At 39.7% G+C, this 202,439-nt stretch overlaps 4 protein-coding genes across 8 annotated transcripts; 1 reads left to right on the top strand and 3 right to left on the bottom strand.

The window, feature by feature from the left end:
* Positions 1-56,644: 56,644 nt before the first annotated feature.
* Positions 56,645-110,441, bottom strand: tmtc3 (transmembrane O-mannosyltransferase targeting cadherins 3). Its single transcript, XM_030054580.1, has 14 exons — positions 110,188-110,441; positions 108,950-109,163; positions 106,923-107,141; positions 100,155-100,254; positions 90,601-90,716; positions 89,509-89,681; positions 83,079-83,331; positions 76,445-76,593; positions 75,869-75,989; positions 75,553-75,664; positions 66,099-66,202; positions 65,096-65,265; positions 60,774-61,000; positions 56,645-59,698 (listed from the first exon to the last, which is right to left on the bottom strand). Exons 2-14 carry the CDS (start codon positions 109,136-109,138, stop codon positions 58,821-58,823), a joined length of 2,811 nt encoding a protein of 936 aa, XP_029910440.1. The 5' UTR covers positions 109,139-109,163; positions 110,188-110,441; the 3' UTR covers positions 56,645-58,820.
* Positions 110,442-110,497: 56 nt separating this feature from the next.
* cep290 (centrosomal protein 290) lies at positions 110,498-157,335 on the top strand. 5 transcript variants are annotated; one of them, XM_030054574.1, is made up of 54 exons: positions 110,499-111,000; positions 112,771-112,848; positions 113,103-113,172; positions 113,266-113,312; positions 113,954-114,097; positions 116,176-116,229; positions 116,478-116,498; positions 117,159-117,305; positions 118,690-118,872; positions 119,204-119,293; positions 120,329-120,451; positions 120,849-120,869; positions 121,040-121,163; positions 123,941-124,113; positions 124,405-124,567; positions 124,683-124,783; positions 124,875-124,941; positions 125,364-125,473; positions 126,723-126,807; positions 127,118-127,251; positions 130,225-130,389; positions 131,599-131,748; positions 132,021-132,136; positions 132,239-132,341; positions 132,732-132,962; positions 133,501-133,674; positions 133,837-133,948; positions 134,090-134,295; positions 134,819-134,970; positions 135,548-135,659; positions 136,776-137,231; positions 137,457-137,621; positions 138,061-138,168; positions 139,685-139,819; positions 140,169-140,438; positions 142,127-142,234; positions 142,806-143,005; positions 144,229-144,442; positions 144,702-144,839; positions 145,952-146,173; positions 147,101-147,217; positions 147,518-147,660; positions 149,117-149,245; positions 150,024-150,147; positions 150,596-150,775; positions 151,896-152,024; positions 152,116-152,202; positions 152,403-152,567; positions 152,648-152,770; positions 153,203-153,372; positions 154,366-154,507; positions 155,721-155,794; positions 156,105-156,199; positions 156,619-157,335. In XM_030054574.1, exons 1-54 carry the CDS (start codon positions 110,893-110,895, stop codon positions 156,861-156,863), a joined length of 7,503 nt encoding a protein of 2,500 aa, XP_029910434.1. In that variant the 5' UTR covers positions 110,499-110,892; the 3' UTR covers positions 156,864-157,335. The 5 variants fall into 5 exon arrangements, with proteins under 5 accessions (XP_029910439.1, XP_029910434.1, XP_029910436.1 ...); XM_030054576.1 differs by lacking the exon at positions 120,849-120,869; XM_030054575.1 differs by lacking the exon at positions 116,478-116,498.
* A 1,239-nt stretch (positions 157,336-158,574) lies between these two features.
* On the bottom strand, positions 158,575-182,612 carry smc1b (structural maintenance of chromosomes 1B). The gene is made up of 25 exons (XM_030053926.1): positions 182,504-182,612; positions 181,432-181,620; positions 180,973-181,085; positions 180,270-180,473; positions 179,698-179,936; positions 177,753-178,011; positions 175,882-176,022; positions 175,649-175,731; positions 173,720-173,927; positions 173,112-173,297; positions 172,557-172,748; positions 171,388-171,534; positions 170,651-170,785; positions 169,475-169,591; positions 167,821-167,927; positions 166,705-166,846; positions 166,437-166,582; positions 164,458-164,611; positions 163,850-163,948; positions 163,333-163,489; positions 162,276-162,430; positions 160,147-160,298; positions 159,550-159,619; positions 159,012-159,122; positions 158,575-158,911 (listed from the first exon to the last, which is right to left on the bottom strand). Exons 1-25 carry the CDS (start codon positions 182,610-182,612, stop codon positions 158,771-158,773), a joined length of 3,756 nt encoding a protein of 1,251 aa, XP_029909786.1. The 3' UTR covers positions 158,575-158,770.
* Positions 182,613-183,415: 803 nt separating this feature from the next.
* On the bottom strand, positions 183,416-191,277 carry cpa4 (carboxypeptidase A4). The gene is made up of 11 exons (XM_030053911.1): positions 191,213-191,277; positions 190,418-190,499; positions 189,603-189,737; positions 188,830-188,928; positions 188,471-188,572; positions 186,465-186,566; positions 185,643-185,753; positions 185,309-185,399; positions 184,791-184,990; positions 184,136-184,220; positions 183,416-183,729 (listed from the first exon to the last, which is right to left on the bottom strand). Exons 1-11 carry the CDS (start codon positions 191,275-191,277, stop codon positions 183,542-183,544), a joined length of 1,260 nt encoding a protein of 419 aa, XP_029909771.1. The 3' UTR covers positions 183,416-183,541.
* Between the last annotated feature and the right edge of the window lie 11,162 nt (positions 191,278-202,439).

Consider the following 202,439-nt stretch of genomic DNA (forward strand, 5'->3'; position numbering starts at 1 on the left):
CAACAGAAATATAACCCTTTAAAATGGGCATACACGTCTTCCAACCAGACATTAGATTGATGGGGTCATGACAAAGACAGACTTGAGAAATACCAGCTTTTATAGAAAACAAGAAATAGAATCCAGTAAAACAAAGGTGGCAGTGGCCTAAAGGTTAGAGTGGCAGATTTTATGTCATTGGTTCATATCCTTTATATCCTGGGAGAAAAACTGCTGCTGAGATGTTTAACAAAGCACTTTGCCCAGTTGCCACAGTGGAGCTGCAGTGGCCAAGAATGGAAGCCAGAGGTTGCACCCGACAAGCATCAGGTGTGTGACGGGATGAGTATGAAGCAAGGCAGTGCTGAAATCAACCATGTATGCTCAGCAAAACCCTTCTTTTTACAAAGATTGTGAACTGGTACAGCCTGCTGTGGAGGGGCCAGGACCTGATGGATCATATATATCTAGTATAACCACAGGATTCAGTATATTGTTTATTCATATAACTCTTTGCTGACTTGGGGAGTGACTGGTTTGCAGGAAATGGCCGGCACTCCCTGACAGACCTCTGCTGTCACCCCGAGGAAGAAGTAGCTCTCCCTCTCTCTCTGTTTCGTAAACATGGCATGCAACACTCACTCCTGACTCCAACCCAACTTTTATAACCTCCCTGGATGCTACTTCACAGCCAGGAGCTTCCTCTTTCCCATCTTGTCCTGCAGATAGCTCCCAGCTGTGCAAACTTGAATTAAGAGGATTTGGCAACGGAAACTTTCCTGTTTAAATGACTGTGAGCATCTGAAATTCAACCGTCGGCTCTGTGTGAGTGCGCTTCATGAAACGCTCCTTTATGTATGATTGTGACTTAGATATCTGTTCAAAAAGGAGTTTTTTGTTTATTTTTCATTAATTTGTTTTCCAACGTGCTGTGTCTCTCAATAAGAATAATGCATTTCAATGTAATTACCTACCTATTAAATATGGTTTCGATAAAACAGTATTTATGAAGAATAAACAAGAAGAATAATCAAGTACTTGGCAAACAGCAATCAAAATGGGATCACTTTGTTAAGGGATAGTAGGCCTACTCCTGTTAACCCCTTGTTAATTCTGATTTTCTCTTAAATTTTGACCTAAGTAGCTTGAAAGATAAAGGAAATTATTATTATTATTATTATTATTATTATTATTATTATTATTATTGACAATATCCATATTGTGCTATGTCACATGCTGTGCATTCTCTGTATCTGCTTGTCGTAGCACTTCACTGAAGTCACATCACACTGATGTTGAGTGAAATATTCAGTATATTCAATATCTGTCACATTTTGGTAAATGGCCAACAGTGTTATTGTTACAGTGATGATCCAGGCTGTAATGGCCTGGGAGTCTGACAGCTCCTCCAAGTCTTCCCTGTCTTCCCTGACACGAGAACAAATGCTTGACCCAAACAGTTCCTCTCCAGAATGAATGAAGTGGATCTGGCCCAGAAAACGAGTGAGTTTTGGAAGGCAACTCACAGCTGAAAAGAATGTTCTTAAGGATGCACAAGCATTTTCTTAATGTGAATTTTCCTATCAAACTCAGTATTTTTCAGTTCCTCAATTTTTCTGTGACTGTTGGGATCACCCTTAGATAAGCTATGTCTGGAAATCTGTAACTAGAAACTTAAGATAGGTAATTTAAGCCATATATTGCAATGTAAGTGAATAGGCTGAGAGCTTCCATTGAATTCTGGTTCCATGTATTGGCATTCTTATCTATTTATAAGAATCTACGACTTTTGGTTTTTGTGGGTGTGAAAAGCAAATATTCCTCTAAATCATTCATGTTATTTCTCTATCCATTTTTATTCTGTTTGCATGCCCCGATGAAGACTCAGTTTGAAATATTAGCACTGTAACTAATTAATTAATTAAAAAAATACCTTTGTATCAGAACGGGGCATATGATCCATTTTGCCATTGACTGGCAGTGATTGATATGATCAGCCATTTTGATTGCTCTATTTTTACAGAGCTGCCACTTCACTCGTCTCAGCGCACATTCCTGCCTTGTTACTTCTCCACTCTCATTATCCAAAGTGAGAAAATGAGAACCTGATGATTGATTAGCTTATTTTAAATGAAATGAAATAGTTCTCTTCAAGAGCTAAAGCACAATGGACCATGATATGTTTTGTCATCTTGTCCCCAACCACCCCGACATGTGTCGGCATGTGTCATTCTGCAATAGCTTTGGACAGCACACACACACACACACACACACTTATTTTCTCACACATTCATGTCCTCATAAATCACACCGGCAAGAACAGTATGTGGGTGTGAGTTCTAATGTGTGTGTGTGTGTGTGTGTGTGTGTGTGTGTGGGCGGGCGGGCAACAACAGAGTCATTACAGGCAAAGACAGTGAAAGGGAGTCATGAATGCAAGGTTCTGAATGCTCTGCTCCCTGCTCTCCAGTGACGGTGCATACATTAACAAGAAAAAAACAAGGCATTACTCTCTTGAATGCGTGACAAAGCTCTTTGTCGTCATAAACTGTATTTTCTGTGTGTGTGTGTCCCCTCCCACTCCTGTCCATGAGTGTGTGTGTGGGAATCAGCACAGGACCCTTGTCACAGGTCAGGGGCTCTAAGGTTACTAATAGCCCACACCAATAGACTTGTGATCCACGTCTTGCCCTTTATGGCGCTCTTCCCTGCGGCCAGCAGAGAATGCCTTCCCCCCCAGGTGGGGAGCGCGGGCCTGACAAGCCCCGTCCCGAGAGGACGTAACAGGAGGCTTATCGGAGCACCAGGCTGTGCTGTAATACTCCTGTGAAAGGTCTTTCAGGCCGCCTCCCAATATTGATTTTTCTGGGCAGGAGGGTGAAATCGAGAAGGCCCCCCTCAGAAGCATTGGTGGTGGCGGTGGAGGAGGTGTGTGGGCGGGTGCAGGTAGAGATAGAAGGTTGAGGGAGACAGAAAGAGGGACAGACAGCAGGTGAGAGCCAGAAGAAGAGGCAGACAGACCGAGACAGAAAGAAAGAAAGAAAGAGAGAGAGAGAGAGAAAGAAAGAAAGAAGAGAGCCTGTGTTTACATGCACAGTAGAACTGGGCTACTGGCCACACAGAGGTCTTATTGCGGTTAAGCTGTTTACCTTTGATATCCTTGGACTGAGACTCCCTGGTGCCATGAATAAACCGGTTAACAGAATAGACGTGTCTACCTGTAACAGTCTTCTCACTGACACCGCTTTTCATCAATTTAAAAAAAAACTATGACACAGGTGCAATGCCGGCTCTTTGGCCAGACAGTGGATTACTTTTAAAACATGTTCAAGAAAGGATGACTTCAGTAGTCACAATAATAGTAGATACTGCTGTCCCGTATGCAATAAATGTATATGGCGATGTGCTGGAAAATACAGTACAATATATTAAACTAAACAGGAAGCATTTCCTGAAGAAAATGCATGTGCTTGCTGTCATCTACTGCCCATATTAGCTGACTTATAAATGCAATGACAGTCTATGTCATTGCATTTTAATATATTGTATTTTATAAGTTGTGATTTACTCAAAACATATAAGGAGATTCTTTTTTTTCTTTTTCTTTTTTTTTAAATGACAGCATGAATTTACAAAGAATTCCCCACGGTTTGATACATGGAAGGACTGTGGGATAAAAAAAAAAAAAAAAATTGTGGGAGAAGATAGGTCACAAACAAGCATTTTAAAATCCTTTGAATCTGCATTAAGATTTTTTGAATTTGCATAAATCTCCACCTAATTCCACATGTTTAGATATATGAACAGTGTGTGTCTGCTGAATGGTTTTAAAGGTACAGATGAGCAAAGATATGTTTGATATGATAATGATATGTTTTCTACCAGTTTTAAAGGAATGATCATTTCATCCTCTTTACTGAATGAACACAATTTCATTACATGAACTGTAATATTGTTGTAGAATATATATCAAAATATTCAGAATATTCCAGTAATATTGTACGAGTCTGAGTGCACAGTGTAAACCAAACTATAAACCAATTACTGCAGCACATTTAAATGTGTCGGCCGTGAAACAGCGGAGAAGAGAGTTATCTGTTCGTGTCAACAAAGCCAGAGAGAGAGAGGGTCAGGGTGAGAGAGAGAGAGAGAGAGAGAGAGAGCGAGATGGAAGGAAACAGGCAGAGCGACAGTGACAGAGAAAGAAAGGGATGCATCACCTGCGTTGGAGGGACCCCGGCACCCAGGGGGCAGGATAGTGGGGGGGGGGGGGGGGGGGGCAGGGAGGGGGTTGGTTGAATTGGTCAGACAAGAGGGCCTTGAGAGCTCTTGTTCAGTGTCACCTCGGTGCAGAACGAGGGTGCTCGACAGCTCAGCCCCCATCATCTGATCTAAGGTCATCCCCTCCGCTGTGTGACTCAGTGGCTCCTGAATACAGCTTTCAGGCCTGTTCAGTTCTTGTTGAAGATGAATCACTGATGTTCAGCCTTTTATTTCTGGAGAGGATCCCGTTTCCACGCAGCCATGTTTGCACCCTGAAGGGAGGATTGGTCAGTGCTACACGCCCCCGCAGCACGGCTCTCGTTGTAGGCTTGACCGGACTGTCTGGCGAGCGGTTATTTTAATCAGCATTAGATTGAAGAAGCACGCAGGGCCGGCGATAAAGAAATAAGTGCTGGAGAAGACACTGATGAACTGACTGAAGTGGTTTCAAGTTACATCTGTTTGTGTGAAGACTTTGTAATCCCTGCAGAGTCTATTAAAGTGTAGCCAAACAATAAACCATGGTTCACACATTACGTGACAAAGAGAGGAACAAAACCTTCCTCCATGGTGTGTGAGTAGTAGCAGAGCAGCTCACATGGCACGTCAAAAACAGAGACAGAAAAATGAATGGGAAAAAAGCAACCAGAGATGTTTTTGTTTTTAATGTCTGTTATTTTATGTATGAATTAACTAATTGCTAAATCTGTCCAGAAATTTGTTCTCCCACCTCCAGTAACCATCCCTTTTCTCCCCAGTTATTAATGCCAAACCTCAGTCAGAGCTTCAGTGTTTCTCTGCTGCATGTTTCCCTCTGTAGATTACAAGTCAATCTCTCACTGACAGTTTATGGAATATTTAAGTGGTACATAATGTTTACCATGCTTATTACAGCTGCCCCTGCATTTATCTGGCTTAGCTTTACAAATCCTGGGGCTGATGTGGCTTTTTTAAATTAACCTCCTCACATCCTGTAAAAATGTAATTAAAGTGGTTTGCTAGCTTCATTTTACTGATGTTACAGTACAGCCATTTTTCTGTATTACAAAAACATCAGGGAGCAGGCAGCTCAAGAAGGGAACAATTTCAGGAATAGACCTAAGGGCTGATTCATCAAGGATTTTCGGGGCTTTTTCATTTGCAAATGAGACAAATAGCATCTGTCCTTGATTTTCCAAGGGGCCTCAGCATAGGTTTGCATTGCTGAAATCAAAGAAAACAGTACAGTTAAAAATTATATGCGCAGACAAATGCATATACATTTTTATGGTGGAAGGCGGGGGGTGGAGGTGTGTGTGGGTGGGTGGGTGGGTGTAGGTGGGGGGGGGGGGGTGTAAGGAATGGACAAATAAAACTGATTTATCATGATTGGTGAGTGGTAAGGCAAAGGAAATTGTTCCTTTGAAAAGCACGCATTGCCTCCTTTGGGGAACCTTTGCTGGTGATTCAACTTGCCTTTCAATTCAACCTGATGCAAAAAATTCAACCACAATCTGGATATTGCAAGCAACTTCATTCATTTACAACACAAAATGCCACAGTTTTTTTCATGCACAGACAGGGAGGCAGTCCCTGCTTTAAAGGTGAGTGTTTTACCTGCTGCTGGAGGCATATAAAATTGCAAATACATTTAATGACATGAAAGCTAAGTTGTGGTGTGTTCTCACCAGCGTCAGCTGCGCTCTTGGGACATTTTCTCTCACTGGGACCATCAGAACTGCGGAACAGCCCTGAGATTTGAGGATCAAGCTCAACCTGCTGTCTTCAACAGCTGCTGCTACTGTTAAAAAAAAAAAAAAATAATAATAATAATAATAATAATAATGAAAGGAACAAAAGCTTGTCTTGCAAACAGAGACATGTGTCTTGTTCATAATAGCATTTACATTAATGCTGCTCCTCTTGCTGAAAGCCATATTGCTTTTAGGACCTGGCTAGATGCCCCTTGCAGCCACAGGTGAGCCGTCAACTGTCAACTGTGACTGTTCTCATTCAGACTGTCAATCCTGATAAATCATCTACTAAACTGAGACACTGTGCTGACACAAAATTTTGCACCCCGGGCGATAAATTACATGCTTGATAAAGCAGCAATATGGACTCAACCAGGCTTCATAGCTAAGGAAAAATCTATTGGAGAACAATGTATCCACTATTTTTGACTAAAGAAATCAAGGTTTCTTCATTTGTAATAATAACAGTTTTCAGCTTCAGCCCTTACATTAGTAGGGTAGATCTGGATTGGAAAAAAGTAGCACTTAGAAGCATAATCAGTGTGCTTTTTGCTACTTCCTTGCCCTACTGCTGCAAAATGTTTGGAGAAGGCAAAGAGTTAATACATACACATAATAAAAGTGATACAAACCTGTTGATTTATGTTTACGTAAGATAAATACTTATGTGTTTGCCTTTAGGGAAACACATCTTATTCTCTTGTATGATTATTATTTCACCAAATTTTGGCACGCAAGTCCACCTGCACAAAAAACATGAAAAACAAGTGGCTGGATTGCAAGAAGTGTGTTATTACTTTTCTAAGCATTCCCACTTACAGATTTTTCACAGTTCCAGTTAAAACATGATTTATGGCCCATTACAAATGAATTGGTGAATTTTTGCCAGGCTCCATGTTGCACACATTTTGTGCTGCGGCCACAAAATATGAAAAACATGAACATTCCACCCGTTCTGTAATGATGGCTATATGCCCGTGCTCTCAGCCGTCTTTAACATGTCTGGCAAAGCGTCGAGAACATTGTCAGTAATCCCTCCCAGCCTCTCTACGATGAATCTGAGCTGCTCCCATCAGGAAAGAGGTACACACTCCCCAGGGCCAGGTGCAATAAATTTCAACATTCACAGTGTGTACAATTTCACAGATAATTTGCTTTTTTGCCCTCTGGATCAGTACCAATTCAGTGAAAAACGCTAAGAGCTTGGTGTCGTTGTATTACTGAAGCCATGCAAGCATGCAAGCCAGATTTCCCAAGTGGGACAATAAAAGTCAGAATCTAAATCTGAATATTTTGTGCTTGTTTTTCCCTAACTCCCCCTCCCCGCTTAGGGGATAACAATGATATATGCATGTGTTCCTTCAATCTAGACATCTACAGCTTGAGTTCAACTGACAGTAACAGCCTACATACAAATCTGTAGATACACAGTTGTGAAATCTTGAATGGCTGACATTATATTACCCCAAACAAAGAAATGCCAGGTTGTAGGCTACACTTGCCAAACCTGTGAGAGTAATCAAATAGCTCTGCCAAAACCAAATGTCTCCCTTGAGGTGTTTTATTTGAAAATACATCAACAAAAGAAGCTGAATGGGTGTTTCCATATTATCTAGACTCGTAGAAAGCAGTGCTTCCCTATTCAGTCTAGCCTTTGACTGATTTCAAAGGGGAAACTTGATAATACTGTGACTGAAGGCCAGCTGACAAAAAATGCAAACAAAAGCTATCTCCTTCTTTTAGTATTATGACATGAAAGACACCTGTTCTTTCTCAGATGTGGCACAATACATGCGTAATGAATATGGTGCAGAGGCACATCATCTGGCAGAATAACGGAGATATACCAGTGTCTTACAAAATGTAATGTAATGCGGCAGTTACGCATGCGGTCCACGCAGGTACATGACTCACTTTCTGCTAAGCATGACTCGCCAATTGTTCATTTACTCCCCAACATTTCATTTAAACACCATGATGCAAATTACATGGCAAAAATCACGGTCTTAGCAAGTCTTTTTGTGTCCTGTATTGTACCTGTTTGTCTAAAAAAAAAAAAAAAAAAAAATATATATATATATATATATATATATATATATATATATATATATATATATATCTTTTTAATTCAACCCAAAAAAAGGTGAAAAATCTGACTGTGGGATGAGATAGTCTCAGTTGTTTCAAATGCAGTTTCACTTTTCTCAGCAATTGTTCTGGGAACAAGTATAAATATGCTGGAACGAGGCAAAATAAGGCAGATCAGAAGAAATTCAAGAAAATTCTGGAAAGGTTTATTAGCATTGGAAAGTGGGATCAGTACAATATAAAGCTAAACTGACTGAACTGCATCAGCTATTTTTAGCAGATTGAAATAGTTCATCTTCAGACAAGACAGAGAAAAATTGGCATAAATGTTCTCTCTTTTTTGGGGGGGAGAGAGGGTCTTTGGTGTGCGTGCAGTCTCAACATATGAAAACATAATCCCCTCCATACTGTGGTTAACAATCTGTCCATTTTGCGTCAGCCCAACTCAATTTAAATTTGGGAAACTTACAGTTTGGTTTTAAAGCATGTCATGCCACTATCAAGAAAAACTCCTGAAGGCCTGCGGTGAAAGCTTCATTGACAACTGGGCCTCAGCCTCAGGCTGTAAAATATTCTAGAGTTACTTTTCAGGCTTTAAGGTTCAAATGAGCCAAACCTAGAAACATGTTTCTCAAATCTGCAGGCCTCCCCCCTCAGCTACTGCCATGTGTTCACCATGTCCTCTACCAGAAAGGTGCTGGGATAAAAGACAGGAAGGCAAGAATCACTCATCGCTCAGAAATACATGAACCATCAAAAACGAATATTAGCTGTCAGACGTGGTTCAGTGGCATTGAAGCTACAGTTGTCAGATTCAGGGATGCTTTGCTGTAACACCACCTGACCAAACTTGTTGACCAATGAAATTGACTTTCTCTGTCAGACTCGGTCTTGCATCAAGACAGTCTCTCTCAAACACACACATCATAAGTGTCATTCATCACCGTTTGGTGTGTTACCTGTTCAGTTTTGTACTCATTACATCCTCTTTGGAGTGTGTTATGCGACCGTGTATTTCAAAGAGCATGAAAGAGCTGTTTGGCCCAAACCAAGTCTATTTATCATCATTGTTGCTTGTATGACTAGTATATGATTTGCTTTTGTTTAAATGTATTTCTTTTGGCTTCTACATTATCAGTGCAACTGTGTTTATTTTTATTCTGAGTATATTTTGTACCCTAAATGGTTTATTTTATTCATTCATTCATTCATACATACATCCTTTATTTAAATCTCAAGGATCCAGGAGGATACTTCATTGATGTCAAGTGTACAATTAAAAACAGAATATACATGTTCATTTTATAAATATAGATATACAGTATGTGTTAGTAAAGCCTTGTATATTGGTGGTAGGGACTATTTTACATGGAGCATTGACACTGCAAGATGGTCTTCAGAGTTCAGCGTGTTTCCCATGTCTGGTTGTGTGTACGGTCATGTTTTGCATGTTAAGGCTGAGTACAAAGTACAAAACCTCAACTTGGACCTTGATCAGGTACACCCCAGACTTTATCAATTTATTTGATTAATTTTATTCATTTTATTATGCAGCATTTACAAGTTTTTTTCTGCCCAGTGACTTCCATTTTCCCCAATAACTTCTTTTAATTACCACATGGGCGAAGCCAAGGACTCTGAGAATTTGCTCTGGATTGACTGAAATTTTTGACCAGGTCGAACGAACACAGGGAAACTTTGGCTGCACACATGGAATTGGTGTTTATGATTCCAGCAACCCGGGCATGCATTTCCTTGGGAGAACTTGACTTTGAGAGCTTATTTGTGGTGCTGTGCCCCGCTCCCAAACTCAATGCAGCCATCCTTTTTAGGCTGCTCATACCTCTGAGCCCCTAGCTGCTCATGGACATATCCTGTGGCCAGATCAGGACTTCAGCTGGTAGTAGGGAAGACCAGGTTGTTTTCTGTTGTCCGCATGATGTTGCACCTTCAAAGCCCCCCTTACACCGCTTTCAACGCAGCTTCAGTGGTTGAGTCACATATGTTGCTGTGAAAGGCTCGATTTCCAAATCAAGTCTAAATTTTTTTTTTAAAAATCAGTCAATATAGCTAGAGTGCATTCATGTTATCAGCTGTCGGGTGAACCTTCACAAAGATTAGTGATTATCAGTGTACTGGGAAAGAGACCGTGCGGAGGACCTCACTGGAAAGTGAGCAAATCATATAGATTGCAAACTGACTTTGACAGAAATGAATCCTGGCCTAAGGCATCGCGGCACGGAGGAGATGACTGAAGTGCCTCTTTCACTCATCTGCACTGGGCTTTGAGAGGGAATAGTTACGGAATGCGTGCGCCTGGGGCATAACTTCTAATCAAAGCTCTGTGGTGCCCATTCACTCTTCATTTAACAGGAATGGCAGCCAAATAGATGAAGCAACCATGTTGCTCAAGAGGGAGAATGTTGATAGATAATGGCCTTGACAGTTAAAAATTGGAATAATATACAGTAATATTTATATAACGTGATTTATGATGACTGAGCAAGAAAGAGCTAAATGCACAGGACACAATGGCAGTTTAGGAGAACCAAACTTGTGGCTTTTCAGTGGCAGAACGAGTGATCATTTATCATTTATCATTTATCATTTATAGTTATCATTTTTTTTTTTTTTTTCAATTTTATTCATTTGATTATTTATTTGCAAAGTATGCCTAAACACAAAGTAATACCTTGAAGAAATCAAAATCAGAATCAGAAATACTTTATTGATCCCCAAGAGGAAATTGTGTTTAAAGTGCGTTAAAGAACTGTACTAGTGCTTAAATGTTATTTTTACTATTATACAGCATGGTGTATAATGTCTGCGGGTTCATATAAGAATTGTAGGATTATTTGCTATGTAAAAAAATCACTCTTCAAGAAAGTGGTAATATGTGAGATCCTGTTTTTCTTTGATTTGGCCATAAAAGATATTACTGTGCCATCTCTGCACTGCACTTCCCAGAGATCACTTGTCAGTCACACAGCATATTCAGCACTTTTTTTTTTAAACTTGAGCTCTCTGGGGAAAGATCTTCCTGATATCCAGTTTTAAATGACAGGTATTTATGGAGAAACTGACAAATTACTATTTCAAATGTGATTTATGTAAATCTGATAGAAACATCTGTAGAAGTGAAATGTTCTTCAACAATTTGAAGGCAGAAAGAGTGGGATTTTCCTCAAAAAAAAAAAAATAAAAATGTAACACTCATATAACAATAATCCCTCTCAGTCAGCACTTACGACCCACTAGATGTGTGTGTGTTGGTGTGTGTATCTGCCCTCTGCCTGGATCTTTTTGTTGCTGTTTTTCTTTCACCTGCAGTTTATATGTACACCCTAGGTATGTGCTTGCCTTTAGGCAAACACATCTTATTCTCTTGTATGATTATTATTCCAAAAAATTTCAACACCAAACTCTATCCGCAGTTCAATTGTCTAAGCGATCTGATTGACTGATTTTTTGCAGTTGCAGTTTATGTGCGATTATGGCTGAATGTTCAGAAGAGGGAGCTAGAGAGCAGGACCCATCTGACTGACACAGAGATACACACACAGTTTTGTAGCCACTAGTACTGCTGCCGATACATTCCATCAATTCCCCAAACACCATAGCAAGTCCCTAGAAACCACTACAAACACCTAGCAACCACTTAGCAACCACCCCAAATACCACAGCAACTGCCTAGCAACACCTTAGCAACCATCAGGAACATCTTAGCAACCACTTAGCAACAACCCCAGAACACCATAGCAACCGCATAACAACACCCCCAGAACAACATAGCAACCGCCTAGCAACACCGTAGCAACCATCAAGAACATCTTAGCAACCACCTATTAATGCCCTAGCAAGCACCCAGAACACCATAGCAACTGCATAGCAACACCCCCAGACAGTATAACAACCACATAGCAATGCCTTAGCAACCATCAGGAACACCATAGCAAATGCTTAGCAACGTCTTTGCAACCATCATGAATGCCATAACAACCACCTAGCTAGCAATGCCTTGGCAAGCACCCAGAACATCCTAGCACCTAGCAACCACCTTGAACACCCTAGCAACCATCTAGAAATCTCTTTGAGCACCCTAACAACCACTTTGAAACTCTTTAACAACCATGCTGAAAACCTTAGCTACCACCATGACACTCCCTGGCAACCATCAGGAAAACCATAGCAACCTCATAGCAACACCCAAGCAACCTTCAGGAACACCCTAGCAACCACCCAGAACACCATAACAACAATTTGGAAAAATATTACATATAAAATTTATCACCATCTACGATCGGCATAGAAACAGAGAGGTGGTCTGGCACACAGCCACACTTTTGGCACAACGGTAAGCACGTTTGAAGTTTCTTCAGAAACTTTAGCCAATTCTATGACCAATTATGTAATTATGTTTTTATTATGTTATTAGCCAATTATGTAAACAGTTTCTAAAATGTCCTTGCTTATATCACATGAGTCCAGTTTCCTAATTAGATACAAGTGCTGCATTTCTTTTTTAAAATGTATTCTGTGTATGTATTCTATCAAAAAAGGTTTCTAAATATTTAAACTCCTCTACTGCTTCAACAGACTGATGATTGATCAAAACAGGTGGGAAATAATGGCAGGCATTATGGTGACTCATAATAACCAGCTCCTTAGTCTTGCTTTTGTAAATAAAAAGGCCACTGTCTTCACACCACTTAGTAAGCTCACCAGTATGGTGCAAATATGTAGACTGATTATCAGTGTCTCCTGTGTGTGTAAGACTGACTAACACCATTTCACCAGCATATTTATATAAAATTGACAGGATGATTTCATAATTTTTATTATGTTTCCAAACAGCAACCAACAAATCCTACACATTCTGCCTTTAAATAAGCTTGTCATTTTTTCTTATCTCAGTCGGACATTGAAATACACTCCTGATCATAATCTTAAGACCAGTTGAGAAATTGCAAGAATTTACATTTTGCACTGTTGGATCTTAAAAAGGTTCTAAGTAGAGCTTCAAAATGGAAAAAGAAGAAATGGGAGTGCAATTTATTGCAAACAACCATTAAACTGAAATAGGCTGTTCATCAGCTGATCAAAAGTTTAAGACCACAGCCTTTAAAAGCCCAAATCTTGGCAAAAATGTGGATTCAGTGTCATTTTCTGTCAGGTATCCACACTGTCATGACCTCCAGATGGCAAAGACAAAAAAGCTTTCTTGTTAATCACCTCAAAAATTTGTTTTGGCATGCTTGATGCTAGTGTTTCCAGGAGGCTAGTGGGAATGTTGCTCCAAGTGGTGAAGATGGCTTCATGGAGGGCATCCACTGTCTGGAACTGGTGTCCATTTCTGTAAACTTCCCTTGCCATCCAACCCCAAATGTTCTCAGTTGGATTTAGATCAGGGGAACATGCACGATGGTTCAAAAGAGTGATTTCTCTGGAAGAAGTCCTTTGTCAGGCGGGCATTGTGAACTGCAGCACTGTCCTGTTGAAAAACCCAGTCATTACCACACAGATGATGGCCTTCAATCATGAGGGATGCCCCCTGCAACATCTCCACATAGCCAGCTGCTGTTTGACACCTCTGCACAACCTGAAGCTCCATTGTTCCATTGAAGGAAAAAGCCCCCCAGATCATGATGGCGCCCCCTCCACTGTGCCGTGTAGAAAACATCTCAGGTGGGATCTCCTTGTCATGCCAGTAACGTTGGAAGCCATCAGGACCATCAAGGTTAAATTTTTTCTCATCAGAGAATACAACTTTCTTCCACCTTTCAATGTCCTATGTTTGGTGCTCTTGTGCAAACACCAAACGGGCAATTTTGTGCCGTTGAAGGAGATGAGGCCTTTGAAGACGTTTTTTGTTCTGATGGTTATGACCTTCTTGCAAGAATAAAACTTACCCAAAGACCTTGGTCTCAACCTTTATTTAATAAATCAATAATTCCACAACAGTAATCATTTTCTTTGTCTGGTTACAAGAGGCTTCAAAGTTATTCGGGTGGCCTGGGTGAGAAGGACCTGAGCTTTGCTTCATCCAACAAAACGGTTTTAGGCTTTGGCCAGGAAGAAACTATACAAACTCCACTGAATTACTGACTGGCTCTGCATTCCTTTATTCATCCAAGGAAAGCTGACGAAGTATGAAATGAGCACAACATCTTAGAATGCAAATACACATCCTCTGTTCACTGGCTGTATGAACGTGTCTTCCCACCACAAAACAGATTATATGGAGGAGACACAGCTATAAACAGACAGTTTGACCCTGAAGTATCACTTGTATTGTATCACAAGTATTGCTTTTTTGGTCATAACCTTGGCCAAAACACTACCCTAATTTTAACCAAACAGATTTTGTTGTTTTATAATTGCCAAAATCTAAGCTGTTTTACTAACCGTTTCACACGATAAGCACTTAAAAAAAAATGCCATGAGTAGATTGTGTAGCATCTTTAATCCTTTTGTGGTGATGGAAGACAATCTTCACATCATTTGTGTTTCAGAGTTTGACATATTTTTCGAGCAGCAGTCTGACCAGTCAGATTGCATTTCAAGCAGTTTTTTTCCTCCATCACCCCCCACCCCCGCCACCACCACCACCACCACCCCCACCCCCAACCCCACCCCCACCCCCACCCATGCAGCACCTATTTGTTGTCACATTGCGACAGAAGAACAGGTAACAGCCAACACATCCATGTGAGTAGCTTGTAGTTGTTGTTGTTGTTGTTGCTAACACTCAGATTCTTGAGAGAGAACATACCCTTAGCCGGCACATCTCTGCACTGTTTTCATGAGAAAGCAAGTACTGACTAAATAGATAACTGGTCACAAGTAAATTACAACTAAAACAGTGGACATAACACATTTTTCTGTGTTCTACCATCTATGTGCTATGACTTTGACCTTTGCTCTCCTCATTTTAAGCTGCTGGCAGTGGCGTTGATCCACAAATTGATGTTCATCCCAATTCTGTGGGAACTGTGAGTGCTAGTCAAATTCCTAAATGTTAAGCGAAAAATCTAATAACGCTCCCAAAAAAACCACCCTCACCCCGGGATACTGCTGTTATTATATGATACACTTCTGAATGAAAGAACTGCTTTCACCTTTTATTTTGATGGAACAAATGACTGTAGACGCCACATTTACATAACAGTCAAATGATTCAGTTATAATTTCCTACGCATTCCATCGGGAAGCATGAACGACCCTGTCCCCTAAAAATTACATTCTCATACAGCTAAATTGCTTTCTTGATTACATTTCGAGGGATATGTATTTTGTCATGGATTACGTTTGCCTGTTCAAGTGCAACACAAAACGACAGTGGTGTTCGCTTGTTGTAAATGTTACGGGCATTAAGTTATGTTAAAGGAACCAAGGGCTTTTTATACTTAAACCGCCTAAACCTAACCTTTCCTTCTCCTTAATTAAGAATGTGGTTTAGTTGTATGGGAATATAATTTTTAGGACACAGGGTTGGCATCAGCGTTCCATTTAAAATAAATAAATATATGAATAGATAACATGGCATGGCTGGTACTCTGCCCCAGCTTTGTATGTGTTTTCTCTGGTTTTATGAGCAGCAGTGGAGCACCACCACAGTGAGAGCATTATCTCTGCAGCTGGAGAGACTGTGACTACACTTTCACCACTAATTCTTTCATTGCGGAGGAAAATCACACATTATGTGTCCAAAACATGTAATCTGCACGATGGTATCAAGCACATTTCATGTATCTTTTTGAAACTGTGTATGGCTCATTTTAACACAGACAGATATTTTGTTAGCAATTTCCTGTCATTTTTTAAATGAAATATTCATTTCTTGGCCCTGCGGTGCAAGCTGGCTCTCATGGGGGTTAGGTTTCCCTTCTCAGCTGTCATGTGCGTAAGAGTCAAACAGAATTTGTTTGCAAAACAAATAATTGTTAACATAGAACCAGAATTGAGACTTGTCTCCTTATCTGAGTATAATAGGATAACTTAAGAGGACTCTTTAATGCAAGTAAACAATGTAAAAACCAGTAACATCTGACTTTTTTATTTTTTACATGATGATAGAGTTATAGTTTAATCACCCTTGTTCTCAGTATCTTTGTATTGTGTTGAGCTGACCTGTGCTTCGCAGAACAAAATCTCTTTTTTTATGCATTCTAAACAGATTTTGTTTGTGAAAATCTGTGAATGCTGACTTTAGCTACATGTTATGAACACAGATGCAGCATGAGGTGTTCTATAGGAAATAATGGCATGCCTCAAGTCTACCTTCTGATGATTAATGAGGTTATCAAAGCAACCCTTAATTTGCTTAAGCCTTCAGTATGGCCTCACCTTGTCATTTAAAGGTGGCAGGGGGTTGGGAGCTCAACATGTCCCCTGTAGCATGTAGGTAATTGTCTCCCTAAGGCAGGAGGGGGTTTGTAAGTCCCTCCTTTCTCCGCCTCCGCTGGTCAACTTCCCACGACAACACACTTCATCTTGTTGAGCTGTCCTGTGTGTAGCCTGAGGCTGACACATCTGCAAAGCAATTGCTGGGTTTTGTTTTATTCTGAAAATACCAGGGATTTTTAATGTTTGGGCCACTAACAACAGATTTCCCACCTATAGGAAGCCGTCACAGCCACGTGTGGTTGTGTCAGAGTTTCATTTAATTCTGGCAGTAGCAGCAGCAGCTCAGACGTGGACTTAATCAACGCACTGAGCTTCTCTAATTTAGTCTTAGTACTGTGGCGCTGTCATTATGTTTGCGTTAATGCATTTATCTCATTATAAGAGTGGCAGGGGCTGCTTGTCTTGAATGAAGCAAAACATCAACTTCAGTGAAAAGGTTGTCTACCAGTCAGCAACACCATAGGTGTGTATATGGGAAAAAATAAAAATACAAAATCCAAACTTTCTCTTTTTTCTCTCTTTATAAGCACCACATCCACAGGTGAGATTGGTTACAACCCCAGAGTGCTCTTTTTTTTTTTCATTCAAACATATCCTATAATAATGGCTTTCAACAAGCCCTTGTTGAAAGCTTTCTGAACACAATGGCAGATCACGGGGGAGTGAGGGTGGTAGCTGCTACCCTAAAAAAAGGCCTTGTCCTCTCAGCTGCCAGCTTTGAGCAATCTAAAAAAAAATGTTGGTCTAAATTTTTCAACACACAAACTCCAATGTCCGTGTTCAAGTGAATGCAGCATGGTGAGTGAAAACCTGCGACCCAATTCAAGAGGGACAAGATTATGTGGTGCTTTTTCTCTGTCTAACTGCGGTCAATGGCCTTGGTTGGGCTTTCTCTACACAGGCCACACTGTATCTGTGATTCTATTACTAATTGTGACTGATATAGCAGCAGCTCGTGGTCCTGGTTTTCATTTTATGTGGAATTAAGGATGGCCTGCGACTGATAGCTTGGTCCAAGTTTGAGCTCGTTAACAAAGCAAGGCGAGTTGTGAATTGTGCACCAATACACTGGTGGAACGATCCCTTGAGCTCCTGAACCACCTACATAGAGGCATAGGCTTCACATTTTCTAACAAACAAGTCAGTAGGAGTGAAGTATTCAGCCTTCAACAATGGGCTCGTTCACAATTCAATCACATGAACATGAATAAATGAGTAACTTCTAGGAAAGGATTAGCTGGATTGCGTTTATGCCTCCGTGCCAGTGCCGGAGGCATCATGCTTTCAGGCTGTCTGTCCATCCATGCGCACGTACATTCGCACGTCCACCTCATTCTTGCCAACGCCATATCTCATGAACACCTGGAGGGAAATTCTTCAAATGTGATGTTGAACTGATTAGAATTTGATGATCAGAGGTCAAAGGTCAAGGTCACTGGGACCTGACAAAACACACTTTTGGCCATAACTCAACAATTCATACTAAATAGTTTCATGCAAATGTCAAATTGGATAAAATGATGAAGTCATGGTATTTTATATCCAAAAGGATAATGTTATGTCATAATGTTTTGCAAAAGCACTTTTCTGGCCATGATCCTATGCCATAACTGTGCCATTTGCACTTAATTTCCTCTCCCTGGATGACATTCAGGACAAGGGGGCTCCTGTTCCTCTGGTCGTCCACCACAAGCTCAATGGTTTTGCTGATATGGAGCTTCAGATGATCATTGTTGCACCGTGTGATGAAGCTCTCTGTCAGCGCTCTCCTTCATCTCTAAGTGAAGACAGCATGTTTCTCGCTGGAAATGATTCACTGGGACCATAAATATAAATATAGCGACAACTTCCATTTTGCAAAAAACAAACAAACAAACAAACAAACAAACAATTAGGGCTCTTTCTAGTGCCACCCGCTACCCGTTGCCACTACCCGCTACCCGTGAATTGCGTATTTAGGAGCTTCCGCTATCTCTAAATGGTATCTTGAGCCCGCGCTATCCGCTATCGTGTGTCGTGTTTTATGTGCTATCCCTAAAATTGCTATCTTGAGCACACACTTTAGGGAAAGCGAATAGCGGGTGGTCCTGACCACCCCCAGGAATTTTAACATTTTATTTGCATGTATGTACTTAGTTGCTGTCTTCATTTATAGTTTTGAGTGCAGCTTTTTCTTGATTTCCTTGATTGTCCATGTATGTTAAGTGAACACAGCTGGACACAACTGAACTACTCAGTGCAGACATTGACTGTCAGCCACAGCAGCCAATCAACTGCTGTAGACTGGCCACAAGAACCAATGGTGCCTTAGGGGAGGGTTCCCCCCACCTATATAGACAGCCAAGGCATGTTGGAGGTGTAGGGTTTTTTTTTGTTGTTGTTGTTGACAAAGGCCACATGCCTTGTGAACCAGGAAGATCCCCAGCAGTCCCCAGGCCAACAGTGGACAGACGCAGGACAGACACCACAGTGTATAGGAAGTCTTGAAGGACTCGAATGGCAGAAGCAGGAGCTTCTGTCCAAAGCCGTGAGTTCCCTCTGCCCAATACACTGTTTGCTGAAATCTGAAACGCTTTGCGTTAACCAGAGGAGGTGCACCCTGTGGTTGCAAGGCAGATTGCTGGCTGTCTCTTTGCTTGTTCCAGGATCAACAAGTGCCACCTGGAGGCGTTGGCGGGCAGAAGAGGCCTTGTTGAGGAGTGAGAGCAGGCCAAGTAACCGGGGCAGCAGTCCAGTGGAGAGGAGTGACTCTTGGTGGTGTGGGCGAAACCAAGGACATTCTCGGAGCGTAACAAGGAGCCCTCTGGAACAGATTAGTTTAAAAGAACTGTTGTTTTACCCCTGCCCTTTTAAAGACCTTCCCATTTTAAGAGACATTTTATTCCCATCGTTTTTATCTTTTCTATGCATCCTTGCACAATAAATGTTTATTGTTGCAACTCTTGTGCCTGTGTCTATTAAGTACTGCTCACCCTCGTAAGAAAGAATTTGAACACTTTTAATATTGGCGGTTTGTAATTGCATAGTAATAATCACATTATTAGGCCACCCTTTTGCATAATATAGCGGGTAGCGCAGGTGTTTTACGGATAAAGGCAGGTGCGTAAGATAGCAACTTTTGCGGGGGAATGCTTCTTGCGCAATGCTAAATCCCCAAATAACGGGTTTAGGGACTCTAGATAGGGCCCTTAATACCCTTTATAGATAGATAGATAGATGTACTTTATTGATCCCAAACTGGGAAATTCTTACTAAACTCCTCGAAAGTCTGCACTACAAATATTGTATGGGTCTGGACAAACATGGATGGAAACTGCGACTTGACTGGTTTGCGGAGACAGCCAACCACAAGGCGGTAGTTCTAGTATTTCTAGGCGGCATTTCCAAATTTTTTTGTTTTGTTTTGTTTTTCCTTTTTTGCTCTTGGGTGCAAAGCACTTTACACGGCTCAAAAAACTTCACAAGACTTCAAAGGAGTTTTTTTACTTGTAAGATTCCTGTTTGGTGTGGGACTGTTGGGCCCACAGTTCTCAGAGAATAAGCATTATGTTGATAGATTCCATGAAGATACTCACCACTGGCTGAGTTTATGTCTTCGTTTTTGCAATTCATTATGAAGGATCCCCAGAGCTTGCCGGGCCGTGGTGTTGTATCTGTTATCAGCTGTGGGTTGATATGCAAGACAGCAGTTTTGTTTAGAGAGCAAAGATATGGGTGCAGCTGATAATTTGACTTAAGTGCAAACAGAGATTTTCGCGACAACAATCAGCAGTCGAGATTAATCTCAGTAGAATTAAATGACCCTGATGGGTGCTTGCAAAATGTTCCTTTGATCATTCAGTGTTGGTTGACTTGGATATTTGTGCTGAAAATGCCATTTCAGCAATTTGGACTTTTTCACTGTGACCCAGGCACCCTGAAAAGGAATTCTGGCTTCTGCAAATTATTGTTTGATCTCGACTGTTGTGATACACATCTTGCACACCCAGTGGAAGAAATCAATGGGGGCTGAGGGCAAAAATGACCTCAAAGACAAGGAAAAACTGCACATATCAGCAGATGAACAATCAAAGACATTTCTACTGCTATATGCTGTGTATTGCTTTTCTGATCAAACACAAAGAGTGACAAAAGGGGGATAAAATGATTAGTATCACCTTCTCATAACATCCTAATCACTTTTTCATGTATTAACATGTGACCTAAGCTGACGGGGCGATTCCTTTGTGTGTTCTAAGCAAAAAAAAAAAGATCACCACTTCCTTATGTGATCCTGTTTGTGTCATGTTTGTAACGTTCATATTTTAGTCAGAGCTATGTTTTTGACAGCTGTTTTGAGAACACAGTATGAACGTGTGTTCTGCGTTCTGCAGCAGAACTCCCGGTGAACCCAAGTGTCAGAATATAGACATGCATTAAGCTCAAGAACATATACAGGCAAATGTTTGACTAAACTTTCATGTCACTTTCAGTAAAAGTTCCAACTGTCAGTGCTGGCATGTTTTGTTCAATCAGCACAGACCTTTATTTTAAACTCTAGTGCAGATCGCAAGGTTCCCAAAGACACCAAACATGTCCTGCTAAATTCCAGGGAAACGTGGATCAAATGATGCACAACTCATCCAGATGCCTATTTGATGTAATGATGCAGCCACAAAACTATGGCATCTCGGGGTTGAATTTTTCTCTCAATATAAGTGTGAAGTAGCTTCAGTGACACACTGTAACCAGCAGATACAGAAATGAATGTACCGTTAATGCCCTGAACACTGAGTGGCATATAGTGACATAATTGACACACACACACACACACACACACACACACGCATTCATACACACACACACACACACACACACACACACACACACACGCATTCACACACACAAGGATATACTGTAAATATGAAATTAATGTACACATACAGAAATGCCTATGAAAATATTAGATAATATGAATATTGTCATGATGAAATCAATTTTATTTATTTGTTTGTTTGCTTATTGATTTCTTATTATTGTTTGTTGGTTTGTTTTTATGTGTGTCATTGCTCACGGTTTCATTACCTGTTTGTCCAAAAATGCTTTGGCAATATTGTATATAGTACAGTCATGCCAATAAAGCTTATTGAATTGAATTGAATTGAATTGAATTGAATTGAATTGAATTGAATTGAACTGTTCAATGCGAGGATAAAAGATTTTCCCAACTTTGAGAGGGACACTGAAGAGGGTAGGGGTCAAATCAAGACACAGTCACTGATATCTTAAAAAACATAACTCATATTTATAAGAAGAAGAATAATGGCGATAATGATCTCTTATCTAGAGCATGCCTCTTGTGAATGTACTCTCTCTCTCAGCTTTCATCTGGGGTTTCAAATGCAAATATAGACCAAGGCTTTGGAACCACAGCTAAGTGTTCTCTGTGTGAATTTTGCACATCCAAGACTCTGATAGTGTGTGTGTATGTGTGTGTGTGTGTGTGTGTGTGTGTGTGTGTGTGTGTGCCTCTCTGTGATTGTGTGTGTGTGTTCCTGTGTCTGTGTTTGTGCAGGCTTGAGTGGGTGGCTGGCTTGTGGCCTGCCAATGCTGCAGTCCAACTGGCCTGAGATAGTCACATCAGATGCGGGGGAGAGCCTGCCATCTATTTGACATTTGATCACAGTAGCATAATGTAGTTAGGTCATGTGTCCTTGGGAGTGAACTGTCTTTGTAATTATTGGATTAAAAGCTCAGATGATGCTTTCCTTAACATCATACCCAATTAAAAGAAATTAGATGATGTTGTCTGCAGTTTTCTCATTGTTTAGCCGACCCCCAGACTGCTAGAAAAGATAAAGCCGGTGCATAGTGCACTGCAGGCTGAATCTATATTTGCAGATTATAATATAATATATTGTCTAAAAATGTGTCATGTATGCCTGAATTTACTGGGCTGCTAAACTGTCTATATGTGTAGATCTAAAGCCACCAAGACAAATTTCTGAACATTTACTGAGCCTGGTAAATTTAATTATATAATGATTTTGATTATATTGCAGAGAGGACAGGAACTTGTAGATTTTACTGTTGTTTAAGACAGACCTTTGCAAAGGGAGCAGACTGACCATGTTTTTGTAACATCAAAATATCACCAAACACTGAGAGCCCTTGTTTGTTTTGAATGTGCCACGGCCCTTTCACTGTCCCCACACTCATTGATGAGATTATGGTTTTGGCAGTGCAAAGCGTGTCATTTCAATTGAATAAAGTTTGCAGTTGTGTAAACGCTTACGCAAAGCAAGCGTAAGCACTGAACTGAAATCACCTCTGGGGTCTTGTCCCTCTCACACCTTTTGGGAATTTGGACACTTTCGCATTAGACTTTTTTTTTTCTCATGGTCATTTCTGCTTTATTGGACACTGGCAGTAGAGATAGACAGGGGAGGCAGAGGAGACAGGAGAAATGCTAAATTATGATTCAGTATTATACAATATTTTTTTATTTTCCCAAAGGGGAAATTTGTCCTGGACTTGAGGGCACACAAACTGCCTACAAGCTAAAAACAAAACAAAAACGCATAGTGACATGCAATAACACAGAGTAGTTTAGAGTTAAAAGAAAAAAGTTAAAAAATGTTAAAATCATCACAGCAAAGCAAAACATTGCACATGCTCTGAAATAATAAAGGGCTCTGTGGCCCCAGTGGAGATGAAAATAAGCAAGACAAACACAATGCACATGGAATGGTTACATGAAGCAGTCAGATTAAGTATAACAACAAAATGCAGATAGATAGTCATACAAGCAGCAAATAGACAATTACACAAATTCAGCGTGTCTCACAGGTAGCCCGTCCCTCCTCCTCCTCCTCCTCCTCCTCCTCCTCCTCTGCCTCTTCCTCCCCCCAGTCGTCTGCCCATTTTGTTGACAGTTTTATCATCTGTGGAACAAATGAGTGACACATTCTGCCCTGCCTGCCCAGTGGAACGCTAAACCATTTCTTAGAAAGCAAAAGATCACAGACGTAGCAGAGTCCGTGCTCCTCATGAAACATTCTCAACTCTAATTTGAAACTTGATGTTTTGCCCGCTTTATATCGACTTAACAAAATGGTTTTAAATCTCTTTGCAACTGAATGTAAGTGTTTTAACCTTTTCCAATTGTGTCTTGCTTGTTCCATTCATCTGCCAACTTTATTATTATATATATTTCCCTTTTATTATTTGTTTTACAATTTGTCCCTTCACATTTTCCTCCTTCCGTCTTGCTGTAATCTCAGCAACACTGTGAATGAGAGTCTTTCCCTCGGTGTTCCTCTGAGAATTAAATAGAGGATTGATGATATGCAGCTTGAACTTCTGTCTGCTCCTCACTGGATGTGGTGGGAGATACAGATGCATGCTAAAATAATCAATAAGATACACTCAACCTTATTGAGTCAGGAGTTCACTGAGTTCAAGTATGTTATTTTTAATGTTGATATCACAAGATTCAGGAAACCACAGGGGAATAAGGAGCACACTGGTGCCTTCAGTTTACAGAAAACAGAGGCAAACATTGAAAATGGTGATAATAGGCCATTATGTAAAATGAGGAGAGAAAATGAATGGCAGTTGTGTACTCATTGAAAATTGACATATAAACACAAGTCAACTAAAAAAATGAAAAAAGAAAAGAAGAAAAAATGGCCAAAGCTTGGAAAAATGGCCCACAAAAAAAAAAAATCACCAGGAATCACTTCAAAATACTCAAAGATTCTTTACAAAATACCCTAAATTACATAAGTTGTCCATTACACAAATTTGCAAAGGCTCTGCCTCTAAATGGTTTTAGATAACACTCCATGGGCCGCTGCTGTAGTTGTGTAAATAGCTTATTTAATAGAATTTCACAGCTGTTACATGATCAATTTAATGCCAAGGAGCATGACAAATTTTCATCATTAGATGTGAATCTTGATGCTTCGCTGTGGTCACTAGTCCGGCCTGGGTTGAATGTTTTTTAAACAAAAAATAAATATGGATTGTGAACCATCCGTCCATATGAATTTGATCCATCTGTCACACAGAGATTACCTAGACCGTCTGTCTGTGTGGAACCAATGTGGCACACCCAGCTCAATTTATATCACCATGCTATATCAGTCCTAAGACAGGCGAGTGATTCTTTGTCTTCTTGTTTTTTTGACCCCTTTGTGTTCCATGAGAAAAGTTATATTTAACTGCATGGTCACTGGCCTTGTCCGTTAAAAAGAGACCACTTAGAGCTCTCAGCAGAACAATTGTGGGAATTCACCAAGGAGCCAAATGTTGGAGTGTACACGCCTCACCCGATCTGACTTCACTGCACAGCCGGGGAAGAAGTCGCGTCGTTGTACAACATCTCAGTGACTGCTGGTCTCAGTGCTCCACTGTTAAAACTAATAAGTCAGTATACAGTAAACAGCAGCCTGTGTGGTAATCCCCACAGGCAGGCTATTACCCCTAGTTTAATTTTATGTCTTTTAAATTCTCTGAATAACATATTTTACAAAATGCCTTTTCACTATCTTTATGTAGTGTGGTTCTGCTCTGGTGTATGTATGCTTGACTTCCTTCCTTTGATGACACTTCCTACTTCTTGCTTTGACAACTGCCATAAAAGGAGCCCAGTATGATCGCTCAGATGATTCGCCGCCTTTCCACTGTCGTGTCACTGCAAGCTGGGGCTATCTTTGAGCCAGACGGTGTTATGGCCCACGACCTCAATCCGTGAGAACAGAAAGCAGACACGTTTCCACTGTCGCACAGATAGCTGCGCAGTCTTGCCCCATAACTCAGGTGTTTTCAGTTTTTTCTTGGACCTGTCCCGTTGCGCATCGGATCCCCACCGCTGCCAGCTCTCTCACTATAAATCACATAAGGCCCTCATTTGTACTTTGGAGTTGATTTCTGAAGTGTCCATTCCCGAGTTAGAAATGCATTTAGTTAGCCGAGCACCCGGGCAAGGAGGACACAAGCAGCTCTGTGGCGAAACAGCTACCAAGACATTCATCAGAATCGGTCTGTGTGATGGAAAATAGGATCCAGGTGTAAAATGAGTTATTCTTTAAAGGAGTATGTGTGCGTGTAAATATGAGCCTGTGATCCTTTTTGAGCTTTACATTTGGCCAAAACCATCTGGAGAGACAATTTATTATAGTGAAGGGCATCTTGTGGCCTTTCCATTTTTCTTGTGCACTCCCTTCATGCTCTTTCTTTTCTTCGTTCCCTGCTTCATCCACCCCTTCCACACCACCTCCCCCCGTCCCTCACATGGACTGTACATTTGACTCTCCGTTCATCCTTTCTCTCTTCCTCTTAAAATGGTCATCTATCATCTCCTAAGTGAATAATAAGACTACTTCCCTTCCTTGGTTGAGGAGAGAAGCATGTTGACGCTGCTTTAGGGTACAAATGGGAAACAATCAAACCACTGGCTATAGGGTCAAGACGATTTCCAACATCCTCCTCTTGTCTTACTGAAGACAACTCACTGTTGGGCTGTTGTGTGCTGAATGAGCCCTAACCCTAACCCTAACCCTTCTTCTGATTTCTCATATTGGACCCCAGAAAGGTACACACACAGCCTTGTTGTTCATTCCCACAGCCCATTATTGTGGTTTGTTCCACTGCCCAACAGGCCAATCACAGATAATGCATTAACATGTGAGGGAATGCCAGCTCAGTTAGCCTTGTCCAAAATCACGTGGAAAAAATATTATGTTGGAGTCTGGTGCCTAAATGTGAAGCCTTGGAAAATCAAATTAAGACAGAGAACCATGAAATGTCAGTCAGAATAAAATACTGTATAGCTTACAAGTGTATTTTTTTGGAACATAAAAAATCTCTCTTTCAAGGAAGACCTGCCCAACTGAGCAGTGCTATGATAAATATAAAAATTATTGGACAAGTAAAAGGAAACCACATGAACAATCCAAATCATATATAAGGTAAATGCAAAGCCAAGATTTACCATGTAAGTATCTACCAGCAGTCAGCAGCAAAAAATGTACTGATGACCTTCTGTATGTGCTGTGGAACAGTAGGGGAAACGAGGGCTAGATGGCAAAACGAGGCGGAGGGAAGGCAAGCTTAAAAAACATTGGGACAGAGCCATGAGTCCATACATCAGCAAACAGTGAGCCTGCTGTGGCCCAGAGCGGCGCTTGGAGGAGTTTCATCTGTGTTGACACTGTATAGGTTCCACTGTAGAACTGCAAAGACAGCACGAAACATTTTATCATTTTTGTGTCTAAACTCTTAACACATTTATCAACGAACAACTTTTATGATATGTTCAGACAAGTATGTCTTCTTCTTTTCAATCTCTGAAGGCACAAATTATTCAGATCATATTTTAAACCATACAGTAGGCGATTTGAATGATTTGAACTCAAATTGGATTTTGTTTTGTTCAAATTATGAGCAAACAATCTAACCCAGTGATTTTGGCATCAGAATATATCTTTGAGCTGCAGTGTGGCAGAGGTCGACAGACCTTGACCTGGAGAGAGCAGGTCCAAGCCAACATGTAAATAAACATGAACGCTGTTGAAGTGTGCTTGAGCAAGACACTGGATCCCTACCAGCTCCAGAGTTCTGCTCTGTGTCTGACTCCAACCTCTGCACAGCAGAAAAGATCATTTCCCTGCAGAGGTCCATTAACTGTCACATTACATTACATTTTCCCACATGAGTCACAAGTTTGGCTTAGTTTTGTAGCCACAAAATTTATTCCAAAGAACTTTTTCTAACCGAGGCTCTCAGACCACAACTGTATAATCACTTGGAAAGGAAAACAGTATTTTCCTCCAGTGAGACCTCATAAGGTGACTTTTGGCATCCAGGAAGAAGATTTGTTTTCAAAATACAATCACATGCTCATATGAATGACAGTGGGCCTCATTGGTTTAGGCCACCCACTTAAACAGAAGCGGTTATCTGTGCCTTAATCTGCCCACAGTCTTTTCTGGTGACTGGATCCAAGAGAGCTGCTTCATTGTACTAATCCAGTCTAAGAATAGTTGGTGGCACCACAGGATCATCAGGAAAAGACTGTGGCTAGATGTGTCTTGGCCCTCAGAGAAAAAGAAGGGCTAAACATCTCTGCCACTCCAGTTTATTCCTAACTGTGAAAGACGTGACAATAACCCTTACTAAATGGAAAATAAAAAACAAATTATGGCCCTTTCATAAAACATAGCTGGTCACTAATCCTGCCAACTATGATAGTACTTCAGCAGACCGTCTGTATTTTAGAGATGAGAAAATACAAGAATGACTCTATGGTAATGACTCTTTTTCTCCAAATGCAGGTTTTTGCTAATGAATTGACTCTTTACATATGAGAGAAAAAAGCCAATGTGACTCACAAAGGCAGTGAAGAACACGGCATCGTCATTAAGGCCAGACAAGCAGACAAACAACCAAACAGTTGTATTTATGCATGGCGCATAACGTGGGATGAGTCGCATTCCCAAAAGAGAATGCAGGGATAGTTTTTCTTGGCTGACATCTTTGTGTTTAAATGGGGCCAGTGTCTAAGGATAAATAGAGGATTTTACAGTGAAAGATTTTATGTTCACAGGGACTGAAGTGAGAAAACATCTTTGCCACAGTGACCTTGTTCCCAGGCTACAACCGATTTGTTATCGTAATCACAGTAAAGGTGCTTTATTGTGCAGTGCAAACAATCAATAATTCAACACAGACGCGTTTGTCTTTTTCTCCACATCACAATGTGATGAATCAGAGATTTGACTTTGTAGTCACAAGACAGCGGCTGAAGTCAACCAACTAGTTTTGAAGTATGACTAACAAACCGTGCTCAGATCTCAATGCTTTCATTTTTCCCATCAGGGCGAGTGGAGATTAAAACAAAATCCAAAAAAAGAGATTCCCACTACTTAATAATAAGCATGATTCAGATCACTCATGGCAGACCAGATGGTAGATATACACTGGGTTCCACTGGGTAACACCTTATCTAACAGACCAGATTCTTTCTTTCTTTCTTTCTTTCTTTCTTTCTTTCTTTCTTTCTTTCTTTCTTTCTTTCTTTCTTTCTTTCTTTCTTTCATCCATTCCTCTTTTGGGTGTCTATGATTGCTGTTATTATTAGACATAACTCTAATCACCTTTTGCTTCCTTCTTTGACTTTTGATGGGCATCCAAGCATATCTTACCAAGTCTTGTTCTTATCAGTCATACTCACATAAAATACATATCCGCAAATCTTTCTAATGCCATGTTTTGACCTGTTGCAGATGGCTGCTGTTTGCAGGCCAGTGAGCTGAATGGAGTGGAGGCTGTCGTTCCCTGCCGCTCTGTGTATTCGCTGTTGAGCGCGATGGGTGCAGGACGAGGGTTACAAACATTCACACCCAGAAGCTGCCCTGCACAAGCAGAAGCTCGGGTTGCAATGTCGCAAAGCAAGCCAAAAAAAAAAAAAAAAAAAAAAAAAAAAAAGGTATAATCAATGTTATATCACCAAATCAAATATCATTCAAACTCAAACTCATACATATATTCTTACTCAAAGTACTGTAAAACAATTTGTTAATGTACAGTATATCAGAAAATAGATAGATAGATAGATAGATAGATAGATAGATAGATGCTTGCTTTATCTCAAGGGTTCATTAAACTGTTACAGCAACAACACACCCTTGAGAAAACACACACAAATGCTACCTCTCAACCATTTATAATCACCTGACCGATTAATATGTCCACATATGACAAAGTAATCAAATTAGATTCTATTAGATCATTTCCCCATGAGAAAATTGGATCATTACAGCCACCAAGGATACAGAGAAATACAGAATATATAGAAAGAAAAAATAGAAAAAGAAGAATGCAAGTAAAGTTGCAAATGCAAGTAAAGTTGCAGGATCTTTGTCACACTCAGGCAGAACTCCCAGTGCTTTTACAGAAATCACACGATTCTGGCCGCTGACAGAAATGCTTACTGGCTGAGAGTTTTACAAATCAATGAATTTACAGCACGCATAAGGAATGCTCAAATCAAATCAAGTTCTTTTTTATAAGAAGAGCCTTGGAGGAGCCATGGTGTCTCCAGCTGCCTGGGCCGGCAGTGCAGGGCCTGATGTGACGGACGTGCTGTGGCGTGGGCTCATACTAATGATTTTCATTGTTCAACCGTTTTCGTAAGTTGGACAGAATGCAGCTGCCAGGGTTGTAAACAGGGGCTAAACATAAAGACCATGTCACTTTAATACTTGCTTCCCTTCCCTGGTCACATGTCACTTTCACAGCTGATCAGCCAGCATTCAGTCTTGGGCTGGGCGCAAAATAAATATTATATAGATATTCTAACCCAAGCCTGGGTATTTTGGATATCACAGTATCATGATATTTTTGATTTGAAAACGTCATTGTCCCCAAAGGACAATTTGGTGTATAGCGGCCGTTGGCACAATCAGACACAGAGAAAAAAGCACAGAATAAAGTAATGAAATAAATAAGAATTCACAAAATACAATTAACACATAGTTGTCATCATGAATGTAACAGAATGCAATCTCACAGCTGATTTAAATATTTAACAGCTGAAGGTACAAACGATTTCAGGTATCTATCAGACTTTGCCTTCCTAGAAAAGGCCAATCTCCTACCTGATGGTAATCGAAACTCTTTGTATAGAGGACGCTGAGGGTCTGCCAGGATGGCCTCAGCCCTCCGAGCACACTGAGCCTGATAGAGCTGGCTAAGATCACTAAGACTTACCCCGATGATCTTACGGCACTGTTTAACAACACCTCCCAGCCTGTTTTTGTTAACTAGGTTAAGATTGCCGAACCAACAAGTCATTGCAAATGTAAGAATAGACTCAACAAATGACGAATAGAACATTTTTACGAATGAGCTCTCAATATGAAAAGTCCTCAACTTCCTTAAATAAAACGGTCTCTGGTTGACCATTTTACATTTTTACTCTCTGTATTGGTCTCAAAGGTCAACTTGTTATCCAGAATAGTTGCTCGCCTCCCTGATGCCCCAGTCTGGCCTCACCCCTCATTGCAATGTATATCATCAATTATTATTCTTATGATTGTCATTGTCAGGATATATCGGCTCATATCAGATTATGTTATGTATCTTATCATATCATATAATATCATATACACACACACACACACACACATATATATATATATATATATATATATATATATACAGTACAGGCCAAAAGTTTGGACACACCTTCTCATTCAATGCGTTTTCTTTATTTTCATGACTATTTACATTGTAGATTCTAACTGAAGGAATCAAAACTATGAATGAACACATGTGGAGTTATGTACTTAACAAAAAAAGGTGAAATGACTGAAAACATGTTTTATATTCTAGTTTCTTCAAAATAGCCACCCTTCGCTCTGATTACTGCTTTGCACACTCTTGGCATTCTCTCGATGAGCTTCAAGAGGTAGTCACCTGAAATGGTTTTCACTTCACAGGTGTGCCTTATCAGGGTTAATTAGTGGAATTTCTTGCTTTATCAATGGGGTTGGGACCATCAGTTGTGTTGTGCAGAAGTCAGGTTACTACACAGCCGACAGCCCTATTGGACAACTGTTAAAATTCATATTATGGCAAGAACCAATCAGCTAACTAAAGAAAAACGAGTGGCCATCATTACTTTAAGAAATGAAGCTCAGTCAGTCTGGAAAATTGCAAAAACTTTAAATGTGTCCCCAAGTGGAGTCGCAAAAACCATCAAGCGCTACAACGAAACCGGCACACATGAGGACCGACCCAGGAAAGGAAGACCAAGAGTCACCTCTGCTTCTGAGGACAAGTTCATCCGAGTCACCAGCCTCAGAAATCGCAAGTTAACAGCAGCTCAGATCAGAGACCAGATAAATGCCACACAGAGTTCTAGCAGCAGACCCATCTCTAGAACAACTGTTAAGAGGAGACTGCGCAAATCAGGCCTTCATGGTCAAATAGCTGCTAGGAAACCACTGCTAAGGAGAGGCAACAAGCAGAAGAGATTTGTTTGGGCCAAGAAACACAAGGAATGGACATTAGACCAGTGGAAATCTGTGCTTTGGTCTGATGAGTCCAAATTTGAGATCTTTGGTTCCAACCGCCGTGTCTTTGTGAGACGCAGAAAAGGTGAACGGATGGATTCCACATGCCTGGTTCCCACTGTGAAGCATGGAGGAGGAGGTGTGATGGTGTGGGGGTGTTTTGCTGGTGACACTGTTGGGGATTTATTCAAATTGAAGGCACACTGAACCAGCATGGCTACCACAGCATCCTGCAGCGACATGCCATCCCATCCGGTTTGCGTTTAGTTGGACGATCATTTATTTTTCAACAGGACAATGACCCCAAACACACCTCCAGGCTGTGGAGGGGCTATTTGACCAAGAAGGAGAGTGATGGAGTGCTGCGGCAGATGACCTGGCCTCCACAGTCACTGGACCTGAACCCAATCAAGATGGTTTGGGGTGAGCTGGACCGCAGAGTGAAGGCAAAGGGGCCAACAAGTGCTAAACACCTCTGGGAACTCCTTCAAGACTGTTGGAAAACCATTTCAGGTGACTACCTCTTGAAGCTCATCGAGAGAATGTCAAGAGTGTGCAAAGCAGTAATCAGAGCAAAGGGTGGCTATTTTGATGAAACTAGAATATAAAACATGTTTTCAGTTATTTCACCTTTTTTTGTTTAGTACATAACTCCACGTGTTCATTCATAGTTTTGATGCCTTCAGTTAGAATCTACAATGTAAATAGTCATGAAAATAAAGAAAACGCATTGAATGAGAAGGTGTGTCCAAACTTTTGGCCTGTACTGTATATCGCATCATAATGTGTCGTATCAGCTCGTATTATATTATATTATATGTGTGTATATGGGCATGTATGCTTATGTGTGTATGTGTATGTATGTATGTATATATATATTTTTTTTTCATTATTATTATTATTATTATTATTTTAGTTATGTTCATTATATTACTATATCTTATATTTTCTCATCAACACACAGGCTCACACACACACACACACACACCTATATACATACCATTGCAACTTTATGTTATTGTCTGTGGTGGTTGGTATTGTCTCTCCACCGTCTGTATCTTGTGTTCACTTGGTGTAATTTATTTGTCCCCTATGTCACCTTGCTTATGTCACCTTGTCTGTTGCCATTTAATTTCACCAATAAAAAATAAAATAAAATAAAATGGAAGAGATTAAAAAAAAACAAAAAAAAAAACAGAATAGTTCCCAGATACTTACACTGGCTGACTGTCTCTACTGGTGAACACTTTATTAGTAGGTGGCATGGTAAGTGGATTCCTACGAAAATCAAACCATATGGATTTTAGTCTTAGCGTCATTAAGCTGTTAAGGTGTTATGGTGTTATGGCGTTATGGCGTTAAATGTTGTCATTTAACGCCATAACGCGATCATGTCTTTTCCTTGTTTTAAAGGCTGCATTACACTGAAGTGATGCAATTTTATGAATGTATTAGACTGCATTAGACAATGCTTGCATAACTGCTTTCAAAAATCTCTTTGTGTAAATGTCTCATGAAAGCACTGCGATATTTGATCTGAAATCCTGAGGCCAATTTCCTCTGCTCATTTCTCAGTCTGGACTGCAAACAAAAAGTAATCAGGCATTCAGCAGGAAAGCAATTATATTGTAAAATGGATAGAGACAGTGCAGCAGCTGTATCTTCACCTCAGCTCCACTCTTTTATTCTGCTGGCTCCAAAAATACGAGTCGCTGCCCTGAACATCCATCTTCCCCTGCTTCAAACGGGCCGGTAGAGAGACTCCAGGTCTCCAGGTGACGTCACATGTGCTTCATCCATAATTTTTACAGTCAGCAGCTCATAGGAACATTTCATGTATGTGGGTTGTGTGACAGTAGGGCCCCATTTGCACCAGGTATTTACATGTAATCGGTATCTGGATAACTTATTTATGTAGGGAAAAAATGCATGTTAATGAGCGATGTAAGCACACACAGTACACACTGTGATCGGAATGTGATCGGATCTGCCAGGTAGCCCAGACTGGCTCGCACTGGAATTGGATCTCATCCAGAGTCAGCCATGTGTAAATGCAATCCATACATATGCATTTTGGGGGAAAGTACTGCCCAGGCGCTGAAAATCACATTGAAGTTTTCCATCCACTCAGTTTCACTGAAGGACTGCGGCGCTATCCCCTTCCAACAGCCTTTTCATCAGCTATTGCAACGTTCACAGCAGCTGCAAAGTTCACATATCCTAATGACATAGGAATGGCTTGTTGTTGCTTCCTGTGAAAGAACATTATAATATGTCCCTTTCCTCTTCAAATAAAAGCTAGATCCAGATTGTACAGCTGTATGTCTAATGACCGTAATATTGCATGACAACGGGAAGGTATATACAGTAAATACCAGATTGAAAGGCAAAAGGCAAAGGCAAAGGTCCTTTGGTCGGATTGTTCATACAGATCATACAGATTGCTTTGTAATACTGTACCTTCATAACTGAACAATGGAAACATATGTTAATGAAAAGTGGAAATGGTAGGGAGTGTTTTTTTTTTTCTTTGTTTCTTTGTTTCTTTGCTATGCAAATAGAATAGTTATGCAATCAAAAAATTGATTTGAGAGCAAAACTATCAACACTACAAACAAAATCTTTTTGTATTAAAAGTAAAATAAAATGTTGATTAAAATCAAAGAATCAAAAACTTTTAATGGTAAATCCAAAAGTTTTGCTTGCAAATCCAAAAGTTTTGCTTCCTGTTGAGCTGAATCTCAAGGGCGGGACCAACACCGAAAGATATAAGACACGTCTCTTTCGTCTTACTTCCATCCTCTGGATAGGAATGTGGATCAGAACGGCTCCTGTACTATTACATTATAACCATGGATGTTGCCAAGATGTCACTCCAGTCGAGGCCGGCCAATAGATACGTGTCTTACATCTTTCAGTGCAAGACTGCATTTATAAACAAACATTGCAAAAAAAAAAAAATAAATAAATAATATTTTATATATAATTAAAAATTATATGTCACATATTATAAAATTATATATCACATATATATTTTGTGTGTGTGTGTGTGTATACATACATATATACATACATACATACATACACACATACATACGTGCACACACACACACACACACACACATATATATATATATATATATATATATAGTCTCTCCTCTTCCACTCTAGTGCTCAACACCGGAGCACCCCAGGGCTGTGTGCTCAGCCCCCTCCTGTTCACGCTGTACACCCACGACTGCAACCCCCGACATGAAGAGAACTCTATTGTGAAGTTCGCATATGACACCACCATCATCGGCCGGATGTCCAACAATGATGAGTTTTCATATCGGGAGGAAATCAACCATCTTGCAGAATGGTGCACAGAAAACAACCTACTGCTCAAGGTCAGCAAAACCAAAGAGCTGATAGTTGATTTTAGAAAAAAAAGGAGGCAAAGACACAAAACCTGTCTACATCAATGGAGCTGAGGTGGAGCAGGTGAGCAGTTTTAAGTTCCTGGGAATCAACATAACAGAGAACCTGTAATGGACCTCACATATCTCTGCCCTGGTTAAAAAAGCTCAGAAACGGCTGTATTTCTTAAGGAAACTTAAGAAAGCAAAATTCCCACGCCAAGTTCTTGTCAACTTCTACAAAGGAGCGATTGAAAGCATCCTGACTGGAAACATCACAAACTGGCATGGGATGTGCACGGCCCAGGACAGGAAGACTCTGCAACGAGTGATTAAAACTGCCCAAAGCATCATTGGCACCCATCTACCAAGCCTCAGTGATATCGGGGAGGTGAGGTGCCTGCGCAGAGCCAAAAGGATCCTAAAAGACAACACCCACTCCAGCCACAGCCTGTTCACCCTGCTGCCATCAGGCAAAAGATACCACCAGACTACAGAGCAGCTTCTGCCCTCAGGCTGTGAGACTACTAAACGCATCATCTGAACTCCTCCATGTTTAATAAACCAAGCAAGAGGGATCCACATTTTAATTTCATTAAACAACCTGTTGTATCATGACCAATAAACTTTCTTGTATCCTTGTATCCTTGTATTATATTGCGTTATATTATATTGTGCTACATCACATCATGTGTTATATTAGCTCGTATTATATTATTTTATTGTGTGTGTGTGTGTGTGTATACATATATATATATATATATATATGTATATATATATATATAACATGTATGTATATGTATGTGTATATTTGTGTGTGTGTGTGTGTGTGTGTGTGTGTGTGTACCTCTTTTCTCTGCTTATTTTATTTATATCTTTACTTTATTTATTTAGTTATCTTTATCATATTATCCATACCATATTGGCCATAATAACACCATACCTTCTGTTTCTCCATCTACACACACAAACACACACTCACATACACACACACACACACACACCCTACCTATATGCATATCATTGTAACTTTATGTTGTTGTCTGTTGTGGTTTGTACTGTATGTCTACCATCTGTACTTTATGTCCACTTGGTGTAAAAAAAAAAAAAAAAAAAAAACATTGCTGATTTGCATTTCAGCCACAAATTTATTTTACATGAAATAAAACATTTTTTATTTACCCTGCAGTGTCGATAGCTTTGTTCTCAAATCTATTTTTTGATTGCAAACCATTTCTGTTGGATTGCATTATAAAGAAATAAAAACACTCCACAGAAATGTAGACAGCAAACGCTGCAATCAGAATGTCATCAGGAGTCGATGCAGAAATGTGGTAGTCACATCACACTGCTGTCTGACCGCAGACACATTGAGCCGGATCCAGTCTGCACACTGCAGCAGTGTTCACACTGTTGTCACTGTGAGGTGTTTTGGACAAAACAGGAGTACTAGGTTGCCTATGCATTTCTTCCTCTAAGATCCCTCCCATGTAAATGGCCCCTTAGTGCAGACCAAACTAACCCTTTGTTTGTAATGTTGTCAGGGTAATGCTGGGGTATAAATGCAAATCTTTCAACTCTGGAATGTTTTTATCTGTACAAGTCTAGGTCTGCAAAGCACTTATATTGCAAATGACAGTGTTTAGCAGCTCAAGAGTTACAGATGTACAGATTTACAGATGGTTGGTGTGAGAATTGGTAATGTTAGTCTGGTTTTCCTTGCGTCCGCACTAAGAGGTGCTCTGTTTGATTGACAGGCAACGTTACTCATCGCTGAGTTACAGCAGCTGAGTAAGCTTCTCCCTCCTCAGCACCATTGTGTTAAGCCTGGTTAGGGATCAATTGTGTCTTTATTTGTTCAGCCAATAAAATTGGTGCTTGAACTGGAAGTGGTTTGAGTGTGGTTTAACCTCTTACCATTCTGGCCCCTTCTTAGACCCATTTTAGTGAGGGGACAGTAGATCTTCAGGCAGAAATAAAAAGTCAGCATTAGATGCTACATAGAAGTGGTTTACATCATCTGAGAGCTGGATCCTAAAGATTGATTTGAGATGCAGCTCAGCACTGGGTGTCAAGTTATTATAGTCAAAAATCTGCAATAAACATAGTGTTTTAGTGCTTTTTTAAAAATTATTATTTATTTATAAGGGATAGAACATTATGATAGGAGCATATGGTAGCCATTTTCCATGCACAAACGTGTCATATGGTGTTGCAGCAGTTTTTGAGCACAGATTTGGTGCAAAAGACCACTTGAGAGTTAATAAAACTGGTTGAAATGACTAGACGGCAAGCATTCTGTTCTGGAAATTTCACAGAAACTCACCTTTATCGACAATATATTTAGAAAACCATACATCCTATGAATGCCCTAGGGCTCTGGTTTCATGAAGCTGTGATTATCCCAGAGGTCACAATAAGTCATTTTATACAGTGACGTTTCAAAAAACAGTCCCACTACAATAAAATGGCTCTAATGGGGGCTCACATCATCACACATGAATCAAATGTGGCTCATTGATTCCACAAGAGTCTCAGCCTTCCAGTCAAATTTATGGAACTCCAAGACTCTTCAGGCTCCAGAATGCACAAATGCACCATTTTGCAACAGGCCAAAATAACAAATTTATCCTGGATATAAAAAATGACACAGTTATCGCCCCAGACTGCCAATGGGAGACCCGTGGGTGCCCATACAACCCCTTTTTCATTCAGACATGTTGAGGTCAGAGGTACAGGGAGCCCTTTGAAAATAGCCATGCGAGTTTTTCACTTGCCAAAATTTAGCCTGACATTGCAGCAGTACTGGTGGCAAGACCCGGCATGGTCCACGTAGGCTGCCGCCACGCTTCTTTTCTTCTCTTCATTTTCTGGGTGAATAAAGCACGCCACATGGGAGAGTTGACACAGCATCCAATCGAAAAGGCCACGTGTTTTTACTTTTTGAGATATATATCAGCTGATGAATGGTCCATGATTCCATCTGTCTGCTCATTAAATGTGATATATGGGATGACAGCTTTGACACTGCCAATTCAGCTCGGATGAAAGTTATTGACTGGCTCAAAGTGTGCTTGTATCATTCATGGGAGCAGCATGGATCACTTGTCTGATTTTAGGATTAGATAATGAAGTATTTAATGTAGATATAATGTCTGCATTTGTGCTTTTTCCCCTCACATGTATGACTCGGCTCCAAAAGCTCTGTTTGCTGTTAAGAGCTGCGATCTGAAACTGATCTGATGTACACAGAATATTCCAATCTTCCCATTTTCCACTTTGTATTATGCACCATGGAGGGGTTGATTTTGGGCAGTGTGGCCCTAACTCCCAAACTTAATTGTGCTTAACCACCTTTCGTGTGTTTGATACACTTTGTCTTGCTACTTAGTTACCATTTTTACAGTGTTTTCTACTTGGTTATACCGTGTATCTTCAAAAGCAATTATTATTAGATTAATGTAGCTGTCAGTGCACACGAATAACATGACAAAATCTGAAGAATAACTCTTTTCCCCTGGAGATGTAGACACTCAGAAAACACAGAAATAATCAAAAACAGATCCGTGTTGTGTCCATGTTCCCGTGGAATACCAAAAACTAGTGCGGGCTGGGTTAAAGTGGAGAGCTCTCTGTTTGTTGTGTTTGCACTCAGCGCAGACAGATTACTAATCCTCTGCCTTGATGCCCTAATCCTTCATTCGGATTCCAGGAAATTTGGCTTCAAAGAAGACATGGATCTCCCACTCCCTTCCTCGTCCACACCAGCAGTATGTGTTCCCAGAAGTCAGAAGAATTATTCTACCTTTTCTTCTTTGTTATTCATTATTATTAGCTTTGTATTTTTAAAGCAATTTTATTTGTGTTGTTGATTTCACTTAGGGGTATTTTATTTGAAGTGTCAGTTCACTGATTCTTGGAAATTTGGATAAATCATGTCCCACTAAGAAAAATGCTATTTCTGTTGGAAATTTACAACATTTTAATGAATAAAAAGAATCAAGGGCATAATCAGGGGGTCCTTTGCATATTTGTAAGGTTCTTTTATAGGTTTATTTTTAATTTGTATTAATTTAATGATTATATGTTGGCCCATGGCCTACAAAACCAGTTGTCCTCAGATAGGAGATAATCATTTCAACTTGATTAAAACAACAAAAAGTAATAATTTCATTGAATAATATATTTTGTGGCTGCATTAGACAGATATAAACAGATACAAATTATATTTTTTTGTTTATTGTTTACAAGAAAAATTAACAAAACTAAATTCTTGACAGTTTAAATATGTCAGTTCTCAACATTGTCGGTATCAAAGTCAACAAATAACAGAGAATGTGTTCAAAACTGAAAAAAAATAAATAAATAAACCATCATATCATCAAATTAATATTTAGTAGTCCTGCCACTGGCATGTAGTAGAGCTCTAATCCTGGCTGGCATGTTCCCCACGAGCCTTTCACACTGTTGAGGGGTAATCTTGTCCCATTCTTCTTGAATTACTGCTTTTAATTCTTCTAAATTCTTTGGTTTACGCTTTGAAACAGACCTTTTGATAATCCACCACAGATTTTCAATGGGGCTCATGTCCGGGGATTGAGCTGGCCACTCTAAGACCTGGATACTGTGCTCCTGTGTGTGTGTGTGTGTGTGTGTGTACATGTATGTGTGTGTGTGTGTGTGTGTATGTGTATATATATATCTATATATCTATCTATTTATCTATATCTATATATATCTATATATATCTATAAATAGATAGATATATAGATATAGATATATAGATAGATAGATAGATAGATAGATAGATAGATAGATAGATAGATAGATAGATAGAAAGATATAGATATATAGATATAGATATATATAGATAGATAGATAGATAGATAGATAGATAGATAGATAGATATCATTGATTCCTGGGAATTTGGATAAAACAGGGTCTTGGCTGTTCAGCAATGTACCGGTGCAACCTCCTCATTTTGCATTTTTTACATAAAATAGGCGTTTTTCCAGTCATTACTTTATTGTCAACACCACCGTAATGTTTTTTTATTTGAAAAACGTATTTTTGTATTAAAAGAGACTAATACTTTAATAATTCAACAGCACCAAAGAAACATATTGTCAGCATATTCATCTAAAACAAATATAACTGCCTCTGACAGTGGTGACACTAATTTGACGGTTGTGACAGTGGCCTCATTACAACATACAATTCCAAAATTGTCAATAGGTTCTTGCTTAATGACTTTATTAACTATTTGGTACAAAAAAAAAATAAATAACAATCCTGAGCACTGTTATAAGCATTTTTCAGACTTCAGTCATCACCGTCACACAGAAAACCTGACGGTGGTGACGTCTGACGGTGGTGACAAAAACCTGCTCTTTCACAAGATAAGCATGAGTCGTTCACATTATCCATCTCTTCCCCCCTGTTGCTACCTGCATCAGACCTCTTCTTAAAAAGTATACATTTACTCCATAATCTAATCTAATATTTTTTATACAAAAGTGACGGTGTTGACATGTTATAGTTGTGACAGTAGCAATGTCCAAAAATATGAAGAGATTTAAGAGAAAATAGCAAACTTCCAGGAGCCTGAGTGGTCTTGAAGCATGCAGTAGAGCTGAAGGTTTGAAAAGGGCTCCTCAGGAATGTAATTGACCTTGTAATTTTTTTATTATTATTTTTTAAATAAATATCTGACGGTGGTGACGAATATGTGGGACACATTTTGAGCAACCACAAAATAATAGTAAATATTGTTCAAAACTCATCGTTTGTAGTTTTTAATACATATTATGATGTACTCTTTCATGTGGTAAATATATTATTCAGTGAAATTATTACTTTATGTTGTTTTAATCAAGTTGAAGTGATTATCTCCTATCTGAGGACAACTGGTTTTGTAGGCCATGGGCCAACATATAATCATTAAATTAATAAAAAAAAATAAACCTATAAAAGAACCTTACAAATGTGCAAAGGACCCCTTGATTATACCCTTGATTCTTTTTATTAATTAAATATGTTAATTTCTAACAGAAATAGCATTTTTTTTAGTGGGACATGATTTATCCAAATTCCCAAGAATCAGTGATATTGATATCTATGCATTTACCTATTTTCACTGTAAATATTGCAAAGATCCTCTATCCTTACTTTGCAGATGTCATTATATATGAATAACAACTACTTCAACTACTTCAGGTCTTGACTGCAACTTTTTTGCTTTTTGGTGACAATAATAATTGTTTTCACAACTCATTACAACTTTTTTTCTTTTCCAACTCAGTAACATTGGCCCTGTTTTGATCGCCCAGTAGACAAGCAGACAGGACCTTTTTATTTCAGATTTTCTTATTTCTCAAAGTCTCATTGCTCTCGTTTATGCCAGCCCATGGCAACACATGGCTTCTATTGTAGCTTCACTCAACCTGCTTGAGCAGTAAGTGCTGTGTTACATTTGTCACACCGAGCAGCTGCACACAGAAGGATTTCTCTCAGTGGACCTTTTCTGTGATGAATCTATTGTACTGTCATCATTACAGCCGAGGGTCAATGTAAGGTGTAGTCTCATAACCGTGTCACTACTGGTGGTCTGAGCAGTGGTGGATCTAGAAATTTGTACATGGAGAAGTGGTAGCATGGAGTTTTGGCAGGGTGGCGGGCCACCAGGATGGCCTCACCTTTGAATGAAAGAGAAAGAAAATGTTTTTAGGGTTACTGCATTACTGCATGCATACTCAGTTTGGACAGAGATCTCTTGAACCACTCTGTCTCTCTTCACCTGTCTCTTGGTTTCTGTCTGTCCTTCTGCCTCTCCCTCTCTCTTGCCCTGTCTCTCATTTTCATTTCGTCTGGCTCAAGTTCAGCTTATAAAGGGATTTGTAGGATCAAGTCAAGGTATTTGACTACACTGCAGGGGTGCGGGACGAATGAGCAAAACAAAACTATTGCAGTTTTAGAACATCCCAGGTGACTTATTATCTTTGATTTCTAATCTCGTTAATTAAAAGAGAAAGCTATTTCTATAGATCTAAACAATTGGACATTTAGTTAAAGCTATGTCTATGGTCTGGAAAGGTTTTACATACCCACAGTTTATAGGAAACAAAACAGGAAGACACCCACCTGGCACTGACCTGAGCCCTAATGAGAAAGAAAAAAAAAACTCACCCCAAAAAACCCAAAGGAATTTTGGTATGGTCAAATTCAGCCCTGCCACTACATACATACACTGTACGTATGGCACCGAGCACCGGGGAGCACCAAAACATAATCATAATGATTAATTAATTGCATTTAAGATGAATCACAACTACAACTGGTACTATTAGACCATACAGCCGAAGCAAGGCATACATAATTGCTCAAAAAAATAAATTCAGTTATGGCTCCCTCTCCGCTTTGCCCCCATCACCACAAAATGGTTTTCCTGTTACACAGCAAGCAGCACCAGCCAGGGCACTGCAGCCTGTTTGTACTGTCGTTGTATTTTATTGTCTCCCCTGCTGGGAGTTTTGTAGCTAGCTTCCTACCAATAATATGTTTCTGGCACTGTTTTTTGTAACAATAAAAGTGTAAAAATAGCAAGATCTGAGCATTGCTGGAATCAGTTTCAGCAAAATCGAGAGGTGGTGTGACCGGATTATTGACCTGTTTTTACCTCTCAAATATGAGTTTGGCTGGTTTGCTCACTGAGGTTTTGGACCATCATGCTGCTTTAACCTAGCTAGCTACCATTTGGATTCCATTATGTTTTTACTTGACTGGATATGGATTCAGACTGTGGCAGTCAGTGAGTTGTTTCCATTTCTATAATTTGTGATGACAGTCTGTTATTGTCATAGCTGTCAGAATTTGTTGGCAGATCAGTCACCTCCCCTCAGCAGTGAAAAGAAGCCCAGTTGAACCTGTTATGCATGTCCCATGAGGATGACTGACCAAGCAAGTCAGCCATTCACCCCCAGCTCTCTCCTGGAGACCACAAATGGGCTTTCATGGCATTTTTAAATTGCCGTTGGCTTTTTTTTTTTTTTTTTTTTATGGTTTCGGTGAATAAAGTTTGACTTTATCCCTTGCGTATTGTTATGGATATGTATATGTATGGGGGCAGATAAATATGAAACTCTTTGACAAGAAACTATCCAGATTTCTTGCTTACTGTTTTCATCGCCAGTCAAAAAGCTGGTGATTTTCAGCAATGAAAACCGTCATTCTGGAAATGGATAATTCACATCCACATAGCCCTATACTCTTGGAACTACCCACTGTCTCTTATGAGTTTCCCGTAGACAAGACTCACTGCTCATCTAATGCTGCTTTCATTCACACTCAGACAATGGAGTTGTGACACTGAAACACTGGACAGCAGAGTTTCTCTTGGAAATTTCCGCCCAGCAATTACATTTTGTTATTGTTTTAATTATAATTCCCGGAAGTGGTGTGTCAGCTGGGATGGCAACTTTTTGTAGGGTGGCAGCTGCCACCCCATGCCACCCCCTCAATCCACCACTGGGTCTGACAGAATCCCTACCTTCAATATACCTTAAAAAACATACACTACTCACAAAAAGTTAGGGATATTTGGCTTTTGGGTGAAATTTATGGAAAATATAAAAAGTTCACGCTACAGTGATATTATATCATGAAAGTAGGGCATTTAAGTAGAAGCATACACTGGTGATTTCCTCATCTCAAACAATTTCTTGAAACAAAAGGTTTTCATAGGTTTTCTATGGGATTCAGGTCTGAGAAAGTGCAGGCCACTCCATTTGAGGTTCCCCAGTCTCCAGCAGCCATTCCCTAATGATACGACCTCGATGAGCTGGAGCATCAAACACCTGATGTGAATTTTGCCGTTAAACTCCTTGTTAGAGAACAGCAACTTGTGCAAAAAGTACTGAAACATTGAACAGTTGGATATGTGCATTCAAAAGTTTACAGAAGGTCACATTAAGTTCACCTGTAAAGGTTATAATGCATTTTAGGTTCATCCTGAAATTTCACCCGAAAGCCAAATATCCCTAACTTTTTGTGAGTAGTGTATGTCAAAGTCAAGCCTGGCAGGCCAGATCAGGCCGTGGCACAATTATATTTGGCCTGCAAAATGACTTCAGATTTTCTATGAATACGGGCCTGGTTCCATGTTGCCCACAGCGTGGATACTACAAACCCCAACATGCACTGCAACGTCCTGTGCTACACTACAAAACACCCGCATGCCCTTGCGCCAGACAGTTTTTAGTTTACTAACTTGCGCGCAAACCTGTCAAAGCAATGGCAACAAAGAGGAAACAGTGAAAGTGAAGACAAGAGGATTCAAGACAGATGGGAGGCCAAGTAGCTGTTTACTTGCAATCAGGATAAACCTGTCTGTCTCATATGTGGGGCTGAAGTGGCTGTTAAGTAAGTTGTTAAGTATTATGCTGTTTTTCTTATTTTTGTATTTTATTGATTTATTGATTTATTGATTGATTGATTGATTGATTGATTGATTGATTTATCTATCTATTTATTTAATTTATTTATTTGCATTTTTTATTTGTAATCACTGGTCATCTTGCCTATATTTCAGTGTTTGACTTTAAATAGTTTGTCATATTTGCCAAAATGACTCGTGGTTGAAGATGAAAATTTTGTTTTAATTTCTAGTTGGAACTTGCATGCCAGCGATGTGCATGTATGAGTAAAAACAAATGTGACTGCAGATTTTTCTTCAGCAAAATATCAGTTAACTTTTATTTTTGATTCCATGTGATGAAACTATTTTGAAAGGTCATTTGAAAGGATTGGGGTTATGTCTGCAAGTGATGCCAGAAAAAAAGAAATTATGCAGCAGACTCTTTTCATGTCATTTTCCAGTCTAATCAGTTTGGTTTTAGATATCCTTGTTTAGGTTTAAAGAAAGATTGGGGGAGGGCTGTTTCATGTAAAGTTCATATTTGAGCACAACTCCTTAAATTTGCACAGGACACATTTTGATCAAAAGAATGAGCACTTTGGGTCAAGTTGGAGGAATAAAGTTCTTTCTCCAGGGCAGTGAACTTATCAATACTGATTGGTGTAGGTGGGAGGTACATTTCAGAGGAATCCTCTAGGAATGAGTCACCTATACAGCAGCAGTCACGCAACGAATTACTAAATGCAAATCTTACGAAAACACGCCTGAACAGTGCCCAGAGCAAGTTTCCACATGTAAATGAATGCAGTCGTGTGTTGTCAGTTCACAGTCATGAGAATACCCCCCTCGCAAGGCTACAGTGTTCAGTGAACTGCACATGTCTGTCTTGGTTTCACCTGTTCTATCTTACTCTCTTGGGTGCCTCATCTGTAATTATTCCCATACACACAATATATGGTTATTTTACCTTTATTATTGTTAATAGGCTGGAAAAATAGCGTGCACAAATCAACTACACAGGCCATGAGGTGCTGAGAGCAGCGACTGGCCCCGTCATCAAAGTGCATCAAGTCCTCATGTCATGAATCAAACGCTGCAGCGGCACAGGGATCCCAGTTTGGTGTGAGAGCTCAATAAAATGGTTGGAAATTTGTTTGAAAACCTACATTTTTGCCATAAATGTCTGTCATTTGCTGAGATAGCACATTATTTTCCACAGCCATGATTGGATGATAGATTGACGCAAATGCTTCCATGCAGATAATTTGTTTATGTCCTGGAGTCGCTGACCTCGGACTGGCTGATAATCTTAACTGTCCTGTGATTTATGTCAGGAAGAAGGTTCCAGTGACTGCATACAATAACACATGGTAATACGCACATTACAGTGTTTCATTCCTACACAAGCTAGCTGCTGTTTGAAATGTGATATGTACACAAAATTTTACTGGCATGAAACTTAACTCAGAGTTAAATACAAATATTAATAATTTTATATATTAAGTCATAATATTAGCAATCTTTAGTCCTTAGCTTACAACATGTTGCACATTAAGGTGCACAATCATCTGTGGTTTTCAAAATATTGAGCAATAAACATCAGGTAACAGTTCTTTTGCTGCATTTTGGAATAAATGTAATTCTTTACTACAGCAGTATTTTTCCTTCTAGTTGCCATTTATTCATTTAATCAATGAAACTATTTATCTATATACGCTGGTAATCATTTTTGCAAACTGCACTGCATGGTTCCCTGAAATCCTGGCTTTACTCTTGTCTGTCCAGTTATCCAAAAGCAAATGGACTGTGGTAAATCCATGTCTGCTTGTGCAGACAGACTCCCTGTGCCTTGCTGACCCTTTGAAAAAAAAAAAAAAAGTCCCTGTAATTAGCTTGATGCCAATACATTGATATCGCTCATGTGATTCAGTGGCACAGACTGTTGGGCACCATGTGAATGTATTCACTGACATTCCACAGTGTGACATTTCTGCTTCAGAGCTCTAAAGAGACATCACATAGTCAAGCAAAGCATGGAGGATATAGTTAGATTGCGTCCCAGCCCGCTCGTAAGAAACTGCATAGATTGCTGTTGTTCCACAGCTGCTTGTCCCAAAGGGCTACCTTAGGTCACCCTCTTTAATGACATCAGTGAGGGGCTAAAACTGAGCTGGTGAACTTAACCTTCACTGTCATGAAGAAGTTAGAGAAAACCTTTGCTCACTCTTATGTGTTTTATATTTGAACAGTGTCATTAACATCTCTGAAATACATAAATATAATAATATAACATAAATCTATTTGAGAGCTGTTTCAGTCTACTTAGGGTTTTTTTTTTTTTTTGCAGACATGAAAATACTGACTTAACACACAACAAAAAATTTTTTTTTTTTTTACTGTCATCTGTAGTTTAATCAAATCAAATCAAATATCCTGCTCACTGCACTCCTGAACAAAAGACACACTTTAACTCACCCTTATCCCATGCGCACAGCTGTGTGCAGTGATTTCATATTATAAAGATGAGGAGATTGGCATGTAATCCATGAATACTAATATAAAACTTAACATGGATGGAGGTTCAGCACAGAAGGCTATTTTAACCCTTTGTTGAAGGTCTGTTGGGAATGAAACATTAGTGATTAAATAAAAATTTTCTTCCCATTTAGCGCAAGACTGCAGTGTATGGGATATCTCTGATGAAATTACATGAGAAAGAAATTTAGATGTGCCAGATACCCACAATCAAACTGTCTTCTGTTGGGAAATAACATCAGAGTCCACTATCCTCTGGGAAGTTCCCTCTTCTCCTGTGAACTGAATAAAAAAAAGAGGCAATGATGAGATGATTGGCGAGTGGCCAGCGGTGCATCATAAACCTACAGCCCGGTCCCATGCCAGTATGTGATATAGTCATGAAATTTAATCTATAAATTTGTGTGCACGGGCACAAACTGCTTCTCATGCTGCATCATGCTGCTGTCAAATCCTAGTTTCAGTGTTGTACCAGTACCAGTCACCCCTGGAGAAACATTGGTATAACTGCCTTTTATTAAGGTGGCAATTTTTATTAAAAATTTCATTGTTTGTTTGTTTAAATTTATGTACTGTATGTTGTTTGTGTTGTATGTTTTTTTTTTTTTGTTGTTGTTTGTTTTGTTTTTGTTTTTTGTTTTGTTTTGTTTTGTTTTTGTTTTTTTGAATGGACTTTGATTTAAAAAAAAAAAAAAAAAAAATTAACTATGTTTGATGTCTGTACCATGTATCGTGAAGTAAGAGCCACAAACACCATGTTAGGAGACAGGTGAAAGGTGGCTTTCATCCAGGAGACCTGGGTTTGAACTTGAGGTGAGACCAGTATTCTTTCTCATTTCTTTTTGTAGCATGACTATGACTGTTTTCAGTTTCTGGATTCGGTGCCTTTCCCTAACCTTAACCAAGTGGTTTTTATGCCCAAACCAAACCTTTCCCTGCCTAGATTTATGGTTTTGTTGGCCAAAGCTGAACAGAATTTAATTTGCTGAGGCGGTTTTTACCTCCTCTGGTAAAGTAAAAACTCATGTTCATGAGCACTAATTAAATTTGTGTCCATATGCACAAAAAGGCAAATTTGTGTTCACTGACACAAATTTAATTTGTATCTATATACATGAAAAAATGGACAATTTGTGTCCATGGACATGAATCTGTACATTAAATTTCATGACTGTTGTATGAACTCCCATAAGACAGCAGATGATCAAACAGAGTATTCAGCACTGATCAGCTGAAATCATCATGATACTCTTCATGTTTTTATGTATGATCTTTATATATTCATTTATTCTTGTAGTAATCTACTCCTCTCTCCTCCAGACTACTATATTCCATTCTTCTCTTCTCTTCTCTTCTCTTCTCTTCTCTTCTCTTCTCTTCTCTTCTCTTCTCTTCTCTTCTCTTCTCTTATCAACTCTACCAACTCATAATAGAGTCCACATAAAATCAATACTATGTCATGGGTTCCATTCAACATATCTTTAAATCTAATAAAGTGATTCAAGAAAGAGTGAGCCAGCAAATCCAAAACTGGAGAGAAAAAAATTCCAATTAATGCCACAATTCATTGATTTGTTTGGACACAAACTGACAGAGGCTTTCCCTAATTTTGGATCTGCTGACTCATCGTCATATAGTATTTGATATGAGTTTTCATGCTGAATTAGATTTGTTTTATCTTGTTTTTTTCCCCCAACACTACACAAACAAAATTACATTGTTGAAGATCTTTTCCCTGCCTCACATAGCATTATAAAGAGGCTTTTTGTCTTTTCATTCCAAGAGTTTTCAAAGACCTGCAGTTTGGTGTGAATTTTACCACCAAGAACGAGAGCGATCTCAGCACCCGTGTGGCAAACTTAGCTTTAAAGCAGAAGAGGTGAGGAGTCATGTTTGCTAAAGAACATGAAAGTGCTTTTGGAAGGCAGATTCCACTGACCTTCAGTGCATTACTGCTCACCATCTATAAATAACCCCATCTGCCCTGTTGGTTGTCTGTGTCATCACTGAGCTTAGTGAGGGTCAAAGGTAATTAACCCAGCAAAGAACTACGAGAGTGCACTCAGTAGAGTGCAGAGGTCTGCCAGGTTTATCTCCCTTTTTCCAGATTATATGTGCTAAGAAGAACTTGGGAGAGACTCAGCAGCCAATTGTGTTGTCAAACACTTTTCTAATTTCAAAATAAATTATTGTATGATTGAAATATAAAGCAGTATAATACAGAAAATATACCATAAAACTGCCAAAGCCTCTCAAGTTTAGCTTTTTCTCATTCAATTACACATATTATACTAGCGGTCAGGAGCTTATGGCTCATGAGCCATTTCTGGCTCTTTGCCAGAAGTCATATGGCTTTCAACAGAAACCAAGTTTCAAAAAGAGAACAAATAAAAATGTAAAAGTTCAAATTACTACTCAGGACTCTCTCCCACACACACACACACACACACACACACACACACACACACACACACACACACCTCTATGATGGCTGTTTTACATGTCATTTTTTATAGTCTTGAAGCTTCAGGCCACTCAAATTATTTTAATCCCCACTTGTTGACAGATTACATCAGCCTTTGACACTTTTTACAGTATTTTTCTCCCATGTGTCTGCTCTGTGCTCTGCTGGCTTTCTTTGTCAGCAGTGTGTTTTATAAAAATTGCCAAAAAAAAAAAAAAAAAAGCGAGTGTGTCCTGGATTTTTTCATCCATGATCAGAGAGAATATGGCTACAATACAATGAAAAAAATATAAGGCTGATAGGCCCAGCAGTATGTTAGAAGACAGACAGAGACACAGAGAGAGAGAGAGAGCAGTGGACGTCGAGTGAGCTAGACAGTGAATGAAGAGAGTGAGTGGAAGAGGCAAGAACTAACGTTTTTCAAAGGTTTTGAATCACAGCAACCACAGGAAGTTCTTCATCATGCAGTCATGACTGTGAAGAGAACATTTTCGGCTCAGAGGCCCAGTTGACACAAACACACAGACACAGTCCCCAGACCAAATGCAAAATCTCCACCTGGTGGAGACAATTACAGGTGACAGCTCTGACCTTTCTATGTGCTGTGAGCAGTCTGCTAACTGCTCACTTTTGGAAACTGGGCGCTACAAAAGATGGCTGATTAGGTTTCCACTTTCAGTTTGATTCGGTGTTTGAAACCGCCTGGATGTGTCAGGTCAGGTTTTATTGTCCTGTGGGCTCAATTTGTGCCGGTTCCAATTATTTGGACTTTTTAGGCTGTGACAATGCTATCCGTCTGAGAATGAACCTAGTGTTAATTTCATTTCAAAATGTCATCTATGTCTTTTGTGTGGGGAATACTGAAAAGGATGCTGGAATGCTGGAAATGAATGACAACAGGTAGTCCTTTCAACAATCCTGAGGATGTTTCTACCTGTTTGTTAAGTGGGTTTTAGACTTGGGCTCAACCTTTTCCCTACACACCGCGTGGCAACATGAACTCCTTGTCTTCATTCTAATTCCACTAACAGGTTCCAAGTTCCTCGGCACACCTCTGTTGCAGTAACTGTCACACCAACTCCCCTATGTTCCCAAGCACTTCTCAAGAGTGACTCAGAAAATTTCAAAATGTCTTTGGCAAGTGGCTTATACCGTCTTTGGAAACACAGGGAGCCATAACTCAGATGATTCACATTTGACACAAGACTGACGACATCTGAAGTTATTGCTACTCAGGTGATGGGGGAAAAAAATCATTCCAGTATGATTGTTTCCCTATAAAATAATCATCTACACATATCTTCAAAGTATGTAATGATTCTTTCAAGATAGGCACATATCATGTTTACAATCTGACACTGATACTTGTAATCCATCAACTTACTCATCATCTTACCGTTTAATAAGTGTTTTGATATTACTGAAATCACAATGCTTTGATCCCATTATAAGCAGTCTGTTATTTACCAACCCTGTTTGTGGGTTTTAAGGAATAGAGCTGTATTTTATATTTCGCTGCAAAAAAAATAGTGAAAGCAATAGCCTACAAATTTTGAGTAGAGTCTTTTCAAAATGAGACATATGCCACTTGATAAAAAGTGCCATTTTGATGAACTTAAGATTGATAAAACTTTACAGGCTAAATGCTTTTTTTTTTTTTTTTTTTTTTTTGTCGCAAATTCATTAACCCCCACAACTTGAAAAAGATGCCTTAGAGCAAAAATCATCAGTATATTCTCAATACTAAGGGAAAGTGGATGTGACACCTGGTGAAATATGATTAAGCAAAAAAAAAAAAATCCTGGAGTCAATCATCACGGCTGGAGGCATGTTTAACATTCATTTTTGCAGACATCACACTTGAAAGATATTTGGTTTTGGTCTGAATCTCCAGGCAATTACACAAACAGCGTTGACGTGTTGTTGCGAAACTGTGATTTGTAAGAGCTTCTTATATTTTGTCTTCATGTTTGGTGCTAAGTGATACCTGCTGTGGTAAGATTCCTTGTCAGTCAGCACTTCTCAAACAGTGTGATGCCTTTTCACTCAGACTGGATGTTTCTGTAAGTGTTAATGAACTCTCTCTAAGATGTTTGATGATTTCTGCTTTTCTTTTTTTTGTCTGCTCTGCTCATGTTAACTAAATACATCGCATCATTTCTTGTGCGCCACAGGAGTGTTCCTGGTGTGGACCTTCTTCACATGGCATTTGATGTAAAAGCTTTCATGAGCTTTGCATGGGCTGAATCACTACTGTGTTTTAGCAGTTAACAGCAGAAAAAAAACTGAATGGATTTTTTGTATTGTACCTCAAGACTTGTCGGAGGCCAATGGGACAGTGGCAGGAGTCCAACCTAACTTCAGGTCATTCCCAGGCTTTATGCTCCACACGGGTTAAAAGCCTGGACCAAGGTCCCCTATTCCTGTAGCAAAAAGGGGAGAGCTAATGTAATGTTGGATCAAGATGGCGCCGCAGATGGCAGCCTCGGTACTTTGCTCTTTCCCGTTTCTCACAGTCATTGGCCTCATCCGAGACGGTGACGAGTCTGACCAGTCTGTCCTGTGCACCTCCATCACTGTCTGGTTTGGGTCTGCCACCATACAGGACAGGAACAGACTACAAAGAACAATCAGGTCTGCAGAGAGGATTATTGGGACTAACCTCCCCTCCATTCAGGACCTGTACCAGTCCAGGGTCAAGAAAAGGACCGATAGGATCTCTGCAGACCCCTTGCGCCCCAGACACAAACTGTTTCAACTTCTATTTATTATAGTGATTGTTTTTTTTTGTTTGTTTGTTTTGTTTTTTTGATTTTTAATTTATGTCAATTTGCACTGTTCACTTTTCTATTTCCACTAAGAGTTTAAAGTTTACCGGAGTCCTTGTATGTGAACGCATACTTGGCCAATAAAGCTGGTTCTGATTCTGATTCTGATTCTGGTTCTAATAAGAGGTGTGCATCGTGCTCTCGTTGGCCTCTCACACTGCCTATCTGAATTTGAACAGAAAAGAGCAACTCGTCACTGGTCTCGATGACTCTGAGAGATTGTGAAACTGCTCTTTCATCACTTTCATTGTTTCCCTGGGGAAATACAGCGGGGTATGCAGAGGTGGAATCGCAAACACAAAATTACTGATTAAAGTCTGAACTGTACTCCCACTGACACCTGGAGACTTTGTGTGTGTGTGTGTGTGTGTGTCCTCTCTGCTGGTGTGGTCTTGCTCAAGGGCATGCAGGCAATTTTGAGGGTAGAAGGGGGTAGAATAATGCTCCTGCATTCCTCCCACCGTAGATTTTGCCCGCTTTTTGGGGAAATTTAATCCAGCAGGCTTCAAAGTCGCATCATTCGTTCTTGATTCACTTCTGTAACCTTTAAGTTACTCCTGTCCAACAGACTCAAATCTCAATTTTTTTCAGCCTCATGAATGAATACAACATTTCAAAAAGCCCAAAAAAACGAATTTGGGACGTAAGTAATTCAACCACTTGAGCTCTGCTTACCTCCAAGGCTATAGAAAAAGAATAAAGAGGGAACCTTTGTGATATGACCCCTGACATGTTCATTTTAGTGCTACATCCTACTTAAGATGAAAATGGGGTTTAGGGCTTGAGGGCACTTTCTTCACACAGGCAGATGGTGCTCCAGTTGCTGAGTGATGGCGAAAGAGCGAGACAATATTTAGACCTCCATTAGGCCTTGTATCTCACCAGCACAAGAGACAACAGGTTTGCATTCTTTACATTTTGGAGTTAGAAGCAAACAAACAACCAGCGAGAGCTTCAGCTCAAGTCAAGAATAAGTTTATCTGCATGCTGTCCAGTCCTAAACCTGTGTGTGGACTACAAGGTGTCTGGTCTCAGCAAGTCCTGGTCCCATCTGTCTAGTTACAGCATGTTTTCACTAATGGATCACAAGGACAGGACAGGTAATTAAAAGCCACACCGGCTTTTCACCAGCGCTTCATTTGTGCCATTTGACAGTTCCCAGACTGGGGCAGATCTGAGGTATATCAACAGTTCATCCATCTATCTTCAGCCATAACAAGCATTTGTTCTGTCTTTTCTTATCTAATGTTTTTCAAAACTGAGCCTCTCTTGCAGTGTATGAAGATGTTTCCTTTCAGAATGTTTCATACATGTGGAGATGAAAAGATCACTGATGTGTGTGTGTATTACAACAAATATGTTTATGCTTTACACTACAGCAATTTGTCTTGGATCATCTCTGAAACAAGCCTCATCTGTCACCACATTTTCACTCGTTTCCACTCAAGTCAGACTCCTCCACCTTACCTTGTTTTGTTACTGAACAGTATTTTTAAGCAATAAGTTGTTCATTTGAGAATTTTTCTTCTCTCTTTTCTACTAACTTTGCTGAAGCCACACATCCGGAGCACGCAGGCCAAGTTAATGAACTTTCTGTGTTGCCCTCATTTAGCGACAGCATTGCTTGCCATTACAGTTAGATTTAAGTCATGGGATTGAAGTGCACTGGCTCAAAGGTGAGTCCACCTCAGAACATTTGGCCATAATGTAAATTACATTAGCTCCGCAGAAACGAATGGTGGAGACACAGGAACAGTCTTTGAAGATGGGTTTGCATTATACAGCTTAAATGCAACTTTCACTGCTGAATGAACAGAGAATTTGTAATATCAGGGAAATTAAAATGATCCACTGCAGATGGATCAAACAACTCACTTTCACCTTAGTGAGTCCAGAATGAAGTGATAGTGGTGTTCATTGTCCGCGAGCATTACATTACCACAATCTAGTGGTTTTTATACCAAAATCTCACCTCTCTCTCACCTTAACCAAGTGGTTTTTCAGTGCTTCTGCACCAAACCTTATCCTAACCTTAACCAAGTGCTTTTGATGGCTGAAGTAATGAACATGGCTAAAATACCGCCTCACATGATATACAAGATATGTTCATTAAAAATATATTTGTGATACGCCAGAAACGAACAAAATCTGCAACAATATATCTATAACATAGTTAGGAATGCACTTTAGTTGTGTGGATATAATTTTTAGACAGGGTTGGAAGGGGACAGCTGTCTTACTGTCACTTTAACAATGATCCTTTGGCGTCTGGATAAAAAAAAAAAGACGATGGTGACATTTCCATGAACTTTTGGGGTATTAACGATTTTTATGATTTACAGAACATTTTAATAATTGATACTGATACATCAAAGAGGTGAAATGGACAAAACAACCACTGAGGCGGATCTTCTTATATGCGTGAAAGTTTACATTTCACATATAGCTACATATCGCAACAAAGTTGAAAAAGTAAACAGGACAGGTATGTGTACCGGAAAAATCCCTAAGGCAAACCATTCAAGCCCACATCAAAAAGACACTTTGACTGACAGCTTGATAGTTGCAGCTGTGCTCCAATCAGTTGAAAGATCAGGATCTGGCTGTGAGTGAGTGTTGAAAACTGCTCCCTTTGATTTTGTGCTGTTCCTGTTTTGAAAAGTAATTATATCTCCAAAACCGCGGGTCAGAGATTTGCCCCAAATAGCGCTGCTGTAGCTCCTGGCTGTGAGCGCGACAACTTGAATACCTTTTATTTGAGTCTTGTCAAATCCGCTGAGCACATTCACGACACCCAGAACCATACTGATTTCAGTGACTGCATGACCTTCCCTCGAGCATCGGACCAGACTTTAAGTTTGTGAACCAGAGTATTCATTTGGTGACCTTTCTGTGCCAACCCTTACCAAAAAGGAGTATACTCAAGTATACTTATAAGTATACTTTTTATGAACTAAGTATACTTTTTGTGAACTAATACTTAGGTAAGTATACTTTTCAGATTACTTTGAATGTACTATCAGGAATATACTTAACAAAAGTATATTTAGTTTATACTGACGAGTACACAGACAAAGTTTAAGTATACTCCAAGTATAACATACTTGATATACTTTAAGTTTAAGTATATTATCCAATAGTAGTTAAAACTTAGTACAAGTATATAAAAATGTTGTACCTGCTTGCAACATGGAGTGTTATTTTACTGTATTGGCTGGCTTGTTGTATAGCTATTTTACACATTGGCTGCTTTGAGGTAGTTGCCATAACACATACACTGTGAATGAACCTGTAGTGTACTCCCTTGCCAAAAAGTAGTATACTCAAGTATAATTATAAGTATACTTTTTATGAACTAAGTATACTTTCTGTGAACTAATACTTAGGTAAGTATACTTTTCAGATACCTCTCCACTCAGCTATTTGATTCAAGTAAGGCTATGCCAACTCAGTGGCCTAGTGGTAGAGTGTCCGCCCTGAGACTGGGAGGTTGGGGGTTCAATCCCCAGCCGGGTCATACCAAAGACTCTAAAAATGCTTGGCACTCGGTATTTGGGGTTGGAATTGGAGGGTTAAATCACGAAATAATTTCCGAGCATGGCACCGCTGCTGCCCACCACTCCCTCAGGAGATGGGTCAAATACGGAGAACAAATTTTGCATCCTTATGCAATATGAAAACAGTTTAATTCAAGTATAAGTTTAAGTATATTTCAAGTACATTGAGTATACGAATGGTTTACTTTAAGTAAAAGAGTAGTACAACTCAAGTACAGGAAATAGTATAATTTAAGTATACTTATATATAAGTAAAGTAACCTTGAAGTTTACTCGAGTATACTCAAAAATGGGCCAAATCAGGGTACTTAGTATAAGTATACTTTGTAAGTATACTAACTAGTACATATGTAAGTACACTACTAGTACATAAATACAAGCATACTTGGTAAGGACAGTATACTTGATAAAGTATACCCAAACTCCACTTAAGTATACTTGGAAAGGTAAACTAGAAGTTTACTTCTTTTTGGTAAGTGAAACTTAGGAGTGGATTAACTAGGAGAGGCACTAGGTACCTTGAGTTTTGATACACTTTGTGCCTGTGGACGTGGCCAAACTTCACAAGGGATAGTTACATCAGTTCCTACGTGCTGGTAAATGACATTACATTATAAACTGTGCAGGTCGGAAATGATGACATACATTTGGTACATTGAATTTCAATGTGTAACTCAATTTAACATTTCCAATTGGATTGGTATCGCACAAAGGATGATAGATGTGGTGTCCACGGTACAAAAAGAACAGGAAGTGCAGAGGAAGCCACCTGAGCACATGACAGCCACCACAGTCATGTGCTCACACATTTCTCCAAGACTCTCCAACAGGAAGATTACATGGGTCAGTTCTGATTATGTGCACGCTGAACGCATCATGCTGTAGTAAATAACAGAAAAAAACAGAGTAACGCAGGAGGAAAGAGTTGTCACCTAACTTTATTTAAGAACTTGGACCCCCACCACCAAGGGCAATTGCATAAGAAAAAAAAAATCTGTTAAATCATACAAAATCAATCCAACAATCATTCAGGCTAAACAGGATATGTGAGCTGGGTGCTGCCTTTTGTGAATCTGTACCTATTTTAGTGTCTGATGATTGATGGGAAAAAAAATGGTTTAAAGGTGATATCCATCAATGACATGATTTACAAAATGAACACTGACACGCACATTCTGAAATTAGTACAGACAAAATAATGTACCATGAATTTAAAGCATACTGTCAGCGGTAAACAATAACATCAGTTTGTAATATGCATACGATATAAAAATAATAAAATAAATAACACTGGATACACATACACCGCAAGCATCTGCACATATACGCTAGCTAACGCAAGAGAGTTCACAGGGCTCAACGAGGAAAATGCATAGTATTGGTGTTACAGCATCGAAATGCCCCAGCAACTTAACGCCACCATATTAACAGTGCTCATAACATACAGTCTCACTGTTAGAGAATTCAATCACTTCCTGATTCCATTAGTAAGAAATAAATCGAGCAGAGTGTCACAGGACTGTAGCAAATTATTGCACTGTCATGGGAGCTGCACAGACACCGACAGCTCATAATGTCAAGTAAAAAACAAAACAAAAACAAATTTCTGCTCGGTTTAATTCACTGAGTGATGGCCATGTGCAGGTCTGCCTCAGAGCAATGAGCACATATCAAACAATGTCACGTTTATGAGTCATAGTTCCTTATCAACTAGTCTTTAGAAGTAATAAAGGTGTCAGTTTGATTAAATAATTTGTTATTGACATGTATGCCAGTTATTCCGCAAGCCTCCTTGCAACTGCAAGCTCTCTCAGTGCTGAGAACCAGCTTAACATGCAGAAGTCTCGGAGAGGAGACAGGCCCACAGGCACTGTTTCAAGGCGGCGAGCTTACAGTACAAAGGAGGGAACGGGGGTGGAGAGACAAGCCGGGAATTATGTTCATGATTTTCTCATTTAACTTATTTAAATACTTTTAAATGTTAGTAGAATATTGGGAAATCGGTCATGTTTTCCTTGAATGATCACAGGTGAAATCATAATCCAAGTGAACAGATTTAAAAAGCTGAAAAAGGCAGAAAATAATATCTTAGTGTGCTGTTTGTGCTATCCATTTCATAGATGTTAGCGAACAAGAACAAGGTCAGCATGCTGCAGCAGAAGAAGAGGGGACTGTTTTCTGCAAGTGTGCTGTGAAATTGCTGATGGGAGTGAAATTAACCTCAACAAACGAGGGACACATGACAAAACCTGAGGTCGAGGACAAGTGGAGCAATTAGTGCACAAAAATGAGTCGGCACGATCCAACCAATGTGTGCATAAGATTTTTACAAGAAAAATTATTCATAGTTATTATTCATAATTAACGTGGATGAAAGGGTGGGCATGGAGACAGGAGGGGTAACGTGACAAAATGAGTGAGGCAATAGACTAAAAATGGGATTAGAATGGAATTAAGAGGTAAGGGGAACTGTGGACACCGAGTGGCAGGAAACTGAATGAGATCAATAAAGAAAAACAGAAACTGCTGTAAAGCAATGTAAGCCTGGCGTTCTTGTGATATGGATGTAGTGCTATTTTACTTATGTGGGGTCGGTTATTTTGAGACGCATACCAATGAAGATATCCTGCCTTGAGGAAAGCTGGGGAACGTCATTTCCTTTAATTGTCCATGATACAATCATTCCATTTTTAAAAAACAATAACTATGCACAGGAGTGAGTCACATCTTACAAAAAAAAAAAAAATCCAGTGATAAACAATGACTACACATGGAAAAACAAAACAACTACTGTAAGTCTAAGATATGTAAAATGACATTCAGATGAAGCAAACACATCGGCATCTACATCTGTGATTTAAATAGAAACCCATGTTGTCTTGTGCTTATTGTTACACAAGTTCCATGTGTAATCTCTCCCTCTCTTCATGATTAGTGTTATAACATTAGGACCATGCAAAGTGGCCTAAAAACATATATCAGAAAAAAAGTAGAATGGATTAAAGGATATACATTTCTGTTGGGGAAAATGCAGTCTTATCTTGGACCATTAAAGAGCTCTATAAAAGTAGTCCAGCTATAAATTACAACAATGTTAATCACCACTCAATATGCGCTCAATCTCCTCTAGTCTTTTCAAGGCTGCTGCCCTTTTTTTCTCTATATCTTTAATCTCTTTCGTGGACTTGCTCTTAGTCCGCTTGTCAGCCTGGCTACTGTCCAGCGGCTCTGACTGGTCCATGTCTGCGCCCCTGAGACTTTCTGCGGAGGATTTCCGCACATTCTTCCCACTCCCGGCCCCTTTCCCAGCGGCAGCGGCACCCATCCCTTCCTCCTCACCCTCAGCAACCTCCTCCATCCCCTCCTTTGCTCTCTTCTCCTTCTCCTCCTTCGCTGACACCGTGGCTCTCTCTGCTGAGCTAAGTGGCTGCCCTGCTGCACTCATGGCAGCCATTTTGCTGCGTACAATACTCAAGTGCCGGCGCACATACTCCTCGTTTGGCGCCAGGGCCAAGGTTTCCTCCAGGCAGCGTTCGGCCCTCGGCAGGTCGCGCTCTTCAAAGTAGACCACGCATAAATTGTGCTTGCCTTGCACATTTGTGGGGTCCATGCGCAAGATTCGCTCGAAGCAGTCCTTAGCTCCATGTGTATCCTTCTTGTGGTTCATGAGGATGTCGCCTTTCAGAATCAGGCCTTTGATGTGCTCCGGATGATGGCGTAGCAACTCATCCAACACAGGAAGTGCGTCCAGCTCACGTCTGGACTGGGAGTAGAGCAATGCCAGATTGAACAGGGCACTGCGGAAGCCAGCCTGTAGATTGATGGCCTTACGCATCCACCGCTCGGCTGCCGCATTCTCATTGGCATCCATCGCCAGCATGCCGAGGTTGAAGTAGCCATTGGCATCTTCGGGCTCCTCCTTCACATAGATCAGGAAACGACGGTTGGCCTCAGGGCGGAACTTGGGCTCACCTGCCACAGGAACCAGAGCAATAGGAGAAGAACCATGCATTGATTAAATTCGACCCAGAAGAGAGTGGATACAAACATGATAACATGAGATTTTTTGGTTTTTATTAGTCAGCTTTTAAAAGCCAATCAGTTTCAAAAAATATATAGAATAAAGCAGCCTTTAATCTTGGATGGATGAGAGAGGATGTTGTTCAATGTTTGAAGATTTATGAAGGTTTCATTGGTTGAACTTTTAATTTACACCCACTAGTACAGGATGGTTAACCATTTAAGATACAATGTTTTGCAAGGAGTAGGCTAGAAGTCATGGGGGGTCGTTTCATGGGGACTTGAACGGTTGGATAATGGAGGGAAAAAGCATTCACACCTGTTATGATTCCACTTTCTTCAAGGATTTAATGTGAAAGGCTGACTGGTCATAGGGTCATGCACAGTGAGCAAGCTAGAAAAGGAACACATGGTGTACAGACTTGAACCATTGCTCTCCTGATGACTCACCTTCTCTGTGTTAAATCTGTTTAGACCCGCTGACATGAATTGTGATAGATGGGTGTTAACTGTCTCTTATCGGTCACATCTAATGCCTCCATAAATTGTTCTCTTTACGCACTTGGATGAAGTCCCCAGAGCAAGAATATGCTGATCATAAGCCTGCCTGAGTACTGTGCTTAGATTTACAAAAGCTCAGTAACAGGTGAAAAAATGACATAAGCCGCCTAAAGCAACAGTCACACTTGCTTTGAATAAAATCGCTTAACAAATATTTTTGCTCTCACAGCTCCAATGGCGCATGACATGGCAGAAACTTGGCAATGGACTGACAGTGCACACAGGTTTCAGCACAACAAAAAACACCCCGTCACACCCTGAAGATAAAAATCAGTTTGTGTTCTTTCCGTTACTCGTGGGTGTCAAATAACTGTGGGCTGCAAGAAGTGGCAAGTAATAAATATCACAGTCTATCACCATAATGCTTCCTGCTTGCCAACATCCTCTTAGTCACTCCAGCTGCAGCTTGGATTTGATTTGGATTATTGATCATCAGCTGTCAAGTCACAGAACTGGCCTCACTCACCGGACTCCTGCATGAGAAGGGCTGAGTTGAACAGCGCCAGCTTGTGGCGTGGATTGAGCTCTAGGGCGTGGTTGAAGTTCTTCAGGGCCTCTGAGGGCTCCTTCATCTCTATGTTGACGATGGCCAAGTTGTACCATAAGTCAGCATTGGTACGGTCCAACTCCAGAGCTCGGAGGTAGGCATCCCGGGCCTCTGTGGGCTTGTTCATCTTCAACAAGAGCTCCCCTCTGGGTTTGAAGAGCCAAAACACACACAAACATGTAAAGAAACGTGAGGGGGGACAATTCATGATAATAAAAATTGTTCTATCTTTGACTCATGGTAGATAACTACTGTGAAACCTATGAAATAATCAGCATGTGCACAATCAATCTTTTTCTGTGGAAAGCACTGAGTGCATATTTGCATAATCCACTCTCCTGAATACCAGAAAAACAAAATGCAGGTAGCACATTCCATTTCACACAGTGGTGTGAGTATGGTGTGAGTCTGCCTGAGTCTGGAAAAGATAAATAAAGGGCATGTGGGTAATAGAAAGAAAACATTGCTCTTTGTACCTTGCTTTTTGTACTTCAATCTCTTTTGACAAACCATCATGATCACACAGAGGCAGATGTTCATGCATTTTGAACTATGCAGTTGCACACAAGCAATCATGCACAAAGGAACAAAACAGTCATCCATAAATGCATACGTGTGTCTACACCTACACTCACATACTTGTCTGCATACACACATACTAACACATATTTGTGTGCACAACCATGCACACTTCTCTACATGCGTTTGTTTGCGCCTTCTCACAGATGCTTATATTCATATATACAAACCAACAGAAACACATACATACTCACTTGTATACCCACTTCAAAAAGTGGGTAATATCTGATTTTACATAACCTTGCATTCATTGTCTATCTTTCCTCATGTCATATTGGGCTGATATTGTGTAACCTGTTGGCTGTCCATTGAAACTCTAGGGCTACTGCGCCAATGCCCTGACTTTTCCATTGCTGCAAGTTGGGTGGATCTTGACCTAAGCACATGACCATAACACATTTCTTTGCTAACAAAGGAAATCTTTCATCACTTCCCGTTGCTTTTTGGATTCTTCAGGTACAGATCTTTGTGGACTGGCCAATGGACATACACTGTGAATTTGCTGTATCTATACAGTGAAATATAATAATCTTAAGTCACACTGCCCTGCTCCTCTTGCAAATACAAATGTGGAGCTGAGAATATAGCCTCCCACACCTCATCTGTAATCTCACACTTTAGTTCTTTGACTCCTTCAGTGTTTTATGAGCACTACCCATAACAGAATATATTATTGCATAAAATGGAGATACCATTTTTGGGGTGAATGAGTTTGTTTCAAAAAGTCTTCTAATTTCTTTGAAGTCTGAGTCTTCTAGATCCTCTAATCTAGCTAAAACATGATTTGGGGTAGTTCCCTTGTTTTTAGCATTTAAGTAACTTCTCAGATTAAGTTATATTCTTCCTGTCTTGCTTCAAAGCTTTTCTACTCATAGATGTCTAAATACAAAATCCATTTTGTCGATAGCCTTAAGTTACCTTTCTATAAAAGGTAACTAAAGGCTATCTTTTACTTAAGACCTATTATAAATTCTGGTAAATTTCTCCAAAATCAAAAACAGGAAAAAGTTTTTGTGCATCAACGTAAGCTTTCTCTCTAATTTGTTCTGGAATGTAAGATAACGTAAATATTGAAAGGTTAGGGAGTGGCACTAGGTGGTAATAAACATGTCTGCCTCTGCTTTAATCCACTCTGAACCTATGAACTCTGAACATATGAACCCATACATCATCAATCATAAATACATAACTACATAAATCATTCTTCTCTGTATCAGCCACACAATACAATACAATACAGCCCACCCAGATTAATTGAGCGACCCTCCACTGTTGGTCACTGATACTAACACTGATATATTTGGTAATAAATTCGTCACAGATAGTATATCCAATATTTTAGGCAAAAAAGCTAAGTACTTATCAAATCAGTGGTACAAAATGTTTCACGGAGAAAACAGGATAAATTAATATATGTGATGTACACAAAAGTGACAAATTAAAAGGAAAACTCCATGTGACTGAGGGATACATGCCAAGTGGAAAGCAGGGTTCTGGGGGCTCTTTAGTGGACTTTAATGGACAGTGGTGAATTCCTTTACCATGGAGCAGGCCAAGTGTACATATTAGAAGTCCCGTAATGATTTGACACGAATAAAACTAATGTGAATGTCCAATTCGGACACAGAACTTCAACCAAATTTAACTCGTTTAGGCTGTGGCATATAGTTTACCTTATTAAAACACTTGGAAAATCATTTAGTGACATTTCAGTCGCTGTGGATGACAGAACTGTAATGTTAGAAGACACCTCTCATTTGCATAGAAACCATAAATCAATTCAAATGGTTGTGTATTCATGTTTGTGTGCATAACCCTCTAAGGGGCTGAGTGACTTTGGCTCATGACAAATAATTGATCCCAGTTCATTATACAGCCCTCACAACCCAGTTTTCAACATGCCTTGTCATTCATCACCAACACAGAAAGCATAAAACAACACAATCAACATGTAAGCAGGGTGGGGGGTATAATACGTTATTATTATTATTATTATTATTATTATTATTATTTATTTATTTATTTTTTTTTTAAGTCATTTTACATTTTTCACCATATACTCAAATACTCCTAACATTCTTTAAGAGTGGAAAGAATGGCCCATATAAAACAAAACAAAGAGTCAAAGGAGACTGGCTGTAGAAAACCCTGCCATCCCGCTGAAGGCTTTACATAAGATTATTGAACTAAGCATATCTAAACAGTATCCGTTTACAGTAAATGTAGCCATTGTTTCAAGCCTTGAGACCATCGAGGCATTCAACAATTGTCAACAATTGCCTCAAGACCTCAGTAACTTCATCCAGAACAAACATGTTATTTTGTCAAGCTACCCTGATAAAAATCCCAGATAAAATAACCTATTGTGATTTGACTTATCTCTAACAACATCTTTAGGTAATTTTGATTCTGTCTGGATTGGAATTTGATGTTTCATGCAATTACTACCGATGTGGCTGAAAATTATTCTTCACAACAAAATTAAACAAACAATTTAAGTATCTCTCCTAAGAGATGTTTAAAAGTTCAAAATAGTGATTATGAATTGTTCCCCAAAGAGAGAATAGGTCCTTGCCTAACTCCCCTGACAGTGAATATGCAAGTGACTTTTTCAGATCATGTACTTAGTTCATTTTTCATCAACACCCACTTCACCCACACACACTTGAACAACAAAAAGCAAACACACTTCAACAGCAACCTACAATGCTATGTAACAGAGTGGTATAAAAACTATCGTTGCCCATCCAGCTGTTTCCTGAGTTGTCACCACAAGGAGCCAGATGTCTGGGGCAAAGAAATGTCTGATTACTGTCCTATCGCATCTAACCACCCCACACCCCCAACAAAAATTATCAGCACAACACGTTATCTGTTTTCCTGCCTTCAACCCGCAGTATAGAACTGTGCAGTTCTGTAGCAAATGAAATGCTGCTTTAAAAATACACTTCCTGGTTTCTCAGGGGAATGCCCTTCAATCTTGACATACAAATAAAAAAAGGAGAAATCTTTGAGAGAGTCATATGCTATAATATCAATCATACAATTCCAGCAGTATTTATCAAGATTGACTACTACAGCCAGTGTGGGAATGTTGCCACAGAACCCCGCTATTGTGAAATACCTGGGGTAATTTGTCAACCTGGATCAAAAAAGATTTAACTGTATGAATCATGTACACTCATCATAAAACATTTTTTGAATCTACTCCCTGCTCTGTTTCCAAATGCCCAACTTTAGTGGAAAGCCCAAACTCCAAATCTGGGCGCTGCATTTTGTCCATATATAGCTAGCTGTTAAACACATTTTTCCCCTTTCATGGCAGTGAACGTTGTGTAGTAGTGGTGCAGTATAAACACTATCACATGACTGCATGTCCTCTATAGGGAAGCCAGGAAACAGGGTAGCCTATGGAGATTTTTTTTTTCCAGAGATCTCATTCAAAGACACCTTGACAAGGCAGACTGGTGATGAACCTTGGGAAAGTCTAGTTAGAGGATGGTCTTTCTTACCATGCAGTGGTACTCACCTGTTAAAATGCACCTAATTGAACAGCATTTTAAGTTAATATTTTAACTGATTGTATGTGCAAAGGAAGACTATTAATATTCCATCTACCATAGTGAACTGAGATCTGATGAGTAAAGAGCTGACATTCTTGCCTGCTGATGTAGGCTTGCTTGAAGTCTGGTCTCATGCTGATTGCCTGTCGGTAGAGCTGGTCAGCCTCCTCTAGCCGTGAGTCATTGGCCCGAATCAGATTTGCCAGGTTTATGTAAACATTCAGATGATTAGGGGCAACACGGGTGGCATACTTTTTACCAGGAATAACCTGAGAATGGTAAACAGAAAAGGTATTACTCTCACAACTTTGATCGAATCTAAGAAATGTCAAAGTAAAAGCAATATACACTCAAATAGTAGCTCATCCTTCCTAATAAAGAGCTGTGGTGCTTTTCGAACAATCTTCATCTGAAGGTTTAAAAATTCTTGGACCTTTCTCTCTGCCTTGATCTGCACCTGTGGATCTTAATCCTCAGAGCTCTGAGCACTGCTGGTTTTCATCATAACAGGTAATAAATCAATTGATGTTAGCAAGATTGCTGTTTATTTCATACCTTTATAATTCTAGAAATTAATCAAAACAGTATACAGCCTTACCACCTTTTGGCTGAAGCTATTTAAATCATATACCCAATCACATTTAAAGAATGAATTAGTGGTGAAAAAATGATGGCAAAACCTTGCCAGCTACTGTCTTGCATCCGAGTGGATGACAACAGAGTGAGAAGGATGTGATTCCTGCAACTGAATTAATATTTAATATTCTTGACCAAAGAATATTTGGAGAAAAACATGTTTGTTGGGATTATGTGATTATGCACAAACAGTATTGGCATTCACCTAGCATCCCAGGGTTAAAAAAGGCCCTGGTTAAATGTTTAGAATGAAAGTCAACATTGCTCTGAGTCTTGATCTGAATAACACCTTCAGGAGTGATTTCTGATTCTTTCACCTGGTAAATCTAAATCATAGACACAGAAGGTGCTACAGCCCTAATTTCATGTAACAAATAGAAAAAAAATAGATACATTCTGATGAGCTGTGAGAAATACAACAACTTCCTTCATTCATCCTTGGGCTGTTTGCAACATAATATTATACCTGTGGCATGAGGGATTTGGCAATCAAGTATGCATCTTCAGCCTCTTTAGACTTGTTCAAGTTCTTGTAGGTTCTTCCCACATTCATATGAGCACCAATATCATCTGCAGAGACATTGGAAGGAGCATAATGATTGAAACATGCAGTAGCTCTTGGTTTAATGAGGTTTTGCAAATTTGTGACATGGAGTATCAGTTGGCAACATCTTATCCAGACTTCTGCTGCAATCAACACAAAAAGTACTCTAAGCAGCCGAGGGCTGTGTACACTTCTGCAACCAAAGCACTTAAATTTTTTATATGCTATCAGAAATTAGGGATCTGTCACCAGCATTTCTCCTGAAATTTCGTATATATAAAATTTGGTCAACATAAATTTACTTCCAGTAGTTGTGGCTTATGATATTTTAGCTTAGACTAGAGACGCAAATTATTGATTAATTCATTAATCGATAGTTGATTCACCTTATTAATCGATTATAGATTAATTGATAAGTGGCGATTTTCCTGAGAAGCTGAATTTCCCTCTGAATTTTCCCTCTCTATTCCTTCTGATATACAGAAAAAGGGATAAAGTTCAGGGCAGGCAATATTCTGAATAGAAAATATAATAAAATATTACGTAGGCTGCTTAACATGAAAATAACTTGGGCATTCTCTCATCTGTGACATGGGAAACATTAATAGCAGCAACATAACAAAATACATTCCTGAATAGAAGAATGAAATATGTAAGCTACTTTTACATGAAAATAAACTAGTTGCACTGTCTTTTCAAGCTCAAGACCTCTATTTGTCACCGAGGGGCAATTGATTCAGCCGCAGTAGCAGTAATAAAAAAAACAAAACAAAAAAAAAAACACAATAACAACAACAACGACAACGACAACAACCACACAAGGCAAACAGTCACATAAAATCAGTAGTAAATAAGTAAATAAATAAAAAAAAGTGCATACTTGAATAAAATGAGAACTAAAGATGATGGTACTTGTACTGTACAGAGTTGAGCAGTGAGATGGCAGAGGGCATGAAGGAGAACTTGTATTGGCTAGTTTTGGCTAGTGGTTGTCTGAGGCGGGAACCAGAGGGCAGGAACTTGAATTCTGAATGCAGATGGGGGTGAGTGCTGTCGGACATGATGGATTTTGCCTTCTTTGAAAGCTGGTTATTGTACAGTTCTGAGAGGTTTTTTTGCTGGGTACCAATGATTTTACTGCTGACCTTTGTTATCCTGGCTAATGAGTTTTTCTGTCTCAGATTGAGGGATACAAACCAATAAATAAATGAAAAGGTGAAAACAGACTCAATAAAAGATTTGTAAAACATTGTCATTAGAGATCTGTCACCCTGGAACTTGGCTAACTTCCTCAGACAGAACAGATGCTGCTGGCTTTTCTTAATCAGCATGTTAGTGTTCTTTTCAAATGTTTGTCATCGATAAGATAAGATAAGATAAGATAAGATAAGATAAGATAAGATAAGATAAGATAAGATAAGATAAGATATTCCTTTATTAGTCCCACAGTGGGGAAATTTCACGCATCACAGCAGCAAAGTGGATAGCAAGATACGAAGCACAATTTACACAATAAACAGTATATACAGATAACACTACCAAAGAGCAATATAAACACTGACTAACCCTAATGATGCCAAGGTACTTGTAGGAGTCCACAGTTTCAACAATTTCTCCATTGACTGTTGTGTTTACAGGGGCAGGGTGGTTGCATCTAAAATCAATAAACGTCTTCGGTTTTTGTGACATTTAGCTCTAAAAAGACATCATTGCACCAATCTAAAAAATCATTTAAAACAGGGCCATGGGATGTTTCAGTGTCATTTAACAGGCTCACAATAACTGTATCATCCGCAAATTTAACAATGTGGTGCAGGGTCGGCCCGTGGCATAGGGTCCAGGAGATGTTCAGTTTTGCCCAATAGTTCCTTTTTGATTAGTTTTTCAAGCGATTTCATTATAAGTGAGGTCAGGGCAACCCGCCTGTAATTGTTTAGAGATCTAGGGTGGCTGATTTAGCAGCATAACAAAATAAAATAAATTCTGTGTAGAAAATGAAAAAATATTATGTTGAATAATAAAAATAAACTGTGCACTGTCTCTTAGCAGCATAACAAAATAAATAAATTCTGAATAGAAAATTAAATAAAGGTAATAAATTGTGCACTGTCTTGTCTATCACATGTGAAATATAAATAATGATGTAATGTGCCTCCACACGGGTAGTTGTGGTTGTTCTATAGTTGTTCCCAGGAAATGTAATGACAGGAAATGGGGAAAATGTTTTGCGCATCTATTCTAATATTTACGGTAACGATGCACATTTTGCGAGCAGCAGCTACCTCCGTACTGTAGTTACAGTAATACAGGCTCACTGATACAAGCCTAGCAAGTATCCTGCCAAATGATGTCGGCACAAGCATCTAGCTTTGTTGGGGAATATTTTTGCAGAGTAGACAGAGTAGTAGCGGCTCTGATAGCCTTCACGGCACGCAGATGCATGTAACGGCCAGCTTTGATGTCTGGAATGGATGTCATAATTCTTTATTCTAACGATCATAAAAATAATATAGCCTACTATATTTAACCTACAAAAAGGTTAGGCTGGCATATGTAAACAGATATTTACCTAGATTAATGTCTGACAATGACCTGGGCTTAGCTTCACGATCGGCTATAGGCCTTATCGATAAAAGATATGGTAATTTAAAAAAAACTTATTTCCTGGGAATCCTGGGAAATTTTTCTTCTTTTCCCGGGATTTAAAATAACTCAATTTTGACTTCAAGCTGGAACACCGCTGAGATGGTCACATAGCAAGAGAGCTCCAAGCAGGGGTGCCGCCAGGAATTTTGGGCCCCATGAAAACAAAAAAATATGTATATTTACTCGATGATGGTTTAATAATTTTATATTAGTTTTCACCTATTTTTTGGGCCCCTGTCAGGCAAGGTCCCTTGGAATTGTCCTAACTTTTCCCCCATATACAGCGCCCCTAGCTCCAAGTAGAACCAGAGTAATTTGAGAAATTCCCCTATACAAACTGAGTAAACAATTCCCACTGAATGTCTAAAGAAAGGGGATAGAAATCCTACCACCTCTCTGAACAGTAAAAGCCATCTGATGACAGGTGGGGGAGAAAGAGGAGCGCAATGATGCTACCTAGCAGCTAATAAGCTCAAGCTAGCAAACAATGAAGTCCATCCTGAGAAATGTCAGACTTGGAGATGATTCTGCGAGAACTAAGAGGGTTTCGCCAAGAAAACAAAGAACAATTAGAGACAATAAAAGAAGAAATCATGAAGACAAATACCAGACTGGATGAAGCAGAAGGGCGAATCGAGAAAGCGGAGGAGAGAATCCAAAACACAGAAGAAGACGTCACGGCCATGCTAAAGCTGCACGTTAAGCTAAATTGGACTCATCTAATGAGAAACCTGACGCAAAAATCATTAGCAAAAGATTTAATACTTGGATGCGTGAAATGGGGATTGTTGAAATGTGGAGAGAGATAAACCCGACGAGTCGAGAATACACACGTTACTCGTGCACTCACAATGTCTACTCACGCATCGACTACTTTTTTATGCTTAAAAGAGACCTCTTTCAGGTAGATAACTGTGAAATAGGACCCAGCACTCTTTCAGACCATGGTCCCATCTATATTTCAGTCTGCCTAAATAGTAAGACCAGGTCTAATCTCTGGAGGCTGAATTCAAACATCTTAAATTATTCAGTTATCAAAGAAAAAATTAAAAATGAAATTAAGTTATATTTGGAACATAATGACAATGAAGAGGTGGCCCCACCTATTCGATGGGATGCACTAAAAGTGGTGATTAAGGGTAAAATAATAGCCATCTCCTCATATGAGAAGAAAATTAGAGAACAAAAACTCAAACACTTAGAAGATGATTTGAAGAGACTACAGAATGAAAATCTCTTAATGATGACACCAGATCTAATATCACAAAACTAAAAAAGAATTGCTTTTTACAAAGTAACAATGTTATGAGGCAGGAGGAAAATCATTGAAACTCCTATCATATAAGTTAAGAAAACAACAAGCAGATAGAACTATTCACAAAATAAGAAACCCTGCAACTAAGGAAATAGAAACTAGCCTGGTGAAAATTCAACAGTGCTTCCAAAAATACTATAAAACCGTATACTCCCAACCACAAACAAATGATGACTCCCAGATTGAGGCCCTTTTGTCCCAGATATATCTTCAAAAGATCACAGATGAACAAAATAAAAAAAATAATAATATCTAAAATAACAAAAAAAGAAATTCAATCAGCAATAGGGAAAATGGAAGCGGGGAAGTGCCCAGGGACCGATTGTTTTCCCACAGAATGGTACAAAACAATGCAAGATCAACTAATTCCAATATTATTAAAAACGTTCAATTGGGTTTTGGAAAATTAAAATACCCCTCCCTCGTGGAGGGATGCAGTAATCTCGATCATCCCTAAGGAAGGGAAGGATAAATTGGAGTGTGGGAACTTTCGTCCTGTAAGCCTTCTAAATAATGATTATAAACTGTTCACCTTCATATTATCTAAGAGAATAGAACTGATATTACCAGAATTAATTCATAAGGACCAGACCAGCTTTGTCAGACAAAGACAGACCCAAGATAACATCAGGAAAACACTGCACGTTATGAGACAAGTTACACAACAAAAACTGGAGACAATGATATTAAGTCTGGATGCAGAAAAGGCATTCGATTCAGTGAGATGGTCACTTTTATACAAAGTATTATCAAAATTTGGCTTTTATACAACTATAATTGACACATTTGCAGCATTATTCCATAAACCAATGGCTAGAATTAAGACTAATGGAGATTTAACTAATTCAGTTATTCTGGAAAGAGGAATGAGGCAAGGATGTGATGTGTCGCTGCTCCTCTTCGCGTTACTTATAGAGCCCATGAGTCAGTGGATTAGGCAGAGGTCGAATAATAAGGGGGTAACAATGACATCCGGGGAACAAAAACTGTCCTTATTTGCTGATGATTTATTGATATGTATAACACAAGCCACACAGACACTCCCAAAACTGATGAAGTTGCGAAAGGAATTTGGTTTAATATCTGGGTATAAAATTAATATAAACAAAACTCATCCTGGAGGAAGCAGACACAGAACTTCCCCCATCATTCCAATTCCTTCCTAGCAGCCGAGGCCAATAAAAGGTGCCCTTATCACCTTTTTGGAGCCCAAAAGGTCTCCAACATCTTCACTCCCCACGTAGAGCTGGACGGGCATTCGTCAGTTCCGGCCTGTGAGACATCTGTGAGCAAACATTCGCCACAACTGTGGATTCCAGCTTGCCGTTAATGTCGAGCTTCAGTAAGATTGCTAGCTGGGTTCAAAGACCTTCTAACCAGATGGACATAGGTGACACTTCCCAAACCCCAGCATGAGGGTTCACACATCAGGCAAGGCCATTATGCATCATCAACAAATTAACAACCTTACATTCTTTGGTTAACAGAAACAACCAAAGACATACCTGACTGACCTACAAAGTAAGACACTTTACCCCCGGTCACACACGTACACACACACACACACACAGTCACAGGAAACCACTGGACGTTGCTCTCCTTGTTTCCAGACACACCCAGTGAAGAAAATGACTGCTGATCACCAATGGACCTCATTCCATGTAACAAACCCTATGTAAATGCTCTGTGTAAAGACCAGCAAAGGTTATGTGGATGCTGTGATAGTTACAAGAGCTATGCAACCATCTAATCTGGGGCATTGTGGGGGATTGTTAAAATCTGTCATGACTGTGTCTTACTCAGGATACTGGTTAATATGTCATGCCAGATGTCTTTCTGCTCATTACAATAAGGAGAAATTGAATGTAATGTATTGTTGAACATTAGACCAACTTAATTCCAGTTATTTAGGTTTGGAAACTTTTAATAAACACTGCATTCCGCTTTCAGAGGAGACTGCCCTTGTGGTACTTTTGGCCATAAAATTTGACACCCAATCGATGGCCCCCAAGTTAGCAGATAACAGAAACGTATCTCACTGGCCAAACAGTCCCATCCAGGAGGGTCCCCCAAAATGTGTTAAAACCACCATGCACCTGAGAATTATCTCTCTCTTTTGGGTCTTTTGTCTCTTTTGGAGCAACAGGCTTTTGACAACTCTTTTGAGCAAGTAACATATAGCAAATTTTGAAGCAAGATTTCTGTGGCAGGGGAAAAGGGCCAGAACACTGCAATTAAGAAAAGAAAAGGGGAGAATGGGCCTGCCCTGCTTAAAAGAATACTACTATGCAGCCCAGCTGAGACCTTTGGTCTGATTTCGTTTGACTGTATTTGCGCTTTGTGTGAGTCAACCCCTTTTTTAATTTGATTGTTGGAAGGTCAGAACAACCAAACTTATTGAGCTACTCAGTGATCCTATTTTATATTACTCCCATGTTTTATTCCAATCAATGAAAGTAAAAATGTGTGGTTAGTTGTTACCGTGACAATGCACATAAAGGGCAGTAAAGCGTGTCAAAATCTCCCGGGAACTCAGAAGATATGTTGTGTGGCTGCTTGTTGAAAGTAGTAAATATATGTTAATAGTTTCCACCAACTGGAATGTGGAACTTAGCCCATTACATTGGCCACAGGTCTTTGCAATGGCACGATTCACACAAAAATGGTTCAGTGAACTGAACTGAACTGATTTCAGTTCAGTTCAGTTCACTTTTATTGTCATTTCCATTATACACCTTCGCATACACAGAAACGAGATATCGTTCTCCAGATCATGATGCTCAACAACCACCCGGCAGTCACACTGAACAGTGGTAAAAGGCATGTCCCTTTCTGTTCCAATTCAAATTCTATGGTAAGATCAAAAGCCAACACCAATAAATGCCAATTCTCTCATAGACTTCAAACTGTATTTGTAACTCTACTCAAACTGTAACTTTACTCCAAGTCTTGATTTATAACTACTATGGTATACTGACCATAATATAATAGTATAATATTTCATAAAATATTTTATGAATACTTTCATAGTTTGAGCAACAAAATACATTGTGGGACAAAATATCAAATATAGGAGCCAAATATGTTGTGTCAAATTTAGTTGTTATTCCTTGTATATACTGTGGGTGTCGCTGTGCTGTCATTGTGCACAGGTGTATATAGGTAGTGATGTCACTGTTGTCGGCAGGTGTTTGGCACGGAAGGGCAAATGGTTTTTGACCGCGAGAGCGCGAACATGCTGGAGTGTGTTTGCTCGGTTTTTGTTTTGTATGGAATTGGACTGTGACACTGTTATCGTGCACTAGAAATAAATTGTCTGTTACGTTGCATCAGAAGAACAGCGTGCGGACATTCTTACTGAGAACACAGCAAGCAGCAGCGAATGCGCGTCAACCACAGGTTTTCCTGGTCAATCACCTCAGTAGCCAAGCAATAGGCTTGGCTCCTTCAATATCAAAATATCAATATATTGTGATACATTATCAATACAAATGTTCCAAGTACCAATATTTAAATTTTCCACTACATTTACAGACAATACATTTGAGTTCCTATGAGGCATATTTATTCCCTGCCTTTAGGTATTATAATTGAACTGTTCTGTCGTGTACATGTAGCAGTCGCTGTGCATATTAAAACACTGAAAAACACTGACTGACACTGACTGATTCCTGTTTATTAGATATTTATGTATCCTTTTCCAGGGTATTTCTCCTTTTTCAGTTACAAATATTATGATGTATCATAGCCAATTATCTTACAAGATATCACATATCGCCCAGTCGCCTGAATCATGATATCATCGTTATCGTGGGTGAAATATCATGATGGTATCGTATTGTTATGAAATTCATGTATGTTAATATGCTGTATCAACTTCTATTGTTTACTTATGCACTGTTCAGAGCCGAGTCACCACTGAAGTTATATACTTCTAAGCATGAGAACAATGTAAAAGGCCATCCTCAGTCATGCTGCTGTACTATGTTTTGACTCTGCTGATTACTGCTTGCAACTGCATTTTCCATTTGAACCTACAAAAGTCATTTGTCAAGTCAGCTGACATTCTTCCCAGAAGCCTTGCTCCCTGACCCAAACATGAGGTTCATGTCCTTTTGTTTTTTTTTGTTTTGTCTTTTTCAAGGTGTGCCTGAGCCCCTGTAATTGCCTCATTTTATGTCACCTGCTCAATGATTTTTATCTTTTCATGTTTTTTCCACCATAGTATTTTATTTAACACTTTTTCACTTTTTTGCCTCTATGTTTGAAAACTTTGCAAATAAATCAAACTATAACCCAAGTATGCAAAAAGGACATGAAAATCTTCATGCTTTATGCAGCTCAAGAAAAAAATGTTACCTTGTTGTGAAAACCCCTAAAATCAAATAAATTGTTCTGGGAACGAGTATGAAAAATAAATAGCTCGATGGGGTCACTTTGACACGCAAAGCTGAGGCTTGATGATTAGCAAGCCAGGAAATCCTCACCAGGTTAATGTGTTTACATAGTTGATCTTGGGGAAACACTTCTGGGTGGTGAACTGGCAAAGATTTTCGTGTCTCAACCACAGACACACTTCCTGCAAGCTACAGTAAGCCACACAGACATGCCAAGAAAAGCCTAACTTGTTCTTTATGTACAGTTTTGTCTATTAACAATGAATACAAGTGACTGGTCAGGTGGGCACAGTCATCCAAGTGTACTGCATGGCTTTCAACAAAATAAAACAATGTGCTGCCTTTTCGATCACTGTGAAGAGATTGGGGTTAAGGGGAATTACTATCAAATGAAAGGTCAATTACACAGATAAAATAATCTAAATTTCTGCTCTCTCTGGACAGTGTTATTAGATAACAACCAAAGTATTTTTTAACCCCACCCTTAGTCCCGATCGCAGCGACCGGGGTTCGAATCCGACCTCGGGTCCTTTGCTGCACGTCATTCCCTCTCTCCCCTGGCTTTGCTGTCTATCTCTACTGTGACTGCCAAATAAAGCAGAAATGCCAAATAAATAATCTTAAAAAAAAAAAAAATGTTCCTACCACTGACTGTCAGCCCAAAAATCACTAAGTCAGTATATTTATCCAAACACCCAAGCCTACATACTGGTGACTGGTGACCAACAAACCAAGTGATTTATACAGTCAATATGCTTGACAGTTATTCAAAATGAGCTGTGAGAGCAGCCAGCACTCCCAAAATTGAAGCTGTGGGTGATAAATTGACTGCATTATTACCACACTGTATGTCAGACTGAAAATAAATGGTTATATCTTGTTTGGGATCTTACAGTGTTCATGTTCACATCTAACAAGCCCTGGCAAAATTAAATGTTACTGCAAGTGTGATACCAACAACTCAATCACAAGGCTCAGATAGTAATGATTTATATAAGAGTGAATGTTTTTTTCTTACCTGGCTGGACTCGAGTGGCTTGTAGAAAATACCGAAGGGCTTTTTCGTAGCTGTTTTGGTTCTCTAGAGCATGGCCAACATTATTCCAAAGCTTGGCATTGTTTTTGTTGACCTGAGGAGGTGGACGAAAAAGTATGAGCTTGTTTTATTTGCAATGACTGCTAAGTCAAAAGACTGAGAAAGCTCTTACACACATTAGTAACGTGTTTTATCATAAGTTGGGAAACTGTTCTGTCACAGGAAAACAGGCAAAATATGCTGGAAGAGTGAGTCATGATATGCTGGCAATGGTTGCCTAGTTGGCTTTTCATCCTACCTTTAGGGCAGACGTAAACAGTGTGTACTCAGACTCCCAATCCCAATTCCTGTTAAACGTTTTCACTGCATGTGTGGTAAGTAGCACTCCAATCATCAACCAGGAAATCTTTTTCATGTGTCTACACAGGAGAGTTTATATTACAGATTTTCTGCTTGCAAACTGCACACATCTTGCAACACAATATACCTATGTTCAAATTACTAACACATTTAATGGTTCAGAGTCACATCTAATATTCTGAGTAACACCAATGTGTTCTTTTTATTTAGCAATAACTGAGTAAGGTAACTCATGTACTTTATGTACAAATATAATATCCGGTAATAGGTGTGTGGCTCATTTTCCAACACTTGTGAAAAAGTTGATCAGAGCAGAAATCTTGTTTTCTGTTCCCTTATTTTTCCATGAGCCAAGAAATGGTAGAAATACGATTTCCCTTGCTTGGCATTGTAGACAACCAATATTACAATATTCTCTTGGACAAAGACACTATTCGTGAGTCACTGAAGTAAGGGAAAGACAAAAGGGTCTACAGTTGGAGCATTAGGATGGTAATTCTGGACAAGCACTCACCCTTTATGTGAGACAATCCTGAATCCATGTGCCACCAGCACACAGAATCCCATACTGGGCACATAAAGAACCCTTTCTGCCACAACAAAACCCACAGGGAAGAAGAGGTTGGACGCAGGAATGAAAGGCAGTACAATCAAAGAGAGAGCCTTAAGGAGAGAGAGAAATAAAAAAAAAAAACATACAAAAACATCAAACTCCACATGACGGTGACAAGGACCTGGCATTGTCTAAGTGTACTTGTAACCAGTTAGAAACAGTTTAAAATAGTAGTGCCTTGGACAAATAGGAGGCATCAGTAGATTTTTTTCATGCACAGCATATGGGTACTAGTGCACCATGCAAATTGGAGATTTCAGGTGTCAACAAAGGAGGGCAGAAAAAGAATCAACTGGGTATTTCTGCAGTTCAGGGATGCCAGACTGTGTTACCGTGCTCTGTTCCTGACACTGATGCTCCAAAATTAAAAGTTTTCAGCTGCAGCTGGGACCCTTACGTCTTCTAATGAAAGCATTTGATAAGTTCTGTCAGGGATTTTAAGGTCCACCGGTTCATTTATTTGAGCTATTTGGCATTCAAATGTTTGGGCAGCTTTAACTAGACACTCTGGCTAAGATATACCCAAAATGTAAATTATAGTGATGAGGTTTGGTTTATGGTGCTGTGATGCTGTCTGATACCTTCACTGGCTGACTGTGATACCATGACTCATGATGCATTACATTAGCATGAGGCATTAATAATTGCTAAATCAACAATGCAGCTAATGGGGAACATTCTCTGGCAACCACAAATGGTTTGGCTGAACAATGATGTCTGTTGTCACTAGACGTACCTTAAAGAAAACCTTTAATTGCAGTAACTAACTAACATTACCATCAGCATGTTTGACTAATGTGACCAAAAGCAAAAAGATGATTTATGATATACCTAATGTTGCCCAAATTGTAAACCAGTGTTGATCAAGATCGTTGGTTTTGAGAGCTGGCACAGGATGTTTTCAGGTCTGACAAATCTGCTCATTAAAAGTGTGAATATAGTGTGTATGTGTATGTGTGATGTGTATATATGACATGTTTTATAGGAACTTAAATCATAGTGTATTACACCATATCAAAATTAATTTGGGTTGAATCAAATTCTCCCAGGTCATGGACAGGATACATTTGAGTTACAGTAATGTGCTTTATACTGGGAGAAAAAGGTGGAAAAAACTTGTAGGAGCACATGTTTATTTAAAGGCCTCTTATCACTGAAGTGTTTTTGGCTCCAAAGAGAATGTCAGATAAGATAGGTTTTATGAAGCTGGTTACTGATGCTTGGATACTGATCTTACAGGGTCAGGATACTTGTATGGATCAGATTAACACAGTCATCTTTTTCAGATTATTATTTCTGGGAGGCATTTCTGCTTTATTTGATAGTGACAGCAGAAAGAGACAGGAAGGGCAGGAGGGGGTTTGCACTGGATTTGAACCCGGGCCGCTGCGGTATAGACTGAGCCTTGACATCTTTAAGTGGAAAACATGACATGAGAAACAGAAAACATATGAAGATGGTTGTTCCAAAATGACACATCCACTAGAACAAGACTAAGAGACAAACAGCCCTGCTAGCAGTCAGTACAAGACACCAGAGTGATTTATGGGCTGTCTAAAAAATTGTTGAATTTGTTGTTGTTAGTGAAGTGCATTTTTTAGCTGAACATAACAAAGGCCAGAGCATAGCTTACACTGGAGCTTATATACCTCTGTATTAATGTGCATGTCATTGCACCCCCCGCACACATTCATCCTGTTTAGGTCAAGCAATCAGAGTCAAGAACGGACATAGGGGAGACTGGGGTAAGATGAGCCATTTTTCATATTTAGGATCACTACATCAAGGCAATCATAGTTTTGTTGCTAACTAATATATCTGCATATATTTCAGGATGTTGTGCATCTCTTCAAACAAACAGAATGAGTGTAAACATAACTGTTTTCATAATATAGCATGTCCAAAAAAAGTGGTCTCGTGGCACAACTTACCCCGTGTATGGGGTAAGTTGAGCATAGGAGCGGGGTAAGTTGAGCCGTATCCCTACTCACCCCCCACCCTCCTCTCCACCTCCATCCCACCCCTCCCTCACCTTCTCCCTCCCTAAATAACAGTCACTTCTTCACATTCATGTGTATTTTTTTTTTTTATTAAACACAATTCAACAGGTACACTAAACAGCTGTTTTAACATGCCTTAAAGTGCGCTTAGGAAGAGAAAATTAACAGCTGTGTTTTTGGAAAGAAAACACTAGAACACTAGTTTCTTGGTGTCCTTGCTGACAGTAAGGTCAGTTATGAACATATGAACGTAACACATTTGGTGGCAACGGCCACCACTGGCCCCCATGTGCCCCCATGCCCCCATGCCCACCGGGCGCATGGGGGAGGGTTAATATTTATTTGATATTTTAGACATATAGGCTACAGCCAAAATACACTTACCCCATACACTTAATAAGTAATTAATATTTATTATTTTATTTATTATTTAATATTTAAGACATAGGCTACAGCCAAAATACACTTATTAAGTGTATGGGCCTCCGGCTCAACTTACCCCTGGCCAAATGGCTGAACTTACCCCAGAGCTACCATTTTGACTTTTTTACTCCTCACAGCTAAAATGGTGCACTTTTATGCTAGGTTTATGACCTCACGTTGTAGCTCATAGATACCACAATTGATGTATAAAACAAATTTAAAATGATCTATTTTGGTCTTAACACAATTCTCATGAAACTGATGATAGACTGAATTCACTTTTAAGAGTAAACAATGTTTTTTTGGAAATAAATATCTAACCACTTTACCCATGTGGTTCTTACCTTCACAGACTCCATGAAATGATGCCTTCCTCCTAAATATTTGGTCACATGATCAATATTTTTTATCGTTTCCTAGCAACAGGGGGTGGCTCAACTTACCCTTTGGCTCAACTTACCCCAGTCTCCCCTATAATACTCTGAGCGAGCTGTGCTGTGACTGACAGGGAGCAACACTTATCTTTTCCTTGACATGGTAGGGGAACGAATAATCAGGTTGCTAGTGGTGGGATGGTAGGATAAATGTAGCTTACATTCAACTTTATCTTAAGGTTCCACAGCTGTTTGCCGTTTATTGACCAAAATCATAACCAAATTAGTTGTTTAATAACCTAATTGTTGCCTTGACCCCAAGATCAAACCTACAGGAGACCTGACATGTTTTTTTGTTGTTGTTCTGTTGTTGCTGTGTACTGTTGGCATTGCTGCAACCACAACGAGCCTTCCCTGCAGACAGTCAAACGCCCTTTAGCTGACTGCTGATAAATTCTCAAATTGACCATCATAACGTTAAACTGGAAAGTATGTACAAGTAAACAGTGGGAAAATATATTGACATTTAGATGGACTAAATTATGTCCAACAAAAAAAAGCACTGCTTCTTTTTTTTTTTTTTTTTTTTTAAATCAAATTGAAATTTAGAATATTAAGCCCTAGTGCAAAGGTATTACTTGAGTTGCATAAAATGCTCTTAATGAGGCTGGATGCTGAATTTATAGCGGTGAGAAGATGTTTGCATCAGAGTAAATGGTGCAAATGGTGCAAACCATGTGCCACTCAACTCTGCAACACTTCCGTAAAGCATTGTTGTTATTAAAACCCTCCTCCTGGTGGCTATCTAAGACTTAACATCCAATTCCTAAATAGGAAAAAATAAAGGATAAACATTCAGCACTGCTGAGGTGGATCCATACATACACATGTGCATATTTGCCTATTTGCTTACTTTCCAAAAATGTCTAGCTCTATTCTATTAGCTGAAAGGGTGGCCGTTTATGATTAAGCTAGGACCCTGTGGGTCTTTCAGGTCCAGACAGATAAATAACCAAGGGAGAGAAAACAGAGGTGATGACAGAAATAGCAATGCCCAGTGGCAGCAACATAAAGAAAGGGGAATGTGAGAAGCTGAAGCACTGTCAGGGGCTGAAAGACATGTTGGAGAAGATGTGGAGACTGATGGTCGGTGTGACCCTAGAGGTCATAGGTGTACTCGAGGCTGTGGCCTCTAAGATGGGCAAATGGCTCCAACAGATTCCAGAAATAACAACTGGCATTTCTGTCCAGGATACTGCCGTTCTAGCCAACACCTAAAATGCTGTGCAAACCACAAACTCTCAGGTTGTATGGGGACTCCAGACTATGAAACACAGACACCACCAATATGTGTGAGAGGTTAAACAGACCTACATAATTGATTGTATTGATTGTAGTACTGGTTGTATAAAATGTTTTGTTTTGTGATCTTTTAAGTTGTTACTATATACTGTGTTTTATGATCTGTATTTTGGTATTTGTTGTTCTTTTAGGTGCTGTTTTTAGGTTTTAATACCTTCACCACAGTCTCCAGATGACAATTAGGCAACCTTGGCTAACTGGCATATTTACATTTTAAATGTTGATTAATGTGTACTGTCCATGATAAATAAATAAAAAAACAGATACAATAAATTGGATATCATACTATATTAATTCCAATTAGCTATCAAAAATGGAGCAACATAACATCAAGTCTGTTATTTGTCTGACAACATACCAGTCACCACACATGGGAAAAAACCCTTTCCATTGTTCTACCAGATGTTTGCTCTAGTGAGGTTGATAAGTGGCCAACAGCAAATGAATGTGGCTGTACTGGCAAGCTCCCAATTGTGGATGTATGTAACTGTGAATCAGTGTGTTGCTGTGGGTGTTGCTGTGGGAAAAAAAAACATGTGAGCCGAGTTGAGCTTACCTGGATAAATAAAAGCTCCAGAATGTCACAAATATCACTGGTCGTTTTGAGGGAAATCTCTACTTAAGCAGGGGCATCAAAACATACACCGATTAGCAGCTTTGTCAGCTAAAATAATGAAATTAATATATAAATATTCTGGCAATCTCTATTTCAGAGAGGTTTGGAAGAGTGTGTGTAATTTGAGACAACTGATGCAGAATGACACTATTATGTAACATGTTCCAAATTGATCTCAGCAACCAGAATAAACAATACAAAGGTCATTATTCGGATTACTTATGTTGATTTGTAGTTCCCTTTTCTCAAAGGGGAGCTAAGATCAATACTGTGAGGAAGTTTACTGACCTTAAACTGAGAAAGTCAAGGGCCTATTACACAACAAATGGTAACTTAGTCCCAGCATCACAATGAACAACCACCATAAATTCATCCCTTCCTTTTATCTATCCTCAGCTGATCTGGCCCTCACAAGCCATTCATGATTTCCTTGTTGTAATAGGTGGATTTTTTCTTATTACAAAGCACATTAGTGATTATTATTGCTTTTTTTTGGGGTTGTTTTTTGGGGAGTGTTCTGATTATGGTCTGCATTCTCAGCAGAATTTCAGCTTTTGCTTTGAGCTTCAGTGTGCCTTAATAAATGTCCCAAGACTTTGATAATCATCATAAAATAGGTGGAAAAAACAAAACAGCATTAGCATGAGGATCCAGATCCAAGGCACACACTAGAGCTGAACAATTTATCAAAATATTATCAAAATCAAAACATGGCAAAGTACAATGTCCAAAAGGCAGGAGCTGCGATTTGACTGTTGTAAATATTATGGAGCTGAAGAGATGCCCTGGCCAACAAATTGTATTTTCCAGATGTAAGACAAAGTGCTGTTTTGTTACAAAGCCCACAAAAATCATCATTATTTTCAAATGTCTTTTCTGTGGAAAAGAAAATTATTCTGCAAAAATTCTCCTACTAAAATCCTGAATCATATTGTTATATCATAATCATATCATACCCTAACTGGAGCAGAGTTCTGCAGAGTGCAAAGTAAGCCCTTTTAGAGCAAAACACAAGGCCTCTCCAGTTTATCTACTTCTTAGTCTTTCATTTTATTCTTTGAGAGTGGACATGGTTTGATAACAACAAAAAATATGATTGTGCTGTGCCAAATGTTAAGTAAGGCAGTGGAAAATTTAGTTAGGAACACCAGTCCTCCTATTGGAAGTCTGGATCCCTGCATTCCCTAGATTTCTAAAATTAATTAGCCTACATCGAGATCAGAGTGAAGACCACTGTTGTTCTTGAGAGGCAAAATTGTTGCTGTACCTTGATTTTAAATGGGTTTAAAGATGTCATGGTAATGTTTGGCATGTGTAGTTCAAAAAGTAGTTACAGTGTTCTTCCAATCAGTGAATACAACACTCACATGTACATGTGTGATGGCATGTTCAGACAAAATGCTAAATGAACTTTTGTGCTACGGATTCGAGTTAGAAAATTTCAACATTTCCGTGTCATTCATGTATTCACGTGAGCAGAAATTCATGATTTTCATCACTCAGTGTGAATGTGTGTTTATTTGTGTCTTTGCACCGACTTTGCCCCAAAGTCGGTAGCTCACTTGGTGGACTGTGTACCACTTATCGAGGCTGAGTCCTTTCCCCAGCAGCCTGGGTTCAAATCCATGCCTGGAACATTTGTTGCATGTCATCCCCTCTCCCTCCCTTGCCTTTCCTGTCTCACTCTACCGTGGCTATCAAATAAAGCAGAAATGCCAAAATAATCTTTAGAATTATCCAACAAAATTCCTTCCTCTCACCATGATGACGATCTTGGCAGAGCTGTGTCTGTAGCGCAGGCTGTGGTAAGCTAGCAGGCCCAGCATCGTGTAGAACAATAGGGTGGCCAGGTTACGGGGGTCTAGGGGTGATTCCACCAGAGGGATGGTGCCCATCGTCCAGTCACAGCAGAGCTCTGAGGGATTCAGCAAAAGCCATGCATTCACAGGAAGTAGGTAGTTGAAGGTCAGTTGTCGTGTGGGAGTGGGGCTGACTGCTGCAGGGTTATCAAATCTACAGACACAAAGAGACAAAGAGAAGTCCAGTTAATCGTCAAATAAAGCATGAGGGCGGCAGAGCAAATGAGAGCGAAAGCAGAGTTTTGTATAAACAAAGAATTCTGCATGGGAGAACATACTGTAAATACTGGTGGACATACATAGCAGTTCTGAGAGAAAAGTTACTATATTTTGCTGGAGCGAAGATTGACAAAACCTTCAGCAACACAGCATTACAGAAGAATACTGTGATTACATGAGGATTACAGTACCACAAGTGTTTCCTTTTATACCTTGTTCTCGGTTTAAATACCATCAGTGTTGTGTGCTTGTAGCTTGTAGCTCTGCTCTGTGCTGAGGGCAATAATGAGCACAGCAGTAAAGACAGATAGGCAGTGTGATGTTCATACTTAAAGGACAGGTTAAGTATTTTCAACCCATGTAATATTAAAATGCTGATACCCATCATTTGTAACAGTACAAAGCATATCACTGACACAGTCCTACAGGCCACTCATTTTCAGCCTTGGAAACTATTATAAATGTCCTTTTTGAAAACAGGAAACTCACAGCACAGTCAAATATGTCTTCAAAGTGTCAACCCGCCAAAAAAAAAAAAAAAAAAAAGTTTATGAGCTTTGCTTTTTAACAGGGGTCCTAGAGTGTGCTAGATTTGTTGTAAATGGTCACTGAAAACTGCTTAGAAACATCATGTCAATGTTACCTCTCGGGCTGTAGACGGAAATTAGCTCTTTAGCTCTGGCGTCAAGCATCTTTGCTCATTAAGTTTAATGTATTTTGTACATGGCCCCTGATGAGATAAACCTATAATTAAAAAATAAGTTAAATAAATGAAAATATAAGGCTTCGACCCTGCTTTGACCCTCTGGAGTGGAAGAGCAAAGCTTGGGGAAATCCCCACAAGACACCGGCTATGCGGTGCTGTCCACCAGCTGCGAACAGACTGCAGCACCACTCTGAGCAGCAATAACAGACCAGAGAATGTGTGTGTGTGTGTGTGTGCAGTTTTTGAGTAATCGGAATAATGTAGCATATATAAATGTATTACCCAATTTCCTGCCATAACCTGGTTAGTCAAAATGATATGATTTCATTTTTTATTTTGTGGGCATTTCTGCTTTATTGCATAGTAAAACCGGAGAAAGACAGGAAAGACAGGGTGGAGAGACAGAGGATGACAAGTAGCCTAGGCGGAAACTGATATCAGGCTACTGCAACAAGGATTAGTAGCAATAATATTTTGCACCAGTTCAGCCACCAGCATGCCCACCCTGTAATTTGTTTAATGTGACCCACCTTTAAAATCCAGCCAAATGTGTCAAACAGCTTGATTTCTGTCTCGGTAAATATCTCGAAGCACGGAAAGCCAGCGCTGCTGATCTGAAGAATAACAGTGATTTTGAGATGAAATCTGTTTTTTATAAGTAAGTTCATCCCGAGGAGGATGCCCTCACACACCGTTACATGATACAGCTTTGCTTTGCCTATCTACATATCTGGAAAAAAACACAAAAAACAGATATGCACTATTAGTCCAGTCATTTTATGAAAAAACCTAGGACAAATTGCAAGAGAAGCAAACTCAACTGATTTTGTATCCTCAGTTTGTCCTGAGTGAGGGGGAAAAAGTCCCAAGAAATCCCATTGGTGGAAAGTTTTGAAAATCACCTATTTATGACCACAAATTACCAAAAAACACTGTTTTTAACACACAGGGGAAAGGGGTTCAAAATTTTACTTTCAGATATCACTAAAAAAATTCACAAGTTGATTGCACACACAAAGACAAGAAAAAAAGTCAATTGCAAGTTCTTTGAATTATTCTGTTTACACATGCATATCACACATTATCTGTATTGTCTATATTTAAACAGTGAATTAAAAGGTTACTATATATACAGTAACCTTTTAATTCACTGTTTAAATGTCTCTTCTGGCATTTATTCCTTATATTCCTTATTAGCGCATATCAAATCAGATAATGTGTGATATGCATGTGTAAACATAATTCAAAGAACTTGCAATTGACTTTTTTTCTTGTCTTTGTGTGTGCAATCAACTTGTGAATTTTTATAGTGATATCTGAAAGTAAAATTTTGAACCCCTTTCCCCTGTGTGTTAAAAACAGTGTTTTTTGGTAATATGTGGTCATATACAGGTGATTTTCAAAACTTTCCACCAATGGGATTTCCTGGGACTTTTGTTCCCTCACTCAGGACAAACTGAGGATACAAAATCAGTTGAGTTTGCTTCTCTTGCAATTTGTCCTAGGTTGACCCCAATTTTGGCCTAAAATTACTGGACTATATACCAGTACATAATTAATGTCAATACAAAGGCATCTGCTTTGCCCATTCAAAAACAACTCTGTCAATATGATAACAACACAAATACTTGTGCGTGAAAAATTAAATGCTTGAATTTAGAGTTTTGTGGAAAAATGAACGGACAGAATTTTGTGGACCAATGAACTGACCAACAGAGCGAGATGGCGGGGCTAACCCACACCACTGAAAAAGGAACCTCTGCTGAGACCAATGATGGTTCCCACAAGTGTCCACAACAAACGGTTCATAAGTTATCAAAGGGACATGGCTAAAATGTAGGGGGTGGGGCTAACTCGCACCAGTGAAAACAGCGAGGGTAAAATGAAGGAGGGGGCACGAGGGTCATATTGTGTTGAATCACTGGGGTACAATGATATATAATCTGGTCTGCACTAGCAGAGAGGCTCAATAGATGGCGCACAATCGTAGAATGCCATGGCTCCCCGCTTGGAGTGCACCGAAGAGGACAACATCCCTTTATTTCTAGCGCCATCTGCTGTAAGCCTCTAACATCGCAGCCCCAGTTGGCATGTGTCATACCCTATAGCTCCCATCAGGTTAGAGACCATGACTCCCTCTTCGTTTGACAGCCTTGCGTTGAAACCTAAGATGTGTCTACAAGAAATGGTTCATGAGTTATGGAAGGGGGCGTGGTTAAAGTGTAAGGGGCGGGGAAAACCATCACTAATGACAGTTTTGCGCGTGTATGTGTATGTGTGTGCACGCGTGTGTATGTGTGGCGTATTGCTGTTGTTGTCGTTGTTTCTACAAAGTTTGGCCAGATTACGTGAAACCTTTTGTTATAGGCCACTCCCACTACCACAACACCTTTTTGCCAATGAGCAACAGTTAATCAGCTGCCAATATTTTCACTAAATATTGTGAAAATCTGTGAATCCACGTGGACCACTGGCAAGAAAACAAACACACCTTCACACACACACCTGAATGCCAATTTTCAGACTTTGACCTTCATGCAAAATATCAGTGAAAGCTGGGGTGAAAGCTGTGGCCACCAAACAGTTGGGAAATTTTGTGGGCCAACTGAATGACAGAGTGAGCTACAGTGCTGTTGGTCACAGCTAAAACAGCCTTTATTTCACTTCTGAACTTGGAAAAACAGCATTTTAAAATGTAAAACATACAGTCACAATAAACATGTTTCAGCACAGTCTTCGTCACCATCCCTCAAGCTGTAATCTGTCTGTCTTCAGTGTTTAAGATGAGCACCTCCAGCTCATAACTGAGAACCGCCATAGAGTGAGTTCTAACAAGATTAAGAGGACCCCCTCTTTCAACATCACAGATACCAATCACATCTAAGACTGTGGTAATCTGAATTTGCAGTACTATTATGACTGGTGGTTTTTTTTCCCCCTTTTTTTGGTCACACAAATTCCTCGAGACAATCTGGAGACAGCTTTGGGATTACTGCTTCTGAGGATTAGTATATCTAGACTAATCTTGTGGAATTTTATCAAATGCCATCAGGTTGTGTCTGTGTGGATTCCTGTACAGACAATTTAGATAGACTCAATAAATACTTTATCCAATAGGGCTATTAACATTTGGTGCATCTCCATGGTGTTTTGTCTGCTCAGTCGCTGGGAAAACAAAATTACTAGTTCACCTAAAACTCATTACTGAAATTTCCCTTCTGGATGTGTACAGTTAATACTTTTAGGAAAGCCGTTAGACCTTCTTAAAAGACAGACACCTGGGTCTTGATCAAACTCAATCTGTGACTTTTGCTGCATTTTGCTCTTCCAAAATACCTTTGTACATTTACGCACGTCAATACTGTCGGCTCTTTTTTATAGTTATTTCAATTTACATAAAACATAAAAATCTCACAACCTTTCTCCTTGGCACCTATTTGCTTTATATATACACATTTAATTACCTTGCATTTCACTGTTATACATCATGGGGATAAGTGAATAGAAGGAAAGGATGCTTATGACATTTGTTGTCGAGGAATTTGATCTTATTTTACTGTGGTATTCATTTCAAGTCACTCTAATTAACAGCAACAGTCATGTAAATGTTAAATTTAATTCAAAGTCGCGCAAGGCACTCTGCGCTATAAATTAAGGCAAAGTCTGTTAGTCACACTCGGCAACAGCTGTAACAGGAACTAAAAAAGCATGGAAAGATTTTCTACTTCAGTCAAATAAGTAATGTCATTATATAAACCATTACATAATTTAAAATAAATTAAGAACCAGACAAGTATAATATGTTTATATTATCTTGCATCCATTTACATTCAAATACTGACTTATAATGTATTCTTCCTCACTCAAGGAGCAAAAAATGTCTGTTCTTGTTATAAAGATGAGATGCAGCAGCTGGGGGACCAACACCAAACGTATTTAACCATAGACCGAAGAGCAAGAGGTACCAGAAGCACCTGAGACTAAGGGCACACAAAGGTAACATTACCAAACATTAAAAGACTAACTAACTAAAATACACTAAAAACGATTCAAGAGTGTTGGAGGCAATTTACAAGTGACATTTAATTTAATTTAAAGTAAGACTTTAAATAGATTTTAAACAGGATTTGACCCTTCAAATAATAAGTCCCTTATACAGGGCTTCAAGCAAGAAAATATGTCATACCTTAAGTAAGCGACAGGTCATGGCATGTGTTAATTATTTTCATTCAGAATATTAAGCAGCTTTTTTTTTATTTAAAGAACTACTAAAAAAAAAAAAAGAAAAAAGAAAATCATTAGCAACACTGTCACACTGCAAGCCAATATAAGACAACACATTTCACAGAATCTATACTCTTCTGAAGAAATCTATACTCTTGTAAGAATATATGTACACTTAAAAGGATATTCTGTATGAATCTAATTAGCTGTTGTAGTTAGAGTAAAATTAAACTTAAGTAAATGGTGCTGAAAAAGCTAAAAATGAGAAATATAAGCAGGCTATTCTACAGTCTGTGTTTTTTTTTTTTTTTTTCAGATTAAGAGTGATACACATCCTGAAATGTTATACACTGTAAGTCTGTTAACACGCCTGTTACCTTTAAATTTACTCTTTTATAAACTGGGGTCAATTTGATCCCTACAATTTAAAACTCCAGAAATGATTAAAATAAAAATGTTGCACACTGAAAAAATATCATCACATATCATAAACCTATCATTACCCATTTATCTCCATTAAATTAGGAAAAGTGATTAAACATGAAGCAAAGAAACATTGTTATTCATGTATTTAGAGACAAATGGGGTTAGACTGACCCCAAAGATAACAGGAGGGTTAAGTTACAAACTGATGTGGCTAAGGGAAGTTTCAGAGAAACACAACACACACTCCTTCACACAAGATGCCACACTTGCTTTGCCTGGTGGTTTGCTTTGCTCTGTGCCGACTGGTTGAAGAACCAGACAGGAGAGCACAAAACACACCACTGAAGAATCTTCTGAAAGAGGCTTGCAGTATTTAGTTGTTCAGGATTTCATCAGCTGCTGCCTAACTCTGCTCCCCGAACCACTAGTCACATGGTTGTTGCTATGCGAGAATTTTAATTAATTCATTAATTTTTCATAGGCTGCAAACTTTCACCCCTTATATGCAACAAGAATCACTGTTGGTGGTGATATGTGTGTAGAAGCCTGGTAGGGTAAATAACACGGAGAAATACCTGTGGAAGGTTACAAGGCTGAAATGTTTTGTTTTTATTTTTTTTCCCATTAAAATGTTTTAATGTAGAAACTGCACGCAAAAACTTAAATTTTCTCTAGTGATGTCCAACAAACCTGAAGCATGTCCAAATCATGTTAACTGCATATAGTAAATGTGCACACATAAACGTGTGAACCTACCTCGTGAAAACAGGAAGCTGGGATTGGATGACTTGGACCCTGACGATGACTAGCAGAAGGGTGCTGATGATCAGGACAATGAGCTTGAGTAGTGTTTGCAGCACAGCATAGGGGAAACCGTCTTTACCCCGCAGTACTTGAAGAAGTGTGTCCAGCAGCATAGGCAGGGTAAACTGAGAGCAGTAACGAGACAAAGAGAGGAGGGATTGACAGGGTTGCTATACAATTTCGGGGTTAAAATTCAATACACTTTCTACCCCTAACTTTAAAGACTTTAAGTCAGTGTTCAATGTAATGTATGCTAATGATGCCTAAGTAAAATTACATCCATGTCACTGTATAGCCTAAGATTGGGAGGTTATATAATTATGTGTATGATATTGTAAGTGTAGGGGGGCTGAAAAGCAAAAACCAACAAAAACAAGAGCAAAAACAAAACAATACAAATAAATAAATAAAAAACAATTCCAATTGTGCTATTTCAAAAAAAGTCCACTCTCTTGCCAAAAGTTTCCAAATTTGCACTGGAATCCTGTGCAAAGCACAGTTGATGAACCTCGTTTCTGAAGAGCCACAGAAGAAAAGAGAATCCTCATTGTAATCAATGATGGGGCTCTAGTTCAACTCAGCATTTAATGGAATTTAACCCCTACAGTCCAAAGATTATACAGTTTGAGGACTGTCTTCATGTCCTGTCTCTTACAGAAAAACTCACAGAGGAAGGCCCCAACGCTCTAAACTCAGACAATGGCTGCACTATGAAGCTTAAACAATGGTGAATTGATATAGCTGCATGAGATATTATTTTCCTTTCTGCCATAGATTCATATGTAGGAGCACATAAATACATTTGTGAAATCTAAAATCAAGCTATCACAGCTTTGATAAGCCAGAGGCTGACTGGGGAACAAAGGCAAGGAAGCAGCTGCTTGCCATCACTCCTTTTCAACAGCCAACAATATGTTTGGAATCAGTTATGCAAAAAAAGAAAAAATAGTACTCTACAACTCAAAGCCAACCACAGTTTGTTGTTGGAGGCATGACCAATTGTGAGTGATACTAACAAAGAGTGACCAAGGTTAGGAGCCTTACCCCTTGTGCAACAAACACCTCATGAACACAGCAGATTCCGATGACAGTGATTCCCTGCTCCTTACATAATGTTGCTGCAGCCACCAGAACCACAGTGAGAGCGATGGGGGTCCAAACTGGAAAACGAAGAGAGATGTCAGCAGCAGTCATTCCAAACACAACAACGTCTGACAGCAGTTCATCAGTTATTTTGACTGAGTAAGTCTAAGCAAAGTGGGCAAACTCTCTTGGGGTGAATGACAGACTAAATCCAAGGGCAATAGTTGCTCAGCTCTTGGCTGCACATGATTGACAGGGAACACTCCTCAGTCAATCAGCAGAAATATCAGTAAGCGAAACTGCCCAGGTCAAATGAGGCTGAGGGTGCTAGTAGGTGCGTAAATGAAAATAGGTAAAAAAAAAATTTCAACTTCACTTCAGTGAGACACCAACCCATGTTCCAGTGCAGCTACGTAGCAGCCATCAGTAGAAAACTGTGGTTGTACGAGACAGCTTCTGAAACAGTCATTTGAAATTGCGGCACTAATTACACACTAGTTGGGTTAGTTTTGCGCAACCAAAAACTGGAAAGTGAAGACAAGGGAGAAAAAGCAGACCTGACGATAGCATAATAGGATGAAATATTTGTTTACATGAATGAAAACCTTTATTGCCTAGAATGGAAAGTGTCTTGCACACAGTGAGCACTTTTTTGCACCATGTCAACTTAATGGAACCCTTTTTTCTATGTCAGTTTGTTAGGCAGTGATCAAGCAATGTAGGCAGTGGTAGCAGTATAATTCCTATTGTTCCTTTTGGTTTGGGAGCCGTATGATTGATCATGCAAGCATTCTCCAGCAGAGCTGAGAGCAGTGTGTTTGTTCTGTGGCACTTGGAGCTGAACTTCATTCAACTTAAAGCTGAAATGTTACTCTGGTCTATGTCAATTCAGTGTAATCTGACCGGTTAAAATGGTCAGGATCTAATAAGGTGGGATGTACAACATCAGTAATGTGTAGAGTGGCAGCCATAGACGGAAATCCCAGGGGGGTCGGGGGGGACAAGACCCCTCCATCCATAAAGTTGTCCCTCCCAGAAAAAAACATTGTTAACACTAATAAATAATTTTGAATAATATAGTAATATTCACTGAAAGCACAATGCAAGCGGTGCTAATTATAAATGAAAAATGTTGTGTGTTTTTAAGTGTTAAAAATGTATGAGGGAGAGGGAGGACAGACCACAGGAGGAGCAAATGCTGAGCTTTTTATTCTTTCAAAAAGTCTGTCAGGATATTAATGTCAGAAATAGTTCATATTTTACTGATATTTTGAGTTTGTCTCTAGATAGATAACTATTTATTTATTTATTTATTTTGCATTTTAAGTTGCATTATTTTATGGCATAGTTTCATTTCATTTTCTTATTTAATCTAAAAGGGACAGTGTACAGCTCAAACATATACTGTATGTCACCATTTGATGCCACATCTTGCTTTGTTTTTTGTTGACACTACAATAAATATGTTTTTTGAAGAATAGTTTGATGTAGTTGGATTATTCAAGGTATTTCCTCTAGTTTTAGAGCTTATTTTGAGTTTTACTTCTTGTAAAGCTACTTTGATGGACTGTAGTGGAAACAGAACAGTGAGCAAAGAAATTTGGTTAGAGAATTATTGCTTTTAATACCATTATTTAAAACATATGAACATGCTGAGGGCTCAACACTGTACGGCAAATTTCAAAGGAGCGTAAGAGAGAAAGAGGGAGGTACAGTCGTGCCAGACAGCAATTTTTTCATGCCCCCCCCCAACAATTACTCTCAGAAATTTTGCTGTTTATTGTCCCCCCCAATAATGAAATGGGATTTTCGCCCCTGGTGGCAGCTCAAGTTAAAGTTGATGAGACTCTCATTAACTAGTAACCAGATGGAGCACAGTGTTTCCCATACATAGACCAATGTGTGACGCAGCGCCACACAATCAACACCAAGCGCCACAAATTGATTCTGCTTTTTTTCCCCAACGCGATTTTGAAATATCAATATCTTTCCGTTCATTCATCTCTGCATAGCGCTCTTTCTCCCTGTCATTCTCGTTCACACACACACACACACACACACACACAGACATGCGCGCATACATGCCAGTGGTTGTTACATTACACTATTTATTTTATTTTACCAGAAAAAAGTTAAATACAAGAACAGCTTGATATTGGTTGAGGTAGGTCTTGAGTTCAGTATTTGAAATAAAAACCTCCAGCTTTAGTTGTTTTGTGCAATTCATTCCTTGAATCTAAAGATTGCAACTAAAATAGGCAAAAATTCAAGTAAAAACTAAACTTTAATTTCAACTTTGGTGAGTAATTCTCAACATGAAACTTAAAAGACAGGTCTTCCTCCAACATGAAGTCCAGGTATTTGTATGGGCAAACTAATTCTACTGGCCTGTCCTGTAGTGTATGGAGTTGGGGAGAGGAATGAAACCAGGCGGCGTTCTGCTAAAAATGTTTTTAGTTGTCTTAACTCTTAAAGAACTTACTTTAAAGAATTAAGATTGAGCTGAATAATTTCAAATGTTTCTTGTAGTTTTAAAATTGTCTAAGCAGATGACTCTGAAGAACAATAGATAAGCAAACATATTTAACCTATAGCAGCTTCAGAAAATGTGTGTTTGAATGCCGCCCGCTGCACACACCGCGATGACCGACTCCACCGAACGCCAAAGCCAATTAAAGGGGGGCTGAAAAGCAAAAACCAACAAAAACAAGAGCAAAAACCAAACAATACAAATAAATAAATAAAAAACAATTCCAATTGTGCTATTTCAAAAAAAGTCCACTCTCTTGCCAAAAGTTTCCAAATTTGCACTGGAATCCTGTGCAAATTAAAGCCAATTCATGGTTTTTGTGGCATGATTGTTCGATGAAATGATTAAAGTGACAATTGCAATTGTGAAAGCCACAATTGCAACTGCCACTTTAATCTTTTCATGCAAGGTTTAATGCCCTAAATGGTTGATGTGAGGGCTCCTTTTCCTTTTTTCGCACTGACCAACTCCTTCGTGTGAATCTCCATGAATTTGAAGGGGGGGTGGTCGTGAAAAAGAACATTTCTATTTTCCCAGAGTTATTTTCACTCTTTAAAAATGTAAATAAATATTGATAATTTTAAGAAGTATCAGTGAACAAAGAGCTGTAGATTAATTTCATGGAAACAGCAATTTTTGGTTGTCTGTCAATGTTGTCAATAATCTGTGAAAAATCTGTCTGGCTCTATGCAATGGTAAATAGTTGTGTTCTGCAGTGAACTGCATAGTAGGCCAAAGTGTAATGTCGATGAATAATGATTTTAATTCTGATTATATTTTACATGTATTCAGTAAACTGTAATGGAAAATATATTAATAGTAACCCTCCCAGTGCTGGTAATGTTGGATTACTTGGATTATTTTGTTTCTGACCTCAACTGAAAAATGTGGTGAAGCTGCAGACTTCCAGCAAAGGTAAACTTTAAGTTACTTGCATAACCCTAGTTCTCTGAGTAGCATGAGTGAGTGTCTCACATTGAGGAGCTCCTATTGCACTGGATTCACGGGAACTGAGCGTGTCAGTATCAGGGAGAGATGTGACACTCCCCCCTATAAAAAAGGGCCTGACACTATGATGCAAGTTATTCAAAAACATTCACCTCCTCCTTGCTACAAATGAGCAAGGAGGATGGTCTGGTGACACACTCACTCATGCTACTCAGAGAAACGGGGTTACGCAAGTAACCTAAACTCCCAGATTGCAACACAGATGTTACCATGAGACCAACTGTACCAAAATAAGCCCCTCTAAGGGTTAGCCACACTATGCACCATATGAGCTAATGGAGGAGCTGTAACATCAAACCTATAGAGCCTGGCAAAGGTGTGTGGGGAGGCACAACTTGCTGCCACAGAAATCTCCTGAATGGAGATCCCTCTGAAGAGAGCCCATGAGGTGGAAAGATCCCTGGTAGAATGTGCACGCAGCCCCTTTTAGAGCTATAGAGTCAAGAAATAGCCACCATGATCCAGTGTGAGAGCCTTTGCTTTCAGACTGGCTTCCCCAAGTGACTCTTTGCCCAAGAGACAAAAAGCTGGTCACTCTTCCTACAGCCTTTAGTTCCATCCACATAAATGTGTAACGCCTGCACTGGGCACAACATATAACCGTCAATGCTCATCTGAGGAGAATGGTGGGGGATAGAAGGATACCAACTCAAATACGGAGTATGGCACTAACACCATATGAATAAAAGCAGGGTTAGGTTGTAAGGTCACTCACATACACCCTGGAGAAAACTTTGTCCACTTCTGGTGTACTGAAAGGGCATGCATGTAGCCCACCCTTTTAGCTGAAGCAAGAGCCAACAACACTGTCTTAAAGCCACCATTTTCAAATCCACCTGTTCCAGTGGTTCAAAGGTGGTGCTTAAAGTGCATCCAGCACAGTAGGGAGGTCACAGGGATGCTGACCCAAAGCCTTCCCATCGAATCCAATATGGCGAGGAGAAATGGCAGCCAAATACACCGTAACGGTGGAGAAAGCCTTCCCCTTGTCCACCATGTCCTGTAAAAAACTCAAGACTGTAGCCACCTAACACTGCAAGGGCACTTATTGTAATTCTGGGCACCATCATCTAAAAAAAATGATCATTTTCTCTCGTAAGGGGACCTCTTTGAGGGGGGCCTAGCATTATGGATGGTCTTAATTACTCCCAGGGCAGCCCATGGTTTTCAGACTGAACCGCTCATGGGCCAGGCCCACAGAGCCAGCGTGTGCAATTGAAGGGATCTCAGCCCCCCTTGTCTGTTGATACACTATATTACCAAAAGTATTCGCTCACCCATTCAAATGATCAGAATCAGGTGTCCTAATCACTTGGCCTGGCCACAGGTGTATAAAATCAAGCACTCAGGCATGCAGACTGTGAAACAAGACATTTGTGAAAGAATGGGCCGCTCTCAGGAGCTCAGTGAATTCCAGCGTGGAACTGTCATAGGATGCCACCTGTGCAACAAATCCAGTCGTGAAATTTCCTCGCTCCTAAATATTCCACAGTCAACTGTCAGCTCTATTATAACAAAATGGAAGCGTTTGGGAACAACAGCAACTCAGCCACGAAGTGGTGGGCCACGTAAAGTGACGGAGAGGGGTCAGCGGATGCTGAAGCGCATAGTGCAAAGAGGTCGCCGACTTTCTGCACAGTCAATTGCTACAGAGCTACAAACTTCATGTGACCTTCAGATTAGCCCAAGTACAGTATGCAGAGAGCTTCATGGAATGGGTTTCCATGGCCGAGCAGCTGCAGCCAAGCCACACATCACCAAGTGCAATGCAAAGCGTCGGATGCAATGGTGTAAAGCACGCCGCCACTGGCCTCTAGAGCAGTGGAGACGCGTTCTCTGGAGTGATGAATCACGCTTTTCCATCTGGCAATCTGATGGACGAGTCTGGGTTTGGAGGTTGCCAGGAGAACGGTACATTTCAGACTGCATTGTGCCGACTGTGAAATTTGGTGGAGGAGGAATTATGGTGTGGGGTTGTTTTTCAGGAGCTGGGCTTGGCCCCTTAGTTCCAGTGAAAGGAACTTTGAATGCTTCAGGATACCAAAACATTTTGGACAATTCCATGCTCCCAACCTTGTGGGAACAGTTTGGAGCGGGCCCCTTCCTCTTCCAACATGACTGTGCACCAGTGCACAAAGCAAGGTCCATAAAGACATGGATGACAGAGTCTGGTGTGGATGAACTTGACTGGCCTGCACAGAGTCCTGACCTGAACCCGATAGAACACCTTTGGGATGAATTAGAGCGGAGACTGAGAGCCAGGCCTTCTCGACCAACATCAGTGTGTTACCTCACCAATGCGCTTTTGGAAGAATGGTCAAAAATTCATATAAACACTCTCCTCAACCTTGTGGACAGTCTTCCCAGAAGAGTTGAAGCTGTAATAGCTGCAAAAGGTGGACCGACATCATACTGAACTCTATGGGTTAGGAATGGGATGGCACTTCAGTTCATAGTATGAGTAAAGGCAGGTGAGCGAATACTTTTGGTAATATAGTGTATAAGCCACAACACCACACAAGATGTCCCTTCAGAAAAGTGTTTCAGCGACAAATGGACACCTAATAATTCCAGGTCCCATTTACTGCTCTCCCTTAAAACACATCTCCCCAGCCTGAAAGAGAGGCATCGGTTGTGTCCACTTTCCTGCACAGAATAACCACCATTGACACTCCCTGAATCAGGAGGTCTGAACTTCTCCAAGGAATTAATGCTGTTGTGCATTCCGTAGAGACCCTGTGAGAGCCATGACGGTGTGGGTCTGGCCTATGAGAAGCCACCCAACACTGCATTCCCTTTATGTGCAAGTATCCCATTGGGAATCACTACCAGGGCTGATGCCATCAGACCCAACAACCTCTGGCAAAGTCTGAGAGATATAAATTTGCCCCTGTGAAACATGGCTAAGCAATCTCTGGGTGCTTGTACCCTCTCTCCAGTCAGTGTAACTCTGCCATGGGCTGTCTATGGACAGGCCTATAAAGGAGATGGTCTGACAAGGGGGGAGAACACTTTTGTCTACATTTATTCTGAAACCAGGTTTTAGTGTTCTGTAAGCAACTTTGTAAGATCTACTGCCTCCTGGTGGGAGGATGCCACAATCAACCAATCATCTATTTACTTGGCCACTCTGACGCCCCGCCTCCTGAGTGGTCCCATAGCCGTCGTGGTGCATTTCACAAACACCCTTGGGCTTAATAAAAGACAGAAAGGAAAGACTAAATACTCATAACTCGTCCCTTGGAAAGCAAATCTTTGATATTTCCTCTGTGATGGGTAAATTGGGATGTAAAAGTAGGCATCCTTGAGGTCGACTGAGGTGAACCAATTGCCCAAGCGCAGACAACGCAGTAGGGATGCATATGTTAACATCCTGAATTTGTGTTTTCTGAGGTGCTTGTTTGGATTTCTGAGATCTAAAATCGAATGCATGCCATGTCCACCGTTCTTGGGAACCAGGAAGTATTCTGAATAAAAGACACTTTGATTGTGTTCGGGAGGAATAATTCTTATTGCTCTTTTCTCTAACAGAACAGAAATTTCTTCCCATAGAAAGCAAACTGCTTCACCTATAGCTTTTGACTGAATTTTACCTTAAATTGTGGCCAGTCTATCATGCATGGAGTGAGCGCTCCCTCTTGTGGAGGCGAGATGCTCCGAGCGAGATCGTCTGTGCGTGAAAGCGGTGACACTGGGGATTGAGAGACTAAAGCCCTCTTTTTCAGCCCTGCGCATGCGTGAGGTGAGATGCTCATGGCGGGTCTATGTCTAAGCGAGGGGACACTTGCTCTGTGGAATAGGTGACCAAACTGTTTTGCAATACTGGTTTTGTTTTGTTTTTCATTAATTTTAACTGCACCCTTGGCACAATGCCTGGAAACGACAGTTGGGACAATTTTACACCTCTTACTGTTTTATTAAACAGCAAGAGGTGCTTGTGAGACATGTTTTAGGACCACTGCGGGATTCCTCCTGCTGACCACTGTCTCTGCTTCTCTTCACATGGCACTGGGCCAGGTAAAACATCCTGTCATTCATGCACTGAATGGAAGCGAGCTCTGGGAGTGGGGGTGGGGGGCAACTTTCTTGGGTAGCATTTGCACACAACCATCTCACAGGAATTTGCAACACTGCTGAAGAAAAGGAATAATACTAATAATACTAATACTAATATTACTACATCTACTACTACTACTACCAATAATAATAATAATAATAATAATAATAATAATAATGATAATAATAATAATAATAATAATAATGATAATGGACCAGCACCAAAAAATAGGGTTTTAGCCCTACAGGCATTAACCCCTAATCAATTCACCTGCAGCTAAAGCCATCCAGCCATTCTTTGTCAAGAAATGGGTTGGGTATCCTCTTTTTCCAGTTCCATTTTAAATAATGTCATTCAGTCTCATTCAAAACAATTATTATTATTATTTTTTTTTTTTTACCCATTCAGTCTTTAGTGTTTAGTAGATTTATTTAAAACTATTGGTCACAAAATAAAGAGTAGGCTAGGTGTTCAGTGGGAACTCATGTACTCATAAAAGGGTAGACAGTTACGTCAAGTACTAAGTATATTCATCATACATCTCATGCTTCTTAAGGGACTACCTTCTCTCTCTGTGCCACTACCCAGTTTCTGAACAGAAACCTCTGAGTTCCTATAGCAATAGCCATGGCAGCTACCCAGTATCTATGAGAGATGCCTGAAGAAACTGTGTTAAAAGACACTTGGCAGGACAAGCCATCACAACAGTCTGTAGCACAAGTTGAGTACAAGTTGAGCCCACAGGTAATGATGAATTTTATAGGTTTTTCTCTGTAAACCTGTAAAGGGTTTATCAGGCATCTGATTGGCAAAAGACAAAAAAATCGGGAAAATATAATGAGTGGAGACTGCAGTGCAGGACTCCCCGTGCCCTGTGACAAGTAACTTTTTAACTTTTAAACAGCACCAAGATGAGGTGCCGCTGATAACGGGAATTTACACACTCAGAAGCCACCTTGTACACCTGAACGGCATCCTCTAGCATCCAGGCTACATAACCTGTAACCGTAGCCATGTCTCGTGCATGCTTACAGACAGGTGACACGCACACTCTGCATGCATAGCCATCAGTTCACTGTGTGCTCTGTTGAGGGGGTGCACTCCATCACTTTCTCAAACAACCAAAACAAGCAGCACTCATTTTCAGGTTGTGGTCAGCGACTAGTGGGGCTTTGGTTGTTTGATAAACTGATCCAGTGCACTCCTTCACCAGAGCACATAGCAAACTGATGACTGTGCATGCAGAGCCTGCATGTCACCAACAACAAACATGTGTATCTGAGAAACCTTCAATTGGACAAATTTAACTTATATCAGATGGACTTTTTTGTAGATTAGTCGTTGAACCTTGCAAGTTTTCTTTATGTATCAAGCACCAAAAAAGTTTAAGCATGACGAGTTAATTTGCCTTGCCTGACATTGTGTGTTCTGCAATGTGACTACTGCACATGCGCACATTGCGATGATACTGAACCTAGCTTACAATTTAGTTCAGTTAAGCTCACTTGATGGAACCAACTATTTACTGGTTTACCAACCCGGTGGCGCTTTATACACAATCTCCGAACAAGTTCTCCCCTGTCCTACCTTCCGCTAACCACCGTCATTTTAAAATTCGCAGGTTAAGCTCATGTATACTTGGAAAGGAAAAAAAAATCTTCATGCACTTAGCCAGCCAATGGTGCAGCATTATCACCAAGGATCTGCATGATTCACAGGGGTCACGTTTACAGGTCGGAAAATCCAGAATTGCAGATTAATTCCCAAAAAATCATATCCTGATTTATGCACCTGTTGGCCAACGATCCAACCACCATTCTGTTGACTGCTCTGTTTTGACTGGTTACAAATTTATCTTAGTAAACATGCAGAAATTCACAACAGAACGGAAATGAGGCTGGTGAGATACCTTAGACTTACCAATGGAGTGGTCAGGGGCTGTTGATCGAGTGTAAGCCAGGAAAGCAGCCAGGAGGAAGATTGAAGAGAGGAGTTCAGCTCGGCCCACCACACCTGTGACCTGAAGACAAGAAGTTGTTGTGGTTGTTGTGGTAGTAGTGGCAGTTGTGCAGTGATAAAGCCCAATGTCATGAATTCTTTTCTCTCTTGTACACCGCAAGTGAAGCAATACACAAAATAATGAGTAATCAGGACACTTGAATGATCAAGAATACATTGGTAAAAAAACACACAGTCCTTCTGTTTCAGAACACTGAATTAACATTAACATCACAACAACATTGTTCAAGTTTCTTGAAAGGTACACTAAGTATGTTTGACAAATATTTGTTTATACAGGCAGAGCCTAAAAAAAATACTTTTTTGAAAAGGTTATATGTATGTACTCCAAACTACGGGCCTGCTACTGTAAACAACAGAGAACTGGTTACTTTTAGACCATACTGCACCTTTAAAAAGTACATTAAACATTATAAAATAATTGACTGGACTCTGCAGTAACCAGTATATCTCAGAGACCAAGGTTAAGAACCTCAGCAACAGAATCCTTGAATCCAGCTGCAAAAATATGTCTACCAGAGTGAATCAATAGGATGGTGAGCTCACATACTGTATATCACAATATAACAGGCTCTCTGACAACAGCCTCTGGCATTTGTATATATGATGACTGCCCCCTTGTGGAAGTAATAATATGGGGGCTCTACAGTGCATCTCACAGCAAGAGAGTAATGTTTCCCCAACAAACATACAGGTAGTTTAATGTGTTAAGTCTGTTATAAAATCTTTGTAGGAGAGCACTAGGCAGGACAGTTGGATTTCAATGAGGTAGGGGTGCTATTCTCATAAGCCCCTACTTGCCGATACATATTGTTTTTCTATTTACTCCTTAAACTACTGTGATCAGCTTACAGGCCAACATCTGCAATCCAACTTTCTTTCCAGACTCTACACATATGCAAAAGGTCTTAGGCAATAAATTTTCAACTAAATAAGATCACAGATTGTTTAGAATTATCTGGCTTAGTTACATGTTGCATTATGACCACCGAGTTTGGATGAATCATTCTTCTCAAAGTAATATGCAAAGGCGACCATAATGCTCATAAATATATATGCATTTGCAAAGTTGATAACTTACAACTTGGATTACTTCATTGGGGGTAATGGAACAGTGAGTGGAACAGTAAGTGAGAAATCTCACCAACTACTGTTAGCTCAATTTAGTTGCCTTAAGTTAGACCACAAAACACAGCTCTCTCACTTTTTCCAACTGCCATTTTTAGGTGTTTATATAAATGATATTAGTAGATGCCAAAAAAGCAAAAGAATAAGTTACATTTAAATCTCCATTCAGAAAACTGATCACCAAAAAAGAGAAAGACAAGGACAAACACAGGGACTCTTTGTCTGTACTTATCATGAAGAGACCTTCAGTGCTTGGAGCATAAATGAAAAACAAATGATCCGTTGAGAGAGAGATTCCAGACGGAGATAACATGAAGGGCATTTGCTGGACTAACTCTAAGGGCTCATTTGTGAGGCAAATGGTTTCCTTTCAAGAAGTCTGAGAGACTGCGCTTAGATTAGAAAATAACATGAGGAAGACTGGCGCAGCAGTGCAAGCTGTGTAACAGTAGCACACCACCCCTAGAAACAGAATGTTTCCTTTGTTTTTCTACTCTCTGGTCAGGGCCCGTCTGGTCATCAGTTCAGCTATGTTGAATAGGATGAAATGTAACTCCTTATTGACAGATCAGATTTTTAACACAAAACCTTTGACAGAGAATGAGGTCAATATTGAATTATAGATGAATAAATTTAGGTTTTTGGTTTTGGATCAGGTACGCTTAGCTTTTTCTGCTTGTTTCTACAGTGGATGCAACTCCTTAGTTGCATTCTAAACCAATTTGGAAAAAAAAGGAAAAGGAAAAGAAAAGTAGCTGAATTGTTCTCTGTGAATATCAAACAACATTTTTGCCTGAAATGCCCAACCTTAATAGGCGCTGCATTTGGGCGTGTGCCCAAATGTTGTTTGATTAGGCCAATAATGGAAGACTTACATCTTCTATATTTATTTGCTGAGAGGCACATTGAGGCCATATCAAGACTAACGCTGATACATTTGAAATGCATATTTTTTTTCTCCAGTTTGGCCCTCCATGGGTTGCTTCCAGTACTTCCACATTTAACTATCCCATGATGTTTGAACTCTAGTGCCTCGTTAGGAATAAAAAGGTGTCCAGTAACAGTCAACTATTAGAATTATTAGATATAAATACGTTTCAATTAATACCATGTAATCACTAAATGTATCTTTAGTGGTGAAGAAACTGCAATATTTTATGTAGTAATAAATAAATGCATACAGTGCATTCAGAAAGTATTCAGACCCCCTTCACTTTTTCCACTTTTGTTATGTTGCAGCCTGATGCTACAATCGTTTAAATTACCTTTTTCTCTCATTAATGTACAATAAGTACCCTATAATGACAAAGTGAAAACACAATCTTAAAAATTTTGGCAAATTTATTAAAAAGGAAAAACTGAAATATCACGTTGACATAGGTATTTGGACCCTTTCCAATAACACTTGGAATTTAGCTCAGGTGCCTCCCATTTCCCTTGATTGTTGCTGAGATGTTTCTACACCTTGATTAGAGTCCACCTGTGGTAAATAAATTGATTGGACACGATTTAGAAAGGCACACAGCTCTCTATAGAAGCCCTCACAGCTGACAATGCATATCAGAGCAAAAACCAAGCCATGAGATCAAAGGAACTGCCTGCAGAGCTCAGAGACAGGAGTGTTGCAAGGCACAGATCTGGGGAAGGTTACAAAAAAATTCTGCTGCACTGAAGGTTCCCAAGAGTATAGTGCCTACCATAATTCTCAAATGGAAGAAGTTTGGCACAACCAGGACTCTTCCAAGAGTTGGTCACCCGGCCAAACTGAGCAATCATGGGAGAAGAGCCTTAGTAAGAAAGGTTACCAAGAACCCGATGATCACTCTGACTGAGCACCAGAGATCCTGTGTGGAGTAGGGTTGGGTACCGAAATGCGGTGCCCGGTTCCGACATAAACGGTAGTAACAAGACCGAATAAGAACAAAAATTTTGGTGCCTCATTTCGGTGCTGGCCGCTGGTGTTCTGGCGTCAACTTGCGGTTGTTGAACATGACGTCAGTGCCGCTACACCGCACACTTGTTGATCAGAACTGATAGTGAGAGGATCAATAAAGATGCCGAAGGCAAAACGCTCCAAGGTTTGGCTGCATTTCACGTCTAAGGAGGATGGAGACTCTGCGACATGCAACAGATGCCTTAAAGCAATGTCATGCAAGGGAGGTAACACGTCAAATTTAATGAAACATCTGGCACACATGGAGTTTATTTAAAAGCAGAACAATGCACCATGTTTGATAATCTACGTCAGCGGTCCCCAACCACCGGTCCGCGGACCAGTACCGGGCCGCGAGACATTCCCGACCGGGCTGTGCAGCCCGACTGTAACCCCACCTCCCCCCACAAATGGCACGGGTTTATTAGTACCATATGTTACTTGTATTTATATTGTTTAAATATTTAAGTTAATATTGTGTTCAATTTGGCCCTGGAAATAAAAGGGTATTGTTTTTTGATAAAGTGTATGCATTTTCGTTTTTTAAGTACCAGTTCCAGAACCGTTTAAGCACCGGAACCATTTAAAAGATACAGAGTAGCCACCAGTATTGGATAAAACCCAACCGATACCCAACCCTAGTGTGCAGATGGGACAAAGGTCCAAAAGGACAACCATCACTGTGGCGCTCCACCGATCTGCGCTTTATGGCAGAGTGGCTAGATGGAAGCCTCTCAGCCTTTCATGTGCAAAACACATGAAAGCCCGCTTGGAGTTTGCAAAAATGCAGCTGAGGGACTCTCAGACTGTGATAAACCAGATTCTCTGGTCTGATGAAACCAAGACTGAACTGTTTGGCCTCAATTACATTATGTCTGGAGGAAACCAGGCATCGCTCATCACCTGCACAACACCATCCCAACAGTAAAGCATCGTGGTGGCAGCATCATGCTGTGGGGGTGTTTTTCAGCAGCAGGGACTGGGAGACTGGTCAGGGTTGAGGGAAAGCTGAATGGAGCAAAGCACAGAGATATCCTCGATGAAAACCTGTTCCACAGCGCTCAGGACCTCAGACTGGGCTGAAGATTGACCTTCCAACATGACACTGACCCTAAGCACACAGCCAACACAACACAGGAGTGGCTTAGGGACAACTCTGTGAATGTCCTAGAGTGGCCCGGCCAGAGCCCTGATTTGAACCCTATCAAACATCTCTGGAGAGACCTGAAAATGGCTGTCTACCAACGGTTCCAGTCCAACCTGACTGAGTTTGAGAGGATTTGCAAAGAAAAATGGCAGAGAATCCCCCAATCCAGGTGTGCAAAGCTTGTTGTCTCATACCCAAAAAGGCTCGAGGCCGTAATTGCTGCCAAAGGTGCTTCAACTAAGTACTGAGTAAAGGGTCTGAATGCTTAAGTCAATGTGATTTTTCAGTTTTTTTCTTTTTAATAAATTTACAAAAAAAATCTTTTTGTCATTATGGGGTACTGAGTGTAGATTAATGAGAGAAAAAAATCAATTTTAACAATTGTAGCATCAGGCTGCAACATAACAAGTGAAAAAAAGTGAAGGGGGTCTGAATACTTTCTGGATGCACTGTAAATAGGTTACTGAATAATAAATATTAAGATTAATTTCAAATACACTGAGATTAAGATCAACAAAAATAAAAAGCATAGCAACAAAACAGAGACCAATCTAAACCCACACCATGCATCTCGCTCATTTAAATAGCAAACTATGATCACTCAGCTATTAATACAAGCGTATACATGCATTACGGGTTGAACAATAAATTGATAATAGATTATGATGTTTCCTCTGGTGAGAAAATATCAGTATTTTTATTAAAATGTATTGGCACTCTAAACAAATTTCCATTACCATTCCATTACCGCCAAAATTACTGCCACTCTTTTGAGTTCAAATTTTCTCATAGTAATTAGTACTACATTTGGTATTTTGAGTTTTCAACTTAATTTGCACAGATAGCACATATGAGCTACTATGAAGTGCATTTATTCCCTGTCTTTAGGTATATTAAGTGGAAGTGTTCTGACATGTACATGTTGCAGTCACTGTGCATATTAAAACACTGAAAAAACAACATATTGATTCTTGTCTACTGAAAAACTATTTAGCCTTTCCCAGGGTTTTTTTCTTCTGCAATTGCAGATATTGTGTTGCATCATAGCTGAATATCTGACAATTTATCTTGTATCACAGAATTGCCCGTATTGTGATGCCATGATTATCGCGGGTAAATTATCATGATGGTAATGCTTTTTGTGTTGCAGTGCAACACAGTGATTTCCACCCATACCATGCATCAGAGAGAGGACATTATTCACTAGAATGGATAAAAGGACAACACATATGAATATCGTCAGCATCATGACTTATTAATATTACTAAATATTACTAATATTATTCACTACAAATTAAATGTTCTGTTATTTTGCTAAAACAATTATTTCAGGTTGAGTTCTTCATTCAGGCCCAAGGGAGGCAATGATTATCTTTGCATGCATAGCAGCTCATATCTTGGCTATGTTCCAACTTGGGATAAGCTGTTAGCCACCATCTTTAATATCCTGCTTTTACATATCCCTGTGTCTGTCAATAAATGGAAATTTCTCTGCACAGCTTTTTCCCCATCATACATGCCTCTGACTAGGCAGTTTGCGTTCCAACACAACAGCAATCTGACTCTTTTCAGCGAGAGCTTCACAAAACACGAATGTCTTGTATCAACCAAAGACGATGCTGTTGCCTGGTCAACCAGTATTGGGGGGACCTAGTATCTCATTAGTTTTTCCACCATACTTTGACGTTTTACCCACAATACTTCATGTATCATGTAGAGGTTACGCAGGACAAGAGAAAAAGAAAATCTTCCTTACTCTCTACAGATAATATCCCCACTGTCTTGAGATGAGGCGCAAATAATCTTGTTAATGCAGTTGTCTCAAATGTATTTGTACGTCCATTTTTCCAGAGAATCAGCACAGCAGTGAACATATCAAATAGCAGAGATGGGAGGCACTGTCTCACTTTTTGCCTTACTAGCAGGTTGGGCCAAAGGATGGCCAGGTCAGCCTGTACTTCCGCTAAACAAGCTACTCCAAGACAACATAATCTCAAAATCTGTTAGGCAGATTATCATGAAATTTGGTGACCACATTTGTGCTCCCCAGAGGATTAACCCTGTCAGTTGTGGTGACCATCATGCAAAGGTTTGTCTTGTACACAATATCTTAAAATCCATCTATTTTATATAATTTTCTGTGTCAAGAAATGGTGTCCTTGATGATAGTTAATTGACTGCAACTGGTTTCAGTTACATTCAAGCTGTTCCACCTGATCAAGTCCTAGAGTCAAAATGTCATGGACAGGATAGGTTGCAGTGCTCTCTTTTTTTAATCCATTTTAATCAATTGATGGAAATAGTGAGAAACTCAAAACATCTGGACTGCTCCTTCAATACAGAAATGCTGGTTTTCACTGCAGTTTATAATTATCCTTGTGAACCACTTTTAAGGAAATGTCGTTTTGTGTAATACTACATGATTGGACAACTTGACTTCTCCCACTCAGTGAACACTTACGGCTTCAGTGTGGATGGGGTGCACGGCAAACAGCAGCGCTGCCACCAAGCTGAAAGTCTTATCCAGGAAGAGACGGCATACCCGCAGGAAAAGCACACACACTACTGCGTGTAACACCACATTAAGCAGATGGTAGGAAGCAGCACTCAGCTCACTGAAGAGGTAGTTCAGCCGGAAGGTGAGTACAGTCAAGGGTCTGTAAGATTTATGGCTCCGCTCCTGCAGGGAGAAAAATATATATATATATGTTATCAGGAGAAAGTCTGTTGACTTGTTGAGAGACAGTGATACTCGTAAAATATGTCCTGTAGGGGTGCAACGGATCAAAAAACTCACGGATCGGATCGGATCACGGTTTTGAGTCACGGATCGGATCATTTTTCGGATCAGCAAAACAAAAAAAACAAACAAAAAAAAAAAAGACAAGACAAATATAACTTTGTCCTCCATTTATTTTGTAAAACATTTTTGCCCATTAAATAAAAACATTCAACTAAAAATGTCCATTCAATGTTTAATTAAAATTTTAAATTATATTATATTATTATATTAAATTATATTAAATTATTATATATTAGATCACGGATCAACGATGATCCGTTGCACCACTAATGTAAAAGGTCAATTCTGGTTATTTTCAACCTGGGTCTTTTTCTCCTTATTTTTGCCATCGTGACAAATGATTTTGCTCAACATTTTTCTTAATTCACTGGAACCCTAAGAACCTTCAGTTCACGAGCAGAGCTACACACCTAGAACAGCAAACACAATCTATAAACATTTCAACCCAAAAAGGCAATGAGCACAAGTTCTTTCACCATAGTAACACTTAGACTGCAGTGGACCTGCCTACATACAATTTCAAATAATCTATTAACTGAAACTTAGCATTGTTGTTTACTACATAAGATACATTAACTAGTATATGATAACTGACAAGCAGATTGTTAAAGTACTCTTATGCAGCATTCAAGTCGCATTGCGTTTTATTTAAGTGTAATCTATATTACAATAGCATAACAACAATAGCAAATTACAAATAGCGTATGCAGGATGTTTTGTGTGCGCTCCAATCACTTCCACCTACTATTTCAACACAAGTGGTAAACATAATAGGAAATCCACCAGAGTCAGCAACATCCTCTCACATAGTGGTAGAATAACAATTTCCAAACCATTTCACTGACAACAAAACAAGTCTAAATGTTTTGTATTAGGCCAAACACTACCAAATTTCACTGTGGGAAGATTGGAAGAAAGTCTAGCTGACAGATTAATCAAAGTTTGAACTTTACAGTTGCAGCTGACAAGCTATATGAAGGGATAGATGCGTGCATGGGAGATTAAAGCAACAGTACATAAACCTACTGTCAAACATGGTCATGGAATTATTCAGGTGTGGGAGTTTTCCACCTGCTTCAGAGTTTGTGACATTCACAGGATCAATAACAAACTCACCATACAAAATTACTGTTCAAGTCTGCCTTTTCCAGCCCTTAATATACATTGAAGCCATGCCTACCCTATTTGAAGTCCAAGAAGAGCAAGGCCTGCTCATATTTTTGATGAATGGTGAACTGAATAGTTGTTTTGCAAATAATGAATGTAAGTGTATGAGCGTCATTAGCTTGTGTTCTGTTTTATGGCACTCAAGACCAAGGCAGATAACCAGCCTTCTATTCTGAGTTAGACATGGAGCTTAACACACATAAAGTGCTGCCATTCTTCATCACCAATGACACTGGTCAAGCATATCCACATCTGACCATTCTCCACAGAACTTAAAAAAAAAAAAAACATCCGATCAGCAGCACTAGTACCAGACAGCTGTCTGAGGCTCATGAAGAGCTATTTGCATTCATGCACGAATAAGGCCATACTGTCCAGCTTCTCTTTGCTGTGTGTTGACCAGGTCATGTAAACACTGATAAAGACAAAGTCATTGGCAGGTGTGCCACCATGAAGGAGAGGACAATGGCATTTTACAAAAGGGCTGTGATAGTACAAACTTCATTAACCTGACTTACCTCAGTCATAGGCGTACCCCAGAAGTCATTTAGGAATAGGTTGCGGAGAGGTGTTGAGGGACGCAGGTCCTTATTGTCAAGGATTGCTGAGACATCATCAAACACGAAGCCACATGACAGACTGTTCCAGTAGCATCCCACCACCAGTCCAGTCAAAAGTAATATCTCCTTCCACGACACGACAGCCATCGCAGACCAAAGGCCTCATTGATCACTATCCAGCAGAGCAGAGAGGTCACAGATATACAGGTGTACAGGTTAGGTCAGTGGTTCCCAACCCAGTCCTCAAGTACCCCCTGTCCTGGAGGTTTTTGTTTCAGCTCTACTCTTTCACACCTGATCCAATTAAGGCCCTTGCACCTTCATGCACGCCCTCTTCAGGTAGATCTGTTTCAGCCAATCAGTATGAAGCCCTTACATGGATCAGGTGTGAAAGAGTAGAGCTGAAACAAAAACCACCAGGACAGGGGGTACTTGAGGACTGGGTTGGGAACCACTGGGTTAGGTGACAGTCTAAAGAGTATAATACAGCTGTTTTGTATTAAAGTTTAATTTCCAAACCAATCAATCAATGACCACTGATCATTCTTAGAACACTTAAAATGATATTTTCACTTGATACTGTGTATCTCCTAAATAGGTCAAAAAAGTTCATTAGCAGGCAGCTTTCAAAACTCCTCTATAGTTGCCCACCTCTGCAATCACTGTCTGCTAGGAAAAATCTTGTGGCATTATTATGACTGTCACTGTAGGCACCCATATCTACGGTCTTGCTGGATTCCGGCGTCTAATCAAGCAATGACTTTAAGTTAACCGACTTATCATAGTAAATGTATTGTTAGGTTCGCTTACACTTTAACTCATCTAAGCCTTGCTAGAGTGACAGGAAACTGGTAGTGGCTGCGAGCTAAAGCAACTAGCCGACATCACTCCAGTAAATAAGCGGACTAACTGACGCTGGTTATTTTAAGTGAATACCACACATGTAAGCCATTGTGAAAAAATAACAATACAAAGCGTCTCAACCACACCAACACTGGCACTTTAGATTAGCAACCAAGCTAACCATAGCACAACGCTAAGATACAGTCAATGATAGCTCGATGCTAGTCCGCTTCTAGCCATACAACATGCTTGCAAGTTCAATTCGTTATGAACATCATATTCTGTTTACAGCTAAGAGAGGAGGCAGAGCCTGTGAGGGTGATATTAAAAATTTGGAAGCGATATGAACACACCTTAGTACACAATTCAGCAAGCGACATCCCATTTGTGCAAGCTCTCTTCGTGAAATCGTGAAACGACCACTTCCGGTGCAGAGTTGAACCCGCTTGCTCGCTAGCGTTGGACTACATTAGTTTTCACCTGACGGTTGGTAAAGAAGAGCCTCTTGGCAATGAGGATATATCAGCGTCAGCTAATTTGTCCCAGATATAACAGCTGTCATCAATGTATTGACAAAGTCAGGCAAGAAATAGCACCTGATATGCCCTTTTTTCAGCAGTTGCTTACGACAGCCGTAAAGAAGTTGTGCTCAAAATGCTTTACGGTGATGTTTTCGTTTTTGCCGCGGTTGATGCCAGCTGTAACCTAGCAGCCAAAACAATCACATCAGTCCTCGACCTGATGTTACCGTTGAGCAAACACTTTCTTTTAGCGCTAACCTAAGAATAGGACGTTACAGTGTTTGATGTGGTTACACATAGTAAGGCTGTTTGTCCCTTCTGGATGTGTGCTGTCGTTCATTTTCTTTAATTTTATAGATATTTTTAACGTTAACCTGGCTGCCGGTACAGGCTAAGCTTTTGAACACAGTTGTTGAGGTTAGCTAGCATATCGGCAACAATGCATAACGTAAAGTAAACGAGCTAGCCCTCTAACTTCTGACTTGGCAACCTGTGCAGTTCCTGTTAGCATCCTTAAACAGGCTATTTATTGTCAAGATGCCCACTGCCCTGGAGTGGAATATGGTTTTGAGGGCTGACCCAGAAACGCTTCCTGAAAGTGAAGAAGAGAAACAAACCGAAGCCCTCTTCAGTTTACTCCTCCTGGTAATTTCCCCTCAGTTCAATTACACGTCTAAGTCTACCAAGTTTCCTAGCTGACATTGAGTACACTTGTTTTATAAAACGTGGCTTATCTTTGTGTGTGATAAGCTAATTGCTCAGTGTCCCAACACATTCTGGATTACCGTTTTTCTTCCCTCCACAGTAACCAGTTTGCTGACATCAATCTGACACATGCACTAACAGGGCTGAGGCCATATGCTTATATTGTGATTTGATACTATCACAATATTTAGATGCAGATTTGATACATATTGCGATTCTGTGTTACGATTTATTGCAGCTTCTGTTTTTCAGTTATCCTTTCTGTTCCAGGAATTGATCAGAAACTCGCCCTTATTTTCATTATACCCAGAAAGCCAGACATCCTCTGAATGCCCTAGGGCTCTAGCTTGTGAATGTGGATGACGCTGTGATTATCTTAAAGGTCACAATACACACATATATTGATTCAGGGATAAAGAAATGTGATGTGTGGGTGCTATTGCGATTCAATATTACCTTATTGTATAATGAGCATGTCAGTTGAATTTACTTTGAGCTTCAACATTTTTTTGCAGGCCAAGTAGAAACTGACCAGCAAAACAACAACAACAACAACATCAGCAAAAAGATGTGCGGTGTATTTCCCTGTACTTCCCTGCTCTTAATCTGATATAGGCAATATGGGCTCACACACTGGTCTTATTCCCACAATACTTGATCTTTGCATGGCACACTTAACATACAGCAGCGTTCATGTCTGACTCTTATCTAAGCGATTAATGGCAAAGTTCTTCCAGGTTTTTGATTAAAAGTCTGGAGGTGCAGCATGAATCTCAACAGTCACCCAGACACTTCTTTCAGTCTTTCATTAATTCCTGTGATGATATGCTTGATTCCCTCAATGCAGAACCACAGACTTGGAATAAATGTTAGTCTGTAGAGGTCATGCAGCCATATCTTGCATTGTAAGCGTCAGTGTTTTTTCTACATTTAATAAAATAAAGGTTTCACTCCTGAACACAGTCTGCACCACAACATTTTTTTATGCAACATGGTAAATGCACCGGAAAGTTGCATAAACGTTATAGTGCAGATGGTGTACAAATTTGTAATTTGCGATTTTCTGGCATTCTTCCAGCACATGCCAATCAGGTGTACGTAAGAACTTTTTGCTCCAATGTTGTGCACATTTAATAAAATAAAAATGTGCCAAAAATGAAGACAAACTATCTATTAAGTGTCAGCATGGCACTATTTGTGTCAGTACATTAACATCCACCTGTTGATGCAGAGGAGACACTCCAAATTAAATATTATGAAGATTAAGAGTTACACTCATAATGACTATATGAACTAGTCTATTTTTCACTGTGCTGTTTTTTACAAGGATAACATTCAGAATTATCAGAGACGTTGCTCCGTATGGGTTTAATTATTACAGCTCGGCCAAGGAGAAGATATATACACAACATGCATTGCTGTGTGTCCTCTGAAGAGATAAAGAAAGGGATGCAGTCTATATAGTACATATGAACTGTATTTCACATAGATTTGATAGATCAAACCGTACATGGATACATTTACATGTAACCAGCTTACAGAGAGAGTAAGGAGTTTCTGTAAATTTCCACTGGGCCTGCTGACATTTAAGTTTTACATAGTAGTGGAATGGATACATATGAGTGCAAATACAAAAAACGTGAAGATACACAGTGATACTGACAATAAACAGAGTTTCTTCCACACATGACAAACCCTGGTTCTATGCAGGTGGAACAAGGGGAGCTGAAAGATAAATCCATGGAGGAATTGACCCACCTCTTCAGAGTGTGTCAGGCCCTGATGAAGGTGATCATCTTGTTATCAAGTTGATGTTTCAGTACCATTTAGTGTGTTTGCTCAGTAGTCTGATGTATTTCACATCCATGTTTTTGCCAATGCACTAGCGCAAACAATGTTTTTGAAAAAGCAAGAGTATAAAGTGATTTTGGCCCCAATGCTATTATAGGCATATCTGCCGATTTAAATTTTTTTTACAGTAACAACATAAGACTTTGCTATTGATTGATCTTTATTGCCTTTCTTTCTTCTCCCTGTGTTAGAGGAAATCTCAGGAACTTTTTGTTGCCTATGACATCATCGAAAATGCTGGGTCAGAGCAAGCAAAAAGTGGTTAGTACACAAATGTAGTTTTATGGGCAAAATTACCTTGAGTTTTGTAAACAGACTAGCCTTACTTTGTTGACTTCAATTTCTGTTCTGTAGAGAATGAACTCCGTGCCATGGTGTTGAGGCTGGAACAAGAGCTGGAGGTAACACTTCTTAGCATCTGTCTATATACAGCACATGTCTGCCTTTCTGCATGCACACTGTACTCACAGATGCATGAATACGTACATATCAAACTACTGAGGCACTCTATTGAGGAGATACATATTGTATGTCCACATATCTGTTAATTTACCATCTGGTAATTTACCAGTAGGATAAATGCTGATACCACTGTAATTGGAAAAGACTACTACCCACTGAAGTTAGTACACCAAATTTTATGTAACAAATTAATTTGTACTGTAGGTCACAGTTTATGCTGCTCGGCTGTCAGTAACAATGTTAACATTTGTAGGTTATTATAGAGTGAATCACTGGCTGCAAAGGGGATTGGCTGTAGGGACCATTGAAAGACAGCTTCTAAGAAGATTACAGCTAATTCCTTGCATGGTCACAGACATTTCCTCTTGCGGCTGGTTTGTTTTTGTTTTCATCTTGAGTGTTTTTCTGTAATGAGAATTTGCACCCTTCACGGTTTCCTCTGTAAGGAGAAAGTTAATCTGTGTCTAAAACCTACTAATGGGAGTACCTGTCTGAGTTAGCAATTATTAACAGATGGAGTTAACGCGAGTCTGAGAGTTTTCTTGGTGGGGGGTGCTTGTATCCCTTGTTTTCTGTCCAGATGGCCCAGCGCTCGGGTACAGGGCGAGATACCCGTTTCATGAAAGATGAACTTCAGCATCTTGAGACTCAGTTGGAGCAAAGGGAAAGGGAATATTCTCACCTAAAAAAAGAACTGAACAAAGAAAAGAAGACCAATGAGGAGGTATGAGCTCATTACCCATCATTCCAACATCTCAGTGCACACTTAAAGGTTCAATAGAGAGGTGTTTCATTAAAGTCTTATACACTGAAGGAGAGGACACAGCAGAGTAAGAGTTGTCAATTTTACTTTATACTCACTATTTGGCACTGTTTTTTTTTTTTTTTGTTTTTTTTTTTTTTTTTTATCAAAATGCTTTTTCATTCTTTCTGTTATCCCAAAGAGTTTTCATTACAATAAGTTAAAAAAAAGAAAATAATTTATCTTGCATACCTGGGTGTGCAATGTAGATGCAGTTGTAGTATAATGCATTGCTTCTGTCTCCAACAATTGGTGAAATAACATGTGTCCTCATTTTCTTCATTTTTCATACTAATATTCATTTTTACTGTATTATGATATTTACTATGTGTAAGTACTTTTTTGATATATTGAACTTCCGAAGTACCTAAATATATTAAGGAGCATGTCATTATGACCAGTAGATGATTAGAAAGGGGCTGCAATCCCCCTTATTTGCTCTATGGGTTAGTGCCACCTTCATGATCAAAGTGACAAGTGCCAACATATAGTCAAGAGCAAGAGAGTCAGAGAGAAACATGGGAATGGAGCAGGTAATGTGACTCAGGAAATCGAGCTGCACTGACCGCACAACACTCAGCTGCTACAGTTACGTAATTTGAGGTAAAGTTTATGCTGTCAAAACCACAATGTGTTTTGAAAAATAAGCATTATTTAAATGCTTAATGTCCACATTTAGTAAAAGAATAGGCTTACACAAAGTATGTATTTAACACTGTCACCTCACAGCCAGAAGGTCCTGTGTTTGATTTGATTTCTGGCCAGCCAGCCAGGGTCCCTTCTGCAATTTCCTTCCATAGTCCAAAGACATGTAAGTCAGGTCAGTTTGAGATACTAAATTGCCCCAAGGTGTGAATGTGTTTGTGTGTGTGTCTGTCCTATGATGGACTGACAGCCTGTCCCAAGTGTCTCCTCACCTTCCCCCAATGAGCTTTGGGATAGGCTCCAGCATCTGGCCACTCTAATTAGGATAAGCTGCTTGGAAAATGAATGAATGAATATATGATAATCCTGCGCTCCTAATATAAAGTAGCCATACAGAAGCGAGTTTGTGTGGATGTGGGTCTCTCTTGTGTAGAGGAGTACACAGGGGAAAGAGAGAGTGTGGCAGCAGCACAGCAGAGGCCTCTTCGGAAATTAACAAAAGTGATCTTGAATGCTCATCAACATTTTTTTTGTTGTTCTCACTTGTTATTTTTCAAACAAAACCAATCTTTGTGCCGCAAACTGAGCTCAGTATAATGTAATAGTTATTTCAGAGTTTAGTAAATGACTTTAAAATCAGTTCAAGCCTCCTGTGCCTTTCTGAAAGAGGGGCACAGAGAAACCTTTCTCCCCCTTGCCATAAACCATTAACCATAAAAGGGGGAGAGTGGTGGGAGGAGGTTATAGGGGAGATAGGAGGAGGTTTTTGGCACACAAGAATACAAGCAGCATTTCCAGCTCTGTGAATTTATGGGAAAATGACATCAAAAAGAACAGGAGGACAGCTTGACCTTGATCTAATGTTGATGGTTAAGGCGCTCTGCAACAACATCCTTTGGGAGATGTACATGTGTGAGTGTTGGTTGGTCATGTGGGAGCATGGGGGTGTTCCCACTGGACCACCCTCATGTTAAAAAATAATAAATCATCTAGTGATTAAGTCTTAAGCTTTCTTTATGGGAGTCACTGCTGGCACTATTTGAACTGCATAAATTTGAATTTGTAGTAATCACGGTGAAGTAAACAAAACATGATTTTTCAAAAAAGCTTTTTTTATTTAGTGGAGAAAATGTTTTTGAATTTGGCTATAAAATATGACATTCAGATTCTTGCATTTAATGTACAGTCACTGCTTGCTCTAATCTCTTTCCATTGTTATCGGTTAATACAGAGATTAATGTTCTGGAGTAAGAATATTTCAAAAAGATAAGGTCTTTCCTAATGTCTCTTTTGTGTCATGACTGGTTCATTTATCTCACACTCTCCAAATTTGATGCATGTTTTGTTTTTCTTAGTTGGTTGTGCGAGCAGAGGAGGCCGAGACAGAGGTCAGGAAGCTGAAACGAGAGGTTTGTGGCTGTTGATAGTTTTATGTCTGTCTTCTTCATCCATTAAGTAAAGCTTTCTGAAGCTTTCTTTTCATTAATACCTTTATTCTCTGTAGATGAAAATAGTCTTACTACTCTCTGTAAATATAACTCCTTTGTCTATCTACAAAAGTCTTGTAGTTTCGCTCGCGCTAACTTTATTCTTCCATATGAGTGCTTTCTTTACATTTCATTGTTTTCTTTCACGTCTTCTTGATTCATCACTATAGACAAAGCTGCTTAAGAAGAAGGTAAGAGGTAGACTAGTCAAGTAAATAGTCAATTTAAATAGTGTTTTTTAGCTGATGGAAGAAAGAGTTTAGTAGTATTTTGATTCTAGTTGATTTGGTGGGATGTACACCACTGTTTTCCCTGCCCTGCAACACCTAAGAGTTTTTGTGAAGTGCCCAATTCAATTTACTGGGGGAGATATAGGGAAAAGGAAGGGGCTTTAGTGTTTTTTCATACAAAGATATTTTTTTTATAGAAATATATTAGTGTGCATAAGTTTAGATGCTACTGCTTTGTGTACAGCAGTGTAAAGCAATGTACCAGGCAAGAGGTCAGCTTGTTTTGTTTTGATTTGTCTTGGCTCATGGTCAAAGAAAGTTTACAGTGGCCAGCAGGGGCAAAGTTTGAGAAAGGGCAAAGATGAAAGACTGTATATCTGAGATATTCAGATGTAATGTTTTCAAAAAGCTATAGCCCAGCGTGGTGGGGAGGTTTGTTGATTTACCTGCCAGAGACTAAATTCATCAGCATATTAGGCTGTATGTGAGTGTCTGAGTTCATAGGGTGAACATAACACATAGATGTTTGTTATTCTATGTAGTGTGACTAGACTAGTCTGGGATCATAGGCACTGGCACTGGGTCCAACTCTTTTTCTGTGATCGTTCTGTGCCGTGACAGAATGATCAGCTCCAACAGGATGTGGACTTCTACCGCAGAGAACTGGAGAAGAAGGAATCGGCGCTGTCCAAAGACGAGAGCGATGAGAAACAGAGGAAGCTCAACTCAGCTACTCGCCAGCTCAGTCAGTTCATGGAGGACCTTCAGGTGCTTTAAAAGTTCTACAGAATCCCATAGCATTGCACTGTTAGGGAGGGAAATACACAACATAAACACATTTCAAATGTTGGTACAGCCTGGGTGTGGCTAGTAAGTTTGCCTACTATAGTTGCTGTTTACTGAGTCAACCAAATATAATGTTGAGGTTTTAAAATGTAATCCGTTGGTAAAACAACGAAAGAGACTGGTGTAACCCCTGTAGCCACTGAATAAAAATACTTCATACCACTTAAAATACTGTACCATTTGGTTTGCATACCATTGGTATGCTTTTATGCAAGTCATCCTACAGTACTAACATACATTTTCAGCATGGGTTGTCAGAACATAACCTTGCCAATGTTAGGATCCAATGAGCTACAGAGACAATCCATTACCCTGGCAGTGTTAGTGTCATGCTGGAATGCATGAGCTACACTACCATTCAAAAGTTTGAAATCACAGTTCTTTTGGTGTTTTTGTGTTTAGAGAAAACTGTTTCTTTTTGACCATTTTAAGCTAAAACTGAACTTTAGAAATGGCAGCGTACTGTAACAAGTGAAAGAAAGACATTTTTAGCTCCAGTAAACAGCACAATTGTTTTCGTAATATTACAGAAGTGGTTTCTCTAGTTGCAAAAGAACTCAGTGGCATGATTATCTAAGGATGAGGTTACAGTGCTGTTAGTATAATGGAGTAATAGCTACTGAAAATGTAGCTTTGCAATCATGTGAAAAGATCGAATGAAAAAAGAGCTTTTTCAAACAGTAATGGTAATGACTTGCTCTGTTTCTGATCAGTTTAATGTTTGGTAAAGTAAAGGATCAGCTTCTTTCCACAAAAGAAAAATCTCTGATTTCAAACTTTTGAACAGTATAATGTTTTTTTTTTATTATTTATTTTTTTTAAATCAATTAATCAATCAAATTTCATTTACATAGCACATTTCATACAGTGTGAGTTCAATGTGATTCACCCACAGCAAATATGAACAAAAAAACCATGAATACATATTATAATACATATTATAATACATGTCATAATACATGTGTAAGAAAGGGCACAGAATGTTCAGGTGTATAATTCATCTCCAGCCTACCCACCAACATAAACATACCCATTCACACATAACCAAGGAGGGAGAGAGAAAGAGACAGAGAGATGGAGGCAAGAGCTAGCTACAGGCCCGAGAGAACAGAGGCTTGCTTTTATAAGATGACACAGTTGTGATTTATCTTGTATCATTAGGCAGTTTGATCCAGGGTGTGGGCCCATAATAACTTATGGTGTTTTTATTACACATAAAAGTCTTTTTACCAGAGTTTTTACCAGTGATTTACAACATTCAAAATGTATGCACCTACAATTCAAGTTATTATGCTATGTCTGGTAGCGAGCCGAGGATGAAATCGCAGACCTGAAGACACAGAATGAGCAGTTGCATAGAAGTCTCGAGGAGTCGGTGAGAGAAATGGAGAAGATGACAGATGAGTACAACAAGATGAAGATTGTAGTTCAGCAGACTGACTCCATTATGGACCAGCTCAGGAAAGAGAGGGATCACGCAAAGCTGCAAGTAAGTATTCCAGGAATATATATTCCTATATATTACTTTTTTTTTTTTCTTTAATTTGCAGTCGACCTGAGCCTGTGATTGACATGTGAAATGCATCTTGATGCCACGTGTTACCTGCCACCACTTGACAATTTGTCGATATCTGACTTTATTTATCATGATGGATTAGATGGTTTGCTTTTACTGTGTTATTAAATGTTGGCACTTAAAAATGTGTGTGTGTGTGTGTGTGTGTGTGTGTGTGTGTGTGTGTGTGTGTGTGTGTGTGTGTGTGTGTGTGTGTGTTTGTGTGTTTGTGTGTGTGTTTGATTCAATGTGATGTGATTTGCAGGTCAGAGAGCTAACAGATCAGATCCAGAGCAGGGCTGAGGAGGATGACCCAGTCATGGCAGCAGTCAGTGCTAAGGTGGAGGAATGGAAGGTGAGTGTCAGTCCAAAATTAGCTTGTTATTTCCATTCCTATGTGCACCTCTGATATGTATTCATTCCTTTTGTTTGCTAGCAACACTACACTCTAAGAAGATGTAATATTGTAAGAAGATTTGTTTTTGAAGCTAACACTAATCTCTCATATTCTTCAACTCATATCAGCCAATAGCAGTGCCAATATCAATACTGATATTGATTTTTGTAAGACCCTTAGCACCAATGCAGGTGCCTAACAGGCTAAGCTTTTCCAGCATACCCATCTGAACATATTTACAGGCTGCACATTCATGCAGTCATGCAGTAATGTTGCAGTGATTGTTGCGCTGTGAGTGAATAAAAACACATTCAGATCCCAGAATTGTTAGGAACACTTGCTAGCATGTTCATTCCATTGAAAAAAATAATAATAGTATATTCATCATATTCTTTACATACTCTTCAAAAACAACATCAAAGTCAGTTTTGTTGTTGTTGTTGTTGTTTTAGTTTTTCATTACACATGGATATGGGTTTTACATCTATATATCTAAATCTATATATCTAGCTACAGTATCTAACTGTACATGTATATGTATATGTATACAAACACACACACACACACACACACACACACACACACACATATATATGTACAGTTAGATCCATAAGTATATGGACATTGACACAATATTCATAATTTTGCCCTTGTACTCCACCACAGTTGATGTGAAATGGAGTAATCAACATGTGATTGAAGTGCAGACTTTCAGATTTAATTTAAGGGGTTAAACAAAAATATGGTATCAACCATTCAGGAATTACAGCCAGTTTTATACATTGTCACCCCATTTTCAGAGGCTCAAAAGTCATTGGACACTTGACTGAAAAGTAGTTTCTTGGCCAGGTGTGGCTTTTTCCCTCATATGTACCAAGATATTTTAATGAATATCTTGGTACATGTGATTGCAGCTGTAAGAGAACAGTGGTGGTCTGGTTTGACATTACCATAATGTAATATGAATGCACATTTTCTTCCCCCCACACTTAGAGAGTGCTGTCTGGGAAGGACGATGAAATTCTGGTGTACCAGCAGATGATTCGCGAGCTGAGAGAAAAGCTGCGCACAGCCCAAATGGATTCGGACAAAAGCAACATTATTGCCTTGCAGCAGGTCTGTGTGAGAGAAAACCTATCCAAGACTTTTTATATCACACGTTTTATCAAAATAATTTTCTGTTTGAAGTTGTTTGATTCATTTAGGTTAAAAAGTGTGGTATATGGATTTATTCATCTACAGTACCCACACTGTATAATGTGCTACAAGAAAATGTAGATCACAAAATGGAAGGGCTGTTTTGTAAGTGTGGCTTTGTGTTTTGTGTGTGGATGGTGTACATTATTCATAGTGTGTGTGTGTTATGTGGTGAAAGCGGAATTTGAGACGTTCTGTCATTTTATGTTCTACCATCTACCTGTCATTTCCCCCAATTTCTACTTCCTTTTTCCTCATCCTGTCCTGTTTTATCTACCTGTCCCTCCTTTCCATCTCTACTGCTGCTTCTGACCAGGTCATATATGAACTCTGTGCTGTAAGTTTCTCTGCATTGTATGCCTTTGCTATGTGCTTTTACATTCTCTGGCCTCCATTGTTTTCATTTCAAACATTTCTTAAATTATGAAAGTCTGTGATTTCAGTGTGCTACAACTTTGCTTGGTTTTGTGGATCAATGCTCATCAAATTGTTGTTGAATGTCTAAAGGGCGTCCAAGACAGAGATAATCAAATCAAGATGCTGAGTGAGCAAGTGGAGCAGTATACAGGAGAAATGGAGAAGAATGCCATTCTTATTGAAGATCTTAAGAAGACTATGAAGACAGACAGAGGTAAGCGGATCACTACCAATCACATCCAAGAGAAGAAAACACATATGTACCAAGAGGATACAAGGATACAAGGAAGTTTATTGGTCATTATACAACAGATTGTATAATGAAATTAAAATGTGGTTCCCTCTTGATTGATTAATTGATTGTATAGAAAATAAAATTATTAAACACGAAGGAGTGCAGATGGTGCATTTAGTTGTCTCACAGCCTGAGGGAAGAAGCTGTAGTCTGGTGGTACAGCAGCGGATACTTCTGTATTTTTGAACAGGCTGTGGCTGGGGTGGGTGTTGTCTTTTAGGATCCTTTTGGCTCTGCGCAGGCACCTCACCTCCCCGATATCACTGAGGCTGAGGTAGATGGGTGCCAATGATGTTTTGGGCAGTTTTAATCACTCGTTGCAGAGTCTTCCTGTCCTGGACCGTGCACATCCCATGCCAGTTTGTGATGTTTCCAGTCAGGATGCTTTCAATCGCTCCTTTGCAGAAGTTGACAAGAACTTGGCATGGGAATTTCGCTTTCTTAAGTTTCCTTACGAAATACAGCCGTTTCTGAGCTTTTTTAACCAGGTCAGAGATATGTGAAGTCCATGACAGGTTCTCTGTTATGTTGATTCCCAGGAACTCGAAACTGCTCAACTGCTCCACCTCAGCTCCATTGATGTAGACAGGTTGTGTGTCTTTGCCTCCTTTTTTCTAAAATCAACTATCAGCTCTTTGGTTTTGCTGACGTTGAGCAGTAGGTTGTTTTCTGTGCACCGTTTTGCAAGATGGTTGATTTCCTCCCGATATGAAAACTCATCATTGATGGTGGTGTCATCGGCGAACTTCACAATAGAGTTCTCTCCATGTCGGGGGTTGCAGTCGGGGGTTGCAGTCGTGGGTGTACAGCGTGAACAGGAGGGGGCTGAGCACACAGCCCTGGGGGGCTCCGGTGTTGAGCACCAGAGTGAAGGAGGAGAGACTGCCAATCCTAACTGACTGGGGTCTGTGAGGAAGTCCAGTATCCACTTGCAGAAGGTGGTACTGATGCCCAGAGTGTTCAGTTTTCCAATCAGCTTCATGGAGGAGATTGTGTTGAAAGCTGAGCTGAAGTCAACAAACAGCATTCTGATGTAGGTGCTGCTTTTCTCCAGGTGAGTGAAGACTGAGTGGAGAGCAGTGGAGATGGCATCCTCTGTGGATCTGTTGGTTCTCAATGCAAACTGCTGAGGGTCCAGACTGGCAGGGATGTTGTTCTTTATGTGCTGGAGAACCAGTTTCTCAAAGCACTTCATCAGGATGGGGGTGAGTGCCACAGGGCGGTAGTCATTTAGATCAGGATGTTATCAGGCCCAGCAGCTTTACTCATATTCACTTTCAGCAGGACTTTCCTCACATCCACTGTGGATACTGACAGTGGTCGGTCCTCTGGAGGCGGAGGAGACTTTGCAGCGGACTCTCTGTTGAGGAGATCAAAGCGAGCATAAAATGTGTTTAGCTCGTCTGGTAACGTGGCCTCACACATGATGGGAGCGCTCCTGCTTTTGATTGTAATGAATGTTAACTTGAAGGCTGGCAAATGTTTACCACCATTACCACCATTGCAGTTGAGTTCTGGATTAACATGTAGGGGATTTTTTGCAATGAAGTCTAGACCGCGGTGCATTTGCCAAACAGAATTTTTCTTGGTTTGCTTTTTTCTCTCATAGACTGAGTGACCAGGATGGGAGATGCACCTCGTTCAAAGAGATGTTTAGATAGCTAGGACTACATTTAGTTGTTGATACCAATGATAAAAATGAAGAAAGAGTGTGAGCAGTACCGTCTAAAGAAACCTCAAGGAGCTTGTAAAGCCTCATCAAAGCTACATTGAGGAGCATGATGCAAAAATGACAACAGCTTCAGTGCAGGACAAGTAAGAATATATATGTGTTGGTGTGTGTGCATGTGTACACTTTCAGTACTTTCAATATCAATTCCTAAATGTCCGTGCAATAATAGAAAAAGAACATCTTCCAAAGTGATCACATTTTGCCGGACCTCACTATTTCAAGAGGATATTTTTAGAGTATGATTTTGGGTTTGGGTTCAAGGGTAATCTTAGAATGATCAATTTAAGTCATCATCGCAAAATATGGATTCAGTCATTATCTGTTTACCCTCAAGTCAGTCGAAACTCCACTCAAGCTTGTTAGCCCCAGTAGTTACATCGCAGCCTTCTACCAATCTCTTAAAGTTAAAATTTGTTTAAAGCCACAAAGAAGCTAACATGCTCATCAAATTTCTTCAAACAGCTCATGCAGTATAACCCAAATGTTCTGAATCAAATGATTATACTGTGATTCTTAAAGTTGAATATGTACCTGGTCATATTTATCTGGTCATGTGTACTCTAGAGTGCTCTGGAGAAATGCTCTATTTGGTTCTGTGTGGTGCACCCATGAATGTTGTAGACCTGAGCATTGGCAGTGAGAAAAACAGAGAATAATTAAGTAAATTCTGGACTTTTGGACATTGAGCCCGTTTGGAGAAAGCTACATTTACATTTACATTTTATGGTGTTTAATGGCACAAAAATGAATGTGGCATTTTCAGTAGTTTGGGAGAAGGGTGAGATTGAACTTGCTGTTTTTGCTGCACTGACAGGTAACTCACCCTCATTTCTGCCTATCTTGCTGGTAGGGCAAGTGGCTAGTAGTGACAGAGAAGGTGGTAAGTAACCTCTGGGATTCTGGGATCCACCAGATGGCTACTTTGATCAGTAGGTAAGCAAAGGGTTTCCTCTCTTTTACCCAGGCCTGCCATTGACCATCCAGCAGAGGAAGATGGAGGAGCTGAAGTTGAAGCTGGAGGCTGCAGAGAGCAGAGCGCTGGAGGCTGAACGGGTGGCGGATCTTGCTGAGGCCAATGCCAAGGACAAGGACAAAGAGCTTATTGAGACCTTAAACCGCGTGAGGCTGTACGAGTCCGTGAGTCTACAAATTCTTTCTCTTCCTTTTCACTTTTGGCTGAGATGAAAGTTGTTTTTTAGCCAAATCCAATTAATTGAGTGCGACTTTCTCAGAACAGCTTAAAAAACTACGTGACCGTGGTGTGATCAATGTGTTTTCTTGGGCCACAAGCAACAAATTTGTTTTAGACCCATGTCTAATCACATCCTGATGTCCCTATAAGCCATTAGTTAATGTACAAGGGAATTTAAATGTGAGAAAAGGATCTTCTGCTGAAATTGTGACCATAACTGTATTGCTGTGCTGCAGGGCACGGATGGCCTGGAAGCAGCCATTGCTGAGATCAAGGAGTGTAAAAATCAAATAAGAGTGAGAGATCGCGAGGCAGAGGCCATGACCAAAGAGATCAACCGGCTTGAGATGAGGATAAATGATGTCATGGATGAAAATGAGGATTTTCGAGAAAGACTAGGTATGATTATTTAACAAAATCTTAGAGATCCCATTTCCTGTTTTTATTTATTTTTTTTTTTATTTTTATTTATTATGTTTTTTATTCACTTATGTCTGTTTTCTGGCCTCCAAAGGTCTGGAGCCAAAGGAGGAGGTGGATCTGACAGACTTTAGGCGAATTAACGATCTCAGACAGCGCCAGTACAAAGCAGAAAACCAGGTCCTCACAAAAGAGGTAATGTTTGACAAAGAAGGGTTATGACTTTTCTTGAACTGACTCCTTATGACGTCCTTTCACCCCACTGTTTGACCTTTTTTTTTCCTAGATTGAACGGCTAGAAGAGGAGAGACTGGAGCTGAAGAAACAAATCAGATATATGGTGAAGGATAAAGGTGACTTCAAAATCTTGAAATTATATGTGATTGTAGGTGCTTTGTTTCTGCCAGTTTTTACCAGTTACTGACGCAATGCCATCAAGGGGGTCAGGAGTACTACTGTATGAATTGTGTGTGTTAAACTTGATACCTCAGATGATATGACAGACATCATTGGTCTGTTTTTTAGGTAAGTGGAGGTAGGATGCATATTGTTACCAATTAGTCTAAAGGGTGCCTTCGTGGGGAATGACATGTTTACTTGCATTCCTCGAGTTTCAAATGCATAAATTCAGTTTAATTGTCTATCATATCAGCTTTTCTGCATTACCACCTTAATGTCTTTAAAGCAGTTTGTAAAGGTTTAAAAAGCATATACAAATTATTTACAGCTGCTGATGTTTTTCATAACCTTTTATTATAATTAACTGTATCTGCAGGGCTCACAGGGTCAAACTTGCGGCTGGAGGAAGATGGTAGGCACAGCAGAACAATCCAAACAGCACTTAAACAGAGCACCAGTTATGCAGATGAGGATCTCAGGCGCAAGGTAAGCCTCTGTGAAATGTAAAAGTAGAAATGTTGTCATCTTTTGCACATGAACTTTAATCCAAGCCCAGCTTTTCACAAAGTTGTGCATCCATCAAGCAGTATAAATCAGTTCCAGCAGTACAATGAATTGCTGTTTTGTATCCAACAAAATGTTTTGCATGTTTACTGCTCCATTTTATTTGATTGTTATTTTTTCAGGCTAATCCCAATTAGATAAGGAATCTCTTTTACCACACAAATGTTGTATATGGTGTTACGTTGCAGGCGGAAAACAAAAATAAAACACTTAATACAACAACAATACAATTAATGATACAGTTAATACAATTAATGATGCAGACCCCAAATTTTGTTGTGCAACTTGTACAGTGACAATAAAGAATTTGAATTTGAATGATACAATTAATTATCTCAGAAACAATTAGAAGGGAGAAAGCAGGGTGTCTGCAGGTAATTTTATCAAATTTCATTTATCCATCTTTTAATTTCTTTTTGTCAAAGTTAGTCAAGCTCCACTGCATGAAAATCAAAATTTCTTATGTCCCTTTATATTTACTCTCCACATTACGTTTATGTGCACACAAGAAACCAGATTATTCTCTTTAGCATTTGTAGAGAAAGATCTTCAAAAATCCTTGTCTGTCCAAAGTTCTGTGTAAAAAGTTTTCAAAACATGCTGGTTAGATTTTCCTGCAGCTGCTGACATCTAAGCTAAAGGAGTCTGTTAGAATCACCCAGTCAATAACCAACTGTATTCCAACCCAGAACTGACCTCAGCACAAGACCAAATACATACGGGGCACACCGGTGGCTCACTGGCTAAGAGCGCGTACCATGTGCCAGGGCTCAGTCCCAGTTGCAGCAACTGGGGTTCGATTCAACTTCAGGTCCCTTGCTGCATGTCATCCCCGTCTCCCCCCGCCTTTCCAAAAAAATGCCAAAAATCTTAAAAAAAAAAAAAAAAAAAAAAAGACCAAATATATAGTACTCACCTTTACACTTAGCTATGATTTTTTTTAAATAATGAAAAGATTTTTCCAGAAATCAGTATTAAAACTGAAATCAAGAGAGAGAAAAGGGCAAAAGACAGATGAAACAGTAGCATGTGTGTAAAAATTTATTTCATCAAACCACAATTAATTTCTAGTAGATACATCCTCCTTTAGCTGAACAACTAATTTAAGGTTTAAGGTTTTCATTCATTCATTCACTGTAAACTTGTAAGTGACATACACTTGTTTTTACAGAATGAATATCTGGAGAAAGAACTGAACAAGAAGGAGAGAGAACTAGAGCTTCACAAATCCCAGTCTTCACAGTTTCAGGTCAAATGTAAGTATAGCCTGCTGTTGTGGGACAAAAAAACAGCTGTAGCTTTAGTGATATGCTTATTTGAAATGAAATTTATATGGTCGTTGATATATCAAGTGAGGTTCATGACCTTCAGATGTCAATGGGAGAATGAATAAAATATTCTTTTCATTTTACATGAAAGACCATCTTTTCCAGATGTGGGTTTGTCTGTCAACAGCTGTAACAGTGAATGACTGTATACTTTTTTTCCAGTGCTTTCATGGAAATAACCTTTCCCAGAACCCACAGCTTGACAGATTTCTGCCTCCTGTTGTGCGTGTCCTCATAGTGGAAGAATTGTCAAAAGTGAAAAGTGATCTGGAGGGTGCATTGACAGATGTCCTCCGAGCCATGAGGACTAATCGAGAGGTCGATCCATCACAAGCTTGTTTCAATATCCCCAGTTTGGAGAGGTTGGCCAAGGTAAGCATACCTTTGTCATTTTTTCTATGAATAGTTTATCTAAGTACATAGAAGAGGAAAATTAGTTGCATTTGAGATTTTGTGTTCCTAAGACAAAATAAATTTTTATTTATTTCAATTATTTATTTCAAACAATAATTTCTATATATTCTTAGGTTTGTGAGGCATCAAACATTCTGCAGCTAATGCAGTCTTAGATTATAAACTTGGTCTTTTGGCACAATTTACCCCAGTGTAAGGGTGACTTGAGTGTAACAGCCGAGCTGCATGGGGGGAGAAGTGTCACTTTTTGTACAAAACAAAGAGTATAAAAAAAAAAATGATGATTTCTCTTAATTTAAACATGAAGCAGTATAGAAGTTGGTTTATCCCTTTTAACCACAATTTTTCAGTTGTTCAGTTCAGTAGTGTGCATGTGTCGGTGGGCCATCTTTTGAATTGTGGCGCTCTACTCAGGCTATAATCAGTTTGTGACTGTCAAAGTTGCATGGAAACTTTTTCTGCCCTCTTACCTCAATGCCTTTTTCTGCCCTGTGCATCTCTGTTCCATCAATCTAGAGAGGATTTGGCACTTCACACTCCAGTTTATTATCAACAATCCGTCATAACCTGTTCTCAGTATTTTTCCTGTGTCAGCTGTCAGAATGTGTGATCTAGCTCCACAATTTCATTTTGTCTTCTGTTGCCTTGCCATTGAGCAAATCAGCGTTCCTCCTGACATTTCCTTGGCTGCTCTCATTAGATCCTCCAGTGGGGCTGAGCCCCTGTTTTGAGTTTGCAGTTTTGTGGCACAATGATCTCTGCACTCTAATATAAAAAATAGCACTTCAGCACATTCTTGCTTACATTTAAATAGAATTAATAGAATTTAAATAGTGGCAGAGAGTAGAATTTAATTGAATGCAGAGTAGCTGTAACCAACTGGAGTAACAATAGTAGTAATAGTGATACTAGTAGTTAGATATCACTGTTTTTGTAGCAGTACAAGTACTGTTTACTAGTAGTAGAAGTAATAGATAGAAGAAGTGATAGTTTGGATTCTTACCCATATACTGTAGTTCTATTTGGTTCTCTATCCAAATGTATTTAAGTGTATCAAGGCCCATCGTGACTGCGAGAGCCTCACTGGGAGTGCACTGCTCCAGAATGAATGAAACAGATACAGACAGGACAACAACATGAAGGGTGAGTGGTGATACAAAGCTGAAAAACTGTTTTGAAGAAGCACAACAACACATGTTGTTCTGGTTTCACTTTCAACAGTCTTTCCAAGCCCCCTTGCTTCCAAAATGGCAGAACATTCTGTTCAGCTTTATATGTATACCCATGTATGTCAGTAAATTTGAACTTGAGCTAGTCTTGACTTGGCAGTTCTATGGCAGAAAATAGTTCCGCCATTTTGGAAGCCAGGGGACTGGAAAGAGAAATGAAAGTGAAACCAAAATCAGCATGAGTTGCATTCTTCAAAACAGTTTCTCAGGTTTGTATTGCTCTTCAAAATCATGTTGTTTTTCAGTCTGTATCTATTTCATTCATTTTAGAGCAGTACACTCCCAGTTTGATCAAGATATATGGATATTTGGGCATATAAATCATCAACTTATTACCTCAAGTGGCAAAGCTGCCAGACTCAAAAAGATTTCACTTTGGGCAGTGGCTGTTTGGTGTTGAATTTCACTGCTTTGTCTGTCGCCTGACCTCTGGTCAGTCTATGCACTTCCTTAAGCAGTCACTGACATTGTGAAGTTACAGAAAGGGTTCATCTCGGTGATGACACAACCGAAACCCAAACTAAATGCCCAGTATTGGATACAGCATCTGGATGTTGAAATGCAATGCGCCATCATCAGTTTGAGGGTACTGAGAGAAAAATAAGCAGCAAGTTGAGGTAAAAGCTAGGTTGCGCTTAAAAACACACAGATATAGCATGCCGAAACTATGATGATATGTATTGAATTCTTTCATGCTTCACCGTCCATGATAGGATACAGCAATGATATATGGGTACAAATACAAACTAACACTTTAAAGTTATATTTGATTCATATTTTGCTGTCAGTTGCTTTTAATTATATCACAATAAAGTTACATTTTTGTGGTTTGTTTTTCTCATATGTTACATTTAATAGAATATAAAGGTAATAAGATGGGAGTAAGTGAATCTTCCCAAGAGCTTGTGGCACAACACTCCACCACCACCATTTTACAAATAGATAGTAAAATGGTAAAATAGCACATCAAAATTTTCTACATTTTGATATAAGAATCATGGCATCTTTACCATGATATCACCTGACATTGCCCTAATCTTATTTTCAGCCATCTCCTCCACATGCTTTCCTCTATCATAGATGTAGGGAAAATAATTACTGTTCCTAAACCTGCAATCACAATTCATTTTGGCACATCTTGCCCACAGGCCCAGCCCACCCATTTCACCCATGGGATTCTGTCACTATTTCCATACATGCAGTAGGCCATAGCCAGCGATGCGTCCAACCGTGTTATTTGGTGTACCATAAGATAGCACTGAAAGGGCATAAATACAAAGAATATGCTCTACGTTTAGGCCTGAACTTTTCTTGGAGCTTGGTGCATAGACAAATGTTAGAGTTGTTACTCTTTACAGTGGAAATACATAGATTCAAACTTAAAAACAATCTGAAAGGCCTGTTCTGTCCTTTGCATTATTTTGAATAACAGTCAATTGTTTACCTACAACATAAATCCTACCTTGCTCACCCTTGAATTTTGTTGCATCTCCCAGACATCATACCTCACCAGACTAAAATCGTCAACACTGGTTATTAATATTGAAGCTTGTCCTACACATGACTGTGATCATGATAGTGGTGGAATATATTGAAGATTTGCCACACACAGTAAAAGTGGATCACAACCACCATCTAAATGTTTTTAGCCTTAGTTTTTATCTCATTTCTATCAAAGGCTAACTCTACTTTCACATCGCAGGCTATTGAGCTGAAGAGTTTGACCGGGAAGTCCGATGCCACGTTGCACCTTAAATCCCAAATAGATCAGCTGGTGGGGAGAAATGATGAACTCAGGCAGGAACTAAGGTCGACCCGGGAAGAAGCAGCCAGCACGCTGAGCCAGCTTGCAAGAGCTAAAGAAAAGGTATACACAGTTGGTCATGTGCCAAGAAAAACTGCTGATGCCATTTAGTGGTAATAGCAGAGAATATGATCTTTGTTTTTTTTATATATATATCATGAAACATTATTTTCCCATTTAATCTTTTGTCACCTCTATCCCGTTGCCAAAAAGCAAGCGCCTCTGGCTATAAAACACAACAGTGCTCTTTAACTTGTCAGGGGTCCTGCCTGTACGTTTACATATGACTTATATGTCAAGTTGTCAAGCATTCATGAAAACCGTTGCAATATAAAGGAATATGGTTGCAGCTGTGTGTTGCAACCTGTTTCAAAACCAGAATCACTTTCTGCTCATATTCAAGTATTTAACCAGTCCTGAAATTTAAAGAACAAAAACGTAGAGATGTTTCAGACAAACATTTTCAGAGAAACACTGGTAGCAATGTAACCAAAAGTCACTGGTTGTTTTTGGTCTTTGAATATAGGACACTGCTAAGTCAGCTGTGTAGTGATCAACTTGTGTTTAAAAGACTTTACCAGTGATTTTGAATGTTTGGCCTGTTTACCACAGTTTACCCACGTTTTACATCTCAACAGGCCATTTTGAAAATTTCACAGCATGAAATCAAAATTGCTTTTTTAAACATGAATTAGTTGAAGCATCTTCAAATGATCTGTGGCTATCCGACACTATTGTCAGTATTAATAAACCACAGAACTGATAATTGACTGTGTAAAGCAAACATTTCCCCTGGGACTATTTTCCAGTGGAGGGACTGTCCCATTCTAGCTGATTTCAAGTCATCAAAACACAGTGCTGCTACTTTTAGAGAAAATAATGTGAACGCCTTTATTGCACTTAATACGGGTGGTGAGAAAAGTCTGAAGTCTCTGAAATTTGATTTTCATATTTTAGTGGAATGAATAGGAACCAATGGCTGGATAAAAGATAGGAAAAATCAGCCTTCTAAAACATCAGCGTTCTAAAATACAACTGCTTGCTTTGGGAAAGTATTAGCAGAAATGTGAAGCATCTATATATTACACTTATACAAAATCAGTGGTCCTCTGCCATCATCTGTCTCTTCACAGCCTCTGCAGATATTCTGACACCAAACTTTTCTTCAAAGTAGTGTACATGCGTAAATTAGGCATTAGGCAACACATGAGAAATTAAGAGAGATTGTTAACTCTTTTACTGCTTTTGATTTTCTTCATCTGTGCTGGTCAGGTGAGCCAGCTGGAAGGCGAAATGGAACTGTTGAAGAAGTCGGGCAGCAATGGAGTTGTTTTCCGGCCTCTGACCCTCCCTGAGGCCTTAGCACCTTCCAGCACGGAGGTCATCAGTTCCCTGAATGAGTACGCTATTCGACTGCTCCAGGTGAGTGCCATTGTGTCTCTGGCTCACCACAACAGATAACAGATATGAGTTCAGTAAATACTGTAGATTTTTTTTAATTATTTATTTATTTATTTTAATTTCTGGGTGCAGTGGCTTTGGCCATTGTGCTGCCTCTTATTGCTTGCTTGTATTGTTTTAAGAAAAGCTCATTCTATTGTTGTACTTATTGTAAGTCATTTTTGGGTAAAAGAGTCAATCTCTCTAAATCTCTCAGATGAAGATTAAACATGTATAATGCTTACAATAATTAGGAGATCAGCAACAAGGAAGAGTCATGCAAGGAGCTCACAGCAGCACTGGAGGAATGCAAAGGGAAGCTTGCTGTCATTTGCCATCAGCAGGGTCTCCTTTATAAAGAATACCTAAGGTGGGGCTACAGTTGGTTTTCACCCACTGAAGTGCAAAAATTTTGACAGTAGCCTGAATATCTGACCACACAGTAACTAAATACTCTTGTGTGTCTCCTCAGTGAGAAAGAAGAATGGCAGAAGGAGAGAGAAACATTTATGGAGATCAAGAACAAACTGGAGCAGCAGAGAGAGGTGGATACTGTCAAAATCCAAGAGTTCAACGTGAGTCAGACCAAAATGAGAAGCTTTAAAGAATGAATTCTACTGTCCTGTGATGGTACAGTGGTTTGTTGTTCCAGGAGTGGATCGCACCAAAAAACTGTTAGTCTGGGTGTCCTACAGGTGCTCTGGTTTCTTCCCACACTGCAGGTCAGATGGGTTTAAAACTCCAAATTGAGCACCTTGTTTGACTGGTGGCGTATTCAGGGAGTTGCCCTGCCATCCAGCCAGTTAAACATTTACAATAGATAGATTGTAGTGAATTGATGAAGTGTCTTCACAAATTTAGACAACGAACAATATATCAGTTTGTTTCACTCTCCCCCTGATTTTTGATTAACCAAGCCAAACTGAGTTCCAGCAAAGCACTTTTACATTTTGCACCTGCATCAGGACCTGCTGGACAACCTACAGAAGGACCCAGCAGAGATCAGGAGACAGATGGGCGAAGCAGTCCGCAAGCTTACGGTGCTGCGGGTGAACGAGAAGACCCTGGTCCGACGCTACACCATCATACTGGAGCAGGAGCAGCACCTCCGTAAGGAGAACAACAAGCTGAAGGACGACAGCACCCAAATGCAGGCCTCTGTGTCTGAGAGGATAGGCTACCTGCAGAGATACAAGGTAGAGAGACATAAATGGAAATTCCACCAAAGGGCTTCACAGAATCACAGAAATGCATTTTCACTCAGTAACTATCATCTAGAGGTTACATTTTGCTGATTAAACAGTGACAAAGTATCAAGTGTCAAATAATTTTGACCAAATACCTTGATGCTGACAATGTGACAGTATTATAGCCAGCTACTGCCTACTTTCTTGAGATATTTATTTTTAACAGTTTTTTGATATACAATTTTTTAAGCCATTATGAAACAGCTTTAGTGTGGATATTACGACCAAAAGGGTCAAAGGAAATGATAATAGAATGGCTACAGCAGTCTTAACAAGTTCAGAAAATGTATGCTATATCACAATATTAGAATATCACACTCCTAGGCTAGTCTCATATGACAGTATCTATATGAACAATATATCACTCATTGCTAAGTTTTAAGGAAGAACTACAAAAATTATCAGAAGAAATCTTTAAAGTATAACCAACCAGTCTCACTGACATTTTCAACTTTGGTCTTATGACGGACTTTTGTTCCATTTGTAGGAAATGGCTGCATATAAGATTGCAGCACTACAGAAGGCTTTGGACGACAGTGTCCCCTCATCAAACCTGGAGAGGGCCAACAAACAATACACAGAGCTAACAGTCAAATACCGAGACATGCTGCAGAGGGACCACCACCTAATACAAAGAACCACCAACCTTGAACATCTAGAGGTAACAAAATGTATTGATTGCCCTAATATTTTGAGTGCATCTCCACTTGACACAATATTTTTTTCTGAATTTGTCAGAAAAGGACAATGACTAAAAACTTTTTGCCAAAAAACGTATTTATTTATGTATTTATTCATTTATTTATTTATTTTAATCTTTAAGAATGAGAATGGATTTCTCCGTGAGCAAATCACAGCCCTGAACAAAGAGCTGGAGATCACCAAGGAGAAAGTGAATACTTTGGAGCAAGCAAGGGAACACATGAGCACAGCAGGTAAGTAAAAACAATAGGGGAATGAGAGGTTACTGGGCATTAGACAGCAGTGGGCTGTTAGCAGTGTATGTCATACTGCTATTACAGACTGGGTCTTGAAAAGTCATTTTCTGACCCTAAATGGCATTTTTTCTCCTTCAGGTGGCGAGAGCAGCAAGCACAAGAAGCACAAGGCAGTGGCCAACAGTGAGATACTGTCTGCCTCCAGACGGATCACTGCTCTGGAAATGAAAGAGCTGAATGAGAGGCAGCGGGCAGAGCATGCCCACACCATGTATGCACACATGAAGAACTCCCTCAGGCAGGTGGAGGAGCGCAACACAGAACTTGAATCCAAGTTTGCAGAGGTAAGAGGCCTTGTATCATGTATTTATGAAACTTCTTCCAAGGAAAACTAGCATTTGTTCCTTTTTTCTGTCACATACTTGAGATCTGTGCTGTTGCTTCAGGCAAACTGTATGACTCATCACTCATAGTTTCCCACATAATATCTGATCCCTCATAATAATTCATAAGTGCAGGAAAATAGTTTGGAAAGCCATTTAGTGCACCCAGCTTACATATGCACCTAACAAAAAAGGATTCTAGTTAATATCAGAATTAGGTTCTTTTAGGTTGTACAACATCAGAAGCCCTTTTCAATGCTAGAAAGTACTCTACTCTACAAAGATCCTTTATAGCAGCAGCACATTTTTGGCCTATGCTCCTCAAAACAGCGTGACACGAGTATTTATTACAAAGACCCAGTGAAATGCTCCTATAAAAACATTGATTTTTCCTTGTAATCCTATAACGAGCCCTTTGACCATGATGAATGTTCAAAATTGGCTTAGAGTCTCAACAAGGACCATTGTCTCTGGTTGTCCTCAGTTAACCAAGCTGAATATGAAGGCTCAGAGGGTGGAGCGAGAGCTGAGAGATGAGCTGGCAGAAAGCGTAAGCAAAGCCGTCAGTGACGCCGACCGAGCCAGGATTGCCGAGTTGGAAAAAGCAGCGGCTGAGCTTCGTATCGAGGCGTCTAAGTATGTCTGCTATGGTGCAAACAGACTGATAGGCATGAAAATTGAGATTCCTTTTCTTTATTTTCAAAATGAGCAAATGTTTTAGAAGCAGATCAAAGTGTTTTTTTGAAAGGTCACTGAAATATGCTCAATGATTTATCAAGCTGTCAAGTGCTGGTGCCATGGTCCCTGGCAGGAAAAATATAAACTCTGATGTAGTGGTTCCTTTGTTAGCAGTGAGATCCAGTCTGGTCAACTGAAAATTGTTTATCCCTTTATTTCAGTACAAGACTGACACTAGTAGGACAACTGCTTTATATTCTTTAATGTCTTCAATAACAACTTTCACAATATATAATCTTTTCCAATTGTAAACTTCTAATTAGAATGAAAAATACTGGATATTTCTTAACCTAGCATTTGTCTTTAATACATGATCTTCCTGGTACTCGTACTGTTTTCACTGTATGTTGCTTATTATCTCAACATTGGCATGTAGGCATATTTTGCTTTTGCACTCACTCTTAGCTGCTGAGGATGAGAACATAAGCGAAAATGTATGCAATGGAAATACCGTCATGTGTGGCTGTTCACACAGGTTGCGGGAGGTGTCTGACGTGGCTAAGATGCAGGTGTCTGCTCTTGAAGCCCGACAGCAGTCTAGAGAGAAAGAGGTAGAGGCTCTGAGGAGACAAGTCCGAGATTACCAGGTAAGAGTTTTTAATTCCATATTGATCCAAGGAAGGGTTTGGGTAAACAAACTTTTTTCAGTGCTGCTCTACCTCACATTTACACTTCAGTTAATCATTGAGAGATAGTCAGTACAGTGCTATTGTTGGCCAGTAAGCAGTTCCAGCGGAGCAGCGGGTTAAAGCAAGGGCACCTTAATCATATTTAATTACAGGGTTAATCATTTATTTTTCTTTGACAGCCTGTTGAGGGATTCATACTGGTGATGTCCCTCTTCTGTAGGCTAATAACACATAATAACACCTCTGTGATACTTTCTGGTGTACAAGAGAAATGAATTCTTTGACAATTTTCACTTTGTGTCCCAAAGGCTGTCACCTCTTTGACTCCGCCTGTTTCACATACTTTTTCCTAATAAGGTTTTCTTAGGAGGTTTGTTTTCCATGAAGAGGGTCCAATGCCGGGGGTGAGGGTTTGCTAATATATGTAGGATATGTTATCCTGCTTTGTCCTACTAGAACTTGATATTTTGTGTCTTCTGCTTTGTTTTTTTTTTTCTTCTGTTTGTGTTACATCATTCTGTTCTATGATTGATTGTTAGTAAGTTATTTCTTGGTAGATTCATTCCTTCTGAAGTCCTTTGACACATTGAGTGCTTGTGATAAAGGCCAATATTTCAAACAGTTCTTTAAGCATTTCCAAACAAAAAAACCTTTATCGAAACCAAAATACACAGAAAATGTCCAATATCAGTCAGTCAGTTTTGGAGTGGAGGAAAGGCATCTCTAGATTAATTAATCACCACTAGGGCTGAGCATTATATCAATATCATACCTATACTGTGATATAAGACTAGATGTCACAATATTGTGATACAGTTTCCTGATTTTTAAAGGGTGCATTACAGTGAAGGGATACAATTTTATGAATTTTTGGACTGTTCTAACTGTTCTGTTATTTCCCTGCTCTGCTTGGTAATCATGTCCATATCATAACTCACTGTTTATCAGAAATACAATTGTTTAAATATTCGGTGAAGACACCAATACTCGTCCCTACAATATTGTCTTAATGGAGTGTCAGTGGAGTGTTTCCAAACAGTGTATGTCAGTCTCAGTGCCATGTCATTCTTTCAGTCACAGTCAGATGAGAAGACCCTCATTGCTAAGCTCCATCAGCACATCGTGGCACTGCAGCTCAGCGAATCGGCTGCCCTGGCCAAGCTGGAGGCCACTGCCACTCATATCCAACACCTGGAAGCCTACAAACTCCGCGCCGAACAGCGACTGGATGCTGGTGAGCGAGCTCTATACCTCGCCCGCCTTGAGGGCAGCAGTCGTGCCAAGCATCTGCGGCAGACCATCCAGTCCCTTCGCAGGCAGTTTGCTGGAGCACTGCCACTACCCCAGCAGGAGAAGTTCTCTGTGACCATGACGAGGCTGCATGAAGACAGAGCAAAAGCCCAGGAAGAGAAAAGAAAGGCAGAGGAAGAGAGGAGAAAGGCAGAGGGAAAGGCAGAAGAATTGGAAGTGAGGCTGCGAGGGCTGGAGGAGCTTATTTCAACACTAAAGGATGTGAAAGGGGCACAAAAGGTCAGTTTGGGAAGGGGTGTGTGTGAATGTTATTACATTGAAATGTATCCTAATGGGATTCACCATCTTGTAGCTTCTGGTTGGCTGGTGGATTGATTGGATTAATTTAATAGTCATATGTTTGAAAACATGCTTACTTACACTGTTGATCTCTTGTCAAAGACCTTTTGCACATCTCACAAGCTGTAAAAGTCGAACAACACTGCACTGCATGATTTCAATCAGGTGACTGAGTGGCACAAGAAGATGGAAGAGGCTCATCTGCTGCAGCTGAGGAAGGGCAGGGAGCTGGGGGTCCAGAAAGAGGAGATCAGGTACCTGAAGAGCCTAGTAGAAGAACAGGAACGCACCATCCGCTCTCTGGAAGAAGATATTGTGCAGCAAAACACAGTGAGAGGAAAATTCTTGGAATTTCCCACACACATACACACAAATCTGTTAATACTCAAACAAATTCACAAATGATGGCTTCATTATGTTCAAAACTGCGCATGCTCATCAGCTTTATCCACTAACAGATCATTATGGTATAAATTAATTTTATGCTTGGATTAGTTTAGGCTCACTCGTCCTCATTTCCTCCCTTGGGGCTCAAAAACACGCTGCACGTAAATTAAACTTCTGAATGGAGGGTAAGCAGGGAGTGTAATCCCATGATTCTTGCCCTGAAGAGGTTTTAAGGAAATTTCTCCTAAACAAGAAAACATTTCCTTGTATTGATTTATGGTCAAGTTCAAAGAACTGCAGCCCATTCCAAGGATTTCCTTGATATCATGTTTTCAAATTTATACCAAAACAAATGCACTCAGAAAACTCTTTCTCATGTCAGCTTCAAGACGCACGCCAGCTTGCTTGGGACCAGCGAGAGGTGGAGCTGGAGCGCCAACTAGACCTGCACGAGAAGCAGAAGAATGAAATTTTGGGCACTGCTGGAAAGGTATACACTGGCTTACAGTGAAAAACAAAAAGCAAAGTTATTTTCACAGTCGTTTACCAATTAATGGTTATGTTTGGTGTATGCAGCTTTAAATACAGCATACTCAGTAATATACAGTAAAAAATAATACAAACTTTAAATTTACAAAATATCATTGAAAAATTCAACGACAACAAGTACAAGAAAAATAATAATAATAATCTGATATTTTCATAATAATATATCTAAAAAAAATCACATCTCTGACATGACAGGAGGCAGGTCAGTACACAAAAAGTACACAAAAAAGCTACTTAATTACAGTAGTATGAGTAAATGTAATTACCGTATTTCCTCAATTAATCGCCCGGCCGCAAATAGCCGCCTGGTTCTTTTAAACGCCTGGGGTCTGCACCCATTTTGCATATTAAACGCCCACCCGAATAACCGCCAGGGCGATTATTTGCATTATATTGAGGTAACCCAAAATAAGGCTATTCACCTTATTTTGCAGAAGTAAACAGTTAGTCGCACAATAACCGTGCGGCACTTACATTTTCTGTCAAAATAAGAGAGCTAGCTAACGTTAGAAAAAGGTGTACTGTATTGTACCATATTGTTAGTACTTTTGTACTGTAATGATGGCCTGGTGCAGGTCTGTGCAAAAATAAATAAAGGCCTGCAGCGAATAGCCGCCTGGTTCTTTTAAACGCCTGGGGTCCAAGTTGATTTTGCATATCAAACGCCCGGGCGATTAATTGGGGGAATACGGTAGATAGTTTCACCCCCTGGGTCTAATGTATAGCCAAGGGTTTGTGAATGTTTCTGTGAACACAGGAAAAACAAGCAAATTTAGTGTGAAAGAGCCTTTAAGGAAGTTAAAATTCAATGCTCTCAGGCAAAATTAGATTTTTTAGTTATGGTTTCCTGATATGTTTGGTTAGCACCTTTGATCAAATAGAGAAAATAAGGACATAAGTGAGATGATTAGTAAATAAGTTAGGCAATGCAGCTACTTGCACTCAACAGCATATTTTTGGTCTCAGAAACACACACACACACACTCACATCATCATCATCATCATCATCATCATCATCATCATCATCATCATCATCATTATATTATTCCACATGCATTGCCTCTGCTAGTTTGTACTGATTTTACCACTTTGCTGAAATCCAAACCACAGAAAACTCTTATTCTGTGTCTAGGCTAACTTTCCTGAGGTCACCAGCCAGTGACAAACCATGTCTCGCTCCCTCAGTCTTCCCTCAGTCTGTGTGGTTTACTTGCACAGCAGGAAAGAGTGGGGAGGGAGCGGAGGAGTTGGTCGTCTAATGTGCAAGGCAAAGTAACGGTTGCACAGCCTGCTCTGAATGATGTGAATGATATCAGTTTGACTAATTTGACAAAAAAAAAAAAAAAAAAAAAATACTGACTTATATTATTATTGGGTGTGTACAAACCTTACTGGGTGGGCTCATAGGTAAATCCTATCCATGAGAAACTCAACCTCTTCTGTTTGGTTGTTTTCAGCTTGAGGAGGCCACTGGTGGTCAACCAGACCCAAGTCTACCTGTTGCACATCAGCTGGAGTTTGCCATGGAGAAAATCAAAGAGCAGGGCCGCACCATCATGGAGACAAAGGCCGCTTGTAAAAGTCTGGACGAGGTATAGTGTTTAGTCCCTATTCATTTGTAAATCCAAATGTATTCACTTCCATTCTGAAGCACGTGTATTGCTGTAAATAAAAATAAATATCTCTGACCTATCAATTATGTAGAACATCCAGATAGATAATTATGTCACAGTCATTTTGTGTATGTAGAATTATACGTAGTCTCCTAGTATATCTGTCCAATCTTATCTGTCCAATCTCCTTACACTGTATGTCAGTGTGCACTTTTATTTTTTGTACTCTTCTTGTATTGTGATTGACAGTCTCTGTGCCAAGGTCACCAAGAGTGATTCCTGTGCATTTATTTTACATGTTCAAATGGTCCTGCTTCTTCATTCACAGAGGTTAAAGGAGAAAGAAGCAGCTCTGTGGAAAGCAGAGCAGAACATTGTGTCCAGGGATAAAGTAATCAATGAGCTGCGCCTTCGCCTCCCGGCTGCCGCCAATAGAGAACGTCTCCTAGCTGACATAGCCAAGCACGAGGAGGGCCAGTCAGAGAGCCAGCCGGCCCTTAAGGTGGCTCACCAGACCATCAACAACCTGCAGGGTCGACTCGACCAGAAGGAGGAGGTGCTGAAGAAATACCAGAACCTACTGGCCAGAGCAAGACAGGTATAATTAAATGTGACGCAACAATCCTTTCTGCTGTTGAAGGGCCTTTAATTAATCTTTGGTTTGGTGGTGACAAGAGAGACAGAAATTGGGTTTTTAAAATCGCAGCACTTTGGATTAGGGCTGTGCCATATCATATTGCTCACAATAATGCCAGTATAAATTTGTCTCCGAAAAAGAAGTGTCTGATCACGATATCAATGATATAGCAGCGTTATGACATGTTGAGGCATGTGCACACCCTACCATGCAGCCTACAGCACTCTTTCACCACAACAGCAAACAGAACAGCATCAGTCTCTGACCAGGAATTCAGTGTTTTCCTCACCACAGGTGTATTGACGTATGTACCTCGCGGGCCTTTGCCATTGTGTGGAAAAAAAGAGTGGCCGCACAAGTTCATCGTGCACCACAATAGGCTATAGTTTAGATTTACCAGCCTGTGGCGATTAATATGCTCTAGTTACCTTTATATCTTCCTCTTTGTTCCAGTTTGTTACATTCCAAGTATTGAGTCAGTGACAGAAAGTAAGTGCCTTTTGCTTGTGGTGTATAATGTGTATGTCTTGTAATTGTAATTGCGCATTTACAGTTAGGTCCATAAGTATTTGGACAGTGACACAAGATTCTTAATTTTGGCTTTGTACACCACCACAGTGGGTTTGTAATGGAGTAATCAAGATGTCATTGAAGTGCAGACTTTCAACTTTAATTTAAGGGGTTGAACAAAAATATGGCATCAACCGTTTAGGAATTACAGCCAATTTTATACATTGTCACATCATTTCGCCGCAATGCTCATACTGTAATTCACTGGAGAAGATATTAAGTTAGCTATTTGCATGTCCGTTGTGAGGATGCCATTTTCATGCACCCTCATTTAACCAGAGACCGGCGCTATTGTCATTGTAACCTTGTCCGAAATACATCAGTGAAGTTTATTTCTCTGAAGAACAATATTCTTATTTGCCTGTAATTCTGGGTTACTGTTAAAAACTGACCTTGAGTGTTTATTGATATATTTATTTATTTGTTAGTTCCAGTCCAAATATCCATGTACAGCCTCGGGTCGAGTGCTGGTAGGTCGCAGGATTGTCTATAGAATCATTAAAGTGAGTAACAGACCACCGCACGCCGTGTTGACTCTACTCTAGTTTTTATTTCAACCAAAAAAACGTGTTTCACCTGTTGCGTCATCAGGTTCACTCATGAGCAAACCTGTAGCCTGTTACTCACTTTAATGATATTTATATTTATGTTTGAATGAATACTGGTGGTTTGATTCGGTACTGTACGACTACAATAAGGTTGAGAATTAACTAACATTACAATGATCAACTAAGAAATAGCAGGCTAGATATAGGCTAATGTAGTTACTATTTTGTTTTGTTTTGTTTTTTTCATATCAACTTAAATAACATTAATAACACAACAAAATATTGTGATATTATTTTAGTTATATCACCCACCCCTAACTGGCATAGTGTTTAATCAACAGCCTCATCAAACCCTCATTGATATATTCTGGCCATTTTGTTATATGGAGTGGTAAAAATCTCACTTGTTACCCCTTTAAACAAGGGTAACCTATTTTAGAAGCTGGGGCTTTTCTTTTTTTCTTTCTTTCTCTCATAAACGTGTTCCTCTGCATCTAACATTACATATTCTTGATGTCCTTCTAAACCCAGGAGCAAGAGGAGATCACAAAGAGACATGAGGACGAGGTGAGAACGTTGCATCAGAAACTGGACCTGTACACTGACACCTCCCTGGACCGCTTCAAACAGGCCGCAATGGTACGTATGAGCCCTTGTCTGTCATCCGTTGATTGTGATCCATTTATTTAGTCTGACTAGGTGGTATGGGCTCATAAAAACCTTCTCTTCATTAACCTGCACCATCTAGTCAAATGAAGGTAAGAAAATAAATTCTCATACATCAACAGGCCACAGTTGCTGTTAAATGCCCAAATTCAATGGCCATCTTCATGATTTAACCAGCCAGCTACATTTTTACAATAGCAAATGATTCTCGATTACCTGCCAGACTGAGTGACTAGTGGAGTGGACCACCTTCAACTGAGCATGCATGCTCTTTTCCAGTAGCTCTCGCTCCTGTTTCAAATTCATGCAGTTCCACATGGGAAATATTCTAGTGTGACCAGTTTCTGTTGTTTGCCTCTGAACAAATGAAGATTAAGTGCCTTGCTCAGGGCATCTTGCCTGTTGTTTCTGAGGGAAGTGAGAGTGTTATTCATTCACCTGGGCCACCTGCATTTTCCCAGCCAGTTCAGGGACTCAAACTGGAAATCCTTCGCCAAGAAGCACACTTCTTAGTTTTATCTACATTCACTTCCCCCTTCTTCAGGAACTGATGAAGAAGCCTTCCATCAAGGTGCCAACCTCCAAGCATCTGGAGCGTCTGGCCGAGTTGGAGCAGACTGTGGTGGAACAGGACATCTCACTCTCCTCCGTCACAGAGAGGCTGAGGCAGGTCACTACCGAGCTGGAGAAAAATAGAAACGCTGTGGAAACTGAGGCAAAGCGGCATGCTGATGAAAAGTTAAAGTGAGTATCTCCTTTGTCATTGAACCAGGGAATGTTTTCTTTTTTAAAGACAGTCAATGCAAGTAGGCAGGGCAGGGTAGTGTAGAGGGAGTGTTGTCAAAAAGTCTGGAATTACCTAAATATAAAATCACAGCCAATAATAGAAGTTTCACTATGCAACAGATGTCTTTGTCTACCTTTCACACTAATACAGACAGAACAGGCTTTGTGGATATGCTATATTTCGTCTGCCTTTTATAACACAGTTGGACTTTATGTCGCTCAGTAATTATTTTCCTGTCGTCTTTTTGGTATACTCTACAACTTTTTTTCAGCCTTGTAGCTTCAGACATTTCATTGCTATGGTTAGTCAGAAATAGGATAGCAGCATTATTCCTTTATTTGGTTTTTACATTTTAAATTGTTATTGCACTCCAGGTATGATCAGTAAGGTCCTAAAAACTCTTAAATGCATCTTTATGAAAGCTGCAGATACCGCTTGTCACTGATGATACTCTGTAACAGTATGTTTTCAGTCTTGATTCAGTACTGGATGTTGCACAGTATGGTTTCTATTATGAGGAGTCTAGCAGCACATGGCTCCACAAACTATAGCTAAGGTTAAATACCCCCGCGCCATTTAAGATTTAGATTTTGTTTTTTTGTTTTTTTTGTTTTTTTTAAAAATAACACTCCAATCTTTTGGGCAAAATCCCCTACCTTCTGCACATTGAGCGCTGGGATCGGCTCCAGCACCGCCCACAACCCTTAGGAGGATAAGCGGTTTGGAAAATGAATGAATGGATGAATGAATGACACACTGTGTAAATCAGACAGCTTCAAGGTCGTGTGGAATTATTGTATTGTATTATGTCTTTTACTCTTTATCTTATTGATTCTTATCCTGTTATATTCCCATGTTTTAGAAACCTTTAATTTTATTCTTTTGTTTTACCCTATGTAAGGCACTGTGCGCTGCAGTTTGCTGTATGAAAAGTACATTATAAATAAAGTTTGATTTGACTGGGAAATAGGCATTTAAGCCACATGAAAATTACACAGCATGCTCTTACATTCCACATGGCAACAGAAGTCAGTTTACTATTAGCCATTAGTACCACAGCACTAATATCTGCCTTTTGTTCCTCTAACTTTATTCGTATGCCAAGTTAACAACTTACAATAGCGGGGGGGAAATGTGTGACTGTGTTTTGCAACAAGCTAACAGAGGGGAGGTGTTGCAGGCTGGAGGAACACCATGCTGCCCAGGTGAAGGCTGTGTCTGTGGAGACTGAGGAGCTGAGGAGCCAAACGGCCCAGATGGAGAAGGAGATGCACTACCTCCGAACCGAGCTGGAGGCCCAGAAGGAGGCTAACCTCCGCTCCCCCAGCAACACCATGAAAAACCTCCTGGAACGACTAAAAGCACAGCTGGCCCAGAAGGAGAAACAGCTCAAGGTTGGCTCGATCTTTCATGATTTAAGTGTGTTTGTGTTTGTTGTTTTTTAAATTGACACAGCCAAGTCTGGTATAAGGCATTTAGAAATGAATGCTCCTTTTTGTTCCTTGATGTTCCTTATGGGATGTTTGTGTCTGTTTGTTGTTTATCAGTTTCAAGTAGTGTGCATTCTGTGTAGAAACTGATGATGGTTCATTATCATGCTTGCAACACCAACACGAGAGTTCTAATATGTGGCATCTGCTCTGTCTTTTTCAGGCTCTCAGCAAGGCTCTGTTGGAGCTCCGGGCAGAGATGACATCTGTGGCTGAGCAACAAGTTATTGCCAGCGCTGCACAAAAAGAGGACAGTCTCAATGTCCAGATGCTAGTTGACAAGCACACCAAAGACCTAAAGGTGGAGTCCCCATATCATAAGCCCATATTCATGTGGAAATGATTGCCTTTATGTGTACAACATTTTAGGAACACCTTCCAAAAATTCAGCAGCACTCCCTTTTGTCTTAGATGATCCCACCACTTTATTTGCCCTTTTCTCCTCCTGTTCATCTACATGATCCCTTTTTAACTGAAGAGGATTTGACAGGTGGAAACAGAAAAGGATTGTAACTTTCATATTCAACTGCTCAGAGTGCACTGTTACATTCAGCTTTATATGAATTAGGGCAGGGCGATCTAGGATAGAATCTAATATCATGATAATTTTGACCGAATGCCTCGCTATCGATATTTCGAAGATATTGTATTGATAACTTCTGGTGCTTTCCTAAGATATTTTCATACAACATTTTTGGTAAACAGTCATTAGTAATTTGGATATTATGACCAAGCAGGTAGAAACAAATATTAGAAGGGCTAGAACAGTCTAATACGCTCAGAAAACTGCATCACTTTACTGTGACGCAGCCCTTAAAACCAGGAAAAGACAGCAATTATGCCACATCACAATATTATCATATCTAAAACCCCAGTAACTGGTCTCAAATCATGATATTGATATAAAATCATTTAACAAGAGTCAGTGTTAACGTGGGCTCTGCTCAACACACAGCCGCAATCATGTTTGGTTGCAGAAAAACATCATTTTGTTTTCCCAAACACACACTTATCAAACAGAAATACATAATTTACTTATCTTAGTGTGTGTGTGTGTGTGTGTGTGTGTGAGAGAGAGAGAGAGAGGCCCAGATTCCATCCCGCACACTACTGCATCACCTCTACTGCATCATAACTGTCCCCTGCAGCTGAGCTCAGACCACACACACCACCATGTATCAATACATTGCCCAGTACTTGTATTAGTAAGTAAAGTATCAACTAGTCACATCTCCTTTTTCTAAGGAACATTGTTCCAAAGAACATTGCAAGTGTGCCTACTTTACCATGAATAAGTGTATAATGCAAGTTGTACAGACATCAAAAATACTGAATGATGAATCTCAGTTAAAGTTTTATTTTTCATAATGGAAAAAAAAAAAATAAAAGCTCTGTTTTCTCTTTCCACCACAGGCACAGGTGCAGGAGCTTCATGAGGACCTTCAGACTTCCAAGGAGTCTGTCAGAGCAGCTAGAGACCGGGAGAATGCCCTGAAAGAGGAGGTAGAAGGCCTGAACCAGGACTTTCAGCGGAGTCAAAAAGCACAGAGACGTCTGCAGAGTGAAAAGGAAGAGAGAGACCAGGAGATCCAGAAGCTCAATCAGCAAATCAAGAGGCTTAGCAGTGCCCTGCAGGTCAGTCCCATCAAGAAATCCACTGAGGCTTCAGCCATGGGCTCCTGCTGAATCTCACTCAGTAAATAGTTTTGTGTTCAGTCACGTCATGTTTCTAGAGTCTCTCTGATGGAAATGTAAAATGCATAAGAAGCATGCCACTCCCTTTTGCTATATATAGCAAAAGGGAGATATAATGAAATGCCCTGGATAAGCATGACATAGGCTTCTGACATTTAAGTTCAATTCCTCATCTGGACTAATTTAATTATTGGGTATTTACGTGAAATGGTGGGTTAGTGAGCAAAGAGAAATATCAAATACAGATGAAGTTAATAGTTAACATGTTCTTTGTGCCACTAGATGGATCCATTGTGTCTGACAGTCTCTTACTCCCTCTCTTTCTCCACTGCACACTCGCTGATGAAAGTTCAGATTCAGATTCAGATTACTTTATTTATACCCGAAGGGCAATTCAGTTTCTACACTCCCAACTTTACATAAATAAAACAAGCAAACAACACATTCTCCTAAACACAATAACAGAGGAGGCAATAAGTGGCCAGCAGAGAGATGAAAGTACAAACCCGACTTAAGGAATACAAAGAAGGAAAGAAAGAAACAGCTGTTTAAAGTGCAAAGTGCTTAAAAAATACAAGACCGACTAAAAGAAATAGAAACAGCTGTATAAAGTGCTTGAGTATATTGCACAGTAATGTTGCTCTGGATAGAGTAAAGTGCCAGGTAATATTGCACGCAGAATATAAACTTATACAGAGCCCTAAAGGGTTAGTACAAAAAACTGTGCCAAAAAAAACAAAACAAAAAGAGATCTACTCTGCATTTATCAACTTAATGGCAGAGAGAATGAAAGTGAAATGCCCTGAAAACAAAGTTACAGCATAAATTACATTAAAGCATTTGTATTATGTTGTACATTGCACTTAGAATCAACCAGAACCAGATGGAAAGGGGCCTACTGTTGAGACTCTGCAGAAGAAGATCAAAAAGTTGCAGTCTGAGCTGGAGGAGAGAGCAGAAAGCAAAACTGCTAAGGATGATAAGGTAAACAGAATAAACATTAGTGAATACTATACAGCATGTACATTGATATTATCATTTCTGTTTATCTTGTTTTCTTTCATTTATTGTTTTGTTTGTAAGGCACTTTGTAATTCTACTTTATTAAGTTTCATACAGATTAACTTTGTTATTAACAATATGTAATTTATTTTAGATTTTTACATTTTTACATTTGCATTGTCAAGTGAATAAAGAATTATGAAATCATCTTCAGTCTCCATTGCTGAGTACATGTTTCAGTTCAATGCACATAACTTGATGTTCCCCTTTGTCTCTCTATAGTCCAAAGAAGAAATAACACGCTGGGAGGAAGGTAAGAAATGGCAGGCCAGGATGGACAAAGTGAAGAATGCATTGAAAGAGAAGGAGAGAGAGGCAGAGTCCCTCTCCAAACAACTCACCACACTTAAAGACCTCTATGCCAGGTGAGTGCATATAGCACTGAGGGAACTGGCCCAGTGCTCTAGTGTTGGACATGGATAAAAGTTACTGCTATTTTCTATTAGATTGCTGTTTAAGTGGCTGCATAGCAAAAACATGCATATTAAAGTGCCCATATTCATTTTGGACATTTTTGCCATTGCGTTTGTACCTCCAGTTGTTGGATGAATCCCAAACCAAATAAACAATGTATATGTTTACAACACTGGGCACCATCATTGTCCATGTCATAAAAATAATTGTAAATTGAAAAAGAAATGAGTAGCTTCCATTTTTTCATTCAGAATGAATGGACATGGAAGCCTTATTGATTTCTTGCTAGACATTGTGCTGAAAGTGCAAAGACAAAAGCAGCAAGGCGGTGCTATATGTGTCGCGTAGAAACATAGAGTGGATTGTGGGCAAGAATTATCTTATCTCATTCAAAACTTAGTAGATACCAAGGCACTCGTCTTATAGAAAAGTTACAATGCCTTTATTTTATGGGCAGATCATTATTAAAACAAACACTTCGACGCGTTTCGGCTAGAAGCCTTCGTCAGGAAGTGGACAATCTGACTCTGACACAAGTGTGGTTAAAACAACATGTGGGTACGTTAACAGGTGTGGACATTTGACCATCAATTAGCCAATGACAGACACAGACAAAGGTAGCCACAACCAAAACATTCTAACACAAACATAGGTGGACAGCAGCGGGCCTCGTATCCACCCAGCAAAGTAGGAGTCCCTGCAGATAAAGACAAATATACATCAAACATACATAAAATTTAATGGAAGACAATAAACATAAGTCTTTACAGGAAATGGCAATATTCTAGATCTTCATTAAGACTTGGGTAAAGGGTTTCCTTTAACTTAAAGATCCAGAAACTCTCTTGTTGACTCAGCCTATTGCCTCCCCTTATAGTTTGTGGTATATGATCAATACCTGTAGCTCTTAGGATGGAGGGATCACTGTTATGTTTATCCTTAAAGTGGCGAGCCATTAGATACTTGTCATTTTTAGTTTTTATCACATATTTATGCTCTAAGACTCTATCCTGTAGTCGGCGTTTAGTTCTGCCAATATAAAACACATTGCAGAGTGGACATTCCAATTTGTAAATAACAAATGTTGTTTTACAGTTAATAAAATGTTTTATTTCATACATTTTGTCTCCCTGTGTATCCTGAAAGTTTTTATTTTTGATCACATTGGTGCCACAGGGTCTAGCTGACAGCCAAGTAGTTTTTAGAGGTGCTGGCAAATAACTGTCTACTAAGTTTTGAGTTTGATCTAGCCCTTAAACCAAAGAGTGCCATCTTAGCAACAAAGTCATGTGTTCCAGGCAGCACTCCAACTCTTCAGCTTTTTCGTGAACTTATCTCATCCTTGTGGGATAGATGTTGGACGAGAGCTCATTCTTAACCAGAGCTGCTTAATGGACTTATTCACAGAGTGGAGCAAGAGAAGATTGCACTGCAGAAAAAGCTGAAGATGGGAGTGCAGTCTGTCGAAACGGAGAAGGAAATAGACGAGCTGAGGAGGAAGAACTCAGATTTGGAGATAGAGATCCTCACCCTCAGGTATGTCTTTAAAAATATATTTGATTGTTAAGTTGGTAATACTTAAAAAAAATGCTCTCATTCTAGCTCGTTTATTGGTTTCTGGAAATTAAGCGCACGAAGACACTGTGGAACTTAAAGTGTGTAACAAGTTATTTTTAAAAGTTATTTTTTGTTGTTACATTGGGCTGTTACACCGTTATAACAGTATGTAGTAATGAGGCTTTGATGAAGTACTTTCAGAATAACATTGTTTATTTTATAGATCAATAATAGCTGAAGTTGTTCCATACAGTGGAAAACCTGTGTAATGTTACGTTTTACCATTCACTTTAGCTGATGACAGTCACAAGCCAACAGTGAAAGCTCTCCAGAATTATCACTCCGAACTACAATGGCTTGGAGTAATGATCAAAACATTGAATATATGAATAATATCAAATATATGATTTTGGTGGACTATTTGGGATTGTGGATTATTCACATTAAAATGCAATATATAGTCTGTAAATAATCACATCATCTTATTCAATATAGTCTTGGCTCCTGTTTCTTTCCCTCTCATTCTCTGTTGGTTAAATAACACACAGTTATATTAATCATATGTAAGTAATGCCATTCTTAGTATTGGTTACTTGTAATGTTGGAGATCCAGAAATTTAAACTCATTTGTACACGTGCCAATTTGCTCTTGTTAAGGGATCAACGAACACTTAAAATGTTACAAGGTAACATCAAGGCCTTTTAGCTCAGGCCATAAAATCCAGAACTGGTTCTTAGTACGTTATTGAAATTCCAGGCAGCTGCAGACCTCACCTCAAGACGCTGCCATTGGGGATCTGCTTCTGAGAAACCGCTACCTGGAGGAGAGACTCCAGTCCTTAGAGAGACAGATGTCCAAAGAGTCTTCTTCAAGACCATCTGTAAGTTCATCTACAGTTTACACCTTTTTTCAGCATGTCACCTGCATTATGTTTCCGTTTATCATGACATTCATGGCAGAGCTGGGTCAAATACAATCAATCAGTTTTTTTTATACATCTGAACTTTTTGGTCATCCTGACAACTGCTAGACCAGTCTCACAAAGAATCATGGTGCACACAGTACAGGGACAGCAGTGCCTCAGCTTTAGCGTAAGGAAACAATGTAGGACAGATGATGGACAGCAGACAATAATAAACAGCACCCAAAATGTGCCAAAATTATTTTCTATCTCCATGATTTGGCCCAGGCCTGCTTTAAGGGGGCAGAATGTTTTCCTTTAATCTCTCCATTTGTCATTACCTTCCCTTCATTTATGATGTTTTTTTACTCTCTTTTCTATGCATTCATTTCTTCACTGGATTTACTTTCCTTCACTGCATGTCAAGGGGAAAGGGTCACCCTCCCCATCTGTGAAAGGGATTCGTTCCGTCACATTCGATGTTGAGGATGGGTATGGCAAAGCGATCATTGCATACACTGATGGTGTCAAAGACCCCTCTGACCGGCAGAGGGAGCCAAAGCGAAGCACTGAGCAGGATCGATCGTCCCCTCATGTGACCAAAAAGGTAGTGGCAGACTAGAGAGCAGGCTGATCTTGTTAAAGGAGGCAAGACACAATCAGAAGCTAAAACAAAAGAAGAAAGCACCACAGTCACTAAATCCCAGAGACCAAAAGGAAGTGAGCAGAAGGTAAAAGAAGAGGAGAAACCAGTGGAGTTCTGCCCAGCTGAGGCAGATGTGGACCCCTGGGTCACCTGAGGCACAAGGCAACTTGGCACAGATGTGAACACAGGGAGCGCATTTGATGTTGTAGAAAGTAGGCGAAGTCAATCTAGATATGTGAAGGTACTCCTGGCTCCCCCAGTCCCCCTGCTGAGATGGCAGTGTTGTAATAGTGTGGCTGTAGTGCTACCAGGGCATAGCCCAGGCATCAACAGTGAGTGGCTTGATAGTCTGTCGGTGTATTCCTCCCTTAGAACATTCAGCAGTGTTGGTTGCTCATGAGCTTGTGTTTTGCTGCTGTTCTGGAAAAACCCAGTAACTGCAATTTTAATGATTGTTATGTCTTTATAAGGCCATACCAGTGATTTTGCAGGTTTAGCAATAATATCTACAAAATGTAAATACTTCACTGCTAATCTTTGCCTGAAGCAAGCAATCATACTTTAGAACTCTGATACCATTTTTGCTCCCTTTTATCCAGCCAGTCATTATATGTTGTGGAATCTGTAGCACCCTCGCATGACTTGCAAAATGTGGGTAAACTGTAGTAAATGGGCCAAGCATTGAAAATCACTGGTATGGTGCTGGACAGTCAGTCCTGACAGACTGCAGGTTGTCATTTCAGCCAAAGACTCCACCAGGCAATTTCATCAGCACACCATCAGTCAGAGAGGAGGAATAAATAATGAAATAGCCTGCTGAAGGCTTTGGTTTGAATGGAAACATGCAGCCGCTTTGCCCTCGGTGGTGTGACTGATGGTCATTTGTAGATAGAGGAGGTTTTTTGACCTCAGGTCCCTTGAAACCCATTCAACCATCAGGCAAATCCATTTGAAAATGAGGCTGTTTTGTTCTATAGTCTATATACGTTTTGTCCAACAGCAGTATACCCCTCATCCCTTCAGTTAATATGCTCTGAGTTTGTGTACATGACACAGAGAACAAGTCTTTGCCCTCCTCTAGACTTCAGGACGAGGCACGCCATCACAGAAAGATCAAGACTTTCGAAAAGAAAACCTCAAGCTGGCCTCTGAGAACCTGGAGCTCCGCCTTCAGCTGGAGCAAGCCAACAAGGACTTACCCCGGCTCAAGGTACACACACTTCAACCTGGAGAGGTTGTTACTGGTGCTGGTACTTAAAAATTATACACCACGTTGCTCTGTGCTTTTTGTTTTTTGACAGGACCAAGTCGCTGATCTCAAGGAGATGTGTAATGCGCTGAAAAAGGAAAAAGCAGAGGTGGAGAAAAAGCTTGCTCATATACGTGGAGTAAGTTTACCTCTAAAATAAATAAATAAATTTAAAAAAACTCTGAAAAGCATCTTTGCTTTAAAAAACAACATTCAAATATCTACACAAACAGCACGGCAGCTGGATAGCACCAGCTATACTGCTAGTCCTGTTCCAATTGCAGACCATTGGGTTTTTAATTTTTTAAAAATTATTTATCCCAATCTTTTCTCCACCAGCCCGGTCGAAGTGGTAAAACAGTACCTGAACTTGAAAAGACCATTGGGTTGATGAAGAAGGTGGTGGAGAGGGTACAGAGGGAAAACGAACTGTTGAAGAAATCCCAAGCGCCTGCCAATCAGGACCAGTTTGAAGCCTTACAGCAAGAACATGAAATATTAAAGGTTAACCACATAACAAACAGCACTTGCCAGACTTAGTATCTCTTATCTCTTACTGGCTCTAACACTTGTTTTCTTTATAGGCTGACTATGAGAAAGTGAAGAGTCAAACCGAGGCTGAGCTGAGTTCCAAACTTGATTCTAAAACCAAAGGAATGGAGAAGATAGTGATGGAAAATGAACGTCTGCGGAGGGAGATAAAAAGGGTAATTGCATGTATGATTGGTTCGATCCCAGAGTTTAAGAACTGGCTCAAAATAAGATTTGAGTTGAGTCTACCGTGAAGTGGTAGTCAAAGGTAAAAGGCCAAAGATAGCTGCTAACTGCAGTCATATTTACATTGGGATGAAACATTAGACTCACTTTATTCAAGTAGTTCATGAAATGCATCTGTTCATGCCACATTCTTGACAACACAGTATTTTCCTGGATATCCTGGATTTTATGTAGAAATCATGACTTGTAAACATCAACTTGGAGTGTAGAAAAACATTATCAAAGTGACAAGCCACAACTTTATAGGTTTCATAATTGGGGAAAGCTCAAGAAAAAAAGTGGAATCTCACTTTGGATTGAAAGTCTCCAACTGTATGTTTTGAAGTGTTAAACCTCCTCGATGCCGTTCTCTGGTACCACAGGAAATTGAGGCTGCAGAGAGGCTGAGGGTGACCAACACGAGCCTGGAGGTGACCAATGCCAAGCTTGAGGCAGAGCTGGAGGAAACCAAGCAAAGGCTTCTAGCAGGCCCGTCCAGAGCTGTGCCAGAGGGAGCGGACAGCAAGAGCTCCAAGGCATCTGTGGTAACAAGGTCAGCAAACCCCTAGGCTGGTTTATACTTTGTAAGACACGCTTTGCAAGATCCAATAGCTTCAGTACACCAATGTGCTGGTGTGCAGCCCGTGTCTATGGCAACAAAGAAGTTTGTGATGAGAGATGTGTGATTTGTCTGTCTGCTTCAGCTGCTTCAGCCCATGAGGTGAAGCCCCAGTCCACAATATGTGTGCCACTCCTGCAGTCACAAAATGGCTAAGTCAGCATGGTCTCCATTCATTATTGACCCAATGTAGTGGACATCAGGATGCCGACATGAACGTGGACTCTTCGACAAATTAGTTCAGAGCACAGAGCGTTTTACAATGCCATGTTGCCATGGCAATTGAAAAGTCAACCAATCAGTGCTCCTGCGAGACAAATCATCATGCGTGTCTGCACTGTTTCAGTTTTCAGGAGGTGCACAACGAGCGTTGCATGATGTGGAAGACGTTCAAAGTTACATCAAAAAGACAAGTTAACCCTTATAGAGATCATTTGTAAGACTTTTGTTCTCTTCATTTTGGTTCATGTGGCCACTACTGCTGTGTTTTCAGGCTGCACTTTCCAGAGAGCACTGGAGTGGTGATCTTGTCTTTTTCTGTGAAGTCACAGTTGCTCCTCAGGCTAAACCCAGTATTTTTAGTAATAAAGAAAACGCTGGCACTGCTGCTGATAATGCACACATTTTTTTTCCAAGGAAAGTCTTACTTGATGCAGGATGTAGAAATTTTCATGGACTTGGTAAAGGTTATCAACATGGAGTATTGCCACGCAGCAATGTAAATCCATTTAAATGAAAATTCCAGATTATTGACCACCACCTACACCACTTCTTGTCAGGTAGTGTGGTTTTCTAGGAAGGTGACTTAACTGGAACTGACCCATCATCTTACATTTGGGGCTGATGCCAGTGCTGCCAATCAGCATGCTGATATAAGTTAAAGAGTGCTAAATCAGCCGTTGTTTTTTTTTTTTTTTTTTTCCTCAGAATGTTTGAGAACAAAATGCAGGAGCTGGAGAAGGAGCTCTCCCAGAAGACCTCCAGTCTCTCTGAGCTCAAGCAGCAGCTGAAGGAGCTCAGCCGAAAGGAGGAACGAGCTCAGAAAACTGTCCGGCAACTTGAAGATGAGGTACAGAAGTTTGAACCGCTGTTTGACAAGCTCCGAGCTAAATGAGCCGTGCGTGTGATGCCACTCTTGGTATTTGCCCGTTTTACTCTGTTTTTTATTCATGACTCATTTGAGGTGTGAGGTGTTCAGTGTTTGGCTGTGTGAAACTCTTTTAATCATGTAAAAATGAGTGATAATTAGGGGTCTTGGCGTCACAGGTACTTGGGCGCCCGACTGTTTGGTCCTGCCGCTTTGAACTAATTTTTCCACCTGGCTGCCATATTCAAAAACCCATGAAATTTGGCATCAGAGGGGCATCAGTGATTGGCAAGCCACTGATGCATGGAACAATGTTATTATAATATTATAGGCGCCTTATAGTTCCGTTTTGAACTTTAACAGTCAAAATGTTTTTGTGACCACCTCATTTGTAAATCCCGACCAGTAATGGATAATAATGGATTTGGATACCAGTACAGATATTAGGGAGTAAAAAAAATCTGATATCCGTGTATTAGCCGATATACATACACTCATTTTTTTTGAAGTGATACCGCAAATGTGGTTATCATATCTTGTGACAAAGGTATGGAATCGAGACAGGACATTTTACAGTTTTACATTTTACAAAAGTTCTCATATGAGCGCATATCAGACAACATATATGCTGATATTGACCAATAATAAAAATAATATTCTTCTGGTCATACAAGAATAATTTGCTCATACAACCCTTAATGGCTGCCACATTGAATTTTACTCCATATTATTTATTTTATTTTATTTTTTCCAAATCCTTTTTTTCTTGTTCTCCTCCTACAGTTTTAGAGTTTTACAGATTTAAAACACTTTTTGATACATATTATCTAAGTGCATCAGTCTTTCTTTCTGTCTTTTTTTTTTTTTTAAGATTTTTTTTTGGGCATTTCTGCTTTCAAAACCATAAAAACCCTAAGCACAAATATAACACCTTGGTCTACATAACACTGCAAAACTGACTTTTCTTAATATTGTGTTGTGTTCCTTTTTTAAATCTTTTTATTTTTTCAAGGTTATGGAAATCTTCAATATAGGAGAGAATAGTCACAGTAGTCTTTCTTTAGGCTTTAATATTGCAATATGGAAAAAGCAGTACATTGACAGTGTCCAAGTTGGTAGTGTAGGCTAATAAATAGAATGAAATATGATTTCTGTCATGGTTGTTGGTTGCTGATATCATGAGGTTGTTTTCCAGGTGGAGATTCTGAAAAGTTTTCCTGTTGATAAACGGACAGACGCAGGCCTCGCCAAGGAGCTGCAGGCACTGAGGTGAGTCAGTCTGTGTTCAGGCTCACAAAAAAATCTTACTGATAATATATTATCTTGCATAATCTCAAGATGGCCACAGTCAACAGGTTTTTATTTTAATTTATTTATTTTTTAGACTTCATTAGGATCTCCAACAGCTGGTTCTGTTGCCTGACTCAGGCTGGCCAAGCAAAGAGACTTAACCTGCCTTAGTGACCAGGTTCAGTGTTTGACTGGTGGCTGGCAGTGATTTCCTACCCTGATCTCATGTTTGACCTGGATGGTGTAATTTTTACTTTGGACAAAATATGCCTGTTCTTTTTGTGCATAGGCTGGCAAACAGGAAGCTGGAAAAGGAGAAGTCAGACCTGAAGGAAAGGCTCAGCGAGTACGATGAAGGATACGGTGAGACGTCCTCTCAGCCAGGTGAGCCTCCCACCACCACCCTACTGAGTTTTTGTTTTGTTTTGAAAATGAAGCTGTGTTAGTTTGATGTGGACCTCCACCATCATCAATGTTGTCATTCTGAAAAAAACAGATTTTTTTCTGGATTTGGAAATGCAATAGATGGATGTCCCAGTACTTTGTTACATACTCGAGCCACATTAACTTTGGGGACCTCATAGCTTTTCCTCTAGCGCCACCCTCAGGCCAGAATGTTCAAACCCCATTCCTCCCTCTGTATTGTAATGCTCTTGATCTAAATTCAAGGTTACTCCTTTATTGCCCTCATTGTAAGTCACTGTGGTCGAGAGCATCAGCTGAATACATAAGATGCAGATTATTGAAATGAACTACTACTATTATTACTATAACTATTATTACATCTGTCTGTGTGTTTTTAGGTCACGGGAAGCTTAAAGTGCTTCTGAGGGCGGCCGAAACGGAGAGGACAAATCTGCAATCTGAGGTTAAAAGGTTGAAGAAAGAACTTAGGAACTTTGACCCTGCATTTTTTGAGGAGATTGAAGATTTGAAATTTAATTACGATTTAGAGGTGAAGAAAAACATTCTGCTGGAGGAACAGTACAGGAAGGTGTGTCGTCAGTTTGGTGTAGCGGCTCACATTCCCAGTGTGTCCATCACTTAGTTCTAGTTGTAGTTACATCCAAATAGAGTTTTTCTGTTCCTCTAAGAATGGACATTATCTTAAAAGACAATTATCACCAGTTTAGATGGCAGAACATAGACAATATAATCCTTTATAAGTAGTCCCTTTTCTATATTTCAAAAAGGCTTTTAGTGTGGCAGCAACATTGTTCATAACTGTGTTACCTTCCTCAGGCAATTTGATATTTGAATCTTACATTTTCCTTTATTTTGAGGCCGACCGGTTCTTACAACAGCTTAAACATTCAGAGGAAATTTTGCGAAAAATGTCAGCAGAATAAGTCTTCAGTGAATGTAATTACTTTTCTATAGGGCAGCTTTTTTTTTTTAATACTGACTTTTTGTTGTGGAGAAGACTCGCATTGCAGCATTAATTTATAAGATTTCTGTAAATTTGTACACCTGTTGCATGTGCTTCCATGTACCTGCCAATAAAGCAGATTTCAAATTGAGTTTCATTCTGAAAATTTCTGATTTCAAATTTCAGTACATTTGAGTTAGCATAATGCATAATTTAAATATTTGTTTTGTCTTCAAGTATCAGTACATAATATATTGTAAAAGCTTATCACTTCCTCTCTGGCCCATGACCAACCGTTCCTCAAAGTTTTGTGGTGTTACATGTTTGCATTTGGAAACTATGGCCTCGTTTGTGCTAAGCTTTTAGGCAGTTTTGTTGTCACACCATGTCCAACCTCCTCACCAGCTTTCGTATGACATGGATGCTTTTGTTTCTCCTGGGCCATGTGCACTGCTACGCCCCCTTGAGGCCAGTTGGCTTGAAAAAGTAATCACTTCTTCGCTGGTGCATGGCCAACCTTCCCATCAAGTTTCATACTTTTTGAGTTATCCTGCGGATGGACAGACGGATCAACGGGAAAAAACAACCACCTGACTATTATGACTATCAATAGTTTAAAAAATGCAAATGATTCAGTCCCCAATAATGTTGCTTGATTAAAAAAGTTCTTAAATAGTAATTCATTCGATAGTTCTCTAATTTTATGTTGCAGTGTGTTGCTCTTTTTTTTTTTTTCAGATCAGGGCCCATAATTTTGATCTCAATTTGAAATGAAGACCGCAGTGCCTTCCAGCAAGGTTTAACCAAAAAAAAAAAAAAAAAAATCAAGACGGCATGTTTGAAGGATCACATCAGTCAAGAAATTTAATGTAAGTACCACTGAAGATCATAACTGCAAACAAGGAAAACATTTTAGAAACATAATTGCTAGAACTCTAGGGAACATCTAGACAAAACTGAGTGCTCATTAAAAGTTACTTGAACTTGTTTGTTAACCAGTTTGACTTAAGAATTCGTCTTTGGACTGCTTTCCTGAGTTTATTCTTGCCTCTACTCCTGAGCACAGATGACCTGACACAGCACAGTTGCAAAAGATGTAAACTCAGAGTCAGCTCGCAAATCCAGCCAGAATGCTCCTTAACTGCAGGCTTTAACTGACTCCTAAGGAAACCACTGTCTCGTGAACTGCTAAACTCAAACTGTAACACAGTCTAGCAGCTCTCAACTTCGGAACTGGGAGCCCTCTAAAGCTCAAAGTTGGTATTAGCTGGCTGAGGGCCCAAGATGTGAACTGATCTGATTCCCCACCCCCCACCCCAAATTTCCAATTTATTGGCATGTTTTCAATGTATGCCTTCTTTCTTGTGAAAAAAAGAATATTTGCATCCTTTAGATATCTTCAATTAATCTATCAATCACATCAAAAGGCTTAAAAAAAAAAAAAAGTTATTTTATGTCTAAATCAGCATGCAAACTGTTTACTTCACTCAAACACTTCTCTTCATTTTTGGGGGCCAAGATCTGTAAAGATTGAGAACCACTGATCCTGTCAAAGAGCAAACAAGAGAAAAATGCCAACAAAGACATCACTGAGTTGAATCCGGTGTACCAGAGGCACGTCTTCCCTCTCCAGGTGACTTCTCTTCTTGTCTCTTATTGTCATCTTCATCCAGAGGGTAGGGCCTCAAGTCCAACGTCAGCATGCGGCTGATCATGCATTCATCAAACTGAGGAAGAAGAAGATATTGTATTGACTGCATCATCATAAAACTAAGAACTAAAGAGTTCCACTCCACCGGGCTAAAAAATCTGTTCTACTGCACTTACATCTGAGTAGACTCCCAGCAGAGCGTCGGCCCTGGAGAAAAACTCCTCTTTCAGGGAGATGACGATGATCTGCATGTTCTGCCTCGACTCCTCCCTGATGAAGCTGGTCACCTGGACACGATGAAAAATCACATACACAAGTGCACATGTTAGGAAACGGGCAAGTACACAAACGCGTATAAACTATGAGGCTGAATGTTAATGTAATGTTAGCCTTTGCTTGGCAAAAATGACAAAACATTAATATTGTGTTATGGACTCACCAGCTGCACTTCAGCCTACTCATTTTTAGCTTTTTTTTTTTTTTTTTTCCAAAGCTGATCATTATTTAAAATTTCATTTTAATTTTTCCATGACTATGGGAGCCCTGGTGATTATTATGGGAATCACTATGGCAGTGTAAACAAAACTCTGATGTCACTGTAACTCGTGGCTACAGGATTCCACTCAAATATATACACGACTACACTGTTCCACCTCACAACAGCCCTGAATGCAGGTTTGATAGATGACAATAATATATGAAGGAATCTCTTACCTTGTTGATGTTGGTGTTGTCCAAGGCTGCATCGACCTCATCCAAGACAAAGAAAGGAGCAGGACGGAAACTGAGGGAAACAAAATAAACATCAGTGGCATCAACTATAAATTACATTACATTGAGGTTTTGGTCATTTAACTGTCAGTCTTATCCAGAGAAAATGACACAGAATGCAGCAGCCTCAGATCCTTCATTACAAACATAGCAGGTAACCAGCAGTCACACTGTGCTCAGAGCCTGAGCCACAGTCCTGACAACAGCTGCAAAACCTTTTCATCTGATCCTAGATGAGGATCATTCAGAGAAGCTAAAAGGTCATTACTTTCAGTGCAGAAGTAGAGTGGGCAGAAGTAAGGGAGACTGATTTGATTCAGATGGGAGAGGGAGATATCAAGTGTGTCTTGACGTTACATCTGGAGAAAAAGGGATCCAAGGCACTCACGTCTCTTTTTCCTCATGACAAAAAACCCCTTTGATCATTGGGCATTTTACCCTTCTGTCTTTCATATCTGTTTCTATGGTGGGCCAGTTTCACAGTTCCAGCTATCTAATGTGATCTAATGGTATCTAATCTAACCTACAATCTGGGGTTACCTGTGGATGGCAAAGACCAGAGCCAGGGCAGCAATGGCCTTTTCCCCTCCTGACAGGTCTTCCATGGCCATGAAGCGTTTCCCTGGTGCCACACAGCTGTAGCTGATGCCACCCAGGTAGGGCTCTTCTGGGTTCTCTGCACTCAAAACAGCCTGGAGAAAACACATCAGCAACACAAACACACTTTATTTTCTGTAACATTTATTTTATTGCATCTTTTTGTTCTGTTCCTGTTTTCCACCACAGTCTTCTTTGGTCATTTAGGGGACGTTTAAACCAAGCAGGTTTGTTGAAGTTAAATGAAGTTCTGGAGTGTTTACCCCTTAATTTTACATGGAAAAGTGAGAATGATGCCATTCCAACTCAACGCACCAAATAACTGCATCATGACACCTGAACATGAGTCATGTTCCTTTTCCAGACAAACTGTGGTGAGGTGAGGTGACAAGTTGCAAAACCACAGAAAAAAAGCTGCAGGTCTTTAGATTCTGCATGTAACTTTGCTTATGAGCTTGATTTTTTTGTTTTGTCTGTTTTTAGATGAGAATGTTTTATGAACCTCTTGTAAGTTATTCTTACGGACGCATATTGGTAATTACTTTCTTTTGTCTGGTCTAACTAGAGCTAGACTAATTCATCAGTTTACCAATATATTGGGCCAATATCTGCCTCTTGTTGAATATCAGATATCAGTGCATCCACGCCCTCCTTCACTGATACAAAAGAGGTTATAATTATTATTATTATTATTTTAAGATTTTTAATATAATTTGACAGCATCTCTCTCATCTTTTTATTTTTGTATTTGCAATACTATGTTCATTTTGTGTATTCAAACATTTCATTACTCACAAAATAATTTTCTTGGGGTTTTTTTGCGTAATGATTTTCAAATTTAAAGATGCTAAATACTGGTGCAAAATATCAGCTATAGGCTGCTTCAGGTGAAAAAAAACAACTAATTTTTATGTTTGATTTATATGTTTGATTTTATATTTAATAGGGTTGAGCCGGATACTCGGCTGAAACGAGTATCCGGTACGGATAAAGCACTTTTGCCAAGTACGAGTATGATCCGAGTAATATGAGTCAATATCCGTGCTCGTGATGAATAAAAATCCTCATTGGGTAGCTGACTGTGTCCACGTTGTGTGATAGGCCAGTCACACACAGTGCCCCTCCCCAACACACACACACAGTACAGCGGTGCGCCGCTCACACACATCACACACAGCGCCCGTCCCCTACACCATGTACCCCACTAACTCACACACACACACACACACACAGGGACAACCTCAGCTGTCACTCACTCAGGTGTGACAGCTCACGTCGCGTCTCTCTTCAGTAGCGGTCAGGTTTTTTTTTTCCAGCTCACTCTTCCCTCGGTCTGTAATCACTGATAGTCAGTAGAGTTTCTGCTAAACATGACTGGTAACAGACGCAGTGCTATTGAGCAGAGTTAGGGTTAGGGGTCAGGGGTTAGGGTTAGGGCTGAATGCAACTCGCGTCACGTCACAAACCGCCGACAAACCGCCTTTCTTTTTTTTTTCTTTTTTTTTTTACCATCTGCCGGCTCTTACCGGCTGGTTTTTGATATAAAGTCAGTTGGAAAACTTTGCTCGTACTGGACGTGGCGCAGAGTGACAGAGTGACTTAACACACACACACACACACCATTTACACACGTATTAGCTGAACACACAAAGGACTTTATTATTTGTATTTTATTTTGGCTGCATGCACTGAGAATCTGACACTTTACACTGTAGTTCATAAAAAATAAATATAGTATAGTACAAGTATAGTAGTAGACATTGGTCTGAAGCTCAATTCTGAGGCTGTTCTGAAAATAGTTTTCCAATAAACAATAAATATAGCAACTTCTGATCAACTCGTATCAATTTCAGGCTTAAAACAAGATACCAATTAAGCCACACCCATCTCCGATCAAACCTCACCAACTTCCGGTTTAAGCACCACCCACTTCCGGTGTCGGCCCCGCCCACTCCGAGTACGGATACGGATACAGATACAGATAGTGGTGTACTCGCTCATCCCTAATATTTAATTGCTGTGTGAACAAGATAAAACCAACATTTAACTAGACATAAAAACATTTACTTTACCTGGGCGCCAGTGTTCCTGCATATTCTTTTATAGATCTGGTCAATCACAACAGACACGTGCTCAAAGCACTGGCTGAAGCGGTGGAAGCGCTGGGTTTTGACCCGCTCAAACTCCTGGTTGCACCTCTTGGCGACTCGGGTACTGGCGTCAAAGGCTGGACAAAAGAAGGGAACGCGCCTCAGACTTTTTAAAAAAATGCTAAACTCTCATATTAAATTCAACGTAATTACAATTTACACATTTCCTGGCAATGTAATTTTGATATAACATTTTCTTTATATACTTTCTTGTGAAATAAGTAATTACAGCCAGGCTACATTTTCAATATATTATTAAACAAAGTCAGGAGTCCTGAACCCAAACAGAGAACCTATTTCAGTGTTCCACACTTTCTCCAGAAATTCATTTTTTGGACAGATTTCAACTTTTGGTTATTTTTGGTTTGATGCCGCATTGTTTTGTTTTGAACACACTGTAACTGGTGCATTATTGTGGTGAATATGTGTGCATGCCTGACAAAACAAAAGCCTTGACACTTGACACATGGCAACAAAGCTTGCTGGGTATTGCTATTTGATTTGAGGTCAAGCCTTTGATACACAGCTGGAAAGGCTGTATTGATCATAATGTGTAGATTATCCCTGTAGGGCAAAATCTTTGGTGCCTGGACTGAGTTTTTGTCGTCAACTATAAATATCAGCTTTAATGGCCACAAGCAGCAGCAGCAGCCAAAAACACGAAGACAGCACTGATGTGGTAACTGATTGATTTGTGAACTCTATACAATGCTAACATATAATTTGCCTACAACAAATATGCCTCTTAATGCTTAATTATCAATGAAATGTAATAAAAATGTCCAAGCATAAACAGTTTTGTTGCATGATGTCTAACATCTGTTACACAATCAAAACAAACAAAAATTATGATTCTCTTTAAAGAAGAGCCACTGAATTAAGTGGGTGGCAAAACAATGAGATTTTTGCAGAGGACATCCTTGGATATGGATATGCGGCATTGGAGAATCAAACTTGATCGATAAATCCAATCACATACCCTCTACCACTCCTTGATAATTTTCTTTCACATCCCTCATCTCCTCCAGAGCTTTAAGGCTGGGAGCGGTGGTGCGATGCAACACTTCCTCAATGGAAGAGACGGACTCCCTGAGGTTGACCTGCTGCGCTTCCACATCCTCCTCTGACTCCAGACGCTGCACACATACACACACACACACACACACACACACAGTGCAGTATTTTCCTGACTTCTGATGCCGCATTTTACTAATCCTACTGGTTTACGTTGACTTGTGTTTTCTGTTTTTTTTTTTTTTGTTGTTGTTGTTTTGTTTTTGGTGGGTGGAGTGTAGGGGGGCTTTACATTTTCTAGTCTTTGATAGATTTTATTAATACCCTTGTGTACTTGTCATTCTCATTATTTTCCTCATTTAGTCTTTACTGTGCCTTTTTGTTGTATTATATTGCATTTTACTGTAAAGAACACAGACAGGCACTATGTAAACAAAGCCCTACTAACTACTAATGAGGGAACTGAGAGTGAGAGGCCTTACCCTCAGCTCTGCCTCCAGACCAGAAAAGTCGATGACAAGTTGTGCCTCTCTGTCATAGATGTCCATGGTGGTTGAAGTGCTTTCTGACTCAGAGTCCAGCTTAAAAAAAAAAAAACAGAGAAATCAATCACTGAAGAAGACTGACACCAAAGAGCTTCAATTCCTTTCAATGCCACCAAACAAGGACTGTTGGTTGCCTTCATTTATTCATTTATCCATCCAGTCGGTTGATCCAATATCAACTAATAGGGAATGGAGCAGCTAGATGGGATAATAGTAATAATCTATGCAGGAAGGAGTGTTTATGACCAGCTGGCTGCCTTTCAGATCAATGTAGCCAATAGAAACGAGATAACAACAACAAAATACAAAAAAGAAAAGAGTTTAAGTGAATTTGACGGGCGACTTGTATATTGCTGGATGGAGCTGCACATTTTCCATCCGCTCTGTGTTTACAACTCTGTTTCTCTAGTGCTCATTTATTTCATCCAACTCAGAGTGGAATGCACAAAGTCTGATGATAGATGAAAAATAGGTGTGGAAAAGGCAGGTGACAAAGAACAGTCCATTTTCAAAACTGTTTTTTACATCCTTGCAATGTGTCCTACCTGCACCTCGCTGATTTCATTCAGGTTTCCTGACAGCAGACTGATCGGCAGGCTCTGGATCTTGCAGGCCAGCAGCAAGTTGTGTCTAGCCAACCGTTTCTGCTCCAAGGCCATCTCCACAGATATCACCTCCCGCTGCAGCTTCACCAACTCTCTAGAAGAGAAGAGAATCGGTGCTTTTTCCCAAGTATTCATTAGGGCCCGAGCACTGGAACAGTGCGAAGCCCTATTGTTATTGTAGTGTTTTTTTCTTCTCCTTCTCCTTTCTTATTATTATTACGTCAAAATAAACCTTAATTTGACCCCCTAAACATGCTCCAAAACTCACCAAATTCGGCACGCAGGCCAGGTCTGGCGAAAAATTTGATAAAATGGACAAACGGACCCCCTAAGTGCAAAAATGGGCTCGGTAGCGCCACCTAGGCACACAAAGGCAGCCGCTGCGGCCCACAGGAATGTGATAGAAACACCAAACCAACGCCGAAATGTAGGTCTCATCAAGCCCTACAAATCACGCGCTGACACCCCCCCTCTAAAACCAACAGGAAGTCCGCAATTTGCGTTGGAATGTTCACATTCTTGCCCAAAATTCCGCTTTGAAGGAAATCTATCTCCTCCCAGGCCGTAAATGTCAGCGGCTTGAAAATTTAACAGATGACAGAGGACACAGTGCTGAACAAAAGTTGCGAAAGACTTGTTATTAATTCGAATCGTTTGGATTTTATAAGCCCTCAAAGTCACAGTGGCCAAAAACAAAACCTCATTTTTTCCCATGGAGTTTGGTGTGAAGAGGCTGACACTTGGCACTAATTAAGCCCCTGGAGTCTAAAGTAAAAGTCTGACAGCTTTGAAAACTATGCAGATGGAAAGAGGACGAAAATTCCTACAAAAATATGTAGTTTTGATGTGGATTGGACCAAGTTTGTGGGAGCTGTGAAGAGTTTTAAAACATTTTTGACTCTGGTGTGCTCTGCTCTGCACTCTGCCTGGACATGTGACTCACTCTAGCTGCCTCAGGAATGCGCAATACACACCCATTGTAAGAGCTCAGAGGGAGCAGAAAACACTCTCAAACTAAAACTGCCATAACTCAAAAACGGTAAAAGATAGCAAAATCATGTCAATGGGAGATTTATAGATCCGAGTCTCGTGACTCGTTTAAGCTTTGAATCAAGTCTGTAACTCAAACGGTGACCGAGCTGTGACGCCTCAAACAGGGGTGGGTTTTCTGGATTTCTCCATTGGATTGAATGAGGATTTCTCTGTCTGCCTGCATTTTGGTGTGATCATGCCACAGCTGTCAGTACTCAAGTCAGTCACACACTAGGACATGCTAAGGGCGCCATCTGCTGGAGGGGCGCTGCTAGTGGCCAGAGGGGCACCAGCAGTGAATGTACTACCAGTGGGTTTTTGTTGGCGTCGTGTGTGTGTGTGTGTGTGTGTGTGTGTGTGTGTGTGTGTGTGTGTGTGTGTGTGTGTGTGTGTGTGTGTGTGTGTTTGTGTGAGTGAGTGAGTGAGTGACTGAGTGTGTGTGCCTGCTTTTTGGTGTGATCAAGCCACAGCTGCCAGTACTCAAGTCAAGCACACACTAGAACATCCGCGGCCTTTCAAAATAAAAGCCCAAAACTCTTTCACAACAAAAGCATCGAAAAATACCCTTAAAACTGGAACAAACGGACGAATTGTCTGCGCTTCGACACGTGCGCCGTCCCCGACGTGCACGGGGGGGCGAGGGCCCGTCCAACGCTGCTTGCAGCTTTAATTTCTTTCTGGATTTACAAAAACTACAGATAATATTGGTTGAGCAGTAATAACATTACTCAGTGGTAAAGCTGTAATACCAATGTAGTGTAATGTAAGTTCAATCACCTTCACCGGCTTCACAGGGTTACTCATTCCTTCTCCTTCTACCACATTAGTCTATCCGAAGTTGCCATGTTTTTCACTAGTTGTAATGGAAGTACTCTTGCTAATGTTACCTATTGCTCTCCTGGAAGCTCTGTGTTTTCTGGTCCATCTCAGCCTTGGCATCGGCCACCTGCCTCTTCTTAAACAGCAGATTGTTCTTAAGATCCTGTGCCTTGGTCTGACTCTCCTCCACCACCGACAGGAGCTTCTCCCCCTCCTGGGGGGTAATAAAAACATTGCAATGAACATGTCTGGAGCAGCCTAATTACTTGTGAGAGGCCACAGGTTTGATTCCCACAGCAACCAATGTGTGTCCATCAGTGATTCTGATATGTTTACCTTCTTCTGCTCAGCCACAGTGTTCTCCACCTTGGTGATGGTATCCTTCAGCTTCTGTAACTTCTGTTTCTGCTGCTCTAGCTGCTCTTGCTCATACTCCAGCTGGGTGCACAAGCGGGTGCGGTGGCTCTCATACTCCAGTCTGGGGGCAGGGGTGGGTGCATATACAGATAAAGAGAGGCAAAGAGAAACACGGCCGGCATAGCTGCTCAGCATGTGTTAGCATATTACTGTGCCAAGAACAGAGTGAATGTAGTTAGTATGAAAATAAGTATTTTATTCCATTACAAATTTATTTCATAATAAAGTTTGTTCATTCATCATGAATTTCTCCATTAATTTGTTTATTCATGTGTCACTCATCACATCTCAAACATCACTGATCAGACTTCAACAAAAGATGGGCCAATGATGCACTGCTGCCTTCTGATACTTTCAAAGTTAGGCTGCCCATAGGGGGTACTGCTAATAGAGCTCAAAATAAAAAAAAAAAAAAAAATGACCATTTAGTCAAATACTTTTTACATTTCAAATGCACAGTCCACTGAGTGATGGCTCCTAGGTTTTCGAAAGGTATTCCAGTTTCACACAACAAAAAAACAAAAGGTGGCATAGTTAATTAGTGACCCAGAATGGGACTGCATCGTTCATGGGGAATATGATCACTACTGCCTGTTATTCCTTAATTACTTTTTTTCAGTAATCTAGCATCCTGTTGGCTCAAAGAAAAATGCTGGAATGTGGTCACATGGTGTATCAAGAAAACTGCCTTGGTATCAACCTGGAGAAAGTTCATAGAAAAGGTACAAATCACATAAAATTGATAAACATTGCCCTCTTCTCTTAACAAAAGTCACTGTTTACCAAAAAACCTACAGCTGCACGGTGTCTTCTTCATATGACTGATTCTGATTGACTTGAGCATTTCAATAATGCAACGCTGCAACAACAACAAATTATTTTCAGAGCAGATCACATGTACTGCATTATACTGTAAGAAATGTTTGGCTCGTGAGGCTAACAGTCAAGAGAAACAATTATTTTTTTCAATGTTATACTCCAAAAATGAGGAGGTCTGAGCAGACCCAGCTTGCATTTGGTGCAAGGGCACTGTACCGTTTCTTGTCCAGCTCTGTCTGCTGTTTCAGGTGCTCGTTTTCATACTCTCTGATGTTGTTAATACCAATCTCAGCACAGAAGTCAGCAAACACCAGATCCTCCATCTGAACACACAGCACATGATCAAGACTATTACTGACACTTATAACATTTGGAAAATTACAACCAACCAGTGCACAAATGCTCTTCAGCCATTTGGGTGTCACTCTGGCAGGTCACCAACCATCATCTAGAGCAGTGATTCCCAACCAGGGGCACGCGTACACCTAGGGGTACGCGAGCACATTGCAGGGGGTACGTGGAAACATTTCATAACATAACATTATTTATAACATTTTCACAATTATTTTAAGATAGATATAAATATTCTCAGTCATTTCACAGTAGGCCCGTCAATACATGTGTGCGCTACAACTAGTTTCCCCGGGGAGACAATAACCTGTGGCACAGCCGCGCCAAAACCACAACAGCCGCGTACCTGCAGGCAATGGATAAATGGCTGAAACGTCCAGTTGCTCTGGATTCAGGAGAAGATTCAGAGGGGCCCGCCGAGAAATTGTGGCAAATGTTACAAGAGTTAGATATAAGAGAGGAAGATTTATTATTTATTTTGATTTTGTATTTATTTATTTATATTACTCATTTATTTTCAAGGCATTTATTTTTGTTTAATTAATTTGAGTTAAAAAGAAGAAAATGCTTGAGATTTAGTTTAAATTAAGTAAATGAAATAAAATGATTTTCATTTAATAATCAGTTGTGTTACGTTCTACTTTTGGAGAATCATCAGCACACGAGTGAGGGGGTAGTCATTGTCTGACAAAAAGGCTCAGGGGGTACACAAGACAAAAAAGGTTGGGAAACACTGATCTAGAGCCAGGGTCGGGAGCTTGGGGCTCACAAGCCATATATGAATCTTTCCCACAAATTATCTGGCTCATCAGTTTTCATCAGCTCATCACAAATAAAGTAAATATTAAAATGTTTCATATGCATATGATTACCTTTACAATGGTAAGTCTTCTCTCCTCCATCTTCCAGTGAAAGAGACTCCTTGAGATAAAAATGGTTCTAGAGATTTTGTACCATTCTAAAAATCCTATGTGGTCAATGCCTCAGCCACTTTGACCATTAGGACAACAGAGTAAATTCCACCTGTTATCCATAATATAAATCATCTGGTTTTGGCTAGTGGCACACAACAAATGAAATGATGACAACTTGTGGGTGTTCATGCACAGAATGATGAACTGTGACACCAACCAGTGATTTCCATTTTATTTTATTTTTCATGTTATTTACTTTTACTCTTAATTGAGATAGTGTAGATGCTAATGTAAATAATGTAAAGTTTATTATTTCACAAAAACAAATAATTTACAAATAATGTTTTTCTCATGTCTGTGCTGGATACTGCAATTGAAATTCTGTGCAATCTAAAAAGTTGTTATTTAAGCACAGTTGACTTACTGTTTGTTTTAAATACCTGAAGGCTGAAATACAACAGATTGTAATAATAACTTCATGCTGAAGTAAATGGGATTTTTTTTTTCTTTTTTTCTCCCATGGTGCTGGTATCCACTACTGAATTTCTGTTATCATGACAACCCTAGCTGAAATAGCTCTAAGACAATATGCTGAGGGGTATTACCTGGTCAATCCTGTCTCTGATCGTCCTCATCTCAGCATCCTTCAACTCCACACTGTCATGCTGCATCTGGATCTCAGACTCCAGGTTTGCTAATTGCCTCTCCATACAAGAGATTTCCTGCAGACAATTAGCAAGACATGACAAGAAGACAGGGTGATTAAAAAATGCCATACTTGATGATGATCAGAATCACTTCATTAGCCAAATATGATAAAAATACACAAATTATTTAAGATCATACTAAGGATTCACTCGGTATGTGTATTCCTGAAATCAGTGGTATACAGTGTTTACCGCAGCAGAGGGGGAGCACTTAAGTGGATCCATGTAACATGATTTATTCACATTAACTCATTTTACCATACTCATGGTACATTCAACCAGTGTGCTTCTGCTCAATCATTATATTTCCCTATACAGCTAACAGAATAAAATATGACATGCTGCTTGCCCACACAGCTGTAGATATTATTACACTGATAATACGGATGTACTAAAGGTCTAACAATTCATGCACTCCATTATGGATTTTGCCAAGTCAACTGCATCAATCCACTTCAACAAATAATGACTCCCTCCGACTTTGGCCTGAACTGATATGAAATGCTTTCAATCGATTCACCCCCCCCACCCCCATTTCTTCCCTCTAAACTATCAAAAAAAAAAGAAAAAAGGAAAAAGAAGGAAAAAAGAAATATCCCCAAGCTGTCCTGCTTCTGCAGGATGTCAGGCTTGTGTCTCTCACTCCTCCTCACGTCTCTGTTTGTTACAATCAGCCTACGTAATGGGTTTCAGCCGCAAACACCTGGAGAGGAAACAGGTCGAGAACCTGGGAGAAGGGAGCAAGACAAAATAGCCAAAGCAGCCACACACACAAGGTGTATAATTAAGCACAAGGCAAACCACCCACAGGTACCATTTTATGATAAGTATAGCCTGCTGTCCACAGTATTAGAGATTCAGATACTCTTGTACCGATGGTCAGTTTGTACTATGAAACTCTCTCTTCCAATGTTTGCATGACGCTGTACATCTGTTGAATTTTGTGATCAAAGTGATTCTGATACTGACAGACCTGAAGCTCTGGTTATACACATTCAATACCAAATCTTTCAAATTGAACATTTTCTTAGCCACTGTGCTTCACGACACAGAATTCAAGTCTTGTGCTCCTACCGCTTGGAAGTTGCAGATGTTCTTGCGGAGGTTTTCCAAATCAATGTTGGAATATTTGAGGTTGGTCTGAGCTCCGTGGGCCTGAGCCTGGATCTGTTTCAGCTCCGACGTCTTCCGTCTCAGCTTCATGAGACCCTTCATCACAGGACAATAACAGTGTTACAGGATATTGTATAGAAACCATCATGCAACTATTATATCTGTAAATCTGGTTTGGGTCATGTGACATGAAACTAAGTTAGTGGCAACACATAGTGACAGAATATATGTAGTTAAAACAATCGCTGAGAAGCAGGGCAGGAAATTAACACCGACTAGGGCTGTGCGAAATTACCTAAATCTCATATCCCCATATATGTCATTTCAGATCAATATTTATCACGTTATAGCACATTTTCAGTAAATTACATGAATAAATACTTTATATAAAACGACCGCATTGAGAGGCCAATTTCAATTTCCAATTACATACTTGACAAATAAAAGGTACTTTATCATATTTTATTATTTTTCTCTTTCTATTTGGAACCGTTATGCAAACTTTCAATTCAACACTACACAAAATCTAAAATATGTAAAATAGAAGTGTAATGATGGAACGAGTCTATCAGTGATCTGTACATGCTTCTGTACATGTGTATACACACATATACATGAGCAACCTGCCTGGTAAAGCAGTGAATTTGGAAAGTGGATTTTGGGCACTAAATTTGTTCAGGACACCCATGCTGACTTACATGTAACTCAGCTGTCAGCTGGTCCCTGCGTTCCTTCAGCCGTGTCATGTCCTTCTGATCCCAGCGGCGAGCTTTTGTCCGCAGGTCTCTGGAGCCTCCAGAGATCACCCCTGACTTGGTGAACAGGGACCCATCCAGAGCTACTGTCTATATGGGGAACATTTGATTAACAGTTTCAAAAACAGAACATGCACATACAGTTTGGCAAACAGGCACAGGACAGACAAAAATTTGAAAGAAAACAAAAAAAGTAGTCCTTATATTGTCGAAACTGCTCCTAAAAAAATTCACCACAGAACTCAACATTTTGAGATAAGATTTGCTGCAAAACAAAATCTAAATCATTCTATGTACTCCTACTCTTGCCTTATTGGCAATTACAAGCCAAGTTCTATCAAACGTAAATTGGTTCCCAATGATTTTTTTTTTTTTTTCACTTTTTTTAAAATTGAATTTCATAAATTCTTTGATGATCTAAATGTATTTTCATTTGTTGCATTTTCCCCTAAAACAGATGGAATACATGGATGTTCAAAGCAGGCAGTATTTTCTTATGCCATTTTTTCTTTCTTTTTTTTTTAATGACTTTCTTTCACAGTATTCAAATGATCAAAGGGTTGGGAGTACAGGATGAGAACACACTCTACCGTGACGATATCTGCCCCTAGCTTCACACTAAACATGCTAGTGGTGAGTTTTATGAATAAACCTCATAATATCTTCAAGTATGAAAATTGCAACAATCAATGCTGATTTTTTTTATACAGGTTATATTTTTTCAATTAATTGTGTGGTACAACTAACAGAATGCCATGTGTGATTGTAAGATAGCCTACCACAGACTAAAACATCTGACCAGTGACCAGCTATAGCAACATTTCTACACTGGAAGAATTCTTTGGCACTCAGTTACTTGTAAACTGACTGAAAGAAAGATACAGAGCTGTTCCATAACTTTTTCTGACAGGGTAGCATGTTTATGTTTAGTCTACTGTCATAAAATGTCTTGTCTACATTATATGCAAGGGTCTGTATGTTTTGTCACCTACTATGTCAACACTTTGTTGAGTCTTTCAATGTGTCAGCACCGATGAACCAGGTCAAATTCCTTGTATTGGAAAATCAAAAAGATCAAGACTCCAATGTTCATAAGCAGAAGCCAAGCTCACCTTGATGCGCTCCCGCCCGTGGAAGGCCACTCTCCTGGCCTCTTCGATGGTCTCACACACAACAGCATTACCACAGACGAATTCGATCACCTTCTTTAGCTGGAAAGCAGCTAAGGCAGAGCTACACTGCACGACATCCACCACCATCTTGGCTCCCCGTATCTCCCTCAGCCGTTCGTTCAGGGGCCTCACCTGGACATAATAGGAACGGCATCAGCAATATTGACAGTATGCGTGTACTGTTTTTATTTTTAGTTTAAAATATTGGTTTTCAACCTTTTCAGCTCGACCACCCAAAAATGAAGTAATGTCAATTTGTACTACAAGTGCTACAAGAAAAATATATGACAAACAATTCAGCTTTTCAACTAGTTACATAATATTTGATCAACCTGCAGTGAAATCAGTCAAAACTCCTTTTCTTATTCTCTAATCGCGCTATATATGAAAATCACATAGTAAACTTGAATGCATTTCATGTGTACAGAAGTTGGTGTCGTTGATGTAGCTTCATTTGAAGGCTACTTTTGCCTTGGAACCTCTTCTACGACTTACAACAAGGTTGTCGATAGGGAGGAATGTCTCAGGCTCGGCTCGCTCCTCCTTGAGGAAGCAAATGCATTCACGGGCCACCTTCTCTGATGACACTACAATGTCATTCATGTGGCAGCCAAACACCTTGGTGACAGCCAGCTGGTACTTCTTGTGGATGGGGCTGCACAAATCCACCACACGGCCATACTGGGACAAGCGACAAAGAAATGTTTGGAAAAACTGGTTTCAGAACCATTTTCACTGATGTGGTAGAAGTGAATTATGAGTGACAAAGAAAACTGATTAGTTGACAAATGTCAGACTTTTTGCCTGTATGTTGAGTCATAATATGAATTATGATACATGCAGCCACATAATTTCTTTCTTCTTTCTCTCAGTTAGGCCAGATATTCTCAGGGACACCAGAATACTTTGTCAGGGACATTCAAAGTTGCTACCTTCAAGAAAAAATGTTTATCCTATGGTGAATTAGAAATTTATGTGGTCAAGCAAGGGAGAAAGATTGAGAGAACAGGGTGAGAAAGTGTGAGACACAGGGAATAGATAGAAGACAGACAGACAGAAGGACAGATGGATAACTATGCCTCCTGCCCCAGACCATCTCTCACCACAGTTTCAGGGTAGAGTCTGCGGAGCCTTTCCATCACCTCCTTACGCTGCTGGTGGCGTCGGCTTTCTTGGGTATCCAGATGAGCATTGCCCAGCTCTTCCAGTACCTGGCCCAGCTCCTTGTTAACCTCCTCACTGCGCTGGCAGCCCCACTGCAGCTTCTCACTCAGACTCGCTTCCTGCTGACAGTAGTCCTGAAGTGACGCCCTAAGACACACAGCACCTCCATTATGCATTTCACTGATTCTTGGGAATTTGGATAAAACAGGTTTTAATTTTGAAAAAAAAAAGTGTGTTAAATTACAAAACCTGAAGGTATATCATTATAGGCCAAGGTCTTGGCTGTTCAGCAATGTACCGGTGCAACCTCCTCATTTTGCATTTTTTTCATAAAATAGGTTTTTCCAGTTATTAGGCTACTTTGTTTTTGTCAACACCGTCACCGTAATGTTTTTTTTTTTTTATTTGAAAAACATATTTTTGTATTAAAGAGACTATTACTTTAATAACTCTACAGCACCAAAGAAACATATTGTAAACATATTCATTTAAAACCAATATAACTGCCTCTGACGGTGGTGACACTAATCTGACGGTGGTGACAGTTGCCTCATTAAAACATACAATTCCAAAATTTATACCACTCAAGTCAATGGCTTCTTGCTTAACAACTTTATTTAACTATTTGGTATAAAAAATAACAATCCTGAGCACTGTTATAAGCATTTTTCAGACTTCAGTCATCACCGTCAGACAGAAAACCTGACGGTGGTGACGTCTGACGGTGGTGACAAAAACCTACTCTTTCACATGATAAGCATGAGTTGTTCACATTAGCCAGCTTGTTTTCGCCCTGTTGCTACCTGCATCAGACCTCTTCTTAAAAAGTATACATTTATTCCATAATCTAATTTAATATTTTTTATACAGAAGTGACGGTGTTGACAATTTATGGTTGTGACAGTAGCAGTGTCCCAAAATATGAAGAGATTTAAGAGAAAATAGAAAACTTCCAGGATCCTGAGCGGTCTTGAAGCATGCAGTAGAGCTGAAGGTTTGAAAAGGGCTCCTCAGGAATGTAATTGACCTTGACCTGTCACCAAAACCCATCGTTTGTAGTTTTTAATACATATTATGATGTACTCTTTCATGTGGTAAAGATATTATTCAGTGAAATTATTACTTTTTGTTGTTTTAATCAAGTTGAAATGATTATCTCCTATCCGAGGACAACTGGTTTTGTAGAGCATGGGCCAACATATAATCATTAAATTAATACAAATTAAAAAATAAACCTATAAAAGAACCTTACAAATGTGCAAAGGACCCCCTGATTATGCCCTTGATTCCTTTTATTCATTAAAATGTTGTAAATTTCCAGCAGAAATAGCATTTTTCTTAGTGGGACATGATTTATCCAAATTCTCAAGAATCAGTGATTTAATACACTTGATTTTTTTTTTTTCAGCATTTCAGACCTTGCACAATTTTTTTTAAATCAATAAATGAACCAGTCACACCCTGTGGAGGTTGACTGATTTATCAGTTTGGCTGCTTAGTAACAGCCAGTAGAAGGTTATTGGTGGATATAAGCAGCAATAATGGGCGATTATGGGCCCATGTCCTCTCATGTTCAAAATAAATATTGACAATTATATACATTCAGGGACATGTCTCACCGTTTGCACTAAGGGGCCATACATTAAGATTGCAATAATCAAGACTAACATGGTGATTAATTTTTGCAAAGATTTTTTTTCTCATTACTTGGTATGTGCTGTACACAGTGAGCCACCAGGGCACCCAACAAATATTGAAATTAATACTTTTGATGACTAATTGTGATAATTGCATTTTATTTTAGCTTTGATTATGCAGGAAAAGAGATATACTTACTGTGTAGTGATTAAACTACACAGACAACGTACCTGCAAGTGTTTGTGTACTCTACCAGTTTCTCTGCTCTGCAAGTCAAATCCGCCAGCTGACTCTGGTGGTTCATGATGCCAGCCTGCCCACAGCAAAGTAACACAGCTCAAAGTGGAAATTTACTGATCACATACTTACTTACATGAAACCTGGACAAAACTCATTTGTGAGATTACCTTCTTCATACTTTTCTTTTTAATGTTTATATTTGTGAAAATCTACAAATGACTACCTCCACTTCCTTCTTCCTGCGTTCGTCGAAGGCAATTTTCTCGCGGTCAGCCGTCACATCCCAGTGCAGCTTCTCAGCCTGCTGGCTTAGAAGGGCAACCCGCTTCCTGGCCAGCTCCTTAAGCTCCTTGTATCGCTCCAGCTGCCACAAAAGTATACACACACGCACGTGTACACACACACACACACACAGTGTATGTCCAGTGAATCTTTTTGGTGATATTTTGCCTATTGTTTTCAATCAACTATATTCAAAAATCTGAGCCCCTAATTACTGTATCCTTCCACCTTTTCAGGTCTTAAATTCAGAAAAGTAACATCTTTTCATTGTTTTTAAGGTCCCACAGGTACACTGTGTTTGTGTAACCCGGCATCACCAGACCAATTCACAAATGCAAATTAGTGTCAATTCATTTTTGATTTCCAAGAGCAATTATTACAGTTTTTTTCATTCGCTTTTTCCAGTATAATGAAACTGGGATCCACTTTGTCATCATCTTCACCTCCAAACCACAGCAGAAGTTTTCTTTTGCAAATGTGTTCATACCTTTTCATTGGATTCACACATTTTTCAGGCTCTTTTGCACAACACTTCTCACATGTGTCATTTACATGGCCCTGACTCCATTGACTTCACTGTGGTAGTCAAAAGCAAAACATCTACTCACAGCTGATAGAAATGACGTGCATCACTGTGAAATCACTAGTGCACCTGCATCACTAACCTTTCCACAAATCACCATTCACCAATCAATCAGGATGCACCTACAAAAAAGGGGCCTATAAATTGTATTCTGTATTTTTTTTTTCTCAACTCTTTTGAGTTTTTCTGTGTAATACTGTATGTGACTTACCGTATTTCAGTTTTTCCCATCAATACAGTATAATTTCACTTCAAAGTCTTTCTGAGTTTGGATGCAATTCTTTACTGTAAGTTCACATTTGAATGTGTAGCTCACAGGAGAACCTGGTTCAAACTGACAGCTGTATTTTGTATTGTGCTGTCAGCTGTGTTACAGTGCAGTAGAGCTGACTGAAGGAATCTGCTCATTTGGGCAGAAGTTGAGTTGTTGAGGGAAATATTGGATTTTGCTACTTGCTTTACAATATGTGACGATGTAAATCGTCAAAAATATGACTGCAATACACACAGGAAAAAAGTAAGGTTGAACCTGCTCAGACTAAAAAAGGTGTGTTGCATTTTGGTGTTGAGTATGAAGTGAGTGAGTGGCTGGATTATGTCGCTTGACTGCGAGTTGTATTGGGCGGTGACAAAATGTGCTTTTGCTGCATGTTTGAAATGTTTTGTCATGGTAAGAGCCTTTTGCAAACAAAATGTGTTATTTTGGGAAGTGCACCTCTCATTAGGCCGATGGATTAACTGTTTTGATACCAGCATTTCTGAGTTGACAAAGGAGGTAAAGCGACTGAAAAAAACTGTAACAGTCACAGAGCAGAATGCCTCCAGGCACAATTGGACACACCTACAACCAAGGAGAGCGATAAAACGTGTGATGTAGCACTGAGCAACAGAAAAATGTAAATACACTACAACGTTGTTTGCTCTTTTAGAGAAAATATACCATCTAGTTTGTTTAATATTGTCTCAATGAAAGACTGTATCAACAGACTGCTGCTGATGTGGAGCGATCTGTTCTTGGTTGTTGAAAAAAAAACATGACTCAGCAGTGCTCCTGGGTCAGTCATCAAATTGTATCAGTGTTCATACTAACTGATATATGACAAAAACACATTTTGGGTACGGTATGCATTAGTGCCCTGGCCTCACACCAGCAAGTAGTTCTATTTTACATTGCAATGTCATATTAAATTTTACAGGGAGAGATAAGCGAAATAAGCATATCTGCCCACCTGGTCCTCTGCCAGCTGGATGCCCCTCAACTGTGCAGCCTGCTCCTCTTGGACCTGCCTCTCATAGCTTTTCCAGGCCCTCTCCAGCTCGGCGATTTCCTGCCTGCTCTCTGCCAGCTCTTCTTTTTTCTTGACCATCAGCTTCTGGCCTTTCTGAAGGGCAGCTCGGACCTCCTCAGCCTTCTTCATGTGGTGGGAGGTGTTTACCACGACCTTGATGTACTGGGGCTGACGCAGGGACAGGATCTGCTCCTGGGCACTGGGCAGCAGAGTGAACACAGGCCTGGGTTAAGTCTTGTCAAGTCATGTTTGACTCAATGGCACCAAGCATTTACGTTTCCAGCTGATATACTTGTTCCATAAGATTGAAAGAGAATTGTTAGATCATCTGGTGCTTGCCTCAAAACTGTCCCTACAACGAGAACCTGGGAAACTGAGGAGGCACCATTAATCCCCTGAAACAAATTTTATTGCTCTTTTTTATTAACATTAGTTTTTTTTAGCTTAACATTACTATAGTTTCCAAGATTGTTTGAAATTTTTATTTTGTCTCTTTTTTTCTTACTCTTTATTAATGTTGGTGAAGAAGCATGGGTCGCACCATTGAGGTTCATCAAAAAGTGCTTTACAGACAAAAAGAACGGCAACACATTAGGGTTGGGCAGTAATACAGTAATACAGTATCACGGGGCAATGATATCATTTATTACCATGACAACACCACTTAGATGAAAAAAAAAGATTGGTATGTAAAAAAATGCAGCTGCTGTCATCTGGCAGCATGTAAAGTTTGTAGCTACCTGTAACGACAGAGGGAGCCTGCAAATGTGGATGAAGCTGTGAGCAAAATTTGTATCAGAGAAGTTACAGCCAAAGAGGGAAATACTTCAAATTTATGAGCCCGTTCCTGAATCAACTACCAGCTAACTGCTGCGAGGACTGATGTGTCGTCCAGTTGCGCTCCCATCACTGCAGCTCCTGCCCAAGCACCCTCACAACCAGAAGTAGTACTATGAGTGGCATTAACTGTAGAAGATGAACCATTACACCAACAGAAATATCCCTTGTAACTAGCTACACGATCCTGAAGATCCCCAAGTGTACAACATGGTTACAGTAAATATATAGTCTAGCCAGCAGACTATGTCCTGCAGTGACACTAGCTGTTATTCCCCTGTACAATCCTGTACCGGGGCAACCTTTTGCTGTTACGACATATCATATGAAATATGCAGACCTTTCTTGCTTAATACCCTGAAGGTTCAGTGAACTGCGGTGCGAGCATGAACTTGTAGACGGAGACAGTATATAGCAATGAACCCATAAATTCAGCATTTAAATTCTCCTTCAAACCCCTTAGAACAACATGTTTTCAAATTGGTCAGTAATACCGTACACTACAGTATAATGGGACAATACAGTAAACATTGTTGATGTTGGTACTGTTATGAAAAAGGATCAATGCCATAGCTGAGCTGAAAGAGAGGGGTGAGGATGAAGGCTGCTTTCTCATGATGGAGAAGCAGTAAAGATCACACATGGATAAAGTATTCTATACACTAATTGGATTATAAACAGAAAAAAATGGGTTGAGTGTTATTACAAAGATGAGATGCATAAGATGTAAAAAATGGTACACTGTGGTTGCTGGTATAAAAATATACTAATTTTCATTCTTCCCCACCCACTCAGGCAAAAATATTCAGTAATCACAGGGAACTATTCAACAGTTTGTAGCATGTCACAGCCAGGTAACAAATGCTCTCGTGTGGAAGTATGCTGACCTGAACATGCCAAACTCAAAAACACAAGCTCTCACATTACTACCAGGTGCCGGAAAAAAACAACAGATTTTTTGAGATGATAGTCATATACACTATTTTATGATTTTACAATTTTGTGACTATTCGAAATTAGAAAATCATGACCCATCAATCCCACCCACCGGATCTCCTTCTCGATGTGCTGCTGCTCTCTGGTGAGGCGTCCGTGCTCCTTCTTGTGGGCTCTCATCGACTGCTCCAAGGCCTCCAGGTTTCTGCCCTTAGCAGCTGTGACCTGCTGCTTTTCCTTTAGGGTGTCACTGAGGGCGCCAATGCTCTTCTCATTGTGGTAAAGCTCAAACAGGCTCAGCTGCAGACGTCTCTGATTCAGTTCATCCACTAGCTCCTGGTACTTCTGGGCCTGGGGGCAGAGGGTATGGGGGTATGTACTGTTAACACTGAGCTCAAGTACCTAATGGTAAAGGAATTTTAGGTCAGTATAAAAGGGCTATTAAATGGCAGTGGTAGCAGTGTTATGGCCACTTGAGTGGGAAAGTAACACCTGCCGCTACCAAATGCTGATTAACTTGTTTGTAGCTGTGCTTTACCAAGAGCACGGGAGCAACAACCACTTATCAACTGCAGGTCATGTAAAATTCTAAAAAAATCTATTTGGCTGATGAAATATTTAAAGTGTCTGGTGAAGCAGGGCAGAACAAAAGATTACGCTCTTCAAACAAGTGTCTCATCTTACCTCTATTTTTTCGTGGGACACCTGCTTCATCTCAAAAGCAGCTGATTTCTTCATATTGAAATGAAACTGTGTGTCCTCTTTGGCCTTCATCAGGGCCCCCCTCCTCTTCTCATAGTCGTCAGCATAATCCAAGGACTGACTGATACGCTCAAACATCTTGGTCCTCTCCTTTGGATCCTTCATGGCAATGGACTCCACTGCTCCCTGTTGGGAAGGACAATGAGAAGCAACAAAGATGGATGCATGTTGCTATTGCAGGAAAGCAACAACCAGAGCCATGCAGAGGAAAATTCTGACTTAAGTTTGGATGAACAGAAGAAAATGCTCCTTGCATGGAGAACAGGAATGAACCTTCTATCAGCCTGTGTGTATGGATATGTGTATGTGTATGTGTATATGTGCATATGTACACATACATATGCAACCAAAACCTGCATATGCAGGTTTTGGCAGGCAGGACAGGTGGTCCTTGAGGACTGGGTTGGGGAACACTGCTCTACAGCATAAATATTGTCCACACAGCCAGAGAAATGTAAATACAACTGAATTTCATCATATAATCTCATTATTTCTACCACCATACTGTATGTTTTCATTTGTCTCTGCACAAGTGCCACAATGACACAATCCCTCACACAGGAATACAACAATTCCAACAGTGATTGGTGTTGCTGGTGCAGCAATAGGTGCCCCTATTGTTTACCTGGAAAACCAGACAATTTCTAGCTTTGGTGATAATGCCAATCTTCTCCAGTTCCTCCAGATATTTGGCCAAGGTTACATGTATGGCATTGACGCGATACTCAGAGGAGTCACCTGAAAAAACACACATTTAGCTACCAACTATTTTTGGATATTATAAAATTATTGGTAACTTGTTACAACATTCACCAAGGGCATTCCTTCTACTTTTTTTCCTGTGAAGAGCATAATTTTACATTAGCTTATCTAGTTTAGGTTATGTCCCAAATATGGTCTCTGGAGTGAAAATATAAAAGTGATATCAAATCACGATGGCCATCATGTGTACAAAGTAGCTTTCTTAGCTGTACATTCTTCCAGTGTAAACTGGCTAACCAGCTTGTAAAACTAGATCTTCAAAATAGCTTTCAAACATAATCTTCTATGGGCAGAATCGGAATTGAAATTATGTTGATCCCACCGGAGATGCTCCGGCAGAAGACCGTCTCCTCGCCGTCATCCTGGCAGTATCGCATGGCGACGCTGGCGGTGTGAGACACCGGCTGGCCGATGTGGGCTCCGTGGATCAGGTCTGTGGTGCGCCTCACCCGCAGAGAGGCAACCCGCTCCCCCATAGCGAAGCTCATTGCGTCCATGACATTGGACTTTCCTAGATTGATTATGAAAATTTTAACAACTGTCAAGTCTACTTATGGACTGCCCATTGGTCCCAAGGCTCAGTATTCCTAAACCCCAAGAGTAAAAAAAAAAAAAAAAATGTCACAGTGGACCGAAAGCCCATTAGTCCGACAACCCGTTATCCCGAAAACAAATGTACATCATTCTGCTACCCCAACAGCCTGAAAAATGTCCACTCCGTAAATATGGTTAAGTTTAGGCCGGTGATTCCTCATGTTAAGGTTAGGGTAAACAGGGATGTATGCCTTTCTTGGCAGGGATACAAACTTGGGCACCACACTGGCAGTCACTGAACTACAGCAACTCCTCCGTGTGTTTTCGTAGCAATGGGCTTTTGAACGGGCGCTGGTTTTAGGGATAATGGGCCATCGGATTAACGGGCCTTTGGTCCAAAGCACCTTTTTTTTTTTTTTTTGGACTAATGGGCCAATAACATGGCACATTTTAGTTTTCTGTTTCGGACTGTTCAAGTTGGTTAAATCTGCTCAAATAATGTTAACATAAATTACTAATGTTAACCTGAAGACCTGGAGGAGATTTTAACCTTAGGTTAGACTATTTGCCAAGTAGCTAGCACAGCTATTTACCTAAGTGTGGTATAGTTCATCACACTTTAAGTATTTTAATTGGTGTTTTTATTTATTATTTATTTTTCATTTTACTCATATAGTTGCTCACATAGTTGATGGGAAGGAGGTCATATTAAAATATAGTCAAAAAGAGCTAACATTAGCTAGTGTCAGAGATAATAAGTTAGCCAGTTTACTTTAGCTAGCCTCCGGTAGCCAATTATTGCAAACTGTAGTACTAGCAACTAGTTAGCTTGCTAATCATTGCTATTAAAAAGTACTTACCAGAGCCATTCGAGCCGATAATACAGTTGAATCTCATGAATGGACCGATAACTTGCTTCCCTCGCCAGGACTTAAAGTTTTCAACATCAATTTGCTTCAGATAACCCATTTTAAGCACAGCTAATTTTACTCCAGGGGTCAACTGCACCACCGCCTTGACGCGGGAAAAAGCGCTATACGTGCGCAAAAAAAAAAAAAAAAAATTCTCAATATATGTTAACAAGTATGTTACAAAATATAGATTGTTTATAGATTATAGTATTTTTTAGTAATTTTCTATACTTTGGACACCGGAAATCTAAAAATACATTTTCCTCCAGATGAATGTCATTGCTAAATTTGATCACCTCCATGTTCAGATGGATGTGTCTGTGTTTTGTGGTGGTTTAGGTTGTGGTCATATGTTAAATGTACAGTATTTTATATTCAGAAGATTTTGGAAGAGGGCAGAAAGAAAAATTACATTGTTTTAAAGTATTATTATTGATACTGTTGTTATTCTCGTTGGCACTGTGGAAAATATTAGACTCACGTAACATGTATGAAACAAAGCCTGCTGCCTTACACAAATGCAGCTGCAGCAAGACAGTGTTTCTAAAGTTCATCAGAGTGACTATTTCACTTGCCTGTTTGACGTTTAGAACAGAAAATAAAACACCACTTCTCCAAAAGTGTGGAGATCTTTAGTAATTCCAGTAATGTAATCTTATTACTAATGAAGGTTTTGACTGCTGCGTGAAAAAAGGGCCACACAAAAAGACAAAGCATCTTGAAACCCGAATTGTTTTCCAGTCTTTATTGCTCAATGTTTAAGTCAGACCTCATGCACAGTACAAATTTTGCAATTATACTGTAGAGCTCTGTAATCTGCGATGTAGTGGTAAATTAAAAAGGTGGGTCATATGACCTTTTTTTAGTGACCATCATAAGACAAACATCAATTATGACATTAGCTCATACAGAATAGGTCAGCTTCAGAAAAAGAGGTGGGTAAACTGAGTTCAAGTTCACCCTACACTGCATCAGTGGGTCCAGTCATCAATAAGGATGGTCACGGACGTACTCCATGATGTGCTTCAGGGCCAGCCAGGTCTCGGAGGCAGTGGGGATGATCTGATTGGCTGGCAGGATGAAACCATAGCGACCAGTGTCCCTCAGCTCGAAGGCGAAGGAGTACTTAATGCCCAGGTTATAGGACCAATCAATACTGCCGCCACTGGCTTGGTCTGAGATGAGGGAACGACAGAGGAAAATATCAGACATCTATCTATCTATCTATACATTCGTCCATCACTAATAATAACTGTACCAACATCAGCAGCAGTTGTAGGAATGGTAGTAGTACCAGTAGTAGAAGTCATACAAGTTGTAGTAATGTTATTGCAATTAATAGTTATTTTACTTATGGATTCATTCATTCATTGATTTTAATACATCTTCTTTTAGAATTGTCCTCTCTTGACTATATACCTGGTAATGTTGATGGTGTTGAAAAAGTTTAATATAAGCAGCTATTAACGTTTGCTATTACATATCATCATTTATTCAGTATATTTTAACAATTTGTCATATTTGTAACTTAAGAATTTGAGGTGCAGAGAGTCAAAAAAGTGTCAAAAGCCTGGCACTCACAGATGATTTTGCAGATGCTTCCAACCTTGTACCTGGTACCATAAAGGGAGGTGAGTTTCTGCACTGCAGCTCTGCCAATGGAGTCCTACAGGAGAGCCAAACACAGACAGGATAGTTGGGGAGGTTACATACTGTATATGGTGCTGGTACAGCAGGGGGCAGGAGTATTTTACTTGTTAGTGAAGTGCACTGGTCTGGAAAAACTTGTCTATTCTGTGAACCTGTAGATGGATAAAAAAAAAAAAAAAAAAAAAAAAAAAAAACGGGAATAAATTGCAGGTGCATAGTAAGTGAAATTTAGCTGAATTTTCAGCCTTGATTGATTAAATCACAATTGTACAATTGGGCTCCACAAGTTGTTAGAGTAGCCTGAATTCACAAAACAGGACACACATTGCTGTTTAAACTTTGAATTTGTTTAAGGAAAGACACAGAAAATTTAATATGAGAAAATGATCTGATCTTGTTTTCTCTCTTAACATAATGACATTTCGAAGAGACCCCTGTCCTGTTTTTTTTTTTTGTTGTTGTTTTGTTTTGTTTTGTTTTTAATGCTGACAACCTCCTCTGTTTTGCTTGATCTTCTGATTTTGTTCTTGTGTGTGAGTTTTACTGGAATTTTCTGTCACAATAAACTTATGTGGTCTTTTCCTACCAGCTCTCGCTGATGGGACACGTCTCTGCAGTTGTAGCCGTAAGGATACATGAGCAGCTGGGAATAGGCATGGACAGAGATGAAGGACTTGAAATTTCCATGGCTCTTGATCAGGTTCACCACATTCTTCACCTCAACCTCAGAGTGGGCCGAGGGGCCGTGGTAGGAATCTGAGCAGGGCTTGTTACTGGCACCAGGACCTAAAACACACACACACACACACACACACACACAAACACAAACACATACAGATACATGTCAAGTGTTTTGATTAGATAGCTATTTTAGAACAGGGAAAAACCAAGGATCATGTACAACTGAGACATTTAAATGATACTGTCTCAAAAAATCCAGTGTGGCAAGGTGACCCTCACTGATTTATCTGCCAAAGACAAATTATACTGGAATTTCGAGTTTAGATGGCGCTATCAAAGATTTCCCCCGTTTGCTTTACTCCAAAGGGAACTTCAGAAAATATAAACTTCATGCGATGCGGTAGCTGTCTTTGTTCAACCCACCACTAAAGCCTGCATCCCAGTTCCTGTTGGGATCCACACCACGACACATAGAGCCTGGGTTCCTGGAGCGAGTCTTACGCCACATACGGTCCTGTTTACACCCAAAAAGATCCTCAGTCAGACAAGTGCTGCACTTCAGGACAAAAACGACCGACTGCAAATTTGCTCATGTTCTCTTTTTGGATTGAAAATTTACTTAAGTACATTAAGATTGTGTTTTGTCCCTGCTGTTTTGGAACAGAGCTGAACAAACAATGTAAAAGAAAAGGAAGAGTTCAGTGCAGTGATGTAGCAGTCTTCTCCTTTATGGTCCCATAATTTGGCAGGGACCTACACTGGTGTGGGTGTACACGTAGCCGTCAGGGTTGGCCAGGATCAGCATGTAAATGTCCATGGTTTTCAGAAGGGAAGTCAGGGAAGCATCAGTGCCATAGTCAGCGGCAATCTGAACAAGGAAACATGACAGTTATTTTATAGTTCAGAATGAAAGAAGCTCCACAGCAGCAGCAAAATAATAAACTCAAATTCCATCATCAGTCAAAAAAACACCACTAGTGAGGAGTCTAAGTATTAAATCAACAGCACCCATGTAATAATGTAACAAATATTATTATGCGTCTAGAATGAGTGTGGACTCATGATGCAATATTAGGATGCAATGTTATATTATGTAGTAGATGTGACTTTTATTTGAGGATGCACAGCAGTACCTTCAGGGCCATTAGCGTAGAGAGCACATTTATGACATCAGGACCTTGTAGAGGCTAAATGTACCTTCAGGATGCATCTCCGAGAGTGTATGCATGTTTTTTTTTTCTCTTTTCTCGCCTTAAAAACCCTGCAGATTAAAATGGCTAAAAGACTTGGCAAACAATTTGACCTTTGATAATGACTTATTTACAGGGAAACTGTCAAGTATGATAAGTTTCATGCCTGTTTATGATATTACTCTCACTGAAGCAAGAGTATGGTGCATTATGTACTTTATGTGTGGAAAATTTCCTTCTGAAACACAGTCCATTTATATTAAATTTATTGCTCAAAAGCCCCAAAGTATTTTTAGATAGCAAGTTTTGCTTTTAGTGTCCAGCAATCATTTTTGCTAGAGGTTTGGAAGGAAATTCCTTATTGAATCACTGTAATGTTGCTACAGCACCTTGTTGGCAGTCCACACTCCGGTAGCCTGAGACACCCACTCTCTGGAGTGGATTCCAGTGTCAATCCAGATAGCAGGACGCTTGTTGCCACCAGTGCTGAACTGAACAGAAAACAGAGCATAACGACATTTAATGTAACACATCACTGATTCTTGAGAATTTGGATAAATCATGTCCCACTAAGAAAAATGCTATTTCTGCTGGAAATTTACACATTACAACATTTTAATGAATAAAAAGAATCAAGGGCATAATCAGGGGGTCCTTTGCACATTTGTAAGGTTCTTTTATAGGTTTATTTTTAATTTGTATTAATTTAATGATTATATGTTGGCCCATGGCCTACAAAACCAGTTGTCCTCAGATAGGAGATAATCATTTCAACTTGATTAAAACAACAAAAAGCAATAATTTCATTGAATAATATCTTTACCACATGAAAGAGTACATCATAATATGTATTAAAAACTACAAGCGATGGGTTTTGAACAATATTTACTATTATTTTGTGGTTGCTCAAAATGTGTCCCAGATATTCGTCACCACCGTCAGATATTTATTTAGAAAATAATAATAAAAAAACTACAAGGTCAATTACATTCCTGAGGATCCCTTTTCAAACCTTCAGCTCTACTGCATGCTTCAAGACCACTCAGGCTCCTGGAAGTTTTCTATTTTCTCTTAAATCTCTTCATATTTTTGGACACTGCTACTGTCACAACCATAAATTGTCAACACCGTCACTTCTGTATAAAAAATATTAAATTAGATTATGGAATAAATGTATACTTTTTAAGAAGAGGTCTGATGCAGGTAGCAACAGGGCAAAACAAGCTGGCTAATGTGAACAACTCACGCTTATCATGTGAAAGAGCAGGTTTTTGTCACCACCGTCAGACGTCACCACCGTCAGGTTTTCTTTTCTGACGGTGATGTCTGCTGTATGCTGAAGTCTGAAAAATGCTTATAACAGTGCTCAGGATTGTTATTTTTTGGACCAAATAGTTAAATAAAGTTGTTAAGCAAGAAGCCATTGACTTGAGTGGTATAAATTTTGGAAATGTATGTTTTAATGAGGCCACTGTCACCACCGTCAGATTAGTGTCACCACCGTCAGAGGCAGTTATATTGGTTTTAAATGAATATGCTTACAATATGTTTCTTTAGTGCTGTTGAATTATTAAAGTAATAGTCTCTTTAATACAAAAATATGTTTTTCAAATAAAAAAAAAAAACATTACGGTGACGGTGTTGACAAAAACAAAGTAGCCTAATAACTGGAAAAACCTATTTTATGAAAAAAATGCAAAATGAGGAGGTTGCACCGGTACATTGCTGAACAGCCAAGACCTTGGCCTATAATGATATACCTTCAGATTTTGTAATTTAACACACTTTTTTTCCCCAAAATTAAAACCTGTTTTATCCAAATTCCCAAGAATCAGTGACATACAAATACATGTAGACACAAAACAGAGTTTGAATACATTAATACATGTTTTTGAAGGTTTCCACAGTTAGCTTGCAAATAACTGATATTTTGTGCCGATATTCTATCTATTTCACTTTGATTACTTTTTTCACTATTTAACAAAGGCATCATTCAAAATTGTGATTTTGTCAGATGGAAAAGCCTTTGAAACAGCATTTTGACCATCATGAGACACTAAACCTCTCCACTGAAACCCAAACTAATGTGGTTATTAGACATTCCTAAAGGAGTGTCATCATATCAGCAGGAGGCGAAACTAATGGGCTGATACTTGATTGTAATCCAAAAATCTTTTTATCTTGTGCTACAAATGCACACTCATATATATGCATGCTTACAGGCGCAAACACATATAATGCTGTTGTTACGTGAAAACCTTGTAACACCAGCTTGGGTGATTATCATGTTACCACTTCAGCAGCCCATATATTGTTATATATGGGCTGACAAAATACTACGAACCTTAGGTTTATGAACCTCTAAGTACAAAACTGCATTGTGGTTATGTCCTACCTTGAGCACAAACATGGGCCTGTTCTCATAGGATCTTCCGATTTCCACTTTGGTGATAAGGTTAGGGTGCTCAGCCACCAGGGTGTCCATCCAGCTGTAGATCTTTATGGGAGACATGGGAAGTGTTAGAATATTAAGATACTGAGCAGGAACACACGTACAGATCCTTTTCACCTGTCCCTGACTATTGAATGTGTTATTGATGATGGATTATAGATTGTGAGTGTTTATGCTGTGTGAGTATTTCTATGAGTATATACTGTATTTGAAAAAAAAAAAAACAGATAATATTATAATAATATACTAGATAATAGTTCTACTAACACTGTAATGTGTGTGTGTGTGTGTTAATATCCTACTGTCTCCAAAGGATGGTAAGCTCCGAAGTTAAAGCCCCCGGTGCCGCGTTCCCTCATCTGGTTCTCCTCCATCTCAGATTTCTCCTCATCCAGGAGCTCCTACACATGACAAACAAGGTTGACAAAATTCAGTTATTTTATTGTATCATTCTTAGAATCAAATAGGACCTCTGAGCAATATGGTTGGCTGCCAAAGTGGCTTGTGGTGTTTGAGGTCCTTAGAAGACAAGATATTTCTGGTTTCTGAGATGTTTCTTAGCTGAAGAAAACAGGCCTGAATGAGTTTAGTAACATGATGGCCGAAAGTCATATACTGGTCAATGATACCAAGATTTTTAGCAGGTTTAGTAGGTTTAGTATTAGAGTGAGGTGGAAAGTTATCAGAACTAAATAAAAGAGCTTCCGTTTTGCCAGGGTTAAGGTGGAGGAAAATCAAGGGACACCCAATCTTTTGTGGCAGCTGAGCAATCATGGAGGAAAGTGAGTTGATTCAAGCTATTGTCTTTGAAATAGATCTGCGTATCGTACAATGGTAGGCTATGTCTTGAGAGCAACTGAGCAGATGACCCAGAGGAAGCATGTTCTGCAAGAAGAGGATTGGCCCAAGGACAGAACCCTGAGGAACTCCTCACAGCAGGGGGGCTGATGACACACACAACTGTGTGCTGTAGGTTTTCCAACAAAAGACAAACAATAAATCTAACAAAGCTTGAATTTCAGTATTCAGACTCTGTTTCTCTTTATTATTGTTTTTTTTTTTTCATCCTACAAACCTGAAGGTTGTTGATCATGACAGAGAAGGGGATGTTGTGGGCACTCAGGTAGTCTTTGACAGCGCTCAGGCTGGAGTAGGGCACTCGGATGTCAACAGGAAGCTCAGTGGAGACAGGGTGGAGCCAGAAGTCCAACTAAGATCAGAGAGGCAGCGAGAATCATACACTTGACTGGAAACCCCATAAACTACCTGACAAACTACTGAGAGCCATCCTATCATCACTGTTCAATATATGTCAGGATATCAGGAGATTAAATAGATGCAAATTATTCCACAAACCCCCATTTTAGGGGATTTTGTCTGAGAGAATCCCGAAAGAGGAAGAAGAAAAAGGTTTTTGTTGCTGGATCTGAGTAAGTGCAGTTTTTTTTTTTTTTTTAATCATAGGTGGTGAAATAAAAGTCATTAAAAACAGTTATCACCATTCAATACTTTGTAAAAAAAAAAAAAAAAAAAAAAAAAAAAAAAAAAAATTCTCCTATGGGATTTTAGGCTCTAATGTGTCACACAAACTCAACAAGTTCTGGACTGAAGATAGGTGGGTAGAGAAAACAAAGATAGTTTCTTCACTTCTGCATTTTTGCTTAGGGCTACATTGAAGTGTGGTATGGAAGATACAAGATTCTGACTTTTTGAGTGGTGAGATGACCTAAAGTCAAATATATCTGTGGGCTGGTGGCTGCCCTTTGCACCTCTCAGAAATTCAAGAGTGACCTTGAGATACAAGCAGCACATGTATGTGTACAGCACAGCATTTGTGGATTTACTCTTTATACTGTGTGTGTGTGTGTGTGTGTGTGTGTGTGTGTATACCTCCCAGTCCTGTTCCCTCTCCAGAGCCTGCAGGAGCTGGATCTGTTCCTCAGACTCCACATTGATCCTAATGACCTGATCTCTGCAAAATAGTCAAAATTCATGTCTATTTCTAAACGTTAACATTTACATCAAATGCATTGAGCTGAAGTTATTATCCAGCGTGATTTACAGTCAGCTCAGCAATGGAATAAGCTTAAGTTGCCTGCTCACCAATATCACAGGCATCTTTTTGTATTACCAACCTTTAGAAGCACCACAGTGCTCTACCCATACTTTAATAATAATCCAACCACGGTTTAATCATTCCCTAACCATAGTCCAGTCACAGTCCATCCATATATTAACCAAACATATTAGAAAGCTAAATAGCAATTTGACATGGGAGTCACAGCCCATCAACTAAAACATCAAGAGATCCATGTCAGAGAAAATCCACAAAAAAATTTAGTCTCCCCACATTTTCATTTGAGATCTAATACTGCACCAAGACTTTGAGAATGTTTTTCAATTTCAGTTCAGTTTTGAATTACTTTGAAAGGATTTTGGACACAAAGGTATAAGGGTATAGAGACTATATACAACAATATAACACCACCCAATTTAACTGTATATTTCATATTTTTTGGCAGAATTTCCTCATGGTGAACAATTTACCACTGGTTACTCACTACACCGCCATACTGTACTCATACACACATGTATCCACTGTGAATTTGAATGCAGACTCACAGCAAAAAACCAAGTAAAAACACAATAAACATGTTTTCATGCAGTGTGCACAGAAATGCTTACCCAATGAAGACCTTCTCAGCCTGAGCTGCAGCCACGAGCACCAACAGCAGCCAAAAGCCTTTCATCTTGACTGTACGTCCAGACTGTTCGGGGCTACTGGCTTGTCAAGCAACAGTTTTATAGTTCCTTAATTCAGCAAACAACATGTGGGCCGTTCTCAGGAGAGTTGCCTCACACTCTGCTGATAATCGCGCAGCTCTCCTGCCTGGCTGAGTTATTCTGAGAGATGAACATGCTGATTTAGCTTTATTTTTCTTTCCATTGCTCACCTGCAGATAGGCATATCTTCCCCAGATATGTCTGGCTTTGCTGAACTATAACGGCACAAGGACACATGCGGAGATTTGGAAGACACCATAAAATGTTTGACATTGATTTGTTTTGAATTTAGACTTAAATATATTTATACTTACATTTACATATGTACATTTTGAGCTCTTGTCCATGAATTACAGTGAATGCAACCGTTGCCACAGAAGGCCTGCCCTCACATCCGTCAGCAGGGTCAAAATGACTCCACCGAAATCAATTCTTCACTAAAAAGGCTTTGCCGCTTCATTTTTATCCTCAACTTAATGATAGAAATTATGCATTTGACCTTGCAGAAATGTTGTAATTACATTTGTCCCCTAAGCTGGGCTAATGGCTTAGGGAAAAAACTATTTGTGGCCCCTTGTTTTTCATTGGGCATCATACACAAAGATGAGCAATGAGCATTTTTTAAATGCATCATTTGATAAGGGCAGTAATTTCTGCAGAGACCTGAACACAACTTTGAAGCAAACATTCAACCTGGCTACTTTATGTGAATTAAACACGTTTTCAGTAACCAAAGAAATCATATTATCTGAAAAAACTGACAAAGTCTGCAGTTACTTTAATTCATGAATAAAGTACCGAAAAGCCACATTATAAATAAGCCTATGACACAACATGCACTGGATTGTGTTATTATAACTACAAAAATGTAAAATGTACTAAAATACAGGCAACTTTAAAATTTAGATTGGTAAAAGGTAACAGACAATATTAAGGAAATGGGCAAATAAAGTAGGCAAATGAAGAAGGCTAACTTTAAATTCCTAGATCGCCAACAGCTAAGCACTAAAAAGGCAAAAACCACAGCATGAGGTCCAGTCAGTCATAGCCATGATAGTTTTCTCTGACCACTTGTGAAACAGAAGGAGTGGCTGGCTTGGCTGACATGAAACTGTTTGTATAGCTTTTGATATAACCACTGAAACATGACTGTTTTGAATACTGATCTGAGTAAAGCATGTCATCAGTTTTTGTACGCCAGATCCGTGTTTTACACATGATGACATGTCAAGTTTGAATCTTAGAGGTCTGGCTTTGGAGGAGCTATTCATGTTCACAAAAAGGCAATGATCAGTTCTTGACAAGAAAAAGCATATAGGCATTCTAGAACTGAGGAGAGATTTCATCAGGAAACCTGGTTTTTAGGCTTGTGTAACTCTGGCATGATATCAAGATCAAGCAATGATTGATTGTTTGATTGAAGTCTTGAATGTCCCCGATGGGCAATTTGATTTACAAAAGCTGTTGGCACAATCCACACACGATAAAAACAATAGAGTAAAAAAGAATAAAGAGAAGTAAATAAAATAATACAATTACAATAGAAATACATTTAACACAGTGGATGTCATCAGGAAAAAAACAACAGTGTCATGCCTACAGCTGATCCAAGTATTTGACAGCTCATGGAACAAATGATCTCAAGTATCTATTTGCGTTGATGCCAATGATCCTGCAGCACTGTTTGACAGTCCTACCCAGCCTGCTTTTATTAACCAGGCTGAGGTTACCAAACCAACAAATCCTAGCAAAAGTGAGTATAGACTCAACAAATGATGAATAAAACATTTTCATGAATGACGTATCGACATTAAAGCTCCTCAACTTCCTTAAATTAAAAAAAGTCTTTGATTGACCTTTTCACACATTCTGTCCGTATTAGCCTCAAAGGTCAACTTGTCATCCAGGATAGTGCCAAAGACTAGTACTTATAATGGCTCACCCTCTCCACGGCTAAGCCATTAATAGTCGTCGGTGGCATGGCAGGAGCTTTCCTCCTGAAGTCAAACCGCATGTCTTTAGTCTTAGTGACATTTAGTTGTAGGAATGACTCCTCACTCCATTTGATAGTCATCCAAAACAGGACCATGACCCACCTCGTGGTCCTGCAGGAGGCTGAGTATTACAGAAGCATCAGCGCATTTTGTTATGGATGAAGACTCAAATTTACTGCGGCAGCAGTTGGTGTACAATACAAATAACAATGGTGACAGAACACACCCCTGGCGTGACCCAATAGAGCACACCAGGGTCTCGGACAGAGTGTCATTTACGCGGACTCTCTGTGGCCTCCTGGTCAGCCAGCCAACCAGCCAAGCTATAGGAATTTTAGGAATTTCAGAGAGCCTATGGGCAAGAATATAGGGCTGCATACAGTTAAAAGCTGGCGAAAAATCAATAAAGGTTGCCAGCCCATGCATCATTGTGCCCTCCAAATGCCCAACAACACGGTCCAGCAGTGTTGCTGCACCATCCTGCACTCCCTTGCCTGCCCGGTATACAAATTGGCATGGGTCAATTACACTCTCTGACAAAGCTCAGGAAAGATCACATGTAGTCAAACTAAATGAAAACATCCACATAGTCCAGCACAGTGGTTTTAAAAGTGCTGTGCTTGAGGTGCTTCCCTCAGCAAAATGAGAAATAGTTTTACCTCATGATGATTTAATTCATTCTTATGAGGCAAAAATGTATGAGTAATTGTTTTAACATTGTGTTTTAATCTTACTACTTTGCATCTATTTGTCAGTGTTCAAGAATGGTAACAAGAAAATAAACACTTAACACAAACCAAATTATCTTTCCATATCAGGGTCCCATGGGCAAATGGGTTAGGGTTAGGATGGGGGGTCCATGGCTTAATGACAGACGGCCTGGAGATGCAGAACACAAAAGAGTTTGACAACCCAAGTCCTAACAAACTCATGCATGTGGGCAAATGTAACCAGTAGATGGCAGTGTGCTACTAGGGATTACAGTAACAAAGTGCCATACAGGAGTAAGACACACAGTGAATGACATCAGAAGGAAGCAAGATGAAATTAACGTGCAGCATAAATAATTGATTTTTAATCATGTCATAACACAAGGGCTGACATGAGATATATACAAGTGTATGACATCATTCATAATTGAGTAATACACCTTACATTATTCTGCACAAAACCCTCATGGCAAATAGCTTACCAGTGGTCTCTCACTACACTATCATACTGTTGGCTACCCCATCCTGCATTCAATATAAATTTGACTGTAGATTGACAAGTGCAGTGCAGTGTCCCTTTGCACTGCATGTGAGGTCCTGTCGTCCTTGTCCTGTGCGTGTCAGTATGTAGTGTGTCTTACTAATAAGTTGTCAGTTTCTCACAAAGTCTGGTCCATGTCCATGTGTTGCACTTGGTGATTACTGTCATCTACACTGACTGTGATAAGCATACTGAGGATCTGCAGTCCTCTGGTCCTCTGCAAAGGCTCCCACTGTGGTGCAAAGGCGATCATGTTTGGTTACTGTGAGCAGAGGATTTTGCCTTTGTGCTAAGTTATTTATGATGATACCCACCGGCTAATATCAGAACAAAAGCTATCCCCTCCGGAATGAACACTACACAACCTCACTCCTCCCATTAAGCTGCAGAAACGCCGGCCCAACCCTCCTGCTTTCTAGAATTAATCAAAAGAGGTTTTAAGATGTCACTTCTCCTCCTTTCACTCCAAAACAATCCCATCAGACAAAGCCAGGTTTTTAATCGGCGTAGGAGGTTAGAGGGGATGGAGAGAGTGCAGCTAGGGCTTTCTACTTCTCTCGATGTGGAAATTATTTATTGCTGTCCTGCTGCGTTGTCTAAAAGTTTAATATCCTCATAAAAAGTGGCTTTACATGCAAATGTGGGTTTGGTGTGTGTGTGTATGACAGTTTTTCCCCCCTCCTTGCTCCTCTGTGATTTGGCTCTAAAAGCTATATGAACAAGGCACCCCCAAGTAGCTTGTTCCACATGGCTTCCTCTGCCACACTATAAATAGATCCATTTACATTGCATTTCATGGCTGAGCTCTCCCTCAATATTTCAGTGGCCCACCAGTAAATTCAACATAAATCATTTAGTACTCACTTGTCATCTCATTTTGCAGAATGGCATATGCTTAGGTATTGCACAATATTTGCCACAATACTATCATCCATTTTTTGATGCGTTTGACATTTCCGATGCCAAAAACTGCAATATGAGCCCCTGGAAGAGACAGGCTGAGTCTGTGTCCGCTAACAGTCCATCTGTGTGTTTTCTGGGTTTGTGAGTTGCTTGGCTTGCATGCTGGGTCACCTGAGCATGGCTCGCTCAAGTAAGTCCTCCGTCTGTTCACCCTGGTGGTCAGATGACAGAGGAGAGGAGAGGTCAGTCATGTGAGCCTTTTGATTTTATGGAAAAATCCACCTTTGGATACTCTTACACTGTTAGCCAGATCAATCTGTTATGTCCACTGCATTCCGGGGTTTATTTTGTGATAAATAGTCTTGCACTTCACTTTTTTGATGTGTCCACTTTTCAACCTGCTTAGTCTGCTTTTGCTTCAGTTAGTGATTTCCTACATTTCCCAGAATGCCTTTCAACAACCCCAGGAGAAAGAGCATGAACTTTTCTTTTTTTTCATGGAAGTATGTTTATTTCCACCTAAGAATGGTTAGAGTCGCACCTCTTACTCAAAATGCAACACCTTGTGACTGGTAGCATTCAATCCTGGTCTACTGAGGTTGCTATTTGTGGAGAAATCTGTTCAGTGATGGATTCCTCCCTCTCTGAATGTTGAATGCAATGTAAAATAAGCTTTATCTTATTTTAGTCTAGCTTTGATTCTAAGTGGCTGCCACCAAATCCTGATGTCCACCACATATCTTTTAAATAGCTCAAAATATACTGATTGTAGTGCTACAAATACCCCAAAATGGCATTAGGTTGTCTATATTTGGAGAGTCAAATGGCAAAAATCCATCACCAAAATAACAAAATTGTCCGAGAAATCCATCTAAATACATCCAAAGAACCAGCAGTGTTTTAGGGTGGATTTCCCTTTGCAGCTCTTCAAGGAATACTGAGTCATTGTGGGGCCAAAGTAGCTTAAAATGGCAATAATTCTGAATATTAAAAGAGGATTGTCACTCAGTTTAAAGATTAAAATGGCACAGGGCGTAGAAGTGCTTGATCAATATTTATATACATAAACCAAAAGTCATAAACCAGAAAAAAAAAAAAAAAAAAGTTTCTGCAGTAATCCTGAAGTAAGATACTCTTTTGACAATGTTCCCCATTCCTGCTGAAGCTGTTGAGAATGTTTGTTCAGGTTTTACAGTCAAATGATTTCGATACTGGTTATATAAGCTTTTAACCAGAGCCACATCTCCAGAAAATCCTCCGTGGCGCTGTCACATTTACATTGTCGGTCTTTGCCAACTGATTCTCAACAGAGCTGAACATCTGGATGACATCGCCGATTTCAGAAACTGGACAGACTCTGCTGCCTTGCGTCTGACTATGGACGACAGCAGTGAATGTTAACTGTGGCAAGGCTCATATTGTAATGCTGCGGTTTTCCCCTATAATGTTGTTACTTTTGTTTTCTCAAGATGACATGCCTCCCGTAAGATGCTCTCATTACCTATCCTTCCCTCTCAACCAACCAAACTAAAAGTCAGCTGACAAATTCTGCTTCTGGCTATGTGACCCTGTCAAGATTACAGTGCACATTTCTATTGTTTTCGCTTGAAATCCCAAATTTACAGAAACCTCTATTTATTCCACACATCCTCAATACCTTTAAAAGCTCATCCTGTTCATCATAACACTCATTTTCATCGGTTGATTGGGTGCATCTCTTCTTGGTTAATGCAACACTGCACTTGTCACTGCATCATACCTTAAGATGTTTTTCATTATATAATAGTCTAAGAAAAGAGCACAACATGCCAGTAAAGCCTCAGCTAGTGTAAAAATAGAGAGTAGGCACAAAACGATCTGGTTATATTTAGCAATGCTCTCCGTTCCTTTTCTAAAAATAGCAGGAGGGATGTCTCATATTTGTCCTAAGACTATGCCTTGCACTTGCCAGTACATTTCTTCCCTGCAGTTTCTGAGTGGAGTGGACAGGGGCAGCCATCTGCAGGGTTAGTGTGTGCTTATATGTTGGGAGTTTTGAGGTGTGCGTCATCAAATTTTTACACACTACTCCTTATTCCATTACTCATCATCACCTATTTCAGCTCAGAGTCATCTCTCGGTTGACAAGCTTAAGGAGGAGACAGGGAAATAAGACTGGCAGAGACAGCAGCTCGGAGACTGAGGGAGCTGCCCAAATTGGCTCAAGTGATATTAGATTCATGCTGAGCTTGTTCAAGTCTGCTTTATTAGTTTTGAATCTTGCTGTTGCCCTGTAGTGGGAAAACTAGTTGGTGTCATCTCCTGAGAGGTGCATATCAAAAACTGAATTGTTTGTGTCAAATGATAAGAATAGCTAGAAAAAAAAATGCTGTTGGTGCACAAGCTGGTCAGAACAATAGATGATTATTTGGTGCGTGCTTCCTTATGTGTGCATTTGATATCTGGCCAATAATTACTATCATCAGAGAAACTAAATTCACCTAGAAATGTATTTTTGCATTTGTATGTTGCTCCATGAGTATTTTAGTATTCCAACCACCAAGTGCTGTTTTAAATTCGCTGTAGTACATAGATTTTTCCAAATTTTTTCCATGAGCTGTGAGCCTTCTATGGAAACTTGGAGTGCCAAGTAAAGGTGAACATAATAATACGATGATATACAGTAACTCACTAGATGAAATATCATGTACTGATAAACATGCATGTAGTAATGAGCACTCATTAAAAAAGGACTGGAATGGTTACATATATCCGGCCACTTGCCAAGAGCGCCAACTAATTGTTTTGTTGCTACTCCAAAAAGCATAATATAAATCAATCATAATGAATTATTGGACGTTTTAAATAGATTTGTCATTCGTTATCTGAGCAACAGCATGTAACATTGTGCTAGATAATAAGGTAGAGATGTAGGCTGGAAAGCACAGACACAACACGCATATCACTTCTGCATCTCTTGGGTGGTCAACATTTGAAGATCTATATGAAGAATAAATGAAACGTGGCCAACAAAATGCAAGGCAATGTTTGTGTGCAGGAACCTAATGCTTTTACATGGATCGCAAACTTGGGGGTTTTCTTTCCTACAGCATGAGGATGGTATCATGGTGTATTGTTCTCACTGTGACTCGTGACTCTGCTGCCACTCTACACTTAAGTAAATAATTAAGCATACTTGTCATAAAATATAATCTTAAAGAGAAACAGTTACAGAATGACATTATAAAAAACAATAATTGGAGTCCTTGAGAATGCAACTGTAGAGGAGCCCAAGAGGGCTCCTTGGGGAACCCCTTCTCTACTCTACTATTGTCACTATTATTGCCAGGACTCCCTTGAAAAAGAGGTTTTTAATCTCAATGGGATATTCCTGGTTAAATAAAGGTTAAATAAAAATTGTTCTACAATGTGAACTCCAGCTTTGTTGACTTAAATTTGGAGGTGAAGGACTCTTTTTTAGTTTAGAAAATTATTAACCCTTTAGGCTTGTGAAACCTCTACACAGTCCAAATGGATGAAGTGAAAAAATGAGTGCTGAAACAAGTCAAACAACACACTTTGACCGACAAGTGAGCTCTGTGGTGCAATCTGCTTTCTACCAACTACGTATCATATCCAAAATTAAAGCCTTCCTCACCCCCAGTGACCTACGGAGGGTTGTCCTCATGCTAATTTTTTCTCGACTTGACTACTGTAACTCCCTCTACGCTGGGGTCACTACCATCTCCCGCCTGCAGTTAGTCCAAAATGCCGCTGCCAGGCTGGTGTCAGGCACCAAAATGAGGGACCACATCTCCCCTGTCCTCATCTCCCTCCACTGGCTCCCTGTGAGGCAGAGAGTGAAATTCAAGATCTGCATGTTCGTCTTCAAGGCTCTCAACAATCTTGGCCCAGCCTACATCAAGGACCTCCTGGACCTGTCCTCCACCTCCAGGCCCAGGCGTAACCTCAGGTCCGAGGACCAACTGTGCCTGAGGGTCCCACGGACTAATTTAGTGAGGCAGGGGGACCGTTCCTTTGTGGTAATGGCACCAAAGTTGTGGAACAGGCTCCCTCTGGACATCAAGTCTGCCCCCACTCTCGAGTCCTTCAGGGCCAAACTGAAAACTCACCTTTTCAATGGGGGTCTCTGATTTGGTATGCTGTGTGTTATGGAGTGTATGTGAGATGAATGTGTGGGTCTTCCTGTTGTTCTTGTCATGTATTGTCTCTTTTGTTCCCGGGCTGCGCCCCGGGCCAATGTAATAGTTGGATGGGGGGCGCATTATAAATAAACATAACATAACATAACATAACAAATCCAGTTGCCATTGACATACTGCTTCTTGAAATCCTATGTCCTGGATGACTGAGAATCTTCACAGCCTCTATGGTCTAAAAAGTCTAAAAATAGCTTCCAACACTGTCAACTTAGCTCTGGAACATTGACATTTTTAGAGACAAAAGGTTTTCACATGACAGAAAGGAATTCTTCAAGGATCCCCCTAGGGACAGACAGCAAGTGGCTTGTTGGCTCCCTTTTGGATCCTGGAGGAACATTGAAAGAACAGTCTTGACAAAATGGGTTTGATATGAACATTTATTTAAAGATTGAAATTTCATACAGAAATAATAATTTTATATCAATCTTTAGTGGCCTCCCTATTTCCAATCAGAACAGTAAAACCTGTGCTGTCTTATGATGTCACTAACCTCAAGAACTGATTGGAGAGGTCAGGATTATGGATGGATGGACAAATAGTTTAGGATTGATACTTCAGTTTTATTGCAAATGTCTTGCAGAGGTCATCAATCACTCTTTGATATCCAACGTGAGTGCTAATGGAAATAACACGATTACAAACAAATCAATTGACAAAATCGACAAATCAATTATTTCAGTCGCTGGTAAAGTACACAGCTATAGTTTCGTTAAACATGGGGACATTGCTGTATTAGTATGGACAGCATTAATCCCAGCTGAATGATTCTGTCCAGTAGCTGGGAGTGAGACAGCCCAATTTTTTTCTGTTCAGATCATTCTCCCTCATATTCACATCATTTAAACCACTGGCTCCGAGAGAACATTGTGGAGATGAGTCTGACACAGGAGTGGCAGTGCATAAACATAGCCCCCCACCCCTCCAAAAAAAGAGAATAAAAAAAAAGAAAGAAAAAGGTTAAGAATCAGTCATCATAGAATCATCTGAAGGCATAGCACAATTCCAAAACTGATCAGTGAGATTTTTAAGGCAAAAACGTTCTCAAGAGTACTCAGCAAGAACACACAAAGATGTCAGTTTACAACTGTTTTTTTTTTGTTTGTTTTTTTGAAAACTACACATGCAACATAATGCATGCTATAAAAAGAACAAGATAAAGAGGATATTTATCACAAGCATTCAATTAATTCACTGTCAATATTATAAGGTAAACAACTTTCATGTTATATGTGTGAAGATTACATGGGCGTTTTGGGGCGACCGTATGCGGTCGCTGGTTTGCCCAGCATGCTGACACGGTACCGTCTTGGCAAAGTGACATGAATGCGAACAATGAGCTGTGGGAGGCAGTGAGGTGTAAGCCTACGTTATTAAAGCTGCTTGTCCACCACTAACACGTTTTTTTTTTTTTACGCTTTGTAGTTTCCACACAATAAATGCTTTAGATGAACACTCCTACACTGCCATGGTGTCAGAGGGATGGCTGTTTCACATGTACCACATTGCAGCAGCACGTGACAATCCCATCCATATACTTAAGACTTCCAATTCCACTGCCTTTGTCTGTGATTAGCATTCGCTTCCTCTCCCTGAGGGCAAACCACGCATGCTAGATAAGAGTGTACATGGCTTCATATCTATACATCATGAATATAGCTACGTATGCAGTTGTATGATGTGGCTTTTTAAACTAAAGAGGGGTTGATATTACAATAAATACTTAAAGTCTTTATCTCTGAAATTCTCAGCTGTTTCTGTGAAAAAAATGAGACTTTTCCTCTTGATTTAACTTTCTCCTTGTTATGTAAGTTTCATGCATGTTTCATATAAAAATACATGTACTGTATGTATATATGAGCATGTGGTTGTGAGATGAAGTTGACATTGTGTCATGATAAATAAATGAAGCCCCCTGCCTTCTGTTTCAGAAGGAGAGTCACAGAGTCCCGGCAATTCGCTGCAATTCAACTCTCAGAATAAATATATATATATATAAAAAGATTGCTCCTGTCTGATCTGCTCTTATCTGGTGCAGGATGGTTGGCTCCAGTCCAAAAAGGAAAGCTACTGCTTCATACCAGTCTTAGAAATAGTGCTACATTGTGCAATCTGGCATCTGCTATCGCACAGGTTCCCCACACTGACAAAACAACAATACAGAAGAGTATAAAATCTATCAGCCCGCCTCCCTCCACTGCAGGACCCTATTCAGTCAAACTGAATAACCAGGTTTTCTGGGATGAGCCACAACCAACAAAGAGACACGGCACTTACAATATGAGCCGTTGAATTTGACAGAGATTTTGCTACCGTGTCACTCCGTACTTCATCACAAGGTCTACTTTAAAACCTCTTGAAACTCATCTAACCATTCTTATAAAAAAATACAGGCCTGTCATTCATGATTTAAATATGATTAAATATGATATATATATATATATATATATATATATATACACACATACATGTATATATATATATATATATATATATATGTGTGTGTATATGTGTGTAAAATAAGGCCTGTTAGTCATGATTTAAATATGATTACAGGCCCTGGTATAAAAATGTTCCACTTATATCAGCAATAAAGAAGCAGCATTACACATGTATTTAGCAATACACAAATAAAATGCAAAGATTTGTACAGTGTATACTGTAAATGTCTAAGAAAATGTTTTACAAGCAGTTTATAAGTTTCATTAAGCATCATCAGCCAAGAAGTATATATTATTTTTGAGGCATAAGATTAAAAAAATGTTGTAAACATGTCCTTAC

This window comes from Myripristis murdjan, chromosome 6, assembly GCF_902150065.1.
Source record: "Myripristis murdjan chromosome 6, fMyrMur1.1, whole genome shotgun sequence".
In the NCBI taxonomy this organism is placed as follows: Eukaryota; Metazoa; Chordata; class Actinopteri; order Holocentriformes; family Holocentridae; genus Myripristis; species Myripristis murdjan.

Coding starts and splice junctions, on each gene's coding strand:
- cep290 (XM_030054574.1), top strand. CDS start 110,893: ATGCCCACTGCCCTGGAGTGGAATATGGTTTTGAGGGCTGACCCAGAA. Junction 112,849..113,102: donor TGTGTCAGGCCCTGATGAAG/GTGATCATCTTG, acceptor TCCCTGTGTTAG/AGGAAATCTCAGGAACTTTT. Junction 135,660..136,775: donor GACAAGTCCGAGATTACCAG/GTAAGAGTTTTT, acceptor TCATTCTTTCAG/TCACAGTCAGATGAGAAGAC.
- cpa4 (XM_030053911.1), bottom strand. CDS start 191,277: ATGAAAGGCTTTTGGCTGCTGTTGGTGCTCGTGGCTGCAGCTCAGGCT. Junction 188,573..188,829: donor CTTACCATCCTTTGGAGACA/GTAGGATATTAA, acceptor TCTCCCATAAAG/ATCTACAGCTGGATGGACAC. Junction 184,221..184,790: donor TGTCCCATCAGCGAGAGCTG/GTAGGAAAAGAC, acceptor GCTCTCCTGTAG/GACTCCATTGGCAGAGCTGC.
- smc1b (XM_030053926.1), bottom strand. CDS start 182,612: ATGGGTTATCTGAAGCAAATTGATGTTGAAAACTTTAAGTCCTGGCGA. Junction 181,086..181,431: donor CTTCTGCCGGAGCATCTCCG/GTGGGATCAACA, acceptor GTGTTTTTTCAG/GTGACTCCTCTGAGTATCGC. Junction 163,949..164,457: donor ATGAAATCAGCGAGGTGCAG/GTAGGACACATT, acceptor TTTTTTTTTAAG/CTGGACTCTGAGTCAGAAAG.
- tmtc3 (XM_030054580.1), bottom strand. CDS start 109,138: ATGGCTGTCGTGTCGTGGAAGGAGATATTACTTTTGACTGGACTGGTG. Junction 90,717..100,154: donor AGCCCCTGACCACTCCATTG/GTAAGTCTAAGG, acceptor TTCGTTTTCCAG/TTTGGACCCCCATCGCTCTC. Junction 83,332..89,508: donor CAGCTTCCTGTTTTCACGAG/GTAGGTTCACAC, acceptor TTGTGTCTGTAG/ATTTGATAACCCTGCAGCAG.